At 35.6% G+C, this 288,358-nt stretch overlaps 1 protein-coding gene across 2 annotated transcripts; it reads right to left on the bottom strand.

The window, feature by feature from the left end:
* Positions 1-85,910: 85,910 nt before the first annotated feature.
* On the bottom strand, positions 85,911-287,181 carry LOC150102707 (delta(14)-sterol reductase TM7SF2-like). Of its 2 annotated transcripts, XM_090399305.1 has the most exons (15): positions 287,129-287,181; positions 270,866-271,168; positions 260,188-260,280; positions 259,998-260,090; positions 259,807-259,899; positions 259,444-259,698; positions 244,422-244,611; positions 216,296-216,490; positions 204,225-204,325; positions 193,087-193,206; positions 177,817-177,985; positions 161,445-161,525; positions 144,815-144,937; positions 117,575-117,775; positions 85,911-90,698 (listed from the first exon to the last, which is right to left on the bottom strand). In XM_090399305.1, the coding sequence occupies exons 2-14, from the start codon at positions 271,142-271,144 to the stop codon at positions 117,615-117,617; spliced, it is 1,953 nt and encodes a 650-aa protein (XP_090255431.1). In that variant the 5' UTR covers positions 271,145-271,168; positions 287,129-287,181; the 3' UTR covers positions 85,911-90,698; positions 117,575-117,614. The 2 variants fall into 2 exon arrangements, with proteins under 2 accessions (XP_090255431.1, XP_090255432.1); XM_090399306.1 differs by lacking the exon at positions 259,807-259,899.
* Between the last annotated feature and the right edge of the window lie 1,177 nt (positions 287,182-288,358).

The raw sequence follows: 288,358 nt of genomic DNA, 5'->3' as shown, positions 1-288,358 counted from the left end.
ACTTGGAACGAAATTTAACAACAAATTAAAATGAATGGGAAAGTTTGAAAGATTAACTCACATGGAGTTCAAGTTAGATATATGAAATGCAGAAGGATGTTCTACAGTGACAATAATTAATTTTCAAATTAATAGTTAAAAGAATTTTATATATTTAACAAACTTGTCTCCTTCAAATATTCTAAGCTGTTTTGCAATTATGCGAGGCCTTCGTTGCCTTACTGAAATGACGTTTGCATCTATAGTGCTCGACTGCACAAAGAAGCAGTTATAACGTTCGATTCTAGTTACTCACAATAGAGGAACTTTTCCTGAGTCTCTCTTCTGCCAGCCGAGTTATTCTATCTCTGCCACAGACAAAGAGTTTTTTTCTGCCAAAACTCGAATTTTTAACAAGGCATCTCAAAACATCGATCGCATAACTCACATTATTTCAGATGTGTGCGTTAGAATTTAGGGTCACGAGATGGTAGCACTTGTCTGCCGTAATATCTTCTCTAAACGCCTTGATTCATTTGATAGCGTGAACTCACTATCAGAGCCTCAGTAGGTCAGTGAGTATAGACGAAGCCCTTTGGTCGGAAAGACCTGGTTTCGATTCCCGTCAGTGACGTGAGGAGCCTTTATCTGGTCTCTTTCGACTAAAGGTGAGTTAGTCGGTCTCAAAAGAAGGTAGGGTTTTTTTCACCCGGAAACTCGGGTTTTTCGTATCTCAGAACAGACAAACCGGCCTCATACACACATGGATTACAGTCATGAATACGTCCCAGCCATATGCCAGTCCTGAGCCAGGATAAAATTGGGGGATTGGGGAAAGCAATGATGAACTACCCTGTAAAAGTCTCACCAGGAACACTTTTGAGCAATGCCTACAAAGTCGCCTTCGGTCGGAAACGACTGAAAGGAAAAACCGGAACCAGGAACTCACTATCAGTGGTGACTAAAGAGTGGAGAACGGTGCCTACCAACCTTTAAAAAAGTTAGGGCTAAAGGAGGTCTAAATTACTCCCATTGGGAATAAGAGGCGTTTCAGGATTTATTTCCAGTTTATTCCAAATTATTTGAAGTAAATATTTCTAAGATTTTTCATGACTAGAAAATTTCAGTAACAAACTATCAAGACAATATCGATAACCGAAGGAAATGTTTCCGATTCTATCATATAGAACTTTTGTTTCCTTCAAGAAACTGTGTTCTAGAAAATATTTCTTCTGTGAATCCTTCAAGAAACTGTGTTCTCTAAGAAACTCTTTCTTCTGTGAGTAAAGTTTTTACTCACAGAAGAAAGAGTTTACTTTTTAAAGTAAAGTAAAGTGTCACAGTTTTTTAGTTATCTCGCATGTTATATAAGAAAATGTTTACATGCGAGATAACTAAAAAACTGTGAATCTCAGCAGAAGTTATAAAAAATAATAATTTATTTACTTTTACAGACACACTAAAAATATATGATGCGCAGAAAGCGAGACTGGAAATATTTATATCGGAAATGCGCACGCACACACACACACACACACACACACACACAGTAAATTGCTTCAAGACAGGTTTCTCTAATCCTAAATATTTTAATTAGCAGTCTAAAAGAAACATCACACGACTTCTCTAACCAATGGTCTATGATAGATTATCTACGAAATAATAATAATAATACACGCATAACACTGAAGGTAATATTTAGGTATACTAAAATTGTAAATTTCAGTACGATTACAACGTCTAAATGTCATAAATTTGCAGAGAAACACAAATTTTGTATAATGATAGTCAATGAATAACAAAGCGACCAAACACGACTACATTAAGAAAATTACAACAATCATGAAGCATATTATGCCGAGCAAACAGTAATTGGGAAATATAAGCTATATAATATTAAATCCAATTGCATGAGGAGTATACTGACAATCTTTGAAATAATGAACATCACATAATTATGTAGTTCAGGTTTATCGTCTGAAAGAATTACAGAAAGCGATTTGGAAATAAGAAAATAACATGAGCGTGATAATAACGATTGTTCCTATTAGTCTGATGCCTAACAAAGACAAGACGTTACGTGGTCTATGAATCATTTTCTTACAGATCTGCACTACTTACGGAATCTCAAGTATTTCTTATACGCAAATCAGCGAACGTGTTTTAGAAACTCAGTTTTGTGAAGTGTTACTATCATGCCATATCACTTTTTTTTTAATTAGAATGAAAAATAAAATTTCTATCGGTCAGATCTCTGCAGAATATTATGATAAGGATGTGTAATGTAAATATTGCAAGAGATATCTTCTGATATTGAAGCTAAAATGGAAGTGATAATATCTCATCCTATCTTTTTATTCACTTGTTAGACTAAATGACATATTACGAAAATAACTTAGCTCCGTATAAAATTAATGACATGATAAGAGGTTAATCCTATCGCCATAGTCTGTTATGTCTGCCAATGCATGTGTTCGCTGGTATTTCTGTTTTTCAGAAGGAAAAAAAGCTGAGTTCCAGAAAGAAAAAAAAACTCATAACATCTTTAGTTGTGAAGTTTCCTTGCGTTTTCCAACAAAAGGGAGTCGTCGCTACAACAGCACTAATGATAATAACTTAGCTGTAGTTATTAAGATATATTAGCTGTAGTTATTAAGATATATTAGCTGTAACTTATCTCTGCATTGGCTGTTCATCTAAGACGGCACACTGTTCGAGATTTTATTCTTATTGGATATGGTACGAAACCGACAAACAGTCCATACTTAACAGTTATTTGATAACTTACTTGCTTTTATAAAATATTCGTTTATATAGAGTCAATATAAGAAAATAGTGTAGTGCATAAAACTTATTGCAAAGTGTCAAAATGTCTGTATTATTTATTATCCATATTTGCATGGCTGTTAGTAGGAATAAACTCCCTTTAGTTGGAACGACCTGGATTTGAATTCTCTAGAGAATGCAAAGTTCTTAAAAGAGCTTTACAGTTGAAGATGAAATCTTTCCATCCTAAAGATGTCTTAAAACCCCTCCATCTCTGAAAAGATGTTTCCATCTTCATATGAGGTCAGCTAAGTTGACCTCATATGGAGTTTTCTGGCCGGTCTGTGTTTTTAGTTATAGATTAACCACCAAAAATTATAACCACAATACTAAAAATCATATTTAGAGAAAGCCCAATTAGGAGCGATGGGACGTTTATAAGTTATTTTCTCTGCATTAAAATCAACAGAGAATAAAAGATTAAATATCATTCTGAACAGAGAAGAAAAACGTTAGTGCATATACGATGACCATTTCCTTTTTTTAATTATGAATAAAATAATTTTAAGTTAGGCTCTATCAGATGATTCTATGATATTACTTAAGAAATTATGGGTAATAAATATATACCATTATTTAACTACATACAATTAATAACAAAAGTGCATTTATAAAGAACTTATTACTTGAAAAAGGTTATTCAATAAATGTGAATATAAATTGTACAAATAGACGCACACGAGAGGGGTATATAAATCTGAAATATAATGATCCTTCATCAAATTTTCCTTATTTATAAATTAAATTTTCAATAACATAAATTAATAATTTATCCGAAAAACTAATGATATGACATTTTGAAATTTTAAGATTCAAGATTTCTCTCATTTACTTCATCCTCATTCCTTTCTCCACTCTAAAATGAACAATCGGTTTTAAACGAATAAAAGAAAATATTCTTAGATAATAAATAGTAAAAAAAATCTGGATAGATTGTGGTTAGAATTATTAAATTTTGCCAAGTATTGTGGATGGGATTAACTAAACTTAATACAGCGTGTGTATAAGTAATAACAAACGACTCAAGATAACCTAGCATTTTTACATGCAAAAATATAAAAAAAAAATCATGAAAGGAGAGTGAAAACCAAACTGCTAACAGAGACCACTCTCATTACTAACTAAGGCTGATTTACTGTTGGACGCATTTTTTTAAATTATTGTTTATATATAGGTGAATAATAAGTATTAGGATATTTATAAAATCGTGCTCTTATTTGTGGACTTTGGTTTTTTGCTTGGTGTGAATCTTCGCTAAAGTCGTTTATTTTTATTTTTTAATTAAAACACCGAAAAGACTTAGAATTGATTGAGCAATGTATGAAGTCATGCAGATTATAGTTATGTCCAATTATTTTTGTGGGGAGAGGGGAATGAATTATAAGAAAAATATGATTTTTTAAGAGACAAAGAGAGATTAAAACATCACAGGGAAATGATATTCGATCATTACTAGCATTTCAATGCAATTAAAATGGTATTATTGTTTTACAATCCATCATTAAGTGTTTTGGAAATTTCACGTTACAACCGCAAAACTAGAACAAATTTGAATTCAGACAGAATGTAATAGTAATTAAGTGTAATTCTAACAAAAATATAATCTAATAATTTTTTTTTAAATAGTCATTTAACGTTTCTGTTTGAACGATGTTTTCTTCTTCATCCATCCCGCCATAACTAACATTTAACATAAGAGATACTTAAGATAAAATGTAACATAAAAATTACCAATATTATTATAAAAGGTGGAATAGTTTATGACCACACTGCAATCCCGTTAATATCAATTCAATGATAAATATAACTGTATAAATCAGATTACGGACACCTTTTAAACTCAACAAGCAACTAACAACTCTTACCGAGATACCTGGGCTCGCTTCAGGCAATGCCTACTTTACTCTTTCTGGGAAACAACAGCAACTAACACCCCCTGGCACCTCAATTGCTTCGCACAGTAAAGTTCTCCGTAATTCACAAAACTTAGATAGTGGAAGTATATTAGCAAGAAAGGACAAAAGTTGGGTAAATCAAACGTCAGTTAGCAATTCAATACAAAACTTTTCTTTCAGGAAGCATTTACTGAGTCGGATAATTTGAGGCTCCAGTACTTTAAAGCCAATCTAGACAACCATAATAATGAATTATTTGGCTGCAAGGGAGAAGGAGAAACATGTCTTATGAACAAGTATTCTACTGAAAGAGAAAAACTCGCTATTATAATTTTTCTTAATTTATTATAAACTATACGCATTTCGGCCAGCAAGCTAAACCCAAAGTTATCCCTAAAGCACAGTTTCCAACTAAATTTCAACTTTATTTTGTGACGACTTGAATAACAAAACTCAAATTATCAGACTCAGTAAATGCTTTCTGACAGAAAAGTTTGCAGCCGCCAGCAACTCTCACCACTGCCAACCCTGTCCCCCCCCCCCCCCTTTAAAGAACAAAAATATGGTTCGAAAGTTCTAGACTGCAATGCCACCACAAAAGTAAAGATTTTTTTCCCCTAAAAATCAGTCAGTTGTAAATAAACATAACTGATGAGTACAACTCTCGCCTGGTGACTGACTTTAGATGTCTCGGAGAGCTTGTCATTAGGAAAGAAAAAAATCTCCTGACTGTTTCTAATCAATATTTTCAATATTCATATTCCACACCCGAAACAGGTACCGACAAACGAACGCATATTCATTCATTCAAACTCACACCTACACACACAGTAAATATATTAATGTCTAACGCCAATGAAAAGGAAAAAGTAGTTGCTTCTCAAAGAGGGGGTGACCCTCATTACGATAATAGCATGCTATGTAATTCGCTCTATCTTCTGCAGTGATAGCTGGAATATATCATAAATATAGGGATTTCAAATTCGCTGCACTTGCAGCCAATTGTTAGTAGTTTTTGTACAGTCTATTATACTATTCGTTGTTTTTGAATATCGTGAAAAAGTCTGGTGATAAGAATGTGGCTATCGCTTGCAGGTTTCTGGGAGTCGCAGTTAGACTTGAGCTGTGTAAACAGCTTAATTTTTAAAGATGCTTATACATAAACGTATAAAATTTATCACTCACCCTATTCGCTGTCTACCGTATACTAGAATATGAATCGGTAGATACAACTTCGATATAACAAAGATTTAATAAACTTTATTTATAGACAAAACAATGATAGCTTGTGGCCCTAAAAGAAAACTCTCTCTCACACACACACATATAAAAAAAAAAAAAAATTAAACAGCTTGTGTATATTTGGATTCATACATCGTACTAATCAAGTAATGGGTATCAATAAGTACAATGCATGATTCGGAAAGAGTGTGGATGATTCTATGATAAAATTTGAAAAGGGATTATCAATCCGCTCATACAAGATAGTTTATGAATTTATGAGTTTAGTTCATGATATAACGAAGAGATGCTATGCAAGGCAAAATTGTATCATACACAGTTTCAACAGACGCATTCATTCATTTACTTTATTTTAAACCGGTATCAGAAAAGAGAAGACAGCTTTACTCGAGTAAACGAGAAACCTGCATATGTTGGATTAGTGATTGTAAATAAATGAGTGCTTGTGAACTTCCAGTTTGTAACTTTATAAGCAATGCAAGTCACATAATTGGATTTTTATAATTCATAATTCAACACTTTAATTATGAAAATGTAAATAAATAATTCAAAAACAAACGACATATATTCTGTTAGCGAAAGAATTTGCGGCAACAAGCGCACGACCAAGAATATTGTTTCTACCCCTCTAGGTCGCTCACACGAAAAGTTAGGTAACCATCAATTTAAAATTTAACCCAATCCATTTCTTTGCATATTGTATGCAATTAGAAGAAATAATGGATTGTTATATGGAATCATCTTCTATATTTGATTAGCATTTCAAAACTACTTCGTTTCTATCATAAATTTTAAAGTGCTATCATATATTCGGCTAAGGTTCAGATACCCATCTGTACAAAATTTGTTTTTATGAACTTCTCCCACCTAAACAAGGAGATGAAGTTCATCTCCTTTTAGCGGTTGTTCAGCGCCAAAAAAGACAAAGTCGGTTCCATCAGCAGGAAAGGTCATGCCGTCGGTGTTTCGGGATGCTAAAGGCATTTTGTTTATCAATTATCTTGAAAAAGGTAAAACAATAACTGGGGAATATTATTCGGGTCTTTTAACCAGACTATACGAAAAAATTCGTGAGAAAAGACCCGGTTTGCAGAAATAAAAAATCATCTTTCATCAGTACAATGCAGCTGCTCACAAAGGTGTTTTGGCAATGGGAAAATTAAGGGATCTGCACTATGAATTGTTGGAACATCCATCCTATTCCCAACATTTGGTTTCCCTCTGACTTCTATCTCTTCCCAAAACTAAAACTCTTCCTCGCTGGTCAGCGTTTTTATTTGAATCAAGAGGGGATTGCAGCTGTAGAGGAGTGTTTTGCAGATCTTACTGAGAACCATTACAGGGACGGGATAATGGCACTGGAGCATCGTTGGAATAAATGGATTAGTCTTAAGGGAGATTATGTTGAAAAATAAAAATAATTTTGAAATTATAAATTCGTTTTTTTATTGTTAGGCCGAGAACTTTTCAGACCACCCTTGTATATATATATATATATATATATATATATATATAAACTTCCTGAAAGAAACAAGGAAATGATCTGAGAACCATGCGATTGTTTTATAGGCCTTTTAAAGGCATTCCTAAGTAGACAATTGTGTGTTCTCCAGCTAACGGACTTGAGAATATACATATTTTGACAGATATACCATGCATAATAGGATGTAGTCGGGATAACCCAGCTAAAATGGTGACGGAGAATCAATCCAAAAATAAATCAACAATCCCAGTATGGTACCTCAATTTTTGTCTGTGTGTAAATGACAAACGTTTACTTATACGTATTTTTGGCGAGTTCTCAGTTAGCCATAACATGAACCAGGACTGCGAATCTCTCTCGCAGTTCTATTCTGCATTTGTAAATTAAATTAGTAACTACGGTGTAAATTCGATTATTAAGTCAGCAAATTAAATCACTAGAAACTCCAGAGAAAAGGGAACAGTGGAAGAGAAATGGCCAAGTGCAAATCGTCAATCACGTGTCTCAGCTGAAGTGAGAATGCATCGCGTACATGAAGACGCCCGTTTGTCCGCATACATGTCAGTGCTATTTGATGATAGACTATTAAAGTAATGAAATGCATATCCTTCCCACTGCTTTTAAACATACCATTTACAAAAGTAGTGTTAATTTTCACCTATTTCAACCATTGAATAACTATTCAACAGGTTTCTTTGTTGTATATTTTTTCTTTCTTTGTCACTTTCTTATGATCAGTGACTTCCATTTATATTTCTGATCTACTATTCATTATACCTTAATATTTCATTTGATGTGCCTTAGCTCTGAATCTTAAAGGAAGAGGTGTGTGGGGGGGAACCTTACTTTGCCTTGCTGTATGACTTCCTTATTACATTTTTAAAGATTTACTGGTTTATTTCTTGCTCGTGTTCTTTTGCTGAGCAGATTTAATATACATTCATTCATCCATGTTTTTTTTATTTTCAGTCTTCTTGGAGTACAGCAATAAGCAGCATCTTTAAGAGTCTCCTTGAATTTTTCTATTCTCTGAATCTTAAAGGAAGAGGGGAGGGGGGGTGTTTCTGAACAGCGTCGTCATCCTAATCACTCATTCTGTAATTCTATCCATCTTCAAATTTCTTTTTTTTTTCTGGGTTACGTCCGGGTACATAGTCCATGTCATAGAATGCCTAAACCGGAATTTTCTTTTTTACTTCGTCTCATTTATAAAAATTCACTTATTTTTTAAAGCTCTCTGAACACAGCAAACCAAACGCAAGTATTTATTTTTTTCTTTTAAGAGAAGATAAATATCTTGCCTTGAATCAAAATCAAAACCAAAATCATTTTCACTGACGACTTGATTCTTCTTAATTTCAATTAGCACCAGTACTCAGATGCTGTAACCAGAAAGCTGATAGTGATAATCACTATTGCGAATTTTTCACACACCGGCCTAATCAAAATAGCACAGCGACATGATCTTTCGCTTCAAGTCATCGTCAACCCACTTCTGGATGCAAAATGACTTCGAAAACAGTCTGTCAGTGACTTTCCCATGTCACTCCTGCAAATCTGATGATTTCATCAATCCACCGTTTATTTATTTATGCTTATGGCTACATGAAACTGGTAAGTGAAGAGTACAATCACAATTTCCAGCAACAAATGAAGAAAATCTTAACATATAAAAGTTCATTACATAAAAGGCACAACCAGCTTTCTAAAGTCTTTCTTTCTTTCTTTTTTTTTTAAATAAAAAAAAATTCATAATCAAGTCAGGGGCAATTATCGTCCTGCTGTAACAAGTATGACAAGGCTACATGTTCTCACAACACTTCACAACATAAATGTAGCTGTATCCTAGGTTTAATTAGAGAGCAGTTGTGAGAAAACTTGATCCATTAGAGGGGGGGGGGGCATTTCACATTACATCATCTTCTAACATGAGGAGGAGTTCTGTGTATACCATGACGAGGACTATGAGAGTTACTACGAGAATAACGTCTTCGTGATGAGACGGGACCGTGATCTTCTGTTTCTTCCATAACCACCGCCACACTAACTACAGGTCAAAGTCCAGGCTGGAAACCAATTTAAGGCCTCATCCGTCACTTTGTGGACGTCCTGTAGACCGCCACCGTGAAATTGGCGCCTTGGGTAGTCGTACACAATATGAGTAGTCGTCTGAACCACGGGAGAACAATCACAATAAGGGTGATCTGACAGCCTCCATTTATGTAGAAGGTAGCCACATCTGCCCTGACTAGTTCTGAACCAGGCTGCGGAGCAAAGGGATCTTCTACCAGGAAGCCGTTTGTTGGTAGATTGTTGGACCAGTGTTCTCTCCATATGTCAGATATTGATGGCAGCGCAGCTGAAGAGTTCGTCCATGGACCAGAGAGGCTTTCTAGATTTGAGGCGAAGACTAGGTGGATTTATAAGAGTCTGATGTAGGGGCAGGAGTGAGTTGCTCACTGCTTTATTAAATTCCTTAATCGAGGCTTGTCTTCTCTGTATGTGTGGCGGGGCAATGTTAGATAGAACAGGCAGCCAGTAGAGAGGGGTGCTTCTCACTGTTCCACTAATTGTGCGCATGGTAGAGTTTAACTGGGTATCTATAATGTTAGTGCATGTACTTCTTTCCCAGACAGGGGAACAATATTCTGCTGCAGAGAATGCGAGGGCTAGTGCAGACGACCTTAGGATTTCTGCACCACAACCACAGGTTGTTCCAGCAAGACTTAAAATGATATTATTTCTGGTTTTAATTTTATTGGAGAGGTTGATGATGTGCCTTTTATAGGTTAGGCTTCTGTTCAGGCTCACCCCCAAGGTATTTTGGGTGAGGCTCGAGTTCTACCATTTTTCCACTGAAAGAAAGGTTGAGCTGTCGATTCGCCTCTGCATTGTACAGGTGGAATACTGAGGACACTGTTTTCGTTGGATTTGGCTTCAAGTACCACTGCTTAAAGTACTTTCACAGGGTGTTCAGGTCTGTATTCAAGATTGATTCTAGGTTGATAAAGGAGGTGGATTGATGTAAGATCGCTAGGTCATCGGCATACATATACTTGCTTGATCTGGTATGAGGTAGATCATACACGTAGATGTTAAAAAGTATAGGGGATAACACAGAGCCCTGAGGAAGACCGTTGTGAAGGAATCTGGGCCTGCTCTTTTTTCCGCCAATATGGACCCGGATCTTTCTGTTGGAGAGAATAGAATCAAAAAGTTGTAAATTTTTTTACACTGTATAATATTTCCTAGTTTTAAGAAGATGCCCCTGATCCAGACAGTGTCATAAGCAGATGTTAGGTCAATGAAAGTGGCTCCAGATTTAAGTTTCTTCTGGATTCTGGAAGCCTGCTTCAATTTGAGTTGTCAGGGCCAGGACCTGGTCACAGCAACTTCTTCCTAGCCTGAAGCCAGCTTGTTCAGTCGGGAGTGCTCTTTCGATGAGTGGTGAAATTCTTTTAAGGAGAATTCTTTCAAAGAGCTTAAAGGTGGTGCAAAGCAAGGAGATGGGTCGCAGGTTTTTCACATCATTTGGATCTTTCCCTGGTTTGGGCACGGCAAGTATTTTGGCTTCCCGCGACAGCTTTGGTAGTTTACCAGTAATGATGATTTCTGAGAAAAGGGCAGCCAGCCATGTTTGGTCATGTTGACCAAGATGTTTTAGGAACTCAGGGAGTATACCATCCACTCCTGCAGCTTTACCATTCTTGGTAAGTTTTAAGACTATTTGTACCTCTTCCAGAGATACTGGGTGTACGAGTTCAGGAAACTCGGGTTCCATCCTCAGGATTTGTCTGGTGGAAGCTTGTACAGCAATTTTCCTGGTAGAGATGGGATGAAACTTGGAGGTTTTCAATAAATGGTTAGCCATTTGATCAGGAGTTATCTCTGTTGTTTTGTGTATTGTTGGCTCTGCTCCACCTAATTTTCTCAGAAGTGAACAGCTTCTCTGACTAGATGTGACGAAATCGAGTTCATTGATGGTTGAGATCCATCTTTCCTTTCTGTTTTTATCCAGGGTTGATATGAGCACCTTAGCAATAGTTGTTCTCTCCATATGTTCTCTCCAAATCTGCAGCAAAAGCCTCTATCCCTAGAGGCTACAGAAAACAATATATCCCATGTTGGAGTAGAGAAAGCGAGGAACTCCTAGCCAAATATGAGGAATATGAAGACTAGGAGTTCCTCGCTTTCTCTACTCCAACATGGGATATATTGTTTTCTGTAGCCTCTAGGGATAGAGGCTTTTGCTGCAGATTTGAGTAGTTTAACAAATGTAGGATAGCAATTAGGAGTGGGTGGAATTGCTCTAATGGTTTGCTCGATTTGATTCTGAAATGCGGTCCAGTTGGACCTGCGGGAATTCCATCTAACGATTGATGTTCAGCTGATGACTGGGATTAATGTTCTTATCTCTATAGGACGATGTTGACTATTAGGGAATCTGTTAAGGATAGTTCTGGTTGATGGTAGTGGGTGTCTTCGGAGTCTTTAGTGACTATGCACAGATCTGAGGTGTAGGTTCTGTTCCATCTGGCTGAGTAAAGAGTGCCGTCTTGCTTGGCATCATAATTCAAATACAAGTTATATGTATCCATCCAGTTAACAAGATTATTACCATCCCGGATGTTAGAGGAACAGCCCCACATAATGTGATGGGAATTGAAGTTACCAACATAGATAGCAGGGTGAGGAAGAGGTCGGTCCATCTTATAAGGCCAGGATTGCGATGGAGGTTAGTAGACATTGTATATGGTGATATTTTGAACTTTAATACCTATGGAGTATTCTGTATCAGAAACACTTTGATACCAAAATCAACCAAATTCGTCAACCAAAATCCACCGTGATTTTGGTTGACGCCATGGTGGCTTCCATTTACAAATGAAATACGGGATTGGATTCCCGTGGAATCCAGTCCAGTATTCCAGTATTTCTTTTATCCATTTTAGTATTTCCGTATTTCTTTTATCCATTGTAGATTTTCTCTTCGAGCAATATGCCTAGGCCATTCACTTAAGATGTTTCCCTGTTTTCATGATGTCAGCGATCTGGATTTCATTTCTTATCGACGTGTTCCTTTTGTGATCCAGTTTTCGGATACTAAGCATACTTCTTTCCATACCCTTCAAAATATACTGAACGCGTCGTCCTCTGTTAGTAATTCATATGATACCCCGCTTCTAATAATTTGAAGATCTATTACGGTAACATCTCTCTACCTACATTTACTTTATTTGTGTTCAAATTATCCAAACGACAAAGTGCATATACTGTTGCCTTGATTTTTCACGAACTGGGTGAGTAATCCGTTAACCACAATCTCAAAATGAGTCAATTTAGCATTATAAGGTGACTCAGAACGTCAACAAATACCAATTCGCATATTAAAAGGATATTACAAAGCATGCAAGACAATAAAAGTAACATTTTATTATCTTGGACAATAATTCATGCTGAGTGAAGTCATTTATTATTAGCATTTAAATTTAAAACCTTTTTAGCATGTGTATAATTACAAATTTTACTGTCATCCGTTGCTTTATTTTTTTATTGTCATCAAGCCTTATTGCCTTTTTTGGGTTTAAACCAAAATTCAGCTTACTCAACACTTTAGTAAATTCATCAAAAACGTGAGCAGCCAGAGAGGAGCTGTTATATACATGCATGGGCAAAGAGAATCTAACAAGTAGCTAAACGCAATTAAAAATAAGGCAAATATTTCTCCTACAATAACAAGTATTACTGCTCTTTCTTTAATCCTTTCTAAAACAGTACAGAAGTCTATCATCACTAGCATTTTTTTACACTGTCCTGATTGTGAATTTCAACACTGCTGACACATATCGATGATGGGGAATCTTTTTTTTTCTTTTTTTTTAAATTCAAACTGTATATCAGTTGCAATTGTAATTTAGAATAAAAATCACATATAATTTTTGTTTAAAAAAAGGCGATTAAGAGGGAACAGTGGTCTTCAAAACCTAATATTTGAAGGACAAGATGTGATGTGTCATTTATTTGTCGCAATGATCGCAAAACAGCAGCAATATGAATTCAGTTTCACTCCGGTCCACATTTTGGCCAACATTGCTCTGCAACCTTAGCCCGCTCACAATATTAAAAATGATAACAATAATAATATAATAAAATAAAAACATATAACTTATCTCACATTCTTTCGAAAGCGATCATCCTTGCACCAAATACAAGGCGCCTTTTGATATGAAATATAGTGTCATTACAATTTTTACTAGGAGTGAAATTTATATGAAAAGGCTGGGTCTCATATTTTATCTTTATGAACAAAACTGTTTTTATTGGTGAAGGCGGTAAGCTTTCCTGAGTAAGAATAATAGAAATACGAAAACGAGCATGCATAACACGCAAAGTGAATATGTCCACCCAAATCCCAAAAATGGGATTTGGGTGGACATATTCACTATATAGTAGAAACATTCAATAATAGTATATTATTTATTTATTGGATGGCAAGACAAATGATTCCAGAGCGTCTAGCCGAACATTATAATTTAAGAAGTGGAATATACAAAGTGGAAAGAAAGAAAAAAGCCGATCTTCTCTGAAGAGGTTTCCATTCGAGATATTCTTTCTGCTGTTTATTATAACATATTTTGAATAGAGAACATAGAAAGAAGGTTAGTAAGAGAGCGTACAAAAGAGAAACTGGGAAGATGGGTTTTTTCCGAAGTAAAAACTGAAGGTGCTCTCTAACGAAATCGAGAGGAGAACAAGGTTTTATGTCCTCACTGGTGGGGAACGGGGGGGTTGGACATTCGAGATTTGGGTGAGCCTGTGTCGAGGATAAGACCCGCATTCCAATAAGTGCAAATGGAAGAATGACAGCACATTACGCCCTTCGATTGGAGAGGACATGGGGATCTATTCTCCTCTTGTCATGACGAAAGGAATGTTTAAATAAACTTTTTCAACTGAAGGTGTGTTAGCCGATCTCATAAGGAAGCAGAAAAATCCCCCCCACCCCAGAAACTCGATTTTTTCATCTCGCATACAGACAAATCAGTCAGAAGAGCTCACGAATTTTACAGATAAAAATACTATTGGTGGTGAGCAGTAGATGGCATTGTGAGTAGTTGGTAGATGTAAGTTGTGGAGGTGGTGAGTCGTAAGCAGTTGGTAGCGTAGAGTAGAATACCCTCTCTCTCTCTCCTTGATGAGTCTTGGACTCTTTAAAGGTGTGACGTAATAGTGGTAGCAGAACAGCCTATTTAGTTTTTAGGATATGTTTTTTTTCTCTCTATTTCTGTTTATTTTTATTGTGTGCTTTTACCCTGGCCATTTATTTTTGCTCTTGACCTTCTCTCTCTTTGACTTCCGTCTCCAAAATTTCTTATTTCACCCCATCGCTTAAGCCCCACTTTTAATGTACATTTAAACGGCGACAGGAATAGATGAAATAGAAAGTTCTGTTTGTTTTTTTTTTTCACTTAATATGCTTCACTTGTAGATCTAAAGTACACTGGTATCAAAAACCTATTTCTGAAGATTACAACCGCAAATGCAGACGAATCATCTTGTATCAATTTGTATAACTGACGATTTCGAGTAGAAAGCGGGTACCCATTAAAATTTTCGAATCGCACGCAAAGGAGTCACGTGGTTGCATTCAAAAGGATAAAAGGCAAAAGGCTGCTCTAAGCGAATTATGTTTGAAGGAAGCTCTTTTCATGAAGTAATAAAGTTCAAAACTTCAAAACATTCATGAAATGGATGTCTTGTCATGTCTGAATGACATAATCCAGATCATTTCACACGGGGAAGAATTATTGGAAAGCTTAAAGAAGGCCGCATATTTACTGATATTGCCAGAGAGTTTGGAATCTCACAGAGCTTTGTATCCAGGCTCTGTGCAGCTTTTCAAACCAATTGAACATGTTCTAGTCGTTTGCTCAGAGGTCGCCCTTGCAAGTAGACTCCATTCAAGCATAAGTACGAAGATATCTCGACGGGGGCGTAGCTAGGGGAGGGCGGAGGGGACAGTCCACCCCGGGCGACACTTTGAACCTTTTTGAACTTTTGCAGTTAATTCTAAAATACAGTCTCGAGAACTCATTTCCAAATATTTTAATACTACTGCGAATTTTCCTCACAATTGCAGTAAGTGTTGCTAGTTGTGAGAGGAGTTTTTCTAAATAAAATTGATTAAGAATTACCTACATTACTATGAAACAGACTTCGCCAATGTCATCGACGATTTGGTTAACAGAAAAGCACGAACAATAACATTCTGGAATGTTGAAATTAAAATTTTACTTAAAAAATAAACATAGTGTTTTAATTATTTCCCTCTACGTCGTTTTGACTTTTTGTAGTATTTTTGGTGTGTATTGAGAGGGGTGGAAAACTCAGGGACCGCCCCAGGCGGCAAATCTCTAGCTATACCACTGTATCTCGACAAACTATGACGTTTACGACAAGTAGACGTCAAGTAGAACTATGCGCTACTTGACGTCTACGTAGAGCACGTTTTCAGTGGTGTCGTATCCATAAAAATTGGACACGATACCAATAATTTAATGTACTCTTTACAGATGAGAGTTGTTTTAGTATTTCCTCCGATTCCAGACCATACTTGATCTGGGTTGAAAATGGTATTGCTTACTATCGCGAGAATGTTCTTGAAAGGGATGGATATGGCGGTGCTAGGGTGATGGTGTGGGAAGACATTATGCTTCATGGACGCACCGAGCTACAAGTGCTGGAAAAAGGGAACTATGACTGTTGAACGATATTGCAATGAAGTTCTCCAACGTCGTGTTCGATTGTTCCGTGGTGCTCTAGGAGAAAATTGCTTTATTTGGATGACAATGCTACACCACATCGCACACTACAGTGGAGATACTTCTGGAAACCCAGAATATTAATCGAATCGAGTTGCCAGCATGCTCCCCAGATTTTACTCCCATAGAACGCGTTTGGGACGCAATAGAGAGACGTATTGACTCTACTCGAAATCCCCCTCCAGAAAACAAACAAGGCCTTATTCTTACTCTGAAGGTGGAGAGGGTCAGTTTGCCTCAAGAACTCCTGAATCGCGTACTAAGCACGTATGATTGTGAGAGCTGCATGTTCCATACTAAAATGTCTATTCGAACAGACATTTTAGTATGGAATATGTCCATACTAAGATACATTTTAGTATGGACATATTCCATACTAAAATGTCTCTTCGATTAGTTTTCTGTAAGCACTGAATATTAATTCCTTAACTACGTCCTTAAGAAAATTTTCAACTTTTTGCCAAAACGTATTGGAATTTAATTTGTACGAAATTTATAGAACATATTTGTGCAAACTACTATAATTTATTAGTATGTTGGCAATAAATTTATGTTCACATCTGGCTGCAGTCATGAATTTTTTTTTTCATATATAGGTAAAAATATAGTTAATCCTTAGCTTTTGTACACCAGTGCATATAGGAATTAGCGTTTAAAATATATATTAGCGTTTAAAATAATATATATATATATATATATATATATATATATATATTAGTTTAAATGATTGATATCGAGAGATAAAGAGGTGACTTGGTGTATTTTTTTAAATAAACCATGTCACTCTTTATCTCTCGATATCAGTCATTTAAACTAATTTATAATATTTATAAATTATTTTGCTATATATATATATATAGCAAAAATCTAAAATAGCTAAAATAGCAATGCAGAAATATTCCCCGAAAATGCAAGTAATGTAGGTAGGAAGTTCACTCGTAAGAAGATGACCAAATAAATTTTATTTATTGCCAAAGAAAGAAATATGATTCTACTCCAAAGAACGCACAAGACGAGATAACTGCAAGTTTTAAAGCAGCAGTTAATGAAGATGAATAAGTTAGTTTTGCATGTAATGGATGTTCTATTTTCTGATAGATCAGATATATTTAAATAACAAATCTTCTTGCTTATATATTGATTCTTCATAATTCAGTATAAATCTGCAAATGGACATCGTGATTTCTTGGAATCTTCCAGCTAGAATTCAAATCCGAAACTTGATACACATGTGCATATAAAATACCAAATTGAAAAGAAAATTTCCAGAAAAAGTACTAAAATTCAGAAAATATGGCACAAGGAATGGTGTACACATGCCACCTTATTTTAGCCAATTCTCGTTAGCGTTGTGAATGGACATATACAGCGCAGAAAATTAAAAGTGAAAGTGGCATGGTTTAGAATTCAAAACAGGTATACTTTCCTAGCTAATGGAGAACTTTAAAGACTGCGTTACTATGAAATATATAAATCATGGAAAACGTGTCATAAATTCGAATTTATGCCATAAAATCTTTGGTAAGTAATTACTACCGGAGCAACTAAGCCCCGCTACGAGATTACTGTCTGCTAAACTGTCAATGTTCTCTAGCCATTTGCTTCTTTTATGCTATGAATTTTTAATACTATAAAAACAATCAATGCCTTTTCCTTCTGACTACGTCACCTTTAGCTGAACCTCCCTTATATAAAGGTTTTTCACATTATACAAGGCATTCGAACCTTGGTTTTTGTATTCAAAAGGAAATGTTGCGCAACCCTCAGAACTGCGCAGGTTAGGAAATAAAAAAATTTTAAAATAATTTAGTTAGTTTATTTTGTTCAGCTAGTCAATTTGCGATATTTTGCAGTAATCCCACAAACGCACAGATTGTTTAAGTGGACTATTTTATTTATATTTCCTAAAGAATCGTCAGAGGTGTGAAAACTAGGCATATACACAGTGCGTTTCTGAAATGCCATATGGATGAGTAATTCATATGCGAGTTTCACTTTACATGCATTTTATCAATTTTTATTAATTCGAACAGACTTAGCACATTTTAAACAGGCTATCCTATTACTCAAATAAAGAGCCGAAGTGAATTCGGCTCTTTATTTAAGTAATAAAGAACGACATTAAATCCCACATTATTTCAAAGTCGAATAAGAAACTCAGAGATAGGAATCAAAGAGTTTCATGCCGAATATAGCGAACTATAAAAGTTTCAGCGGACTGTAGCGTAAGCTAAAGCACATAGTTTAACACTAGGGCAACTCGTTGCAAAGATGGGTAAAGTTCTGATCACTATTCTTAGTATTTCCCATAATGTAAAACACATCTTCTAGAAGATGTTTGATGTTTTACATTATGGTGGAAGGCCACTACCCAGACCGGTTTTGACCTTTATTGAGGTCTCATCAGTCTGGGTAGTCACTCACCGGTCTGAGTAGTGACCTTCCACCATAACGTAAAACATCAAACATCTCCTAGGAGATGTGTTTTACATGGGAAATACTAAGAATAGTGATCAGAACTTTATCCACCTTTGCAACGAGTTGCCCTAGTGTTGAACTATGGGCGTTACCTTACGCTACAGTCGGCTGAAACTTTTATAGTTCACTATATTCGGCACGAAACTCTGTGATTCCTATCTCTGAGTTTCTTATTCGGCTTTTAAATAATGTGGGATTTAATATCCCCTTAATTTAAATAAGGCTATCCTATTTATCCTATCATGTATCCGCAGAGAATTTCCATGAATTTGACTAGCAACAGCTAACATCACAACCAATTCTGTCACCTTGAAATTAAACATATAGGTTCCTTGAAGTGATTCAATGGGCTACAAAGAAACAATTGTCGCTAAATTAAAATTTTTCCATTATTTGGTTAAGTTTTAAAGTACTATGTAGACTAGTGCACAAAAATATGAGTTATTTTCTCAACAACCTCAATGAATACAATAAAGTTTAGACAATCCGGAAAACCTACTAGAGAGATCCAAAAGGTGATATTTTTTGAAGAGTCCACTTCATGCCTTCAGTAAGCAAGGTGTTGGGCTCTCACACAAGACAATGAAAATTACCTGTCACCTTTGACAAACTTTCACAAATATTCATGTCACCCTAGGTATGACGAATATTATTGACGGAAATATTTCAGATTTCTCAATCATCTTCTACTCGAGGTGACTTTCTTTATTTGATTCTAATACAATTTACCCATTTGAAAAAATATATATATGATATTTCTAAAGATCTTTAGAAATTTCGAACACGTTCGCTTCAGCAGAAATACGAACTGAAACTATAGCGCATACTTCGCAATTTAAAGATAAAAGTTCGTAATTAATTCATTACAACTAGTACATAAATGCGTATTGCTGTTTTCCACTATAAACAGTGCACAATTTCACCATTTCATCAGAATTTAAATTACCTCTAAAACACACACACACTCCTCCCATGACTAAGGTTCGAATCCAGTCTAAGGGTTATATATATATATGAGTTAGCGGTTAGTATGGAGGTTTTCTCTCCCGGAAAATCGGTTTTTATCTAATCCGAAAAGCAGAAAAAATCAGCAAAAAGAACACATACAATTTACATACCTATCATACTGGCCTCCATAGCCTTAGTTGCTTCGGCCGTAATTTCAAACAACCCTCCCATACACATGCACCCACAATCTCTAGGTAATTACCCAAATCGCAGTAGGCTGTACATTTTTAATTAATAACGGATATTGTCTGTCAGTAACAAGAAGGAAAAGTATAGCAGAATGTCCATTATTATTTATTGCATGTTTTCATGAAATTTTACAAGATATAACTAAAATCTTAAAATAAAAGTAATTAAGCTCAAAAGTAAAAAAGCGGCAATACTCATAGAAGGGTTGTAAGTTCTGTTCGCTACAAACTTGATATTAACTAGGTCTACCTACTCACTGATGAGACCTCAATAAAGGTTGAAACCGGTCTGGGTAGTGACCTTCTCTCATAATGTAGAACAGTAATACAGCTCCTAGGAGCTAAGTTCACATTATGGGTAAATATCAAGAATAGTGATCGGAGCTTGCTCCACCTTTGACATGAGTTGTCAGCTTGCACTACCTTAAGGGTCAGTTGCTGCAGTATCCAGGTATTTCGGCGATTCCAAGCGTAAGCTTGGAATCGCCGAACTTTATATAGTTTCTACTATATTCGGCATGAAACTCTTTGAGTTTCTTATTCGGCTAAGAAACGATATGGGATATAATATCCCTTAGATTAAACAAGTAATTAAGCTCTTTTAATAAACTTTACAGCTAATTAAACAAACAACTGAAGCAAAAAGAAAAGGTAAAATTTTTATTTGAATGAAGAATTCCAATGATGATTCTTATACAAAATTTAATTAAAATTCGATTTATAATTTTGTAAAAAAAAAAAAAAAATCCACTAGCTATTCTATCCTCTTTCACTTAGCACGAACTACTGAAAATATAAACAAATTCCAAATAAACATGTATAAATCTCTAAAAGGCCAACACAAGTAACTCGCGAACTTTGAACGACAATCCCATGGCTGATTCTAAATTCATCTAAATGTGAGGCTAGACGTGTTATTGTGGAGCAAGTAAAAGATAAAGTCAGATTATACCAAACAACAACGACAACGTAGTTATTACGTGAACCTGCTAATTAGCTGCAAAGCAGAGTGTACCGAATTGAAGCACGCAATGGTTGCTAGATGAGTACGGAAATAATCCCTGCAGATAGAGGCGGAAAGACACGTGATTATTTTCCTGGATAGCCTGGTTATAATGAATAAAACATAAGCTGCAGTCTACCAAGGGAATGCTTCAATCGTGTGTATGTGTGTTTGTGTACGTGCGCCCTAGTATATATACATGCATATATATATTTTTCGTTTCTCTCTCTCAACATGCAAATGATATCTTGCCTGATGTTTTGATGTCTTGATAATAATTTGGATGATGAGGAGCAAAGATTTTGAGTATTATCAGTAAGCCTTCACCCAAAGGAAAGAAATTTAGATTTTTTTGAAAGAAAAAAATAAAAAAAACGATACAACAGTAGCAGATATGTTCTAAAATATTCTAAATGTCAGAAGATATCAGAAAGAGTCAAATCAGAAATATAAGCAAATAAATTCTGATTCAATCAATAGAAACGTTAATTAAATACCCTTTGCTTATTCGAAGGAAAAAACTGATAAGCAAACAAGTAAAACTAAAAGGGAATTAAAAATCATATATATGTTAGGTTTTTTGAAAGATTTCCTTAGTCGGGTACCTCCGTGGAAAGCACCTGAACACTTTAAACTCAGCTTATAAATGTTTTTATTTGTGTATATAATGCCTTTGTATATAAGATATTCAAAGACTCTCTCTGTGTCTCTCATTACTGGTTACGATATTCTGCATTACATCTGATAATCTTTAAAGGGGCCATTTATAAAGGGGGGGGGGGAAGATCCACAGAAAGACCAAGATATTCTAGGTGATTGATGAAGTTGGAAATGTCTTTGAAGACCGAAATGTATGATCTGAAAGTATTACAGACCCGTAAAATAAGAAATTATTAATTAAAAAAAAAAAAAAATGTTGATAGGTAGGTAGTAATCGTGTAAACTCAATATGTAGTACTATACTATCAACCTGTACACACTCTCCCCACATTAAGGTGCATATCAGGAATTAGCAATGTCGATAATGATGAGGAACTGGGATTTTTTATCTGCTTTCAGGTTGTCTTTTACTTCTTGCTCGTGTGAAATTTTATTTCTTTCAGTTTAGAATATAAGGTTCTATATAAGGAACTTGGCATATTTCAGTCGTGGGCCGCCCATATCTGCAGTATGACTTATCAATACGTAGTGTTTAATTTCTTCGTTAAGCGTTAGTTCGCCATCATAGTTTTCAGCGTTGCATATAAACTCGTTTATTTACTAAACTATTTTCGAAACGAGCGATGTGAAAAGCAAAGAATTACAAAATCAAATGTCATTTAAACTCGTTGAAAGTAGCTGCTTTAGAGGCTTTTTGAAATCTTGCAAACAAATAAATAAATAAGTAAACATTTTTAAATACATCGTGAGGAAAAGGTCGTCATTTCCGGGTTGAAAGTTATCCAGACAGCGCCAGTGAACAATAAGAGTATGATCATTGTTTTTCCTTTGCGAATACGAAAGAGTTAAGCATCGAGACCTCTTTTGACAGACCAGACTATCATACTTAAGTGTTCTGAGACGTTTATGGAATTGTTTTTGGTGAAAACGACGAGAAAAGTAGTAGATATAGAAAAATATAAAACTTAATGTTATATTTTTGCACTTTTTTGTTTATTTTTACACAAAACTATTACTAAACTGGTCTCACACCGGACGACAAAATTCATCTACTAATAAAAGAGTATGTTACCTTTTTGGGGGGCATTTTTGTCTTATGCAGTAGGGACACGGGAAGTAAGAAATGAAAGAGGAATACAGGCGATGGAAGGGACAGTTTTCAAGACACCGCTTAAAAAAAAAAAAAAAGAAAACATTTGAAAATGTCGAATAAGATATCTGGACATTAGAAATGCACTGGAATTAGAAATTGAAAGGGTTTGGACATGCAAAATTAATTAATTTAAAAAGAATATGAATAAAAATGTGTGATTGATATCCAAGATGAAATCACATATCATAAGCTAGAGTTTTCAGAGATCCGCACGGAATCACCGCGTACATTACTGAACGCTATCTCAAAAAAAATATCAGCATGTTTCTGTACTGATAGAAACACCGACTTCAATGTTCAAATTAGCAAGAAACAAAATGTACAATGAAATTACGTCTACAGCACAGAACTAACACTAATTATGGTCCATGACTTTTTCGCTGATTTTGCAGCCTTTTCAACTCAATGACTAGAAAAATGGTTTTCGATATGATGGCTAAATGTTCCGTAACTTAAAAGTACCCAGAAGGATTATACTAATAGTTCCAAACAGAAAATATATAATGGTAGAGTTAAAGATGTCATATGCCAATTTACTAGCTGTTATTGCTGCAAAAACACCTTTTCAAGCCATTCCCCACCTTCAGTAAGCAGGATAGTAGTAACCTCTCATCGGGCGATGAAATGCATCCATCACCTAAAGACATTCATCCGACATATCTCTAGGCATGTGTTGTAGATCTATAAGTTGCAGAATAGTGGGTCAAGTAGATAACTTCTCTACTTTGCAATCAACAGGTTATTTAGTCGAATGTCCGACTTTCAAAGTTTAAATGATTCTCTAAAGAATCTGAAAAGACTATGACTGATAATTCGCGGAATACTTGAGTTCCGTTCTATTTCTCGTCATATACTTGATTTCGAGAGTATGATGGAAATGATTCTTTCGGACTAAGATTACACGGAAATATTTGGTTACAGGATTATTTGATTTGTTATTCAAATAATATAGAACTTGCTATACAAGACATAACCCCGCTAATCTCCCGAGTAATCTTCACCATATGTGGAGATTAATGAATGAATACTGATTTATTCAAGTTAATAACTGAATGGATTACACTTCATTATCTAATTCAATGTTTATCAATGCCAAAAATGTAACTCAGCAGCCTACTAGCCTCTACACCACACCCTTTGCCTTTATCATATGACATCGCTAAGTTCAAGGTTTTGGAGTAGATGGCATAACATACATTTTTTTGTGTGTGATTACTACCAACCATAAGTTTATCACTAAACTCATAGTACATTTGTACCGTGGGTGGGCTAAGGATGTGTGTGCGCGTGTGTGTGTGTGTGTGGTCTCACACACTGGGCGATGTAATTCATCTCCCACCTAAGACAATCACAAACATCGATTCCCATGGCGGGATTCGAGCGCACGACCAGTTGGTTGGAGATCAGGTACGTTGACCACTCGGCCAACCAGGCCGGCGATCTTTTGTATGTTAATATATGTTATGTATAACTTAATATTTTTCAGTGGAAATTAGGATATGAATGAGATATGCTGTGAATTATACCAAAAAACCGAGACAGTTGCAAAGTATTTAATTTTTTTTTTCAAGTATTCATGGAAGTATATATAAAAAAGTACAAAATATATTAAATACATTAATGCGAAGAATGGCACTGCTTTCTTTCAGACACCAGACAAGTGTATGTCGTGTTCCAAGTATAGCGTGTGGCAAAATATGCATCATCATCAATAGCTCAGGTACTTAAGTACCCATAACTATTAAAGGTGTCATTGGATTTCGAAACCGTAATTCGAGGATAAGGTAGTTAGCTCTATGCCTATAAGGACACTTTTGTCTGAAAATTGCTTGTGTTCTACTGATCGCCTGGTTAAGAGACGAAAAACGCTATCAATTCCGCATGAGACCGGTTAACTCATCTCTTAAGATTCGAATCCAGGTCTTTCCAACAAATGGCTTCGTCTGAGCTACCGAGGTTCTGTATTATACATACTATTATAATTTACATGCTTTTAATATAAACGTTTCACCTAATCACAAAGAGATCCTTGTCCTGACGCTAGAGGCCGATCTATTACCAAAGAAGATTAGGTGTTATTTAACACGATCCTTTATTCGAGTATGATTTGTAATGATTCGCTAAAAAAAGCAAATTAATCCAGAAATTCATAAGAAAGGTAGCCGACAAAGAGTGCAAGAAATATCGATCAATAACCCTAGTCACGTATATAAAATTTTATTAGAATTCTATAAAATCAAATAGCCAGAATATATTTGCAGGCCTAGTTGGCAGAGTGGTCAGCATGTCCACTCTGCAACCAACAGGCTGTGGATTCAATTCCTGTCCTGGGTATGGATGTTTGTAATTGTCTTTAGAAGGGAGATGAAGTTCATCGCTCGGTGTGACCACCGTTTCACTTATTGGAGACCCGAAATGAGTTGAAAAAGTTGCATGTTTGGTCTCTCTAGGGCAGGGTTTCTGATTATGTAAAAAATTAAGAAAATTACAAAACAATCACATAAAATTAATAAAAAATAAGGAAAAAATCCTTATCCTACTCACGGTATTAATATATAATACGATTAAAATCTCTTTTGTGAATGGAAGTTACATAAAAAAATATATCGATCCATTGGAAAAGACCACTGTATTTAGAAAAAATAGATCTGCTACTGACCAGATCTTCGCTCTACAGAGAATAGAGGAAATGGCCTGGGGAAAAACGCATTAATCTTTACTGTTGTTTTGTTGATTTCAAAGAAGCGTGCGTTCGACTCTTTTAAAAGAGGAAAAAATACTCCAGCTCCTATATGATAAAGATAGCGACTATGAAATACTTAAAACACTAACAGTACATCATCAGAAACAGCGCAGTGGTCGAATATCAATACTCAACTATTCAATGTGGAAGGAGGAGTAATGCAAGGATGTCAACTGTCACTCCAACTTTTATAATTTCTTTACAGATGATCTTATTAATAATGCAATATAGGAAAAGAAAGTAAAACCAATAAGCGTTTAATAAAATATGAAGATAGAATTGTAGCTACTAAATCTAATTTACAGTACTAGACGGCAAAAATTAAAATAAATCTGTAAGAATATATTATGTCAATTAATATCAACAAAACAAAAACAAAGAAGAATAAGAAGAAAGAACTGAGAAAGGAACAACAATTTTAAACACTTAAGTAATGGAATAAGTAAAGAGTTTCAATCGCATTTAATTTAGACGTTACACAAAGTAAACGTAGAATCTGAATAGGATGGACGATGACAACTCAATTACAACACATATGAAAAAGCAATAAATTATCCAACCGAGTGCAACTAAAGCTCATGATTAAATCATTATTCACACTTCTCTTTATAGAGATGAGACATGGATAATTAGGAAAAATGCTAAAAGAAGAAGATTGCTAGCATTTGAAATGAAATGTCTCGGGAAAATTAATAAAACGCTTTGGTCAGAATTTAAAACAAACGAACAAATTAGATTATGAACTTGACTAATCACATACACAATTATGGGTGATATCAAACGACAGTTGAAATAGTTTGGTCAGTATAGTCTGAAGTGTGAATGAATCTAAAGAGAGAGACAAATACATCGTGTGTTAGGCTTAGGTGTTGATTGAACTCACATTGAACGTTCAGTGGAATGAAAACAGCACAAAGAATGAATTAAACAATAGTTTAATGCTTCAGTTTTTCGTTTCTGTCACAGACATGTCTCTATCGCAGTCCTAGTTCGAACAAGAGCATCCCAAAGTAAGGCGAAACTTAGTACGCTAAAATCCAGAGTCAAAGCTAGCAAGAGTGCCTTCAATGGATACTAGAAGGAAGCCTAAGTTGCAACTCATAATGCATATTCCCATCCTTTGAGAGGTTTTACATAATTATTTAAATTAGGTTATTTTTAAGAGCAGCTGCAGATTCTAGAAAAAGGTTCTCACAGTTGAACTTACTGCGATGAAACATAGTAGTCCTTTTATAGTCTTTTACAATCTGATTATGTGGTCCAAGGCATGGTCTGCTAGATGTGACTGTCCATAGTTATGAATACAGATGCATTTTTTTATGTTCTTCCAAGTCGATGTGCTTATCTTGTAACCATCCCACAGTAGGCCAACTTGCAGAAACAAGAAATCCTATATACAGGATATTTTTTCTGACTATTTCAAAACTAATATATATGAAAAATTTCAATAATTTTTTCTGACTATTCAAAATTCTGACTATTTTTCTAAAGTTTGGGGTACTCCACAAAATATAAACAACAAATTAAAAATAAAATAAAAACCCATTTCCATTGTGTGTGTGTTGAAGTGAATCAAATGTATCTTAGTATCGTCAGGATACATGTGAAGGTCAATTACAATTTTAAGAATAGTTAAATTAAAGCGGTACAAGTCAAACCACCTGGGTAGTAAGACTTGTTGACACATAACTAGTCTGAAGAAAATAGTTTGCAGCTTATTTTTTTAATAGTTAGCATTTTTAACTGGCAGCACAGATATTAAACTTTAAAACATTTTATGTCATAAATAAAAAATATAAATTCCATTAAAAAGTTTTTATTTCTACTAAAAGATGATTTTTAAAAAATGTTTTATAGAAAGAAATTATTTTTAAAAACAAATGAAAGAAAGTGCCGACTACTCTTAGCCTCCTCTACCTGCATACTAACTCATAAGCAACTAAGTTGGATGTCGGAACAGTTTACATAAAAAAAGAAGAAGCGTATTAGCAGAAACTGTTGCAAAGATATGGCCACACTTCTTTCTGTAGAATTATATGAAAAACACGCATCATTGAACTCAAAGAACATTCGTTAAGCAAATGTAGGTGGTTAATTAGCAGGAATTTCACACTTGGATTTGCAGTTTTCAAATATCTCACTTCAAAAGAGGGAAGAGACTTTATAACAACTCTAAAATAGTGAAAATAAAACTTCAGATAAACAACAGCTGGATTTGCACTCCATCATTACGAATTACAAACTCACAGAAGAGATAAGTTTTTTTTTTTTTTTTTTTTGTGGGTGCAAGTGTGGTGGAGATGCCATTTAGCAATAAACTCATCGCAGGAACGCGCAGCCAGTTATTTGTTTTGCTCCTAAAAGGATTAAGAACGAGATATGAGTTTTTCAAAAGAAAGTTGTGACTTCCCAGTAAGCGGTTTAGACATCACCGATTCTTAGACAGGACAACAACGTTTTCCCAGTGATTTTTCGCTCATTCCTATTGTTTAAAGAATAATTACTTTTTAATCTCATTTTAATCGCTTCGGTGATCTGTTCGATGTACTAGCGATTTATGTTAACATTAAATCCAAGAAGTGATGGAGAAGAAGCGAAAGAATCATTAAGAAAGCCCAGTTTATAAGAAAATACGAATGTATTTCCGAAATGGAAAAAAGAAAGAAAGAAATCCAAGACAGACTTCGACAGGTATCCAATGATATGTTTAAAGTAGATACCATAAGCTCAGAAAAATAACTAAGGAGTTTCGAAAGAATAATAAAAATGAGCACAGAATTGTGATTTCTTTATCATAATTCTGTGCTCATTTTTATTATTCTTTCGAAACTCCTTAGTTATTTTTCTTAGTTTATGTGCAGATAAACCTTGATATGTAATTTAATGCATACAATGAAATTAATAAAATACAAGGATTTTAATGTCGTTTCTCATCGGATAAACAAGCAGGTAGCCGTATGGTAAGAGAAAACGTTTGACAGAGGAGACTGAGAATTAATAGAAAAATAAGAGAACTACATGAATTCCTAATCTCACAATAGGTTTGATACTTTCTTAAGTAACATCAACAAAGCTAAGAAAAGATAATACTGCTACTCAGCACTAACAATCCTGAAATTAGCAGTGATGGATTAATAACTTTCTCAGCATACGAAGCAAAACTCTTTCATATCAAGACAAATAACACTTGACAGGCTAGCTTTCCAATACTTGTAGATTTATCACGATGGTTTAATGATAAATCTCCAAGTATTTATCAGGAAAGTAATGGAAAATTATTACCTCCTGACGCATTTTATCTAAACTAAGTAAATATTTCATCGCTAGTTCGGATTTTAACTGCTGAACTACATCACTGATATTCACAAATAGTCACATTTGGATTAAGCTATATATTTTGTGTAATAAATATAAAGGAAACGATCGTTAGCTTATCAACTTGTCGCAGTTTATAAGCTGGAAGCATTTCGTATTTCTGCTCTATACACAATGAATTTAATTCCTTATTGGCTAGATACCTGGCTTAGTTGGTCGAATAGTTAGAGTACCTGCTCTACAGCCAAGAGGCTACGGGTACGAATTCCGCCAGGGGCATGAATGTTTGTGATTGTCCTACTTACTCTATGTGAAAAGGGCATCTGCGACCCTACCCCTTCAGGATTTACTCCCAAAATCCAATCAGCTACGGGAATGACCATACGGTCAAATGATGTCATATGTGAATAACTAACTCACTAACTGGCTAGATATGTTACTCCTTGTCTGTAGCTTGTGTGTGTATGAATCTTCAAGGGGTGCCCAGCAAGTAATACACGAATATTATCAACTTTTCATTCAAAGGTATGTTTCAATTGGTGGTATTGAGAAATATAGACATAAAATAGTATAAAAAAAGCTTATAAAAAATCTTGCACACCCACGACAAGTTCAGCAAAAGAAATGAATACTAATAGTCTTAACTACGATATAATTTACCATATTTCTGTTTTTTTAATGAGTAAAAAAGATGGCGTGGATTAATATTTATTTCATTTTTTGTCAATACTGCAATACATGTTAGCAACGCGTAGATACTTTAAATAACGAGATCACTAAAACATAAGGATCGGGTGTACAATTGCAGAAATTCTGAAATACAAAGTAAAGAGCAACACAAAACTGATTTAGAATTTCCCAAATACATGAAAAAACTATTGCTTTTATTATATTTTCTAGTACGAAATAAAATAATTATTATCTTTAAGAATTCATTATCTTTGCCTAGGATCAATACAACTAAAATCAGTGGAGGTAATTTATGATATTCTCTACAAAGCCTCTTAATTGCTCATCTCAATTGTAAGAGAAGCAATAAAAAAATCTCAAATTCTACTGTATAAGTACGGGAATGACCGTACGGCTTCAAATGACGCCACATGTGAATAACTAATTCACTAACTGGCTAGACATGTACTCCTGTCTGTAGCTTGTGTGTATATGCATCTTCAAGGGGTACCTAGCGAGTAATGTACGAATATTGTGAACTTCTCATGTATCGAAGGTATGTTTCAAGTGGTGGTATTGATAAATATAGACTTATAAAATAGTATTATAAAAACTTGTAAAAAATCTTACAAGGTTGAGAATAGGGCAAGTTACTCTGGCGCCTGAAGCCTCTCACGAGTTAGGACACTGGTAGTATGTTTTATTTTTTATACGCATGGGAATATTTACAAGACAGTTTTATAAATTTTTAATGTTTAAAATGTTATAAAAATAGATGATCACCATTTTATATTCTAACTGAATATTTTCAAAAAATTCATAATTAACAGGACGACTCCCCCCACCCCGAGTTAGTTCTCGACGTTCTTGTTTCACTGTCTCTGTTCACTATCAGCTGATTTTTAAGCGGATGGATACTGCTACACATTCTTAATGACCACCGGTATTATCAATATTAAACTGCAGTATTCAACTCAGTAGAGATAGTCTAAACTAGTATTCTGATATGTAGCACGCATCATCGTATTTTAAAAAATATACCTTGATAATGAATATACCAAGCAGATTACCTCTTTCCGTAAATATCAATAGTATAATATAAGAATCCGGGCTTAAAGAAGGAGACGTGAAAGTAATCCCGAATTTTGTTGAATAAGTAATGACCCGAAAGTGCTTTGGAACATATTTCAAGAATTATAATACAAATGCCGCTTTCTATCTCTCTCCACATGTTTGGAGAGTTATCTGATTTAGCAGTGCAGCATTTCCAAACAGATGATCCATTCGGGGGATAAACGCATTCACGTTCGTAGGAGGTGGAATTAGCCTCGCTGACTGCATTTTCCCTTTCATCGCTAAGGGAAACATTAACCTTAATGAGGACAGGAATGGACAAACGACTGTATTCACTCAGCTAAACACGTTCAAGCACATTATCAAAATTTTACAGAATTCCTTAGAAACTAACACAGCGCCATCTGTTTTCAAGGGTGAATTCTAATTATTAATAAAGTATTTCGATATCTAGATTTATATTATATGTGTTTTTAATTAATAAGCATGGTTCACGTATGCATATATAAATAATGCTAATCACATTTCTAAGAGTTAACGATTTTTCTAAGGATTCATGAATACTGTACACCTCAGAAGATTTCTTAATACTTCGTTGAGCGATGTGATTCAGAGAAACAGATTGAAAATTATATACAACTTTGGGAGATTTATTGACAGGTCGAATGCTTTGCAAATTGTAAAGAAACCATGCCAATACCTACTCAGTCTAGTGTTTCCTGATGTCCTCACTGATTTACAGGTAATCTTTCAATCGGGAGGACAAGAAAACCGAACACCGTGTCTCTACGGCCGTCGGCTCCGAGACTGCTGGAACGAGGGCCTCACAATGCGGAACTGAAAAGGTTCCTTCAATGCGGCAAGAGAGGAATTAAACGGAGCTCTGTAAAGCGAAATCATCACACATCCCTTGCATCCATGTCAGCTCGAGCACAGGTGAGAAGGAACCGTGTAAGTCCGGCTTGAATTGATGATTTGCTGTAGTGATAATTGTACAAACATCCTCCGTTTTCGCACCGATCTGCTATCATACGATCACTCCGGGCAACGTTCTGCGGATGGGGATGTTTTCGCTCGCAGGATCAAGGCGCATGGAAGCTAAATAATCGATATAATCTCGTCCGTGGAGGTTAGTGGTAGCTGTCGCCCTCTTTTACCGTTCTAGATAACACATCGGGACCATGCGGTCGTAATTTTCATGTACAGCAAGTGCCAAAGTAGCAGGAAAACAGTGTCACGAAGATATGTTGTGCAAATAAGAATTCATTATGAGTCACACTGGAGATATTCAGGATTGGAAGGAATCTTTATAACAGTACACGTTCTTATTCGAATTGGAGAAATCAGAAAATAATCAAGGGAACTTTATTATTTTCTCGCACTAATTCTACCCAAATATTACAGACATTAATGCTTCGATGAATAATAACTCATCGAAGTTTCAAATCCTGTTTGAGTAATTTGCATAGAATTGCTTATTTGTATTGCTGTACATTTCAGCCTCTTATTACTAATTACAAATAAGTGAAATATATTTCAAATATCCGCAGAAAATAATCTTCTGCGAATGTTAATGAACTGAGCAACTCAGCATGTTTAAGATTACAGAAAACAAAATTGTGAGAGGCATAATGAGGATTACAAATAATTTTCATCAATTTCCCACTCAGCATCTGAATACGCTGATGGTGATACCCTTACTATCTAAAATGTGGAATTATGTTTCCGCAATGTTTTCAGTAAATTGAGTAAGGATGTGTCGAATTCATAAATAGGAAACTAACGCAATAATGTTTCAAGCAGGAAAAAAGTCATTCATAAAACTCCTGAGAACAGTTAACTCAGCCTTGTTCGAAAAGGCCAAAAAAGAAAAAAAAATTATGCTGTGTGGCTCTAATTCGAAACAGTGAGAACAGAATTTCAACGTGCGGCAGGTAGAGCTCATAGGTCAATAAATCTCCTGAAGAAGATTTATTGACCTATGAGCTGCTATTTTAGTGATTTCTTTAAGTTTTGTGCTAGAATTTATTTTTGTTGCAAATCTTTAGTAAGAAAATTTCTAAGGAATTTCTAATCATTTTTAAGTTATAAATCAAATGCTCGTCAGTTATAAATTAAAACATTTAAGTTTAAATTTGACCACTACAAAGTAACAACAACAGAAAATTCTTGAATTGCATGGTCGATGATTGTCATCGTCCGGTGTAACATTACCACTCTGTTATCAGAAGCCTGAAATGGCATGGAAAGACGTTTTTCCCCCTCACGGATCTTTGTGTATCTAATCTGGTCCATTTAAGATATTAATCTGCTAAACTTTCCAACTTTTTGTGGGTGCATCGTAACAACAAGAAAAAAAATTTTTTTTTTTTTAGAAAACTCATTCTGTGGAATTTCAAACACATACAACAGGTTTAGTTTTTGTTCAAAACTCATAATTTTAATTAAATTACATTTAGTGGCATCCGTGTAATCTTGACTGATAGTGAGAATTTATAAAATTCATAAAATCCTATGAGAAAAACGACATCTATAGCATCGTTGCAAGGCTTAATTGATAAAGAAAATACCAGTTCTGTTGGGTTAAATTATGGATTAGAAAGAAGGGTGGTAGATGGTTTCATTGTTCTGTGTAATATCATTACTTTGCCAGCAGAAACCTGAAATGGCATGAAAGAAATTCCCTCAGAGTTCTTCGTTTATCTATCTGGTTCACTCCAGATATTAATCTTATTAATTTGCTAATAAGTTTCCAATTTCCCATGTACCAGATTATCATTAAAAATACATTTAATGGAATCCGTGTAATATTGAAAGTAAGAATCTAGAAAATCCGATAAAATATCATACTCACACATCCGCTAGTCAGCATTCGCTGTTTGCAGGTATCTGCAAGCATACAGGATACACTGGAAAATTTCCTTCATATATGCAAAGGAACTTCGGGTAATAAGGAATACCTCAGAATGCCTATAATGTCGCAGCCTTCCGAACCTACAGTGGAACTATTACCTCTGTTTCTCCTTTACTTCATCCCCCCCCCCACCGCTCCATGCCTGTAGCATTATAGTCATGTTGAAGCTTCCGTCTTGAGTAGACATTCTTTTTTTTCTCCTTTTCTGTATTTTGAAACTTTTTACAGGTAAGTTTTTCAACTTTTGATATCCATGACTGTATTCCACATATCATAATCGCTCTTGACTATCTATAGAATAAAGACTCGATTTCACTTCAGCGTAATTTTCGTGCTTCTTTAGACTCTCAGTTCGTGGCTAGGCCACGCTTCAATGCAAAATGGGGATGTCGGGTATTAAGGAATATTTAATATGGAATAATTAGCATTACGGGTAGTGTGGAAAAACTTGTTTACGTGTGCGTGACTTTTGAAAAGCAGGCTTCAGTTAATTTTTCTATAATTACTTTTTTTTGTGTCAGTTTTACTTCATAAAAACACACCCTGCTCATCGTTTTGGTTGGAAAAAGGCATTCCACATTACCCTTCCCCCGAAAAAAATGTATTTTTGAAAATCTTTGAAATATACTCAAGATAAAAGATATTCGTAAAACAGCAAGTAAGTTAATGGATTCTGGGTTATATTTCAGCACAGAGAGATTTAGTTTCCTTTAACAGTTTTCGTATTAACTTGGTTTTCTTTTACCATTTTTCTTTTACCTTTAACTTGGTCTACCATTTTGTTTTAACTTAAAAATGGTATTCCATATTATCCAAAGTTCCCCTATGGTATATTGAAGATTATGCAAGCAAAATAAACTGAAAATGGTAGTTAGACGTAACTTGGAACGCCCATTCTAGGCTAATGATGGCCAGTTTATGGTAGCAGAAACGACATGCGTTTGTAATTTTGTTTATTTACTGAAATTCTTACAGAATTTAAATTCTAAAAAAAAAAAAAATCAGCTAACGCCTTTTTATTCCCGTATACGGGAGTAGGCGAGGCCATTTAGCCCTATCTAACTATTCAGGAAAAAGAATACGCTCTGAAAGAAGAAACAAAGTGCTATACTGTGGATTTATATTTGTAAATAAAGACAGTTTTAAATGTACTATGAAATCAAACATGCGTGAAAATAAGTGCAGCAAAGTTTTTTTTTTTCTTTGAACGATCCCCCATCTAAATCTAAACTGTTGTAATCCTGGTGTAGATTAGTACACTGGAAGGTTAGGAGTTAGGGGTAATCCATAAATCCCACTCTAGCGAACATCGAGATCTTCAAGGCTTCATACCTCCAATAAGTGGTAGATTCGCACCGAATGTTGAAAATCATCTACTGTCTATTTCTAACATAGTAAAACACTGGATAATATTCGAAAGCTTCGCTTTTCTTAATGCCTAACGTAATTCACAAGAGAATTCCCACTGTTTCTGAAATGCATTTTAAAAAAAGATATCACATATAAAGGCCATATTTGTTTAAATATACATACTAAGCAGCAATAATTCCATTATGTAGAGTTTTAGTTTATTATAGTCATTCTGAAATCTAAAAAATGCATTTACATACTACTAACTTTAATATCAAAATATTGAAATTTCGTGTTTTTTTTTTTTTTTTTTTAAGTTGAAAGATTATCTGTAATTAAGCTGAACAGAAAAGCAGAACGTTCGGTTGTCAGTATTATTCGACACCTCCATTCCAAGGAGAGTATTCTACACACTATATAAACAATTATTTTTTATAGAGAAGGAAGTAAAATAAACAGCGCAAAAACAAACCGGAAAAAAAATGAAAAACTCACCTTAGCCGCAATTATAAAACTTTTTTTGGAATGCAAGCGCAAAAAGGATTCGTTTTTTTTTTTTTTTTTTTTTTTTTTTTTAAATACTCTTGGAAATGGATCATATTCATTGTCCAAGGCCATAGCGATTTGTGAGGTTCACATTATTTCTGAAAATATTTTAAGAGAGAAAGAGCCTATCAAATTATTTATATTTTAACATGCTTATTTTTGTATAAATTCTTGTGTACAAAATAATTCGTAATTTGGCTGTTTTATACTGATATATTATTCCTATAATCAATTTCTTATCAACTTTTTTAATCCTTAATGATATTTGTCTACTCAACTTTCATCTACACACACGACACGCCACTATTCACCATCTCCTTATACTGCCATCTAATGCGATAATGCAAATCAATGATTCCATAACAATTTTGAATCATGTAATTAATGTGCATAATATAATTTTTAAGGTGGAAAAGCAAAGATTTCAAGAAATTTTGTTAATAAAGTAAAGGTAAAGATGTCGCAAAATCAATACTTCCAATGGTAATAATTAATAATGATATGGATTGAAAGGATGTACGAAGCTAATAATTATGACGTTACAATTAATGAAAATCTTGCAAATAATGTTAATATCCTGTTAGTAATTTACACTGAAATTACTAACAGGATATACACTGCTAAAAATATCGAAAATAACGCATATTTCGTTTCCACTTGGGAGAATAATGTCAGAAGAAACTACAATGAATCAAAAACGCACAGCTACACACACACACATATATATATATATATATATATATACACACTATATAAATGTCAGAATTAAGTACATGTGTCGAATATATTTACTTAATACTTTACAAAACCGTTGATGGTTGACACGTTTCCAACTTAAAAGAGATCTAGTTGACCTTTGCTAGTTGGTGAGAGTCATCTGACTCGCGGAACTTGGCATATGAAAACAGAATGAGGGAGTATAGTCTTCAAAGTTTGAGAGATAAAAGTGGGTGACGATATGTGATAGAAGCATACCAGTTAGTAGGTTCTTAATTGTTCCTGGAAGCTGAACAATAAAGAACGTGGACAGGAAGAATGTGAGGTCCAAATTCTTACCATGGCGTGTAAACAATGTTGTAAAGTGTAAAGTGTAGTAAAGTGTAAATAAAGTGAATGGAATAAGCTGCTAGTGGACATTGTGAATGCATTATCGGTGAATATTTTTAAGGAGAGATATGATGGGTATCAGGGAATTATATCATCCCCCGATGAGTCTCGGACTCCTTGGGGGTGCCTACATATAATAATGATAATAATAAGTTGCTATTCTCTGTTTTTTTTTTCGGTTAAACACAATATAAGAATTAAGAAAACATCCTTGTATAACGTATCATAAAGCAATATAATGCGACTATTATCATGCACTTACATTTGACTCATGCTATAATATATACTACTGCCACGTTGGCTAATTGCAAGGATATGCGGTATGCCTTTCGATATATCCCCTTGGAAAAAGTTTCGGGAAAATAATTTCATATTTTCTGGTTGCATTTTTCACTAAATGATTACTACTTCTTTCTTCTTGGTCTTCTCACCTCAACAGAATGGTTAGTGGATAGTAATGCTACTTTATTTAGGTATAATAATAGAACAAGGTGGCTTCCCTTGTCTTTCTGTCCCAATAATAAGTATTTTATGTCTGTAGCTGTGCTTGTTCATTGGACCAGTTTATCTGTTTCTATACCGACTGATCTACGGAAGCCACTAAATATCTATAAACGGGAAACATGCCGATACTTCCAAAATGGATGACGATGAAGACAAATAAACAATCAATAGAAACTGTATTTAAAGTAAAATTGTTACAGGAAGAAAGCATTAGAAAAGAATTTAAGAGACAGAGATAAATGCAAATATTGAAAGTGAATGGAAGAAGGCACATGCAACAATAAAGAAAGCTGTCAATAAAGAAAGCATAGGGGTAAACATGGTACAGGAAAAGGGACATCAGAAATTGGAACGAACGCATAAGAAAATAATAAAAGAGAAAAATGAAACTTACAGAAAATGGTTAGCTTCTGATAGAAATGAAAATGAACTAAATTATAAGAGAAAGGCATAGGTAAGAGGGAAATTAGAATCATACATAAAGAAACTATATTAAGTATGCAATAAAGGTCCAGAAGCAGTTGAGAAACTTGATAGAATACGATAATGAACATATGAATCCTGATGTACTTGAAAAAAATAAATTAACAAACAAAGTAACATAGATACCATTAAAAAAAAAGGAATTGAATACTTATTATAAAAACTTGTGGAGAGACTATGATTGTAGCACCCTTAACACAATAAATAACTAACAAATTAGAAACTATAACATTAAATGCATTAACTGAAATTCTAAACACAAAATAAAAAGCATATAAGAAATATGGAATAATTTAAATACACCCCCTGTCCAAAATGAAACCGAACTTTTCGAAAATATAAGAAACTACTGGCGCCACCTGTGTATCTTTTTGTTGTCGAAAGCGGCAACCTTCATTAGTGTTGTGTCAACTGTTTATGACATTTGTTTCATTAGAAGTCGAGTTATAGTGCCAAGAGTGACAGTGTGTTTTGACGAACGGTCGGTCGTCACGATATTCATGCCGTACGAGCATGAATTCTCGCTATCAATCGCTTCATTATTTCGAGATAAAACTCACCATTGACCGTTTGACCAGGCGGAACGAATTCTTTGTGGATAATGCCTTTGGAATCGTAGAAACAAATCAGCATTGTCTTTACTTTTGACTTTTTTTTTTCGGATGTCCCTTCTTCTGGTGGTCTCCACTCAGCCCCCTGGCTCTTTGTTTCGGGCTCATACTCAAAACGATCGTTACCACGTTTCGTCACCAGTAACGATCGTTTCAAGGAAGTTTGAGTCCTTAAGAGCGGTTTTAATGAAGTCCTTGCAGTATTTAATTCGATACATTTTTTGGTCGTCGGTCCACTTATGGGGAACAAATCGCGAATTCAATTTACGAAGGCCCAAACTCTCGGCCAAAATGTTGTACACAGGTGATTTTCGAATACCTAATTAGATCTTCAATCAATCTCACGGACGATTTCGGGTTTTCTTTGATGAAATCACGCATTTTTTGGATGTTAACTTCGCTCAGTCCAGTTTTTGGACGGCCCGGGTTTTCGTCGTCCTCAAGCGTCTCACAAACACTTTGAAATCGCTTAAACCACTCGTAAACTTGAGTACGGGATAAGCATCCATCACCGTATGCTTTTTGAAGCATTTGATGTGTTTCAGTGAAGGTTTTACGAAAGTTAACAAAAGTCAATCGCAGCTCTCTGTTTGAAACTCATTTTCCGACCTTCGTCAAAACACACTGTCACACTTGACATTATAACTTCTGGCTTCTAATGAAACAAATGTCATAAATAGTTGACACAACACTAATGAAGGTTGCCGCTTTCGACAACAAAAAGATACAACAGGTGGCGCCACTAGTTTCTTCTATTTTCGAAAAGTTCGGTTTCCTTTTGGACAGAGGGTATATACTGGCTTGGAATTATATAAAAGGCTATTAAATCTATCAAATAAATTTTGCAAACAGCTCCAGAAGACTAGAGAAAAATCCATTACATAGCCTATATTAAAAACGGAAAATAATCAAATCTTCGAACCCTAGAGAACATGTCTACAAACGAAAATACTAAACATACATAGAGTTACAAAAAATTAAAAAAATAACCAAGCCATTATTATTAATAAAGTCGATAAAATTTCTGTAATAATCAACGAAACAAATTAACGTAATAAAATTCTAGATATCGCCAATGATCCAATATTTACAAAATAATCTCTGATGACCCCACTCTTAACATCATAAAACAAATTTAAAAACGCCTACACCAACTCAGAGAACACAAACTAGATAAATACATTGTTCAAAAAGTTACTCCTCGTACAAACAGTTCCCCCTCCCCGCTATTTTCGGACAATTTAAGATACACAAACCAGGCTACCTCATAATTTCATACAAGCATGCCACATAGCCCCTTTATCTAAATTTATTGCGCTTCTAATAAGACCATAGTTAAAATATTCAAAATTTATGATAAAAAAACTGATCAACTCATCCATCATATCAAAAGACTATCTCCCAATAATATTCTTTCTTCTTTAGATGCTTCATCACTATATACTAACGTTGATGTGTCCAAAACCCTTGACATCGTCCAGAGCCGGGTGAGGTGACAAGGGTGAGGCAAACGAGGCACTTGCCTCAGGTGAACAATGGGAAAGGGCGGCAAATTGGTGAAAAATAAAAATTAATAACTTGCAAAATAAAAATAAAAAAAGCCAAATGTATCTTGCAATGTTCGTCAAATACTTTACGCAAACTAGCGATTTGCGTCGGACGCTCTCGCTCGATACACTCGTTTCCTCGTATGATATCGCCCTAGTAAGCGGTATCGTACGCGAGTTTGGGCATGTTCGTTGTACATTAATGTGCAGTGTGCTAGTATGACAGCGAGCAGAAGGTATTATTTTAAATACGTTAAATTTAAGGTAAGTTTTCTATTATATAAATTTGTAAAAATGTTTCATTGTATGTTACATTATATTACGACTGCAATATTATTTTCCATTTTTATTTGTAATGTAATCAAAAGTGATTACATTACAAATATATAATTTTTCTTTTTGAGATGAACTAATGGCGTCAAGAAAACACGAAACCTTCAGAACACACGCAATTTACAGACAAAAAAATACTAGCTGTGGTGGTGGAAGTGGCCAGTATATGGTGCTGATGTTGATGATTGTTAGTAGAGGTTGGGTGTAGTGGTAAAGACGGAGAGTTGTACAATAGGTGTCCTCCCGCGATGAGTCTTCAGACTCCTTGGAGGTGTCACGAATAATAACGATAATAATAATAATAAATCCAGTGGTGCTGAATATAGGAAAAGAAGAAAATTGAGAAATGAAACGAATCAACATAGTGTAATACAGTTGCAAAATTGGCTAGAAAAACCAAGTACTTCAAATACAAGAAGTTCACTCGATACAATACCGGTCGAGGCTCAAGAGAAGACGATTGAATTTGAAGAAAACACTACCACTGAAGATCAAGAAAAAGGAAGGGAAGTTGAAGAAGAAATTGAAATACGAGAAAATTCGACAGAACAAAAAAAAAAAAAAAAAGAGGTATTTCATTCTATTAATTTCAACGATCATCCTTCATGGCCGCCTATTACGGATAAAATTAGATGAGTTCTAACTGAACATGGACCAGAACAAGGAGAAGACGCAGCAGACTTTAGGGAATCTGCTTCAGAGGATGGCAGGAGATTTTCAAAGGAATGTTTTTTTAAAAAATGTTCCAATGGAGAGCGAGTCCATCGTAACTGGCTAGATAATCGACATAGATAATTTTTTCAAAAATATCTATGTCGATATTTTGTTTTCCATGTATCCTTTTTGGTAAAGGAGGTAAAACGGATTCTGCCATCTGCAATCAAAGCCGAAGATTTAAAGATTGGAAAAATCTAAATCGAATTTCCGATCATGAAAATTCTGTATTTCATCGCGACGCGTATCTCCATTGGAAATGCTTTGAAAAGAAACTTAAAACTGGTGGTTTTACAGACGATTTGTTGCAAAAAGCAATACACACAGAAAACGAAAGATGGCGAAATATTTTACGTGTTGTGTTGGGTGTAATTTTATTTTGTGCAAAGAATAATTTACCTCCTAGAGGTACGCAAGAAATTATTGGTAATCCGAATGCAGGAAATTTTTTTAAACTTGATTTAATTAATATAAGCCGATACAATATGACCATCGCAGAACATGTTGCTAATCATAAGAAGGAGTCTGTTTCATACTTATCTAATAAGATTCAAGACAAATTTCTTTCACTATTAGGGAACCATGTTCGAACTGAAATTCTTTCTAGAATTAAAGAATCGAAATACTTCTCCTTGATGTTTGACGGTACACCTGATGTAGCATCACGAACAAATGTGCCAAATTATTCGATATGTAGTTATTAGGAAAGATTCTATTACAAATGAAGAAAGCTTTATAGATTTTATAGTGATAAAAGAAAAAACTGGTAGCGGTTTAGCCTATGAAATTGTCAATAAATTAGAAAAAGATGGACTCGATATTATAAACGTTAGAGATCAAGGATATGACAATGGGGAAAACATGGCGGGTGTTTATAATGGAGTACAAGCCATAATTTCTCAAAAAAATGAACAAGCTATGTACATTCCTTGTGCGGCTCACAGCCTTAATTTGGTTTGTAAAAATGCTGCTTCCTCAAATGCTAATATGATCACATTTTTCGGAATCGTTCAGAGACTTCATAAGTTTTTTGTGAATTCGACGACTAGATGGGATAAACTAATGTCTGTATTAAAAACAGCTTTAAAAGATTATACAGACACACGATGGGCCTCAAGAGCAAATGCCATTAAGGAATTGCACCAACAAATACCCCAAGTGTATAAGATATTAATTGATTTGAAAAATGAACAATCATTGCAATGCACTGAAATTAAAAGCATATTGAAACAAATAAATTTTAAATTTCAAGTACGTTATCTACATGGAATTTAATATTGCAAGAAGTTGATAAAATAAACAAAACTTTGCAATGAAAAACGATAACTATAATTAAAGCTTCACATTTAAAAAAAGGATTATCTAATTCCTTGCAGCAAATGAGAGATACTATATATGGGAAAATATTTTTTCTAAGAGTGAAAATTGGCTTCAGAAATGGAATTGTCTACAGATTTTTGGAAATAAACAAAGCCAAATTATTAAATTAGACGATCAATCTCAGCATTCAGTTCCTTATAATGATAAATATTTATTTACAGTAGAAATGAAAGGAGTAATAGATATTTTAATAACACAACTTAGATAGAGATATGAAAAACTATATGGGATTTCGTCTGACTTCGAATTTTTAACAGGTGAAAAATTAAAGTCGATGGATACAGAAAATATAAAATAAAAAAAAAAACAGCTTGTGATTTATCCCATAAATATTCAAACGATATAAATTCTGTAGAATTATTATCAGAAATAATCAGTTTCAAAAATCAGGCAATGACGTTAATTCCAGACCTTAAAGCACCTACAAGTTTAGATCTATTAAAAACGATTCATGAATATAGTTTAGTTCAGTCCTATCCAAATTTAAAAGTTGCATTGAGGATAGTCCTAACACTGCCTGTTATTGTAGCTTCTGGTGAAAGAGGCTCCAGTAAACTAAAAATTATCAAAATATATTTAAGATCGTCACTTGCTCAGGAAAAATTGTCAAATATGGCAATTTTATCAATCGAATAGGAATTTATAAAACAAATTAATTTTGATAAAATAAATGATGAACTGGCTTCACTAAAAGCAAGAAAAGTAAAACTTTAAAAAAAGATTTTATATTGGACATTTATTTATATAAATATTATTAATATTATTTTGTCTCTATTATTAAATTAAATTATTGAAAAATTTGTAATATTCTAATTCATCTCATGTGTAATACTTATTTTGTTTTTCTTTTGCTAAGGTTGGTGTGATTTTATTTTTAATTGTGTAATTTTATGTTCCTACTACTATTGTACTATTACTGCGTTCTGTGACTTTTTTTTATTTAATAATTAATAAATTTATTTTGTTCCCAAAATCATTTATTTATTTATTTTTATTTAATACTTATTAGAAATAAAAAACTATATACATAGGGGCGAAAATTTATCCTCCTGCCTCAGGTGAAAATACCTCTAGGCCCGGCTCTGACATCGTCCACATCCTGCTTATAAATGACCAAACCTTATTGGAGCGTACAAAATTATCTCCTACAGATATCCTCTTTGTAATAAGACGGATAATTTCAGCAAACTATTTTAAATACAATTACCAATTTCACGAACAAATTTTCGGTCTTCTCATGGGCCAGAACATTAGCGAAATACCCACTGAACTTTTTCTTTTCCACATGGAAACAGAACTCTTATTTCCTCCTCCTTAATTATATCTCAACCTTGACGATGTAAGGAGGCTTACTAGCGCCAATAACTAGAAGAGCTACGCCAGCGATATCTAAGTTGCTGGTAGGGTTTCCCTACCTGGACAGGTCGAGAGGAGGTAAGTAGTAGTCTGGTCACTATAAACCAGATCAATATCAAGATAAATGAGGAATCGTGACGTCATGAGTATGGAATGTTTGGAATTTTGTTAGAATTTGGAATGATGGTTAGAGATAAGATCGAGTATGGAATCCTTTGAATTTCCCTGGGGGACACGTCTGTCTGTTACATCACGTTGTGTGTGTTTTGGTTCGAGTATGGAATTCTGGGTAATTGTTCGCGTATGAAATTCTGGGTGATGGTTAGAGTATGGAATTCTGACAAGATTGAGATGTAGATAACATAAGAATTAGAGAAGCAATGTTATGTTGTGTGTTTGGTTCGCATGTGGACATGTAAGTAATGGTCAGAGTGTGGAATTCTGAGTGTGGCTGTGTTTGTCATTGACATGAGATGAGCTTTTTGTTTGCGTATGTATGGCATTATGGGTAATGATTAGAGATTGGAATTCTGGGAGAATATTTGGTCAAGTGTTGGGATCTTTGGCTCGATTATGGAACTATGGGATAATATTTGTCAATATAACAGTAGACATTTTCTAAAATAATTAGTTACTGGATATCACTAGTGTCCTCCTCACCCCCCCTCAAACACACAAACGCATTTTATTTCTTTCATGTTTATATTTTCTAAAATAATTAACTATTGGATGTCAGTAGTATCCTCCCTCCCCCCCCTCACACACACACACACAAACACATTTTTTTCATGTTTACATTTTCTAAAATAATTAATTACTGGATATCAGTGGTGTTCCCCTCACTACCCCCCCATCAAACATATACACACACACACAATTTTTTTCTTTCATGTTCACATTTTCTAAAATAATTACTGGAATCTTAGTTTTACTGCTTTTTTCTTTTACGTTTTTCTTGTGAATAGGTTGTAGTTAGACATTTTCTAAAATAATTAGAAAATTCCAAGGATTCCATACTCGATCTCATCTCTAACCATCACCCACAATTCCATATGCGAACAATTACCCAGAATGCTATACGCGAACCAAAACACACAACGTGATGTCACTGACACGTGCCCCCCCCAGGGAAATTCCAAAAATTATATACTCTATCTTATCTCTAACCATCACCTACAATTCCATACGTGAACCAAAACACACAACGTGATGTCACTGGCAGATGTGCCCCCAGGGAAATTCCAAGGATTCCATACCCGATCTTATCTCTAACCATCACCCAGAATTCCATACGCGAACAATTACCCACAATTCCATAAGCGAACAAAAACATACTACGTGACGTCACACACAGATGTTACCCCAGGGAAATTCCAAACATTCCATACTCATGACGTATGGAATGTTCTTATCTTATCAAGATAAGATAAGAACCTTATCTTATCTTGATCTTGATCTGGTTTATAGTGACTGAACTACTACTGAGGTACCAGATTTATGCTAGAGTCAGAAATAATCCAATCCCAAATGCCTTGGGAAAATATGGAGAAATTTGCATGAATAGAATGGTCAAGAACTATTGGGCTTCTGTAATTTCAATAATTTAAAAAAAAGTTAATACTTTTGTTACAAAATTAATACAAATAAATATGCTTGGAATAGCGGAGGAACAAGATCTATAATTGATTACATCATTATTAATCAGAAACTAGTTGTACGTGGAGATATGTAATACATATAAGAGATTACAGAGAAAATGAAACTTTTTCAGATCATTACTTAGTAGTTTCTAAAATAGAAATGCTAATAAAATAGAGAAAACAAGAAACAGACTAAGTATATCTATTACAAGAAGAAAACATTATACTATATCAATCACGATTAACAGATTACATAAAAGAAGCCGAAAACAATGAAGATATAGAAGAAGAGTGGAAAACTTTAATAAATATAATTCATAAAGTAGCCTGTGAAATACTTTGAAAGAAATATAAAATATTAAAAAGAAAGCAATCAAAAATCTGGAACACAGACAGAGAAAATCAATAAAAGAAAGGCAAATTACTTACAAATCATCCCTTCAAAATATACAAAAGAAACAGAAGAAATATATAAAAAATAAAAGAAATATATAAAAAATAAAAGAAATATAGCTAAAACTATAGCATGGAAAGCAAAACCAAAATTCTTGAGCCAGGTTTATTAATAAAATAGAAGACGACATACCTGGAAGATAAGACATAGCCTACAAAATATTAAGGAAACTTAACAATGAAGAAAGAGATACAGCACAAATCAACATAATACAATAGAAACAATGGATAGAACATTAGGAGAATTTATGGTGTGATACTCCACCATATTTCCAAAGCTTTGTATTTATGCCAGCCTGGTTGGCCGAGTGGTTAGCGTATCCGCTCCCAGTCAAAATGCTGCGGGTGCGAATCCCGCCGTGGGCATGGATGTTGTGATTGTCTGTGAAAGTACTAGTGGTGGTAGTCGGCAGTAGATGGCATTGGTGTTAGATGATGAAGGTTGGTGGAGTAGTGAGACGAGGAGTTGTAGAGTAGATGCCCTCCCTCGATGAGTCTTTGGACTCCCTAGAGGTGTGATGTAATAATAATATTAATACTGATTTTTTCATTATTATTTTCACACATTATTATACGGAAATGAAACATGGACAAAAAAAAAACTAACGAAGAATAACTTCATGAGCAGAAATGAAATATTTAGAGCTGGCTACACTAAACAAGATCTCTCTCTCCTTCATACACACACAATGTTATCTGTTATAACCTGTTTTTAGTTTATTCACCATTTCTCCTGATGATGTGAAATACAAGAATTTTCAAGAAACTAGTTGTGATCAATAAAAATGATTCTATCCTTCGTTTGGAATAATACAGTACCAACAAAAACATTCCTAATATGCCCTCACTCCACAGAAGCCTAAGTAACGATATCTGAAGCAATAATCAGAGAATATATTTTGTTTATATATATATATTTCATAGGTAGGTTCTGTATCTCTTTTATGTTGGAAACATGTTACTATTGATCAGTGACATATTTCCAACATAAGAGATACAAACTACCTATGAAATATTCTAGATCTTAGTAAAATTTTACTTCAGAATTTTAGGAAGTGGTGAGAGCACTTTCTATACAAGAAGAATAAAAAGTGTTCCAATTTGGATTCAAACAAAACTAATTACGAAGACACTTTGCTGAATTTCACTGTTTAATTTATGCCTGGATATATTACCTTCAGCATTTTTTTAAGATTTCCAGCAGTTTAGCATCCCGCGAAATTTTAATAAAATGAAATAAAATAAAAATTGAAAGCTGTGTGAATCACAGGTGATATTGCCTTTTTTTTTAAATATTTTTTAAATTATTTAAATTATTTTTTATCTTAAATTATTTAATATCAAGATCACAAAAGGAGAATTATGCAAAACTCACAACAGTTTCCTTGAGTTATATTGTGATATTACAGCGGTTCTGGGGTTTGTTAATAATATACACTCATGAGCCAAAACATTATGACCAACTACATAGCAGCGTGTGTTGGGTCTCCTTTGGCCGAGATAACTGTTTGTAGCCCAATAAGGTATTGGCTCCGCTAGAACAAGGAAGATGTCCTAGGTATTCTGAACTAACTAGAGAAAAACAACCTCCGGAAGGTCAGCGATTGAGCGAGGCATTAGCATCGATCACTGGATGCTGCGTTCCACATGATCCAAGAAATGTTCCGGGTTCAAATCAGCAGAATTAGGAGGAACACACTGAATGAATATTCGGATATACTCTTCGAACCATTCTTGCACAATGCTAGCCTTGTGATATGGGGCGTTGTCTTGCTGGAAGAATCCAGATCTTCTATAGGGCGACACCTGGTCCAAAGCAATTCCCAGGTAAGAATTAGCTGTCAAGGTGTATTCAGTGGTGATGAGAGGATAGGATCCAGTGATGTCCATGAGAACAATCTGCATACAGGATACAGCCATCACTGGAACTATTTCCTGCTAAATGTGCAGTCTGGTTGCCAGGAAACTGACTGGATGGTCTTTATATTTTGGCTCATCAGTGTACATGATGACATACATATAATATACATAATATGCTTCTGAGACAGGATGATACAACACAAAGAAATGTCTTACCATCCAGACAGTACACCGGTTAAACAAGTCCCGCTGTTTTCGTCAGACAAACAGGGAAAACATTCAAATGTCAGATAGTGGAACAAAATCTACGTTATCAGAACTGAGGACAGGTACCATCAACATAAGAAGTATCAACGGAAAAAAAAAGTGGAGCTCGCAGAAGAACTAGAGAAGTACCAGGTGGACAGAACTGGTGTTGCCGAAACAGATAACAATAAAGTGAGATTTAGCAGAATAATAAGTATAGAATATTAGAGCAATAATCATCAGGGTAAGGAAGCAGTAGCGAGAGCATCCAACACTGGACACGGAGATAATCTTCTTGATTGGTAGGCAACTTCAAGTAATTCTGAAAGTTGTCCACTTAATGGACGACTTTCAAAATGAGAAATTGGAAAATAACTTATTTGTGCCTATGGTCCCACAAAAGGTTATACCAGAAAAAGTGTAGAATTGGAGATGGCAACTGAGAAAAAAAAAAGAAAAAAAAGGGAAAAGCTAGTCCTTGTTGGAGATCTAAGCAGCATAGGAGGAAATAAACTCCAGGCACATAGAATTAACACGGACCACTCATTACTAATACTGTGTTTTTTCAACATAAAGATGTGCACAAATCCATATGGAGAAAAGATAAAAAAAAAGAAGTCTCATTGACTATGTTATAGTTGATATCTTCATGCTGATTTTGAATATTTGAATACAAGAATACAAATATATATATATATATATATATATATATATATATATATATATATATATATATATATATATATATATATATATATATATATATATATATATATATATATATATATATATATATATATATATATATATATATATATATATATATACGGTCCGCGTATATATAATTAATCTCATATATGAACAATTTTCCTCCAGGTCGTATTACTTGTGAGCGATAGGATGGTGGTCCATCCTATCGCTATTCTGTGTTTGATTGTTTTGAGTTCATCTATTGTTTCTGTTAGTTTTGATCCAAGGTATATGAAGTTGTCTACTTCTTCTATTTGTTCTCTTTAGGGTGGCTGAGATGGTAGTTCTGTTCCTCCCTATTTTCATCACTTTTGTCTTTTATATATTTATTGTCATGTCATATGTTTTACAGGTTTCGTTTAGCTTGTTGATCAATTTTTGTAGTTCATTTGGGGTTCTTGCAAGGACGAGATCATCCGCATATTTGATATTATTTATGTTTAAACTACTGACATTGATTCCAGGCTCATTGTCTATTGCCTTCTTTACAACTTCTTCTAGATATATGTTGAATAGGCATGGGGATAATGGGCATCCTTGCATTACTCCTTTTTGGATCTCTATGGGTTCTGTTGTGAGTGTGTCCTTTTTAATTATTGCATTTGTCTTAGAGTGATATTTTATCAGAAACTGTATTTTATATATATATATATATATATATATATATATATATATGTCTATTGCTTTTTCTAGTAGAATTTTAAGAAGGATTTCTCTGTTGATGTTATCGAAAGCTTGTTTAAAGTCCACAAAACAACAATATAGTTCTTTATGGTCTTCCCAGCTGAGCTCTGCTAGTTGGTGCAATGTGAAAATTTGGTCTATTGTTGAATAGTTTCATCGGAAACCAGCTTGCTCAATGCCTATCATTTCTTCATAGGTGTTTTTTAATCTATTTTGTATAATTCTTATGGGTATTTTATAGGTGTGAGGGAGTAAATTGATTGGTCTGTAATTTCTGCAGTCTCTTTTGTCTCCTTTCTTGTATATTGGGATGATCTTTCCAGTTCTCCAGTCATCTGGGATCTCTCCTGTTTGTAGTATTTTAGTGAATAGGGTTGTTAAATATTCTATTGATATGCTGCCTCCATATGACCACAGTTCAGTAGGGATAGTATCAGTGCCTGGTGCTTTATTGTTTTTGATCTGTTTTATCGCGTATCTAACTTCTTGTAAAATTTTTGGGTGATCATTATTTTCTTCTATTGTTGGCATTGTAGTTTTGTTTCCTTGGTGGAAGATAGTCTTAAAATGGTTTGACCAGATTTTTGTTATATATTCAATATTCCCGGTTTCAGTCATCTTGTTGTTTATCATTGTTACTGCTTTTGCTGAGAATTCTTTTGTAATTTCTCTTACAGTATCATAGAAGACTTTTAGGTTGTTTTGTTGGTATGCTTCTTGGCATTTCTTAGCTTTTTCTTCTAACCATTTTTCTTTGGCTTTTTTGCATAGGTTATCAACTTTATTTTTTAATGCTCTGTATTTTTCTCTATTCTCTTCATTGTTTTGTTGGTTCATAAGTATCTTGGCCTCTCTTTTCTCTTCTATGGTAGCTATGATTTCTTGGGTTATCCACTGTTTGTTTATTTTGGGTTTGGAACCGAGTGTCTTTTGCAATTGATAACACTGTTTCTTTTCCTTCTTCCCAGTATTTTCCGCTGTTCTGAAAGATGGAGGGTTTTAATTTCAAGCACATCTGTTCTAAAAATCGACTTCTGCTTGAGCTATCTTTTAGTTTTGATAGGTTGATGTTTTCTTCTTTTCTGATATTATTTTTCCTGTTGAATTTTATCTTCACTTTGGCAGTTAATATTTCGTGGTCAGTGTCAAAATCAAAACTTCTTAATGTTCGCACATTATTTACTGATCTTTTCCATTGTTTATTTATGATGATATAGTCTATGCAGTTCTTTATATTACCATCTGGGGATGCCCATGTATATTTATTATTATGGCGTTGATAGAACAATGTGTTTGTAATCATTAGATCGTTTGCTTTACAGAAGTGGAGTAATTGTTCTCCTCTGTCGTTAAGCTCTCCGTATCCAAATTTCCCCATCACATCTTTTTTGTCTGCTGTGAACTGTCCTATTTTAGCATTAAACTCTCCCATCACTATCATGAGTTCTCTATTTTGGGGATTATCTATTTCCTGTTGTAGTTCTTCATAGAAATTTTATATTTCTTCCTCTGAATGTTACTGTCTGGTGCATATATTTGGATTTTAATTGTTTGACCTTTTTATTTTGCTTGAAGTTTGGCTGTTATTATTCTAGGAGACACTGGGTTTATTTCAATTACTGAGTGTGTAAGTTTCTTTTCAATTAATGATGCAACTCCTTCTCTGTGTATGTTACTTTTCTTCCTGAGAAATACAGTCTTCCTTCTGGTAAATCCATGAATCCATCTCTGCACCAATGTGTCTCTGATAAACCTAAAATACTCCATTTCAGTCTTTTTAAATTTTCCTGGACTAATTGCAATTTTCCAGGTCGGTATAGTGATCTTATGTTGAGGGTGGCTACATGTTTCACATCCTTGGCTGACCACATTGCTGATTTCTCACCTACTCTATGTGGTCTTCGAGTAGGCGCGTCGGTTGTCCTGTATGCAGTAGCACTATCTCGGTTTGTAGACTTTCTCCTGCTCATGAAAGTTACTGGCATAATAATGTAGCCAGCTTGCCATGCCTCTGCTACATCCTTTGGTCCACGGCTCTTTATTCTTTATTCAGAGCAACCCATTTGGGTTTCCCCCATCCGCCACCCAGGGGACGCGCCTGGTAGGAGTGTGGTCTCCCCCATTTTATATAATTACTATATAAAATATTATCCTTGTTTGAAGTAATTTCTAATAATATTTCTATTTTAATTTGTTATGAAAATGGGTCTTTCTTAACTCACTCAAAATTTTTGTACGCCCGACTAATGCTTCATTCCACCCAGCTGGTAAAAACTTCTGGGAACAACACTGTTGGTATAAGACTGAAAGGCACAATCACTGGGAAATATCCGATTGATATAAAGAGGGGTGTAGCCGCATATTTTGTTTATTGTGATTTAATCCAAGAGCAGATAGTTGGTGATACATGTGCACCACTGTTACGAGTTGTTCAGTGCAGCACTAAGTGTTCCTTCGTTTTTGCTCACCCTGATTATTATCCGTTACGAAAACAAACATTTCAGTCAATCAGAATGGAAATTCGTTCTGACAGTAACGAACTGTTACACTTTCGTGGCGGCAAGACAATAGTTAAATTACACTTCCGCCAAGTGAAGGATGACTGATGATCTTAGATACCACACACAGCAGGCAGGTGGGGCTCAAGTATTTGCGGGGTTACCAATACAACGTGGGAACGGATTAGGCAGCATTTTCAGAAGTGCCTTCTCCTTTTTAAGTCCACTTTTAAAACCGGCAGCTCAATTTGTCGGTCGTCAAGCCTTAAAAGCCGGTCAGCAAATGATAGATGTATTGAAATGGGTAACTGTACGTTGCGCATTTATAAACAGAGCATCAGAACATGGAAAAACCATTGCTGATAAAGCTCAGAGCCGATTACGTCAGAGAAGTCAAGGAAGCAAGAAGAAGAGAAATATTAAAAAGCGCAAGCGAGATGACATCTGTTGCTGAGGATATGGTGTCAGAGTTAGATCTTCCCCCCCCCCCCCCCTCGTGACAACTTGTGTGTGGAAAGAAGTTTTTATGTCACCTACCAACCAATATCCAGTACTGACAGTGGAGGTCCTGTGGAATTTTGCATACCAGGTACATCTGAAGAATACTTGGATTTGAGAAAAACATACCTACTGTACGTGTGCGCATCACAGACAATGATGATAAACCTGTTGAAGATTCTTCAGTTAGTGTGGTGAACAATTTTCTCCATTCCCTGTTCAGACAAAATGACTTTTTCCTCCAAGACAAACTAGTGAATGTGGCATCAGACACGTATCCTTATAGGGCTTATATTGCAAACCTGCTAAACTTTGACAGAGGTACTAAATGCAGTCAGCTGACAAGCGAGCTCTTTGTTAAAGATGACGTGGCTGACGTTAGTGATATGTTTACCAAAAGAGAATGTGGGATGTGTAGGCGACAAGTCAGAATTAACCAATCGAAAAGTGTCGAGATGCTTGGGCGAATACACGGTGACATCATGCATCAAGACCGGTACTTGATCAACAACGTTTCTCTTCGTGTTCGTTTGGTTCGCAGTTCTCCCGAATTTTGTTTACTGACTGCAAGTACTGATGCTAAGGCTAAAGTGCATATTGAAGAGGCTACACGTTTTGTCCGCAAAGTCAAAATAAACCCAAAGATTGAACTGGTTCACCTGTCTGTGTTAGAAAAGTCAAACATGGCAATCCCATCAATCGAGTGCAAGTATCTTATTTTTCGATTCCAAAGGGCATGTCAGATTGTCAGATGCCACAGGAGACAACCTGTATCTAGGTGAAATACCATGTAGATTAATTATTGGACTGGTCGCTAGTGATGGATTTAATGGCGCTTTCAACAGAAATCCATTTAGTTTTCACCATTTCAACCTGAATTTTCTTGTGGTAACAGCTGATGGTATTCAGTATCCCTCGCAACCTTTGACTCCGAACTTCAAAGAAAGACATTACAGCAGATGTTACATGTCACTGTTAACATCGCTCGGCAAATGGAACAGAGACTGTGGTAATGACATTTCTTATGAGGAATACGTAAAGGGAAACGTTCTCTATGGATCTGACTTATAGCCAGATCAAAATGCCGTTGTTCCCCCACCCATGTCAGCCTGTCAAGAAGTGGAAGTGTGCGCCACGAAGTTAAATTTGCTCAACCTCTTCCTGAAATTATCACGGTGGTTCTTTATGCTGAATTTGAGTGTACATTTTCCATAACAAAGGATCGTTCTGTGTTACTGGACTATGAACAGTGAACAGTTAGTAAGCATACTAGAGTTAGAACCGAACACAAGAAAAGTGGGTTTAGGAGTTTGTGCTCGTGACGAATTGCCACTTCATCCGATCAGACAACAACAGTCGATGTTCGTCGTGAACACAGCTCCGACCTGGTTGCCAGGAAAATAATGGCAAGTTATCTATATCAAAGACAAATGCAGCGATTTTTTCGATAGCTTCGGTCGTCCACACGAAAGCGACATTGCTAACTTTCTGAATATCAACACTAATATAAGGCATTATAACAGTGTACCTGTACAAGCTAAGGAATCTGTTGCATGTGGTTTGCACTGTGTATATTTTTTAATATTGAGATGTCGTAGTCTTTCTATGCAAAATATTATTAGCAAATGTTAATCTAATGATTTGTGGTTAAATGATATTGTTGTCACCTATGCTGTAACAGATCATTTACTGAAAATAAAAAATAATTTTTCACTTACTATTTTTTCCCCACCAGTTTCTTATTCCCATGGAGTTTTAGAAGAGATAAAAAGACGAAATTAGTGTTGGTTCTCCGACCTCTCCTCCGGATGGGGAGTGGACTGGAAACATTTTTCTCACTGGGAGTGACTGATGTTGATGCCTGACGGGGAAGGGGCTGGGTATTCTGTTTGCAGACTGTAGGATCCGGATGATTTTTTCCCGAATGTGACAGCCAATGCTCCTGTTGCTGCTCTTCTGTGTAAGCCAGTTGGTTTTTCAAACCTAAATAGTTCTGCAGAACACTTAAACTGGATTTTCATTTGACCTTTTTAAAATGACGCTCATTTCATCATCTAGATCATAGGTGGCCAACAGCACACCCGCAGCAGGATAAAAACTATATTAAATTATATATATTATCAATTTAGCTATTAGTTTCGACAGCAGATTTTCTAATTGATATACTAGTTGTATTCATTATTTCTGATGACGGAAACACTTTATATTCTCAACACGGAATCACCTTCAGGATTTGTTACGAATATCGTCATCATCGTTGAAAATCGACTTTGATGAACTTGTTGCTGCTCATGAACGCCCACAGTGTTCTTATTAAGTTGTATTACATGTTAAAAAAAAACAAAAAAAAAAACAGAAATATGTATTTAAATTTAATTTAATAACTTATATTGAAATCAATCAGATATTTTATATTGTTCTCCCAGTAGTAAAATGATTTAACAATTTAACATGATTTAACTATTGCCTTGAAAAAATGCAGTTTATTTTTATTTAAGTTAGTGTGCGGCCTGTGACGCTACCACTCATCATATATTGGCCCTCGTATAGAATGAAGTTGGCCACGCCTAATCTAGATAGTACAACTCACATTGCTCTGGTGGTTCTAGGAGCGTAAATTTTTTAAACACACAATTCATTTTCTAATGAGTGAACACAATAAAGGAACAATGATACTGCCTAATAATGGAAACAATGCTCCCCAGTGCTGTAAAACCAGTTTTCTTCTAGTAGTTAATGGAACCGATTTGTTGCTTAATGCACTTATATTTTTTTTTCTTTTGTAGGCGTGCCTTCTGGTGATTATTTAGTGGAATATTTCCAGACATAATATTTTTGCAGATTTCACAGAGCATCGTGATTTGGCGGGAGGTGCAGTTTTAGAGCATCATTTGCCTGTTTGGGAGAGGAATGAGATAAGTACTTGATGAGATATGCATATCGTTTGAGTCGATCAACCATTCTGGTGTGTAGAGAACATTGGGTTCTTCCCGAGGCAATATTCGTGAACGCAAGCATAAATTATATGGCATTTCCTGTCTAAAGTCTAAAATTAAATATATGAATGGGGTTCACGTGTTGTATCTTTATATATGTCTACTAACACACCCAAATGCCCTGGAAACACCTGAGCAGCAAGATGAGAAATTTGTAGTGAGTCTCGGGAATTTTTAGATGCAATAACATAGTGGCTATTGAGAGAAACTGAGCAAAAATGTGTTCCTTTGTGTCAGCAGAATGATGCTGGGGTTACAGTGATGTGAACCTTTTATGAAAACATCAGCTATTTCCGTGCTGTCTTTAGCCTGGTGAACCAAATCATCGATTTTGAGTAAATTTCTCACATTTGAATCAAATTTAGGTAACTTCAAACCATTCACGAATTCTATGTTGGTAATTTTTTTTTTTTAATTTATCCTGATTTTCACTCTAACAGTAAACGATTCGTTCCAGTGATGGGTTGATTAGATGTTTACAATGTTCTATGAAAGACAACATGACTGTTCTATAAGAGACTTGTTTTTCCTGACTGAGCAGCTCCCGAAATAATGCATGTAAATGGATGTATGAACATAGCGAAAATGATAACATAATTAGACTGTGATTATTTTTATATAATCAGAGATCATGTAAGAAAGAATAGATACACAATTGTTCTTTTCTTTAATACCAGTTAAATCTCCTCATATCACAGTCACCATGTAATTCTTCCAAATTGAACTTTTTTTTTTAAATTCTAAACTTTTTAAATTCTAAAAAAAAAAAAAAAAAAGCTATGGGGAATTGGGGAATAATAGTAACAATAACACCGATGTGTAAATTGCACAAGAGAAGGGTGACACTGCAGATTATCGTGTGGGAAACAACCATGGATTTTTTTTACCTACCAGGTAGAGTGTTTAGTTTTCTGTCCCATTGATGGCACCTTTTGCTTATGGGTATATGCGTGTAAGGAATTGTCCTTTAAAATACCCATAGGGAAAAGTGCATGTGTCTGTTAACACAATGCGCTTCTCAAAAGTGTATCCAAATCTTTTTGTTATGGAGGTCGTTTTGAGTTGACAGCTCCACTTGTCTCTACGGACAGAAAATGGCACAGGAATTTGAATGTTTTGTGGCTCACCCCTTACTGTTGCTATCATAGATTCCAGATTAATATCTGCAGCTGCACGAGAATTTAGAGTAATATCTTTGCATTTGGTCACAATCTTAACCCCCTGCGTTTTGTAGGAATAAGATTTGGGACCTGTCATAACAAACTCAAGAATTACATCACCGTTGAGTTCGTCACATAGCTCCCCAAGGTGGACCAGTGGACGGTGAATAATCGCCCGGTTTTCCAGTGAAAATGACAGAATCCATATCAGTGTACAAAAGCCGTCTTTGCAAAATTTCCATGACCTCATATAACTTTCTCCTACCATAGGTAGCTACAAATGAAGAGATGACAGCATTACCTTTCCTATTTTCAGGCTCGGTGCCTTCAACAGGAGAGTAGGCAACCATCATCTGCTCTTCCGAAACTAACCTATCATCTTGGATAACTTTACTAGGAATAATTCTATGAGGTCTTCATAACAGGAAACCACTTGGGTTTGATTTCTCAACATTCTCATGCCAAGCTTTCCCCATAGGGAATTCAAAAAAAGCTTAACAAGCAAACACTTACCAGGTTTTTTACTAATGTGTTCACTATCTAACATTGGTTTTTACCCTCATCTTCTCCACAGGCCATCCATATGATTCCTGTTTCAGCTTCAGAAATGTATCAATATAGTGAGCAAAGAAGTTTTCTTCACCTTGAAATTTTTTAGAAAAATGCCACACCTCGTAAAATTCTAAAACTTTACAACCGCGAGCATGGGTGAGATCTAATTCTGGAGTCACCAAATGCCTCCAAACGATCGGTCATCATGCGAGCAAGTTGGGGCCATTTCAGAAGCACACATTCCACACAAGGAGAAGATTAATTTTTCATTCACAGTGATGAGTAAAACCGGCAATAATGTGTTCACTATCTAACATTGGTTTTTACCCTCATCTTCTCCACAGGCCATCCATATGATTCCTGTTTCAGCTTCAGAAATGTATCAATATAGTGAGCAAAGAAGTTTTCTTCACCTTGAAATTTTTTAGAAAAATGCCACACCTCGTAAAATTCTAAATCTTTACAACCGCGAGCATGGGTGAGATCTAATTCTGGAGTCACCAAATGCCTCCAAACGATCGGTCATCATGCGAGCAAGTTGGGGCCATTTCAGAAGCACATTCCACACAAGGAGAAGATTAATTTTTCATTCACAGTGATGAGTAAAACCGGCAATAAGAGTTTGTCAGGTGCTTCCACTTTTGCATGGCAAATACCAAAGTATACCCCAGGACTATAGTCGAAATTATCGAGAATAACTTCGGAATGTCCCATAGGAAATACATACTTTGTATTTCATTACCCATGGATAAAGGCTATTGAAGTCCAAATAGTGAATAACTTCACTTTTGACTGAGTTTTGTGATACATTTTGTAGCAGTCGGTTCTGCCACCATGTAGAGCACTACAAGGCAAAATGGGACTGGAATTGGAAGCAGTAATAGTTTTTCATGGCTATGTTTTCGAAATTTCCGTATTTAGTTGGCATTCCCAAATTGAGATCACGTCGAATCCTTTGCTACGAAAATAGCAAAGGATTCGACGTGATCCTTTGTTTCCTCAAAAAGGGTAATCATATCTGTGTATCTGTATGGTTGGAAAATATTTGATCTGGAGCATTTTTGACAACCATGGTGGAAACAACGGTAGAACTCATGTTTCCACTTTTCCCATTGACAAAATAAGGTCCGATGCGGACTTCACCCCCAAAGAACGTGAATGTTGTTCACAATCCCGTCAGCATCGACATACCGAGGTACGGATGATCACTAATTTAAAAAAAAAAAAAATTAAAAAAAAAATCTAGATTTTGGAGATCTCTTTTAGATAATAAATGTTAATTCACCACAAGGTGTTTTTTGCAATATTCTGTGCTACGTGTTCCATTCTCTAACACAATTTTACTATTCATCCCTTCCCTTTTTCTCACCCTAACAAGAAAAAAATATAATGACTTATGGACATTTTAGTTAACACAAAACAGTTGGAAATGTTTTCATGAACATGTTTTTTCCCCTGTTGCAAAAACCACCTTATTACCATATATTAGTAACTTAGACATTAAAATTCACTGGTGTTGCCCATGCTGAAGGTCACTAATGTACCCTATGATTAATCTTGTGAAAAACTATTCATTATGAGAATTAGAATTGCACTTACAACAACATACGAGCAGTGGTCATTTGAAATTTTAAATATAAAGTAACTACATTCAACAAATATTCCCTGATTTCGGTGATAAAAAGTTACACTGAAATTAATATTTTCAAATGACCATTGCTATGGTTAATCTATATAAAAAAAACACACATTAACTAACATTTTCTCCAAGATGGCTCATCTCTTTGCAGTAAATGAATTCTGAATATGTATAGATATCCCAAACCATTAGTGAATAACAAGAATGCTCCGAAACCCGTAACTGTGTATATATAAAGAATGGAAAAATAAAAAATGGAACCAATAGAAAACCAATAACGATAACAAGTGGCATACAATAAACATAGTTCTCAAAGCTCACATGAATCAAATTCCAAACCTTGGTACCTACCAAACTGTAAACAATTCGTCCATCTACTCGAAAACAAGAACTAATAATAAGCTTATTTAGTATGCGGGTGTCATTACCACCACAGAAAGCTGCCACATAAAGATCAAAAGAGAGGATATGAGTCATGTAAAGACCCTCAGATACAGATAATACTATATAGTCTAAATTCTAAATGCTTGGAACTTTTGTAACAGAGAAATTAACATAAACTATACTAGAGGTAATTTCAGTTGACAAAATAATAATAAACTATTTATTTGTGCTAGCAAAAGAAGTCAACGTAATACGGATGAAGAAAAAAGAAAACGATACGAATGCAGAGTGTAAAAAATACGAAAATTCAGAAATGACAAGTATTAATACCGAATTTCTTTTTTGATGAACACGCAACTTTATTTCTTAAAGAAATTTGTATTTCTGATGGAATTATTGTAATATATGCATTGACGAAAACATGTAGCTTGAAAGAATTACCTGAAAAAGTTAAAAAACAGAATTCTTGGTTAATTAAATATATTCATCAGGTGAAATGGGACAATGGTTCTCTATCTCTGGACAAACTAAGAGATTGGATAATTGAATCAACATGCAAATATCAAATATTGCTCAACAAAGGAAGAGAAATATCAAAAACATTAACGAAATTAATAGGCAGACCTGTTCTTGATTTAAATGATATTGGTTGCCCAAAACGTGAAAAAATACCGTGTAATGCAATGATGTCAGAAAAAAAAAAAACTATTTCTGTATGTTAGATTCAGAAAATACAATACTGTAAATAATATTTCAGTCAAATAAAATGTGTAAACTTAAATGAACAACTTACAGTGTCATTGATGTGTTCTGTAAATTATTACTTTTTTTTTTTTTTTTGCTGTTATTCTGTTTGGAATTTGTAATAAAGTTAACATTTAATTAGAAAAGTAATGAACTTTAAGATCTTAAAATTTTAGACAAATCAAAATAAACGGATGAGTTATGCATATACTGTATAAAAAACGTGTTGGGGGGGGACCACTGATAGCCAATAATTAATTATTTCGAAAATATCTAACTGCTGACGCCATCTCTTGACTCTAAACTAAAAATTCCCATAGTCAAAATTAGGAATGAAATTTCACACACTTATATCGGAAAATTTGTGCTGTCACCTACAGACAAATATTTTCCCACTTCCACAATCGAACCAAAGACCCAAACACTTGACCAAATATCCTCCCAGAATTCCAAAGAAAATTCCAAACATTCCATACTCTAAACAACACCCAGAATTCCATACTAAAACCATTACCCACAATTCCACATGCAAACAAAACTTGATGTCATCGACAACTGGGTCAAAAAACCATTACCCACAATTCCACACGCGAATCAAAGACATAAGTTAACATCAATGATGGATAGCCCCACAGGAAAATTCCTAACATTCCATACTCTAACAATCACCCAGAATTCCATGCTCTGACCATTACCCACAACTTGACGGCAATGACGGACGCTCTCCACACGGAAATTCCAACCATCACCCAGAATGCCATACAAACCATTATCCATAAGCCACCACTGAAAACAAACAAAAACAGGGCACTCACAGAAATCTGTCACCCATGGACACACCAGAGGTCACACCTTCCATTACAGTAACTTCACCTTTCCACTTCAACTCAATGACGTCACTTATTTACAAATGATGTCACTACATCTGATAACACACACCGATCGCAATGACGTCATGTTTCCTTCATCACATCCCCACCATTTGCATTATCCCTATTTGGTTATTAGTGCCCCTCTACTACTCTCTGCATAGTTTTCTGTAAGCACTGAACATTAATTCCTTAAGAAATTTGAAATTTGAAACTTGCCAAAACATATTTAAATTTAATTTATAAGAAATTTATAACACATTGTATGTGTAATATACTTCATTAACATGCTGCCAATAAATTTGTCCACATTTGGCTGTAGCCATGAATTTTTTTCATATACAGGTAAAAATGTAGTTCGTCCTTAGCTTTTGGACACCAGTATAGTAATAATGGGTATCTGCATGTGTATGATTGAGTGGGCGTGCATGCTTGTGCACATACAAGAGCTTCCATTTTTCTCGAATACTTCCTACTAGCGAAAAATCAGCACAGCGTGCTATAAAAAGCAAGCAATTCAGAATGGAGAAGCCACAAGGTCCACTTCAAAGAAATGCATTGTGTGGCTGGAGTTGAGAGCAAACTTATCTGTTGATATTCTTCTTGAAAAGCTGGAGATTGCAGGTTTTGGAAAATACTTTGTTGGGATGGCTGTTCCACAGAACTGAGGTACATGGAATAAAATATGATTGAAAGCAAGAGGTTCAGTGAGTCTGCAGTTCAACTGAAAAGGATGTTGGACAGCTGCTACTGTCCTGTAGTTTAGCAGAAATGGAGGGAGGGGAGGGTCGTAATGGATACTAATTCTACTGAACAGTGACTGTTGAAATATCTGTAAAAGAGGCACAGTGCGGAAATTGATCGTTAATGAGAGGACGGCTGAAGTGAGAATGTGAGAGATGGGTCATCTATCAACCAAACCGCATCAAGAATTTTTAGAGGTCTTGTGTGCACCACCCTAAATATGAGAGCAGTATTCTAAGGTGGGGGAACTCGAGATTTTTAGAGTAAACCACTGGGCAGAACAGAAGTAACATTTTGAACAAAAAGGAATGCCAAGTTGTCTGGAAGCTGAAGATGCTATAGAAGTGATGTGATTATGTCAGGTAAGACTAAAAGTAAGAGTTCAAGAAGTGACCTGCCCTAAACTGTTAAAGTTGAGCATTATCAAAAGTAAGCGGAGAATAACCAAGTTATAATTTGCTAGAAAAACAGATTAAACTGTGTTTTGGAAGCATAAAAGGTGACTACATTACCTTTTTTGCTTGCAGGATGAAGTGAAAATCAGTGTTTGGAGTATCTGTCAGATGAAGCCTCGTGTTTGAGCACTGTAAGGATTATCGTATGAGGAGTGTTATCATCAGCAAAACTGTGAATAGGATTTGAGGTCAGAGCAGATTATTTATAGATATAATGAAGAGGGTTGGTGAAATCACAGAGCATTGACGAACACCTGCACCTTCGCAGAAGAAAACACTTTCCACCATTACACATAGCGACCGACTAGAGAAAGAAAGGTCAATCCAGTTACAATGGAAGACCCTAAGAGGGCAGTTTACAGAGAAGCACTAGATGCCAGACCCTATTGGAATAATTTGGAAATGGCAAGTGCAACAGCACAGGTCTCTCCAAAGTTCTCCATGGTATGTGTACACAGGTGGTGACATAGGCCAGATCTGCTGTGAATCTTGTCTGGCGAAATCAGCAGTGGGGTGATCAGATAACAGTTCACCAGATTTCGAAGGTGATTGTATTTTGGAGACGTGTGCTGTTGCACTTGATATTTCTTGCCTTTTCCATTACTTTGGACAACACTGATGGTGAAAAGAATAGGTGGATAGTATATATATCACTATTTTATGGAAATGGATGCATGTGTAGTTGCTTCCAAGTTGTGGTGTGGCTACCAACCAAGTATAATACGATATATATAGACGATAAAGCACAGGTTCAGGAGAGCACATCTCTTGATCATAAATGGCAGAATTCCATCTGGACCAGAAGCCTTTTTGTGTCCAGACTATTCATAATTCTTCAGATATTTTGAGAAGGCTACAGGAAGCATATGATGCAATGTTCGAGATAGAGATTTCTCTTCAACTACGTAGGAGTTGGAAGAGAATGATGCCAGGTCAGCCTTATCTTTGGGTGATGCTGCAATGCTATCATTTGGATGGAAAGAGGGCAGAAACACAGATAAACAAGTTACCCACAACAGCTTTTGCAATGAACCAGAAAGCACGACTCCTATTAGCATAGGTGAATTTTCTACATTTAGCTCAAACCAAATCTGACTTATCTATTTTAATGATGGCTTTGCAAATATTGCAGGCTTCAGTGAAGGATGTGAATGAAGCTGTTCTTGTCTCAAGCCTCTTGGTTTGGAAAGAAGTTTGTGTGACCTAATGGATAAGGCATCTGACTTCGAATCAGAAGATTGCAGGTTCGAGTACTGTCGGGGACGATTTTATTTTAAAAGAGCCTGTGTAGCTCAGTGGTTGTGGCATTTGTACACAACGGCACGAAAGACTTGATTTCGAATCTAGTCTTCGACTAGAGGAAATTTTTCTAAGCGTTTTTTTTCGACTGGTTCCCGAGTTAGTCGATCTCTGGCACGGACAAGCGGGTTTTTCGTCCCGTAAACTCAAGGAAATCGACCATAGAACCCACACTATTTCAGACATTAAATATATTGTGTTAGGGTTATGGACCACGAGATAGCTTCACTTGTTGAGCCACTCTTCACTGCGTGCTGCTTAGTTAGTGATAGCCTTGGGTCAGCTATCTCTGATTCTGTACCAGTGGAGATTGAACTGCTCACTTATTTTCCAAAAGTTAGATAGGGCTAAAACGGCCTCACCTACTCCCTATACAGGAATAAATGGCATTAGTTGATTTTTTTAATGGTTTGGAAATGGGTTTGAAGTTTGAACAGAGTGAGGAATAAAACCTGTATCGCAATATGGATAATTTCTGTAAGAGAACAAGTATCTGAAGAACAGAAACAGTAGTCTGAACATGGAAAGAGTAAAAATCACGATCCTTCCACTTGGCACTGTTGTAATGCTAAATGATACGAAGTTACGAATACCTGAGGGCATTCCATCGGCAATGAAATATGGATGAGATTGTAATTTAAATTACAAAGTGGAACGATCACTACAGTGTGTCAAGAAAGAGAACTGGTTAAAACATCAAGTGCTGGGTGTATGGAGAGAAAGAAACCAGACCCCCTGCTCTGTGAACCAAATATGGCAATAGCCGCTTCAGGCACCCAACAAGCAAGGTGTTGATATTTCACCAGGAAATGAAAGTCAGCGATCACCACCTAGTGGGTCTAGTTGGCATTTCCTCCAACTAGGAAAGTATCCTTATACAGCATGAATACTCCGTGATGGCAGGCAACTTCGTTGGAAACAGGCCACCTCGAAAAGGGAGGTCAAACTGACAGAAAAGGCTGCATATTGTGCATCACCCAGCCACAGTAACCTTGTGTAATAATACGCTGCTATATTAGCCATCAGTCAGTTTGCATGGCTAGTTTGCAAAATCAAAATACCTAAACTTTTAGGTATTTTGATTTTGTTGTGTGTGTGACGAATGTACTGCTGTTATTTGAGAGCATCTTAATTGATAAGAATCCCATTTTTGTCCAGGTAGACCAAGTGGTTATTATTGGAAATGTTATGGAGGGTACATGTAAAGCCATGATGATACTCTATTCAGTTTAGAACTAAATAAAAAGAAGAAATCCGAAAATAGCATAATTTTGAGAAAAACAATATAAATACAGGATCATATGAAGAGCAAAATATATAATCAATTTGGTGAGAAAAATGTCGAAAACATGACTGTGACTTATTGATGTAGTGCACTTGTGGGGTTTAGTGGGATACCACAAAATGCATCCCACCTACTAGTTTTGAACATTTATTATACACTTGTGCTAAAGAATGAACTGCTCAGTAAACACATCACTTAATTATCAGGGTATTTGGGCATAATACTTTGCAATGAGCTAGCTTCATTGTCTTTACAATGCGAATATACTTGTAACTACCGAAAGCAATAGCAATTTAATTAGAAAAGATTTTGAGAATTATGCATAGTGAGGGTGGTGCATAGCAGTGGTGAGAAAATGTGAGGCTTCTGCTCAGATGTAGTCCTGTGGAAATAGTGTTTGCTGCCATAGTACTAAGACATTCAAAGAGAAACTATTACATGGTTGATGACTACTTGGGAACAGGCAGACATTTCTTCTTCTGGTTCACGAGTTAGCCAATCTTTGGTATGGCATTAAGAGTTTATTTTCCTGGTAATACGGATCAATCCCACATCTGGGAGGGGAAAAGAAAAAAAAAAAACTCGCACTTCATTTTCAATCTACTGGTTGATGGATAGGTGGCCTTGTTTTGTAGAGTATTTAGATAGTTTGGTATCTTGGTCCATTTTTGATGTCGGATATTCCAAGAAAATCATTGACAAATCCTTCTTAATCCTCCTAGACATCACTCAGAAGAAACAAATAGATTCAAAGGCAATATATCTATTCCTTACATAAGTACTCTTTCACACAAATTAGCAAAACTTCTAAGAAAATACAATATCAGAACCTTGTTCACCCCACTTCCAAAGATCCGTTCCTTAATTAGCCACCCAAAACCTTGTCATCATCAACTCAAATACCCTGGTGTATATAAAATATTATGTGACTGCGATATTCCTTATTTCGGGCAGACAGACAAATCTGTCGAAATGCGTATGGAAGAACACATGAGAGACAGCGAGTGAGTGCATGATCAAGTCATATCCTTTTCTCGGCTAATCCTAATGATGATAGCCAAAGTCACAATCACAAAGTCTGCTGGGAAAAATCTACTAACATCTTCCGTTGCAGTGACGAAATAGAGAGAAAAATTGTGGAATCTAGAGAAATCATCTTCAATCCTGTTCATCTAAATAACAACTTAAGCTACAACCTCTCAGATAGTCATTCAGCTGGAATCATGTACTGGCGTTCACGTGATGCAGCAAACACGCACTCTCCCAACAATGCAACAAACGAAAGAACAGCTTCAAATACAACTACAACGTTTTCATGCTAATTATGTATAAAGACTGTCTGTGTTGTTCATAGTCTTTTAACCCTCAATGTTTAGTGTTTTTTCTTTCATAATGTCACCTGAAGAAGGCTGTTACAGGCCGAAACTAGCAGTGTGTTTATATTAAAACCTTTTTACTTAAATCTCGGTTCTAGTCATTTAATTCTTCATAAAACTATGTATGTTAACCGAGTCAATGATCATTCTGTCATTATATATATATATATATATATATATATATATATATATATATAGCATTTCTCCTTTAATTCTGCTTTTCTTAATAACTCCTTTGTGGCTTTCTGTCCATGCAATCTTCAGTATTCGGTGCGAACACAACACTTCTGGAATGTTACGTCTTGATTTCTCTCTTATTATTTTTGAAGAATCCTTTTCTCTGTTCCATAGGCCACACTCAGACAAAGCTTTTCATAAAGTGCTTGTTTGTTCTCAGCAACATATTCTTTAATGTTAATAGTGTTCTTTTCTTATTAAAGGCTTTTTTGCTTGCATCATTCTTATTTTCATATATTTTCCATTTCTCCCATTCAATACTAGGCTTCTTTACAACATAAATTCTTTTACTTGCATTAATTGCACCCTTCAGGTGAGATATTTATAATTTGCTCCCCATTCCTGGTACATTTCATTGCTTTTTTTTTTCTCGATAATTTTTGTCTTGCATATTTCAACTAGAAACTTATTCAACTCTGCAAGTGATTTGTATAGTTCATTTTCTGCTATTAATATTCCATCACCTGCAATCCTGTATTATATTCCCCAAGAAATACTTACAGACCTTGATAAGATTACAAATTGAAAAATGTCATCAATCTAGATTTGCAGGTGATAGATTATTATTATTACGTCACACCTTCAGGAAGTCCAATCGAGAGAGGGTACCTACTCCAGAACTGTCTCCACCGACTACAATCAACCGCAACTACTATCATCATCTACACCAACACCATCTACCACCAGGCACCACCACTAGTATTTTCATAGACAATTACAAACATCCATGACCATGGCGGGATTCGAACCCGTAGCCTTTTGGTTGGAGAGTGGATATACTAACCATTCGGCCAACCTGGCTGGAAAATATATTAATAGCAGAAAATGAACTACATGAATCACTTGCAGAGTTCAATAAGTTGAAATATGCAAGACAAAAATTAATGAGAAGAAAAAAATATATATATATATATATATCCATCCCATCTTCATGTTAGACTCAATGGCCAAGTAACTTGGAATCTTCGAAATCTGATAACTGCAAATTGTGTGTGTGTTCTTCTAGTTGGTGTGTGGGTCTGCAGGAAGAAACAAAACTGCCACTCCTTTTGAGAATGGTTACCTCACCTTATCTGAAAAGCCGTGATAAAGGTTCTTTGCATCCTAGATGGGATTCGAATGTGATCTTTCCAACAAGAAAAGAAAAGGTCATCATCATTACTGAGCTACAGGCTTTCTATATATATATATATATATATATATATATTCCTTCTAGTTTAAACCTAAATGCATAATAACTGAGGATCTGTTTGAGATTTTTCAATATGCAAGGACCAGACATGATGTAAGATAATTCCTTGATTTTAACTATACTCAGTGGATGTGCATAACATTTCAGAGACATATTTCAACTAGAAACTTATTCAACTCAAGCATCTTTAAATTGTGGTCAGTATACATTTAATTCTGCTATCAAAGCAAAGCACTAGATTTTAACTTCTTGTATGGAAGGCTAGTCTGGATTTATGTTTTCTTTCCTTTTCCATACATAAATTTTTTGTTGCAGATCAGCCTGTTTGTCTTAAACAGAATATACTACAATGTATTTTATAGACCCATGATTTTTTAAGGGGAGGAGTGAGCACAGACCTTGGACTTGTAAATATCTTGACACCTTGCATGAAGGGGTGAAACATACACCTAATGAGTAAAAAAATATCAAAGATATTTAAATATTTTATTTTTATTTACATGTTGGGATGCTACATATTGGAAAGGTTACTGCCATTGTAGTTTGTTATCTTGGTTACTGGTTCCTTAGGCAGCTGTGTATGATCTCCATATGATGACCATCAAAATCATCATCACTAGGCCTTATGCTCTGCTTATGAAATGTAGAGATGTTGCAGCTATATGTGAGGCAGGTAATATTACATGCAACTGTAAACCAACAATTCTGTAGAAAAGTAAAAGTGGTACATAAGTTTTGAACTATGTATCACTGTTGACAGATATTTGGTTGCGATCATTCTGAAATATTTTCAGATCACTTTCCTTTGAGGACATTTTCATTTTAGGATAGAATATAATGCACATTTCTACCCTTTTATATCACAAAGCACAATATAACTAGGCTATCAAATTTCATTTACATGAACTCATTTCAGCTACAATGGCAACACCAAATAACTCATAAATGAATCAATATAACACCAAGGATAGTAAGTCACATTATCAACCATACACGCCTCTTATGGCCAGTCTGGGAACATCTGGATAGTACTTCACATTGTGGGTAATTAGACAAAGTACTGTACTAGGATTGTACCAAAAAAAAAAAGTTTGGACATGCAAAAAATTTAGAATATCAACTGAGGAATAATACATAACACTGCCTATTAATTTTATTATTATTACCCAATATTTCATAGTTACAAGTCCCAAGCATGACAGTAATTTCAATTTGAAACTTATTATTTTACTAACTTTCAAAAGTTACTAAAATCAGTAATTCATATTTTAGGTGAATTTGATTTAGTAACCTAAATGATGGGTTCAATTCCTACTATCATCTTACCTTCAGAGTTTGAAAACCTGTCTGTTCATTTATATTTACTTTTTGCTCTAGTTCAATGTAATGGTCAGTAAATTTAATTTTACTATAAACTAAGCTATAACTCCCAAAGACATCTTTCATTATGTGACAAGCACGAGGAAGAATGAATATGGAAGATTAACCTTAATGAGTGATGAAGGTCACAGGGAGACAGAAGAGGATAAAATAGTTCAGTTACTGAGTGACTACTTTGCAAGGGTATAACATCCTAATGAGGTTACTGCTTTAACAAATGTGACACCCACTAATGTGGGAACAGAGGTGAATGAATTGGAGGTTCTTAGGATATTGCAGAATCTCAATGTAAACACAGCTGTGGGATTAGATGGGATATCAACTGTGAGAATGTGCAAGGGAACTGGCAACAATGCCTTTGACTAGAATCTTTAATTTAAGTCTCAACTCAGGTAGAGCTCCAAGTGAGAGGAAAGAGGGCAAAATAATTCCTTTGCATAAGGGAGGTTCTAAGACTGCATTAACAAATTATAAACTAATCAGGATGTCAGACATGTGGTAAAAATACTATAAAATTGTTAAAAAAAAAATAATAAATAAAAAAAAGAGACAATTCAAGAATGGGTAGATAAAAATATGTATGAGGATCAACATGGCTTTGTGAAGGGTTGTCATGCGTTAGTTTACTAACTTTTTATAATAGAGTAACAGCTGAGTTGGATAAAGGAAATGGCTAAACGATGATTTTGCAAAGGTATTTGACAGAATATCACATTGTTATGCAAATCAGAACCAATGATGGGGATGAATATGACACTAGTTAAGTGGATAAGAGGGTGGCTGCTGGACAGATATCAAAAAGTGGTATATGGAGGGGCAGAATTGAGGTGAAAACAGGTGACTAGTGGTGTGCCACAAGGTTCAGTCCTGGGACCATTACAGTCTAATTTGTACATAAATGATACAGGAAATATTCAGTTCTTTGCTCATTTAGGTAGAGTAATAGTTAATCAAGGTGATGAGGAGAGCTTGAAGGATGATTTAAATAAGTGGTCAGTATGGGCAAAAGTTAATTTGTATCAGTTTAATGTTGAGAAATGTAAAGTTGTGCATTTTGGGATTAATGGGTTTAAGGAGAGGTATGATAGATTGGGTCTACTGCATGTAGGTGCCCACATAATAATAATAAACTCTTTACTCTTTTGTGTATACTCCAGATAATGGTCTCAGCACAAAAGTGGAAATATTAAGTAAACTTTTAAAATGAACTTATGTTGCATAGTTTTTTCCACTTGGTTACAATTTATATTATACTCGACAAAAAATTATATTTTTTTAATCCTATATCCAAGCCTAAATGTAATATGAAGTATCTTCATGACTCATTAATTTGTATGTAGCAGCTGTTGGCTTCACGTCGATTGCCTTAGTATCCCATAATGCAAATCATTATGGAAAGGATCATTAACGAGACTGGGTTCGATCTTCATTGAGGTTTCATCAGTAGGAGCCAGATCCAAGAAAAAAGCAAGGTTTTATCAGGTACTTTCAAATTGATTAAACAGCATAACGAACTATTTCTGCAGTTCCAACAAGTTCATCACAGTGAGAGTCAACTACGACTCTGCTGTCCAACCTATAAACTGTGTCTTTGAATTTTGCTATAGTATTAAATATTATGAAAGTATTCACAATTTATTTTTCCTAGTTTGGTGCGAAATCACCAGGTACTTATTGGATGCCTGAAGTGGCTTGACAATATAATACACCTTTTTACAACATAACTGGTTCCTGGAAAGCATTGTTAACTAAGCTGTCATAAATCAAACCCTAATTTCCCACAGCTTCTGTAGCTCAATCAGTATAGACAAAGCCCTTTAGGTTGAAAGATTGAGGTTCAATTTTGTCTATATGTGGAGGAACCTTTAACAGGTGGAGTTTTCACCTAAAGGTGAGTTAGCCAGTCTCATACAGTGGTGGAGAGTTTTTTCCTGCCAGAAGATGGGTTTTTTTATTCCTCAAAAAGAAGCACACCAGCACTGTGAACACACAGATCAAGAGACAGAACACTTCAGCAAATGATGGTAGCCTGCAATGGCTCCTGGCTAGGAAGTAGTAACTTCTGACCAATACACCTCATCACAGATCCAAATGCCAATACTGGTATCTTGGATACTTCCATATGCTAACAACATATAATAAAATAAAGGTGATGGAATCTAGATGCTGTATTCTGAAATTCAGTTTTCTTCTTTCTGGACATTTTTGAGCGAGCACGCACAGCTTGAAAAGAAGTCAACGGATGCTATAGTGCAAGGAATAAACAGGCATACTCAGCAGTCAAGACGTGGGACCTCCTTTTGCTGTAACGACTGTAGCAATCCTACAGGACATACTTCCCATGAATGTACGATAGCAATCAATGGAAATTTTGTACCATTCTTCCTGTTAGGCATGTAATGAGACTCTAGACTGTTATAGGGTGGGTGTCCCTTGACCTCACCCGATGCTATAGCTCATCCCACAGCAGATGTTCAATAGGGTTGAGATCGGGGCTCTGTGGAGGCCAGTCAAGTGCAGTGACATTCGTGTCCATAAACCACACAATTATAGCAGCAGCCTTGTGACACAGTACATTGCCATACTGAAAGAGAAAATGGTCAGTTCAGTAGAAAAGCCAAAAAAGCAGGAAGCATTGCATTGTCCAGAAGGTTCATATACTTCTCAGAGTTCAATGTTCGTTGCACCACAAACAGAACTCCAAGGCTAAATCAGGAAAAACAGGACCATACCATCACACCATCACCTCTGAATTTCATAAGCTGGGGTTATGCTCTCTAGTAAGAGATATTTATCAGATATTCACCATACCCACACCTGCTCAGCAGAGGGTGTGTGAATTTGTCACTCCATAATACAGATTTTGAAGCCTCCATGTCCCACTGTCCACAATCTTTGCATCACCAAAGACAATGCTGCATGTTGGTTCAGGTAGTGTTAATGCATATTGCAGTCCTACCATGGAAATCTATGTTGTGAGCCTCGGTTCTGAATTTTTTGTGCAGATTCGTGTTCCAGTTGTTCCAGTCAATGACTGGCATTCTGCATTCAACGTCAGCCGATGAATGGCAGTTTTTAGTAAGACGCTATGGTCACATTCGGTGAGTGTGGTAGGGCACTTACAGTTGACTCCCTGCGCTTCCATCTCGGTATGTTATCACTGATTGTTGACCTGGGATGGCCCAATTTGTCAACAATTTGCCAAAGAAATAGACCTCCAACATGGCATCCTATCACAATGCCTTTTTCAAACTCCATCAGTTCCCTTCTTGCAGCCATTTCACCCAGACACAGTTGCACTGAATTGGGAGCATCATGTTCCTCCAATTTACACCAACTACAAACACGTGACTGGTTACATGGCACGATGCACCTTGCCCATGGGGGTGTCCACTGACTTCTTTCCAAGCAATGTATATATATATATACATACTGTATTGTAAATCATTTTAAATTAAACAGACAAAAAATGAAGAGCAAAGAAACTACATCAGTTTGTTCCAATCACAGGATGTAGACTAATTCCCTTCGCATCTGTGAAGTGTTCTGGGGACAGGAATAGTATTTTTTTTTAAATGCAGCTTACAATATTTTGTGATGTTAAACTTAGTTATTGGATAAAAAAGAAATCATGTCATGCCAATTCAGTTATTAGATCTTATTCATAATGATTACACCAATCATTTTTTCATTGAATTTCTTTCATAATTCATCAAAGGAGTAATATTGTTTTTAAGTTTTCTGTAACAATACCTAACATTACTTAAAATGCAGACATAAGTAGGTGGTCATCAAGATATTTTAATAATTATATTATTGTATTTTATAACATCATTCTGCAAATATACCTGCTACTTCATTGTGTGGATGGTGATTTATCTCTTGACAAAACTGTCATTCAACCTAATTTTTTCAACAATAATGATCAGTTTGAAATAAAAACTTACAAATTTAATATAGACAACACAGTTTTATCAAATTTCATCTGGCCAGAGTTGGATGAAATTTAATGAAATTCCAACTAAAACTGAACCATGCAGACAAGTTTTTCTTTATTTCCCAAATCTTAAAGTTGATCAAATTCCATTAAGTTAGAGAGTTATTGCAATATATAATTTTGATATGTTGTCCCTTTGTAGCCATGAAAATCAGAGGAGGTCGACAAATTTCTGTAAGGATTTGAAATATGAATATAATTCAACCTGCAATAATTGGTACATAAACATAACATTATTGTTATTATTATGTGTCTTTAATTAGGAACATACCAATTCCATATGATAAAGCATTCAGACCAATATATCGTTGCCAGTGAACCATCAGGATTGATAATTATTAATGTACTTATACTGCAAATTGTAAAATGTTGATAATCTGATGTGAAAGGTAAAAAGATAAAATTGGCAATAAATGATTTTCAGCTTAACATTAAAATCTGCCCATCTCATGAATGTGATGTTTTGGGGAAGGAAAAAAAAAAAAAAAAAAGTGCCATTTCAAATAAATTCTTTTCCATACCAGACTGTTCTCATTTTTTCTTTCTTCATCTTGTTTTTCACTCTTATTATAACTTATTTGTTTTGGAAATCAAGTGATGAAATGAATTAAGGAAACTAAATCTACATTATGCCCCATAGAATTATCCTGATCACCAGGTTAATTCATGTCATCACTAAAAAACAAAGAAAAAAAATGCTATTCTACAAATCTCCAGATTCACTGGTATCTTGATTAAAAAAAATCAATCTACATTCCTATAGAAAAATAATATTTGGCAGCATTCCTTCAAACATAAATCTGGAAACATGTTCAATCACTGACTTCTTTAACAGAGATTATCAGATGAATTCTCTATTCATGCGATGCCTCTAGTCAGAGTTCTGACGAAGATGATTTCATCTGCTCTATGTATTCAATTGCTCTACAGCATTTAATTTTAACAAGAGATTTCAATAATAATAATAATAATTAAAGCCTGATAAGTCTGGTGACATGAAACTATAAAATGGAATAGTAATGTCAACAGTAACAGATTGACTGATAGATACATAGAACAGAAGCAACAGATGACTCTATCACTTGATTACTATGAAATCAAATTACTGTAACCATTAATTAAGTGTAACACTTATGCTGTTAAATAGAGATGTTGCATATGAAATTTAGTCACGAAGGAGCAGTGATCTATCTTATTACTTTAATCCCTGACTATACTATCCACAAAGGCAATCTGTAAACATAATTGCTCAGGTGTATACTCTACAATAGTAAGATAAAAATACTATAGGTTATAATTATAACTTTTGGGACTGGAGCATGTGATCATTTAGCTTACTAAAAAAGTTCTCAGTTTTTAACAAAATATATTTCATATCCAAACACAAGTGGTACAGTAGTAAGTAAGTGGTAAACATTATTTATAACAAATTAGGATACATTACAAATGAGAACAGCTTAAATTTGGCAGATGAATTATATAGGGAATAATAATTAAATATGAAAAAAAAAAAACTTACGTAACTTATATACAATAAATATGATCAGATGTTCCTCCAGTAACTTGCACAATCAACTGCTCTTTCTGTGTAGGATATAAGGTCCTCTTTTGTGAAAGGTGATGGAAGAAAGGGACAAGAAAGAAAGTGTTCCATGGACTGGGTTGTCCCACACTCACAGTTATCTGGGCCAGTGAGGTAGCCCCATTTGATGAGGTTTTGTTTGCAGCAGTAAATAAAATATATTAATTCCAAGCATAAAAAATCATTTATAAAGAATTTTGAATCATGTTTCACTGCTGTTTTACTCGTTTGATAGGAAGATGAGCAGTATATGTCCTTACCCCCCCCCCATCCCCTCAAGTAGTCTCAAGAATAAGTGGTTATTACAGTTGACAGGGAGAGGGTTAGGTTAATTTAAGAAAACTGATAAGGTTTACATGTAGGTGTATTTCTGAGGTCACTGGGAGTGATTGATGTAGTTCAGGGCTGTCCAACCTTAGGTAATCCGAGGACCGCATTAAAAAAAAGATTTATCTGAGGGCCGTATTCCCGAATAATAAATACAGTACATGTATTATATATGCTGGAACAAAACAGTGCAGGAATGCTTCTTTGACACATCTAATATTTGAAAAACACGTGGGTATATAGTGATGTAAAAACACCAAATAAAATTACCAACATCCAGATTATTGATAGAATTAAAATATCTAATATGCATTCGATTCAAATTGTTATTTTATTTTTTCACCCGTGAAAATCAAAACCCACAGGGGCTGCACAAAATCGCACCATGGGCCGCATCCGGCTCACAGGCCGTGTTTTGGGGAGCTCTAATGTGGTTTATTAAAAAGGTTTTCCAAGAAAATAATAAAACGAGATAGAGTAAATGAATGGCAAAACTTAAAAAAAGAATATATAAGGATTTTAGAATTGTGTTCGTCTGTTGTTATATTCAAATGACCAGTGTTTCGAGGATTACATTCGAACTTCTTATGGACTGCAAGTAGCCCATGGAAACACTGCACGAAAGATAAACAGCACTGGGTTGAAAGTTGTTTTGAATTATGGCAACTAAGGCTAAGAGACCAGTGTAATTATGGCTATAAATTATGAGTATATTTCTAGCTAGCTTGCCTGTTCTGTAGGATGAAAAAACCCAAGCTCCTGGGAGAATAAAACCTTACCAGCTCCATATGAGACAGACTAATTTTTTGTAGTTAGTTAGATTTTTCTTCTATTTCATTTTTTCTGTTTTAGATTTTTCACAATACAAAGTATAACCAGAAGCTCATAGGTTTCACACTGTTGTCTTTCCATATGTAAATATCAGAGAATATCATGTATTGTATTATCTAAGATGTTTATACCTTCCCAGTGGAAGAAGTATAAAAATTTCAAAATAGCATACTGATAAGCTTCTTGCATAAAAGCAAAGAAACCATGGTCACTCAACTGTGTGTTGAAACTAAAAAATTATAATTTTGTAGGAATGTTAGTTCTTGTCATTATAATTTCTTTTAGTTGCTGGAGAGAGAGGACATGTGGTTAATCTTCTTGTTTAAAATCTGGAGTTAATTTCATCATTTCTGACTACAAAGTTCACGTTTAAGTAACTCGCTCATATTTTATAATAATGTTATGATATGCTAATATTACTGGACAATGCCAAGGCTTTTGACAGAATACAGTATGGAAAGCTACTGTATAAGTTGGAAGATATGGAAGTGCACTATAAACAATTAACTTGGATAAGAGAATGAGACTGGCTGAAATATTAAAATATGGTGTATGGAGGATCTGAGTCGGCAAGATTAAAGGTAACCAATGGTATACTGCAACAATCAGTCCTTAGTCCATTAATATTCAATCCCAGTAATATTCAACAGTACTGGGAAAATTTTGACAGGGGACATACAACTGTTTTCTGATAGTGCAAAGATAGGCAAGGATAATCAAGAATGCAACTGACATGAAGCACTTGCAGAAATAAGCAGGAATTATGGAGAAGTGAAAATAGATGCCAGATAGCATTTGTTAGTAAATGCAAAATTATACACTTGGTGTGATGAGATTTCCAATGGCATACAACACGGGTGGGCTAATTCAAGAAGAAAAAAACTGATCAGGCTATGGATCTTGGAGTTTTGATGGATAGGAATTTGAAGTTCAGGGGCTATATAGTAAAGATTGCAAATAGAACTCAGAGGATATATGAAATGCTGAAATGAGCACTGATGTGTAAGGAGATAAGGAAGTCATTTTGTGTTATTACTGTTTCCAAGCAGATGAGGAAGCTGTGGAAAGAGTGCAAAGAAGAATTACAAAAATATCAGGATTACAGGATGTAAATTATTATTATTATTACGGGCAACTCCAAGGAGTCCTCAGACTCATCGATGGAGGCCCTAAACATCATGTCAAGAACAACTATTCAACATTCACACAGTATCTATCATACTTTGCCTTGAATTCATTCACAGTCATGGCACCCACAACACACTCTGGCAGCTTATTCCACTCATTTACCACTTTCCAAGTGAAAAACCTAACTCTAACACCCTTGCTAACCATACTCTTGCCAAGTTTCCATGGATGGCTCGTAGTCCTCCCACCACCAGTCCTGTTCTCAAAAATATCCTCTGAATTAATCTTATAGAAACCCTTCAGTAATTTGAATGTCTCAATCACATCACCTCTTTTCCATCTATCAACCAATTTCTGCAACCAACAAATCTTCAACCTGTTCTCATAAGGTTCATTCCATCTGCTATCATCTTGGTCACTCGTCTCTGGATCCTTTCCACCTCCTCCCAATCAAGAAGAAACCCTGGCACCCAAATCTGGGCACAGTAGTCAAGATGGGGTCTTATCGAGGCTCGATACAGAGGAACAATAACTTGCTTATCTATGCTCGTCAGAGTGTTCTTCAGTAACCAAGTGATTTCATGAGCTGATTTAGCCACTTTTGCAATGTGCTTCCTAAACTTCAACTCCCTATCCACCAACACTCCCAAATCCCTGGCCTCATCAATCTTCTGGAGTACAGTTCCACCAATGTGGTATACTGCTGCTAATCTTTTCACCTCAAAATGCATAACCTTACATTTTGCCACATTAAATTGACATCCATTCTCCTTAGCCCAGTCCTCCAATCTATCCAAATCATCCTGCAAAATTTTGACATCATGTGCATTCACTATTGCTATACCCAACTTTGCATCATCAGCAAAAAAATGAACCGTTCCTCTCAGATCCTTTCCTATATTGTAAATGAACAAATTAAATAGTGGTGGTCCAAGAACAGAACCCTGTGGCACACCACCAGTCACAGGCAGTCTTTTGGACTCTACTCCTGAATAAACTACTCTCTGATATCTCTCCATCAACCACCCTCCTATCCATCTCACCAACCCTATAATCCATTCCCATATGCTGCAGTTCACTGATTAGAATTCCATGTGGTATCCTGTCAAAGGTCTTAGCAAGGTCCAGCAGTATCACTGTAAACCCATTATCCTTATCCAGTTCAGCCGTCACTGTGTTATAAAACATGAGCAAGTTACTGAGGCATGATCTACCCTTCACAAAACCATGTTGTCCCTAATACAGTATCCCATTTTCATCTATCCATTCCTGATATTTTTCTCTCGACTTTCTCCACGACCTTGACAACAATTCCTGATATGCTGATCGGTCAGTAATTTGCAACAGCAGTCATGGAACCTCCGCTATGCAGTGGAACTATTTCCCCCTCTTTCCACCCCATTCCATTATGAGGATAGACTGAGAGTAGAAGAAGGAGGTGTGATATGATAGAAACTACAACTTCTGAAAGGTTCATAGAGGATACCAGTAGACATAATTTTGCATTTTATGAGAGGACAAGAGGGCATTCACATCCAGCATACATGAATGCAGTCAGGAATGGAGGGAAAGCTAGATTTTTCTTTCAGAGAAGTGTGTGATAATGGCTTTCCTTTGGAAGAGCTAAGTGGAGGTAATGCAAATGACTTTAAGAGATGTTATGACAGCTGGTGTGGGTGACATGCAGGCTTCCCTAACGTGTCCCAACTCTCTGCAGGTCACTGAAATAATAATAATAATGCACTTATTACTGCTTGTCCTGACCTAAGAAAGTCTATTCAAAGAGTGGCTAGTCCTTTTTCCTGATTGTTTATAATGATGAACAATCAGGAAAAAGGACTAGCCACGCTTTGAATAGACTTTCTTAGGTCAGGACAAGCATAGTCTTTCAAATTTGCATTTCCTTATTTTCTCTAATATTAGTTCCTGATTTAATTCTTTCATTGCTTCTTCATTTCTTTTATGATCAAATAATTTTATTATTCTATTAATAAATTTAATTTTGCTTCTATGTTTATTTTTGTTTTAATGTCCGAATTTCACTATAATGGGTTCAAGCACAGAATTTATTATGCCTGTTATTTTTTAGGACTTTTGTTCAGGGCTATATTTATGTAATAATTCTGTAGTGAATTATTTGTACATGTACAAATTTGTACAAAATATGTACAAATTTATATAATAAAAATATTTTCTGAATTATGAGAAAGACAGTATGTTTGTGTCCATCATTGCTATCCCAAATAGTCTGTGTTTGTTTTCTCTACAATTAATGAAAGCAAATAGTGATGTCACAAAGGAAATATCCCTTCAAAGAATGCTTTGTCAGATGGGAAGTGAAGCAAGACTGGGAAGCATTACACTTTTGAAATTTTTAAATATCCTTACCTTAAAGAAGATACCTTTAAACATTATACAAAATTATTCTAATGAAAATAAATAAATAAATAAATAAAACTGGCAATGTTTCTATCAACCCATCATTATCTCTGATGAAAATTTTTATTAAAGTTGGTAAGAACTCATGTACAGAAATGGGTTCACAGAATAAGCTATACTTTACAAAGAGCAGCACGGACTTACTAAAGGGAGGTTATATCTGAACAATTTGCTTTTATTTTATAATAATGTTACAGCTGAGTTGGAATGGACACTACTGTCTTTGCTAAGGCATTTGATAGGATACCACTTGAAAGGTTGTTGTATAAACTACAGAATATGGTTTCAAGATGCCAAGAAATCAGAGCACGTTTTTTTTTTTTTTTTGGATGTGTATAATGCTATGAATTATAGGAAAGGCCACCATCCAGACCAGTTTTGACTTTGACCTTCGTTGAGGTATCATCAGTAGGAACTAGACCCAGAAGAGATACCAAGGTAATGCAGGCATCACATATGGGGAGGGGGGGGGGTCTGGAAAGTTCTGATAAACACCTGCTGGAACAAAAATGATATTAAAGCAAATGATACAATTACAAGAAAGAACATATCTTAAAACCCTTTAACTTCCATGTTTCATCAAATTGTAATAATTTGTTCTTTTTCTTTCTTTTGGTTATATCATGTTGCTTTAATATAATTTTTGTTCTAGGTGTTTATCAGAACTTTCCAGATACCCCTCATATTTCCTATACTAAGGTAACTGATACGAAGTCATTAGCCTCTATATTACAAGTAGCCCAGTCATGAAGATACTTCATGCACACACTTTGTTTACTTACCACTTGGATAAAGGATTGAACAAAAAAATATAATTTCTTGGCATCTATCTTGAATCTAAGTGAAAACACAGAGAGAATATGGATTGGAATATAAGCTATTGATTTTTTTGGATATGTGAGTTGATGATGGACAGAAAGTAGTATATATTGGGGGGGGGGGGATAAATTAGGCAAGCAATCAGGGATACTTCTGATATACAGTTACAGAATGATTTGAACAGGCTACAAATGTGGGCAAATGATAATGGCTATCAATTCAATGTTAGCAAGTGAAAAGTTACGTACTTTGGCATGATGAAATATCCAGTGGCATATTAGACAAGTGGAATTATACTTGGAGAAACTGATGAGGGTAGGAAACCTGAAGTTATGATGGATAAGAATTTGAAGTTCATATGTTACATAGCAAAAACTACAAATAAAACTCAGAGGATAGCAATGTTTATATGAAAAGGAAGCCGTGTTGCCTCTTTACAAGACACTGATATGACAACCTGGACAACTGTGCAGAAATTTGATCGCCAGGAATTATTAGGGAATAAAGAGGCTATGGAAAGATGCAAAGAAAAGTTACTTTACTATATTTAGATTTCTTTGGATTATTATTATTATTTGACACCTCCAGGGAGTCCAAAGACTCATCGAGGGAGAGTGTGCCAACAGCTTTGAACGATTAGTCCCCTTCCAACTACTAACCAATTATGGAATGTAGATTATGTGGGCTGCACACACTGGTACTAGAAGAAAGAAGGTGTGATATGGTGGAGTTTATAACCTTCTGAAACGTTTATAAACTTCTGAAAGGGCATTAGAGAACATCGGTTGATGAAATTTTTTGTTATATGAAAAGTGGGAAGAGGTCAAGGAGACAACTGTGGAAGTTAAGTTTGTGTGTGGTTAAGAAAAGAGGTGAAGCTAAATTTTTCTCTCACAGTGCTATGAGTGAGTGGATCAGTTTGCCTGTTGGTAAGTGCATCTAGTGTGAAAGAGTTTAGAAAGGTATGACAGCTGGTGTGAATGATGTATGACCTCCCTTAATGAGCTGTTTACTCCTTGGAGGTCTCTAATAAGAATAATAATAATAAGCAATGCAGTGGTTAATAAATATGTAGGGTTCTATATAAATATGTTAATAATGTGTATTACAATATTACGAGCCTGTGTAGCTCAGTGGATGTGGCGTATGCACATCCACTGAGCTACACGGCGCTTGGCTGCACAAAGGAAGACTTGGTTTCGAGTCTAGTCGGCGACTAGAGGAAATTTTTCTAAGCTTTTTTCAACCGGTTCCCGAGTTAGTCAATCTCTGGCACGGGCAAGCTGGTTTTTCCTCCCGGAAACTAGGGCTTTTCGTCCCGTAAACTCAAGAAAATCGACCGTAGAACCCACATTATTTCAGACATTAAAAATATATTGTGTTAGGGTTAGGGACCATGAGATGGCGGCACATTTGAGTCGTCTCTCTTCGCTGTGTACTGCTTAATTAGTGATAGCCTTGGGCCATCTATCTCTGATTGGTACCAGTGGAGATTGAACTGCCCACTCAGTTTCCAAAAGTTAGATAGGGCTAAATGGCCTCGCCTACTCCCCGTATACGGGAATAAAAAGGCATTAGCTGATTTATTTTTATTTTTTTTATTTTTTTATTACAATATTATAATGAAACATCTATAGTGCAATCTAAATTATAAATTTTAAACTGATAACATGTAACTATTACCAATATTATTAAGAATAAATATTACCAAAATAAATTAATATATTTTAGTCATTAACCAGATACAAAAACTTCCCAAAGGGCATTTTAATTTTGTATTAATAAAAATCTTGTTATATCTTAAGTATTATCTTGTATTATCTTATTATCTCAACAAGTGTCGTATTATCTTGTTATATCAACAAGATAATACGACAATGTATTACTCTGGGAATGATGAGAACAAACATCGACATGGTGTAGCTGTAATAGTAGATGAAGAAATCAATAAATCAGTAATAAATTGGATTCCATTTTCTGAAAGGATAATGCTGTTACAACTTAAGGGAAACCCCATTAACATAAATATCATCCAAGCTTATGCACCCACAGCTGACAAAAGTGAAGAAGATGTTGTTTAATCTGTTCATTAGCGATATAGGGAAGGGTCTAAGTGGGACAGTTAATTTGTTCGCTAATGATGCAAAGTTGGGTAGGGCGATAGTGAATGCAGAAGATGTCAAAGTCTTGCAAGATGACTTAGATAGATTGGAGTTCTGGACTAAGGAGAATGGATGTCAATTTAATGTGACAAAATGTAAGGTTATGCATTTCGAAGTGAAAAGATTAGCAGCAGTATACCACATTGGTGGAACTGTACTCCAAGAGATTGATGAGGCCAAGGACTTGGGAGTGTTGGTGGATAGGGAGATGAAGTTTAGGGGGCACATTGCGAAAGTAGCTAAATCAGCTCATCAACTCACTTGGTTGTTGAAAAATACCTTGACGAGCAGAGACAAGCAAGTTATTGTACTTCTGTACCGAGCCCTGATAAGACCTCATCTCGACTACTGTGCCCAGATTTGGTCACCTCGGTTCCTTCTTGATGGGGAGGAGGTGGAGAGGATCCAGAGGTGAGTGACTAAGATGATAGCAGGTCTATGGAATGAACCATATGAGAACAGGTTGAAGATTTGTGGGTTGCAGAAACTAGTTGATAGGCGGAAAAGGGGAGATATGATTGAGACATTCAAATTGCTAAAAGGATTCTATAGGATTAATTCGGAGGATATTTTTGAGATCAGGACTGGTGGTGGGAGAACTAGGGGACACCCATGGAAGCTGGGCAAGAGCGTGGTTAGCAGGGGTGTTAGAGCTGGGTTCTTTACTTTTAGAGTGGTAAATGAGTGGAATAAGCTGCCAGAGTCTGTTGTGGGTGCTATGACAGTGAGCGAGTTCAAGGCAAGGTATGATAGATACTGTGAGAATGTTGAACAGTTGTGTGAACATGATGTTTAGGGCCTCCCTCGATGAGTCTAAGGACTCCCTGGAGTAGCCCGTAATAATGATAATGATAATGTTGAAGAGTTTTATGAACACCTAAAAGAGATTAAAAACCTAACAAAGAAACATGATATAAACATAGTGATGGGTGACTTCAATGCAAAAGCGGGAATGATGGAGAAATTGTTGGCGAACATGGCTTAGGCACTAGAAACGACAGAGGAGACCGTCTAGTCCAGTTCTGTCAGGAAGAAGATCTAACAATAGCAAATACCTGGTTTAAACTTCCACCCAGAAGACTGTACACTTGGAAATCGCCTCAAGATAACCAACATAACATTGTCAGAAATCAAATTGATTATATACTGATAAATAAAAGATTCCACAGTAGTATAAAGAGTGCAAAGCCTTATCCTGGAGCAGATATCTCACCAGACCACAATCCCATAGTTGCAGAAGTACGTCTTAGATTAAAATCAGCTAAAAAATCACAAAAGAAGAAAAAGAAAATTGATGTAGAAAAACTGAAAGACCCGAACATAAATAAAAGTGCCAAGACACAGCTTAACCTGCGATTACAACAGATTAACATAGAAGAAAATAAAAGTGTGGAATCTCTTTGGAATAGCTTAAAGAATGCCATCGTAACAACAAGTATTGAAGAAGTAGGTTATGTGAATAATATAAAACAACAGGAATGGATGACAGATGAGATTCTTTCTCTTATTGATACAAGAAGAATGTACAAAAACAAAGACCTTGCCAGGTATACAGAAACACATAACATCATCAAGAAAAAAATAAAAGAAGCCAAGGAAAATTGGATGAAAAATTTATGTACTGAAATTGAACTGCTTCAGAAGAAACATGATAATTTCAATCTGTATAAGAAAATCAACGAAATTTCTGGAAAACTGAGGAAAAAGCAAATAGTGTCTCTAAGAGACGAAAATGGAAAAATAGTTCTAGAAGAAGAGAATAAAGCACAGATTTGGGTAAAATATGTAACAGAACTTTTCAATGATACTAGACAGAAGCCTATAAATATAAAAAATAACATTCAAGGACCAGCAATCATGAAAAGCGAAATAGAGAATGATATACGAACAAGTAAAACAGGAAAAGCCAGTGGACCAGATGGTGTGCAAACAGAATTTTTAAAATTAATAGAACCAGATAACATCAAACTTCTTGAAAACTATTTAATAAAATATATGAAAGTGATGAATTTCCATCAGATTGGCTCAAATCTACATTTATCACTGTCCCAAAGAAACCCAAAGCGAATTCCTGTGGTGACTTCCGACTTATTAGTCTAATGAGCCAAACATTAAAAATATTTTTGAAAGTAATTCAGAATCGTATTTATAGAAAAAGTGAAGAAACTCTAAGTGAAACACAATTCGGCTTTCAGAATGGTTTTGGTACTAGAGAGGCCCTTTTCTGTACCCAAATATTGATACAAAAATGCATAGAAAAACAGAAATCTGTCTTTATGTGTTTCATAGATTTTGAAAAAGCATTTGACAAAGTCAGACACACTAACTTAACAGAAGTCCTTCAACAAATAAGGCTAAACGAACAAGACATAAAACTAATAAAAAATCTGTATTGGAATCAGTCAGCTACCACAATTAGACAACATTACCACCAGTGATATTAACATCAAAAGAGGAGTGAGACAAGGATGTGTGCTCTCACCACTCCTGTTCAACATATATGCAGAGGTAATCTTTAAAAAAGCATTGGAAGAATGTTCAGCGGGGAATCACAATAAATGGAAAGATTGTTAACAACCTTCGATATGCAGATGACACCGTGCTAATTGCAGATAATATTATGGATCTCCAAAAACTCATTGACAGAGTATACATAGAAAGCCAAAGAATGGGAATAAATATAAACATCGACAAGACAAAATACATGATCATCAGCAAACATCCAGCCTCATCAATGAAACTGACACTCAATGGGAAAAATATTGATCACGTGTCAAGATATAAATATCTTGGTTGCTGGCTTAATGAACGGTGGGATCCAGAAATAGATATAAAGACAAGGATTGAAGTTGCACGGCAGTCCTTCATGAAAATGAGAACATTATTCTGCAATAAAGACCTAAACATGGAAGTCAGATGCCGAATGCTGAAATGCTACGTGTGGTCTATTCTGCTCTATGGAGTTGAAACATGGACATTGAAGGCGACAACCATCAAGAAAATCGAAGCCTTTGAGATGTGGCTATACAGAAGAATGCTAAAGATATCATGGACAGAAAAAATTACCAATGAAGATGTCTTAAAATCCATTGGCAAAGCTAAACATCTTGTACAAATAATCAAGAAACGAAAAACATCATATCTTGGCCACATCATGAAAATCAGCAAATACCAACTTCTACAAACTATTTTGATAGGAAGAATTGGTAGCAAAGGAACTAGAGGAAGAAAAAGAATATTATGGTTTGACAACATCAAAACGTGGACAGGAAAGAGCAGTGCACAACTGCTCAGATTAGCACAAGAGCGCAGTTTGTTCGCCAAGATGGTCGCTGACCTTCGATAGAAGATAGCACAATAATAAGAAGTTATATCTTATCTTTTCTGTTGTATTACCACACTTTTTTCCCATCAGAGAAAGAAACAAATCAAAATGGCTGTCCTAATTTAAAATAATCCACTTATCAATTATAAGTAGATTATTTTAAATACCACAATATACCACATCAATTATTGTTAATTTATAATCAAAATAAGAGTGCTGGTTATTTGACATTTTGTGCATTATACAAACTCAAATAAAGCCGTGTATAAATTATGTTGGCCACATTAAGTTAGAGAAGTCATGTCTGAGCAATCTGCTCATATTTTATAATAATAATATGGCTGAGCTGGATAAAGGTAATGGATACACTACAATACTGTTGGACTTTGCTAAGGTATTTGATAGGATACCACATGAAAGGCTGCTGAATAAAGTGTGAAGTTGAAGTAATAAGAGTGCTGGTTATTTGACATTTTGTGCATTATACAAACTCAAATAAAGCCGTGTATAAATTATGTTATTCATTTCTAGGTGTGATCTGATATCACATATATGAAGTAGCTTTAACTTTTTTTTCAGTCATGCTTCCAAAATGAAATTCATGATTATATCTTATTAGCAAAAAGTTAAAATATTGGAAAAGATTTCTGATTCAGGAAAGTCCAAGTTAAACACTAAGTCAAGTGATCTAAAGGTCAAATTAAAAGTCAAGTATACTAAGTGCATGATAAAAGAGAGAAAACCATCAGTGATGTCATCTGAAAAAATTGGACAATTTTTCAACATATTTCATCCATTCCATTCAATTGGGAATTAAGGAATACGATTAGTAACTCCAGATTTTTTTTGGTTATTTCTTTTAGGTCATTTAATATACTTTATATTATTTGTCCACTGCAGTGAGTTGGTTAGTAATTCATTTTGGCTTAACTGCTGCAAAAAGATGCTTAGTAAATTAAAAAACTACACATTTAGTAGAAATAAAATAATTTTATTAAGTTACTGAGGTAATTTGAATTTCAGATATTATAACAATCAAGTACTATAATATTATTCATCCGAAAATTTGAAATTTAAATATATTACAAAATAATACAAATCCATTCATGAGCATGATTATGATGTAACTGTCACAATATTTTATACAAAAGTTCTGTCAAATCAGTAAAAATATTCATATTTGTTCTTTGGGAAAATAGTTTATTATAATTATAACGTGACATATAAAATCTGTCCACACACACACACACACCGAGTGGGCAATTTAGTAAGTACATCTACCTAATAATAGCTAGTGGCCAATCACAATCACTTAAAAAAGCCTTAATTTTTAGTGGAAAATGGATTCTATGATATATATCAAAAGCATTATACAAGAAATGCTGGACTATGCAGACGTGTCCTACAAATGCCACAAAATGGACAGCAAAATCCCTGTTGCAAACAACTCATTCCACCATATCTCACAGACACTCAACTGGATTGGGATCCAGTGACTAAGTAGGTCAACATGGTACAGTAAATTGGCGTTTATGTTCCAGAAACCATTCCCAAACAATTTGTGTCTTATAATATGGTAGATTATCCAAGTGTAAGTAACCCTGTATCAGACAGATGAATGACGAGATGTAACTGTGTTCACAAATATATTCAAGGTTAACTATGATATCCAGATGTTGCTGTACCAATATCTGAGGCCTTCCGCATTGCCACTGTAGGCTGCTATTGACTGGCAACATGAATCAATAACCCATTGATTTTCATATATCCCAGTCTTGTCTTGGTGTAAAACAACTGGGACTGTAATTCCTGAGACTGGATAATCTCCTGCCATTTTTTATGTGTGTTCAGTGTCTGTTTTCCTATGCCTGTAACAGCTTGTGTTTAGCTGAAAGAAGATGGTGAGACCATATGCTGATAAGGTACAACACAATTTGGGGGGAGTGGGGATGGATTATGTGTTAGGCATGAATTTTAAATACTGTACGCTTTACAAATAAAAACAGTTTTCTTAAGAGTTTATCATTATATTTCAAAGTTTTTAATTAATGGCTGTAGTTACTGAAGTCATTAGACAGAATTAACTATAACTTGAATCCATAAATTTAAGATATTAAGACGCTTGAAATGAAATCTGTAAAAAATTTTAACCTATAAATTTTATTTAAATACATATTTATCTGTGAAACTGAATATGATTTTCAGAGTTTTTAGATTTTTTAATGGTACAATTTTTATGCCTAGGAACTGCATAAATATTCATCATTTTTAAAGAGATTAACAAACATTTGTTACAAACGAAAATATATTCAACATATTTAGAAAATCTCACGACACACACACGACTTTCACAATAAAACATGGCCAAATAAGCCCCACCTATCAAACACAATTACATCTTTTCAACTGTCTTTATTAGTTGCAAACTGATAACAGCGAAGTTGGTGTAGCAGCAGTGGCATGCTGAAGTAAGGGTAACGTTAAATTATCATCACTCTGCTTTCAGTTGTAGTATTCTGAGATGCATATAGTAGTATGTGCATGTAAATTTTTTTACTTGTACATTATTTTTGCCCATCATGTGTTATTTGTAGCAAAGCTTTGTCAAATGATTCTATGAAACCAACAAAGTTGAAGCAATTACAAAATGTTCATCCTCAACACAAGGACAAAAGAATTTTTGAACATCATGGGAATGCTCCCAAAAAAGATGAAGCTAGACTCAACAGAGATATTCCAAGAAATGAATCATAAGGTTACTGAAGCTTTTTATGACGAGCACTGGAGATAGCAAAGCAGAAAAAAACACATACAATTTTGGGGAGAACTCTGATCAAACCTTGTGCTCTCAAAATGGTGGAAATTATGTTGGGAAATGGATTGGAGAAAAAAAATGCAACTATTTCATTATCAAACAATACTGTTCAAAGAAGGATTAGTGAGATGGCCAATGGCATCAGGGATCAAGTGGTACAGGAGATCAAGTCTGCAACATTTGGCTTATTTGGAATTCAACTTGATGAATCAACTAATATGGCATCAGGTTCCCAGTTTCTGGTGTTCGCAAGATATCTTCCCTCCAGTTCATGTAAAGAGGGTTTCTCTTTTGTTCTCAACTACCAAGGCCTCAAATATTTTGGAAAAAGTTTCATCTTTCTTTGAATAAGAAAATCTTTTGTGGGATAATGTGGGATTTTGTGGGTGCTGTACAGATGGATTTCAAGCAAGCTCCAAAAGCGAAAGACATTCATTGTATGATCCATTGCCAGGCACTGACCTCAAAAACACTTCCAACTCTGTAAGAAACGGTTTTGGATCAAGCAATTCAAACTGTGAATTTTATCAAAGGGAGCTCTTAACTCATGACTTTTCAAGCAGTTATGTATTGACATGGATGCATGCCATCATTTGCTTCTTTTCCACACAAACGTTTGATGGCTTTCAAGAAGAAATGTAATTCAGCGAGTATTTGAGCTTAGAGATGAATTCAAATTATTTTTTGAAGTTCAGGTAAAATGAAATTTTTGACTGGTTGGTGATGAGGAATGGTCATGCACCTTGCCTATTTGGTTGACAGTTTTGAGCAGCTAAATAAACTGAATATTCAGGTGCAAGGAATGAATATAAACATCATATTATTCACCGATTCCTTGAAAGCTTTCACGAGTAAGTTGCAAAATTGGAAGAGAAAAGTCCAGATAGAAAATGTTGCAATGTTTGAAAAATTGTCATCAGTTCTTGTTGCTGATAGTGAAGACAAGGTGCTTCCAGAATTTATGAAAAATGAAATTTTGCAGCATTTGACAGCACTGGAAAATGAATTCAGCCAATATTTTCCTGAACTTAGTGATAAGAAGCTGGATTTAGTGTGAAATCCATTCAAGTTATCAGTGGAAAAAGTTCCTAAGATCTTCAAGATGAATTTCTGGAGCTGAAGACTGATTCAGGAGCAAGAGATATGTTCAATGAGAAATCAATCACAGAATTTTAGCCCTTGATGTGTGATTCCTACCCAAAAGTGGCTGAAAGATCTATTCATACATTACTACCATTTGTGTCGACATATCTTTGTCAGTCAGACTTTTCAACTTTCATGCAAATGAAAACGAAGTAATGAAGTAGGTTGGAAGTAGAAAATGACCTGTGTTGTGCCCTCTCATGCACTCCTCCTCCTCATATCCAAGAATTGGTGAATGAAAAATAATCACAGGTTTCTCGTTGACTATAATCTTCATCCTTCATCTGAACAAAATGAATTACAATATCCTGGCATTCTTTTGAACTTTTTGTTTATGGACGTGTGCTTCAGTTTAGTCCATTAATTAGTTATGAACTAATATTCAACTTTCATGCAAATGAAAACGAAGTAATGAAGTAGGTTGGAAGTAGAAAATGACCTGTGTTGTGCCCTCTCATGCACTCCTCCTCCTCATATCCAAGAATTGGTGAATGAAAAATAATCACAGGTTTCTCGTTGACTATAATCTTCATCCTTCATCTGAACAAAATGAATTACAATATCCTGGCATTCTTTTGAACTTTTTGTTTATGGACGTGTGCTTCAGTTTAGTCCATTAATTAGTTATGAATATAAGAAAACTACTTTTATTCAAATTTTAAAATTCATCAACATTTTCTATTATTGATGAATTTTAAAACTCCACCATAAAAATAATCCCAGTGAATGTATATGTACTAATATACAAAATTAATAAAAGATTTTCAATATATGTCCATATTATTTGAATGCACCTTTTATTCAGACAATCTTGAAAGGAGGGAATGATATTCATATGGTAAAAGGGGTGTATGGAGCAAAAAAGGTTGGAAACCACTGAAATATACTATTTTCTTTTGCAGACTATTGTTATACTGTATGTCATTAGACTGACTGCAGCATGCCTGTTATCGTACACAATTCCTATAACCTTCCACATCAATAAACTGGAGGATGAGCTACAGGAATTATTATAACTAGTCTGATAGACCAGTACAAGTAAATATCATAGCAGGGCAGTAGTTTTCTGTGACCTTGCATTAAAACCATTTAAGTCATATGTTGGTCCATTCATATGTCATGTTGTGCTCTCTCTCTCTCTCTCTCTCTCACATGCACACACACTTTTGCTGAGCAATCAACAGAGATGACATTAGGACATGAGGGAATGTACCTAATAAAGTAGCTACTCAATGTGTGTGTGTGTGTACACATATATACACACCAGCTATCTTAAATATGAAATCTTATTTACTTAAATTAAGATAATCACCATACCTATTCTTTTAAGGAAGAGAACCAAACAAATTTATGAGTAGAAATGGATTAACATTATTGATCATAAGGTTAAGCCATCATTTTATACAAATGTTGTGTACTTTCCACTCCCAGTGGGCAGGGGAGAAACTGAAATAAAACTATTTGAAGAAGATGATTCATGATATAAATATTGTGCATCATAAGATAATGATATGAAAGGGTTTTATTGTAGGTGTATATATAAAAGATAATTTTTTGAAAGTATAAACAGAAACAGAGGACAATTTGTGGTAGTAAGTTTTAAGGAATACTAAGAGGCCATGATCATATAAAGAATTAAAGATGGAAAGATGCATTTTGCTGTTAAAGATGAGAAGTAAAGAATGCCTGAAGCTTGCTTCCTTTATGTCAATCTTAAACCAATGTGGACACACTAACATGTCTGGTGCAAGTAGCAACAGCTTCCAGTCATCTGGAATAACTTCTCTCCAATCTTCATTGGGAGTCCTATATTAAATAGATTCACAACTTAAGAGATTAAACTGTTACCTTGTATATGAATAATAACTTAGAAAATCTGGTCCCTAATTTTATGACTAATACTATAAACCAGACATCACTGTTAACTGACTGCACGATGACAGATGCTTGCCTGTCAACAAACTATCTGACACTAACGTATCATCATTATGTGACAGGTGAAACGATGGTGGTGAGTGGCCAGATATTGTGCAAGTTTTAGTTAAAGTATTCTATATTTGTTTGCCACTGAGAAATTTGAAAGTGAAAGCAGTACTCGAAATAATATTTTTTTCTTTTAGAATTTTTTTTTATATCAACCTCATATGTAAGGCTGTAAAATCATGGTACAATAGTACTGTATGTATGTACCGCATTTACTCGATTATAACTCACTCTCGCATCCCTGATTTTACTTTATGAAATAAAGAAATTAAAAAGTTTAAACACATTCACGTCAGGGCTATAACAACTTGCTCCCCATGGTAAACAACACGTCCTCCCCAACAGCCACTATACTGCAGATGCAAGAAAAACAAGTAGTTTTATTGTATCACTGCATAAGGTGCAGAGACATTTGCAATCTGTGTAATATGTTTCTTAACAAATAGTGCAATTAGAGATAACTGGTATAAAAATCGCACTAACTAATGAATCACGTGTCTCCTCCCACAGAAGCTATGCTGTATAGACTGTCAAGCAAAACCATATGTTGCACTGGCAAACACAGTATCTAACTAAACACCATTGTCCAATTTTTTAGTTACATGAAATAATGTTTGTTGGATTGCATTTGAAATTTTCAATGTCATTAAGACAGATCACAAAGGATAACTTCAAATTCTACTGGAATTGAAACATGCCATATAATGCTTGTGTGAGTCTGCCCGCCAGCTCGACGTGGAAGAAGCAGCAGTAAAATTCAACCAAAGGGTTGAAACTGTGTGTGAGTTGAGTACACCCATGCAACATGGAAGTGGTACACAAGCGGTAATGAGAAGTTCTGTTGTGAATGTGTTAAAACTAAGAAATATATAGTGAATGTTGTTATGGCAGTTTCAGATATTATGGAATTCAGTTGAAGATAATTAGCATTTCAACTCAATAATTGTCAGCTTGCCTTTGTCGTTGGGTCACACAATCTTTTGTTAATACTGCACCAATCATATGCATGCCTTCATAACTGCTCTATCTCTAATGGCCTACCACTGCTGTCTGTTTCCCACTCTGCTTTCACTTCTTATTTGTCATTCATGAAGAAATGTTCATTACATATCTCAAATATTGTAAATTATGGTAATTTTGGCTTTAAATTTGGAGAAAAGTTCAAGTTACAGTACTGGTTTTATCTCAAAGTTATTGATTCTGCAGAATAACATGGCAATCGAGCAGCAAGCCATGAGTTTACAGTGACTGGGTTTAATGTGTGATATTGGCATAAACAGAAACTTGCATTAGAAAGCACCAATAAGTCAAAAAAAGCATTCTGAGAACCTAAAACTGAAAAGTTTCCTGAATTGGAGGAAGAGTTACTTGAATATGTGTTAGGTTTTGCATAAAGATGGTTGCTGTGTTTTGCACGAAATGTTATATTTCAAAAAGTGTGAATTAGCTACAAAACGAGACATCAGTTGCACACACCTGAAAGTGAGCCGAGGTTGGATCACAAAATTCATGAAGAGAAAAAGCCTTTCCCTTCATAGAGATATCCCTTTGCCAAAGAATTGAAAGATTTCGAGGATAAACTGATGGATTTTCATTACTATGTGATTCAACTTAGGAAAAGCAATAACTATATGTTATCACAAATAGCCAAATCTGATCAAACACCCATCAATTTCGACATGCCTCACAAAACAACAACATCAGAAAATGGTGAAAAGAATATGATAATATGCACAACTGGAAGTGAATTGAGTGCATGATCATATCCACGATCATGCTCTCAATTACTGCAGATGGAGGAAAGTGGCTTCCTTACATAGCATTCAAAAGGAAAACAATGCCGAAGGGGAAATTTCCTCCTGGAATTCATGTAAGAGTCCAAGAAAAAGGATGGTTTAATACTACATTGTTCGAGTATAATAAAATTAATTTAATCCTTTTTCCAAGTGTGAGCAAACAAAGTTTGCACCTGAAAGTATCTTCAGAACTGGGATCAGGTGGTACAACACCAGGACAACTCGTTGCAAAGGTGGAGCAAGCTACCAACACTCCTATCTCAGTATCTCCTATAATGCAAAACACATCTCCTTGCGGATATGTCTAATGTTATGCATTAAGGGAAGGGCCACTACCCAGACTAGTTTCGACCTTTATTGAGGTCTCTTCGGTGGGAGCCAGGCCCAAGTGGAGATACCAGGCAGAAGCATTAGCAGGTCATCTCTACCTATAGGAGTTGCCAAATGGTGTGCCACCCTTTTTTAATAAATTACTCTGGATTTAGAAAAAGATGTTGAAAGTTTATTTTTGGTTGAAAGTTGGTAGCTTGCTCCACCTTTGCAACGAGTTGCCCTGGTGTTGTACCACCTGACCCCAGTCCTGAAGATACTTTCAGGCACAAACTTTGTTTGCTCACACTTGGAAAAAGGATTAAATTAATTTTATTATACTCTAACCAAGTGAAAAATAAACTTTCAGCATCTTTCTCTAAATCCAGAGTAATTTATTAAAAAAGGGTGGCACACCATTTGGCAACTCCTATAGGTAGAGATGACCTGCTAATGCTTCTGCCTGGTATCTCCACTTGGGCCTGGCTCCTACTGAAGAGACCTCAATAAAGGTCGAAACTAGTCTGGGTAGTGGCCCTTCCCTTAATGCATAACATTAGAAATATCCGCAAGGAGATGTGTTTTGCATTATAGGAGATACTGAGATAGGAGTGTTGGTAGCCTTGCTCCACTTTTGCAACGAGTTGCCCTGGTGTTGTGCCACCTGACCCCAGTCCTGAAGATACTTTCAGGCACAAACTTTGTTTGCTCATACTTGGAAAAAGGATTAAATTAATTTTATTATACTCTAACCAAGTGAAAAATAAACTTTCAACTGCATTGTTCGAGATTGGATTAGAACAGAGTGAGACAAAGAGCCAGGGCATTATTTCAACGCCCTGCTCGCCTCATGTGGGATTGCTTCCATGGACACTTAGGACCTGAAATAATAAAACAACTTTCAGATATAAAGACTAATGTAACCATTATTCCTGGTGGCCTTACACCTTGTCTACAGCCCTTGGATGTATCGGTCAACAAACCCTTCAAGGACTTCATACAAAAATTCTACACGGTGTGGATGGCAGCCAGCAGCTACGACCTGATTCCAGCAGGGAAGATAAAGAGACTATCAATTGGGTTTAAAGTTTGGGAAATGATTTAGTCAAAAATAATTGCCAAGAGTTTTTTAAAAACTGGCATCTCGATGGGAGAGAAGATGATTTGGGTAGATGACTTGGACAATGCACACAAGGAAACCGCTCTCGAGGCCAGAAGTAGTGATAGTGAGTAGGTGATTCAAGTCATATCCATTTTTATTTTTTTCCTGAAAACTTTATTTCCTGCATATATCTCACACCATGATTTTTAGCTTTAACTTGGAGAAAAAAAGTGTGAGTTATATTCGAGTAAATATGGTGTGTGTGATTAAGACCATACTAAAGCATATGAGGTCGATGTATTATGTCTAAACTATATTTCTTCTAAAGCTAGTTTGTTTTGCAAAGGGAAAAACTCAAGTTAACAAGAGAGTAAAGCCCTGCCAATCCATAAGAGACCCTTAACTCATTTTTCTGAAAGGTCTTAAAAAATTTTCCTTGCATCTTACACAGGATTTGACTTTTTGTATTCCAAACCAAAGGGTATGCCTATGCCTAATGAAGTGCAAGATATAGAGTATAAGAAAAGATATTCGGGGAAGCTGAAGTTAAAGTTATCCAAACAAGGAGTCATGCACAGAAATGTTTCTTACCAATAACTGATGTGAAAACGGTTGCAAGCAAACTATTTGAGTTTAGAAGATTTTATATTCCATTAACTTATTCTGCTATTAATGAATATTATATAAGTTAATAAGGGAAGTCATTTAAATCCAGATAGTACTAAGTAACAAGATTACATGTACTGCGATACAACATTAGTCTCTACAAGAATGTTTGCTAAATGTCTGGGGTTCAAGGATATAATGGGAGTGGTCAGTGTAATTTAGTGCTCCTGTAAAACTTGTGATTTTTATCTGTTTTATTGTGTTTTTTCCTTAGAAAATTACTGTTTTATAGTATATTGGAGTAAATTTTCATGTTTTTATAGTATTTAGTGTCTTTATAATGTATTTTTTATTGTGATATCGTAATATTAAATACAGCTGTAAAATGGTGCCAAAAACAGAAGAAACAGAGCATTAACAAGAACAGTAAAATAGTGAACAAGACATATTCTCCACTAAAGACAATATTGAAGAGGATATTGAAAATAATTTAACCTCAGAAATCACTAGGTTAAAGCAGATTATTAGACAGATGACAAGAGAATTACAGAAAATCAAGCAGTGTTTAGAGAACACAGGAAGAATTAAAAACGTCCAGCAGAAATGGAAAACAACAAAGCACAGAACCAGGTACATTAGCGTGTAACAACGAAAATCTGGTAAATAAAGGCTGATTGTAAAAAGAAGAATGTTATTTCGTATGGTGACAATCATAAAACCCACTCATGAATGACATGTTTTATGATTGTCACCATACGAAATAACATTCTTCTTTTACAATTCTCTGTGCAATAATCTGTAATAATCTTCTTAAAAAATCTCTGTGTACAGTTCGTCAAATTTTCCAAGAGCAAAAATTAAAAATATAATGCAAGCAATTGAAAAACAGAAAAGAAAAGCAAAATAGGTCATAATGAAAGAGGATATGAAAAATGGCAGAGGCATGCCTTCATAGCCCTCACAAGTTGTTGTGTCCTAATGCAGCATGGTTGACTTGTTCTTGACCATGTAGTCATAACAACACTTCACAAGGTTGGAATGCAGTCACCTGTTATTTTGTTTTTTTTATTTTCAAAATGTGCTAAAAACACTCATGTTCTAATAATCTCCCCACCGCATGTCAACCCATACAGCAAGACAACTCTTTCTATTGATAAACACGAGAATGTTGGCTGAACACAGTGTCACTAACGGAAGAGGGCTCATGCAATTCTGTGTGCAGGAGTGTGTGGAAGTTGTAACAATATTTATGGCAAGACTGTGTACAGTTTTGTTGCTATGGATGCCATGCATGAGTGAATTAGTACAATGAGTGCATGTAATAATTATTATGGGGAAATATTCAATTATGAGGAAACAGAATTAAAGAAGGAAATATCAGATAGTGGAATGTAAATGGAATTTATTGATCAACTAAGAGTAATTACTTGAAACAGTATATGATAAAGAAAACTTAGGATTTGTGCTCGATCTAGTGATCTGTCCATAACGATGATAACCAAACTGCCTGCGAGTGGAGAGAGTGATCATGACTTGGAAGGCTGCCAAACACTGAATTTCAGTTAAAAAGAGGTTATAATGTGAAACTAGGAGGCAATTATGACAAGCTTTGGAAGCAGCTTGAAGCAATGTAATGACATAAGAATCTGTGAATCTGTGAGAGAAGGGAATTAAGAAGACACAGGAAATGGTCAAATGGTGTCTGAAAGAAGCAATATCACTACAGATGAGGTTCAGTAGGATAAATCACATAGGAGTTAGATGGATGAGTAGTATATCATTAATCAGGAGCTACAAAAATATAAAAATAAATAAATTTCATACACACACACAATTCTCTTTTTACATGGCTTTTTTTACACGATTTCAAAATAATTTGGTTTACAAAACAAAAGCAATTCTATTTTCACACTATATTTTGATTTAACACGGTTCAAATAGCGCTTATTTTAAAAATTTCTGTTTGAATTCAGTTCTACTAAAAAGGTATTTCCATTATAATTATCATTTCCTAGTATGTTACATATGTATTGTACGTACAGTATAAACTTGAATTCTGGGGACCCCCCCCCTTGATGTTTTAAATATCAGGGATTACTCAATGCAATAGGATGTAGACAAATACCAAGTAGAACTTATATAGCAAAATCACAAAAAAGTGTTGTTGGCTAAGCAGCCAAGGATCGCATGAGTCTATTATTTTGCAGCAATGTTTCAGGAGATCATATACAAGTATTAAAACCATTACTCATTAATCAATCCCTAAGGCTGTGGGCATGAAAGGTGTGGATTTCAACACATTACCAGTGCACTGGAAGGCAAATAAAAAAGGTTGAGTTACAAAAGAAATTTTTAACGAATGGTTCCATCAATGTTTTGTTCCAGAAGTTAAACGCTATTTGATGGGAAAAAATCTGGACTTTAAAGTTTTATTGATTATAGGCAATGTGCCTGGCCATCCTGTTTTAGAACTCCCGAATGTGGAATTTTGTTTTCTGCCAGCTAATACAACATCCTTAATACAGCCACTAGACCAGAGTGCGATCGCTACCTTCAAAACTTACTACATAAGAAGAACATTCCAATACATTTTGGACAAACTGGATAAGTATAATTTACTGACGGTTATTGATGTGTGGGAGAAATTTTCTATTTTGGATTGCATCAAACTTGCTAAGTTGGCATTATCAGAATTGAAACCATCAACTTTAAATGCATGCTGGAAAGCTACTTGGCCAGAATGCGTGAAAAATAAAAACCCTGTACCATTGCATACAACTGAATATCCCAATATCATCAAGATTAGCACATGCAGTTGGCAGAGAAGGATTTTATGATTTATCGTCTGCAGATATTGAAGAATTGATGGTCGACTTGGCTGTTAGTAATGACGAATAATAGAAGTTATCCTTGAAAATCTCAAAGAAAAAGAAAAAAGTGATGACGATGATGAAGACATTCCAATCACTGCAGGATTAATTAAAGAAGGGCTTCAAATGGCTAGTAAATTGCAGTCATTTTCTTATACATGATCCAAATATTGAACGAGCTGAACAGTTTAAACATAAACTGAAGTCATGTATCGTGTGATATGAAGAATTATACAAAGATCTAGTCAAAACAGGATCTCAACAATTAACAGAGTTTATGATAAAAAAAAATCAACCTTCAGAATTAAAGATACCAAGAAATTATATACTTGGTTTAATTCATTATCCAAGCATAAGTAAACAAAGTTTGCACCTGAAGTATCTTTCAGGACTCGGACAACTTGTGGCAAAGGTGGTATAAGTTCTCATCACTTGCCTCAGTATCCCATAATGCAAAGCACATTTCCTTGTGGCCATGTATAATGCTATGCATTAAGGGAAGGGTCACTACCCAGATCGGTTTCGACCTTTATTGAGGTCTCATCAGTGGGAGCCAGACCCAAAAGTGGTGATACTGAGGTGGAAGTAATGGAGAAGTCATATTTTCATATACCAGTTGCCAAAAGGTATCACACTTTAGTATTAAAAATACTCTAGATTAGAGATAGATAGTTTTTGAACAGCCTTCGGAATTATTAGAAATTAGTGCTAATTTAGTTCCTTTTACTGAAGAAAACATTTTGCTATTACGGTACGAACAGGATGGCCAAAGTGTTTCAAGTGATGGAAATGATTTCATTCCATTCTCACACAAAAGAATGCAGCTACTGTCAGAAAGTGACAGTGAATAAAATTTAACTAATCCATATGTGTGGTTGTATTTGGACCTTTTCGAATTTCTGTTCGAATATATGTTTTGTTTGAAAATAACTTATTGTTCGTAGCAAGCTTTCACATCTGGAACCATTCTATTTTTTTCATATGTACTGTATCCTTTTTTACACGGTTTTCATTTACACAATTTTTTCTGGAACCAATCTACCATGTAAATGGAGAACTGGGTGTATATGTGGTGGAGAGTATGTGAGGAGAAAGGTAATCAGCAAGCGCTCAAGCAGTACATCAATATAGGTATAAAGGGTGACCAGAATGGTTAGAAAGGAAGGCAAAATAAGGTTATGAGAGGAAAGTAGCTGAGCAGACAAAATGAAATCCCAAACAGTTATTTTGTTATATCATATCATAAGAAGAAGAACGACTATGGGATTGGTTGGTTGGTTTCAATTTCTGGCTGAAGCAGCTCGGGCTATTTGGGCAGTGAATTATATCAGTTAAATGTGAGTGTTCATATGGCTGGTTGTCTGTTTTGCAGGATGAAAAACCACAGTTTCTAGGAGGAAAAACCCTATCACCTCTGTATGAGACCAGTTAAGACTATGGAAGCATAGCTTTAACAAGATATCATTAAATGGGTTCAATGACTACTGGTGAAAAGATGAAATAGTTGAGTTTTATTGAGTGACCACTTTGCAAGAGCCCGGTGAAAAATATTGCATGTTGAAAGTTTTTCACTTGGTTATATTATAAATCGAAGATGCCAAGAAATTATATTCTTGGTTTCATAAGTGTAAGCAAACAAAGTTTGCATGTGAAGTCACTTCACGACTGGGCTATTTGTATACAGAGAGGCTAATGACTTCACATCACTTACCTTGGTATCCCATAATGCAATGCACATATCCTTATAGACATATAATGCTATGCATTATGGGAAAGGTCACAACCCAGATCAGTTTCAACCTTTATTGAGGTCTCATCACTAGAGCAAGACTCAGAAGTGATACATATGGGTCTACTTATTACTGTATAAGGAATCACAGATGCTAAAGATGACACAAAAACTGAAGATGAGGATATTCTAGATGTCTAGATTAATGACCTTAAAATACTGCTAAATGAAACAAGAACTGGTAAAATCATCAAATTCCTAACATGCACGCTCAGGGGATGTACAGGATATTATGATGGGTGCTACATGAAAATGTCACATCATTACTAACTTATAATCAACAATTTTCCTCTGAATTAAGCTATTATATGTCAAGGCTCAAATATCATCAGATTTTATATTTTCTTTTTCTAAGGCACATTTTACTTTATCAATCCACCTAGATCATGGTCTTCCCTGGATCTTTTTCCTGCTGTCCTGGAAAATAATACCTGTTTTGCTAACCTTTCCTCTCCCATTCTGTTTAAGTGATCATACCTCCTAAAATAGCTCTGCTAACACATTTCCGAATGATCGATTTTTAATGATACTGTCATTGATGCCATCTGTTCACTCCTGTAATCTTTCTCAAAACTCTCATACTCCGATAAAGTCTTTTATTCCTAACCCAGCTCTCAGATCCATAAGTTAAAATTAGTTTGAACACTCATATACAACTAGTTTACTGTTTTCATTAACATCTATCTTATTCCATATAAATGTATTTAGTTGACTTCCTACCACATCAGCTTTACTAATTCTGTTGCCTATTTCCATATTTAATTTGCCATCTTCACTAAAACCTGTGTCTAAATAAATGAAATGTTTTACTTGTTCTATAAGTTCTCCATTCAGGATACAGAAAATGTTTTCTATGTTTCTGCCTATTTCACTGGCTCTGTCTTTTTACTTCTGATTTTCATACTTTACTGCTGATTTTTAAGCAAAATCGCATTAAGCAAATACAATAAACAATAGGGATAATTATAATTCAGCCATCAGCTAGTGTAAATTTGGTAAATAAAATTACAGTAAGCTATATTAGTGGATAAAATCAAAGTTAATAAAAATCAATTGCTTAAATTTTTATTTAATGTCTAAACATTTGATTGGGGAGTGAGGCAAGTCCACGTCGTGCTCCCTGGGACCTTCCGTAGGGTACACTCCCTACAAGGATGCTAACGGACCTCTGTGAAGAATAACGGACAAATCAGTGGAAGAGGATTTGTATCCCAACAGTGAAATGTGCGGAAGAATCTTCAGAGGAGCAGACCTCTATAAACAACCCGGGCTCAGCTGGCTCCGGCTGTCAGTACCCGGTTAGGGCCCCTACCTAGGGTTACAAGGAAAAATAAAGGATTCAATCCTCTGGCAAAGGGAAGCAGCTTTGTCAGTACTGACACAAGATTGAAGTCTCATGATGACGGTAAAGCTTGTGATTAGAAAATTGCAGATGGCAATACAGTTTATTGTGTAAGTCTGTAATACTGCAGAGCAGAAAGCAAATGGAGAAACTACTGCTCTATTCTCTCTCCAGACTAACCACCATGGCGAGCAAATCTACACAAATGGCCCCGAGTTACCGGCGTCCCTTAAATGGGACAGGGGTGCGAAGAATCCCCGGGCTCAACATGGTGCGCTCAGTAAAACTAGGAACCTGGAATGTCAGAACCTTGTATGAAGCAGGTAAGCTAAGAAATGCTATCCAAGAAATGAAAAGACTTGAAATTGGAATTTTAGGAATGAGTGAAGTTAGGTGGCCAGGATCAGGCAAAACTCAAGTCAATGACATGACAATGTATCACTCTGGAAGTTGTGAAAACAACCATCAAAACGGAGTTGGAATAATAATAAACAAAGAGATCAATAAGTCACTGTTGAGCATCATCCCTTACTCAGATAGGATGATGTTATTAAAACTGAATGGACAACCACTAGATGTTAATCTTATACAAGTCTATGCCCCTACTGCTGACAAGAGTGATACCGAGATTGAAGAATTTTATGATCAATTAAAAGAACTAATGAAAAATACAAAAAAGCATGATATTAACATAGTCATGGGTGATTTCAATGCTAAAGTTGGGAAAGGTAGAAGTGGAGATGTAGTTGGCGAACATGGACTGGGCACAAGAAATGAGAGAGGTGGCCGTCTTTTTTAATTCTGCCAGGAAGAGGAGCTAATAATCACAAACACATGGTTTAAGCTACCACCTCGAAGATTGTATACTTGGCGATCACCACAGGATAATAATGGGAATATAGTCAGAAACCAAATCGATTACTTACTAATTAATCAACGATTTCGAAGTTCTATAAAGAGTACAAAAACCTATCCTAGTGCAGTGCAGATATTGCTTCTGATCATAACCTACTGGTGGCAGAGTTACAACTTAGACTGAAAGCTATGCTTAAGAAACATCAACAAAAAAGGTTTCATTTGGGAAAATTAAAAAACACAGAGATAAGAAGCAAATTGAGTCAAGATCTGAATCAAGAGCTAGCACTTATCAAGAATGATGACTTCATGAGGGTTGATGAATCGTGGGACAAATTGAAATCTGTCTTCATAGAGAAATGTACCAATACCTTATGTCCTAATAGAGCAGTAAAAAAGAAAGATTGGATGACTGATGAAATTCTCTCTCTCATGGATCAACGCAGATCATATAAAAATCATAATCCAAAAAAATATAGAGAGGTTCAGAAAATTATTAAACACAAGATCAAAAAAGCAAAAGAAATCTGGATGAATGAAAAATGTAAAGAAATAGAAATTCTACAGGAAAAACATGACAATTTTAATCTACACAAAAAAGATGAAAGAGACCTCAGGTATATATAAGAAAAAACAATTCTGTATCCTTCGAAACAAAAAGGGAGAAATTATATCCAAAAAGGATGATAAAATACAAGAATGGGTGAAATATATAGAAGAACTCTTTACTGATGACAGCCAGAACCCAGAAAATACTTATGAACATATGGAAGGTCCATGCATTCTAAAATCAGAGGTAGAATGTGCATAGAACTCAGCTAAAAATGGTAAAGCCCTAGGACCAGATAGAATACCGGCAGAAATAGTAAAGTTATTAGAAGGTGACAACATTAACATATTAGTAAAGCTATTTAATAAGATCTACGATATAGGCATAATCCCTCAAGACTGGTTACAGTCGACCTTCATCATGCTACCTAAAAAAGTAAATGCGAAAACTTGTAATGACTATAGAATGATCAGCCTAATGAGTCACGTTCTCAAAATGTTTCTGAAAATAATTCAATAAAGAATATACAGAAAATGTGAAGACACCATCAGTGATACCCAATTCGGCTTTAGAAACGGCTTGGGAACAAGAGAGGCTCTTTTCTGTTCTCAGATCTTATTTCAAAAATGTATTGACCAAAACAAGGTAATATTCATTTGCTTCATCGACACTTCGAGAAAGCATTTGACAAAGTCCAACATGCTAAAATGATTGTACTATTAAAAAGAATTGGATTAGATGGTAAAGACATCAGGATCATTGAAAACTTATATTGGAACCAAAAGGCATCTGTTCAAGTTGATGACATTATTACAGACTCCATTAACATCAAACGAGGAGTAAGGCAAGGATGTGTGCTCTCACCTCTTCTTTTTAACATCTACTCAGAAGCCATATTTCAAAAAGTCTTGGAAGGAAGAAAGGAAGGGATTAGTGTAAATGGTGAAATCATCAGTAACATCCGATATGCCGATGATACAGCTCTTCTGGCTGGCAATATTCAGGATCTTCAAAATCTTTTGGAGCTAATAAATGCAGAGAGTGAAAAAATGGGATTAAAAATAAATATCACCAAAACTAAATTCATGGTCATAAGTAAGAAACCAATTCTTAATTTAGCACTTTCTTTAAATAGGAAACAAATAGAAAGAGTGGCAAAGTTTAAATATCTCGGATGCTGGTTAAATGAAGATTGCAATCCAGAAATGGAAATAAAAGTTAGAATTGAAATGGCAAGAAAAAATTTTCTCTTGATGAAATCAACACTGTGTAACCCCAGTTTAAACTTAGAGCTTAGAGTACGCATGGTTAAATGCTATGTATGGTCTGTACTGCTGTACGGTGCAGAAACTTGGACCTTGAAGACAACATCAATAAAAAGACTTGAAGCCTTTGAGATGTGGTTATACAGACGAATGTTAAAAATCACATGGACAGCAAAAACGTCCAATCAGGAAGTACTGAAACAAATGGGGAAATCACGTGAACTTTTAGATACCATAAAAAGAAGGAAAACTGCATATCTTGGTCACCTACTTCATAATGAAAAATATAAGATACTTCAATTGATTATAAAAGGGAAGATAAATGGAAGAAGAGGACAAGGAAGACAAAGAAAATCTTGGGTGGCAGATATCAGACAGTGGACTGGTATGAACTCTGAGAGACTGCTCAGAATAGCTGAGAATCACTCAAAATTTGCCAAGGTGGTCACTGACCTCCGATAGGAGATGGCACTCAAAGAAGAAGAAACATTTGATTGAGCTACTTTTTTTTACAAAAAAATTAAATAAAGATGTTTGAATCATGCTCTACTTTTTCATCTTGTCATGCAATTTGAGATAGCTGACGAACGCTTTATTAAGATTTCGGCGGACTTCGAAGCTTCGTTTCATATCAGGATGCATCAAACAAAATTTCCTTAGCATACTCAATGTGAGTGAAAACTAGCTCAAGTTCTTTTGCAGTTAGCTTCTTAGTCATAACATTCTCTTTTTGTTCGCACTCCTTATCTTCTTCATATGCATGCTGTTCTTCTATTTGAAGATCATTCTCGCTTAACTGTTCTAAATGGGAATCGAACAAGTTTCTAACATCTTCATTATCCAGTTCATTAAATCGAAGTTCTTTTCCGATTGTGCTGATGTCTTCAATAATGCTGTCAGATCTTGGATTTTGTGCATGATAAACTAACATAGGCTTGAGTTTAAAGTTGCCTTCTGCACTGCCTCCTAATAAAAGCATAAGAGGATCTTTAGATATTTTTATCCTGGTTGAGATGCTTCAGTTTTAGCTAAGAAAGTTTGTGTTGGCATATGCTTCCAAAAGAGACTAGTTTCGTCGACACTGAATATTTGCCGATTGTCATAATCATCCTCCTGAATTATGCTTTGCAATTCTTCAGGAAACTTTGCTCCAGAATCTTTATAAGCACTAGCAGATTCCCCAGTTATTCTTACGTTATACAATCCAGTTTGATTTTTAAAATGGTCAAACCATCCTAAACTCGCAGTAAAGCTTTCACATTCCTCTTGAAATTTGGTCTCTTTCAATGAGGTAAAAATATTGAGAGCTTTTGCCTGAATATTCCCTGTATGAAGAGGTATTCTTTTTTGGTTATAATCCTCAATCTAGAGTGATAGAAGACGCTCCATCTCGATAATTAAATGGCCTCTATTTCAGTTGATCGGCATGCTTAAAGAAGAAGTAGCAACTTCTTCTTTATTCAATTGTTCTTTGTATTCTTTGCTCTTATTTAATATAGCCCAAACTGTAGACTTGCTGTATCCCAGGTCTTGCATAATCATTGTATTACTAGCGCCACTTTCAAGCCTCTTAATGACTTCTGGCTTTTCCACTCGCTGCAGATTGGTGATAAAAAATTTCGTGTAACGTAAAAAAATTGCATTAACTGATTAATCACTCGCTTAAAGTGGGAAATAGTATCATTTCACTCAATTGCGCTAACTGATTATTGTGCATATCGAATTCACATTAAGCGAGGTTTTCCTGTACTATAAATTAAAGACACCAAGAAATTATATTCTTGGTTTAATCAATAAAAGTCGAAACCAGACTGGGTAGCAGCTGTCTCATAATGCATGGCATTATATACATTTGTAACGAAGGGTATGTGCCTTGCATTATCAGCTACTAAGCACCTGATATGAAGTCATTAGCCTCTATATACAAGTAGCCCAGTTGTGAAGATACTCCACTCACAAAATTTGTTTGCATCTTTAATTTATTCATTACGCCAGTTATTCAATTTAATCATGAGATTAACATCTCCAAAATTAGAGATGTCATTCTATCAATTTTCTTCATAATGTGATCCATACAGATGATGTATAACAGTGGAAACTCTTGTTTCCCACCTGATTCAGCATCAAGGCACCTTTCTGTACCTCCTTCAATTCTAATTGCTGACTTACAAATCATATATAGACTATATACTGCTTGACATAATGTCCCATGTACAACATATAATTGAAGGATTTGGAACAGCTTTTTTCCTGACACCTTGTCATATGCCTTTTTCAGACCTACAAAACTTAAATACAGATCCTTGTTATATTCCCATGATTTCTTCACTATTTGTGTTATTAAAGTGAAAATTTGATCTTGAAACTGCTATTTGTCCTGAATCCAACTTGTACCTCGACTAGTTTCCCTTTCACAATTTTTCTTAGCTGTTTCTGAAGTAGGCTTGCATATAACTTAACAAGGCATACTAAGTAGGAAAGTTCCTCTGTAATTTTCACATGCAGTTTTATTTCCCTTTTTTATAGATGGGTACTATGAGCTCTAATACAATCATCTGGAATTCAACCCACTGACCAAGCCTTCTGAATTATGCAATGTAGCCATAAAAACTTTTATACTTCCATATTTAATCATTTCTGGTTGAATATCATGAACTCCAGCTTCCTTTCTACATTTCAGGTTTTTGACATGATGGTACAAAGCATTTCAAGTATTGATATGTATTCCTGTTGAATGTTTTGCACCATCATGTCATGTCATGCTGTCACTGCCTGTTTCATTTAATAATCTTTGAAAAGAATTACTCCAGACATCAAGAATATTTTCAGTTTTCATGTCGCCTTTATCATTTCTCTTTCCTCCATTTCTAAGCTTTATCAATAGCCTCCAGAATATTTATTTTCCGTGTTCTTACCAAAGTCTTCTCATGACTTGTTTAGCTAGTTTTACGCGCTTCGCTTTCTTACATTTTTCTCTGTATTCTCTAAGATCATAAGCTGCCTTACTTGCCAGGAAGAAGTGGTAGAAAATATTCCAGATAAATGCAGTCAAAAACAGATACCAATATAAAGGTATTAAAAAGCCATCCAAAACTTAAAATGTACACTCAGTGGACAAAACATTAGATACCTACCTAATAGTGTGTCAGTCCTCCTCTAGTGAGAATAACAGCCTGTACTCTCCAAGGCATTGACTCCATCAGATGCTGGAGGTAATTCCAGTCATGCCTGTTGCAGCATTGTCCGCAAGTCAGTCTCAGATACATGGATCTGATGTCTCACTCTATAGCATCGCAGAGAGATTCGATCAGATTTAAATCCAGGGATCTTAAGGCCACTGGATGGCCCCAAACTCAGTGTTTCTCAAACCATGCTTAGGTGGTTGCAGCCCAGTGGAGCAGCACATTGTCCTACTGAAATAGAACACTGGCCGCAGGATGCGTGAAGGCCATGAAAGCGTGTAAGTGATCAGCCAGCATATTATGGTAGCTTGCAGCGTTTAAGGACCTCTCCAGACACACACACACAAAAAGGAACCGAATGTATCACACGAGAAGGCTCCTCAAAACCACCACAGAGCTAACCTCACAAGATGGGGCCATGGCCTCATGCTGTCGACGCCACACTCCCATTGGCTTGATACAACTGATAACAAGATTCATCAGACCACACGACTCTGGTGCACTCTGCAGAGGTTGTTTTGATGGTCACGACACCAGGTGAGGCACAATGCCTGATGATGAGCTGTCAACAGTGGTACACAATTAGGGCATCAGCTCTCATAGTCCATGGTATGCAAGGTATGCCGTACCCACTCACTCCCTAATGCTGCTTGGACCTCCGACATTGAAACTGGATGTGATTTGTGCCATCATTGCCCTGCAGTTGGTCTGTATGAGCCTGGACAGTCTACACTGAACCTGGCCATCAGTGGAGTGTGGTCGACCACCACTTGACTGCTGGGTACTAGTACATCTGTTGATGAGTATACCATCAACAGATGTACTAGTACATTTGTTGATGGTATACTCGCAGTAAATCCTTGATACAGTTGCCCTCAAGAACCCTACACTTTTTACCACTCAAGTGATAAAATGACCCATCTGTCTTATATAGCGATAATATCCATGATAAAAGTCACTAAGATTGCCACGTTTATCCATGTTTGTTAATTACAATACATTGTTGGGAAGCCCTGATGTCCACCTATTTATTGTCTGCATTCGGTTTGGGTACATTTTAATCTGTGCAGGAGATGTCAGTGTCAGCTTCCCATCATCCCTATCTCTAATGTTTTGTCCAATGGGTGTAGAAAGACAGCTCAAGTAGATAACATCTGACAAGAAATGCTCAAATATGGAGATATAAAAGTTTTACAGTGGCTGTACTACATAACTCAGAAGGCCTAACTAGGTAAAGATTTATGCAAGCATACTTAAGAAGAGGCTAAGAAAAATTATGGAAAACGAGCTGCGTTTAGGTGAAATAGAGTTGTCAGGACAATAATCTTTTCATATGACCATGGCTTCTCTGCTATGGTAAATAATTAAGAAATCAAATTAATATAACAAGGAATAATTGGTCCTTGTTGGGGATCTAGATAGCAGAGCAGGAAATGATTCTCAGCCATACAAAAATATTGTGGGAAAATTTGGAGAAATGAGCAATGCTAATAATAATGGCAAATACCTGTGAATTTCTGCTCAGGACATGGACTGGTTATTACAAATACGATGTTCCAACATAAAAATGTGCACAAATTCAAATGGAGAGAAGAGACAAGGAATAAGAAAAGTCTCCTTGACTATGTTATTGTTGATAGTGATGTTTTCTCACTGGTGCAGGACACTAGAGTGGACAGAGGATTTGAAATTGGAAGTGATCACCATTTAGTCTTGAGCAGGATAAAATTGAATTTCATATTGAAAAGAAGAATATGTAAGAAAGTTTTAAAGTGAATAAAAGTTAAGCAGCTCTCAGATGTGAACTTAGACTAAAATATACAAACATTATTCGAGAAACAAAGAAAGAGTTTGAGAACAGGAACCAAACCTTGGAGATTCAGTGGCAAATCCTGAAGAAAACATTGACTGATTCATCCAGAGAAGTATGCGGTGAGGTTGTCTGCAAGGATACAAAAATCAGAACCTCGCTGCCTCTTTAACAGAAAAAGTTCAGGAGGCAGTGAAGGAAAAGAAGAAAGCATATCAAAAGTTCCTGGCAAATAAGTCAGCTTGTGCTCTTAGAGAATAAATACAGAGACAAATATAAGAAAGCTTAACACTGTGTAAAACCAGCTAAACAAAAGTCATGGAAGACTTTGGTAAGAACATAGAAAATAAATATCAGGAAGGTGGCAAGATATTCTTGAGGTTGTTGAAAAATCTCATAAATAGAGGAAAGAGTGCTGTAAAAGGAATTAGACTTGATAAAGGTGACATGAAAACTGGAGAAAAAGATATCCTTGATGTATGAAGTATTTTTTATTTTTATTACGTAACACCTCCAGGGAGTCGAAAGACTCATCGAGGGAGGACACTTACTCTATAACTCTCCATCTCTACCACTCCACTAGCCGAAACTTTCTTCATGTACACCAGCACCATTTACTGCCAACCACCATCACTATTTTTACAGACAATCACAAACATCCATGCCCATGGCAGGATTCGAACCTGCAGCCTTTTGGCTGGAGAGCAGATACACTAACTACAGGATGGGGTATTACATCAAGCAATACTTAGTCTTTTTTACTACGTACGTATAATTACTTTAAAAAATTGCTAAATGAAACAATCGACAGCACAGTAGTAAAAAACGCTGACCAGGCATGTAATCAGGAATACATATCCATACTTGAAGTAGAAAAAGTCATCAAAAGAAATGTGGAAAGGCAGCTGAGTAAATGATATTAGACCAGAAATGCTTAAGTATGGAGGTATAAAAGTCTTACAATGGCTGCACTGCATAGTTCAGAAGGAGTGGACAAAGGGACAAATTCCAGATGATTGGAAAGGAGGTCTCATAGCACCCACATATAAAAAGGGAAATAAAACTGAATGTGAGAATTACAGAGGTATTTCACTACTGAGTGTTCCTGGTAAGATTTATGCCAGTATACTTGAGAAACGGTTGAGAAGGTTTGTGGAAGAGAAGCTTGGTTCAGGCCAAATAAAGAATGTCAGGATCAGATTTTCACTTTATGACAAATAGTTGAGAAGTCATGGGAATATACCAAAGATCTGTATTTAGGGTACCAAGAGAGAGAGAGAGAAGCTATTCAAAACACTGCAGTTGTATGGTGTCAGTGGAGCATTATATCAAGCAATACTTAGTCTTTATTTGAGTTGTAAGTCAGCAGTTGGAATTAAAGGAAGTACAGGAAGATGGTTTAATATTAAATCTGGTGTCAGACAAGGATGTACATAATCCCCTCTGTTATTCATTATTTATATGGATCACATTATGAAGGAAAGTGGTATCAAACCTGATATCAAAATTGGACATCTCAGCTCTTTACTTTATGCAGTATGTTATACTCCTAAATAAATCTAGGACAAGTCTGCAGGATTCCCTGACGAAATTGATTAACTCTTGTAATAGGTTTGGTATGAAGGTCAGCAATAACAATACAAAGACAATGAAAATAGGCAGAAGCATTGAAAATATCAACTGCATTGTGAATGGAGACCCTAAAGAACAAGTAAAACATTTCAGCTACTTAGGCATGATTTTTAGTGAAGATGGTAAATTAAATATAGAAATAGACAACAGAATCAACAAAGCTGGTATGGTAGACAGTCAATTGAATAAATTTATATGGAATAAGAGAGAAATTTGTCAAAACACTAAATTAGCTGTATACCAGAAAGTGTTCAAACCAATGTTAACTTATGGATCTGAGAGCTGGGTTAGAAATAAAATACTTGACCAAGACTACAGACCACAGATAAGAAAGATAAGATAAGTCCTAAGAAAGATTAGGGGTGTAAACAGATGGCATCAATGGCAATATCATATTAAAAATGAGGATATTAGGAAAGAACTTGACATTGTCAGCATCCAGGAATATGTTAGCACAGCTAATCTTAGGTGATATGGTCACTTAAACAGAATAGAAGTGGAAAGATTGCGTCCAGGTAAGGCTGTTCAGCTGTGAAATGAAAGGTTGAAGGGTTGGACTAGAACACACTGTCACAAAGCCTCGGCTGAAGTATTTTGCTTTAAGAACACAACGCTGCGGTTTTAAAATAAATGCCAAGTTCCCAAGAACAACTGAACCACGTGACGTTACAGTAATATAGGAGAGCTACTGTAACTTGATCCGTATAAATATGAGTTAGTGTAATTTGCCAGATAATATTAATTTTGATACTACTATTATAGAACTAGTGACCCTTGAAATGTTGTAATTTGGCTCACTTTCATCTAACTGACTATCTCCATGAGTTTTGTTATATGAATATTCATAAGTTTTGTCACATGAATATTCCTGTATATATATTTCCCTATTCATACATTAGAGGATAGATTAGTATACAGGGAATATGGAAGCTGGAATAGATGATATTCAACCAGAAATGCTTAAGTATGGAGGTATAAATGTTTTGCAGTGGCTAACTGCATAATTCATAGGGCCTGGACAGAAAGTTGAATTTCCAATGATTAGAGTAGAGATATCATGGTACCCATCTATAAAACAGGGAATAAAGCTGAATGTGAGAATTACAGAGGAAAATCTCTGCTGATTGTTCCAGATAAGATTCATGTAAGCATTCTTGAAAAGAGGTTGAGAAAGATTGTGGAAGAGAAACTTGAAGAACAAGCTAGGTTCAGGCCAAATAGGGGTTATCAAGATCAATTTTCACTTTAAGACAAATAGTTGAGAAATTGTGGGAATTGATAAGGATCTGTACTTAAGTTTTATAGATTTGGAAAAGGCATATGACAAGGTACCAGAGAAAAGCTTTTCAAAACACTACAATTATGTGGGGTGAATGGAAAATTATACAGAGGAAGAATTACACATTTGCATTATACAATTGAAGGAAATACAGGAAGACGGCTCAAAACACATTTCCACTCTTCTCTATACCGCAGAATACATTTTTATATTCCTTTGGCTATATATGCATCACATTTTTGGCAACTTTGAATAAGACAAAGAAATGTTACTTGTGGTAATCTGGGATTTTGCACTGTTGTTATAACATCACGTGTTTATGGTTTACGAAAATATTAAGCCCCCAAATCAACTATAATTTTGAGTATAATATAATACTCAACATAATAGCCCATATAAAGAAACTTCTCGTCAAAACGAGAACCGAACTCATTTTCAATTGAAGTGTACAAAGTACCGTACTTCTTGCAACTGCGCTACGGCGAAGCTTATACACATTTATTTCATCTGATGATATCTATATCATCGGATGTGTGTGTGTGTGTGTGGGTGGGTGGGTGGGTGCAATTTCAGTCAAGAATGGTGGTTATCATTGCCTGATTGATATACGTATTTAATAAATAAACATGTCCATTTAGTACTCTGATTCGTAATCACATCTATAAAAAAAATAATGTTTATGCCTCCACAGACCAAATGGAAGAACGACAGTATGCTGCGCTCTGAGTTAGGAAAAAAATCCTAAGTTCGATTCTGGTAATGACGCGAGGATTCATTGTATTGGTTTTTTCAATTGAAGGTGAGGTAACCGATCTCACGGAGGTAGCAAGAATTTTTCTTCCGGAAATTAGGATTCTTCATCCCGCATACACATTATTATTATTGTTATTATTATTATAAACACTGTTGGTGGTTTACATGGGCCGTAGATGGCGATGATTGCAATTGTGTGTAGTTGGATAATTAAGTTTTAGAGGAGACACTGAATAGCGTAGTGCAGTACAGTACTCTCACCCAATGAGTCCTTGAACTACTTGGATGTGTCAAGTAATAAAATTTATTATTATTATTATACTGGCCTCTCCATTGAGTCATTAGACTCATCGAGGTGACCCAAACTATCCCCACAATGTATTTCACACTCTCCCTGAACTCAATGCTGAGTTCAGGGAGAGTGTGACGAAGCACTCATAACCGTCAAGCAAAGCATTCCATTCATTCTCACTCTCCAAGCGAAAACTTAGTCCTCATACCCTTGTTAACTACACTCTTAGTTAATTTCCTGGGATAACTTCTTGTTCTTCCACCACTAGCCCATTTCTTAAAAATTTCCTTACAAAACCTTTAGGTAAATGTTTAAATGTTTCTATCATATTCCCTCTTCTCCGCGTGTCAACCTACTTCTGTGACCCACAAACTCTCAATCTATCAATGTAGAGACCATTCCATACACCACTCACCAAATTGGTCACGCTCCTGTGAATCTTCTCTACCACTTCCTCGTCCCCAATGGTATACCAGCTCGTGTTGTACGAGAAGCAGCTAAAGAATTGTCAGTACCCTTGACCATTTTGTTTAATTTGAGTCTCGGGTCTGGGTTAGTCCCAAGGGGATGGAAAGAGGGGAAAATAGTTCCACTGCAAGTGTTCCCTGCCAGGTTGGCAGGAAAAAGACCCAGAGGAAGACCAAGATATAGGTGGATTGATAGTAAAAAGGACTTTGGAAGAGAGAGATATACGAGCTGATAATGTTGGAGTCTTGCCAGGTAATAGATAGATTTGAAGGAAAACTGTAGATAGGAAGTTAGTAATGATTAAGTTTTTCATGTAGTACTATCACATCCTATACACTCCTTGAGGATCAATGTCAGGAATTTGATGATGATATATAACACGGATCTGTATTTATTAAATTCTGTAGATCTAGAAAAGGTCTATGACAAGAAAAAAGCTGTTCAAAATGCTACAATGATATGGTGTAAATAGAACATTATAAAATAACAATACATAGTCTATATTTGAGTGTAAGTCGCTTCTTAGGACTGAAGGGGGTCCAGGAAGATGATCTGATGAGGCAAGTGTGAGACAAGAATACACATCATCATCCCTGTTATTCATCATCTAAACAGATCACATTATGAAGTAAGTGACATTCAGCATTATATCAAAAAAGTGAGATATTCTACTGAGCTCTTTACTTTATACAGATGCGGTTATATTCTTAAATCAAGTAAGATTCTCTAACTAAACTGAATAACTACTTTAATAATTTTGGTATGACCATCAGCAACAAAAAGACCAAGACTATGAAAATAGGCAGAAACTCTGAAAACATTAACTGGATCCTGAATGAGAACATATAAAAAGCAAAGCATTTCAGCTCATTTAGACACAATTTTTAGTGAAGTTGGCAAATTAAAGATGGAAATAAACAACAGACTTAGCAAAATATGATGTAATAGAAAGCCAAACGAATACATTTATATGCTATGAGATTGAAATTAGTCAAAATATTAAACTAGTTGTATAACAGAGTTCAGACAAAATTTATCTATATGGATATGAGAGCAAAGTTAAAAAATAAAAACCCTTGTTTAACCATTGGAGACTACAAACATGAGTCATCTGAAAATAAAGCAAGTAAACAGGTGGCATTGATGGCAGAATCATGTTAAAAACGAGGACATTAGGAAGGAACTTCACATTGTAAACATTCAGGAATTTGTGAGCAGAGCTAATCTCAGGTGGCATGGTCACTTAAACAGAATAGCAGAGAAAAGATTACAAACACAGGTATTTGTTGCAGGAGAGCAGAAAATAGTGGCCCAGAAGAAGACCAAGATTTAGGTTTATTAATACAGTAAAAAGTGCCTTAATAGACCAAACTATAAGATCTGATGATACTGGAGCCCTGACAGGTATTCGATTAATTTGGAGGAAAACTGTCAATAGTAATCATACAAACTTTTCAGGTAGTATTATCATAATATCCTATATACTCCCCCTTATACAAAAGAACTCTGATGATGATTTTTACTGATGACAAAATTCAAAATAATAATGATCCCTCCCCCCCTCCCCCATAAAAATGGTGGGTCTGTCATTCATTAGTTCAATGAGTACCTAAGGATGACATAATTCAGAAAACCTGCTCTGGAGGCAGATATGGAACTTCTTCAAGCTTCTCATAAGCAGGTTTGTGGTCCTCACACAGGCAATGAAAGGTATCTAAACCCCCAAAGACATTTACAAACATCCATGTCTATGTATGAGAGGGAAGTGGGGGGGGTGAATCTATGACCTGTTGGTTAGAAAGAGGAAGCATTATCTAATAGACCAATTAAATAAGACTAATTTAAAAGCAAAATAAAGAAAAATCAATATTATGTTTCAATATATACGTCAAAATGACTATGTTCAACTGATGTGTTAATGAATAGTGTGTTACTATTAAAAAATGTATTTATGAAATGTGCACTTTTTCATGCTTAACTTTTATTACTTATTCAAATAACCTAAAGTTGTTAATGTATTGATTTGTGGAATGTCTTAACAAGAGGAATCTAAGTCATTTCTAATGTTCCAATTATGCAAATCCTTTCTCTGAATTCATACTTCTTTTCTTTGCTCTCTCTCTCTCGTACATAGATCAAGTTTAGTACATTTTTTAATTCTGAACTGTGATAATGAAGACATCTGCTGGTGATGAACTATAACAATAACCAAATGAGGAAGTGAAAAAAAGAAAGAGCTGTAATGTCAAGCATTTCATCATTCCACAAGGAGCTAAACAGTGATAGAAATGCCACCAGATAGCTCAAATATGAAAAAAGAAGCTAAAAGAGATGACATTTGACCAGAAATGCTCAAATATGTTAAATGAGTAATGCTTTCCTCGATCAACCCAACATTTCTTAATCCATTAGAGCAATATCTCAAGTTACATGAGTATTGGTTCTATGCTAATGTCATGCAACTCTACAATCAATTTTCAAAATGAGTGGTAATAGAAACAAAAGAGAAAAATAGCAATTATTATTATTACATGACTCATCGTGCAAGAGCACACACTACTCCACCCTACTACTTGATTCTCCATCTACATACGACACTACTACTACCATCAACTCCCCACTACCTCCAATAATAGTATTTTTTGTTCGTAAATTGCATAAGTTCATAATGGAAAAATTTATTTCACTCATAACCATAATAAAAATTTTAAAACTGTATTTCTTAATTTAGCATTATGTGAAATCACAAAAGTTTATTAGCAAAAAAAGTAGTAAAAATAGCAGACAAGAAAGAAAGAGTAAATTAAAGTGATATGGGCACTCATTGATTCATCTTCACATGTTTGAAATGAAGACTATGGACATTCTTATCAACATAGATGTCTCATGCAGAGTTGTTTCTTTCCTATGAACTTCTTCATGTCATGTTTTCTGTATACTTTATCAAAATTGAAACTTTCTCACTCCATTCTTCAATGGAAAAAAATGTTCAGCTAGACATGCATATCCAAAATAGACCAGTTTGCCTGATTCATAATTCCAGTCATCAATTATGGCCTTCGAAACACTTGTGAAAATTTTATAACTTCTCCTGTCAGGTTTACATTGTGAGAGCCATGGTACTCTTTAAATTTCTGGCACCATCTGACCTGACATTAGCAAAATATTTACGTCTTGGGATCATCACTTCTTAAAAGACTCAAATGTTTCTAGCTTTTTCTTGAGTAGAAACAGAAATACTGTTGTTAGTTTAATGTTCAATCCATGAATATAGAATCCCCCCCCCCCCAGTCAAATATTAGAAACTTAAGCTGCTTTCAAAGGTATGGTGGTGCTTTTATATTCTACTTTAATTTTTTCAGCATTTCACTGATGATATAAAGTGTTGATCATTAACCAGGTCTGACTGTAGACCTTTTATTGGTTGACCGAGTGTTACTCCACCATGTTTCACTATCTTTATAGCTGACAACATCAGGAATATATTTAACACAAACAAAAAAAAAAACTCAAACGTTTCCAACAGCCATTACTTCCGTAAGTTGAAAAATACTGGACTGACAGTTTAGTCATGCATATCATGCACATTGTATACATTGCTGTGCAAACTGTATGTGTGATTGCAGGTATAATAGAAGTCACATAGTACAATCTGGACTAATTTTCTTCTAACTAGAGCATGGAAGAAGCTTGCTAATCTACCATGTGATGTTCTGTGAAGATGTGGGCTACGAGTCCACTTTTCTTCTCTCTTATTTTCAATGAGAGAAGAAATCCTGTAACCCCCCCCAACCAAAAGGATATATATATATATCGGGAATTTGATGATGATTTAAAGAAAGCAATTTTTTTACATTTAATATTTATATTTAATAGCTGTTTTTTTTTGTTTACTTTTCTTTCATAAATACTGGTTTTTTTACAAAATTTTTATTCATCTTCTCTCTCTCTCTCTCTCTCCTTCTTCTCACCTTCTCCCTCACTCCAGTGAGCATCAATAATTGCAATAAGGGGTTAATCAAATATATTAAGATAACAGAGGCTAAATTGAAGAAAGGAGATTGTAGAATAGGTTATATAATTAAGATCATATGTCAAATATCAGAACATTTAAGCAGCACATTCTTGTCAAGTATAATATACAATTTAACTAAAAAAAAAAAAGACTTCCCACAACTACCTCTCATTCAGAGTATTTAATAATAAGGTAATTCCTTTTTTTACTTTTATATTTAATCTTTGTATTTTCTTGAGCCTGACTTCTACTGATGAGACCTCAAACAAATGTAGAAACTAGTCTGACTAGTGACCCTTTCCAAATGTTTTTGTATTATAGGATAGTAATGCAAATGATGTATACAGAGATCAACATCGCATTACAAGTAGATGAGACATGAAGATATGCTTCCACTTGGATATAGGATTCACACAACATAATTTCTTGTCATGTATAATATATAAAAGCAGCACAATAATATATAAACAGGTCTGATAAGTTTGTTTTTCTTGCTTCCTTTACATCAGATGATGAATTTCACATAACTCAAGTACTAGATTAAACATTTCATGATTACAGTAATTACCATTTATGTGACCTTCAAAACAACAACCCTTCAGTTAATTGACCATTGCAAGTCAACTGAATTCTGGTAGAAACAATGTAACTTTACTTCAATTATCCAGCCCTTCAATTATCAGAACAGTAAGTTGTGATAATTGAAGGGTTGGATAAACAGCGAATTACTGTATTTGAGAAATACCATAAGCTACATTATTTTATTAATTTAGGATAATCTTACCATATGCTCTTCATTAAAGATGAATATGTGCTTCTTTATCTTAGAATATATATGGAAAAATTCGATATTTAACCAAATTAGTATATCGATTCCATGCTGGACCATAATGATGTTTACAATAATTCTCAATACTGAAGGCACGACTTATTAAAAGCAAGATGAGAAAAGCCACTGGACACAGAGGAAGTATGTGATCAAGACCTGTAATTACATAATACTACAATTGCATAACACTCAAAATTTCTATACATACACATAACTATTTCTCACAGGATTACTTCTATATTGTGATATAACTTTTCACCAATAACTATGTATAATATGATTACTCTAAGTCTGTAAACACTGAATTCTACATTTATTTTATTATCTTTTTTTTTTTTTTTTTTAGGGGAGGGGGAGGCATGCCAATCCATCTATTCATTGAACATCATCAAATGCACTATGGTCACTCAGATGCTCAGTGATGTGCCACACCCGGAATTGGAAATGCTGCCAAAGCTAGCCATGGATGTTGAGTGATTCAAAGATTAATCTTCTCTTGAATATATCTATTCTCTTTACTATTTAGAGAACACATATAGATCATATGCTCTAGTACACCAAAAATTTACTGTATTTCTTTCCTTAACTGTAAGAAAATGTAAAACCCAAAAGACCTTAAGTCTATATATATTCTTTTTCATATACCAATGTACTAAGACAAAGCAACTCCAAGAGACATTTTTCTACACATAACATGCAAAACAATATATTCAGCATTTGTACATTTATTTTTCTAATTTGTTTTCTAATTGTTATTTCTAAAGTTTGGTTATAATTGTTATTTTCTAAAGTTTGGTTATAATTCTAAGTAATAGAAGTGAAGTAAGAAGTTACATACTTCCCAACATAATATGATGGACACCAGTAGTAAAATCAGAACTAAGATTAGGAGGTGTTGTAAATTTCATCATGTTTTATTTTAGAAGTACTTTATAAGGAGAGGGGGAAATATGCAATACACAGTTATATATTTATGTCCTTTTGAAATTGTGAATGTCTATTCCTAAATATCCACCAGGTTGACTTCCTTCATTTTTGCTTTAAATGAAAGCTGAAGTGGGATACTTTTCATTTCAGTGTAACAGTTAATTCCCTTACTTATGTATATTACTCCAAGGACCTCCATAGCTCAGTCAGTATTGACAATGTCCTCTGGTTGGAAAAATCTGGGTTCAAATCCCATCTAGGATGCAAAGAGCCTTTATCAGGGATTTTCATGTGAAAGTGAGCTAACCAGTCTCATATGGATGTAGCAGCATTTTCCCTCCCAGAAACTCAAGTTTTTCATCCTGAAAAACAGGCAAATCTGACAGAAGAATGCATACATGTTTTAGAGTCATAGAGGACAATGCAAATAAGAATAACTGTCCAATCATAAGCAGTAATTGGGTTTCTGCAATACCAAGTTACTTACCTAGCTGTGATAAACCACTCGGTCTAACACAAAAAAAGGAAGATGGGAGATGAAATGTACTACTCCATTCAACTATATACAATAGATACCAGCTGATTCCAAGATCAAGGGACAAAATTATCAGCTTTGAATTAAAGGCATTTGAACATGACATTTTCATGAACAAACATGCACAAGGTTTACAATTAAAATAATTGTAAATTATTTCAACATTTAAAATCATTAAAATAATTTAAATAAAATAATAATCTGTAAATGTCACTTTTTTGAATCCTCTACCTTTATTACTGACTATCAGAATCCCATTTCTCTTGCACATACATAGACATAACAAATATTCTTTAAATTAATACATGAAGTTTTCTTAATACTAAAGCTAATTCTTAAGATGCTGTGTTTCTAATCTGAAAATTCAAAACATACTAAGGAAATCTTGCAACTTCATAATCTGACATCATTCTAATAGCCTACCCTACCCAATATCTTGAAATCAAAACCATTTGCAAAATTATAAAACCAAAAGCATAACACTTGCACATAACTTTCTCATGAGCAAATAAAATATAGCAAGAGCAAAAATTCACGACATTAGCCACCCCATCCAGATGCAAAAAGGTAAGTTGAAGGAAATGATTGTCTTGGTTGGTACAAATGATTTGAGAGGCGAGAAGTATTCTATGAGGGAAAATATAAAGAAGTTGTTAGAAGAGGCAAAACTGAAGAGCAAGAAGGTGAACATAGTAAGTCTCCTACCACACTATGATAGAGTCAAAATGATGATGAGGAGGGCATTGATAGCAATGAGTCTATACGTAGATTGTACAAAAGGAATGATGTAGAATTTGTGGATTGTGGCCTCTGTTTGATGGAAAGAAGGATTTGTATAATGTGCTGATGGACTGCATCTAAATGGTTTTGGTGTTTGGAGAGAGCTTTGTTCACCAAGCATGCTGAAGTGCAAATTCAGGGAAAACTTTAAACAATTAGGGTGGAAGCAAGTGAGTTTGTGTGAAGGCACCCATGAAGTGAGCGAGTGTGAAAATGACCAAGAAAGGAATTAGTCTCTTGAACAAATATATTAAATAAGGTAGTCAATTCAGAAAGTAAAGATGGATGGGAGACTAAAGGGATGCTGCAGTTTCTATATACTAATGCCAGAAGTATCAGGAACAAAAGGGAGGAGTTTTTGGTGTTGGTTAGTGCAACCTTGCCAAAAGTTATATGCATTAGTGAGACTAGGCTAACAGCAGATGATGTAGTTACAGGAAGTGAATGTGAGGAGTTTAGTATTTTCAGGGAAGATAGATATGATAGGATGGGGGAAGGAGTACTGCTGATGATAACAGATGAATTGCAGCCAAAAAGAATAGGAGATAGGTGGGAGGGTGGCTGTTTATTTGAAGCAATCTGGTGTGAGATTAAGGCCAGTAAGACAAAATATATCATTACCAAATTAGTACAATTACAGGTTAAGTGATTGTTATGGCGAACTTCAACTACAGAGATATAGACTGGAAGGAAGAAAGATCACATGGCAGGAAGGAAATAGAATTTATACACGTACTAAGAGATAATTACTTAAGGCAGCATGTGATAGAGGTGACTAAGTGTGGGAGAGTATTGGGAGACACCTGGTCACAGGATCAGAAGTTATCCATAACCAAGGTGACAACATTGCTTGCAATTGGTGAAAGTGACCATGCAGTCTTGAGTTGGAAGATTGTAAAACATGAGAAATATTCTATCAAGAAGGGATATTTATGGAACTACAAGGCAGATGATTATGACATGCTTGGAAAAAAAAAGCTTAAATCTGTAACATGGCATAAAACACTGCAGAATAAGGATGTTAGTAGTGCGTGGGATATAGTTAAGAGTCATCCAGAGGAAGTATTAAACTGTACACCTAGGATAAGGAGGGTTAATCAAGTAAGGTAAGAGTTGGATGGATGAGTAATATCATTAAGAATGAGCTGCAGAAGAAGAAGAAAATGCTGTGGAGGGTATATACAGTTGACCCTTGAAGAACGAACACAGGTCTGAATAGCATGAGTCCACTTATACGCAGGTTTTTCTAATAAATATATTGGAAAATATTTTAGAGATTTGTGACAATTAGAAAAAACTAAGAAAAAGTTAGGTATGTCATGAATGCATAAAATATACATAGATACTAGTCAATTTTATCATTTACTACCATAAAGTATATACAAATCTTTTATAAAAAGTTAAAATTTATCAAGGAGGGCAGTCTCACTGTCGCCTCCTCATGGTGCCCTCTGGATAATCTAACAACAGCAGCAGCATTTCTTTTTTCTCGTCATGGAGACAAATTTCAATGATTATAACTATGCTACTGCATTTTTGAAAATTATAGAGACAACTACCGTGTTTGAATAAAAACTTTAGTTTAATATAACTAAAATCTACATTCGACATTTCGACCTTTATGTCAAGGTCATCTTCTGGAGCATACAACTATACACAGGCAACAAGAGCTATACTACAATCAAACTGGTTTGTTAAAGACACTGACCAACCGCTACAACAATTGTTGGCCTGACCTCTGGTGGAAAAATAAAAATAAAAAATAAAAATAAAAATAAAAAATTATACATCAACGCTAGAGTCCTATTATTAGTGTTGTCTACTATATACATATATTAACATCATTCCAGCCAGTTGGTACGGAATGGTTTCTAATACTAGCTGAGGATTGGCTAAAGTCCTGACTTATGCTGGATCTTACATATTAGGTGGGCTGAATGAATGTGTGCCATCCAGATCCTTGGAATTTTCATGCCATCTTTGTTGTTGATATTTGGGTGGTTTATCAGGATTTCACAGGATTCCTTAAATTTCCTTTCGTACCAGGTTTTTGTGCGGTGTAGAGCAGGTGCTTTTCCAGTTGATTTGGTGTAAGGTGTTGAGTGCGTGGTCTGAGAGGCCTGCTTCACCATAATGGTTATATTTAATGTGTCTAATGTGTTCTTTCTTGCGTATAGGGATTGTCCATCCTGTTTCACCAATGTACGGTAAATTACAGGTGCAGCGGATGCAATAGACTCCAGGATGTGCTAATGGGAGGAGAGGATCCTTAGAGGAGTTGAATATGGTTTTAAGTTTGGTGGGTGGTTTAAAGGTGGCATTGAGGTTATAATGTTGCAGGATTCTGTTGATTTTTTCTGATAACCCTTTAATGTATGGGATGGCTATGGTTTTACTGTAATCTAGATTCATTTTTGTTGTAGTTTTATAGAGTATTTTATTAATAGTATTTTTGTTATAGCCATTATTTATGAATGTGTCACTAATGATTTTTAGTTCTTGTTTCAGGGGTTGCTGGATAGAGCAAACAGTTGTGGCTCTGTTTTTAAGGGTGTTAATGACTCCATATTTTTGTGATGGGTGGTGGTATGAATTAGCATGTATGTATTGGCCAGTGTGTGTCAGTTTTCGGTAAACTGTGAAGGATAGACTGCCTGAAGGAAGACGTGTGACTAGTGTGTGTAGGAACGGGAGCGAATTTTGGTTTTCGATTTCGATGGTAAATTGTATGCGTTCGTGTCGTTTGTTCAGGTGGCTGAGGAATGTGTTTAGTGTTTGTCACCCGTGCGGCGTTGCCGACGTGTTCGCGATCTGGCCGCACGGGTGACAAACACTAAACACATTCCTCAGCCACTTGAACAAACGACACGAACGCATACGATTTACCATCGAAATCGAAAACCAAAATTCGCTCCCGTTCCTACACACACTAGTCACACGTCTTCCTTCAGGCAGTCTATCCTTCACAGTTTACCAAAAACCGACACACACTGGCCAATACATACATGCTAATTCATACCACCACCCATCACAAAAATATGGAGTCATTAACACCCTTAAAAACAGAGCCACAACTGTTTGCTCTAACCAGCAACCCCTGAAACAAGAACTAAAATTCATTAGTGACACATTCATAAATAATAGCTATAACAAAAATACTATTAATAAAATACTCTATAAAACTACAACAAAAACAAATCTAGATTACAGTAAAACCATAGCCATCCCATACATTAAAGGGTTATCAGAAAAAATCAACAGAATCATACAACATTATAACCTCAATGCCACCTTTAAACCATCCACCAAACTGAAAACCATATTTAACTCCTCTAAGGATCCTCTCCTCCCATTAGCACATCCTGGAGTCTATTGCATCCGCTGCACCTGTAATTTACCGTACATTGGTGAAACAGGACGGACAATCCCTATATGCAAGAAAGAACACATAAGACACATTAAATATAACCATTATGGTGAAGCAGGCCTCTCAGACCACGCACTCAACACCTTACACCAAATCAACTGGAAAAGCACCTGCTCTTTACACCGCACAAAAACCTGGTACGAAAGGAAATTTAAGGAATCCTGCGAAATCCTGATAAACCACCCAAATATCAACAACAAAGATGGCATGAAAATTTCAAGGATCTGGATGGCACATTCATTCAGCCCACCTAATATGTAAGATCCAGCATGTCAGGACTCTAGCCAATCCTCAGCTAGTATTAGAAACCATTCCATATCAACTGGCTGGAATGATGTTAATATATGTATATAGTAGACAACACTAATAATAGGACCCTAGCGTTGATGTATAATTTTTTATTTTTTCCACCAGAGGTCAGGCCAATAATTGTTGTAGCGGTTGGTCAGTGTCTTTAACAAACCAGTTTGATTGTAGTATAGCTTGTTGCCTGTGTATAGTTGTATGCTCCAGAAGATGACCTTGACATAAAGGTCGAAATGTCGAATGTAGATTTTAGTTATATTAAACTAAAGTTTTTATTCAAACACGGTAGTTGTCTCCATAATTTTCAAAAATGCATTCGGATCACCGTGTAAGCCTAAAAGAAAGGATAACTATGCTACCGTGTGTGTGTGGGGGGGGGGGGGGGGGGCAGCTGATGCGACTCTTGATTTGGAAATGATGTCAGAGTTGAGAAATGAGCAAATCATTCCACCCATTACAAAAAATATTAATATCATCCAATGAATTTAATTGGTATCGTTACTCCAGCAAGCAAAGAAACTAAATGAACTATTACTACTAGCTGACAAACATGCTGCTGATATTATCTGAATCCAGGAAATCAAACTTCGACAAACCAGCAAACTAAACATTAAAAACTATGTTATCATATGACAAGATAGGCCTACTGACCAAAATGGAGGAGAGCTTCACTGATCCAAAACTTGTCTTATAAAGTTGTTGAACTAGACATAGTAGCAGAAGGAACTGAAATACAAGGAATCCAAATACTGGAACCAAGTAAAAGGTCGTTAAATATTTTCTATTGTTATCACCCTCCTAACAAACCTGGACCAAATCTTTCCAGCCTATCCATCTCATTGAAGAAAACTCCATTATCTTAGGAGACATGAATAGCAAACACGTGTTATGGGGTTCTGAGGATATAAACCCAAGAGGAGAAAACATGAGTAATTTCTTAGATGAAACAGGACTAATAACTCTCAACAGTGGAGAACCCACTTATCTGTCTCATTCTTATGGTGCAAAAGGTGTTCTAGACATTACTGCGATGTCTCCAGATCTTCACAACAAAGCAATTTGGTCTGTTTTGGAACCAGTAGGAAGCAACCATATCCCAATATTAATCAATCTGAACCTAAAAATGACTAGACTCACCCAAAAAAGAAAATATCATTGTAACTTCTAGAAGGCAAATTGGGAGAAATACAAGTATGAAGTAAGCAAAATGATGAAAGATCACATATACCATGATGACTTAGACAAAGACTATATAACTTGGAAGAATATTATCCTAAATGCAGCAAAGAAAAGTATCCCAAAGGGCTACAAGATAAAAGTTATTTCAAACTACACAAAGGTTCACGAGAAACTTGCCAGTAAAATAACTAAACGAAATGAATTATTTAACATTTTAAAAATTGGAAGCTTTCCAGAAACCAGGATCAAGTACAACAAGATAAATGCTGAAATTAAACAAAAATACAATATATTACAAAGAACTAGGTAGCAAGAATTTTGCCACAACTTAAATCCAAACACTTCAGATACCAAACTTTGGAAACTGACTGCTAATTTATAAAGAGACCTATCAAAGGCAAATGAGACTAATACACTAAAAAATCCAGATGGAAATATCAAAATTGGAGACAGGGAGAGATCGCAAATACCTTGGCCTTTCATTTTCAAAACATAAGCAAACTAGAGATGAATACTAGGAAAGGCCATCAAATATCAAAACAGGCTCTCCCACTGAAAAATGCACCAAATTCCCAAAAATATAAAGACAAATTATTCTGGGATCCATTTACAATCTCTGAATTGAGAGATGCCTTGGAGAGACTAGATATAAATAAATCATGTGGACCAGATAACATACAAGGAACTATGATCAAGCATCTTCCTTCCATAGCTCTAGATCAGCTACTTCGCCTATACAACAATAGCCTAAAACAAGGAAAAGCTCCAAAAGACTGGAAGACAGCCACAATCATACCAATTTTAAAGCCTAACAAACCTAAAGACCAACCAAGAAGTTCTAGTGGTAAGACTTATACGTTGGTTAGACATAACTGGTAATTAATTTACGGAATTAACAACGCATATAAAGTAAATTAATTAAAGATAACTTTAATGAATCACTTCTATATTTCGACAATGTCACATTGTCATCTTCAGGAACATAAAGATATGGTATGTGCACTACAGGAACTAACAAAGCAAATGAGGAAGAAATTAAGACACTAATTTTGTTCCTAAAGTCCTAATGGTGCCCTCTTGCGGGCTAATTTGGTAGTCTTGGCCGTTGGGCTGAAGTTCTCATAATGAAAGTCTCCCAAATTTGGGGCAGTTTCATGCACCCAAATTTGTTGAGGTTAGGAACGTTTTTTAGAGCTGCTGAAGATTCTTTGAATAATCTTTCGTATTTAAACTTGCTGCGATGGATTATTTTTGTCTTCTTCCAACGAATTTTATGGTGGGTATCTAAGGCATGGTCTGCCAGCCCAGAGCGGCTGTACTGGTGAAACCGGATGTAGTCTTGGTGTTCTGAAATCCTGATATTTGTTGTTCTGCCTGTTTGGCCAAAGTAGGACAATTTGCAGCTGCAAGGGACCTGGTATACACCAGGTAGGTCTAGGGGAAGTGGTTGGTCTTTGGTAGAGCGGATAAGGGATGCCAACTTTTTATATGGTCTGTAACAGGAAGTAAGGTCATATTTCTTGAGGATATTAGTTATTTTTTCAGAGGTGCCCTGGATGTAGGGGATAGTGATAGACTTGGTGTAGTCTTTATTGTTGAGGGGGGGAGGGGGGTTGTGGTTTTCAGGTTTTAGTATTTTTTGGATTTTTTTGGGGTTATAGCCATTGGCTAAGAAAGTGTTGAGGATGTGGTTTAGTTCCATAGTCAGGGCCTTGTCATCTGAGCAGATTAATTTTGCCCTGTTATATAGTGTTTTTATCACCCCATATTGTTGTGAGGGGGGGGGAATTGCTGGTGAATGTATCTGCCAGTGTGGGTGGGTTTTCTGTAAACAGAGAAAACCAAAGATCCATCAAGCTGGCGGGTGATTAAAGTGTCTAGGAAGGGGAGGGTGTTGTTTTCCTCTTTTTCTAAGGTGAACTGAACTCTGGGATGTTGGTTGTTTAAGTGTGTTAGGAATATAATCCGAACCAGCTCTCAGATTAGAACTATGTGAATATAATCCGACCAGCTCTCAGATTAGAACTATCAACAGACTCCTTAAGAAAGTCACTTCTTGGCCTGTGGAAGTCACCAACAAGCTTAAACCTTATAACTCTAGACCCCCCCGATTATATGGACTCCCAAAAATACATAAACAAAATGTGCCATTACGTCCCATAGTGGATGGCATTGATTCCCCCACATATAAATTAGCCAAACATTTAGCCAAAACGCTCACACACTACACTGGCAACACACCATCACACATAAAAAACTCGGCCCACTTTAAAGCCAGTATAGAAAACCTCACACTCCAACACACTGACATAATGGTCAGTTTTGACGTCTCCTCCCTATTCACTAATGTCCCACTCAAAGAAACCCTTGAGCTCATCCAAGCCAAGTTTCCTCCCGATATCTCAGCCCTATTTCAGTTCACAATGAACTCAGGCTATTTCGTTTGGCAAGGAAAGTTCTACAAACAGATAGAAGGGACAGCCATGGGTTCACCACTTTCCCCACCTTTGGCCAATTTCTTTATGGAGACATTTAAAGAAAAAGCCTTAAACTCCGCCCCACAAAAACCCACTATTTGGCTTCGTTATGTGGATGATGTGTTTGCTATTTGGCCACATGGCTCAGACTCACTCCACTCCTTCCTAACACACTTAAACAACCAACATCCCAGAGTCCAGTTCACCTTAGAAAAAGAGGAAAACAACACCCTCCCCTTCCTAGACACTTTAATCACCCGCCAGCTTGATGGATCTTTGGTTTTCTCTGTTTACAGAAAACCCACCCACACTGGCAGATACATTCACCAGCAATCCCCCCCCCCCCCTCACAACAATATGGGGTGATAAAAACACTATATAACAGGGCAAAATTAATCTGCTCAGATGACAAGGCCCTGACTATGGAACTAAACCACATCCTCAACACTTTCTTAGCCAATGGCTATAACCCCAAAAAAATCCAAAAAATACTAAAACCTGAAAATCACAACCCCCTCCCCCCCTCAACAATAAAGACTACACCAAGTCTATCACTATCCCCTACATCCAGGGCACCTCTGAAAAAATAACTAATATCCTCAAGAAATATGACCTTACTTCCTGTTACAGACCATATAAAAAGTTGGCATCCCTTATCCGCTCTACCAAAGACCAACCACTTCCCCTAGACCTACCTGGTGTATACCAGGTCCCTTGCAGCTGCAAATTGTCCTACTTTGGCCAAACAGGCAGAACAACAAATATCAGGATTTCAGAACACCAAGACTACATCCGGTTTCACCAGTACAGCCGCTCTGGGCTGGCAGACCATGCCTTAGATACCCACCATAAAATTCGTTGGAAGAAGACAAAAATAATCCATCGCAGCAAGTTTAAATACGAAAGATTATTCAAAGAATCTTCAGCAGCTCTAAAAAACGTTCCTAATCTCAACAAATTTGGGTGCATGAAACTGCCCCAAATTTGGGAGACTTTCATTATGAGAACTTCAGCCCAACGGCCAAGACTACCAAATTAGCCCACAAGAGGGCACCATTAGGACTTTAGGAACAAAATTAGTGTCTTATTTCTTCCTCATTTGCTTTGTTAGTTCCTGTAGTGCACATACCATATCGTTATGTTCCTGAAGATGACAATGTGACATTGTCGAAATATAGAAGTGATTCATTAAAGTTATCTTTAATTAATTTACTTTATATGCGTTGTTAACAACCAAGAAGTTATAGACCAATTTCACTGACTTCAATTCCAGGCAAATAGATAGAAAAAATGATACTCCAACATTTGAATTACCATCCAAACAATATACTACCACATTTTCACGCTGCCTTTAGAAGAAATCACTCAACAACTGATCAACTTTTCTACTTAACCAACCCAGTCAATTCAAGATAACTTCCAGACCAAACCTACCAAATCCACCTTTGAAGCTTTTATAGATTTTAGCAATGCCTGTGACAAGGTATGGAGGCAGAAACTCTTATTCAAACTTTGTCATATTGGAATAGAAGGGAAAATTCTGAACTGGATTTATGATTTTCTAAGAAATAGAACAATCGAGTTAGAATAAATAATACCTTTTCCAAGAAAGTGAAAATAAGACAGGAACTCCCTCAAGGCAGCATTTTGAGCCCACTCCTTTTTTCCATCTACTTAAACAACTTAGATAAAAATATAAATAAAGAAACAGAGATAGCTATGTTTGCTGATGATTTGGTCCTATTCTCAGCTCACAACAACTTAGAAACAGCAGAAGGTCACTTAAACAAAGCCATTGAAAGTTAATCTACATACTGTGAAACCAAAAAAAAAATCAAAATTAACCCCACTAAATCAGAAATTTATGTATTTACCATTAATAACCACCTCAGAAAGTGGAGACCAAAGATTAAGCTAAGCAATCAACTAATTACATTTAATGAAAACCCAAAATACCTTGGAGTTATTCTGGATCCATCACTAAGCTTCAATAAACATATCAACAATGTTGCAGTCAGAGCAAAAGAAGACTAAATATCATGAAAAATATCTCAGGTAAAGAGTGGGGAGCTGATGCTAAAACCTTAAAAGTTACATACACCTCTATTATCCGACCCACAATGGAATATGCTTCACCCATCTGGATGCAAACATCACAAACCAGTTTAGATAAGCTTATAAAAATTCAGAAAAATGCAGCTAGAATCATGTGGACTAAGGAATACAACTCTAGGAAAAATAGCAGAATTCGAATCCAACCTTGTTCCTTTAAAAATTAGGTGGCAAGAAAATCTTACTAAATTTGTAGAAAAAAAGAGCCAACCTTGCACATCACAGAACAAGTGAACTTTTTAAAAAGTGGCAACCAACAAACAGAATAAAGAAAAAAATCAACAATGCATGAAATCGTGGAAAATAAAATTCCCTTAGATTGTACAAATAAAATAGCCAACTACCCAGCATTTCCTCCAAATCAAGACAGGAAAAATATAGTTATTGATTTTGAAATAGGGAAACATGAGAAAAAAAGCCTAACAAACCCTTTCAAAAATAATGGAATATGGACCTGACTCAATAAAGATCTACACAGATGGCTCCAAAAATCCAAATGGCAATTCTGGGAGTGGCGTACTCATCTATGGCTCTCAAAATATAGAACAATAAACAACCAACAGTATAGGATGCAACTCATACCATGCAGAATTAGTAACCATTAACATAGCACTGCAACATATGGATAAAACAAAACCCAAAGGAATTTATATTTTTCGGATTCCTTAGCAGCCCTTCAAGTTATTGAGAACTGCTATTAATACTTAGAGACATAGCAAAAAACATAAACAAACTACATAAGGATTCCAAAATAATTTTCCAATGGATTCCATCCCATGTGGAATTAAGGGAAATGAAACTGCAGATGAAGTAACAAAAATGGCTGCAACATCAAGTGATATCACAGATTTTGATCTTTTTAAAACTATTCAAAAAGAAAACATAAAAAGAATGATTCTCCAGGACATGACTCACCACTGGTATTCAGCAGAAAAACCAGGAGCTACCATCAACTCCAAGTTTAATCACTGTGCCACTACCATGATCTCTCACCTCAAGACTAGCCACACAAGAACAATCGGGTTTAGCAATGACATAAAAGTCTTCTGCATCTGCAAAATCTGTAACATTGAGGAAGCATCACCAATGCATTTACTAAATTGTATGAATATTTCTAAATGTGAACTTTATAACAACCCAAAAAAGGTGCTGTATAAAATACATGAATTTGACCTCTATGATCTGGTGTAATAATACCATTGGATTAAAATAAAAAAACTTACACATACAAACACTTAAACAGACTGTACAGACAATTTGCAGTTGAGAACAATGTAAAGAGGAGGTATTAAATCATAACTGCATAAAATGAACTGTCATTAATTAGTTTAATTAATTAGCATAAAATAAAAATTTTAGAATGATTAATTCATTTTTGTATAGGCAAGGTTACCGCAAAGCAACCGTATCGACTGCATTAGGCTATAGCATGCCCACAGATGCGAGATCCTTTGACACTTCTGTGCATGCATGTCACAAGAAGAAGAATCCATTCCGATAATAGGGTAATCAATCTGTCTTCTGGGATGAGTTTGTTTATTATTACAGGTTGGAAAATTTAGCTTTTCTTTTACGAACATTGTAGTTTTTAAAGTGGTAGCTATTTTGCTTGTATAACAGTTGGAAAAAATTTACGTATAGTATTAACAAAATTAAAAAAAGGATAACATAAAATAAAAATTTAACGAAATTTATTTTTAAGAAAGTTTTGTATAAAATAAAAATATTTATACAGAATAACAGAAATTTTTTTCAAATGAACTTAGATATTCCAAACTTACAGTTGAGAGAACTGAGAGACTTTAATGTCCTAAACCGATTAATTATTTATGACTTGTTGTGACTCTTAACAAAACCATGCAAAAAAAGTTTGAAAAAAAATACCATTATCAAATCCTCTTAATCTTCATAGTTATCTGAATCAGTGTCCAAATCGCCATCACTTTCACTTAAATTGATCACCAAAGGTTCGCATAATTCTTCGATAATTCCGTCTCTGTCCCAATACATATTTTCCAATGAGGTGACATGAAAGCAATATTTTCTCCAGTTTTGAACTGTAATACTTACAATCGCCTGTTCTGAAATCAAAAAATGTTTCGGCATATCAATAACCCCAGTTACGTTGCGAAGACAAATGAAATTTTTTACTTCTGCCCAAACATACTCATTAATATCACAATGATATGGTGGTAGTCTCAGAGCTAGGAATCCATGCTCTTTGAGCATCGTGACAAATTTAAACAGTTTAGTTGTGGCGAGTTTCTTTTCACCAAGTTAAACAATTCAATTTTTAGTATATCTGGGGAATGAGAAATGCTGCAGAGAGCCAATCCATAAGAACTTGCTTCTTATTAGACCAATTTGGAACTTTGTTTAATTGAATGGAGTGATATGAAGTATTATCAATTATAACAGCAGCATTTTTAGGAAGTTTGGAATCAGTTTTTCTTCTGCCCACTTTTGAAGATCTTAGAATTCATTTGCCCATGAAAATCTCCAGTAGATGAGTTGGCTTTGTATAGTAAGTTTGAATTCGGTAAAAAACCCATTCCTCCACCCGCTCACAAAATTATTATGTGCTTCAAGGCATTTCGGGTTTGTAGCACTCCACATTCTTCTTCAGATTGCCAACATTTTACAGAAGTTAAATTACTGTCAATCCAAGTTTCATCTATACACACAATCGACCTTTTCTTCTCCATGAAACGTCGTATTGCTCTCAAATACGACGTTTCAAATAACGTCAAAAGCTGCGTTCTAGATAAAATAATGTCACTTCGCTCCATGATAAGTTTCCTTTTATTCTGGGACTTTTTGAAAAAAAATCCGATTTTACTAAGTATTTTCCTTAAACTTTCTCTTTTCCACGGAAAATTAATTTTTTTCTTTCAGTATAGGGATCAATTTTGGAACAGTTCACACTTTTTTCTCGACCACATAAAATTCGTGAATAGTTCTTCTTATAATGTCTACATCAAAATAATTCAAAGCTACATTTTTGGTGGTTTTCTTTCTCTGGCGCTTTTTAAGAGATTTAAATTTTGCCTTACCTTCATCTTTTGATTCCCTACAAATTCTTTTAACAGTCAACTCTGATATGTCCCCAATAGCACTTGCACGTTTTATGACTTGAGAAAGGGGAACAAGGAGACTGCCTTCTAACGATTCTTTTTTACAGAATGTCAGCACATTATGCAATATTCTTTTGAAAGAGCTACTGAAAGGCTTAACACCAGAACTTGTTGACTGTACTGGATCCATCATATTTAATAATAAAAAAATGAATGCAAAAAAGCGACAGCAAAAATCAAGCTACTACTAGTACAGCGACAAATAAGAAAGCACATGATTTCGCATGTTGGCGACCAATTCGTACATCCTTCATTTCTTTCTCCTCTTCAGCATGAATCAACTATTCTTGGCAGGTCACCAAGCAAAGCACTCGCAAGTGTGGCCGTAGTATACCATAAAGCAATCACATTGCTGCTTCTTCGTTATCAATGCATGAATTATTATACCTGTAAATAAATATGAATTTTTTTTCACATTATCTTTTCATTTTTGATATCTAATGTTAGTAATAGGTATAACATCTACAGTGTTTTATATCATATAAGACAATACTGATATAGGTACACAGACATACAATTCATCTTGTAAACAGACAAAGTAAACTTACGGTATTGATAAATACAGTATAGTACTATAAATATATTTTCACTTCCTTATGATTTTCATTTCCTTATAATACATACACCATACAAAATATGTATTAATCGACTGATTATGTTATTGGTAGGACTTCTGGACAGTGTTCAAGGGTCAACTGTAAAAGTAGGTGACTAGCATGGCATGAAGGCAAAATTAGATTATGACAAGAATCTAGTCAAGAATGCCAAAGGAAATCCCTGAGAGTTCTTTCGTTACATGGCAAGTAAGAGGAAGAATGAAGCAGATAAAATAGTTGAGTTAATGAGTGACAACTTTGCAAGGGTATACTATCCTAATGAGGTTTTACTGCTTTAACCTACATGACAGACACTAATGTGGGAACAGAAGTGGATGAATTGGAGGTTCTTAGGATACTGTGGTATCTCAATGTAAATACAGATGTGGGATTAGGTGGGATACCAGTTAGGGTTTCACGAGAATGTGCAAGGGAACTTGACTAGGCTCTTTAATTTCAGTCTCAGCTCTGGTAGAGTTCCAAGTGAGTGGAAAGAGTGCAATAATTCCTTTGCATAAGGGAGGTGCTAAGACAGCATTAGCAAATTATAAACTAATCAGTATATCAGACATGGTGGTAAAAGTGCTATAAAAATTAGTGAAAAAGAGAATTCAAGAATGGGTAGATAAAAATATGATACTGTATGAAGGTCAACATGGCATTGTGAAGGGTCGGTCATGCCTTAGTAATTCATTGGATGGGGCCAAGGGGCCCTGGCCCCCTCCAAAAGAAAAAGGAAAAAAACACTAGAAAAATTTCTAAAAATCTTTCCCTAATTAAAATTAATTTTTTTTTTAAATTTATGTTGTGTCGTGTCATCTATTTCTATGCTACTTATGAATTAACGGTTACATAAGGTGGGAATACCCCATAGCGCTCTGGAATCCTGGCCGCTGTAAACGCAAGGTGAACGAAGTAGTGCTCGGGTGCTACTTCGTTTGTCAGAGGAGATCATGGGTATCATGTATTGGCGATCACTGCAGATGCTCAGTCAGATTTGTCCCCCCCCCCCAAAAAAGATTAAATCTTGAGTGCTCAGTCCCCTCCAAGATTAAATCCTGAGTGTGCCACTGTAGTAATTTACTAATGTTTTATAATAGAGTCAGCTGAGTTGGATAAAGGAAATGGCTACACGATGGTTTTGCAAAGGCATTTTACAGAATACCACATGGAACTCTGTTATGCATATTAGAACAAATGGGGATGAAGATGATCTAAGATAATCTATGGTGGTATGGTCAGCTTAAAAGAATGAGAGTGTTAATTTCTCTCTGAACACTACAACATATATTCTGTGGGTATATTGTTTGAGGAAATGGCTGTCAAAAGATTAGATCTGGGCCATAATGATTATCACCTTTGCAGAAGATTAAAAGGCTGGTAGAGAGAGAGTCCCATATATCCAGCTTTACTACAGAAACTGGCAGCTGTGGTGTTGGAAAATTGCACAAAAACAACATAGTCATTTATTAACATTCAGTGAAAATCTTAACCATATAAATAGTATGTGCAATCACAACCAAAGAGAAAACAATATACATGAGAGCTATATAAATAAAGGTTAAAAATACAGAGGAGAGTTACTACTATGTATTAATTTCAGCACCTTTCTTCTTCTTCTCAAAAACTGGTCTGATTGAAATAAATAGTGAGTTGGAATAATATTTTTATAAGGATCCAAAATATCAAATTTTGATAACATCTACCAAGCCAAAGAGCAGAAATAACTTGCACGCAGATATACAAACAAAACAAAAAACAAATCTAACAGGCTTGCATATTTTAAAAATATACTTAAAAAGAGTACTCGGTGTAATACTATTACACAGTAGTTAATCAAAGAAATTATTTATTCTATTACGTTACTTACCTCCTCCTCCTTGATGGTATTCTCCACCTTGATGTGGTAAGGAGGCTTGCATGCACCATCAACCTCAAGAACTATGCCAGTGGCAGCAAGGTAAGTGTCAGATTAAAAGAGAGAGAGAGAGAGAAAGAGATACCCTGGTTCTCCAGTTTATGGGGGACGGGATGCACAAAGCTAGTTACCTTCATCGTCGTCTGAACAATTTAGGTATAAGCTTTTTTTTTTAATTTTTATGTCCTGTTCCTGCTCTGCAGATATGGTTGATTTCTTCATCTTAGTCTTGGATGTCCACGGTCTCTTCTTCCTGTAGGTTTATATTCTAGTGCTAGTTAAGGAATCCTATTGTTATTCATTCTTCCTATGTAGTATAACCAATTTTGCTGGTATTCTTCTATTTCCTGTATGATGTTTTTTTTTTTGTATGTAATTGTTCTCTTATTTCTGTATTTTTTCTTTTTATCTAATCTAGTGAGTCCCAGGAGAGGTCTTAGGAACTTCATCTGTGCTGCTTCCAGTCTTTATCTGTTTTATTGTTTTAGAATCAAAGTTTCACTTCCAAATTTGAGATGTTTTAGAGGTCATATTATGTAATCTTAATTGCATTTCTTTAGTCATTTGCTTTCCAAAATTTCTTTTAATTATGTTATTCATTCTATTGTAAATTTGTAGTCTTTCTTCCAATTGTGAATCAGTATTGAACCGCGAGATTAATTTCCTATATATTTGAATTCTGTAACTTGTTCTATTATTTTATTGTTAAGCATAATTTTGACTTTTTGAATGGTGTTTCCATTCATTGCTATAGCTTTTGTTTCAGAGATTTTCACTTTACATCTTTTTTTCTATTTCATTTAGATATATTATATCTAAATATCTGTATATTATTTGTTAGTTTAATTTCATCTTTGACAGTTATTTTCCATTCTTTTAAGATTATGTTTATATAAATGTTGGAATTGGGGATAAGCCACAGCCTTGTCTCACTCCCTGATTTATGGTTATAAGTTCTGATAATGTTCCATCTGCAAATTTTTGTTTCTCTGTATAGACTTTTTGTTTTAATTAACTAAGGAGGTATTTTATCGTCTTGTAATATTTTCCATAGTAGATTTGTTCAAGTTATCATACACTTTTTTGTAGTCAATAAATTCTTTTCTTTTTCTATGATCTGTTGCATTATAAAAGAGGCATCTGTGCATCCTCTTCTAAAACCACACTGTTCTTTTTCTATATAATTTTCTGTGTATTTAATTAGTCTATTCTTTAGGATGTTTGCATATAGTTTACATGCTGTTATTAAAAGGATAATAACTCTATAATTTCCACATGTCTTTGGGACCTTTTTTGTGAATATTTATTACTATTCCAATTTCCCATTTTTTTGATATTTCCAGATATTATTGAAGAGTTTAAGTAGGAGTTCTTTTAAGCTATTGTCTGCATATTTAAAGAACTCAACACATTCCATCCAGACCCAGTCTTTTTCTATTTCTTGATTTTTTAAACTCTTTTTCTAATTCTTCCATTACTATTTCTTCTATACTTTCCTGTATATTGATATCTTCAGTTTTGTGATTGTTTTCTATTTCGGGTTTTTTCATTCCACAATATTTTGTAGTTCTATCAAATCCGCTTTGGAAATCAGAATATATTAATTGGTCATTTTCTGTTGTTTGTAGTTACCTAAAAATTTTAAAACCTGTTCTTTGTGATCCAGTGACATCATGCTGTAATGATTTAACATATTTACTCCAATCTTCTCTGCATATACTTCTGGAAAGCTTTCTGACTTCAGCCTGTGATTTCTTATATTGTATATAGTCAGCAATGTTTTTGTTGTACAGATAGATTTTAAGAGCCTGGTTACCTTTCCAAGTAAAAATCGCTATAATTCAGAAGCTTAAAATGGAAAATCATCAGAGAAAAATATTACATAATGACTAGGAAAGGAAAGAATAAAGGTAAAAATTAGGAATCTCTGACATCCTGAAAGTCTCTACGCAGAATGTAAGAAGTAGAATAGCAAAGAAATTGCAATTAGTAAACAGCAAAAAAAACAAAAATATCACCAGGGCAGTAATAACAGAAACAAAAAAGAGGCTAAAACGAACAAAAGATATAGATAATTATATCTATATATACATAATAATAGATAAAAGATATAGATAATTATAGTGGAGTAAACCAAAATACCAGGGCTTCAAGTGGAGTACTTTTAAGTGTTAATAAATGAAACAAAAAATACAAAAATACATTTTTATGACTGATCAATTACTTTTTAAGGCACTTTGTACCGTATCAATCCATCTATATCTTGGTCTTCCTCTGGGTCGTTTTCCTGCCAACCTGGCAGAGAACACTTGTTTGGCTAATCTTTCCTCACCCATTCTGTTTAAGTGACCATACCACCTGAGATTAGCTCTGCTAACACATTCCTGGATGCTGACAATATCAAGTTCTTTCCTAATATCCTCATTTTTAATATGATATTGCCATTGATGCCACCTGTTCATGCCTCTAATCTTTCTCAGGGCTCTCATATCTGCAGTCTCTGGTCTTTGGTTAAGTGGTTTATTTCTGACCAAGCTCTCAGATCCATAAGTTAAAACTGATTTGAACACTGTCTTGTATACAGCTAATTTATTGTTCCGACTAATTTCTCTCTTATTCCATATGAATTTATTCAATTGACTTCTTACCATACCAGCTTTGTTGATTCTGTTGTCTATTTCCATATTTAATTTACCATCTTCACTAAAAATCGTGCCTAAGTAGCTGAAATGTTTTACTTGTTCCAATGAAAATAGGCAGAATCACTGAAAATGATTCTGCCTATTTTCATTGTCTTTGTCTTTTTATTGCTGACCTACATACCATATCTATTACAACAGTTATTCAATTTAGTCAGGGAATATAGCAGACTTGTAGCAGATTTATTTAGAAGTATAACATCGTTTGCATAAAGCAAAGAGCTGACGTTAACATCTCCAATTTTGATATCATGTTTAATACCACTTTCCTTCATAATGTGATCCATATAGATAATGAATAACAGAGGGGATAATGTACATCCTTGTCTCACACCAGATTTAACATTAAACCATCTTCCTGTACTTCCTTCAATCCTAACTGCTGATTTACAACTCGAATAAACACTAAGTATTGCTTGATATAATATCCCATTGACACCATATAACTGTAGCATATTGAATACATTCTCTCTTGGCACCTTCTCATATGCCTCTTCCAGATCGACAAAACTTAACTACAGATCTTTGTTATATTCCCATGATTTCTCGACTATTTGTCGTAAATTGAAGATCTGATCTTGACAGCCTCTATTTGGCCTGAATCCAGCTGGTTCTTCACCAAGCTTTTCTTCCACAATTCTTCTCAACCGTTTCTCAAGTATACTTGCATAGATTTTGCCAGGAACACTCAGTAGGGAAATACCTCTGTAATTCTCACATTCAGTTTTATTTCCCTTTTTATATATGGGTACTATGAGAGCTCTACTCCAATCATCGGGAATTTGTCCCTCTGTCCACGCCTTCTGAACTATGCAGTGCAGCCACTGTAAGACTTTTATACCACCATACTTAAGCATTTCTGGTCAAATATCATCTACTCCTGCTGCCTTTCCACATTTCAAGTCTTTGATGGCTTTTTCTATTTCAAGTATGGATATGTATTCCTGACTGTATGCCTGTTGAGTGTTTTTTACCATTGTGCTATCACTGCTTGTTTCATTTGGCAAGCCTTGAAGAAAATCCTGATTGATTCAGCCAGAGAGGCATGTGGTGAAGTTATCTGCAAGGATAGAAAATTCAGAACTCCTTGGTGTACACAGGAAGTTAAAGAGGCAGTGAAAGAAAAGAAGAAAGCATATCAAAAGTTCCTCACAAATAAGTCAGCTTGTGCTCTTAGAGAATACAGAAACAAATGTCAGAAAGCTGACATTTGTTTCTGTATTCTCTTTAATTTTTTCTTCAATAATCTTTGTGTATTTTAGTCTACAGTTCACATCGGAGAGCTGCTCAACTTTTATTCGCTTTAAAACTTGCTTACATGTTGTTCTTTTCAATATGAAATTCAATTTTATCCTGCTCAACACTAAATAGTGATCCTTCCAATTTCAAATCCTCTGTACAGTCTGGTGTCCTGCACCAGGGAGAAAACATCACTATCAACAATAACATAGTCAATGAGACTTTTCTTATTCCTTGCCTTTTCTCTCCATGTGAATTTGTGCACATTTTTATGTTGGAACATGGTGTTAGTAATAACCAGTCCATGTCCTGAGAAAAAATCCAACAGGTATTTGCCATTATTGTCTGCTTTTCTCCAAATTTTCCCAAAATATTTTTGTATGTCTGACAATCATTTCTTACTCTACTATTTAGATCCCCAACAAGGACCAACTTTTCCTTTTTCATTGTGTCAGTAGCTTTCTCTAGAGCCACAAAAAATTCTTCCATTTCTACCTTAGTAGAGCCTTCTGTGGGACCATAGGCACAAATAAGTCTCATTATCCAGTTTCCTATTCTGATATTTGTCCATATCACTCTACTTGAGAATGCCTGCCATTCAAGATTAGCTTCCTATTTAGTGTTGAATACTATGGCTACTCCTTTTCCTCGATTACCATTGCCTGAATATAACATTTTGTATTTATTGCTCAGAAAGATCTCACCAGTTTTTGTCTTTTTTGTTTCAGTCACCCCTATTATGTTGATCTGGTACTTATTTAATTCCTCAGCTAGCTCCATTTATTTGCAATTCAGGCTTCTTATGTTGATAGTGCCGATCTTCAACTCTGGTGATATTGAGTTGGGGTGTGTTTTAGGGTTTGTTCCAGTAGCTGACTTTTCACTGTTCACCCTGGTTCCCTGGCGAAAACAACAGGGGCCTTGTTTAACTGGGCGATGCCCCAGTCGGCATGAAATTTTGTAATGTTGTACCATCATTTTGTATTTTGGTTTAAGCAATAAGAATACAATTTGGTTGGCTAAATCCCAAATTGCCAGCCCATCCTCGTTCATTCAGTATCCAGGTAGATACCAACAGGGTGCACCACGAGAAGGTGAGGATTGGACATTAGGTCAGAAGCCCTGGTCGATTCTCCGCATTCCTTTAAAGGCAATGTGGAGGTCTCTTCTCAGTTATACAGCTTTGACCCTTAAGCAGCATTTCAGTAATTCAATAATAAAAATAATTAATTTTTTAAAACAAAAAAAAAATAAAAATAAATAAAATAAATGGAATAGCAAAAGAACAAGATCTATAACTGACTAATCCTGAAGTTACTAATCATGAACTTGATCCACATGTAAGAGACATATGTGTTTACAGAGAAAATGAATCTTTTCAGATCATTATTTAGTAGTTTCTATAATAGAAATATTTACAAAATAGAGAAAAGCAACAAATAAGAAAAAAACAAGAAACAGAAGATTATAAAGTATATGCATTACAAGAAGAAAGCATTAGAATAGTATATCAGTCATAATAAACAGTTTACCTAAAAGCCGAAATTAATGCAGATACAAAAGACGAAGAATGAAAACTTTAATAAATATAATTTGAAGTTCTTAAAAAAAAAAAAAAAACATAATTTTGGAACAAAGATGTAGAAAATTAAACAAAAGAAAAACCTTGGCATATAGATCATTCCTTCAAAAACTAAGAAAAAAAATGTATACAAAAAGTAAAGAAATATAGCTAAATCTATAGCAAAAAAAATTTCACCAAGATTTTTGGGATAGATTTATTAATAAAATAGAAGATGTATATATACACTGAGAACAAAAAATATCCTATGAAATATTAAGGAAATTAAATGATGAAGAAGGAGATACTGTATAAATCAATATAATACAAGAGAAACAATGGATACAACATTATAAGAATTCATGGTATGATCCAAATTTATTAACAGAAAATAACAATAAAGAAATCAAGGGTGCAGATATAGAACCAATTAGACTGTAAGAACTAAAAGAAGCAAAAAAGGTTTCAAAAAATAGAAAATCATCTGGATAAGATGGCATTGTAAAAATAATCATAATTTAAAATTCTGAATATTTTTACGTATTGGTTATGTTAGAATGTTTATTAGTTTTATAACACGCATTGTCGGCACTTGCGATGTGTCCGTTATTGAAATTGTTTTGTCAAAAATGATATGTAAAGCAGTTAAAAATTTATGTACTTATTGGATTTGATATTTGTATTACTTACAGGAATTTTATTGTAGTTTAAAATTATCAAAAGTTTTGTGTTTTATGAAGACATTCTCTTGTTGCTAATGGAAACAATTGTGTCAGCCATTATACAGTATTTAGTTTCTCGCTTGCCATTTTCAAGGAGTGCGCATGCTCGCCGAGAAGTTTGATGTGTGATTGACAGCTGACAAGGAAAGCGTTCGGTATCTGAGTAACAGAAATAAACAAGATAGCGTTCAGAGAGAAAATTAGAACACAGGCCGGCAGATATTTAGATTCAGAGGAACTTGAGGAGTTTTTTTTATGTGACAGTCAGAGGAAAATTAATAGTATATTCCGAAAAAGGAATCATGGAAATATTAAGTTTCAAAGTGGAATAAGTATTGATAAATAAAAGGGAAATATTGCTATAGGCATTTCAAAAGGAATATTGGAGGAAACGTTAATTGGAAGATTTATAGGAGATTCCGAAAAGGGAATCGTAGAACTGTACATTTTTTTTAAATGGAAGAGTTAAGACTGTCAATAAGCATTAGTAGTGAATAAAAGAAGAAATTGCTATTTACGTTCTAAAGGAATGTTCGAGAAAACTCTGCTGGATCTAACTATTATTTCTACTAAAAAGAGACAGAATTAAGTCAGGAAGATTTTATGTGTGCTACATGAGTGATGAAAAAGGATCCTGTGAAAATGAAGAATAGGGTCATATATCTTCAGGAAAAGGGTCTTGATAGAGAGAGAAACTGGCTATGAACATTTTGTCATTGTGCAAACAAAGTGTTTAGTCTAGTCTTAAGTGTAAGTTTATTTTTAAAAGGCCTTGGATCTAATTAATTTGTAGTTAGTCATGTAATATTTTTAAAGTGTATATATATATATATTGTTTTTGTTATATTAAATGTGTTTATTTTGTATTTTGGTCTTGAGTCAGTGATTTATTTGGATTCTGAAAGAAATAGTAAAAAAAAGGTCATTGCATCAATTGGAGTGAACCCTTGTGCATATATAGGTACACTCGGAATTAAAAAAATAATTGTTAGAAATAAAGAGATCAAATAATATAAACATCTCTATATAAAAATCTAATTATTAACAGCATAAATACAGATCTCTGGAAGTATGGTGGAGAATATTTACATCATAGATTCTTAGTTGGAGGAAATGTCAAATTCCATCAGATTGGTTAAAAGCTAAGGTTATATCTATATTTAAAAAAGGAGATAGAGATGACTATGAAAAGTACAGAGGAATAAGCTTAATACATAGCAATTTTACAAAATACATAGTAAAAATTTGAAGAAAAGACTTAGAAATATTGCAAACAATCTACTCCCCAGATAACAAAGTGGTTTTATACAAAGAAGATGATGTACAGATAATGTTTATGTCTTGAAACAAATTATTGAAAAAAGGTTAGAATTTAATTTGGAGATATATTTAGCCTTAGATAAATTAGATCAATTAAAAGAAATTGGAATGATTGGAATTTATGGATGAGGAAACTAAGACTTTGAGGCCACAATAATTGTGTCTGTAAATTGCACATGTTCTGGAGTGCAGGATGAACAATCCTGCAACCTCCACATGAGATTCGCTAACTCACCTTCAAATGAAAATTTCTGATCAAGGTTCTCATCCTAGAAAGATTCAAATCCAGGTTTTTCCAACCAAAGGGCATCACTAATACTGAGTGAGCTACAGAGGTTTGATTCTAAGAAAGTTTTTGATAAAATATATAGAGAAAATATAGAGTAAAATAATAAAAAAAAAAAAAAACACAGGGATATCCATTACATTTAATACAAGCTATGCAAACTTTATATAAAAACACAAAAATAAAGTTACAATAGGTAATAATAAATTAATCTAAGTATAAGACAAGGATGCAGTTTGTCTCCAACTCTATTCAATCATGCATACACACACATATTAAATTATAAAAATGTGGAAAACAACAATAAAAGTAGAAGAAATGTTATCAATTCAATGCTGTATGCAGGCAATCAGATTACAAGATATGAAGATGATCAGTTTATGAATTAATAATTAAATCAGATAAGCCAACAATAAAATATAAAGATTTCACAAAATAAAACAAAAATCATGGCATTTAAAGGTAGAGATCATATCGGATCAAAAGCAGTCATAAAAGATAAAAATAAGAACAGGTAACATAGTTCAGTGATTTAGGTTGCATAATTGCATATCTAAAAGACAAAGATAATAGATGTAAAAATAAATTTCAGAAACTCTGTGAAATAATTAAAAGGACACTGAATAAAGAAACCCAACTTAAATTTTGGCCACCATTCTGTTAAATAGCTCAGAAATAGACTGTTAAAAAGAAAAATCAAAGTAAAATAAGGCAGCAGAAATAAAATTAAAAAAAAAAAAAAAAATTAAGGGATGCATAAACTTAGACCATATAAAAAATGAAGACATCAGAGGAGAGTTGGATATTTATTGCTTAAATGAAAAGATCAAGAAATACAGAAAGAAATGTAAAGAATATTTATATAAGATGGAAAAAGATATTGGCTACCAAAAGAAGTGGATAAATATAGACTAAAGGGGAAAAGAAAGAGAGCAAAGCAAGATGGAAAGATCAATGAAAACAGAACAGGCAAATACCTAATCCTTGATTCAAATAAGACCTTACTTACCCAACAAGTGAACAGTGAAATTTAGTTAAGATATGATGCAATAGCTTCAGATTAAATCAGGTATAGAATTAAAGCCTAATTTGAGAAGAAACTTGAGAGAGTAAATATAAAACTTTTTGACCATTTTATTTCAGTGGCTCATTTATTATTTTTTTATGTGCTTTCCACTCATGTATGGTTGTAAAGCTAGTACTTTAGTACCCATGGTAAACTAAGGGATTTTTTATTTTTTTAAAGAATCCAGAAACTTCACTCTAGAGACCAAATCTGGAGCTTTTTCAAACTACTTCAGGCCTCCAACAAGCAGGACAGAGATATACCAAGCAATGAAATTCATCTCCCATCATAAAGACAATCACAAACATTAAAGGGCATGGCAGGGATCAAACCCACAGCCAACTTTTGGTCGAAGGGTAAGTATGTTAACATCTTGCTCAACCAAGCCATCAATTACTGTTTACTATTACATTCCATGTTTATATGTACCTGCACAATAAAGGTAATTCTATGTGACTCAATGAAACACTATCATGACCAAGCTATAGCTCATTTAGAAACACAGCATACATATATATACTCATATATACATACCTACATTGGTCCATGAAGTATTTTGTCATAGTTGAATATGTGAACCTGAGTTGACAGAAAAATCAACAGAATACTATATTTCTTGTAATACAAAAAGTCTTGCATTGAAGATATTTCTTATATCTTTATATATCACTGAAGACATCTGCTAATTTTTCTTTAAGTTGTATCAATGTTAATAACATAATAAAAAAATTTAGATTACATATGGGCAAGTCATTATTCTACATCTTTTTTCATATCTCATACTTTAACTTAATTTCAGTGTTTAATGTATAATTTATAAGTGAAGTTTTGCAGATAAATCAGATAAAAAAAAATAACTTGGTAAGAAAAATGACTACATCATATAAAATAAATATATAAACACAACTAACCACAAGGTAAAGTCCAAGAAATAGTCATGATAATGTTGCCCAGATAATTAGGATGCCGCACAATGCCCCACCATCCTGAAATAATGAGACGCCTCTTCTTACATGTTGGAATGGATTCTAAATCTAACAAAGGTACAATTAAAAATAATAAAATAAACAACAATAAATTAGTCATATCATTGTATGATCTATAATAATTCTTAAAAAAACTATTCATTTCGCTTTTTTGACTACTTTAATTACCTGCTTTGGAAAATAAGCTCATTCCATAAAAGCTTTCACTTCAAATTCCCAAAAATGTTTCTTCCTCTGCTATATTCTTTATGGAGGGAGGGAGAGAGAGAGAGAAATGGTAATAAAGAAAGGTACAAAATATAGAGTAAAATAAAAAAAAAAAAAACACAGGGATATCCATTACATTTAATACAAGCTATGTAAACTTTATATAAAAACACAAAAATAAAGTTACAATAGGTAATAATAAATTAATCTAGGTATAAGACAAGGATGTAGTTTAGTGTAAGATATATGATTTCTGTTACGTTCACAAACAGCGGTATGAGTGATATATGAGGCTGAAATTTATTGGCAACTTAGCAAAGTGTATGGAGAAAAATGACTTGAGTAGGAGAATAGTTGGAAGACAGTATAGAATGTTCAGTGAAGAAAGAAAGAATGAATGTGCACAATGAAGACTGAACTGGCTACCAACAATTAATAACTGCTAATCTGCTTGAATAGGTGAATGAAGATTCACCATTTCTGAATTGCATATATATTGGTCACACATTTCTCATTCTTACTGCAAATTGTGTGCAAGATGGATGATTACAAAACAAAACACGTGGTGGCAACAATAAGCATTGCAGAATGATATAATGAAAGAAAATTTTTGAACCACATTGGGACAGGAAATGAAACCTAGAAATGACTCTGCAGCAGTGACTTTCACCTTTTCTCCACGTCAAGAGATTTTTAGCAGTTCAACAATTACATCAATGATGTCATTAAGACAGCTGTGAAGGATTTAGTCAAACACTGGCAGCAGACTACTCTGATGAGAGGATACAAAAACTTAAGCCACAATAAGATAAATGTCTCAATGCACGAGTGATTTTTTTTTCTATGTTGCTCCCACCCACAAAAAGTGATTTGCAACCCTACAGTACATTTTGCATTGTGGGTGAGCTAAGGATTTTTTTTATATTTTGATCAATTTTTTAATTTTTTTTTACATAATCTGGAAACCCTGCTCTAGAGACCAAACATGGAACTTTTCAAGCCACTTCAGGCCTCCAATAAATCATCTCCCATTTAAAGACAATCACAAACATCCATGCCCAAGGGAGGATTCAAATCAGCAGCCTGCTTGTTGAAGAACAGGTATACTAACCACTTGGCCAATCAGGCTGGCAATATGTGAAAGTGGCTGACAGTATGTATAAACTTCTGAGAAAAAAAAAATCCTGAAATTGTAATTTAATTCATTTACCAATCAGAACATAGTTTCTCGATGAGCCTCATGCATCTGCTGTTTGTCTATGTTCAAATCCTGTTAAAGAACAGAATGCTTATTCAGGTTACCAGTCATGACTAAAACCATATCATGAATCCCCATAAAGATATGTACACATTACTTGGAAAGAATACACAACAAATAAATATGCCATTGTATATGCCATCTTCTGCTCGAATCAGAATGAGGGTTTTGGTCATTTGAAATAGGTAGTAATCACTGAGCAGGATAAGAATAAATTTAATACTGAACAGAAAAATACACAAGATAATCTCAGGTGTTTAAAAGAATTAGTTATGTGGTGGTGGTGGATGTACAGTAATCCCTTGATTAATGCACACCTGATTAGTGCGTCATTTTTTTTTTCGATACCCAAATTCAATTAGTGCACCTCTAAAATTCAATTAGTGCGCCTATATACATCTTAAAAATAAATGTTACAGATTTTAAAAATTTTCTATCTATACATTTTTGTGGCTAACTATTTAAAAAAATCACTCACCAGAATGAAATAATTTAGTTACCAATTTAAAACATTTTACAAAGTTATTTTAAATGGCATACTACACTACTTCCATGTATACTATGTTCCAAATTTTTATCGCCAAAATTTATGCTGTCTGCTATAGTACACCCACAGATTCGAGACCCTTCAACACTTCTCCGCATATCACAAAAAGGAGAATCCATTCTGATAATAGGATAATCAATCAGTTTTCTGGGATGAGTTGAAAATTAACTTCTCTTTTATGATCATTGTAGTTTTTAAAGTGTTAACTATTTTGCTTGTATAACAGTTGGAAAATTTTATCTATAAAGCACGTGATTTCTGTGTTGGTGACCAATTCATACATCCTTCATTTCTTTCTCTCCTTCAATGATAACGTCCAAGAGTTAATTAAATCTCATTCTGAAGAATTGAGTGATTCCAATCTGCTAAATTTAGATGCACAGCAGGAAGATCCCGAAGAATATGAAGAAAATTTAACCACTGATAGTCAGTCAAAAGAGATTTCACAGAAACAATTTGAAAATAATGAACAACTGAACAACTGAAGCAGGCAAAATAGCTGTAATTATAATAATTTGAAAAGATTTTTCGTACAATCAAAGATTTTAAGCAGCAATGCTTAGAGGCTGACCCTGATGAAGAGAGAAGCAGTAAAATTTGCAGAAGAGGCAACAAGGCCATACAGTCGGTTGTATGAAAAAAAAAAAAAAAAAGAAACAAAATGCCCTCCAAACTATGTTAGCTCAATTCTTTGTTGAGAAGTAGAATAATAAATTTATATTCTGAATATGTTTTATTGTCTTTCAGCTTCATGGTTTTCCTTTAACTACGCCATGAGACATACCTTGATTCTTTTATAAAAAAAATTTGAGGAACGAATTATACTTTTTCCCATAGGTTATTATATTCGATTAGTGCGTTTTCGATTAATGCGCCTCTTTTTGAGAACGCATTAGGCACACTAATCGAGGGATTGCTGTATTTCACTACTACTTGCCTTTTTTAGATACTCAATCACACGTTTGCTCAATGGTACCTTTTCTTTCTCTGTTTACAGAAAACTCCCCCACACAGATAGATACATACATAAACTTTCCCACTATCCCCCATCCCCCTTCTCAATAATATGGTATTATCAAAACCCTTGTCAACAGAGCCTCAAGCCTCTGTTCCACCCAAGCTTCCCTTACAGTGGAACTTGCCTTTATTTGCCCAACCTTTCCATCCAATGGTTACAATGCCAAAAAAATCTACAAATTATCTGTCCTTTCCATCCACTCACATCCACCTCTACATAAAGTTTACAGTACTATTTCCTATATCTGAGGAACTTCAGAAAAAAAAATAGCCAGAACTTTGAAGAAATATAATCTCTGCACTACTCTCAAACCTCATTTGAAGCTGACTTCCCTTCTCTGCTCTCCTAAGGATCCACTTCATCCCCTCTCTATTCCAGGTGTTTTCAAGTTCCTTGTTCTTGCAATTTATCATATTATGGTCAGACTGGGAGATCTGCTAACATCTGCCTAAAAGAACACAAAAATACATCTGCCACCACAACCATGATCAATCAGGCCTAGTAAACCATACCTCGGATAACTTACACACAATCAAATGAATCTCATAACTGTTGAATTTTGAGGAACAACAGAGTCAGGATACTTCTGACAAAACTCCTCCACAATATTTACATAAGAATGATAGGCAAAATAACTAACCTCGTTGCTACTGGGAAAGTACCATTTTCCTTTCCTCATAAAGAAAACTACATAATGAATATCCAACAAATGACAGATAGATTACACAATAGTGACCAAAAGTCCTAGTGTGCCATCTATAGGCAAAATGAGTAATTAGAATTCAAACACTCCAATGCAGACCAGCTTCAACTTGGATGTGCACGACTTTTCCATCACCCTGTATGATACTTCTTTGGTAAAGATGCAATCTTATGTGGTTTAGCACATTCATTTCAGGGTGATCACAGCCCTCTTACCATCACCCTAATTATCTGATGGGGCAAGAGAAAATACTGTGTCCCATAGAAATTTCTAGTTTTCATTTCAGCAGATGCACTACATATTATAACAGTCCTTTAATTGTAACCAAATCTGGGGGGGGGGGGGGGATTTGCTTTAGGATATATCAGAAAAACAATAATGAAGGAGAACACCATACTTCATTGGTATGTTTGAATTTCTCAAACGTGCATATATTTAACAATAAGTCAATCAGAAATGCAAAGGAAAGAACAAGTGAGTAGAAATACTTTCATTACTGGCAAACAAATTATTAATTAACATTTGTGATATTATATGTGTACTGTAAGTTGCTGGGTGGAGCAAATAACGTGATCCTATAAATTCTAGACTTGCATAAATTTATGATGGCATAATTTAAAAAAAAAAAACTTACAAGGAGAGGGAAAGATATTTATTTGCAAAATATAAATAACTAACCAATAACAAACAGCCACTATATATGGTTGGACTATTGTTTGCAGTCTTCCAATCCAAACATGCACCGAACACATCACCAAAGTAATCCTCACTGGCATGATAACATACATCCCCACACCACTCTGAACTGCCGTCCCCTATCCAAACCCAGGTTCTCCAAAAGATGTGCCAAGGCTGTACTAATGAAAAACCAGTCATACCACAACTGGCTCAAATTAAGAACTCCATTCAGTGCCTATACTGAAGCCTGAAACAGATACAAAAAAAAATCATCAATGAGTCCAAAACCAAAACAGAATTTGAATGGGCAAAAAAGCAGGAAACTTGCAGCCTGTCCTTACAGAAGCCATGCCTTTTGGTCTCTTGCCGAAGCAATTGGTTGCAACTTTTGCCAAACACTACTCCCACCTCTATCATACCCAGATGGCTCAATTGCAACATCACCCACAGAAAAAGCTAATCTCCTGGCTTCGCACTTTGCCTGCAATGCACGCATAACCAACAATGGCAAATGCCTCCAGTCATTCCAACTGCCCAACATACAATGTCTCCTGTATCCTTTTGCCAGAAAGAGATCAGAAACCTGTTGTTAAAATTAGACACAAAAAAAAAGCCCCGCCCTGATGGCATTCTTCCAATTGTCCTGAAGGTCTGTGCAGCAGAACTGACTCCTATCCTATGCCGTCTGTACACACTATCTTACTCAACTGGTATATATCCCAAAGCCTTGAAATTGGCCTATATTCAATCCATTTCTAAAAAGGGTGACAAATCACTGTCATGTAAGTACCGCCCTATCTCACTTACTTCAGTTCTATCTAAAGTAATGGAGAAAATCATCAACTCTCAACTCCTAATCTACTTTAAAAGGTACCCGGCTATTAAGCAACCACCAATACAGATTCCGCCAATGCCGATCAACAGGTGACCTGCTCTCATATATCATTCATCTCTGGGATTATACCATTGAAAAATTTGGCGAATCCCAAGTAGTTGCACTCGATATCTCTAAAGCTTTTGACCGGGTCTGGCACAAAGGCTTACTAAGCAAACTTCCATCATTTGGACTATCTTAGGACTTATGCAGAGGGATTACCAGCTTCCTGTCTGGATGCACACTATGTGTAATGGTAGATGGCTCTCTATCCTCCCACTATCCAACCAATGCTGGAGTCACACAAGGTTCAGTTCTCTCACTGACCCTCTTCCTTCTATACATCAATTACCTACTTCAGTTGACCTCCAACCCAATACACAGTTTTGCAGATGACAGCACATTGCACTCCTCTCTTTCATTTGAAACACCTTACCCTACATAATTCACTTCAACCCACAGAACATCAACCACAACTTCCCTTAACACAGAGCTCCAAAACATCCTTCGATGGGGCTCAGAAAACGTCGTCAACTTCTATGCTAGTAAAACCCAGTTCTGTCTTATTTCCCACAAAAAAGAGCCATTTTCTCCCAGTATTATTTTTGATAACACTCAAATCTCCAGACAAGAAGAAATTTCTCTTCTCGGAATTACCATGACATCAGGCCTCTCTTGGCATAAACACATCACAACCATTGCATCCTCAACTTCCAAAAAACAAGGCTTTCTCTTTTGCTCAAGACGTTACTTCACTTCAAAACAGCTGTTAACCTTATACAAATCGCAAATCTGCCCAGCTATTGAACACTGTTCTCATATTTGGAGTGGGGCTCCTAAAAGCTCCCTCAAAATGCTTGATTAGCCCTGTTGTGTAGTGTCTTAATGACTCCATATTGTTGTGAGGAGGGGGTGGTGGGATTGTTGGTGAACGTATCTGCCTGTATGGGTAAGTTTTCTATAGACTGAGAAAACCAATGTTCTCAATACGGAGGAGAGCAATTAGACTGATAAATAATCCATCTCTTACCAACTCACTCCCCCCCCCCACTTTCACATAGACGTTTAGTCTCTGCAATTTGTAAATTCTACAAATATTTTCATGGAAAATGCTCATCTGAAACAACATCAATAATTCCCCCACTCTGTACTAAACCCATTGGAACATGTACAGCCACCTCCCAACATCCCTTCACAGTACACCTTGAAACCCACAGAACGTTTCTTTTCCTCCTCCTTCATCCCTGCTACTGCTGTAATGTGGAGCAGTCTTCCCCCTGAGGCATTTCCCAAGGAATACAATATACAGGCTTTCAAATCGAATGTTAACAAGTTCCTTCTTTTCTAACCCACTACCCATATATGGTACTAAAGTACTATAGTTTGACCAGCCAACCTCTCGTATATGGGCCCAACATAAAAAAAAAAATATATATATATATATATATATACATTTGGTAGTTCAGTAAATAACTATAGAGATGGGCTAATCCAATAAACTAATAATATTTAATCAGGTGATTCATTTAGACATGGCAGAAATAAGTGCGGGTTGATGAAGCAGCAAATCATCTTGTAAAATTTGTTGCATCTTGTAATGTGTATTTATTTTCTTTTTAATTTATATTTTGCTTCATTTTCTAAGAAGTTTTTTTTTGTTTACTCAGGATCTGTATGTATTTTACACAGTAATAGAATACATAATTTCTGATCATGATCAGAATTACCCACACTATCGCAAATCCTACATTCATTACTTTTTTTTTCCTGCCAGTGGCTCTTCTATTTTATCAATAATAAGGGTGATCTGAAAAGTTCTGAAATGAAAAAAAGAATTTATAATTTCAAAATTTTTTTATTTTTCAACATAATCTCCCTTAAGACTAATACATTTATTCCAGCGATGCTCCAGTGCCATTATCCCGTTCCTGTAGTGGTTCTCAGTAAGATCTGTAAAATACCCCTCTACAGCTGCAATCACCTCTTGATTTGAAGAAAAACGCTGACCAGCGAGGAAGAGATTTAGTTTTGGAAAAAGATAGAAGTCAGAGGTAGTCAAATCTGGGAAATAGGGTGGATGTTTCAACAATTCATAGTGCAGATCCCTGAATTTTCCAACTGCCAAAACACCTTTGTGGGCAGGTGCATTGTCCTGATGAAAGATGAATTTTTTTTTCTGCAAATTGGGTCTTTTCTCACGAATTTTTTCATCTAGTCTAGTTAAAAAATCGGAATAATCTTCCCCAGTTATTGTTTTACCCTTTTCCTGATAATGAATAAACAAAATGCCTTTAGCATCCCAAAACACTGATGCCACGACATTTCCTGCTGATGGAACCGACTTTGTCTTCTTTGGTGCTGAACAACTGGCTTCTGTCCACTGTTTTGACTGCTGTTTGGATTCTGGTGTGTAATGGTGAATCCAAGTCTCATCCATAGTAATAAATGGACACACAAAATCAGTTTTATTCTTGTTAAAAAGCTCCTCCAAGCGCTGCTCAGAGATTTTCATGCAAGTGTGTTTTTCATCTGCTGTGAACAAGTGCAGCACCCATCTTACAAAAAGCTTTTTCATTTGCAATTCTTCATGCAAAATATATCCTACACGTTCTTTCTTTTAGGCTTGCATGGTGATCTGAATGCATTTTTGGAAATTATGGAGACAACTACCGTGTTTGAATAAAAACTTTAGTTTAATATTACTAAAATTTACAATCCGACGTTTCGAGTTTCGGTCAAGCCAACAATTGTGGTAGCGGTTGGTCAGTGTCTTTAATGAACCAGTATGACTGTAGTATAGCTTGTTTCTTGTGTATATTTGTACGCTCCAGAAGATGACCTTGACATAAAGGTCGAAACGTCGAATTGTAAATTTTAGTAATATTAAACTAAAGTTTTTATTCAAACACGGTAGTTGTCTCCATAATTTCCAAAAATGCATATCCTACACGTTCTTTTGAAATGCATATAGTCTCAGTAATTTCATGCACTTTGACTTGCTGGTCATCCAATACCATACTGCATTTGATCAATGATTTCTGGTATTGATTCCCATTGATGACATGAGGAGCTTAAGGATCTTTCTCAGCCATAGCCAAGTTAGTCGGTCTTGGGCATGGACAGCTGGGTTCCTATTTACACAAAAGGGGGCTCTGGTAAAACCAATGATTATAGGATACCTTCCTAGTTGGAGGAAATGCCAACTAGACACTAAGTATTAGATGTTCTTCATCACCCCAGTGAAATACCACCATTATGCTTATTGAAGATCTGAAGTAGCAAATGCATGTTTGTTCTTGAAGCAGGGATTCTAGTTCTGTCTGCACCAACCCTCTCTTTGTGCAGTGCGAGTGACTGATTTCCCTTAAGGCCATGACAAATATACTTAGAGACCCATGATCTCCTCCATTTCGAGGGTACATCAGTTAAAACAGTAATGCCATAGGTCAGCTGCCAGTTAGTGCATGGGCCCGAACTGTTAGTAATGAGTCAAGTGGCTTCCTGGTCAACTGGTACAAAGCCACATACTTTACCAGGTCATGCCTGAGTAGTGGTATGTGGGAACACTGCTGAGGCTATGTCATGGTATGGAAACTGGTTTATCTCTGTATGGATGTTGTGTTGAAGAGTCTATCTTCTCTCACTGCATGTCCCTAATATATCCTTCCATCTAATAACAATTAAACTTATGAAGACTCCTACAAACAATGACAGTAACACTGCAACAAAAATTAATCATCCTCATAAACTAATCCCATTAAAAGAGTCACATCACAACCAGTCACAACATACAAACCAAACCAGAATCTCTTCACTGAAAACTCACTTTCACATCCATGGCATTAACACAAACTTAAATGACGTTCACAATCACCCTGCAGTCTTCCAAGACTAGACATCTTATTTCTGACAGAAACCCAGATTGCAGCTACATCTACTACATCTGCTACTGTCCACATCTAACACAAACTTCACACTACACAATTATTTTTGTAGTATTAGATTTTTGGCGCCTGTGCCTTTGTGAAATTCGACATAGCTTTCTAGAGAATAGCTAATTTAGAATCCCCTGTTTTTGACCTTTTCTGGTACAAGGTTCCCTTGCCCCATTAATAACATTCATTTGTTGCATTTACCAGTCTCTGAACACTGACAACCACTCAGACCTCTTCACATTCCTCTCCATGAAACTCAACCACCTTTTAAGCCACCTTTAAACCTCCTGCAAAATTAAAAAGCTTACTCAACTGATCCAAAGACCCACTCCCTCCACAGGCTTACCCTGGAGTATACTGTATTTATTGCACCTGTAAATCTACCATATATAGGGGAAACAGGACGTACAATTCCTATCAAACAAAAGGAAGATAAACACACATTAAATATAATAACTATGGTGAAGATGACCTTTCTGATCATGCCCTGAACACCTTACATAGAATTGACTGGAAAAGCACCAGTTGTTTGCATCACACCAAAACGTAAATGGTATGAACGTAAATTTAAGGAAGCCTGTGAGATTCTTATCAACCACCCCAATCTGAACAATAATAATGGTCTAAAAATCCCAAGCATATGGAAGGCACATATTCTATCCACGGAACCTTTCTCCCTAAGAGTTAACTATAAACAGGACTGTAGATAATCCAGAATCTTAAATCTAATATAACAATTGTCATATTAAAAATAGGACATAATTGTTACTGTTATCTTAAATACAATTTAGCTTTGATGTAGTTTCTAAATAATTAATTTTTATTTTATCTGAGATTTTTTTTTCCACTAGAGGTCATGCCAGTAGAATAACCGGTGATCAAATCATTGTTTCTTTAGCATACCGTGTGAAATGTAACTCAGCTTGTCCTTGTATATACACCAGATGATGACCTTAATATGAAGGTCGAAATGTCGGGAAATTAAAATAGTTATTTATAACACAGTTGTAAAGTCCATAATTTCTAAAATGAATGCTGATCACTGTGCAACACTAAAAGAAAGGAGTGTCGAATACCAACAGTTTCTATGTTAGTATTAAGTCAGAATTGCTTGAAAGGGGTGTGATTTCCCACTAGGACAGCAACCCCTTCACGGGCAGATCCATCCCTTGTCCTGTCCTTATGAAAGATAGTTATGCTTCATAATATCAGATCATCAATGGGCTTCGAGTATGTTTCCTGATGGCAAAAGCACATTGGCTTATACTTCTGCAAGAGAGCTTTGATGGTGTTGATGTTTTCTCAGAATCCACAACAATTTCATTGTGGAAACATTTTCATTACTTATCATTTGGATTCCTATGTTGAGTGGTTTTGTTTTCGCTAACCTTGGATTTTTTTTTCTTCAAGAATTGTGGATGGCCAGTGACCACCATTTCTTCTTCATCAGAAAAAATAGCAAGACATCAAAATATTAGACTCCCTCAAGGGCAATAGGTATACAACTGATTTTTTTATCGTCCTGTGGATGAAAAGATAGGGAGAGGAGGGAAGAGCTATCATGCTATCAATTAATAGGCCATTATTCTATTCAAGGGTCTGGAGCAGAGGTTCCCAACTTATTTTAATTGCAAAACCCTTTTCACTTTGATAAAAAATTTTAGACTCCTGCAATTTTAAATGATTATAAATAAAATTACAAATCAAAAATAATTTATTGAAAATACAAAAACCAGATTAATAATGGAAAAGCAAATATTATTAACTCAAACTGGTAATTAATGTAAAGGATTAAACTTCTTCTTTGCCTTCAATATTTTTTCAAAATTTGATTTAACTGTGGACAGCTGAATTCTAATATTAGGAGTGGCATCCAACTCACTTCTGTATTTTGTTTTGTCGCAAAAATCTGCTTTCATGCAAATATGTGGTACTAAATGGCAACAAACAATCAATTGACTTTTTATATTAATCTGGATATTCTTCTTTTACGTTACAACAAAACTTGTTTAATGAAACTTCACTAAATTTAAAAGTGAAATTTAATGAAGTAGATAGTTCCTCTGGTTTTCCTTTAATATTGAAAGGATTGAAAATCCAATTGTTATTGTCATTTTTTATTAGAGGAAAGTATTCATTTAATGCCACATTTATTGATTTTAGATGACAATTTCTTTGTCAATTTCACAATTGATTCCTGTAAAAAGTCATTTAAAGTTGGAAATAGATCCATATTATTTTTTTAAAACAGCCATGGTCCAGTATTGTAAATTTTGTAATAATGATCGCAATTTCATCTCCTGTGTTGAAAATATTTAAATTTTTTCCTTGACGGGAGAGAGAGAGAGAGAGAGAAACATCATTCAATTTTGTGAATATATCTGCCAGATAAGCAATTTGAGTCAACCACAAATGTTTCTAAAGCAATCTGCTAATAGAAATTCATCATTGTGTAAGGCTATGGCGAGCTCTTCTTTTAATTCAAACAATCTGACCAGAACTTTGCTATCTGACAGCCATCTAATTTCAGTATTAAGGGATAGTTCATGTAACCAGTGCATGTTTATGAACAACAGAGTGACTACTCATACACATTTTAGCAACAGTTTTAATTTTTAATTTGTATCACTGCCACTTTCAAATCTCCTATAACTGATTTCACACCATCACTACATACATCGACATATTTCTCCCAACTTATTTCATGAGTCTTCATAAAATCGTCGATACATTTAAATATAATTTCTAGTGGTGTATTGGATTGTAGATGTTCACAGAGTAACATGTCTTCTTCTTCAATAGAATTATTGTAGTAATAACAAATAAAAACTAATAAAATTGATAGGTTTACAACATCCACTGTATCATCTAATTGTAAAGAGTACTCATCACATGAATGAAGTCTTAAAATAAGTTCCTGCTCAATATCCTCAGCCATATCATGAATTCTGAATGAAACTGTATTATTATTATTTTATTTTTATTTTTTTATCTGGTCCACACAAAAGGCCACATTAGCACACTATGCCATGTGTGGGCAAGAGGAATACAAGAAAGGAAGAGTCTGTTCACATTTTGCTTGAACAGCTGAAGGTTGTAATCTTTGGTGAAGGCAGAGTGCTGGAGACAGTTCCAAAGGATAGAAGTAGATGGAATAAAAGAGGAGGCAGTGAAGTTGGTTTGGCGAGTTTTAAAATGGACTGTAAACGGGTGTTGGTTAGAAGTGGCTCTTGTTTTAATGATTTTGGAGGAGAGTGGAGGAATAATAGTGGCCAATTCAGCAGAGCACTGAAAGCATCTGTATAAAAGGTGCAAGGCAGAAACTGAATGTCTCTGAGAGAGGGATTAAAGTGGGTTTGTGAGAGAGTGATCATTCATTAACTGAATTGCCTGCTTCTGGATAGAATCAAGAAAACTTGGAGAGATTTTTGGTGCACACCCCAAATAATGGATGGGCAGATTTGGGTTTTAAACAGAGCTAGTAGCTGTGAAGTAGTGTCTTGCGCAAAAAAAAAGTACACCAAGTTTTTTGGTGACTGCAGAAGCTATAGTTGAAATATGGTTGTGCCAGAAAAGATCATAGATCTAAGTCAGTCCAAGAAGAGAAATCTGATTGTGTTTGAATATTTCGGTATTACTGAAGGTGAGGGGGAAGGGATGAGAGCTCATTCTTGTGAGAGATCAGACAGAACTGAGTTTTGGTGGCATTGAAGTCTATAGCTAAGAGATCGATCTGGGTTCAGGTCACTGGTCATGGTAGATCTTGAGGATTCTAATACTTGAGTGCTAACAGATTTGTCGAATGAAAAGGAGGAATGGAGTGTACTGTTATCAGCAAAGCAATGGATAAGATTGGAAGTCTGTGAGAGTAGGTTGTTTATATACAAGAACCCCAATACAAAAGGAAGAGATTGGGTGAAAGAACAGAACCTTGCATTGGTGGGAAAATTATTTTACCAATCTGTTGACAGGATTTCTCATTGAACATACACTGAACAACTTCTTTGATACATGGTTTTATGAGAGTTTCAGAAATTGTATGCACTGATTATATGACTGATACACCTGCTCGTATGCTGTATCGCTGTGTCCCATCTCACTGCAGATGATTTCGTCTGGGTATATGCCTCAACTAGTAAATTTTTGAAACTTCATTTAAATTAATTTTTCACATATATTTTAAACTCTTAATTAGAGCTCAAAAACTAATTTTATTGCAGAAACCTAGGGTTCCACAGAACACAAGTTGGGAACTTCTGGTCTGGAGGCATGTCTTTGAATCTCTGTGGTGCACATTCCATTCCTTTTTTAATAAGAGGATTTTCATGTACTGGGATCATTTTTTGCATGTCCTCAGAAGTGAGTCCATATTGATTTTTCACTTTGTGAGCAAGTCATACCATGATCAGTATGTGGCATGGGTCAGTTAAAAAAAATAAGTGTGATGAGAAAAACCAAACCAACTATAACCAGCTACTTCAGTACCAAGGCTAATGGAACATTAATGTCATTGCATAGAACAAGCAAAAAGTTAAGCCTAACGCCAAAAAAGTAATCTAGTTTAGAGCTAAGGCTAAATTAAATGTCTGGTGGCATGTTCAACAAGATACTGGACTTCAGAAATTAGTGGGTAAAGACTAAAGACAGCATCACACTGTTTTATCGGTCTGATAAAAAAACTTGTGGACTGACTTGCTAATACATTAGTCTATTGCTTTTGGCAATAGAATACTGCTGCTGAATTGTTTCTGCACATTCAACTATTGGATAGTAAAAGTAAACAGTTTACATGACAAGCTGAATATCAGTTGACTGATATTGGATGAGTTATAGTTCCAGCATCTTTCCTGAGAAATTTATTTATTCATAAAAAATTGTCATCTCTCTCATTTCCAGTATCTTTCCTGAAAAATCTGTCGGTCATTCTCTCTCTCTCACACACACACATTTCTCGGGAAAAAAAATATATACATGTATATATGAGAGAGAGAGAGAGAGAGAGAGTGAGACAGCAGATGATTAACAATTTGTTATGAATAAATAATTTTCTCAGGAAAGATGCTGGAATAATAATGCATTCAATATTAGCCATTTGATATCTAGCATGTTGTATAAACTGTTAACCTCTACTTTACAATAGTTGTTATATAACAGTATGTAATATATATACATTATGCACAGGGCTCCAGAAATCCTCATGCCACAGACGAGTTATCAGAGAAAGTGGCAAGTGAATTATCAGCCCCATTCTAACTAAATGCATTCAAAATATATTGCCATTTTTCTTTGCATAATTTACACTTTTTTTTTATTCATTTTAAAACATTTTTATTCAGAGTCAAGTTATCTAATCATGTGCTGCTTCCAATAAATGCAATAATTTTAATTTTCAACCAGGTTTAATTTTCATTTTAATAAACAAATAAGTTTAATTTTCAACCAGGAGATATATCTAAGCAATTAATTTAATTAATTAATTAATTTGTAGACCATTTGTCCCTGCCAAAAGTTAGTTTGAACAGAGATACACTAAAAGATATTTTGCTGCTGTTTTGAAAATGTGAAGTAATTCCTAATTATGACAACAGGTGGCACTATTCATCTTTCACCCTGTTATAAACTAAAACATATCCTAAGTCTGCAGATTAACCTTGAAATAAATAAACAAGTATTCTCAAACATTTTATTTTGCATAACTTACAAGTCATCACCATTCTTATAATAATCAGAGATACCATTATACCAAAAAAATAATAATAAAATAATAATAATTTAACAACACTGATTTTAATTTGTTTCAATGGCAACTATAATTCTTCCAACATCCTCTTCCTCTTTGATTCTTAAGTAAGTATGCAGTTGTAAAAAAGTATTGGTGTAAGCTTATTTTCACAATTCACAATATGAATCAGCTTAGTGTTATTATATACTGAAATACACAGAATGAAGTCTTCTTAATAGTGCTATTTAAAAAAAATAAAAAAAGAAAAAATTATACTGTAAAGATGAGTCAAAGACCAGATCATGATATTGACATTACATCGTGATAAGTTAGTCTAGCTCTGTTGAGAGTGCTATTTTTCTGATGTTTTCAAAAACTTATTTGTCTTTATATAAATCTAATAAAATTAAAGAGACATGCTAGATAATTTATATAAATTCACCTATCACTATGGACAATGAAAGGAAGAAAACAAACTATGCCTTTTAGTTTAGTGAAATGCAAAACTGAAGGTGAAGGTAAGGGATCAGAATATAATAAAAACATAAGAGAAAAGAGTTGTCTCATCAACAAAAAATAATCTACATGTGCCTGCAAGACAAATGGTTCAAGGAATTCAGGTGGTTGTGCTAGAAAGACAAAGTTGAATTCCGTAAAGTATAAAAAAAAAAAAAAATCCTGCTAACAGAAACTTAGATTAGATTTCTGCAAGGTTTTTGAGGCCTTTTTAAAGTGGAGGCATTTAGGTTTTTTGAGACTAAAAATTTTCAAAAAAGTTTTCGACATAAACTTGGCCAGAAACCGCTTGTAAAATATATTTCTAGCTGCACTCCAAAGAAAAATGAATTGCGAAATTTTTGAATAACTGAAGTGCCTTTTTACTACATCCTATTATAAAGCTAAATTCCATAAATTGTTTAATGACTTCAAAAATTTATACTCCCAGTAGCAGAATAGTATCAAAATGACATGAAATATAAAGAATTTGTGTTGGTCACTGCTGATGTCATTAAACAAAAATTAGTCAAGGAAATAAAAGACTCCATCAGTGAGCTATTATATGAGATGCATACATAAAAATGGAAGAAGCATTTTTTACATAATTTCTCTCCAAAACTCAGCTGCAGTGTATTTTGTTAGATGAGAGAGTGAAATGAAATAGTTCTTGTTGTCGTGACAACAAGAAGAACAAGAAAACTAATAGTTGGTTAGCAGACCATGGAAAAGAAGTAGCCTGTAACATGGTGAGCAAAAAACAATGGACTAGTGGCAAAATTAAAGAGAGACATGCTAGATCTCACAAATTATTGTATAATTTGAATTTGGCTCTTTAAATTCCATTATTAAAGAGGTTGTAATTATCTTTAATAATTATTAAATAATAATTTAATAATAAAAATATGTGTACACCCTTTACACTGTACACCCCTTGAGGGTACATGGCAGGAATTTGATGATGATGATAAAAATATGTGACCAGTAGATTTAAGTGGTATTCTGGAACCCTGATTTTATATATATATATATAACAGTATGCATACAATCTTAAAATTCAGAGTTTATGACATAATGAAATTTAATAAATATTTAATATGGTCCATAGACATACTTACATGCCAAAGCAGGTGAATACTGGTTCTTCCTGAATGCATGTTTTATACTAGTAGACTTAACATATATGATGAAGCCACATACTATGTAAGAAAGTATAACATATTGTTATATATACATATATAAAAAAATTCAATAGCCAATTTACTAACAATTATTATAAATTGAATAAAGTAAAGATTAAATGCTACTGCTATAATTGAAAGAAATAAGTAAATATTGAGATTTAATTTTGGAGAGGTCTGTTTTTTATTTGAAATGCACTAACACTATCTGAGTTTATTATCAGATAATGACATTGCAAGGACTGATATGAGAAGAGAGGTAGATAAACTGAAAGTGATTAGGATATTAAGAAATTTGATTGCAAATAGGGACACAGGATTGGAATGAACTCTCAGCCCATGTCACAAGGATGTGCAAGAGAAATGGCAGTATCCCTAACCAAGTCTTGGCACTGGCAGTGTTCCAAGGGAGTGGAAACTAACATTTTTCCATTACATTAAAAAAGCTTTAAAACAGATGCTACAAATTACACTAATTGGTATCTCAAAATGTTGGTTAGGGTATTGGAAATACTAGTTATGGGAGAATTGTGGAATGGATAATAATATGGAGGATAGCATGACTAGAGCCATCTTGTCTTAGTATTGATGTTGAAAGTTTATTTTTCACTTGGTTAGAGTATAATAAAATTAGTTTAATCCTTTATCCAAGTGTGAGCAAACAAAGTTTGCGCCTGAAAGTATCTTCAGGACTGGGGTAAGGTGGTAACAACACCAGGGCAACTCGTTGCAAAGGTCGAGCAAGCTACCAACACTCCTATCTCAGTATCTCCTATAATGCAAAACACATCTCCTTGCAGATATGTCTAATGTTATGCATTAAGGGAAGGGCCACTACCCAGACTAGTTTCGACCTTTATTGAGGTCTCTTCAGTGGGAGCCAGGCCCAAGTGGAGATACCAGGCAGAAGCATTAGCAGGTCATCTCTACCTATAGGAGTTGCCAAATGGTGTGCCACCCTTTTTTAATAAATTACTCTGGATTTAGAGAAAGATGTTGAAAGTTTATTTTTCACTTGGTTAGAGTATAATAAAATTAGTTTAATCCTTTATCCAAGTGTAAGCAAACAAAGTTTGCGCCTGAAAGTATCTTCAGGACTTGGGTAAGGTGGTACAACACCAGGGAAACTCGTTGCAAAGGTTGAGCAAGCTCCAACACCCTGGTGTTGTACCACCTTACCCAAGTCCTGAAGATACTTTCAGGTGCAAACTTTGTTTGCTTACACTTGGATAAAGGATTAAACTAATTTTATTATACTCTAACCAAGTGAAAAATAAACTTTCAACATCTTTCTCTAAATCCAGAGTAATTTATTAAAAAAGGGTGGCACACCATTTGGCAACTCCTATAGGTAGAGATGACCTGCTAATGCTTCTGCCTGGTATCTCCACTTGGGCCTGGCTCCCACTGAAGAGATCTCAATAAAAGTCGAAACTAGTCTGGGTAGTGGCCCTTCCCTTAATGCATAACATTAGACATATCTGCAAGGAGATGTGTTTTGCATTATAGGAGATACTGAGATAGGAGTGCTAGTAGCTTGCTCCACCTTTGCAACGAGTTGCCCTGGTGTTGTACCACCTTACCCCAGTCCTGAAGATACTTTCAGGCGCAAACTTTGTTTGCTCACACTTGGATAAAGGATTAAACTAATTTTATTATACTTGTCTTAGTAATTCTCAGTTTCTACAATAATGTGATAGCTGAGAAAGATAAGGGAAATGGCTATACCATGACACTGTTAGCTGTACAAAAGCATTTGGTCAGACACCTCATGGAACCCTATCATGTAAACTGGAATAAATAGAGATGGATCTGGAACTAATGATAGATAAGAAGGCAGCAGATGGATAGACATCAAAGTAGTATATGGTAGAATCATGAGGAACAGTCTGTCTAATAGAACTGTATACTTATCTGTTGCTGTACAATTTGTGCATTACTGATATTGAGAATTCTATGAAGAGGAACATCCAGGTGTTTGCTAATGATACTAAATGATGCTAAATCAGGTTGGAAATAGCTTATACATGTGATTTAGAGATCATGCAGGATGATCTAAGCAGACTGGCAGTTTGGATAAAGGATAATGATTAATAGTGTAATGTGGCAAAGTGTAAGGTTATGGGGATGAAAACATTACACATATATATACATAGCTGGAACTAGACTGCAAGCAATTGATGAAGTCAAGGATTTGGAGTTGATAGCAGACAGAGCATTGAAGCTCAGAGAACATATAGCAAAATAGTCCCAAGGGTCACATCCAGTGATCCTTGGGCATCCCTCTATAAGACTGATATTGACCACATCTGGACTAATGTGTGCAAATCTGGTTGACCTGGGTTTCCTGGGTATGAGAAAGTAGTAGGGAGGAGCCAGAGGTAAGTAGGCTACCAAAATGATAACTGGTCAGAATGTACACTAGGAGAATATAGACAGAAAGTTTGTCACTTACAAATTTAGTTGACAGGTAAAAAAGAAGGGTTAGGACAAAAATATATGTTACTAAAGGAGTTTTATAGCACATATGAAAAAGAAATTTTTTTAATACAAGAAAGAGAAAAACAAGAGGACATCTCTAGAAGTTGTTTAAGAACAGGGATAAATGAGTGGAACTGGATTACCAGAGGCTATTGCGAGTGCTTTGTCAGCAAATCATGATAGGAATTGCACGGACTAGTGTTGAGCTTCTGATGCGTCTTCAGACTCCATGGAGATGCTCATGTAATAATAAATAAATTAAACACAGTGACATCATGGAGGAATATATCGTATATTAGCAAGCCCTTAATGAACAAAACAAGACTAAAACAAACTACAACATCAAGTAAGTTTTTTTTTCCATTAAACGTTTAATTTCTCTCAAACTTAAGTTTTGAACCTTTTTTATAGATTTTTTTATTCAGGCCAAAAAAATAAATAAATAAATAAAAAGTAAGAATTAATTTTGATACAAATGAACATTAATTTCTATTAATAGCTTAGAAACAAAAGTGCTCTGATGTCCCAAGTATCAACTTTGGGTAGCATGCAGAACAATAAATTTATTGTTAATATTATGAATAATTAATATTAATATTGTTAAATATTAATATTTAACAATAAACTGTTTTTTTTACATTACAAATTGATTTTTTTTACATGCAAAGCTGAAATATGAAATCATGCATAAATAGATGAAATTTCACATCATATTATGTTTCCCAACTTTTAACTTTTACTAATTCATAATTACCATTATAAATGCATAGTAATCATAAGGAAAAAATTATCATTTCTGAGACTATGAAGATTTGTCAATAATTTTTATTAAATCTATATTTCTTCAAATAAATTAATTACAGAGTACATTATGAAAGAAAATAATATTAGCATCTCATTTATAGTATCTGAGGGTGTGAATATGTAAGCATCATTATCACAATTAAGTTTACATTATTATTAATCTCCTATCCACAATTTTCCTCCAAATTACAATATTACTTGTCAGCTCCAATATTGACATATTTAACATTTTGTGCTTCTAAGGCACATTTGTAAGCAGAGCTAATATAAAGTGGTATAGTGAGGAAAGGTTAGCAGAACAGGTGTTCAATTTCAACATGGCATCAATTCACTTAGAGCTTGGTCTTCCTGTAGGTCTGCCATCTTCACATCGAACACCTGTTCTGCTAAGCTCTGCTTACCCATTCTTGAATGCTCACAATGTCAAGTTCATTTACAATATCCTCAATTTTTAATATGTACCATTGATGATATCTGTTCAGTGCTATAATTTTTCTCAGAACACTCATATCTGTGGTCTCTAGTCAGTTTTAAGTCCATAACTTAAAACTGATTTAAACAATGTCTTGTATACTGCTACTTTTGTATTTTGGCTATTTTCTCTCTTATTTCATCTAAATTTATTCAGCTGGATATCCACCATATAAGTTTTGCTTATTCTGTTGTATCTATTTCCAGATTTAACTTGACAACTTCACTAAAAACTGTGCCTAAACAATTGAAATATTTTACTTGTTCTATAGACTTCCCATTCAGAATGCAGTTGATGTGTTCAATGTTTCTACTTGTATTCATAGTTTTAGTCTTTTTCATTGCTGATTTTTATGCCAAATTTCAGATGTTAATCAATTTAGTTAGAGAATCCTAGGGACTTGCACTAGATGTGTTTGGGAATACAACATCATCTGCATAAAGCAAACAGCTAAGTTTGATATCTCCAATTCTAATACCAGGTTTAATTTCATTTCTTTCATAATGTGATCCATATAGATGATGAATAATAGTGGAGATAATGTGCATCCTTGTCTCACCTCTGATTTTACATCTGATTTTAAACCTGTATTTCCTACAATTCTAACTGTAGTTTATGAGAGATTTCTTCATTTAAATTGGGACTGCCTCACTCTATTTATTTACTCTATTTAAGATGTAGGAAAGCATTTTAATCGCACATCAATATATATATATATATATTTTTTTTTTGTAAATAGCAAATGAATTAAAAAGTTTGCAATATGTTCTAGAATATATACCATTGTGTTGTTTTATGTATAACATCATGCGATTCCTTTTTCAAATCAATCCACTGTTCGCATTCCACTTTGTAATAACTACTGTCATTACTGATGATGGCCTGTAATATTCAGGCTGAAATATATGGCTTTAAATAAAGAATATTACATATCCCTTGCAGTTTTTCATGTTAATAGAAAAAAAATTTAATTCTAACTACAGAATTACAACTTAAACATATTACTCTGTATTATGTTCCATTTACCCCATATAATTGTAGTGTTTTGAAAAGCTTTTCTTGGGGCACCTCGTCGTATGCCATTTCCGAATCTACAAAACTAAGCACAGATCTTTGGTCATATTCTCATGTTTTCTCAATTATTTGTTGTAACGTGAAATTCTGCTGATCTTTACAACTTCTATTTGGCCTGAAATCATATTGTTCTTCTTCGAATTTCTCGTCCACAATATTTCTCAATCACTTTTCAAGTTTGCTAGCTTAAATCTTACCTGGAACATTATGTAATTCTCACATATTCAGTTTCATTCCTTTTTTATTAGATGGGAACTATTACAGCTATACTCCACTTATCTGGAATTCAACCTTCTGATAGGCCCTCTGAATTATGCAGTGTAACCACTGCAAAACTTTTATATATCCATACTTAAGCATTTCTGGTCAAACATTTACTCCAGTTGCTTTTCCATTTCAAGCTTTTGATGGATTTTTTTCTACCTCAACTGTTGATATACAAGGGGGTATCAAAAAGTTTCGAGACTAGGTTTGTAACACGCCAACAGATGGCAGCACAAGGCTGCACGCACAGTCACAGGGAGCACCTACCTTCATAAGTCAGTGTGCCAAAAGACATCGTCCTGTGTACATCGAGAGCTGTGCAACTGATGCTATTCTGACCACCTGCGTAACCACATCTGTGATTTCATCATGAACAGCAAGTTAGAACAAAGAGCAAATGTGAAATTCTGCATGAAACTGGACAAATCTGCCACAGAGACGTTTGACGTGATTCGGCAAGTTTACAGCAATGCTGCAATGAGTCGTTCGAGGTGTTTTGAGTGGCACGCGTACTTCAAGAGTGGAAGAACATCACTGGAAGATGATGAGAGATCAGGAAGACCTTCAATGAGCTCAACCCCCCAAAATGTCGAAACCATTCGGCAACTTGTGCATGAGGATCGTCGGAGAACACTCCAGGCAATCCTCACGTGTGATTTTTAACATGCACCGTGTTGCTGTCAAGTTTGTCCCCAGGCTGCTGACCCAGGAGCAGAAGGAATGCCACGTCGAAGTCTGCCAAGAACTCCGTCAGCGTGCTGTGGATGACCCATCATTCATGTCAAGGATCATTACCGGTGACGAAACTTGGGTGTATGGGTACAACCATGAGATGAAGCAATAGTCTTCACAGTGGAAGAGCCCATCATCTCCACGACCGAAAAAGGCGAGGCAGGTCCGCAGCTCGACCAAGTGCATGCTCATAGTCTTTTTTGACATTGTGCAGTGAGAATTCGTCCTCAGGGGACAGAACATCAATAGCGAGCTCTACTGCCAGGTTTTAAGGAATCTGAGAGAGGACATTTGGCAAAAGCGACCAGATCTGTGATGCGCGAAAAACTGGATGCTCCATGACGACAATGCACCCTGTCACCGAGCTCTCCTCACACGTGAGTTTCTTGCCAAAAACAACATGATCTCACTTCCGCACCCACCCTACTCACCAGATTTGGCTCCTGCAGACTTCGCCCTCTTCACGAAGATGAAGATCTAGTTCAAAGGTCACTGTTTTGACACCATTGCGGAGATCCAGCATGAATCGCAAAAGGTGCTTGACCTGTGCTTCGAAAAGAAGCCTTCCAGGACACATTCCAGAAGTGGCAAGAACGCTGGAAGCTGTATTGATATGCAAGGGGACTATTTTGAAGGTGATGGTGTATAAACGTATATAAATAAAGTAATTTCTCGTAAACAGAGCTAGTCTCAAAACTTTTTGATACCACCTCGTATATTCCTCTTTGCACAACTTTTGAAAATATTCTAGTATGGTTCTGTCACTGCTTGTTTTGATTAACAGTCTTTGAAAGTAATTGTTCTATCTACCCATCTTGGATATAATGATCTCCAGTTTTCGTGTCTTTATCGTCTTTGATTCATTTTACAGTGGTTTTTCTACCATTTCTAACCTTTTTCAATAGGATCTTGAACATTCTAATGCCTTCCTGACATTTATGTTCTATATTCTTACCAAAGCCTTCCCATGACTTTTGTTTATCTACTTTTATACATAGCCGAGTTCTCTTATATTTTTCTCTGTATTCTTTTGGGGCATCTGTCAACTTATTTTCTAGGAACTTTTGGTATGCTTTCTTCTTTTCCAGAACTGTTGTGTCCACCATGGAATTCTTATTTTTCTTTATTTACAGAAAACTTTTACCACAAACCTTCCTAGCTGACTCAGTCAATGTCTTCTTCAGAGTGTGCCACTGAGATTCCAAGGTTCAATTCTCATTTTCAAACCGCTTCAAATTTTCTTCAATAACACTTTATAGTCAAATCTACAGTTTGCCAGTAAAAGCTGCTCAACTTTAATTCTTTTTTAGAACTTTCTTACATACTGTTCTTTTCAATATATTTTTATCTATTTTTATCCTGCACTAAGTAATGATTGCTTCCAATTCCAAATCCTCTTTACACTCTTGTATCCTGAACCAGCATGATATCACTATTAACAATTAAGTGTTCAACGAGGCTTTTCTTATTTCTCGTGTCTTCTCTCCATGTGAACTTGCACATCTTTATGTTAGAACATGGTATTAGTACTGACAAGTCCATGTTATGAGCAGAAATCCAGTAAATACTTACTAGCTTTGTCCTTCTGGTGGGATTCATTTCCTACTCTGCTGTTTAGATCTCCAATAAGAACCACTTTTCCTTTATGTCAGCTACCTATTCTAATGATTCGAAAAATTCTTCCACCTCTTCCTTAGAACTTGTGGGACCACAGGCACAAATAAGTTTCATTGTTCATTTCTCCATTTTGAAGTGTACTCACATCACTCTGCTTGAAACAGTCTTCCAATCAAGAAGTTAATTTACATGTTTGGTACTGAATACTATCACTGCATCTTCCTTTCCTTGATCATTACTGCCTGGATATAACATTCTACACAATTAGAAATGTAACACATGGTACATTTTTAATTCTTCTGCAAATCTGATTTCCTTTCCATCAATACTCCTCATATTGATGATTCCTAGCATTAGTTCTTCTAACACTGGGTTTATTCTTCTTCCAGAATAATAGAGTTGGAACCTGTTCTAGTAGCTGAATTTTCACTGTTTGCCCTGGTTCTCTGAAAAAACAGCAGGGATCTTAATTAACAGGGAAAGCCCCCAGCCTGCATGAAATCTCATCATGTTGTATCGTGATATGCATTTGAGTTTAAGCCAATAGAGAGTACATGAGTAAGTTTAACACACGTGAGCCACAGTAGTAGGTTTTTTATTACGTAAATATTTCTTCCTAGGTATCTTAGGACATCATTTGTACAGTAAGGCAATACTAGGAATGACAAAGAAAGGGCACGTACGTACAAAGGAATCCAAATTGCATGCAGTGGCACATTGCGGCCTGAACTTAAATTAAATTAAACTAAATTACTTAAATTAAATTAAAATTAATTACAGTTAAGTTATTATTTTACACAATTTTGTATGACAATTTCCCATACTTTAGGGATGGGAAGAACATCATTGTGGTTTAGATTTGGTCTGTGGAGTAGGGCTTCAGCACGTTCTTTATATAAACGTTCATATTTATATGAAGATCTGAGTTTTGTCTTTTTTCCAACGGATCTTGTGGTTTGGGTTTTCAACTTCGTGTTGAGCGAGGACTGATTTATGCGGTTTGATGAGGTGGATATGGTCTTGATGTTCCGAAATGCGTTTAAAAACTGATCTGCCTGTCTGTCCAAAATAAGAGAGTTTACAGGAGCATGGAACCTCATATACACCAGGTAATAGAATAAGTGAAAATTTGTCTTTAGGCGAGGGTAACCAGTTTTGGATTTGGTTGATGGGTTTGTAGGTGGCAGCAAGATTGTATTTCTTCATAATTTTCAAGATTTGTTTAGAGATGCCTTTGATATAAGGTATGGGACTCCAATGGGGTTGTTCTTGTCTATGTTGAAGTGCGGAGAAATTGCTAATGATTTTTTTGAGTTGTTTTGAGATTGTAACCATTTAGAGTGGCTGTGTTTTTGATTATTTCCAATTCTTGTTTTAGAGGATCCTTGGAGGAGCATAATCTGTGTGCTCTGGTTACCAATGATTTAATGATGCCAAATTTTTGAGAGGGATGATGAGCTGAAGTATTGTGAATGTAGCGGCCTGAAAATGTCGGTTTGCGATAGACAGAGGTGGAAATGGAACCGTCTTCTTTTCTTTGGATGTGTAAATCCAGAAAGGAGATGCCATGTGGAGATTCTCTTTCTAATGTAAATCTGATGCGAGGATGAAGAAGGTTGATTTGAGAAATTGCCATACAAAATTGTGTAAAATAATAACTTAACTGTAATTAATTTTAATTTAATTTAAGTAATTTAATTTAATTTAAGTTCAGGCTGCAAAGCTCCACTGCACGCAATTTGGATTCCTTTGTACGCACGCGCCCCTTTCTTTTGTCATTCCTACTATTGCCTTACTGTACGGATGATGTCCTAAGATACCTAGGATGAAATATTTACGTAATAAAAACCTACTACTGTGGCTCACATGTTAAACTTAGTCAAGAATTCTCCACAGGTTTCTCTATATAATCAATAAAGAGTACAATTGTCAGCTAAGTCCCAAATTGTCAGCCAATCCATGTTCATTCAGTACCTAGTAGATACTATTAATGGGATGCACAATGTCAAGGTGAGGATTAGACATTAAGTTGGAAGCCCCAGTCAGTTCTCTGCATTTCATCCATTCTATTGGGTGGCATCGGTGAATAAGCTACTCTAAACTTGTGCTCCCTCATTTTATCATTATTGTGAGTGTTTTTCATCAAAATTAATCATTAAACAGAAATCTTAACAACAGATACTAAGGAGTGGATTACTTCTGCACAACCTGTAAGTACTTATAGTGCATTAAATCAACTATCTTTCCAGTTTTAAATCAGTCAAGTGTAAGTGCCTGCTATGCCTACAGTACAAAGCAAAGATGGCAGCAATGAAACCAAACAATGAATGAGCGCCCATATTTTGCCAGTGCAGTGCCATCGATCGCCACTGACAAACCCACAATGTGCCGCACCTATAAAACTGGTATCAAAGATAAAAAAAGAGTATATTCTGCAGTTCTGTCCACTGGCTGCATGCTTCCTGCACCAAAATAAACGAATCGGCACACAAGCTATTTATTGACCTCAACCAGCCCTTTTTCTGTTCGCTATGCCTCCCTTCTGTAAAGCAACTCCTGAACATAGGTAAACAAGTCAAAAACCTCAAACAGCATATCACTGCAATTAACGAAACTTCTTCCTCCAAAATACAAGCAATGGAAGCTAAGCTTGAACAAATTGGTGACCAGCGCCGCAACGCAAGTTCACCTTTGCCCCCGAATGAACTCTGAGACCTAATCGCATCAATGGTAAATGACTCGATGGAGGCCAAAAACAAAAAATTCAACGATGTTATTTTGAATTTTCCAATGGAAACTCATTAAAAGAAGACATAAACAAATTAGCAGAAGAATTCGACATCAATTCTAAAAATATCGTCAGCCATCGTTTCGGGCCCATAAATAAAAAAAAAGGACAGAACGAACTTTCCACACCTCGTAAAAGTGACTTGTGACACTCCTACAAGCACATCGAAATTAATAACAGAGATCAATAACAAGTTCAAAGACACTTGCCCCCAATCGTGCTCGACCAGACCTAAAATTTGCACAGAGGGAACAAGGATGCCATCTTTGAAGAGAACTCAAAGAAAAACATCAAAATGGAGACACCAGTTGGATCAGTGACTACAAACAAGTTAAATTGGTGCAAAAATCAAGTGCCACCAAGGAAACTAATATGCAGGCACTGCATAGGAAACGTGCAAGATCCTTGTGGTCAAATATATGCCTCACAGAACTTGCATATCCACTTCACCAACATTAATAGTGTCCACTACCACCTTCAGTCTACAAAACCACACCTACCCTTTCTGGCAGAAACTCAAATCTCACCTCCCCCCCCAGCACTATTTATCTCAACCTTCCAAACTACCCACTCTTTAACTCCTTTCAACACAAGCGTGGCATCTGCTCTGACATATCTTGCTAGAAAGCATCCAACCCAGAATTGCCTGACTCTGACCTTCTTTGGTTGAAAATATCCCTTCCTCACTCAGTCAAATTCATTTGCTGTCTCTATCGCTCCCCCCAATGCAACCAACACTCTGAGCTCCTTAAGTTCCTCTACTTAAAAATTGATTTTCTCCAATCCCAGTTTCCCAACAGCAAAATTATCCTCCTAGGAGATTTTAATGTCCACAATACCAGCTGGCTTTCTTCCTCCAGTTTTACAGATTTTGCAGGCAGAGATGCTGAAACATTTGCCATCACTAACGACCTTACACAACTTGTTCAGATGCCAACCAGAATACAGGATAACCCAAACAACTCCCCAAACACCCTATATCTCTTCCTCACCAATGACCCTTCCAAATACACAGTGAAAGTAGTGGGCTCCATTGGTAATTCTGACCACAATCTAGTGCTCATCTCCTCCCCATGCAACAATGCTTACACAGCCACTTCCATACAAGAGTAGTTTGGCATTATAACAGTGCCAAGTGGGACAGACTCCACAGCTTCTATGCCACATTTCCATGGTTGGACTATTGCCAAGGCTGCACAAATGAAAAATCAAGCATACCACATCTGGCTCAAATCAAGAATTCCATCCTCCTTTAACTTACTGAAGCCCAAAATAGATGAAAAAAAAAAAAAAAATCAATGCTTCCAAAATACAGTTCGAAAAAGCATAAAGCAGGAAACTAGCAGCCTGTCCAAATGACAGCCAAGCCTTTCGGACTTTCACCAAAGCAATTGCCCATAACTTCTACTCAACACTATTCCCACCCCTATCGTATCCAAATGGCAATAGAGCCATCTGGGTATGATAGGGGCGAGAATAGTGATGGGCAGTCTATCACCCACAGAACAAGCCAATCTTCTGGGTTCCCACTGCTTCCAATATATGCATTACTGACAATGAAAAATGCCCCCCAACCATTCCAGATGCCCAACATACAATGCACCCCTATATCCTTTTGCCAGGAAGATATCAGAAAAACACTGTCCAAATTAGACACAAAAAAGTCTCCTGGTCCTGATGGCATTTCTCCAATTGTCCTGAAAGTTTGTGCACCAGAACTGACTCCTATCCTATGTCACCCACATATACAACGTGATATCAAAAAGTTTTGAGACTAGCTCTGTTTACGAGAAATTACTTTATTTATCTACATTTACACACTATCACCTTCAAAATAGTCCCCTTGCATATCGATACAGCGCTCCCAGCGTTCTTGCCACTTCTGGAATGTGTCCTGGAAGTCTTCTTTTCGAAGCATGTCAAGCTGCGATTCGTGCTGGATCTCTGCAATGGTGTCAAAACGGTGACCTTTGAGCTAGATCTTCATCATCGAGAAGAGGGCAAAGTCTGCAGGAGCCAAATCTGGTGAGTAGGGTGGGTGCGGAAGTGAGATCATGTTGTTTCTGGCAAGAAACTCACGTGTGAGGAGAGCTCGGTGACAGGGTGCATTGTCGTCGTGGAGCATCCAGTTTTTCGCGCGCCACAGATCTGGTCGCGTTCGCCGAATGTCCTCTCTCAGATTCCTTAAAACCTGGCAGTAGAACTCGCTATTGACGGTCTGTCCCCTGAGGATGAATTCTTGATGCACAATGTCAAAAAAGACTATGAGCATGCACTCGGTCGAGCTGCAGACCTACCTCGCCTTTTTTGGTCATGGAGATGATTGGCTCTTCCACTGTGAAGACTATTGCTTCGTCTCAGGGTCATACCCGTACACCCAAGTTTCGTCACCGGTAATGATCCTCGACATGAAGGATGGGTCATCCACGGCACGCTGACGGAGTTCTTGGCAGACTTCGACACGGTGTTCCTTCTGCTCCTGGATCAGCAGCCTGGGGACAAACTTGGCAGCAACACGGCACATGTTCAAATCACACGTGAGATCACACGTGAGAATTGCCTGGACTGTTCCGTATGATACACTGACAATGGCAGCAATGTTGTGGAGTGTTCTCCGCCAATCCTTGTGCACAAGTTGCCAAATGGTTTCGACATTTTTGGGTGTTGAGCTCGTTCAAGGTCTTCCTAATCTCTCATCGTCTTCCAGTGATGTTCTTCAGCTCTTGAAGCACGCGTGCCACTCAAAACACCTCGAAAGACTCATTGCCGCATCGCCGGAAACTAGCTGAATCATGTCAAACGTCTCTGTGGCAGATTTGCCCAGTTTCACGCAGAATTTCACATTTGCTCTTTGTTCTAACTTGCTGTCCGTGATGAAATCGCATATGTGGTAATGCAGGTGGTCAGAATGGCATCAGTTGCACAGCTCCCGATGTACACAGGACAATATCTTTTGGTACACTGATTTATGAAGGTAGGTGCTCCTTGTGACTGTGCATGCAGCCTTGTGCTGCCATCTGTTGGCGTGTTACAAACCTAGTCTCTAAACCTTTTGATACCACCTCATATATATACTCTCTCACTCCACTGGTATCTATTCCATAACCCGGAAACTGGCCTATATTTAACCCATTCTAAGAAGGGCGACAAGTCACTGCCGACCAACTACCACCCTATCTCGCTTACCTCAGTCCTGTCAAAGGTAATGGAAAAAATCATCAATACCCAACTCCTACACTATCCTGAAGGCACCCACCTAATAAATGACCACCAGTAGGGATTCTGTCACTGCCGATCAACAAGAGATCTGCTCACATATGTCATTCATCTCTGTGGACAAATGACATGGAGAAGTTTGGTGAATCTTAATCAGCAACTAAGTTGCTGCACTTGATATCTCCAAAGCTGTAAGTGCCTGCTATGCCTACTGTACAAAGCAAAGATGGCAGCAATGAAACCAAACGACGAATGAGCACCCCATATCTGGCACAAAGTCTTACTAAGCAAACTTCCATCATTTGGTCTGTCTCATAACTTCTGTAGTTGGATTGAGTTTTCTATCTGGAAGCACACTGTTGTGATTGTGGATGGTTCCTTATCCTCTCACCATTCAATTAATGCCGATTTTCCACAAGGTTCTGTCCTCTAACCAACCCTCTTCCTGCTATATATCAATGTCCTACTTCAGTTGACCTCCAACCCAATACAGTTTTGCAGATGACAACACATCGCACTCCTCCCTTTCATTTGATAAACCTTACTCTACACAACTCATCTCAACCTACAGAACATCAACCACCATCACCCTCAATTATAATCTCTGAGCCATCCTCCAATGGGGTTCAGATAACCTCATTAATTTCAATGCTAATAAAATCCAGTTCTGTCCTATTTCTCATAAAAAAAATCATCTTTTTCCAGTATTCTTTTTGATGATACCCAAATTTTCAGGTAAAATGAGATTTCTCTTCTTGGAATCACCTTGACATCAAACCTCTCCTAGCATAAACGCATCACAACCATTTCATCCTCAGCTTCGAAAAAAAAAAAAAAAAAAATAGGATTTCTCTTTCTCTCAAGATGTTACTTCATCTCTCTGAACAGCTGTTAAGATTATACAAATCACAAATCCATCCAGCTATTGAATACTGCTCTCACATAGGGGGGGGGGGGGGCCCTAAAAACTCCCTCAAAATGTTTGACTCAATACAGAGGAGAGCAATTAAACTTATTAATGACCCATCTCTTACCAACTCACTCCCCACAATTTTGCACAGATGTTTGGTTTCTGTGATTTGTGTATTCTATAAATATTTCCATGGTAAATGTTCATCTCAAATAGCATCAATAATTCCTCCACTCAGTACTAAGCCCATTGGAACACATACAGCTGCTGCCCAACATACCTTCGCAGTGCACCTTGAAACAAACAGAACAAATTTCTTTTCCTCTTGCTTCATCCCTGCAACTGCTGTATTGTGGAAAAGTCTTCCCCCTGTTGTGTTTCACAAGGAATACAATATACAGTCTTTCAAATCAAATATAAACAAGTTCCTCCTTTCCCAACCTACTAACCATATACAGTACTAATGTACTATAGGTTGACCAACCAACCTCTTGTGTATGGGTTCAACATAAAAAAAAGTAAGCACTAAAACTAAAATCCTTTCCTCTTTAATTTGATATTCACTGTTATCACTAAAATTAATAAATAAAATTTAAATATAAACTATTCAATGAATTTGAACGAATGGATGAACTATGTGAGATGTATTTCATTACTCATGTGAAACCACTATTTCTGCTTACTAGTCCTGAAGTGGCTTGAAAAAAAAGTTCCATGTTTGTCTCCAGAGTTTGTAAAAAACAAAAGAATATGTACATAAGTAATTCTAAAAAATATAAATAATACTTAGCATGTCCACTATACTAGCATAAGAGATTTACGACCTTTTGGGTGGGAATCACATAAAAAAATTTAAAAAAGAAGACTGTTTGTTAGATTATATTTTAGATTCCACATTTTCTGACACTATTTACAACATCTGTTTCGGGCTGTTGTATTGAGAAGTGTAAATATATAGCATTTCAAATCATGAACCTCCTTGATTGATATCTATATTTACAGATGAAATCATGAAGTATGATAGTTATGTTAAATAATTACAACATTTACATTCGCTAAAACATAGAACAGACCTACGATTAACATGTCCACTGCAATCTGCTTTTTCAAAGTTGCTTACTAGCTAAACCAGTAACTGAGCAAACAAGTATAGAAGTCTGTCTTAAAATAATTTCCTGCAGTTTGCATGTGATCTTGAATAATTTTCTAGTGAAATAAATCAACATCAGAAGGCCTGAAACTGCAGAGAAGAGATCATGCACAGACAAAAAAAAAAAAAAAAAAAATCACTAAAGACTAATGATTCTTAATCATTCAGAAGAATGAGGCTTAGAGTGTATAATTTTGAAAACAATGTGATTCTATAGGAAAAGTTCTGATCAAAAATTGTTACAGCATGAAATTAACACATTAACACACACACACACACACACACACACACACACACACACACACACACACACACACACACACACACACACACACACACACACACAAAAAAAACAGGATAAAATGCAAAGTTATTTAAATAACTATGAATATGATGAAAAGTTCATTGATAAAGATGATGTACAAGAAATCCAATGGTGGTGGGAGAGTTGCTCCACTGACCATCTTGGAAAGCTAGCCTAACATGTGGCAAAATAATTAGAACATTTTTGATCTTAATTATCACAAAAGATAATTAAGGTCTTTCTTTGCAAATAGGACATTTCTTCAATAAGTACAATAAAGTGATAATGAAGAATTAAAAATTTCACTTAAATGCTGAAGTCAGTAAGTTAATATCACCAAAAGGCCTCTGTAGCACAACTGATTCCACTCCAAAAAATAAAAATAAAATAAATAAAAATAAACGTAACAATAATAAAGATAATAATAACAAATAATAATAATAAAAATAAGAGCTAAAATAAATGCCAAAATAATAGCTGCAAGAAAGTTTACTTACAGAAAAGAATTATAAAGGTAGCAAGCCAAAACTGAGAATATTCTTTTTGGTATTTAGTCAAGTACATTATCTGAAGTGCATGCACAAAAGGCACCATAGTACAGGTGTTCAAAATCATTTCAAAACCAACTTTTTCATATTTGAAACTTGCAGAGCTCAGGAGAGTTTCCTAAAATGAAAAACACTAATAAATATGAAGTGGTACATAAAATAAATATACACCATGATGCATGTATACATATTATGCACTGCATTCAACCAAAAAATTTATGGATAATAAGCCTTTTTTTGTTGTTGTTGTTTATATACTACTCTGCTATTCACCCTTTCAGGTAGTAACAGTGACAATATTTTAGCCCTCCTCCTACCTTGGAAAATTTTCCACCGAAGAAAAATGTGAAACAATGAAAAAGCCTTATATGTATACACACTATGTTGTATATATCACTCATGCTACAAAACTAACAGCAAACTGCAATCTCCATTCATGTCATTATTATTATTATGCAGGTGTCTCCGTGGAGTCAGAAGAATGGGGGGGGGTCCATCATTCACACACTACCTATCATACCTCTCCTTAAACTCATTCACATCAACCTCTGGCAACCCATTTCATCCACTCACCACCCTCCAAGCAAAAAATCTAGTCTTAACACCCTTGCTAACCACACTCTTATACATTTCCATGGATGACCTCCTTCCTGCAATATACTGAAAAAACTCTTCAGTGTCAATCCTATAAAACCCTTTTAATAACTTATATGCTATCATTTCTCCTTTTCCCTGCCTGTCACACAGACTGTCAATCTATTCTCATAGGAAGCTATCAGCTTCAGAATTAAACAAATAGACCTGCCACTATCTTTGTCACTCACTTTTGGATCTTCTCAACTTCTCCATCCTCATGGAATCTGGGTGTCCAGATGTGGCCTTATTACAGCCTTACATAGTGGTGAACAATAACTTCTCTACATGCTCATTGGTGTGTTCAACAACCACACAATCTGATGTACTGTTTTTGCTACCTACCTTCACAATATGCCTTCTAAGCATCAACTCCCTGTTCACAATCAACCCCCGAGTCCCTAGTCTTGTCAGTTTCCTGCTAGTTCCATCAATACAGCACACAGCTTGTGTGCTCTTCTTCTCAAAGTGCATCACCTTACACTTGGCCACATTAACTTTTGTCCATATTGCTAATGTATTTAAGTCTTCCTGTAGGATCTCTGTAGCACCTTCTTTTCCATCACTTTTCCAAGTTTAGCATAATTAAAAACAACTGAATAGCTCCTGTCAGACCATTTCCTATATCACTATACAAATTAAACAACAGAGGACCAAGTCCTGTGGTACACCATTGGTCACATGTCTTAACTTCTGAACTCCATAAAAAACTCTTTGATATCTGACAATCAGCCATCCTCTAATCCAAATCACCAGATTCACACCCATCGCCGTTTGCTTCAATTTATGCAAAAGAGTTTTATATGGAATCCTGTCAAATCCTTTGCAAAATCTAGCAATATTGTTGAGTAGACATTTCCCTTATCCAACTCCATTGTCATTTTATTATAAAAAGTAAGCAAATTACTAAGGTATGACCTACTGTCCACAAAACCATGTTTACCCTTATACAGTATCATATTCCTATCCACCCAGTCCAGTTATGTCTTTCACCAATTCTCCAATACCTTCACCATCCACTCCTTAGATGCTGATGGATCTATAATTTGCTACTTCTGTCTTGGAGCTTTTTTGCAGGGCTATTTCGTCCTCTTTCCACTCCACTGGCACCTTCCCAGTACTGAGGCTTAAATGAAACAGTTATTATTATTATTATTATTATTATTATTATTATTACCACGGGCTACTCCAGGAGTCCTTAGACTCATCGAGGGAGGCCCTAAACATCATGTTCACACAGCTGTTCAACATTCTCACAATATCTATCATACCTTGCCTTGAACTCGCTCACTGTCATAGCACCCACAACAGACTCTGGCAGCTTATTCCACTCATTTATCACTCTAAAAGTAAAGAACCCAGCTCTAACACCCCTGCTAACCACGCTCTTGCCCAGCTTCCATGGGTGTCCCCTAGTTCTCCCACCACCAGTCCTGATCTCAAAAATATCATCTGAATTAATCCTATAGAATCCTTTTAGCAATTTGAATGTCTCAATCATATCTCCCCTTTTTCGCCTATCAACTAGTTTCTGCAACCCACAAATCTTCAACCTGTTCTCATATGGTTCATTCCATAGACCTGCTATCATCTTAGTCACTCGCCTCTGGATCCTCTCAACCTCCTCCCCATCAAGAAGGAACCGAGGTGACCAAATCTGGGCACAGTAGTCGAGATGAGGTCTTATCAGGGCTCGGTACAGAGGTACAATAACTTGTTTTTCTCTGCTCGTCAAGGTATTTTTCAACAACCAAGTGAGTTGATGAGCTGATTTAGCTACTTTCGCAATGTGCCCCCTAAACTTCATCTGCCTATCCACCAACACTCCCAAGTCCCTGGCCTCATCAATCTCTTGGAGTACAGTTCCACCAATGTGGTATACTGCTGCTAATCTTTTCACTCCGAAATGCATAACCTTACATTTTGTCACATTAAATTGACATCCATTCTCCTTAGTCCAGAACTCCAATCTATCTAAGTCATCTTGCAAGACTTTGACATCTTCTGCATTCACTATCGCCCTACCCAACTTTGCATCATCAGCGAACAAATGAACTGTCTCACTTAGACCATTCCCTATATCGTTAATGAACAGATTAAACAGCAGTGGTCCAAGAACAGAACCCTGTGGCACACCACTAGTCACAGGCCGTTTTTTGGACTCTACTCCTGAATAAACTACTCTTTGATATCTCTCCATCAACCACCCAGCTATCCATCTCACCAACCCTATATCCATTCCCATATGTTGTAGTTTACGGATTAGAATTCCATGTGGTATCCTGTCAAACGCCTTTGCCAGGTCCAGCAGTATCACTGTAAACCCATTTCCCTTATCCAGTTCAGCCGTCACCTTGTTATAAAACTTGAGCAAGTTACTGAGGCATGATCTACCCTTCACAAAGCCATGCTGTCCTCTGTACAGTATCTCATTTTCATCAATCCATTCCTGTATTTTTCCCTTGACTACTTTCTCCAAGACCTTGACAACGACTCCTGATATGCTGATCGGTCGGTAATTTGCAACCATAGTCTTGGATCCTCCTTTATGCAGTGGAACTATTTTCCCCTCTTTCCACGCCTTCGGGACTAAGCCAGACCTGAGACTCAGATTAAACAACATGGTCAAGGGCACTGATAATTCATTAGCCGCTTCATGCAAGACCCGTGCCGGTATACCATCCAATCCCACAGATGTATTCGCATTAAGGTTCTGCAATAGACTATTCACCTCCACTTCATTCATCACAATTCCCATATAAACTAATGGTTCCTTCATTTTTTCAACGTCACCACCTGGATGATATACTTTTGCAAAGTGCGCGCTCAGTAACTCCACTATATCGACTGGTTCAGTGAACTCTTTACCATCGTCATTCCTTAAAATCATTTTGCCATGTACAGTTTTTTTTTTTGCTTGCAGCATATTGAAAGAACTGTTTGGGATTCTCTTTTGCTTGCATAGCTAGTTTCCTTTCATAATCGGCTTTTGCTGTTTTTACCACACTCGTTACCCTTCTAGCCTGTACTTTATACTGTTCGTGGGCCTGCAGGTCACCCCTTTCTTTAAATTCCCTCCATAGTTGTTTCTTTTTTTGCAGCTCAAGCTTAATGGTGTTATTCATCCCTTTAACCCCTCCTTGTTTCACTATTCGGACCTTAGGTATACAATCAGCCATAACCTCCTGTAAATGCTCTTTGATCACTTCCCATGCTCTATCGACGTCCAGCCCTTGCAGTTGTACATGCCATGGCACTGATCCAAGCAATCTCCTAAGCTTGTCATACTTGCCAGCACGGTAATTCCACATATACCCTGTCTTAATCACAAATTTCACACCTTTAGCCACCTCCCAGGTCAAGACCTTATGATCACTCTCACCAATAGGTGGCAACATGGTCATATTCATTACAGTCAAATTCTCAGATACTATTACCAGGTCAAGCACTCTCACACCCCTAGTATTTTCAATTACATGCTGTTTCAGATAGTTATCCCTTAATAATTGAATAAAATCCATTTCCTTCCTCACATGTGTCCTCTCCTCCTTCCAATCAATGTTACCATAGTTGAAATCCCCCATAATAATTACCCTCCTTCCACTCATTTCATCAATTTGTTTATGCATACCATCTCCACCATCTATTCCATCACCTGGTCTATAGCAGCACCCAACTGTATATTTTATTCTGCCAGTATCAATCTCACACCAAATAGCCTCAAATGAGCTCCTTTCACTATCCTGCAATACTTCAATTCTCCTTGGCTGCAGTTCATCAGCTATCATCAACAACACCCCTCCCCCAATTTTATTCTCTCTGTCCCTCCTAAACATACTATAACCTTACATAGTGGGAGTGGCCTCAGTTTGGTCAGAAGAGCTGATAACTCCCTGGAACATTCTTGTAATATATGGGCCAATATGACATCTAATCTCATAATTGGGTGTGTGTACATTGAGGTTATTCAATATTCTAAGCACCTCCATTTTTTCAATCTCTACCATCAGTCATTGTCCTATTTGACATTGCAACATCACCACGTAGATGGTACAACTCTGCAAAATGCTCATTCAGTAATTCATCCTTTACTTGAAATATAGTGAAAAAAATCTTTATGATTTCTTATGGCCTTATCCACTAGCTTTCTTTCATAATTAGTTTTGGCCTTCCTTACCATTCGGGTTGACCTTCTTTCAAGGGCATGTTCATCACTTTTTTCTTTATAATCTCTCGACAACTTTTTCTTTGTCTGCAATTCCTGCATAATGAAGCTATTCACCAATCTAACTCTTATTTGATTTATCCTTCTGACTCTGGGTATACATTCTGATATTGCTTTCTTTAAACACCCCTTGACCATCTCCCATTCACCACCAACATCTGTTCCCACCAAATTCTTATGCCATTGACTGCTGAAAGTTGATTCCTCAGTTGTCATACTCACCTGCTTTGTAATTCCACATATACCCTTTTTAACAGAAAATTTGCCGTATAAGGGGGAATGCATGTCATCTGCATTCTCCCTTATACAGCATGGATTATAGCAGCAGCAACCAATTACATATTTCATCCTATTGGCCTTAATGTCACACCACATAACCTCAAATGAACTGCCCTCTGGATCCTTCACCATGATATACTTCTACCTCTTTTTGGCTTCAAATCATCTACTATCATTAGTAAAACCCATTCCCTCATCCTGTTCCTTTTTGTCCTATCTGAAGATACTTTCTTCTTCTTTTTCAGCCATTTTCGATCCACTGCAGAATGAAGGCCTTTCCTATGATCTTCCAATTTTCCCAGTCTTCTGTTTCCGTCCATCTCTATCTAGCCAGTTTTTCTATTTCATCTAAACATCTTGTTTTTGGGTGTCTTTGTCTTCTCTTTCTGATTGGTATCCATTCTGTTACTTTTCTGATCCATCTATTGTCTGTTCCTTGAGCCAGATGTCCTGCCCATCTCCATTTGGATGCTTTTATAATTTCTATTGCATCCAAGACTTTTGTTTGTGATCTGATTCATTCCTTCCTCTTTTTATACATTAGTCATATTCCTAAGATGATTCTCTCCATTCTTCTTTCCATCACCAGTATTTATTTTTCCATTTGTTTAGTTAGTGCTCAGGTTTCTGAGCCATAGGCGAGTACTGGTAATATACATTGGTTGAATACTTTGCTTTTCAGGCTACTATATCACTTCTGGCATTGGTATGCATAAACTGCAATTCCCCCTCCCCTCCTTCGTCCCACAACCTCCCATTACACATTGCAAATGATTATTACTTACACATTGTAAATGATGCTACATGTAGCATCATGTAGATCACATGATGCTACATTTAGCATTATGTGATCACACTCCCAATTACTAATCTCTGGGTTGCATGAACCCCTGCATCCCTCCTAAACATTCTAGTTTTCTTGACTCTCTCTTCTGAACTTTCACTGAACAACACTTTCTCAAGACTCCTGACACAATTCAAATGCAAGCCATTCACCAGCACAATCTGTGCACTGACTCATTTGCAGTCATCATCCTCATCTTACCTCACGTCTATCATACTATGGCAACAGACTCGCAACTTTTACTTTCTCTTTCATATGCACCAGCAACACTTTTATATCTTCTTGAATACTACACTTGTCACCTGCCAAATTATTTGTACCAACCAAAAATAAACATCTCTTTCACCTTCATTCTCACCATCCTTACAGCATCACTAACATCCTTTATCTTGGCTCCAGGAAAACATGATTTTGTCACACTCACCTCAAGCACTTCTCTTATCAAAGCATCACCATATAAAATCCAATCATTATTCTCACACTTTCACTCTTTCATACTATGCTTTCTCTCCCCTTGTATCTCCCACTTTGTTTTGTTCTATGAAGAACTCCACATAAGCATGCTATCTTTTCCATTACTATTTGGTCATTCCGTTCATTTTCCATTACTTCATTTGTATTCATACTGCTTGTAAACACCAACCTCGACAATCACATTATCATACATTTCATCTTTCAACTCACTGCTATCATTCTTTCTCTCTTCACACTGCTGGCATTCATTCACATAATACTTACAACAAACACATTCTACAGTTTCATTCTCCTTCCATAAATTCTCATTCTATGAAGTGCATGCATTTTGCATATGCAACAAACAAAATCGCACACACATTAAAATTGTCCACCACTATTTTGCACACGCACCTTGCCCATGACTCATAATACAGCATGCAATAAGACAAAAATAAAACCTTTAGAAATTACAAAATGAAGCACAGTACCCTTACAGTTAATCAAACAAACACTAATAAATGTAACATAAAAAAGAATGAATTAACACGTTCACTGCCATGCTTCTCAGGCATAGTTTGTTCCCGCACGCCAAGCACTTTCGCGTCTTCAAGGTCACTACGAGTAATCTCGTAGCCTGCTTATCAGACAGAATTTTGTTTCCTATGCCAACTATGAGTAATCTCGTAGCCATCTTATCACACAGAATTTTGTTTCATAGGCCAACTACGAGTAATCGTGTATCACTTCCACCTATATATTACATGTGCTGACGACAGTGTTTATTGCGTCTAGTCTAGTTTTAGTTTCTAGTCTCTAAGAACCTTCAATTTCGCCATGGCCAGTAAAAGAAAACTTACTGATATAGAAGTAGAAGCCTATGCTAATATGAGCGATGCTGAATTTCATGAAATATTTGGTTCCGATTCCGAAGATGATCCTACAGACGACTCTAGCGGTGACTCAGATGAAGTTAGCATCCAGCCAAATACATCGACATCTACTTATTGGGAAAATTCAGAACAAGAGCACCTACAATTTGACTTTGTTGAAACTGCAGGTTTTGAAATTGACACTGGAAATTTCAGTATCAAAAGGTAAGTTAAACTTTTCTTTTCTGAAGATTTTCTCACAATTTTAGTAGAACAAACCAATTTATATGCTTTACAAAATATTGAGCAAAGCCGAGTGCAGATCAAAAAACGTCAAAGAATTTCAAATTGGAAAGCAACAGACATACCTAAAATGAAATTATTTCTTGGACTTTTACTTCATATGGGACCTTGTAATTTACTGTCTATTGAGCATTATTGGAGTACAAATCAACCTTTACAATTTGCCATTTTGGTGCTCTAAAATGAGCCAAAATCGATTTCAAATTTTATTGCACCATTTGCATTTCGCAGATAATTCCCAAGCAGCTAATGATAAATTGCACAAATTAAGACCAGTCCTAGATCATTTTAATAGTGTAATGCAAAATAGCTACACACCAGACAGAAACTTATGTATCGATGAGTCAATGGTGTTGTGGAGCAGCAGACTGGCGTTTCGGCAATACATAAAAAACAAAAAACATAAATATGCCGTAAAATTCTATGAACTATGCGAATCAAATGGATTGGTGATAAAAATAAAAATTTATACAAGAAAATCTGAATCCTCTTTAGCGAAAATGGATCACGCATATGATATTGTATTCCACTTGATGGAAGAATATTTAGACAGGGGTTATGTATTGCATATGGACAATTTTTATAATTCTGTAGCTCTGACGGAATCGCTTACCAACAGAAAAACGTGCATGTGTGGAACGCTGAGAAATAATAGGAAAAACAATCCACCAGATGTTATTCAGAAGAAACTAAAGAAAGGGGAATTTTTCTGGCAAAGAAGAGGTCCTGTTGTAATCAGCAAATGGAAGGAAAAGAGGGAAGTTCTTTCCATTTCAAATATGCACAAATTTGAAATGGTTGAAGTGCAAAATTGGAATGGTAAATTTCACAATTAAAACCAAATATCATTAGGGATTATAACATGGGTATGTCAGGCACCGATCTTTCTGATTAAATGCTTTCTTACTATTCCACCTTACGAAAGACAATTAGATGGCCAAAGAAATTGGCAATATGCATTTTTGAGGTATACACTCAAAATGCGCATAAATTTTATAACATGATTACTGGAAATGCAATGACTGTGTTAAAATTTAGAGATCAATTTATCTCAGTTTTTGTTGGAATAGATGAGCTTACAGAATCAGAGAATACGAGGAGGAATCGGGATTTTCATTATTTGGAAATTTTACCACCAACAGAAAAAAAGAATCGCCCGACAAAGCCATGCCGTGTGTGTACACAAAACACATTATTATTGTCCTGTTTGCCAGGAAAAACCACCATTGTGCATAGAAAATTGTTTTAAAATGTACCATTCTTAATTTGAATAAATTGTTTTTTTTTTTATTTTAGTGATTGGTTTTTATTTTTATTAATTTTATTAGTTTTAAATTGATTTACATATTACGTGTTATACTATGGATTAACTCGCGCTTGGCATAGGAGGTTGATAATCGACATACGAGTATATTCATAGTTGGCTTCTGAGGCACATATATAATATACTATATTTTAGTTGAAATTATTTCCCTTCTACCAAGCCCCCAGACGTGCTCTCTGCTTTATTCAGAATCCAAGGGTCCAAATTAAGGTAATTATACTAAGGGTTAACTCGTGTTTGGCATAGGAGGTCGGTAAATCGACACACGAGTATACTCGTAATTGGCTTGTGAAGCTCATATACGAACTACGAGTGTATTTGTAGTTGGCAGCGAATGTGTTAATTATCACTGAATACTTTAAAAAATAACTTATCTTTCAGCACCAAAAATCATCACATGTAGCACCTTCCACCCTCTTGTGGAAATAGCCACATCAGTTCACATCAACTGATCTATGTAACTTCACGCTAACTTTTTATATTTTTATTGTTATGATATATTTCCACTTGCTATTTGAAAAGCAGTTTGAAATGCAAAGTGGAAGCAATAAATCAGATGTTTGTAAATCTCTAAGTTCTGTTGAACTTAAAACTCATGTGATAAGATGGCAAGAGATAAAGTTGTTTGAACACTAAACCATGTGGTGTCGCTTTAGTTACCATAGAGTGACATTTGCAACTGAAATTACTCTGCCTCAGGCAGAGTGATATGTTACAAATCAGCAGTTAGAACTGAACATTGTAAACCAGGAAGACGGTTTAATTTTAAAATCAGGTGTAACTCAAGGTTATATACAACCTCCACTGTTATTTATATTCAGCATGACCAACATTAGGTAATCTGATATTAAACCTGAAATCACAAGAGGGAAGACATTAACTTGGCTCTTTATTGTACAAATGATGTCTGCAAAAATAGCATCAATGCCAAAACCATATTAAAAAAGTATAATATTATGCACGATAAATATTCAAATGTTTAAGACTCTAACCAATTTGCGGCAATAAAGTTGGTATGAAGATCAGCAATTAAAACTAGCAATGAAATGCAAGGTATCAATTGCATTTTTCTTTTTTAATGGTAATCCCACCCATAAAAGTTTCAAACCTATAGCACATTTAGTAGCATGGGTGGACTAAGGGATTCACACCAACTGATGAGATTTGCTAGTCAGGTAATTTTAGTAAAGAAGACAAATAAATTTCCCATCCCATCTTCCATCAAAACTTTTTTTTTTAAAAGCCTGGTTATTGCTTGTGATAAGGCAGTCATATCTGCATTATCTGTAAGCTGCATGTCTTTGTTTCTGCATATTTATGTTTTTCTTGTGGTCAATTAGATTATTTTGTGGGATGAAAAACTTGAGTTTCCACAAGGAAAAATCCTGTCACCTTTGTATGAGACTTAACTCCCCTTCAATACAAAAGTCCTGATAAAGGTTCATATCCTAGATGAGATTCAAACTGAGGTCTTTCCAACTGAAGGGCATTGTTGATACTTTTTTTTTTTTTAATGGAGAACCAATCCATAAAAAGGCTGGTCAACCTATAGTGCATTAGTACTGAGGATGGACAATGAAGAATCTGTTCGCATTTGACTTGAAATGCTGTGGACTGTATTCCTTGAAGGGCAGCAGCGGAGAGGATGAATGAAGAGGGGGAGAAATTTGTTCTGTGGGTTTGGATTTGAACTGTGAGAGTATGCTGATTGGTTGCTGCATGTGTTTTTAGATGGATTTGAGAGATGGTGGGAGAATTACTGATGCCAATTCTGATTTACAGCAGCCACAGAAGTATTTATAAAAGATGCAGGCTGTAGAAACTGAATGCCTGAGTGGAGTGTATTAGTGAGTGAGGGAACATCAATCAATCTGACTGACCTTTTCTATACAGAATCCAGTATTTTTAGGTAGCTCTTAAGTGTGAGAACAGTATTGACAGATGGACAGATTTGTGATTTGTATGGGGATCACTGTCCTCTAAATTCTCCAGCCAAAAGCAGCATCTCACTAAATATCCTGTCCATAACACATCTACTTCATGCCATACACTGAGAATGTAACACAGTTACTAGTACTATTTTTCTCCTGGTTCTTTGTCTGCATCCTCCCAGAATATGTTTGCCAATTCTGATTTACAGCAGCCACAGAAGTATTTATAAAAGATGCAGGCTGCAGAAACTGAATGCCTGAGTGGAGTGTATTAGTGAGTGAGGGAACATCAATCAATCTGACTGCCCTTTTCTATACAGAATCCAGTATTTTTTGGTAGTTCTCAAGTGTGAGAACAGTATTGACAGATTTGTGATTTGTATAACTCAAGAATATTATTATATCATAGAAACAAAGTTATTCAACTAATTTAATATTTTAATATTAAATGGTGTGATATATATATATTCTATTTCAAAGATATTCTATATAGAACAGCCATACCTACATCTTACATAACCCTATTTAAGTAAGTTATTTTTTATGAGGCAAACTAATTTCATATAACTTCTTTCCAGATTTAAACAACTGAGACAGGAGCTGTTTGGAGTTCAAGCAATGCCTTGAGCAAAAGAGAAAAAGCTAATTTTCTGGATGCAGATGAGGCAATATTTGCGATATGTTTATGCCAAAAGAAATTTGAGGTTCGAGTTATCCTAAGAAGGTAAATCTCTTCCTGAATAGAGATTCTGGGTATTGTCAAGTATAAGACAAGAAGAAAGGGTTCTTTTTTTTGTATGTGGGAAATAATGCAGAACTGTGTTTTGCTAGCATTGAAGTTAACAAGGTTATCCAAACCCCACTGATGAATGTTTGAAGATCAGAATTTAAGGTAGTAGAGGTTAGAGTTCTGCAGGTTGTGGTGACTTGCAAGGTTTGTCTCAAATGAAAAGGAGTGCAGTGTGATGTCATTAGCAGAACTGTGTACTGGATTAGTAGTCAATACAGAAGCAAGAGGATGGGCAGAAGAACAGAATCTTCCATTATTAGTTGTTTAATTAGAATATAAAAAGTCTTCCACCATCACTTGAAGTAAGCGTCTGGTCAGAAAGCTGGCTATCTGATTGCAGAATTCAGGGGGGGGGGGGGGAGAAGACTGAATGATAGAAATTTACTTAATAGTTTGCTTAATACCACCAAACCTTTCCATGGTGTTTTCCCAGGAGGTTAGTATATCCCCTGCTGACTGGCAGTGATGGAATCCATACTATCTGTCATGATATGATATTAGATGAGAATCTTTGAGGCAAGGTAGTGTAATCATTATCAAAAAAAGCTGGCAGTATGCAATACAGCATTTTCAAGAGATGTGAGAACATTTTTCTCACATTCCTTGAAATTAGTTTAATGGAATAAGACAGCACTAGGAACAAATCAAATGACGGTTTAATCTAGAGCTGGGGTTACAGATTATGCAAAAAATAGATAACAATAGAAAATAAATAAAACTAAAAATATTAATAAAAATCCTTAGCCTGCTAATGGTACTAATGTTAAATAGGTTGACAACCTTGTATGGGTGGGAATTGCATAATAAAAAATGTTACATAACGACAGTGCATCATTGCGAGTTAATAACCAATGCTATCAGCATAAATTAACAATGTAGCACCAAATTCATATAGTGATGTCATATGTTAATAGTGCAATTGATTACAGAGCAATTAATCTCAATAGAACATATTTTCAACTTATTTAATGTCATCTACAACCTAAAAACAATCACAATCATCCATGAGCATGGATTCACTGTGTAGAATTACGTAGACAAAAATGATAAGTGTTATTTTATCTTAGTTTTAAGAAAATAACACTTCACATTTCAGGCTTACCACAATACACTTTAGTAATGTACAGTACTGCTCCATCAATTGTTGACCTTAGCGTGACCTCTGTGAGGGACAGTAAAAAGCAGAAGTACAAAATTTAAAAATTAATAAAAATAATACTTAAACAGGTGAAGCTATATCCATTGCTAAATAGTTAAATTCTCTCCATGCCTGTTATTTTTAAGTTCTGTTCATTGTCCATCAACCATCAATTTCTAATTGATGGTCAATGGAGAAATTCTTACCAAGTTGTGATTCAGCATAAGGCTTGGGCCTTATCCAGTCAGTTCTGTTTCACATTTGAAGTGTGTGTGTGTGTGTGTGTGTGTGTGTGTGTGTGTGTGTGTGTGTGTGTGAGAGAGAGAGAGAGAGAGAGAGAGAGAGAGATTCAGAAAAGCCTAATTTCCCATATTTAAGTAATTTAATGTGCCATTTGTGTTCTTCTTTTCTTACTGGGATTGTGTGCCCTGTTTCCCCTATGTAGAATACATTACAGGTGCAATAGATTTTGTGTATCTCTGGATGTGCAAAAGATTTAAGAGGTTTTTTGGAGTAGCTGAGTAGGTATTTTATTTTTGTGGGTGGTTTGAATGTTGCTTTTATATTGTATTTTTGCAGAATTCTGTTTTTTTCAGATATTCTCCTAATGTATGAAATAGCTAACTTTTTGTAATCTTTTTTTTTTTAATCTTTTTATCTCTAAGGTGTATACTGACTGTTTTCTTATTGCAACCATTCTTTATAAAGGTTTTGCCTGTTATTTGAAACTCAGCATTCAGAGCCTGCTCATCTGTTAGAGTGCTATTTTTGAGGATATTAATGACTCCTAGTTTTTATGTTGCATAGTGGTACACATCTTTGTGCATGTAGTGGTCTGTGTGTGTGTGTGTGTTTAGATTAATGGTAGATGGTGAAGAAGAGACAGTCTGAGAGAACACATGTGATAAGTGTGCCAAGAGAAAGAGTTATTATTCTCAACATATGAGAACTGGATGCATCTATGTTGCTTGTTCAGGTAGTTTAGAAAATTATTTAAAGGTTTGGGAGCTATGAGATCGAATTGCAAATATATATCAATATATCTGAGCTAAACTTTGGATTTTAGAATTCTTGAATGTAGAGGTCGTTGCTAAAAATTTTTCATATGAAACTGCTATAAGGGAAGAAAGTGGTTAGCCTATGGCCATACCTTCCTTTTGCCATGTAAAATAAGTGGAACAAAGTACATGGCAAAGAGGACCATGACATAATGCAGAAATTTGTTCTACAGGAAAATAACTATATCGGTGATTGGGAAAAGGACAGTCACATTGAAGCTGACATAAATCTTCAGTGCTATGTGTAACATTCTTAATTTTGTTTATGAAGTGTTTATATATATATATAGGAAAGGGAAATGACCTATTAACAGCTTGAGTGCTGATACTAGTTTCTTGTCATTTCTCATCCTATTTAAAAAAACACGCAACATCCCATAAACAAATTAAGAACAATGCACTTCATAATGAAAATTTATTAGTCAGCTTTGACATAACTGCCCTTTTGATGAATGTCCAAATCACTGAAAGTTCTTATCCTACAGAACAAATTTCTGCATTATACCATGGTCCTCTTTGCCTATGTGTTTGGTATTGGTTATTTCATGTGGCAAGATAATTTTTACCTACAAAAATGAAGGTAAGGCTACAGGCTCACCACATTCCAATCCCCCCCCCCAGCTAACTTTCATATAGAAGATTTTGAGCAGCAATAGGTTCTAAATTCAGAGACTCATTCTAAAATCCAAAGATTGTTTCAGATATGTTGATATATATTTGCCATTTGATCTGAAGGTCACAGAACTTTAAATACCTTCCTAAGCTGCCTGAACAAACAACACAGATGCATGTAATTCACTACTGACATAGATCGAAACACATTAAATTCTTCCTTCCCTGGACACACTTATCACGTCTTCTCTTAGGCTGACTCTTCTTCACCATCTACTATAACCCCCCCCCCCCACACACACACACACAGAGCCAATGGGGTTGAATCCCACCTATATAGGGCATGGCTGTTTGTAAACGTCTTTAGGTGGGAGATGAATTACACTGCTCAATAAAGATCACTGCCCTACTTAACAGAGACCTGAAGTGACTTGAAAGAGTTTCATGTTGTCTCTAGAGGAGGATTTCCAGATTATGTAAAAGATACAAAAAACAAATTAAATTTTTTTAAAAAAATCTCAGTCCATCTGAACCTATACTATAGGTTCAACCTTCCATAGGTGAGAGTCATATATATATATTAAAAAAAAAAAAAAAAGCAATGTGTTTACATTTTACTGAAAAATGCACCTTAAAAAGAGAGAGACAATTTTAAAAATATTAAGAAATATATGAAAAATCAAAATTAGACTTCCAGGGCTAATAATATTTAAGCTATTAAAAAGAAAAGAATGCTAAACAAAGTAGAAAATCTTACCTCATTCCACATAATGTTTGCAACATAGAGCAGCTGTAAACCAGCAGTCACCATCAGGGTACTACTAATGTAATGATGATCCAAGTAACTCTTATATATTAGGCACATATTCAATGTTACCTTATGAAAAATCAATTAGATTCATGTTAAAAATATGTTTTGTGTATGTATAAATATATATTAAATTATGATATTTATATTTCTCAACTCTTTCTTACATGACAGGAAACTTGATAAATCTAATTTTGGTAATGATAAAGCAGTTGATCACTTCCCCATCATTATTATTCATGTAAATACATGAATTATCACTCCAATTTGTCCACCTTGTAAGGGGAAAACCTGTAATAAATACATGCATTGTGGACATAAACAATATACAAAAGAAGGCTATATGTTTACTTAGAAACTAGGATTCAGGTAAAAATAGAACTGAAAAAGAGATGGAAACAGTGAAATCAATCTTCCTAAGTAAAAGGACATCTACTAATATTTGAGGGGAAGAGCTAATTTTTTTCTTATTTTTAATTAAAAACAAATAGTTTAATAAATAAAAAAAATAATAACATCAACCTTTTGTAGGGTTTCAAGTTCTCCCTCAACCTTCCAGATTAGTGTTTCTTTGGCTCTTCTTTCCAATTTATCTCTCTCTCACTCATTCTGGCTTCTTCCCAGTCATTCTTCCTTTCACTCTGTCTCTCTCATTGGTCTGCCCTCTTTTTTTTCATTCTTGCTGGTAGCTAATGAGTTGTCTTCCATTCCTGCCTCATGAACTCTCACTTTCATTTATGTTTTGATCTATTAATATAATGTCCAATGTTCTCTATCCATTATTTTCTTTGTGCTATCCCAAGTTCTTTTACTGAAATGGAAGCAACTGCCATAAAGATGAAAGCATATATGTATGCAAGAGGTTTGTTTAATTTATAGATTAAATTTGTCTAATCTATAAACTGCTGTGGATTTCACTATGTACACAGTCTTGCCATAAATAGTGTCACAGCTTCTGCATACTGTCATGCTGCCCACAGAATTGCATTAGCTCAGTTCTGTTAGTAACACTGTGTGGAGCCAATATATGCGTGTTTATCAGTAGAGAAACAGAAAGAGTTGTCTGGCTGTATGAGTTAACATGCAGTGGTGAGAATATGAGACCTGTGTATGTAGCTGTAATAGCACTTCGCAAGGTTGGAATGCTGTAATGCAGCCATCTGTTATTTTCAACATTCTAAAAACACTCGAGATCAGTAGAATGTTTGTGTATCGAACTATTAACCATTATACGATACAGAAGACATAGCTGAGAGCCAAAGAACAGGTCAACTACACTGCATTAGGATGCAACATCTTGTGAAGACATGACTACACCATAATCCTGTGAGAACACAGAAAGTGATGTCAAGAGAGATGAATGTTTCACAGAGAATGTCATGTGTACTAACTGATCACCTGGGATTAAGAGTCAATCATCTTTCTACTGGACACTGCCTAACACCATAACTTACGCAGTAGAAGGCGATAAATCCAAGGCACTTCTCCATCAGTACGTAAACAACAGACAGAGATATTCTCTTCACACATGAAAATATTTTCACCACTATAGAGTCATTTAACAGCCAAAACAATCAAGATATATGGTAACACAGCACATGCCATAGCACCCAGGATTTAGAGAGGTCATTGCTCAGCATCAGTGATGGTTTGCTTGGGGAGGGGTATATCAGGGGAGTATCCATTGCATTTCTGTGAAAAATGTGTCAAAATCTCCACCAAAATATATCAAGACACCATGCTGGAACCTGTGGTATGGTCCCCTGAACACCTTGCTTCATGGTAGGCAGTGAACCTTCTAACAGGATTCATCCCCTGCAGGGTGAGGACCACACAACAATGGTCAGAGGAGAATGTTCCTGAGCACATATCACCATCTGACCGGCCATCTGGAAGTCTCAATTTGAATCCATTTGAGACTTCAAATTGTGGTCAGAGTTTGAGAGAATAGCCTACAAGAAATGGCACCCCAGCATTTCCAGCCTGAAGATGGATTTGGAAAACAAGCAGTGGTAGCGTTTTCGTTGGATGTTGTGAGTACCACCATCAATATGTGGCCTCACAGACTTCAGGTGTGCATGAAGGCAAAAGGGGGGACATTTTGAACATTGATTGCTGCTATATGCATGTTATACATGTGGTTTGTATGTGCTGAAAGCAGTAAATGATTTACTGATTAAATGTTTATGGACTGTTCAAGTTGTAACAGTATTAATGGCTAGACTACATAGATTATTTTAGTATCCTCTAAATCAAAATCCTGCACTGGTTTATTTTGGATCGTTTTCATGGTTAGGTTTCGTTTCAAAATATTGTTTAAATAGATTATTATAAAGGCAGGTCTATGGCATCTGAAGACTCGTCATGGTCTATGCTTCCTTCACTATTTCTAAGCAAAACACTGTCCTCAAGCCCCTGCTTGAGGACAGTGCTATCTTTTACACAATTTCCAGGAGATGACACCTTATTTCTCTTCTTCCTTGTCAGGTACTGAATAATTTCTTGCATATCCACTATGTAAAACCTCTCTCAATCATATTCATCATCATTGAAGATGTCATCAGTACTAAATTTTTTGAAGCAAGATTACATAATTTTTCTCCATGTGGTAGAGGTTATTGGCTGGCCCTATTAAAGCATTTATGTCCCAAATAAATGAAGTAAATTCTTGTTATATTCTCATTTTGTTTTGGTTCTTCCAGACTTGCCCCAATAAAACAGCTGCTTCATGTTGGAGGTCTAATGGAATATTTGCAACACTAGGAAAGGATTAAAAACTAATTTTAATGCTTACAATATTTCATCTCAGTTTCATGTGTTTGAAAGGGAACCTCCCTTTCAAACACATACACAACACCTTCCTTTCCAATGGCTACAGCAATTACAGAATTAAAAAAAAAATAATCAGTTCCACCCCCATTTCCTGGCCATCTCTTCAGAAGGATTTCAGAAATGCCATCACTATACCCTACATCCATGACACATCAGAAAAAATAGCCAAGTCCTTACAAAAGTACAACCTCTATACATCTTTTAAGCCCTGCTGTAAACTTGCTACCCTGAGAGAGTAGGGAGCTGATCTTTGGTAGAATGGATAAGGGTACCAAGTTTACGGTGGTATATAAAGTACCTGTTCCTGCAAGCTGGCTTACTTCAAACAGACAGGTAGATCAGCAACCATCCATTTAGAAGAACACAAATCATACATCTGCAATCACGACTATAGCCAATCTGGCCTTGCAGACCATGTTTTGGATACAACCCACTGGATCTCCTGGAGAAAAGCTACTATAAGCCACCATAGTAAATGAAAAAAAGAAAGACTGTTTTTAGAATCTGTGGCTGCACTCAGAAATCAACTAAATTTAAATAAATTTGGTTGATTTCTGAGTCTATGGTTGCATAAAACTTCCCAAAATTTGGGAAACATTAATTATCAGAGATCCCACGTTACATCCTAGGCCACCTAGAAATGCTCATAGAGGGCACACCACCTAGATAGGCCTTAGAGTCACCCAAGTGTTTCACTTAGTACTGTGTTGTATTTGAGTGTGTGTTACAAGAGTTATTTGTAATCCCTGAAGATGTCTTAGTGACTGAGACGAAATATTGGAAGCATTAAAATTAGTTTTTTAATCCTTTCCTAGTGCTGTAAATATTCCATTAAACCTCCAATATGATGTCCTCCCAGCACTTAAGATTCTAAACAGCTGCTCTGATTAACAAGAATCTACTGTACTGGCAACTCTTTCCAGGATCACTACAATTTTCTTTTTCAATGAACAAATATGTTTCCATTCTTTGATAGAATAAAAAATGAATATTCTATATATTTCAACTTCATTCTCTGTATTTTGTCTTAGACTGCTTTTGGTGTTGATTGATCTGATGACAGAAGATGTGAACTGGACACGAGTCCTTTCGACTCTGACAGCAGAAGTATCATATCATATCTGAAATTGCTTTCAAAGATGCTTGGGTAAGAGCATCTTTGAAAGCAATTAAGTTTCATGTGGTAGGGTATCTACAAAAGATACCCCAAGATTTGTTTTGGACTTCCTTAGCTGTTCTACATTCTGAATTCCAACATAGTTTGCAAAAAGACAGAAAGTGACATGATGTTTTGGATATTTCATTTGTTTTGACTAGTGTGTACGCTCTGTATTATGATTCACTGTTAGAGGGAAAGTTAAATGGTGTGCAAAGACAAATTCTGCAATTGATAAGAAGGCATTCCACTGTGATATTCTGTAATGGGTTACACAGATACCCATAAAGAGAGGGAGAATATCACAGGAAAGCAAATGCTCCAGATGTTGTTTTCCATTTCACACTTAAACATTTGAGAGAGAGACTGTGAACAAACTGTTAAGTCAATAGTAGTGAATGATCATTAGGCATGGGGCATGTTTAAGGAGAGAAAGAGTACTGTTGTCAAGTATGTGCTCAACAACCTTTCCTCTAACCAAGTGCAAAATAAACTTCCATCTTTCTCTAAATCCAGAGTATCAATAATAAGGTGGTACACCTGTTGGCAACTTGTATAGGTAAATATGACCTTTTCTAGAAGAACTTGTTCTGGTAAAATACTTATAAGCTCTGTATTACTAAATCTTGGTATTTCTAGCCTGGCTCCCACTGATGAGACCTCAATAAAGGTCGAAACCGGTCTGGGTAGTGGACCCCTTGCCTTTAATACAAAACATCATACATCCCCTTCTTGGAGATGTGTCTTGGCATTAAGGGTAAATATTAAGATTAGTGATCAGAGCTTATGCCACCTTTACCACGAGTTGCCTTGGTCTTGCACTACCTGTAGGATCAGCTAGACTTGCATCACTTGCAGGTGCAAACTTGACTTGTTTGTCTGTTTGCTAACTTGGGAAATGGAGTAAAACCAGGTTTAAAATTGCTTGGTATTTTTAACATATGACCTTTTCTATTGCTTCTGCCTTAGTATCTCCATGTTTGAGTCTGGCTCCCATTGAAGAGACCTCAATAAAGGGTTGAAACCGGTCTGGATAGTGGCCCTTCCCTTAATGCATAGCAGTATACATGTCCGCAAGGAGATGTGCTTTGCATTATGGGAGATACTGAGACAAGGAGTGATGAGAGGTTGGTCCACCTTGCTCTAAGTTGCCTGGTGTTGCACCACCTTACCTCAGTCCTGAAGATATTTTCAGGTGCAAACTTTGTTTGCTTACACTTGGATAAAAGATTAAACTAAATTTATTATTTCCTCTAATGTCAGTTTCTGCATTACCCCAAAAGAGTATTGTGACCATTTAAATCCCCCCCCCCATTACAAGTACAGAGGATGGCAACTGCAACACGAGATTATAAAGGTCATAGAATATATCTGCCATATTCAATTTTTTCTTTGATCCACTCAGGGTGAGAAGCAGAGTAAATCATAGCATTTGTATATAGAGATATACCACAATGATCTCCACCAGGTTTCAAATAAATGTCTCGAAGGCCAATACACACTGGCATATGTTCTACATGATGGCCTTTGATACCATTAATGTTTGCATGGATTTCTGAAACACTTCCATTGTTGGAAAATATTAATTATTTATGTTTTGTGAACCCACTTGGCTTTTGGTATTCTGAAGTTTTCTCTGCATTTTTCCTTCTTGGGGAATTGTGTAAAAGCATGTCCATATCCTACACCTCAGTAAAAATATCAAGCCATCAATGAATTCAATTCCATCCAAGATGCTGGATATACCAACAGTTTGGGATTCCAATGTGGATATAGAGACATTTTAATAGTTTTGGATTACTTTGTGGACATAAAGGTACCATTTTATCTATTTGTAAGTGTAGAGCCATTTTCTTGTATTTCTGAGGTGCTGTCCCATTCCCCCCCATTGCAAGAGTGGGGGTTATACCTAATCTAGTCACTGATACTGTTACAACTTGAACAGCAGATAAACCTTTAATCTATCAGTAAATCATTTACAGCTTTCACACAAACAAACCACATGTATAATGTTCATTCAGTAACATTCAATGTTCAAAATGTTCTCCTTCTGCCTTCCTGAAGTCTCTGAGGTCACATATCGATGGTGGCATCCAACAGAAATGCTACCACTAATTGCACAAATTCCACCTTCAGGCTGCCGTTGCTGAGGTGGCATTTCTTGCGGGCTATTCTCTCACGCTCCGACCACAATCTCAAGTCCAACAGTTCATTGAACAGGTGGCCAATCAGATGGTGATGTATGGTGGGGTACATTTGGCTCTAACCACTGTTGTGTGCAGAGGCTTAATCCTGTTGACGGTCCACTGCCTACTGTAAAACAAGGTGTTGCTTGGGGACGTTCATCTCTTGCAATATCACTTTCTGCGTTATCACAGGATTACAGCAGTGGCATGCCTTCACAGTCCTCATAAACTGTTGTGTCCTAATACAGGGTAGTTGACCTGTTCTTTAATGATACAGAAGACATATCTGACTGTCAAAGAACAGGTTGACCATGCTGTGTTTGGATGCAACAGCTTCTGAGGGCCATGAGAGCATGCCTCCACCGTAATCCTGTGTGAAGTTCTATTACAGACAGATACACAGTTCTCATAATCTCCCCGCTGCGTGTAAACCCATACAGCTAGATGACTTTATACTGATAAACATGCAAATGTTGGCTTGCACATTGCCACTAACAGAATCAAGCTTGTGCAATTCTGTTGGCAGCATGGAGGTGTATAGCAGTTGTAACAATACTTATGGCAAGACTGTGTACCGAGTGTATTCTCAGGAGTGTGACCATATTCATTTCTTCTTTGATCCACTCAGGATGAGAAGTAGAGTAAATCACAGCATTTGTAGATGATGTAATTGAGATAAGTGTCAATGTTTAGGCATTATAATGTTGCCTTAGATACTTTTTTTTTACTGTTATCTTCTCACAGTGTAGGAGAGATTACTACTAGTTGTTGTTATGGTATTCTTCCTCTTTGCTTCCTAATATGGAATATTCAACTCAGTTTTGATCTTCTGTATCTTTTTCCTCATCCTATAGTGTAGGCTGGATGTTCTCCTTTGCAGTTAACACATTTGAATGTTTTGCACTTAAAATGTTGTTATGGTATACTTCCTCTTTGCTTCTTAATATGGAATATTCAACTCAGTTTTGATGTTCTGTATCTTTTTCCTCATCCTATGATGTAAGCTGGATGTTCTCCTTTGCAGTTAACACATTTGAATGTTTTGCACTTAAAATCTTTGTCTGGATAAGATTCACTGCTACATCTGACACAGACAGTCTGAGTCCGACCATATTACTGGCACATGAAGCAACACAAAGGATTTGTGATACAGAACCTGAATGAGCAGTTAAGATAGCTTGCTTTCATTGATGTTGGAAGTTTCTTGGTGTTAAATGTAACTATGATATTCCTGATTTGTACTAGGAATGAAAATACAGGGAATGAGAATTCATTCTTCTTTTGACCATCAACTTCCTGATTATTAAGCAAATCTCATAGTCTGGAGCATCAATGTTCCACTATAATATTACTTCTCTCAACTATTACTCTTCTCTTAACCATGCTACTGGCCAAGATGTCAATAAACGTCAAGGTTATCATGGATGTGAAGTGCATATTAAAATTGCAATACCATTGATATTACAATGAAATATATGATGGATACTGTTAGATCTTGAATGATGGCTCTATCAAGAATAGAACCGCTCCATTCAAGATTTAACAAGAGAACAATATCAAGCAAAAGCACACTTGTACTCTGGGCAAAACACACATAATATGTGAAGATGCAGATATTAACTTTGCTTAAAAAGGAATTAAAATATAAAAGAAGAGGTTGAATCTTAAATTAAAATGAAATCGAAGGAGGAAATAAATATTAAATTGTACTATATTTAAGGTTATTGTCTAAAATAGATGGAATCTTAATTTGTCAAAAACATCAATGTTAAAATATGCCATGTATAAAGTCATGTATCATCATGTGAACAAAAGTTCGAAGGTTGCAGTTTGACCACCAAAGATGACGTAAAGAGCGATGAGTAGGCATTCGTGGAAGGCGCAAGAAATTCGTGTTCCCCGAAAAAAGGGATGTGCGTACAGCAAGGTACATTTGCTGTCACACTCAGTGACAGCAAATGGGAGAGCATCGTAGCCAAGTTTGGAGTGCAGAAAGAGGGTGCTATAATGGGGTTTAAAACGGATTCACATCGTTGAGAGTGGGTTTTCTTTTTGCTTTTTTTCTCCTGGTTCCTGCGGTGTTCTCCAGTCGCGTGTGCCCTCCTCGTGGGTCTCCTGCTCAAAGTTCCCAAGCAGATCAGCATGCCTGATACCTGAAAAGACGTGTGAAGAGGGCAAAGTGCTAGCGTGTTTCCCATTGCTGAGTGATGCGAATCGAAGAAAATATAGCACGAGATGACGGCAGTGTTCAAGTTTTAGACCGGTGTGGATCTAACTGATGAGAAAGCAGCAAACGATTTCTTTGAAGGTAAATCGTGTTAGAAGCAGCGACGCGAAAGTTCGTAAGCCCAGAAGAAACAAGTGGCTAATTCAGGACAAGAACATGACTCCCACGTGGCGGCAATCCATCGTACAGAGAGACAATCTATAACAAAGAACAGACGGAAGGTTTGAGAAATCATCTAACAATGTACAAATCTTCCCTTTTATGTGTTATCTATTTGTGACAAAGGCGTAAAATGGACAGCGTTTAGAAAAGGAGAGAGAGAGATTTTTGAGACCGTTTCCTGCGTTATGTTAATCGAAATGGACTGGTAGTCTACATTCATAAGTTGTCTAGACCAAGTTTAATGTGTATGGGTCGTTAGTAGCATAATCTAGTTTAATACCGACATCCATGTTTGTGATATAGATGAACATAAGATTCTCATGAGTGAGTGTGTTTGAATAGCCTGTCTGTTTGATTACTATTACCCTGCTTTACTTGTATTTTAGTATTAATCTTGATTTGCTTGATTATATGTGTTATTTAAATTGTAATGTTCTTAGATAAATAATAATGTTTTCCCGTGTATACCTGAGTTTGTCTGAGTAAGAGATTGAATTTTACCACTCACGAAAATATGTTTAGAGCAAAAAGGGGGATTTTAGATTGTCAAGGCCATGACTGTATACTAAGAACTCAATCTACCTAACTACTTAATCTATGTAAGGTATTACTTGAATTCTGGAAAAGTTTCTTCGGATAAGAATTTCTATCCTAGAGTTCTGACTGGCGAAGCATTAACAAATAAATTTCGTCAGAGCAAAATTTATTTGTTATTAGAAATGGCCCCAGAAAGTAAGTTTAGAAGCCAGATCTCAGTAGGCACAAGGAGACCAATAGAGGTAAAATATTTAAGAAAAACCATGACATAACAATACGAAGCGTATGAGGATGTGTATTTGATCCATAATGGCCAGTAAGGTGGTTAAGTTTAATGTTTTGTGAAGGGGGGGGGTGTCACCATAATAGCTATACAACCATTAATGGAATTAAAAAATATTGGTTGTTTTTAGGTGACTTATAAGTTTTTTTTTTTCAATTGATGTGTCAACTGGGCTGGGCTGGGCTGGGTCTTTGAAGGCCTGTCTCTGTTAAACTTGAGGATGACAGATTCAGACTGGAGATAGGGAATCAGTGCCAGTGCTTTGCACCCACCAAAGAGCTACACACGGTTGTTGAATATCTAGCAAAAAGAAATTATGGAATTTGAAGTGGAACACCAGAAATACCCTAGACACCAGACCAGCATCACAGTAACACTTGGATCTTGAAACTGTTTTAACAATTTGTGAATGTAGTAGGGAGGGTCGAGCTAAATTTTCCTGCACCTACTTGGTTCCAATGGACTGTTGTTCCTTAAATAACTTTGTTTCATTTTTCACTTTGCGCAATACTTTTGTTGGTTCATACAATGCTGTCGGTATGCATTATTTTAAGTTGTTTCTTAAATCATCACTTAAACAATACTGTGTAGCAACTCGAAGGCTTTCTATAGATCAATTTCATCACATGCCAATGTTTTGGTGTTTCCTTCTATTCAAACTGCTAACCATATAATGTTTTGAATTGAGCTGCTAAGTTTCTTCATCATCATATTACTGACATATATCCTCAGGGGTTGTGCAGGAATAGAACATACGATGCTCTTCCTTTGGGCGGTCTAGAGCTCTGGACAGCACAAGTCACTTCCACTGAGCTACACATGCAATTATTCTAAATTTCTTTAAGGAACAAAGTATTAGTCTTCCAGCTCATTCCAAGAAGTAAAACTTCCAATGACCTTGACCTTCAAACTTACTGGAGATAGTTGCTTGTGATCTTTGTCTGCTGTCAGTGGCACCCATGGGAGGAGAAAGAGGAGAATTCTGACCTTTGCTATAGTTGTTAATCCTATGTTGATAAGGAGGCTGGTAGTCAGGGGTGGTTTGACTGAAGATTGAAAAACATTATCAAACTGAAACTGAAGAATATTTTTATGTGAATCCCATCCACTAAAGGCTATAACTCTATAATATATTAGTATCATGAATAGGCTAAGGAGTAGATTATGCAGAAATCCTATTCTCGAGTCCAAACATGAACCATTTTCAAGTCAGTTCAAGACACTTACTTACTTACCTACTTAAAGAGATTCACAGACATCCATGTCTACATTAATATTTGAATATACTACCTGGAGCAGGTAGACTATACACTTTGCCAACTAGGATGGCTGGCCAGCTAGAAAGAAAACAAATCCCTGAAACAAAAAATTTCAACAAAATCCACTGAAGAGAATAGATGTAGAATGCAACATGTGATAAGCCTTAAAGACACAATGTATGTATTTAAGTGTCATTATGGCAAACACTCCTATAAGGAATTCACTCCACAGTATCAATATCTTGCCAAATGAAATTCACTACAGCAACCCATTGACTAAAACTATTCCATTTTGATCCCTACAAGTCGACTATACTGAGAGTCAAACATATAGGCTTTCTTCTACTAACATCAGTTTCTCTTGGGGGGGGAATATATATATATATATATATATATATACACACAATAAGCATACATAATTACAAATTATAATAAGCATACATACCCAGCCTATCAATCCAATCCTGTGACATAACATCTTTAAATCAATATTTCCAAGTCTTGGATTATATTCATAGCCATATGTGACTTTATGAAAAATGGTACCTAAAAAAAAAAAAAACCAACAAGAAAATATAAAACGCTTAATACTTCGGTAACAAATATTCATGAACTGAAACATTTTCAGGAATATATGAAATTAGATAACCTGAAAAATAACAGGCAATGAGAGAATGCAGACAATCACAAAAGATGCATTTAATGATCACTTTCTTGTTTAGTGACATCAATCATTATTACCATAAATAAACCTAGACCATATATGCGATGTAGACAATTTTGTTTTTACTAATTTTGCTATTAAAGTGGTCCAGTGGACACAAACTTGAATAATGATCCTAAATTTGGATACCCTCCTTCAGTACATGCGATATGAGATATGCCATTCGATTGCATGCACATTAATAAAAGAGCACATGTAGAATCTATACCATTACATTTAGCTGTAGCAATGGTATGTTGGAAGAAAAGACATTTATTGTTGAGCATTATTTTCATTCTTACGAAGCTGGTAGAGCAAATGGTCCAAGCCTATGACATGTTGCTGTTAAACACTCACCATTTGGGATGCATTTCCGTAAGCATCCCCATGCAATAGTGTCATCAGTGCCTTAATTGAGAGGTTCTGACATACCAGAAGCGTTCTGCCACAATGCAAAGCGCATTTGGGATACCATGAACTGTTAACACAAACAAGAATCACAGGCATATGCTGGAGCAAGTGTTAGTCTTCAAAACATAGTCAATGCCGAACAGCAGTAAAACTTGGGATACAAAGTGGTTGCTACAGAATCCTTAAGGAGCTGGGTGCCTTTTCATATGTCATTCAGGTGGGTGAGTGTTTAACAGCAACATATTACATTGCATGGCAGGAATACTCTGCACAAGTGCTGGCCAATGTCTATGAAAATCCATCCTTCCTCAAAAAATGTCTCCTGGACGAAGTGCATTGTAAGTGATCACGTAAACAGACGAACCTGATGTTAAATGAGATAAGAGACATGGATCTTCACTTTTACTGGATCACATTGTTATACAATGTTATACTTCTGAATAAATCCAGTACAAGTCTGCACGGTTCCTAACCAAACTGAATTACTGTTACATAAATTTGGTATAAAATTATGTAACAGTAACAGCAGAAACACTAGAAACGTAGACCGCAACCTGAAATGAGAACCCACAGAACAAGTAAAATGTTTCAGCTATTCAGGCACAATTTTTAGTGAAGATGGCAAATGAAATATTATTATTACGGGCAACTCCAGGGAGTCCTTAGACTCGTCGAGGGAGGCCCAAATCATGTTCATCACAACTATTCAACATTCACACAGTATCTATCATACCTTGCCTTAAACTCATTCACTGTCCAAGCACCCATTACAGACTCTGGCAGCTTATTCCACTCATTCAACCCTGTTCTCAAAATATCTTCTGAATTAATCTTATAGAAGCCCTTCAGTAATTTGAATGTCTCAATCATATCTCCCCTCCTCTGCCTATCAACCAATTTCTGCAACCCACAAATCCTCAACCTGTTCTCATAAGGTTCATTCCACAGACCTGCTATCATCTTAGTCACTCGCCTCTGGATCCTCTCAACCTCCTCCCCATCAAGAAGAAACCTAGGTGACGAAATCTGGGCACAGTAGTCGAGATGGGGTCTTATCAAGGCTCGATAGAGAGGAACAATAACATGCTTGTCTCTGCTCGTCAAAGTATTCTTCAGCAATCAAGTGATTTGATGAGCTGATTTGGCCACTTTTGCGATGTGCCCCCTAAACTTCAACTCCTTATCCACCAACACTCCTAAATCTCGTACCTCATCAATTTCCTGGAGTAGTTCCACCAATATAGTAAACTGCTGCTAATCTTTTCACCCTAAAATGTATAACCTTACATTTTGCCACATTAAATTGACATCCATTCTCCTTAGCCCAGACCTCCAATCTATCCAAATCATCCTGCAAAATTTTGACATCATCTGCATTCACTATTGCCCTACTCAACTTTGCGTCATCCGTGAACAAATGAACTGTTCCTCTCAGATCCTTTCCTATATCATTAATGAACAAATTAAACAGCAGTGGTGCAAGAACAGATCCTTGTGGCACACCACTAGTCACAGGCTGTCTTTTGGACTCTACTCCTGAATAAACCACTCTCTGATATCTCTCCATCAACCACCCTCCTATCCATCTCACCAATCCTATATCCATCCCCATATGCTGCATTTTACTGATTAGAATTCCATGTGGTGTCCTGTCAAAGGCCTTAGCAAGGTCCAGTAGAATCACTATAAACCCATTACTCTTATCCAGTTCAGCCGTCACTGTGTTATAATATGTAAGCAAGTTACTGAGGCATGACCTACCCTTCACAAAACCATGCTGTCCCCGATACAGTATCTGATTTTCATCAATCCATTCCTGTATTTTTCCTTGACTACTTTCTCCAAGACCTTGATAACGACTCCTGTTATGCTGATTGGCCGGTAATTTTCAACAGCAGCCTTGGAACCACCTTTATGCAGCGGAACTATTTTCCCCTCTTTCAACCCCCTTGGGACTGACCCAGACCCGAGACTCAAATTAAACAAAATGGTCAAGGGTACTGACAATTCTTTAGCCGCTTCACATACGACACGAGCTGGTATACCACCAATCCCACAGATGTATTGACATTGAGGTTCTGTTATAGACTATTTACCTCTACTTCATTCATCACAATTCCAGTATAAGCTGCTGGTTCTTCCATTCCTGTAATGTCACCACCTGGATGATATACTCTTGCAAAGTGCTCGCTCAGTAATTCCACTATATCGACTGATTCGGTCGATAATTACCTCCCTACCCTCAGCATTTTTTAAAATCATTCTGCCATGAACATTTTTCCTTTTACTTGCAACATATTCAAAAAACTGTTTGGGATTCTCTTTAGCCTGCATGGCCAATTTTTTTCATACTCCACTTTTGCTTTTCTTATCACCCTTGTTACCATCCTGGCCTGACCTGCACCTACTGGTCAGCTTTCTCCTTAAATTCCCTCCACAATTGTTTCTTTTTTTGCAGCTCAAGCTTAATAATGTTATTCATCCATTTAATCCATACTTGATTTATCATTCGGACTCTTGGTATACAGTCAACCATTGCCTCCAGCAAACACTTCTTAACCACCTCCCATGCACTATCAACTCCCAACACTCCCATGCCCTTGCAGTTTTACATGCCATGGCACTGAGCCAAGCACACTCCTAAGCTTGTCATACTTACTAGCCCGGTAATTCCACATGTACCCTGTCTTAATTGTAAATTCCACTCCTTTAGCCACCTCCCAAGTCATGTGATCACTGTGACCTTATGATCACTCTCACCAATTGGTGGCAACATGGTCATGTTCTTTACAGCCACATTCTCAGATGCGATTACTAGGTCAAGCACTCTCTGCCCCCTAGTATTTTCCATTACATGCTGTCGCAGAAAGTTGTCCCCGCATAAAATCCAATTCCTTCCTCCCCTGTGCCCTCTCCTCCTTCCAGTCAATGTTACCATAATTGAAATTCCCCATAATAATTACCCTCCTTCCACTCATTTCTTCTATTTGCCTATGCATACTATCCCCACCATCTATTCCATCACATGGTCTATAGCAGCACCCAATTGTATATTTTGTTCTGCTAGCCACTATCTCACACCAAATAGCCTCAAATGTGCTCTTTTCTCTATCCTGCAGTTCAACTTCTGTACTCCTTGGCTGCAACTCATCAGCTATCATCAATAACACTCCTCCCCCCCCCCCCCCTTTTTATTCTCCCTGTCACTTCTGAACACGCTATACCCATCACATCGAATCCCACTAGCTTTATCATCTTCTGTCAGCCATGTTTCACTAACCCGTGGCCTGGAAGTGCCAACCAAGGCCAAAAACGCCTCCTTCTTGTTCCTAATACTCCTGGCATTAGTGTACATCAATTGCAGAAGCCTGTTAGTCCCATCCCTACTTTGATGCCTTATACTAACTATCCCATTCTGATTTGTTATCCTTCGTACTTGCTTGGGCATATTATACTCATTCATACACTCAACTGCCTCCCTAAAGTCTGCATATCTACTTCCCCCTCCCCTTAATAAATTTAGTTTCCCTGAGTCTGTACATCTACTTCCACTTCATTCATCAACACTTTTTCAAGCCTCCGTACACCAAATCCATTCAAATGTAAACCATCCATCTTATATAAATCCTTTTGCCCATCGAACTCACTCTACACATCCACAAATCCCACACCACCCTCCATGCATACAACGCGCATAAAGTCATTGGCAATTATGGCCCTCCATCTGTCATACTGTGGCAAAATACTCACCATCCTAACTCTCTCACTTTTCTCTTTTGCTACCTCAAGTAATTCCCTGACATCCTCTATCATTTCCATTTTGTCTTCTTTCAAATCATTTGTTCCTGCCACGACTATCATTTCTTTCACCCTCTGTTTTTGCGCTCTAATAGACTTGCTGACGTCCTTAATGTTCTCACCCGGTTGGTAAGATTTCGTCAAACTTTCAACTATCACACCTCTTAACAACGCATCTCTGTACAGCACTCGCTCCTTCATTTTGTTTACGTTTACGAACATTCTCTTATTATTCATATCAGACTTTTGCGTTTATTAGTTGGTACGTTCGGTACACATTTTTGCATACGCTCCAGCTGCCGCTTTGCTCTATGTATCGCTCTGCTCAACCGTGCGATTTCACTACTTGCATCTATCTCACCATTTTCATTATCATTTAAATCATCCATTTGTTCTGTATTTTTACCTTCAATTACACTTTCAATGTCGCTCTCACACCTATCTGGTACTACCTCGCAATTTCTTATCGCATCACTATTTTCTATATTCTGACTTTCTTTAACGATATCACTCTCGCAACCAGAAACACGCTTTAGATCCTCATTCTCCTTATACTTTCTGCACATATTCACTCCACTATCACCATCTAACCAGACTCCAACTGCTCTCTGCAAAGCATATCTCACAGACAGCGCATTGCATAAACTCTTTTATATCTAAATTCTTAAACAAACATGGCAACCTGGCAGCCATTTTTTTTTTAATTGGTGCCATGTGAACACTATCGTATCTTAAAAATAATAATTGAAATAACATAGAAAACACAGAAAAATCGCACAGACACAACGCACTAAGATACAAAAAGCAAATAATACTACATAAAATTCTAGTAAAATTGCCAATGATAACATAAAATACTACTGATCTTTTCAGGAGCTCTCGACAAGCCGACGATTAGATCAGTGCGACACCTACCGACCAAATGGAAATGGATATGGAAATAGCAGAATTAGCAAAGCGCTGTCTGTGAGATATGCTTTGCGGAGAGCATGTTGCTGTGGGATCATTTGCCATTACTTTTTAGTAGTTTACTAGCAGTGATTGTTCAAATGATCATCTGCTTTACAAATAAATATGATAACACATTTGTAATAAAATTTTCTATTTAGTTGTCTGAAGTTGCTTTTAATAGTTAAAAGTATTTTTTTTTTTGTTTTCATTATTAAATATCATTCTCTCCATTTAATAAAAATAATAATAATAATAAAAATTAAATAAACATCACTATGACACAGCTGAGAACCAGTAGTAAATGCTATATGAGATTATGTTGTGAAGTAAGTTAATCAAGTGTAACATGTATGTACGGGAAGGAGATTCAAGTTGTTTGCTTACTGATGTTTTATTAAACTGTTTATCAGCATGAAATTATTCACCTGGCAGAGAATAAAATATATGGGCTGCTAATGGTCTGGTGATGCACAATATAACCTCTCCATGATGCTGAGACTGATGAATAATTGGTGAACACTGCTGCCACAAATGAGGTATGTACTTTCCTAGTTGGAGAAAAGAAAAGCAAAAGTGGATTACAAAAGAAAATTGGCCATGCAGGCTAAAGAGAATACCAAACAGATTTTTCAATATGTTGCAAGTAAAAAAAAAAATTTCATGGCAGAATGATCTTAAAAAATGCTGAGGGTAGGGAGGTAACCAAATCAGTCGATATAGTGGAATTACTGAGCAAGCACTTTTCAAGAGTATATCCAGGTGGTGACATTGCAGGAAAGGAAGAACAGACTTCTAGATAGTGGATGACTTTCATCAACTGATGGAACAGCACCTTGCTTACTGGGGGGGGGGGGGGGGATGAGAAGAAGCTGTTGTCATATTTGCTCTCCAGAGAAGTCTCCAGTATATGTCCTCTCACTCTTCCCATCTTACAAGGAACAACATTGAACAGCATGCCAAACATGCTCAGAATTTCCCCTATTCAAGGGTACAGCAATAAACTACATCTGAAAGCTGGCTGGCTGCTGATAGTACATAGTACTGAACTTAATAGTACAAGAGGCTTCTAAACTAGCTAGCAAAAAATTATGCTAACATTCTGCTAGATCATGCCTCAAGGTAGTCCAAATAACAGTATGTAAAGGGCGCTGATGACAGTATGCATGGATAAGGCTGGATTTCCTCTCTGTGGACAACATGTATCTGTGAGTATTTTGCCTCCCACTGTATGCACTTACTCTTTAATACTTCTCCATTATTTAGACATGAAATACAATATACAAAAATATCATTACTTTGCAGATCAGAAGGAAAAGAATAGAAAACAATCAGTACTCAAAAACAATAACAAAGAATAAAACTTTCCATATCACCAACATTTATGACCTTAATATACCAACATAATGACAAACTCATGCAACTATTGTACATCTCATCTATCCAAACTATACTTTACAGATTCCTTTCATCACAAGGACAATACATATGCATTTGAGAGATCTGCTAAACCTGCATTCTTTTTTTTTCCTCCTCTGAATCAAAATTTCCAACACATTCTGTAGTATTCATTTTGTTGTCTTTGTCACTCTCTAAATACAAATAACCACTTCTATGTCATAAAGTATTTTTAAAGTATGATTTGATTTTCTTCATTGGGGACTTCACTGTTCACTTCAAACAGACTTCCCTTCACTTTCACTGATCAAGTCATCAGAGATGCAAAGGTATTTCAACCATCACACTATTATTCAATTACTCTTACTTCAGTTTTCTCAAAAATCATGTGAATGGTCCATTAACTTCGTCACTCTCTGTAGATTCATCAGCAATGGAAATTTCACTACTCTCAATCCAAAGTCCTCACACACCCCTACTAACCACACCTTTATTCAAATTCAGGGATGACCCCTTGTTCTGTTCTCTCTAGCCAAGTGCTGAAACATTTCCCCTGCATCTATCCTTTAAGTAACTTAAATGTTTCTATCATATCCCCTCTTTTTCTCCTATCTACCAAATTCTGCAATCCACACACACACACACACACACACACACACACCTTCAATCTATCTTCACTGGATATCCTCATATTCTAGCCAACACAATCCATCTTTAGATACAAGAAGACTTTGTCTGCTGGATACCATCTAAGTATAGATACAAATAGAGTTAAGTCTGGTATCTATACTCAGATGTTGATTCTCACTCATGTTGATGTTCAATGGAAAAAAACACATCTCTACAGTAATAAATACTAACTAAATTTATTTAGTTAATAATTATTATGCCAACATTTTGCCTGAGGAGGGCTTAAGGGTCAAAGCTTAATAACTGGGAGAAGACTGCCACCAAGTAGCCTTTTAAGGACTGTGGAGAACTGACTGGGGCTTCTGACCTAATGTCCAATCCTCACCTTCTCATGTTGCACCTTGTAAGGTATCTAAGTGGATACCTTACAAGGTGCAAAGAATGAGAATGGGATGGCAATTTGGGATTTAACTGACCAAACTGCATTTTTATTGGCTTAAAACAAGTACAACATGAGAGAATTACATACTGGCTGGGGTGCTATCCCATTAAACAATACCCCCCCCCCCCAAACAAGTCACAACTCAACATCAGCTGAGTTCGAGATTGATACTATCAATATAAGAAGCATCAAAAGCATCAAACCAGATCAGAATAATAGGTGTTACCGAAACAAAGAAACCAAAAACAGGTGAGATCTTTCTAAGCAACAAATACAAATAACAATCAGGGAAAAGAAGAAGTAACTATAATATTAAGCATTAAATAAGAGGATAATCTCCACAAATAGCAGACAATATCAAGCAGAGTAATAAAAGCAAACACCAGAATGGAGAATTGGACAATAAGAATTTGAAAGTTTATTTTTCACTTGGTTAGACTATAATAAATTTAGTTTAATCCTTTATCCAAGTGTGAAAGTGTTTGCGCCTGAAAGTATCTTCAGGACTGGGGTCAGGTAGTACAACACCGGACAACTCGTAGCAAAGGTGGACCAAGCTAACATCACTCCTATCTCAGTATCTTCCATAATGCAAAACACATCTCCTTGCAGATATTTCAACATCTTTCTCTAAATCCAGAGTAATTTAATAAAAAGGTGGCACACCTTTTGGCAACTCCTATAGGTAAAGATGACCTTGCTATTGCTTCTGCCTGGTATCTCCACATCTGGGCCTGGCTCCCACTGAAGAGACCTCAATAAAGGTCGAAACTAGTCTGGGTAGTGGCCCCCTCCCTTAATGCATAACATTATACATATCCGCAAGGAGATGTGTTTTGCATTATGGGAGATACTGAGATAGGATTGATGTTAGCTTGGTCCACCTTTGCTATGAGTTGCCGGGTGTTGTACTACCTAACCCCAGTACTGAAGATACTTTCAGGCGCAAACTTTGTTTGCTCACACTTGGATAAAGGATTGAATTAAATTTATTATAGACAATAAGAATTATTCGTGCCTATAGTCCCAAAGAAGGTTCTACTAAGGAAGAAGTGGAGGAATTTTTCCGAAAATTACAGAAGGCAGTTGACACAATGAAAAAAGGAAAAGTTGGTCCTTGTTAGAGATCTAAAGAGCAGAGTAGGAAATGATTACCAGATATACAGAAACTTTTGGGGAAAATTTGGAGAAAAGAACAAAGCTAATAATAATGGTAGGAAACTTCTGGATTTCTGTTCAGAACAGGACTAGTTATTACTAACACTGTGTTCAAACATAAAAATGTGCACAAATTCACATGGAGAGAAGATGCAAGAAACAAGAAAAGTCTCACTGACTATGTTAATCTTTATAATAATGTTTTCTCACCAGTTCAGGACACAGAGGATTTGAAATTGGAAGTGATCACCATTTAGTGTTGAGCAGCATAAAATTAAATTTCATACTGAAAAGAAGTGTAAGAAAGTTTTAAAATGAATCAAAGTTGAGCAGTTTCATGTATGAACTGCGGAATAAAATAACAAACATTATTCAGGCAAAAATGAAAGAGTTTGAAAACAAGAACCAAACTTCGAGATTCAGTGGAAAACCTTGAAGAAACATTGACTGATTCAATCAGAGAGGCATGAAGTAATAAAGTTGTCTACAGGGAGAGAAAAATTAGAACTCCACCATGGACTCAGGAACTTAAAGAGGAAGTGAAGGAAAAAGAAGAAAGCATATCAATTGCTGGCAAGTAATTCAGTTTGTACTCTTAGAGAATACACAGAAAAATGTAAGAAAGCAAAATATTGTGTAAGACTAGCTAAACAAAAGTTATGGGAAGACTCAGGTAAGAACACAGAAAATAAATATCAAGATGGTGGCAAAATATTTTGGAGGCTATTGAAAAAGCTAAGAAATGGAGGGAAGCGTACTATAAGAGAATATATGATCAAGTTGGCCTGGTTGGCCAAGTGATTAGCGTATCCGCTCTCCAACCAAAAGGGTGCAGGTTAGAATCCTGCCATGGGCATGGATGTTTGTGATTGTTGTTAAGATACTAGTGGTAGTGGTGGTGGTCAGCGGCAGATGGCGTTACTGTAGATGATGAAGGTAGTTGCGATTGGCAGAGGCAGAGAATTGAAGAGTAGGTGCCCTCCCTCAATGATTCTTTGAACTCCCTGGAGGTGTTAAGTAGTAATAATAATAATAAAAAAAAGTGCCATGAAAACTGAAAATAAAGATATTCTGAATGTCTGGAGTAATTACTAGAGACAACATGGTGGTAGAACACACTCAACAGGAATGTAATTATGAATACATATAAATCTTGAAATATTAAAAGCCACTAATAACCTGAAATGTAGAAAGGAAACTAGAGTAGATGATATTTGATTCGAAATGCTGAAATATGGTGGTATAAAAGTTTTACAGTGGCTACAATGAATAATTCAAAAGGCCTGGTCAAAGGATTGAATTCCAGATGATTCCCATCTATAAAAAGGGAAATAAAACTGAATGTGAGAATTACAGAGGTATTTCCTGCTGAGTATTCCTAGTAAGATTTATAGAAGTATATTTGAGAAATGGCTAAGAAAAATTGTGGTCCATATGTCATGGAACATACATCAGAAAGGGCCCACATTTATGAAGCAACTGCATAAGGTTTTTAGCATCAACGGAATTTTTTATATTAGTTAAGAAAAATCACATCATGTAAATGCCTTTCCATTCTTGGCTTCACAAAGTTGGGTCCTTTCTATGCAATGGTCCATGACTTATGGACTTATTTCCCTGTAGAAGGAAAGCTTGGTAAAGAACAAGTGAGATTCAGGCCAGATAGAGGTTGTCAGGATCAGACGATTTTCACTTGAAGACAAATAGTTGAAAAATCATGGGAATACAAGGATCTCTCTTTAAGTTTTGTAGATCTGGAAAAAGGCATATGACAAGGTGCCAAGAAGAAAGCTGATCAAAATGCTCCAGTCATATGCTGTAAATGGACCTTTTATCAAGCAATACATAGTCCCTATTTGAGTTGTAAATCAGCAGTTAGAACTGAAGGAGGTAGAGGAAGATGGTATAATGTTAAATCTGGTGTGAGACAAGAATGCACATTTATCCCCATTGTTATCCATTATCTATATGCATCACAATGTGAAGGAAAGTGGCATTATACCTGATATATATATATATATATATATATATATATAAAACGAAGCTGTTAAGAATGAAGTTTTGCAAAATGAACACAAAAATAGCTGTAATCCTAGGAGGAATCACCTCTGCACTTCAACCTTTAGATGTATAAATAAACAAACCATTTAAAGGATATATGAGGAAAAAATGGGTCAGTTGGATGCAATCTCTAAATTTTGAGGAAACATCTACAGATAGGAGAAAAAAAGGCCACAATTTCACAGGTGTGCGAATGGGTAAAGAGTTCATGGAATGAAGTGAAACCTGTAATTATAAAATTTTTCAAAAGTGTGGCATTAGTAATTCTCTTGACGGTATGGAGTATGACTTATTTCAAGACAGTGAGGACTGTTTCTGATGAAGAATCAAGTTCAGAAAATTTTGGAGTGAAGATGAATAAAGATTTGAAAAGATTAATGAAATTTATGAAAATTATTTTGTTTTTATATATATATTGTATGTTAGATTTTTTAATGACTTGATTTTTTTAAGAATTGTTTTTTATCTAATAAATGGATAATACATGTATTAAAATTTTAAATTAAAAAAATTAATATTTACATGAAAAACTTGATGCATCATTCGTGTATCTTGCACTGCAAAGTTTTTTTTCCCCAAAAATTCGACATGAAAAATGTGATGCATCCAATACAACAGTGTGTCTTATAAGGCGAAAAATATGGTATATATCTCTTAGCCAACCCACAGTATTATTATAATGTAAGGTGAACTCACAAAACATAAATAAATATATTAAATAAAATATAAAATAAAGCTTTCATGTTATACAGTGAACTCTCATACAGCAAATATCATATTACACGAACTCACTCACCATAACAATGAAAGGTCAATGTCAAATCTACAAAATCATAATCCAAAAAAATCACTGTAGCAAACTTTTAGTAAATTATTCCTTTAGATGCTATGTTTTGCTATACAGAGTCAACTAAAATATAAGATACTAGACTTGGCAAAATATACTGGTTGTGGAGAGGTTACTTACCTATGATTGTTGCTAAATTTGAAGAGATCTGATCTTTTCTATAAGCATTTATACAAAGAAGTACTGATGCAATGGCTGAAAACATGATGGAAGCAATCATAATTTGTAATAGCTTATCATACACAACAGCTAACTGTACCTCAGAATAAGCCATTCCGATTAACAAAAATATGGTCACAATAAGTGAAGAAAATCCTGCAAATAAAATTGCACATTCAAAGTTTATTATTGGTATTATTACTGACTAATATAAGGTTAATAAAATATCACCACATTTTGATAATAACTGATGCACTATTATACATAACATGAAAATTTTCACACTGTATAAGCAGAGATTCAGAAGAGTCCCAGTTATTAGCAACACAACAATACTTCCTCTTCCATAATAATTAGTGTGATGCTAAAAAAATTCCACAAATAAGTAAAATTAAGCAAAATTCAAAAAAAAGATTTATTATTTCTCTCAGGTAAATCTCCATCTAAATATATACCTTTCACAACAGCTGATTGTTCAGCCTTTTTTAGAAGTATTATTTCCAAAAAAAAAAAAAAGATACATGAACATTATGTTCAGAAATCCTAAATTTTAGTCAAATTAATAGTTTCACTAATGATTTTTCAGTAAAAAATTGAGCTCTCTCCATATACAGCTCTGAAAATGAATGTTATGAGTGATGCATACATAATGCTACTCACAACTATGCATATCAATATATTTATCATAAAATAAACTATTTCAATAATTATTTACCTTTATTTACAAAAAAAATTCAAACAAAATAAAATATATTAAATTAAATGAAAACATGTTAAATATATGCCAGCACTAATCAATGTATGTATTTGAAGCAAATTAAATGTTCAACAGCAAAACTATAATGACCAGAGTGACGTCCACTATAATCCACTATAGTGATTAAGGAATTGTCCGCGCGGTTAGCCTAGTGGTTTTGCACTTCGGAACCACATGCCTGGGGAAGGAGTGTCCTAGGTTCGATTCCCGTCAACGACGTGAGGAGCTCAAAAATCTTCCTCAGCCATAGCCAAGTTAGCCGGTCTTGGGCGTGAACAGCAGGTTTTTTTTTGCCAGGTTATCTGGTGTTTTTCATTCCACAAGCAGGCAAACCGGTCCGAGGACACATACGGATTACAGTCAGGAATACTGACCCAGTCATAGGTCTGATTCGTCAGCCGATGACGGTTCCAGAGCCCGGATAAAATTTGGGGGGACTAGATGGTACCGTGAACTCCAGTAAAAAGGGAGAACGCTGTATCATCACAGGGAATTTATTTATTTTTATTTATTAAGGAATCATGGCATAATTAAGGAATTATGATGAGAAAACAGTGGTATTCAATAGCCTATGGGATAGTTATATCATTTCCTCTCATCCAGTATCCTTAGCCCTTAATTTTTTCATAACAATCATCATCAAATTCCTGACATATACTCTTGGGGGGAGGGGGGGGGTATAGTATAGTATAGTATAGTATTACATGAAAAGTTACATCATTACTAACTTCCTATCAACACTTTTCCTCCAGATTAGCCTGTTATCTGTCAACATTCCAATATTATCAGAGCCTATATTTCTGTCTTCTAAGGCCTTTTTATTATATCAATCCACCTACATCTCGGTCTTCCTCTAGGTTTTTTCCTGGCATCCTGGCAAAGAACACTTGCTTGGCGAATCTTTCCTCTCCCATTCTGTTTAAGTGGGATACCATACTACCTGAGATTAGCTCTGCTAATAATGTCAAGTTCTTTCCTAGCAGCCTCGTTTTTAATATGATAATATGCTATTGATGCTATGTGTTCAGTCCCCTAATCTTTCTCGGGACTCTCATATCTGTGGTCTCCAGTCTTTGATCAAGAGTTTTATTTATTTTTTAGCACTGCTCCCAGATCCATAAGTTAAAATTGGTTTGAACACGGTCTTGGTTAGTGTTTTGACTAATCTCTCTCTCTCTCTTTTATTCCATATAAATTTATTCAGTTGCCTTTGCTAATTCTGCTGTCTATTTACAAATCTTATTTGTCATCTTCACTAAAAATTGTGCTTAAATAGCTGAAATATTTTACTTGTTCTAGAAATTATCCATTCAGAATGCAGTTGATGTTTTCAATGTTTCTGCCTATTTTCACTGTCTTTCTTTTTTAAGGCTGATTTTCATACCAAATTTATTATAGCAGTTATTCGATTTGATCAGGAAATCAGACTTGTTCTTGATTTATTTAGGAGTATAACATCATCTGCATAAAGTAAAGAGCTAAGACAAACATCTCCAATCTTGATATCAAGTTTAATACCTTTCCTTCATAATGTGATCCATATAGATGATGAATAACAGTGAAGATAATATACACCCTTGTCGCACACATGACTTAACACCAAACCATTAACCTCTTTCAATTCTAACTGCTTATTTACAACTCAAATAGAGATATATAATGTCTCATTTACACCATATAGCTTCAGTTATATGGTGTAAATGAGACATTATATCAAATAACTGAAGCATTCTGAAAGCTTTCCTCTTGGCACTTTGTCATGTGCCTTTTCCAGATCTATAAAACTTAAATACAGATCCTTGTTATATTCCCAATTTCATAACTATTTGTCTTGAAGTGAAAATCTGATCCCGACAACCTGTGTTTGGGCTGAACCGAGCTTGTTCTTCTCCAAGCTTCTCCTCCACAATTTTTCTTAACCATTTCTCAAGAATACTTGAATAAATCTTACAAGGAACACTCAGTAGAAAAATTCCTCTGTAATTCTCACAGTCGATTTTATTCCTTTTTCTTTATGGATGAGTACTATGAGCACGCTACTCCAGTCATCCGGAATTCGACCCTCTGAATTATGCAGCGTAGCCACTGTAAAACTTTTATACCTCCATATTTTAACATTTCTGGTCAAATATAATCTACTTCAGCTGCCTTTCCACATTTCAGGTTTGTGATAGCTTTTTCTCCTTCAAGTACAGATATATATTCCAGATGGCATTCCTGTTGAGTTTCTTCTACAACCATGAGATCACTGCTCATTTCATTTATCTTTCAAAGTAATTACTTCATACATCAAGCATATCTTTATTCTCGGTTTTCACGTCCCCTTTATTATCTCTCATTTCTTTTACAGTACTCTTTCCTGCATTTCTGAGCTTTTTCAATAGCTTCCAGAATATATTACCACCTTTCTGATATTCATTTTCAATGTTCTTACCAAAGTCTTCCCATTACTTATTTTACACAATGCTTTCCTTTCTTATATTTTTCTCTGTATTCTCTAAGAGCACTTGTTTATTTACTTGCCAGGAACTTTCAATATGCTTTCTTCTTTTCCTTGACTGTCTCTAACTTCTTAAGTCCACCATGGAGTTCTGGTTTTATTATAATTGCAGATTACCTCACCTCTGGCTGAATTAATAAAAATTTTCTTTAGGGTTTGCCACTGAATCTCTTAAGGTTTGATTCTTGTTTTCAGACTCTGTTTTTCTTGAATAATGTTTGTGTATTTGAGTTTACCTTAATTTTTTTTTTTTTTAAATAATGATCCAACACAAAACATTACAAAACCTATAACACAATAGTCACATGTGTGGCTATTATGTTAACTTAACATTTTCTCCTTAACATTAAGGAGAAAGAAGCAATCTATTAATATGCACCTTAAAAAGTTGGATATTGTACCCATTGAGAAAAACGGTATGGGAATGACTGTTCTAAAGAAGGGAGGTAGATAGAATGAAGGAAGAAAGGAGCCCATGAAAGTACCTACAGAAAACACACAATGAAGAAACAGAGCACCTATGGGAAAGTGACTGAAGGGAATCTTTGTGAGATGTCACCTATGAAGCAGACTGTTCTCTTCTATACATCAAAAATTCTTAGGGAAGTTTTGGATACACCACCCCAAATGTGAGAATAACATTCCAAGGGTGGTCAGATCTGAGACTTTTAAAGTATTAGGAGTTGAGCAGTAGAGAAGTAATGTTTTGAAAGAAAAATACATCAAGTTTTTTTGAGAATAAGGATGTTACTGATGTAATGTTTGTGGCAGGATAGGCTGGATATGATGGTCAGTGCAAGAAGGAAAAACTGATATTAAAAGGTTATTGGAACATTAGCAAAGGTAAGTGGGAGTAAAGTTGAGGTTTAATAGCATTACAGACACAAGTTGTCTGTAAAAATAATGCAAAATGACAGAAAACAAAAATAATTTTCATTTCCTGTTTTTAACGTATTGTTAAAACGCCTCTGAAGATGCTAGCAAAGCATTGGCTTGTAAATAATTAATTTTAGTCATTAAATTATTTATTAGGATTCCAGTTTCTACACAGTTTTATGTTCCAGAAACTTTAATGAGATCAGTAATTAAGTCATTAGTTATGGAAGAGAAGACCTTGAAGCCTCAATCATTTGAGTACTACAGAGTTTCTCAGAAGAAGAGGAATGGAGAATACTGTAATCAGCAAAACCATGAACAGGATTTGAAGTCAGAGAATGAGAAGGGTCACTGGTGTGAGTAGAGAACTCTTGGAATGTGAGTAAAGAACTCTGGGGTACTCCAGCATGATAAAGAAATTTGATGAGAGAAAGTCATCTGTCACGACACAACAAATGACCAGAGAGAAAGAAAGAGAGAGAGAGAGAGAGAGAGAAAGCTGGCAATCAGAAGGAGGGAGCCAATAATTGTAGCTTGCTCATAGACCTTGATGCCAGACACAATCAAATACCTCTGAAATATCAAGAGTGATCATATGGATTTCGGTAAATCTTTCAATGGATCCAAAGATGATTTAAACAATGATTTAAATCAATGTCACTTATATGAAACCTTCATAATGAACTAAATATGTGCCATCTGCCCCAAAAAAGGAAAAAAATACAAAATCAAACTTGAAACTGTATTTCAAACTTCAAGAAAATACCCTACCACTGAAGAAAACGTGGTGATATATTATCAAGTCCCACAGCCTTATTTACATCTAGTTTACTCCACTCCCCAAACACCTCTTGCTCACTTAAAATCCACTCCTGCCTGACCACTAATGACACTTGAGGAGTAAATCTCCTCTGCTATAATCATCATCTATGGCTAAAAGAAAGAGAGACACCAGATTTGCAGAAAACAAAAGTAATTTATGCATTAATTTGTTTTTATGTTTTAAAGAACATTCATCCTATATAAATGAATTTAAACTTTCATTGAACTAAAACCAATACTAAGGATAAGGAACTCAAAGCATTTGCAGACTCCTATTCCTAATGGAATTAGAGAATAAAAAGTCTACTGTGCGCTCTGGCATGGAGAACTGATTTGTATGCATATCAAGTTAAAAGAAAATTTACTTCATTCTGGGGAGGTTCAGTGGATGTCTACTTATACCATGATAACACTAATGATACTTAACAGAATACATGATAAAAATCAAATTTGTAGACTGTGATTTCCTAAGGCACAGCCAGCAGCTGACTGTCCTTTTGAATATCAATGGCAGAATCATATTAAAAATGAAGACATTAGGAACCAAAGGCGTACCCAGAATCTTTGGTATCTGGGATGGGATTTTTTTTTTTGCCCCCTATCCCCAGTTCCAAAAAAAAAAAAAACACCTGTTTTAACTTTTAATGTACATTTTATTTTACATTCTGCGGCACTTAACATTTACGTAATTATTATTATAATTACCCCAAGACCTCATGGAGTCAAAGACTCATCTGGGAGGTCCTTTTATCACACACACCTCATCATACCGTGTCTTAAATACACTCAAACTCCTTGCAGACACCACACTCTCAGGCAAGGCATTCCAACCATTCACAACTCTGCACAAAAAAAAACCTGCCTCTCACTCCCCTACTCACACCCTCTTTATACAGTTTCCAGGGATGACCTCTGGTTCTCCCCTGATCCCCCACTATTCTCTGTAGAACTTCTCCACAATTGATCTTATAACAACCCCTTACCAACTTGTAGGTCTCTATCATATCTCCCTTCTTCCTCCTCTCCACCAGACTCTGCAAATTACATCTTCTCAATCTTTCCTCATACTCAACATTCCAGAGGTCAGAAACTACCTCAGTCAGTCGTCTTTGGACCCTTTCCAACATATCTTCATCCTTCTGAAAACCTGGGCACAATAATCCATATGTGGCCTAATCAAAACCTTATACAACAGAACAAGAATCTCCCTACTTCTAGGGAGATTCTTGTTCTGTTGTATAATCCCAGAAGCCTTTGTGTTGTCTTCACAATTTTGACGATGTGTCCCCTAAATTTTATATCCTTATCCACTATCACCCCCAGATCTCTTATTTCCTCTACCACCAACAATATATTCTCACCAAGCATAAATTCTGCATCCCATCTTTGTTTTCCAAATTTTAAAACCTTACATTTTGCAACATTGAACTCACATCCCCATTTGCTTGCCCAATCACTCAATTTATTCAAGTCTTCTTGCAAGGCCACAACATCTTCACTACTCTTTGTGGTTCATCCCAACTTTGCATCATCTGCAAACAACTGAATATCTCCATCCAAATCTTTGCCAATATCATTAATATACAAGTTAAACAGTAATGGCCCTAAAACAGACCACTGAGACACTCCGCTAGTGACTTTCCTTTTCCTGGATATCGCACCCCCATACACAACTTGTTGATACCTATCAGATAGCCAGTCTCCAATCCAATGCACTAATCTAATATCAAACCCCATCTGCTCTAGTTTGACTGTCAACTTATCATGAGGTACTCTATCAAAAGCCTTTGCAAAATCCAAGTATATTACTGTGTGTATCCTTCTCCTCTGTCCAAGGTAGCAGTCACTTTATTGTAATAAGTAGTTTACTAAAACATGACCTCCCTTTAGCAAATCCATGCTGTCCATCAAAGATAATACCATTGTTGTCAACCCAACTCTGGATCCTAGTTCTCACAAGCTTCTCCAACAACTTAACCACAACACCTGACACACAGATAGGCCTATAGTTTGATGCTTGAGTTCGATCACCTCCATTATGAAGTGGCACAATCTTGCCCTCCTTCCACTCCTTAGGAACTTGACCGAGTGCAAGACTCGTATTTAAAAAATATGTCAAGGCAGGTGTCAACTCCCTGGCACATTCCTTCAGAATACGTGGTGATATATTATCAAGTCCCACAGCCTTATTTACATCTAGTTTACTCCACTCCCCAAACACCTCTTGCTCACTTACAGTCAGTCTCTCCCCCACATCATCAACTGCTCTCAATCTCTCCATGAAGTCACATTCACAAGATTGAAAGATCTTTATGAACTGCTCATTAAGTATCTCCACCACACATTCTGCAACAGCTGTCTGTCTTTATACCATTTTCTCCAATCAATGTCATCCTTCAATAATCATTCTTTTTTTTGCTGGCTACATATCGAAAGAACTCCCTAGGATTCTTTTTGGCTTCATTAGCTAACTGCTGTTCATACCTCTCTTTAGCTACTCTCACCAACCAAGTCACCCTCCTTGCCTGGTCTTTGTTCAATGATAGTAATGTTCAATAACTCTGTCAAAGTTTATCTTGCTGGCATAATTATTTTCTATAGAAAGTATGGATAAATTACTTAGTCTCTCTTCTGTCATATTGGACTGCAGGTAACCTTTTATTAATTTTAATTTAGAAAAATTTCTTTCACAAGAAGCCACTGATACACAAATAGTTTAAAAAAATCTTAAACACAGTGAAATATTTGGAAGAGATTCCACAAAATTTCATTCTACAATGTACTGTAATAATTGAAGAGCTGTCCATTTTCCTGCTTCTTGTTTGCTGATATTAACAGCTGTTAGATGTCGCTGAAGTCTTTTTATTTCAGGAATTATATCTTCGCTTTGAAATTCATCATAGACATTAACATAACTGGGTTGTAGAATCCTAAAAATCGTCATTATTTCATCCATTGCTTTGTTAAGGCTACATAATTCTAGAAAAAAGTGATCGAGTCACACAAACATTGATCTTCTCACCTCTTGAAGTATAAGACCAACATCGTCCAACAATTCTTCTAGCATTTTTCTTTTTAGCCTTTTTCTGCCCCTTGTTTTTATAGGAATGTCCAATTTATCGCATTTTGTTGTTGCATATTCGATTGCTCTATTCACCATTCCTTCTCGTTCATTTTAAAGAAAGAGTTTCAGACTTTCAAGTCTCGCACTACATTTTTCTAAACTTATTCTCCTAGTTTCATGTATTTTTGAGTACCATTTACTTCTTCTAAAATTTCATTCCAAAAAGACAGATAACAGAAAAAAGTAAAATCCCAAATTGCACCAAGTAAATTTTGAGCTGATCCTAGTGTGTCAATATTTTCTTTTATATCACATAGTGCTTCTAAACTTAAAATTAACTTTTTGATATTATATCTTGTAGTATGAACCGCTTCATAGTGAGCACTCCATCTTGTGTCTAATAATCTTTTTAATGTTAGTCCTACATTTTCCTTCAATGGTGAGTTGAATTTGGAAAAATTAATAATTTTTCCAAAACTGCAAAAAAGTTACACAATAGAAATGCTTCCAAAAGCATGAACTCCACAAAAATTAAGTTAGCGATTTGCACATGACATAAATAATGCTTTAGAATGTATACTTTTTATTTTACGTTGAACTCCACCATGAATTCCAGACACAGTTGCAGCATTATCATATCCCAGGCTACGGCATAGGTTGATGTCAAGTGTGTCCTCTTCCAATTTCTTCAGAATGTCAGAAGTAATATCATTTGCATTTTTTTTTAAGATAGGAAAAAAACCTAAGAATGACTCCTTTACTTCAACTTTTCTATTTTCGATGTGCACATATCTGATAACTTCACACATTTGATCTACGTGAGATACATCAGGAGTACTGTCGAAAAGGATCCCATAACATTTAGCCTTTTTTTTTTATGTCCACCAATATTTTGTCTTTTACATGGTTTCCTAGTAAATTGATGAATTCACTTTGGATTCTTGGAGATAAGTATGAGCTGTATCTTCTATTATGTAAAGCAGAATGTTCAGTTCTTAATAAATGCTCTTTTAGAACAGGGTCATAATGAGATAGAAACTAAATTAACTCCAAAAAATTTCCTTTATTTGTCGCTGACGAATCTTCTCTATGACCTCGAAGAGGAAGATTTTGACAAGCTAAAAAGAGAATTCATCCAAAACATCCTTCATTCTTGTCTTTTCCTTAATAATTTGATCTCAAGTAACTTGATCTATAGTCTTATTCAATTTTAACCTTGTTGTAAAGTTTTCCACATCTCCAAGCAATTAAGATATTGTTCCAAAGTTTCATGATGCAAAATCTTTGGATTTAATTTCCATCATTTATTAAAACCATTCACAAAACTCTATACTCTAGTTGTATCGCCGCAAGCAAATAAGCAGCAACAAAAACAGTATAATTTTTTTTGCTGTCTGAGAATAAACCATCCAAATTCTAAGAATAGTTTTGCCATTTGGTAGTTCTTTATAAAACCATGATTTTGTAAGTTGGTGACGATCGTCTTTAATTCCTATTCCAGATCTATCTGTTACATCAAAAAGTCCATCTTTATTGTGAAATACTTCACTTCCTTGCTTAAAATATCAATTTTAATTTCATCTGGTACTGGGATTGACCAAGCAGCAACATTACAGAATATTTCATTTGTATTTGTCCATTCCATTTCCTTACTATTGACATTCTTTACTTGTTCTATTGCTTCTGTTGTATTGAGTTCAATATTCTTTTCATCATCAATATTTTTCTTATCCTGCTGGACTATTTGTTCCAAAGTATCTTCCATTTCTTACCATTCTTCTGCCACTATTTCTTCTATTTCATCTGCTATGGTTGACACTGATGTCGCTGGCATCATATATTTTATAATACCTCCTGACATATTTGTAACAGCTTCTTCTTTCATTTTTTTAAATTTTTCCTAAGATAGAAATTAGTAGAAAAAAGTTTTAAATTTGTACTTTTAAAAACTGTATCTGCTATGTAGTACAAACACAAAAATACTTCTTCTTCTTCCAAGTTTGTTTATAATCAGACTATTTTCAACACACAGTACTCTACCATTGACTATAAACACAAAAATATGAATGTGTACACTTATACATTTGGATAAATAATGTGCGATTTTGCTATGAAATTGTTCTGCTGGTCTTCGCCTTGCTATGATTGGCTTTAGAACAATAAAATTTGAAATTTTAAAATAGTCAAGTTTATTGGTTGTTTTCAATCAAGGTCACGAGCGTTTCTGTCTTAACACCACACCACTTCATCCCCACTAACTGTAAATTAGAATGTTATACGTCCTCTAGCTTTGATGTTACAATAATACAAAAGTAACTAAACAAAATTCGCAAGTTTTGATTTGAATTCGAATTAGCTATCTACATATTGTATATGTATGTCATATTCAGTACCAAATTTTAAAAAAATTATTTAAGAATATCAATAATATTAAATAATTTTTAAATAATAAGTTCTTAAATAATTTTTAAGAACTGAAAATGATACAAAAAATTTTATACAAATATCTTGTGAATAGTAATGATATTCCATTCTCTTGGCCCCCATTCAGCTTGGTGCCTGGGATGCACTGCCCCCCCCCCCCCTCTGGGTAAGCCACTGTTAGGAACTTGATATTGATAATATTTAGAAATGTATGAGCAGAGTAAATCCGAGGTTCTATGCTCTTAAATGAAATGAAACAGTAAGGTTTAGCAAAAGTAGTTTTTTTTTTTTTTTTTTTTTTGCAGAATGGCAAGGAAAAGGCCAAGAGGAAGACCAAGATCTAGATGGATTGATAGTGCGATGTGCCTTAGAACAGTGCTTCCCAAACTTCTGGATGTCAGGGCCCCCTTTGCAAAAATTAAAATATTTCACGGCCCCCCCTCGAAAAAAATCGTAATAGAGAGATATATTATTATAATATTTATTGTATTTATATTCAATACAAAACATACACAGCGAATATCGCAAAAATCAAATGCATATATTACATTTTTTGCCTCTTACCGTTTGGTTCTGAAGACGATGCGGGCTGTTCTGGTAAAATGAAATACTGTCCTTTTTTTTTTTTTTTTTTTTTTGAATCTGTTTCTGATTGTTCGCGGGATTTTTTTTAAATTTTTTATCAGCCACTTATCCATCTCAGGGTTAAATTTTTTAACGTAGAATAGATCAAATAATATCACCGCTTACCGATACTGGCACACCACAGACTGATAACATGAAATTGGTGAATATTACGTGAATAAGGGAATCCCCGGACCAGGAACATTTTTCTCTTTTGTGACTTTTCTCCCTTTACGGTAATTAAGCCTAACACGAAACAAACAGCAAAGCAGGTTATTAAAACGTGCATATGATTGGTGCGGTATTAAGAAACCAAAAGATAAAAGCATAGCTGACTACTGAGTTGAAATGCTAACTCCCTTCAACCGAATTCCATATGTGAAATTGCCATAACATTCATTATATATATATATATATATATATATTACTTAATTTTAACACGTTCGGTTGAATTTTATTGCTGCCTTGGGAAATCGAACTCACACACATCTAATTAATAAGAATAGTTTTTAGTTAGATACTGTGTTTGCCCATGCAACATATGGTTTTCTTTCAGTCTATACAGCATAGTTTCTGTATGAGGGGACATGTGATTCATTAATTAGTGCGTTTTTATCCCAGTTTTCTCTAATTGCGCTATTTGTTGAGAAATATATTACACAGATTCCTCATACCTTATTCACTGGCATAATAAAAGTACTTGTTTTTATTGCCTCTGCAGTATAGTGGCTGTTAGGGAGGGCGTGTTGTTTACCCCTGCAAGCGAATTACTATCTCCCCACATGAACTTGTTTAAGCTTTTTATCATGTGTGAAGTATATGCGAAACTTTTATTGGTAACAGAAAACTAGCTCGGATGACAGTGATAATATAAAACGAGTTTTGATATGTATATAAAGTCAATATCAACAGTCCCTGATTACGAACGCATGATGAAAGGGGCAGGAAGATTTGGAGCTTCCCTGGAGAGCATTCGAAGTAAATACAATTAACCACCGCTTTGAAATGAAACATATGAATAAGTAATATTTACTAATATTCATTAAGCGCCGAAATACGCAGGAAGCAAAGTTTGTGAACCAACACCAATGTGTGAATTTTTCCATTCAAATATAAAAAATAACAAAAAAGAAATAATAAATAATGAAAGTTAAATACGTTTCTTTTAAAATAAAAAAAATCTACTTAGTCTTAAAACATTTTAAATTTGTTTTCATTATTTCACGGCCCCCCTCAACAAAATCTACGGCCCCCAAGGGGGCCACAGCCCACAGTTTGGGAAGCGCTGCCTTAGAAGACAGAAATATAAGATCTGATAATATTGGAGTCTTGACAGACAAGATTAATTTGGAGAAAAATTCTTAATAGGAAGTTTGTAATGATCTTTTTCATATAGTACTATCATAATATTCTATACACCCCCTGAAATTTGATACAACTTATTAGTGACGAGTCCTGCCAAGTCTTTCATCAAATTCAGTCTATAACTTATCAGCATTCTGATATTGTCAGATCTTATATTTCTATCTTCTAGGACACTTCTCAATGCATCAATCCACCTAGATGTTAGTCTTTCTCTAGATCTTTTTCCTACTGTTCAAACACCTTTTCTGCTAACATTTTCTCTCCTATTCTGCTTAAGTGATCATACCACCTTAGATTAGCTCTGTTCACACATTCTTGAATGCTAGCAATATCAATTTCCTTTCTGTTATCTTCATTTTTAATATGATTCTACCACCCTCCACTCCTCAAATTGTTTTGTAGAACTCTCATAACTGTGGTGTTTAGTCTATGATCAAGTACTTTATTTCTAATCCAACTCTCAGATAGGCAACTTAAAACTACAGTTGGCCCTTGAAGAATGCAGATTTGAAATGTGCAGGTCCACTTATATACAAGTTTTTTTTTGAATAAACAGATTGGAAAATTTTTTGGAGATTTGCGACAATTTGAAAAAACTCGCAGACAAACTGCAGAGCCTGGAAATATCGAAAAAATTAAGAAAAAGTTACGTATGTCATGAACGCATAAAATATATGTAGATGCTAGTCTATTTTATCATTTACTACCATAAAGTATAAACAAATCTATTATAAAAAGTTTAAATTTATCAAAACTTATGCACACAAATACTTATAGACCGCACATGGTGCCATTCGCAGTCGAGAGAAATGTAAACAGATGTAAAGATGCAGTATTAAATCATAACTGCATAAAATTAACTGTTATTAATTAATTAATTAAATTTAATTAATTAGCATAAAATAACATTTTTACAACAATTCAATCATTTGTGCATAGGCTATGCACAATTGATATGATTGCTTTGCTACCGCAAAGCAATCATATCAATTGCACTAGGCTACCATAAAGCAATAATATTGCTGCTTCTTCATTATCAATGCATGCATTGTTATACCTGTAAATAAATATGAATTACTTTTTCCCATTATCTCTTCATTTTTGATATCTATTGTTACTAATACATACAACATCTAGAGTGTTTTGTATCATATAAGACAATACTGATGTAGGCACTTGACAGACGATTCCTTTTATAAACAGACAACATGAACTTACAGTATTGATAAATACAGTACAGTACTGTAAATGTATTTTTATTTCCTTATGATTTCCTGTAATAACATTTTCTTTTCTCTAGGTTATGTTATTGTAAGAATATAGTATATAATGCATACATACCATACAAAATATATGTGTAAATGGAACTGTTTATGTTATCGGTAAGGCTTCCAGTCAACAGTAGGTAATTAGTAGTTAAGTTCTTGGGGAATCAAAAGTTATATGCAGAATTTCAAAAAATTCGGGGGGGGGGGGGGGGTGCTGACCCCTGCATTGCTTAAGAGTCAACTGTAGTTTGAACATTGTCTTATATACTGCTTGTTTATTCAGAACTGAGTAGATAGGAATGTGAAACTTTATAAGGGAAAACATGGTTTTGTGAAGGATAGGTCCTGCCTTAGTAATCTTACTTTTTATAATAAAGTGACAATGGAGTTGAATAAAGCAAATGTCTCCTTAGGATTACTGCTGGACTTTGCAAAAACATTTGACAGGATTCCACATAGAACTCTACATAAATTAGTGCAAATCTAGATGGATATGAATGAGGTGATTTGAATTCGAAGTTGGCTGATGGAAAGATATAAAAGAGTGGTTTATGGAGAAGTTGAGTCCAGGGGAGAAGGCAGGTGAGCAGTGATATACATCACAGGGCTCAATACTTGATCCTCTGTTATTTAATTTATACATCAATAATAGAGGAAATGATTTTATAGGAAATATTCCATTGTTTGCTGAAGATGCAAAACTGAGCTGAGAAGAACGACAGTAAATGAAGGTGATGTAGAGATCCTGCAAGTGACTGAAATAGACTGGCAGTATGGGCAAAAGTAAATGGCTGTTTCTCGAATGCTAGCAATATCAAGTTCTTCCTATTATCTTCATTTTTAATATGATTCTGCCACTGTTCACTCCCTAATTGTGATCTCTACTCCTGTTTGAAATGATCAGATCATAAGCTATGTACTATATGGCCATGTGCAGACCTGATCACCTGGATTCCATGTAGAATGAAGAACTGGTGGAAAGGATCCAGAGGCAAGTGACAAAAACTGTGGCAGATCTATGGAATGCTCCCTATGAGAACAGACTGAAGATCTGTGGGTGGGCTTCAAAAACTACTCATAGGCAAAAAAAAAAAAAAAAAAAAAAAAAAAAAAAAAAAAAAAAAAAAGGAGACATGATAGAAGCATATAAGTTATTAAAGTGGTTTTATAGAAATGACGCTGAAGAATTTTTTCAGTATATACAGAAAAGGAGTGGCCAACCTTGGAAATTGTGTAAGAGTGTTGTTATTAAGGGTGTCAGGACTAGATTGTTTCCTTGAAGATGATGAATGAGTGGAATAGGTGAGTAGAGATGCTTCAAGGTGCTTCATCAGTGAATGAGTTGAAGGAAAGGTATGACAATTACCGTGTGAAAATGGCTAGTGTGTGAATAATGGGTCTCCCCTACGAGTCTTCTGACTGCATGGAGATACATGTATAACAATAATAGGTTCCCCGTTGAGAATACAATTGAAGTTTTCCATTGCCTATATGCATAGTTTTGGTCCATTTATTGCTAATTTTCATGCTAAATTTGTTACAGATGTTACTCAATTTTAGCTTAAAGAATCCTGGAGAATTATCTGATCTGATTTTCCCTTTCAGTCGTTTCTGACCACAGGTGACTTTGTAGGCATTGCCCACAAAGTATACCTGGTGAGATTTTGACAGGGTAGTTCACCATTGCTTCCCACAATTCCCTAACTCAGCTTTCGTCGAAAGAGACCGGATAAAGGTTCCTCACATCACTGACAGGAATCGAACCCAGGTCTTTCTGACCAAAGGGCTTCGTCTATACTATAGACGAAGCCCTTTAGTCAGTGAGTATAGACTCTATACTGACTGAGCTACAGAGGCTCTTGGAGAATTATAACAGATTTATTTTAAGAGTACATCATCTGCATAAAACAAAGAACTAAGTTTGATATTTTATATTCCTAAATCAGGTTTAACATGTTGCCATCTTTCAATGTGACTCACAGGTAATGAATAAGAGTGAAGATAAAGTGCACCTATGTCTTAAGCCTGATTTTACATCGAGCTACCTTTCTGCACCTCCTCAATTCTAACTGCTGACTTACAACTTGAATACAGAATATGTATTATATTTTTTTGAATAACAGCTTCAAATATGTAAAAGAATACTTATTACTCATATATATTTTACACGGGTGCTTAAGGGTCAAAGCTGTATAACTGAGAGGAGACCTCCACATAGCCTTTAAAGGAATGCAGAGAACCGACCAGCGCTTCTGACCTAATGTCCAATCCTCACCTCCTCATGGCGTACCCTGTTGGGTATCTACCTGGATACTGAACGAAAGAGGATGGGTGGCAATTTGAGATTTAGCTGACCAAATTGTATTCTTATTGGCTTAAACCAAATTACAAAATGATGATACAACATGACAAAATTTCATGCCGACTGGAGCATCGCCCGGTTAAACAAGGTCCCCCCCCCATTGTTTTCGCCAGGGAACCAGGGCAAACAGCGAAAAGTCAGCTACTGGAACAAATCTGAAAACAAACCCCAACTCAACATCACCAGAGTTAAAGATCAGTACTATCAACATAAGAAGCCTGAATGGCAAAGAAATTGAGCTAGCTGAAGAATTAGATAAGTTCCAGATAGACATAATAGGGGTAACTGAAACTAAAAAGACAAAAACTGGTGAGATTTTTCTGAGCAATAAATACAAAATGTTATACTCAGGAAATGACAATCAAGGAAAAGAAGGAGTAGCCATAGTATTCAACATAAAATACGAGGCTAATCTTCTTGAATGGCAGGCAGTCTCAAGTAGAGTGATGTGGGAAAATATCAGAATGGGGAATTGGACAATGAGACTTATTTGTGCCTATGGTCACACAGAAGGTTCTACTAAGGTAGAAATGGAGGAATTTTTTGAATCTTTAGAAAAAGCAACTGACACAATGAAAAAGGAAAAGTTGGTCCTTGTTGGGGATCTAAATAGCAGAATAGGAAATGATTGTCAGACATACAAAAATATTTTGGGAAAATTTGGGAGATAAGAGCAAAGCTAATAATAATGGCAAATACCTGTTGGATTTCTGCTGGGGACATGGACTGGTTATTACTGTGCATAAATTCACATGGAGAGAAGAGGCAAGGAATAAGAAAAGTCTTATTGACTATGTTATTGTTGATAGTCATCTTTTCTTCTCCCTAGTGCAGGACACCAGAGTGTACATAGGATTTGAAATTGGAAGCGTTCACTATTTAGTCTTGTGCAGGATAAAATTGAATTTCATACTGAAAAGAATAACATGTAAGAAATTTTAAAGTGAATAAAAGTTCAGCAGCTCTCAGATGTGAACTGTAGACTAAAATACACAAAGATTGCTGAAGGAAAAATGAAAGAGTTTGAGAACAGGAATCAAACCTCGGAGATTCAGTGGCAAGCCTTGAAGCAAACCCTGATTGATTCAGCCAGAGAGGCATGTGGTGAGGTTGTCCGCAAGGATAGAAAAATCAGAACTCCATGGTGGACACAGGAAGTTAAAGAGGCAGTGAAGGAAAAGAGAGCATATCAAAAGTTCCTGGCAAATAAGTCAGCTTTTGCTCTTAGAGAATACAGAGACAAATGTAAGAAAGCGAAACACTGTGTAAAACTAGCTAAACAAAAGTCATGGGGGTGGACTTTGGCAAGAACATAGAAAATAAATATCAAGAAGGTGGAAAGATATTCTGGAGGTTGTTGAAGAAGCTTAGGAATGGAGGAAAGGGTGCTGTAAAAGGAGTTAGAGATGATAAAGGTGACATTAAAACAGGAGAAAAAGATATCCTTGAAGTATGGAGTAATTACTTCAAAAAATTGCTGAAGTAGTGATAGCACAGTGGTAAAAAAACACTCAACAGGCATACAGTCAGGAATTCATATCCATACTTGAAGTAGAATAAGCCATCAAAGGCTTGAAATGTGGAATGGCAGCAGGAGTAGATGATATTCGACCAGAAATGCTGAAGTATGGTGGTATAAAAGTGTTACAGTGGCTGCACTGCATCGTTCAGAAAGCAAGGTCAGAAGGACGAATTCCCGATGATTGGAGTAGAGCTCTAGTACCCATATATAAAAAGGAAAATAAAACGGAATGTGAGAATTACAGAGGTATTTCCCTACTGTGTTCCTGGCAAGATCTATGCAAGTATACTTGAGAAACAGCTGAGAAGAATTGTGGAAGAAAAGCTTGGTGAAGAACAAGCTGGATTCAGGCCAAATAGAGGATGTCAGGATCAGATCTTCACTTTACGACAAATAGTTGAGAACGCATGGGAATATAAAAAAGATCTGTATTTAAGTTTTTGTCGATCTGGAAAAGGCATATGACAAGGTGCCAAGAGAGAAGCTATTCAATACGCTACAGTTATATGGTGTCAATGGGGCATTATATCAAGCAATACTTAGTCTTTATTTGAGTTGTAAGTCAGCAGTTAGAATTGAAGGAAGTACAGGAAGATGGTTTAATGCTAAATCTGGTGTGAGACAAGGATGTACATTATCCCCTCTGTTATTCATTATCTATGTGGATCACATTATGAAGGAAAGTATTATTAAACATGATATCAGAATTGGAGATGTTAATGTTAGCTCTTTGCTTTATGCAAACTATGTTATACTTCTAAATAAATCCGCTACAAGTTTGCAAGATTCCCTGACTAAATTGAATAACTGCTGTAATAGATATGGTATGAAGGTCAGCATTAAAAAGACAAAGACAATGAAAATAGGTAGAATTGTTGAAAATGTCAACTGCGTTGTGAACAGGGAACCTGTGGAACAAGTAAAACATTTCAGCTACTTAGGCACGATTTCTACTGAAGATGGTAAATTAAATATAGGAATAGACAACAGAATCAACAAAGCTGGTATGGTAGGCAGTCAATTGAATAAATTCACATGGAATAAGAGAGAAATTAGTTGGAACACTAAATTAGCTGTATACAAGACAGTGTTCAAACCAGTTTTAACTTATGGATCTGAGAGCTAGGTCAGAAGTAAAACACTTGACCAAAGACTAGATACCGCAGATATGAGAGTCCTGAGAAAGATTAGATGCGTGAACAGATGGCATCAATGGCAATATCATATTAAAAACAAGGATATTAGGAAAGAACTTGACATTGTTAGCATCCAGAAATGCATTAGCACAGCTAATCTCAGGTGGTATGGTCACTTAAACAGAATGGGTGAAGAAAGATTAGCAAAAGAAGTGTTCTCTGCCAAGTTGGCAGGAAAACGACCCAGAGGAAGACCACGATATAGGTGGATTGATAGGTACAAAGTGCCTTAGACAATAGAAATGTAAGATCTGATAATGTTGCAGTGTTGACAAGTAACAGACTGATATGGAGGAAAATTGTAGATAGGAAGTTAGTAATCATGTAAATTTTTCGTGTAGTACTATCACATCCTGTACACCCCTTGAGGGTACATGGCCGGAATTGGATGATTATGATGATATATTTTACAAAATATGTCATAAACTTCTTTCAGGGAGAGGACAGAAAAACTGGTAACAACATTTAAATTCTGAATACAAGAATAAGTCATGCAGCATGCATATAATATCACATGTCTCAGTCACAGTTGTCCAATAGGAGGAAACACTATTAGAGTTTAGAGACATGCAAATAGATGTATAATTAATTAATGAATTTAAAATTTATTCATTTATTATTTTAATAAATGAATAAAAATATCAAAATTATAAACAATTAACAGCAATAACTTCCCAAAACTTAGAAATAGGCATACTGTCTGTCTAATTAGGATTAGGACATTGGTACAGAACTTCATGGAATTGGAAAAAAAAAAAAAAAAGACAATCAAATTTAAGCCTACTGTAGGGTAGCATTTGGTACAGTTTCAGTGAACTCTACTCTGTGTCTAGTATCGACGGTATGAGAAGCAAGGCTTGAACCTTCAGAATTCAAAAATCTTATATAATCTTGATGTTCTTCAATTCTAATAGCAGCAGAATGGCCAATCTGTCCAAAGTAGCAGAGATGACAAGAAGAGAATATACAGGGTGTTCGGGATAAATTTGACATATTTATAATTAATTATATTTTCCCGTAAGTTACATGTATTAACACACACTTCTCTTCATTTAAAAGTTTGGACCCTTCTTCATTCATATACAAGATGTCAGAAAGGATGGATAGCTGGAATCCACCTGAATCATGGAAGAGAATAACTTATATCATGATGATTCGTGCCCGCCATCAAAATAAGGATATTACGACTGCTACCCAATGCTCCCTGAATACAGTAAAAACAATCAGGCATGAACTAGAGACTTGCAATGGTGACTACGAGGATGTAGCAAGAAGAAAGATCCCTAGCAGACGATCTGATTGCGTTCGTACAGCAGAATTCCTCGCAAATCTGCAGGAACAGGTGTTGAAGAACCCTGGCATTGGAATTCGGGCTTTGTTCGTGGAGTTGCTAACTGTAGTCAAGCCCTGGATAACAAGGGTAGCCAATGGTAGGCCGTATGTATGGCAGCAGGATTCGGCCCCTTGCCACACCTCTGGGAAAAGTCAAAAATGGTTGTCTGAAAATTTCTACGACTTCACCAGTCCAAATGCTTGGCCTCCAAACTCCCCAGACCTTAACCCCATGGATTATTTTGTATGCGGCGCAGTTGAAAAAGACACCAATCGCACTTCCAGTAATACAAAAGCCCAGTTAATGGATAAAATTAAAACAGTTTTTGCGGCCCTTCCCAGGGAGACTGTAGCATCAGCTTGTTCGAGGTTCCGAAGCAGAATTGAAGCTGTGATCGATGCTAATGGTGGTTATTTTGAGTAAATCTTGTTGATAGTATTGTAATTAACTCTGCCTGTAATGTTTTTTTGTCAATTCATTAAATTTAATAGATACAAAGAAGATTTTCTTTTTCCTTACGAAACTGTCAAATTTATCCCGAACACCCTGTATATAATAACCACCAAGCAAAGATAAAGGTGATAATGTATCTGTGATAGTTGGTAAAAAAGATGAAAATTTCCAGGTTGGTTCAAAGCTAGTGAATAAATTATATCTGTGAAGAATCCTTGCTATTTGTTCAGATGTTCCTTTAAGGTAGGGTATGCTAAGAGGGATGATAATTATCAAATATTTTCTGTACCAAGATCTATGTTATTGTTGATAATGATGTTTTTTCCCTGGTTCAGAACATTAGAGTGTGTACAGAGGATTTGAAATTGGAAGTGATCACCATTTAGTCTTGAACAGAATAAAATTGAATTTCATATTGAAAAGAATAACATGCAAGAAAGTTTTAAAGCGAATAAAAGTTGAGCAGCTCTCAGATGTGAACTGTAGACTAAAATACACAAAGATTATTGAAGAAAAATTGAAAGAGTTTGAGAACAGGAACCAAACCCTGAAGAAAACATTGGTTGATTCAGAAAGAGAGGTACATGGTGAGGTCTACAAGGATAGAGAAATCAAAGCTCCGTGGTGGACACTGGAAGTTAACGAGGCTGTGAAGGTAAAAAGAAAGCATACTGAAAGTTTGGCAAATAAGTTAGCTTGTACTTTTAGAGAATACAGAGACAAATGTAAGAAAGTTAAATAGTGTGTAAAACTAGCTAAACAAAAGTCATGGGAAGACTTTGGTAAGAAAACAGAAAATAAATATCAAAAAGGTGGCAAGATATTCTGGAGGTTGTTGAAAAAGCTGAGAAATGAAGCAAAGAGTGCTGTAAAAGGAATCAGAGATGATAAAGATAATATGAAAACTGGAGAAAAAGATATCCTTGATGTATGGAGTAATTACTTTGAAAAATTGCTAAATGAAATAATCAGTGACAGCACAGTGGTAAAAAACACTCAACAGGGATGCAATCAGAAATACATATCCATACTTGAAATAGAAAAAGCTGTCAAATGTCTGAAATGTGAAAAGGCAGCAAGAATAGATGTTATTTGACCAGAAATGTTCAAGTATTGAGGTAGAAATGTCTTACAGTGGCTGCACTGTATAGTTCAGAAGGCCTGGACATAGGGACGAATTCCAGATGATTGGAGTAGAGTTCTCATAGTAATCATATATAAAAAAGGGAAATAAAACTGAATGTGAGAATTACAGAAATATTTCCCTACTGAGTGTTCCTGGTATACCTGAGAAATGGTTGAGAAGGATTGTGGAAGGGGGAAGCTTAGGTGAAGAACAAGCTGGATTCAGGCCAAATAGAGGCTGTCAGGATAAGATTTTAACTTATCGATCTGAGAGCTGGGTTAGAAATAAAACACTCGACCAAAGACTAGAGACCACAGATATGAGTCCTGAGAAAGATTAGGGGTGTGAACAAATGGCATCAATGACAATATCACATTAAAAATAAGGATATTAGGAAAGAACTTGACATTGTTAGATTCAGGAATGTGTTAGTAGAACTAATCTCAGGTGATATGGTCACTTACTTGCCAAGTTGGCAGGAAAAAGACCCAGAGGAAGACCAAGATATAGGCAGCTTGATAACGTAAAATCAATAGAAGACTTAAAAGACAGAAATATAAGATCTGATAATGTTGGAGTCTTGACAGGTAATATATGTAATACAGGTAATGACAGGAAATAATATATATAATTGCTTAACATAAGAATTTGTACATACATTCTTAACATAAGAATCAAACCTTGGAGATTCAGTGGCAAACTCTGAAGGAAACATTGATTGATTCTGCCAGAGAGGCATGTGGTGAGGTTGTGTGCAAAGATAAAAAAATCAGAACTCCCTGGTGGACACAGGAAGTTAAAGAGGCAGTGAAGGAAAAGAAGAAAGCATATCAAAAGTTCCTGGCAAATAAGTCAGCTTTTACTCTTACAGAATACAGAGACAAATGTAAGAAAGCTAAACAGTGTGTAAAACTAGCTAAACAAAAGTCATGGGAGGACTTTGGCAAGAATATAGAAAATAAATATCAAGAAGGTGGCAAAATATTCTGGAGGTTGTTGAAGAAGCTTAGGAATGGAGGAAAGAGTGCTGTAAAAGGAATTAGAGATGATAAAGGTGAAATGAAAACAGGAGAAAAAGATATCCTTGAAGTATGGAGTAATTACTTTGAAAAACTGCTAAATGAAACAAGCAGTGATGACAGCACAGTGATAAAAAACACTGACCAGGCATGCAGTCAAGAATACATATCCATACTTGAAGTAGAAAAAGCCATCAAAGGCTTGAAATGTGGAAAGGCATCAGGAGTAGATGATATTCGACCAGAAATGCTGAAGTATGGTGGTATAAGAGTCTTATAGTGGCTGCACTGCATAGTTCAGAAAGCATGGACAGAGGGACGAATTCCCGATGATTGGAATAGAGCTCTCATAGTACCCATATATAAAAAGGGAAATAAAACTGAATGTGAGAATTACAGAGGTATTTCCCTACTGAGTGTTCCTGGCAAGATCTATGCAAGTATACTTGAGAAACGGTTGAGAAGAATTGTGGAAGAAAAGCTTGGTGAAGAACAAGCTGGATTCAGGCCAAATAGAGGCTGTCAGGATCAGATCTTCACTTTACGACAAATAGTCGAGAAAGCATGGGAATATAACAAAGATATGTATTTAAGTTTTGTCGATTTGGAAAAGGCATATGACAAGGTGCCAAGAGAGAAGCTATTCAATACACTGCAGTTATATGGTGTCAATGGGGCATTATATCAGGCAATACTTAGTCTTTATTTGAGTTGTGAGTCAGCAGTTAGAATTGAAGGAAGTACAGGAAGATGGTTTAATGTTAAATCTGGTGTGAGACAAGGATGTACATTATCCCCTCTGTTATTCATTATCTATATGGATCACATTATGAAGGAATGTGGTATTAAACCTGATATCAAAATTGGAGATGTTAATGTCAGCTCTTTGCTTTATGCGGATGATGTTATACTTCTAAATAAATCCGCTACAAGTCTGCAAGATTCTCTGACTAAATTGAATAGCTGTTGTAATAGATATGGTATGAAGGTCAGCAATAAAAAGACAAAGACAATGAAAATAGGCAGAATCATTGAAAATGTCAACTGTGTTGTGAATGGAGAACCTGTGGAACAAGTAAAACATTTCAGCTACTTAGGCACAATTTTTACTGAAGATGGTAAACTAAATATAGAAATAGACAACAGAATCAGCAAAGCTGGTATCGTGGGAAGCCAATTGAATAAATTCATATGGAATAAGAAGAAATTAGTCGGAACACTAAATTAGCTGTATACAAGACTGTGTTCAAACCAATTTTAACTTATGGATCTGAGAGCTGGGTCAGAAGTAAAACACTTGACCAAAGACTAGAGACCGCAGATATGAGAGTCCTGAGAAAGATTAGAGGCGTGAACAGATGGCATCAATGGCAATATCATATTAAAAATGAGGATATTAGGAAAGAACTTGACATTGTCAGCATCCAGGAATGCGTTAGCAGAGCTAATCTCAGATGGTATGGTCACTTAAATAGAATGGGAGAGGAAAGATTAGCAAAACAAGTGTTCTCTGCCAGGTTGGCAGGAAAACGACCCAGAGGAAGACCAAGATATAGGTGGATTGATACGGTACAAAGTGCCTTAGACGATAGAAATATAAGATCTGATAATGTTGGAGTCTTGACAAGTAACAGACTGATTTGGAGGAAAATTGTAGATAGGAAGTTAGTAATGATGTAATTTTTTCATGTAGTAATGTCATATCCTGTACACCCCTTGAGGGTACATGGCAGGAATTTGATGATGATGATGATGATGATGATAACGTAAAATCAATAGAAGACTTAAAAGACAGAAATATAAGATCTGATAATGTTGGAGTCTTGACAGGTAATATATGTAATACAGGTAATGACAGGAAATAATATATATAATTGCTTAACATAAGAATTTGTCAGACATAACCAAGCATAAATGCTAAAATGTTAGGTCTGTTTTTATTGTATTTTCAACTAATTTTGCTCTTTATTTTTATAGTGAAATATGCACAAATTATGACATAAAATTACTAAGTAAATAAAAATGAAATATGACAATGCTTCTCTGAACTTACCACTAAATTATGACCAGCATCATCAATTTTCTGTTATGTATCCTCAAGGGGTGTTCAGGGCTACAATCACAGCACCACATGCAGTTTACATTATTATTAATTTCCTATCAACAATTTTCCTCCAAATTAATCTTATTTGTCAGCACTCCAATTATCATATCTTATATTTTTATCTTCTGGGACACTTCTCACTCCATCAACACACCTAGATCTCAGTCTTCCTCTAGGTCTTCTTCCTACTATTCTGGCATCAAACACATGTTCCACTAACCTTTCCTCTCCCATTCTGTTTAAGTGGCCATACCACCTTAGATTAGCTCAGCACATACATTCTCGAATGCTAAAAATGTCAAGTTCCTTTCTAATATCTTCATTTTTAATATGATTCTGCATTGCTGCCATCTGTTCACTCCCTGAATTTTTCTCAGCACTATCAGATCCATAATTTAAAACTGGTTTGAACATTGTCTTGTACACTGCTACTTTCATGTTTTGGCTAAGTTCTCTCTCTCTTAATCCATATAAATATATTTGACTGCCTCCATAAATGAATAAGCAAACCATGCCAGGTTTGCTTATTCTGTTGTCTATTTCCAAATTTAATTTGCCATCTTCACTAAAAACTGTGCTTAAATAACAGAAATATTTTTCTATCCTTGCAGACAACTTCCCCACGTACCTCCCTAGCTGAATAAACCAATGTTTTTTTTCAGTTTGCCACTGAGCCTGCAAGGTTTGATACTTCTCTTCAAACTGTTTCATTTTTTTTTTCAATAATGTTTGCATAGTTGAGTCTACATTTACCTGTAAAAGCTACTAAATCTTAATTCTTTTTAAAACTTTCTTTCTTACTGTTCATTTCAATGTAGTATTGATTTTTACCATACCTAAAACTAAGTGATGGTCACTTCCAATGCCAAATCATCTGTACACTCTTGTAACCTGAACTATCATGAAGATATCACTATCCACAATGAAATAGTCAATCAGGCTTTTCTTATTTCTTGTAACTTCTCTCCAGATCATCTTGTGCACATCTTTATGTTGGAATGTGATATTAGTAATAGCTATTCCACGTCCTTAGCAGATGTCCAGCAGAAACTATTATTATTAACCTTGTCCTTTTCTCCAAAAGCATTCCTATACCTGGAGGAATCCTTTCCTACTCTGCTGATGACCACTTTTTCCATTTTCTTTATGTCAGCTGCCCTCTCTAATGGCTCAAAAATTCCTCTATTTCTTCCTTAGACAGTTCCTCAGAAGAGTGGGAAGAAGCTAGGTCATCAACAACAAATTCTTCAAGTTATGCATCTTGCAAACCAATTATGGTTTGCAAGATGCATAACTTGTGGAAGATTTAATCTCATCTTCAGAGGGTGAGATACAGCAAGAGTGAGATTCTTTAAAAATATGTACATGTGTCCAACCGAGTCTTCAATTGTGTCCAAATTTACCTGTAGTAAGCAAGTGCAGAATTTGCTAAATCTCTCCATGCTGGGGTCAATTTCCTCAAACAATCGAATTGCCTTATTAACAGAGACAAATGTGTCTATTAATTTTTTCACTGAAAACCTTTTCTCTCTTCTTCTTCTGCAAGTTTTTGTGCTTGTAGTTTTATAAGGTCTTCTTCTGAGAGCTCTTCTTCCACAGCTTCCATTAACTGTTGTTTCTTCACTGTCAACTTCTCTTTAGCTAGCAACACTATCTTGTTACCATTCTCTTGTAAGGCTTTGTTTTTGTCAAATCTTGTGAATATATGAACAAACACCATTCATACACTTTGAGGTCACCTCATTCCACATTATATCAACATTCTTTTCACAATGCAAAATATTACATTCCTTCCAAGTCTAAGGATTTTCTTATCCTCAATAGCAGCAATAGACTGAGAGAAAGATTTCTTAAATAAATGCCCTGGTCAGTGGCTTGCAGGTATGAGGTGGTAATCGGTAAACATGTTTGTGAAATGGCTGTCATCATAAGTACAAGTGGTCAGAAGTCACATATGTCATAAATCAAGGACTGACTGACTGACTATATATATACAGGGTGTTAGGGATAAATTTGACATATTTATAATTAATTATATTTTTCCGTAAGTTACATGTATTAACACACACTTCTCTTTATTTAAAAGTTTGGACCCTTCTTCATTCATATACAAGATGTCAGAAAGGATGGATAGCTGGAACCCACCTGAATCATGGAAGAGAATAACTTGTATCATGATGATTCGTGCCCGCCATCAAAATAAGGATATTACGACTGCTGCCCAATGCTCCCTGAATACAGTAAAAACAATCAGGCATGAACTAGAGACTTGCAATGGTGACTACGAGGATGTAGCAAGAAGAAAGATCCCTAGCAGACGATCTGATTGCGTTCGTACAGCAGAATTCCTCGCAAATCTGCAGGAACAGGTGTTGAAGAACCCTGGCATTGGAATTTGGGCTTTGTTCGTGGAGTTGCTAACTGTAGTCAAGCCCTGGATAACAAGGGTAGCCAATGGTAGGCCGTATGTATGGCAGCAGGATTCGGCCCCTTGCCACACCTCTGGGAAAAGTCAAAAATGGTTGTCTGAAAATTTCTACGACTTCACCAGTCCAAATGTTTGGCCTCCAAACTCCCCAGACCTTAACCCCATGGATTATTTTGTATGGGGCGCAGTTGAAAAAGACACCAATCGCACTTCCAGTAATACAAAAGCCCAGTTAATGGATAAAATTAAAACAGTTTTTGCGGCCCTTCCCAGGGAGACTGTAGCATCAGCTTGTTCGAGGTTCCGAAGCAGAATTGAAGCTGTGATCGATGCTAATGGTGGTTATTTTGAGTAAATCTTGTTGATAGTATTGTAATTAACTCTGCCTGTAATGTTTTTTTGTCAATTCATTAAATTTAATAGATACAAAGAAGATTTTCTTTTTCCTTACGAAACTGTCAAATTTATCCCGAACACCCTGTATATATATATATATACACACCTTCCCCTAAGTATATGTTTTCTTGTGTTTCACTGAATCACTTCTGCATATATTTGCACCAGATGAAGTCCTCGAGAGACAGATGAAATTACTTGTGTTTTAAAAAATAAATAATAATAGTTTACTCTATTGTTTGTGTTTCTTTTGACTTAATTAGTCATTTATAATTAAATCTATCCAACTACAAATAATTTAAGCAAATAGAATTCATACTGTTTGAATTTTAATCAATGACTCCTGCCATGCATTAGCAGCAGACACCTAGGTTAAAGTTTGGATATGCAGAAAACCCACAAGATCCAATTTATCAAACTGAAGTGAGATAATCATCATTCTACTTACCATTAAGCCTATATTTCAAAGGAACAGTCACTTCTGAACTAAATCCTTTTACTACAGTTCCAAAAGGAAGTAACATTAAAACTGTCTGCACGACTATCCACCCAACATAAATCAAAAGGGCTCCTTTATCAAAATAAGCAGACCATGTTTTCGGATATGATGATGGTGCTTTCAAAATTGTACAATATGCCTAAAAATAAGTTACGTAAAAATAAATATATGATATTACAGAAGTAAAATAAATAGTTTAATTTTACAATCCAAAACATACATATGAATCACTATGCTCTATAAATTAGCAGAAGAAATTAAATTAAAAAGATGGGTTAATTCAAAATGAGAATTAGATATCTAATATTTTAGCTAATTTATATAGGATCCAATGGGAGTGGATGAAGAGAATCTTTAAAAAATATGATTCTGATAGTAAGCTAAATATGAATTTTCAAATAACTTTTTTTTGTTGTTGTCATGACTTATCAAAATGTGAAGTTATTCAAATCATTATACAGAAACTTCAAAATTGAATCAATTGTTTTTCCATTTCCTCAAGTCTAATGGCCTCAGTGCAATTTAACAACCATTATTTGTATATATAATTCATCTAAAACTAAAAAAATCACTTAAATAAGTGGTGTCTTGAATGCTAAAATATCCAGAAGTGGTTTATATTTGGCATTCCAAGCTTAAAGTGATACATGTACAGGTTGTCACTTTACTAATATATATATATCAGTCCAAAACATCCACAAATCACTAATTTCAGAGGGGGAAGAAAAAAAAAAGTTAAGTACCTTTGAATAATATCATGCAAATCAAATTGAAGGGTTCATTCTAATGGAGGAAAAACTATTGTTCCTCTTTTAATATGTATTTTAAAACAGTGTTTTAATACATACTCCTGAATATACCCATTTCAAAATATATAAATATTAGCTTTATTTTTTTAATAAAATATAATTTGCAGCTCAGATTTTTTTTTCCCCATTGCTATTATGGCTTTTAACTGAATAAAGGCTCATAACCCAACTTAAAAGTTCATTCACTAGTATGATATATACTAATTTATTTTACAAAAATATCCTCATGTTCAATTTATTCAGTCATTTATCAGCTTTAAACACTGTAATCAAACTTACCTTATCTCTAAATTTTATAACTTCAGTCTTTCCTCATAAGAGTATAATAGCCACTTATATCAAATACTAATGTAGTTGTTTCTATCTGTACTTTATCAATTTCTGCACCAACGAAATATTCGCAGCAGAAGCCTGTCTTAAAGAAACTGAAATCAATCATATACCTGCAGAATATTCCTAGAATATTCTAAAAACCTAAAAATTCTCAGCTATATATAGAAGAGGACAACAGATGACTCCTTTCTCACAAACATCCATTAATCACTTCCTCATAGATGCTCTGCTCCTATATGAACTGGACACTACCAATCCTTTGTTTCCCTCTAATCAAGTGAGAACACAAGCAGCCTAGGCATCCATATATAGTTCAGCTCCAAACTTAATGAGCAAATCATTCTTCATTCCATCTACCTCTGTTCTTTGGAACAGAGATAAATGCTATGTATGGGGATGATATTTAAACAAAATAATAAAAATAAAAAATAAAACTGGACTTACACAAATTATCTTGAAAGGGATATGGAAAAAATTTAAAGTTAGGAAAATTTTACCTAATGCACCTACATTACTCAAGCTACGCAACAGAAGTCTTCCATAATGCAGACAGCCCACCCACTGCATGCATGCACTTTCCTCGGTATCACTTTGTTTACTATTGAATAAGAATATCTATGTGTTAGTATTTATTTTTAATTTTTAGTGTGCGAGTTCACTGTGACAGAGTAAATCATTTCCAACCGATAAAGGTTAGGTTAGTTTATAATGAAAAAAGTAAGGAAAGTACTTCTTTTGCACTCAATGAATCAGAAATCATTATAAACTAACCTAACCTTTATTGGTTAGGTTAGGTTAGTTTATAATGATTTCTGATTTCATTGAGTGCAAAAGAAGTACTTTCCTTACTTTTTTCATTTTAAACTAACCTAACCTGTTATAATTTCTAATGAGAATGAAAACCTATATATAAAACCTAAAACATGTTTTCATTACATTTACCAGATTCCTCTAGGAATTATTCACTTTAACAGGTTAAAGTGATTAATTCTCGTAAATTACTTTAACCGGTTAAAGTGATTAATTCTCGTAAATTACTTTAACCGGTTAAAGTGATTAATTCTCGTAAATTATTCACTTTAACCGGTAATTATTAATAATAACCGGATTTATTATTGTAACAGTAACATATATATCAAAGCTAAGTAAAAAGTAAAATTAGTTGCCATTCTTTCTTGCTCCAAGAGACATAAAGATAATTTTTTCATTAGTATTAAGCTGATGCTAGCTAGAAGTAAAACCTCCTTGGCAAAGGCCCGATTATCATTGATCTTTAACGTATACAAATATTCATATCCTTTATGAGGGTAAGTATGAGATTCACCCCCCCCCCGCCACAGTAATCATAAAGGGAACTAATTCTTCGCATCCTCATAATTTCTCTAATTTTCCAGAATTAGGTTACTCATCTGTTCCTTTCATCATTACAGTTTCATAACAATTTCTGACTGCACAATAATCCATAATCAGCTTTATAATACATAACCACAATAAAATTAAATAAAAGAAGCTTTATGTTAGTACTGTGAACATAGTACAACTGAAATATTCATCATCATCACCAAATTCCTGACATATATACCCTGGAGATGGAGCAGGATTTTATGATAGTACTACATGAAAAGTTACATCATTACTAACTTCCTATAAACAATTTTCCTCCAGATTAGCATGCTATCTGTCAACATTTCAATATTATCAGATATTATATTTCTGTCTTCTAAGGCACTTTTTGCTGTATCAATCCACCTACATCTTCGTCTTCCTCTGGGTCTATCCTGCCATCCTGCAAAAAAACATTTTTTTAGCTAATCTTTCCTCTCCCATTCTTTTAAGTAAACCTAACAATTAGCTCTGCTAATGCATTCCTAAATACTAACAATGCCAAAATCGTTTCTAATATCCTCATTTTCAATACAATACAATACTACGACTGGTGCTATCTGTACAGACCCCTAATCTTTCTCAAGACTCTGATATCTATGGTCTCCAGTCTTTGTTCTAGAGTTTTATTTCTAATCCAGCTCTAAGATCCATAAGTTAAAATTGGTTTGAATAGTTTCTTGGATACAGAAAGTCTGGTGTTTTGCTAATCTCTCTCTTATTTCCATATACAAGGGTGGTCTGAAACGTTCTCGGCCTCGACCATAGATGGCAACACTATTTTTTTTTTCCAAGTTGGTACATCTGTCATATGCATTCATGTGAGACTACAAGACATTCTATCAAGTAGTTTGTTTTATACAGCTGTCTGAAACAGAAGTGTTGTCTGTATTCCTTGAAATGGATAAAATTGAGAATTGTGCAGTTATAAAATTCTTTGTAAAAGAAGGTTTAAACGTCAAAAGAAATTCATTCGAAGTTCATAAGAGTTTATGGGCACTCTTCTCCTTCGTTTTCGACAATTAAGAAATGGGCTGCCAAGTTTAAACGTGACCATACCAGCCTTGAAGATGATCCATATGAAGGACGTCCAAAAAGTGTAACAACACCAGAAATCATTGATCAAGTTCATGATATGTATTGGATGACTGGTGAGTCAAAGTGCATGAAATTGCTGAGACTATAGGCACTTCAAAAGAATGTGTAGGATATATTTTGCATGAAGAATCGCAAATGAAAAAGCTTTATGCAAGATGGGTGCCGCACTTGCTCACAGCAGATCAAAAACGCTCTCGCATGAAAATCTCTAAACAGTGCTTGGAGTGTTTGAACAAGAATAAAACTGATTTTGTGCTTCGATTTATTACTATGGATGAGACTTGGATTCACCATTACACACCAGAATCCAAAGAGTGGACAGAAGCCGGTTGTTCAGCGCCAAAGAAGACAAAGTTGGTTCCATCAGCAGGATAGGTCATGGCATCGGTGTTTTGGGATGCTAAAGGCATTTTGTTTATTAATTATCTTGTAAAGGGTAAAACAATAACCGGGAAATATTATTTCGATCTTTTAACCAGACTAGAAGAAGAAATTCACAAGAAAAGACCCAGTTTGCAGAAGAAAAAAATCATCTTTCATCAGGACAATGCACCTACCCACAAAGGTCTTTGGGCAATGGGAAAATTAAGGGATCTGCAGTATGAATTGTTGGAACAACCCCCCCCCCCCCATGCATATAGCACGAGTAATTTCACTAAATGTCGACTCTTCAATAAATGGTTCAGCAGTTTGATAAGGAGTATAATCCTCCAATATTGACATTCAGCAAGTTCGCAAAATATCTACACCATCGAGCGAGAGCATCTTTTGAGTTTGTTAATAGATTTCCACTCTGATCTCTTATGGTTGTCGCTTGTGTCTGGGCACCTCGCATGGCTTTGATCGTCCGGTACATCTCCCAACCATTATTCGTCACCCTATTTCTCTCTATACTAGTGTTGGATCCTAGTTCTTCTTAATCTTTACTTTGGATCCGACATGATCACAATTACGATGTTCTTAACCTAAAAAATAGTTGCTAGTTGATTTCTAACTCAGATATAGAGAAAATTTATATTTATAGACTGCGCCACTCTATATCTGAATTAGTTCAGGAATTGACGATAAATCAACCCTCAACTATTTCTCTTTAATATATATACTGGCCGAGTATATTTAACTTATTTATCACTCCCGCTTTGGTTCGAATATTTTATGAATGGTGCAGTAAAAGAGATTCAGGCAAAATACAACTTTTGATTAACAAAAACAAACATTTAATTTTATAATCACAAATTATACACTTAAGATCAAAATACTAAATAAGTTATTATAAACACTTCAGCCTTTCTGATAATACTGTCATACAAACTCAGACAATGGTAATTCTGCTATCTCTACTTTACAGTCTTCTCACAGTTCCTTAAATTCCAAATACAATAAAAATTTCAGTAACACTTCTTTACAAACACTTTTAATTTTACACTTCAGTTAATTCTCTGAAACAGTTACTGTTAGTATAGGGAATTTCTAGGATGAAACTCACACACTTCTCTGTACAGAATTATTAAAGGTTGGAATAATCTTACCGATAATCTTCTTTCTTCTTTAACTTACACACAAACACTTTTTATAACTGTAAACACTTAAACAGTATACGGCACTCATTAAATAAATCTTCTAAGCATTAACTGAATTAATTCACGGTCACAATATAGATAATGAGACGTTCTTGCATAAAGCACTACTGATCACTCATGAATTAAAGTAATACAATAATTCCTTAATTTTAGGTTTTATATGCACAGTTGTTCATCCCTCCGGCATTCAATTAATTCTTTAAGCACTATACTTCTAAATACAACTATCGTTAAACTTCAATTTTCACAGCCTCTACTTATTCTCTATACTATACTTCAAGGTTCCGTATGTCCTTGAAAGGTCGGCGCTGAAACTAAATCTCAACTCAAGTATTGCTAGTCTATTTAGTAGTCACTCAGCTGTTTTCCGTAGCTATAATTGTTATTCCGAAACTTATAAGCTAACCGCTTCTCGACTAGTAGACTTTATTTAGCTGCTTGAGTGACTTGCCAACTCGCTATTATCGCACTGTGATTTTCGAATGCCGAATGCTCCGCTTCCAACCTAATGCCAATCCCTCTCTAATAAATCTCTAATGCTCTAATTCATTAATAATTCCAGCGTTCGTCACTTATATATCTTTTTTTTCCCCTAAATTGCTTACATCATTTCTTTCTAAAACTCCTTTCAATAAATCTCACGTGGTGTTCCAAAACGTGCTCGCTCACTTACATACGTTTCCATGACAACAAAACAAAATACAATAAAATTGAGCTATTGCATAACGTTAAACTTTACAAACAGGAATAAATAGAGAATATTTATATTTCAATTAATGCGCAGTTAAATTATCAAATAGAAGTTCTTATAATATTAACATAGTAATAACTAAAATAGCTTAATAATATTTAATACAGCCTTTTCATTATTAATACATATATCTTTGATTAAATAATTAGATATTAGACAAAATTAAAATAGTTATATGAATATTAAAATGTAAAATAAGTTATTTACATTAAATAATATTTACAAGTCTAGCCTTTGTGATGGAAGATCATGTTGGATTCTGAAGCAAATAATAATTACTCTAATCTCTACATAATCAGAATCCAACACTAGTCACTTTCTCATTAAGATACTTCCACTTTTCCCTGCGTAGACATGTATTCAACACTCTTCTCACCCTCTCATATGCAGCTTTCTTCCTGCTATCCGTTAGGTAGTTCAATAGTGCTTCCCTTCGTTTCGCTACAGCTTCTTCACACTGTCTATTAAACCATGCTTTTCTCCTCCTCTTTCTCTTTCCCACAGATCTCAAGGCAGCTAATGCAACCGTATTTTTGATGGTGTCCCACATCCCATCCGGATCATCCTCTTCCTCCTGTAACTCCTCAAAACGATTCTGCAACTCTAACTGGAAAGCCCGCTTGCCTTCCACTGTTTTCAACTTGTCCAAGTCCCATGCTGATCGTATGGTAGGACACGTGGTCTTCTGAACTGCAATTCTATGCCTGAAATCGTAAGCTACCAGATAGTGGTCGCCATCTCCATCTGCTGCTCTGAAACTTCTCATATCCGAGATGGAGCTGTGGTGATGTCGATACACTAGTATATGGTCTATTTGGTTAGCTGTTCTACCGTCTGGCGATCTCCAGGTCTGTTTGTGGATGTCTTTATGCACAAACATAGTGCTCTTTACAAAGCATCCCATAGCAGCGGCAAAACTCGCAAGTCGGATCCCGTTATCATTGCATTCCTCATGTAGGCTCTCACTACCCACGAAAGGGCTCCACACACGCTCTCTCCCCAGCTTCACATTGAAATCTCCTACCACTAGCTTGACATCATAGGCCAGTAGATTATTACAAGTACACTCAAGCACTTCGTAGAAACAATCTTTAGCTTCCTCTGAGCTCTCTTCAGTAGGCGCATAACAGTTCACAATAGACACATTTTGAAAACGTCCCTTAATTCTAATAGTACACAGCCGATTGTTCACAGGTTTAAAATTTAAAATATTACACAAAAAGTTATCACTAACTAAAAACGCAGTTCCGAGGACTCTTCGTCCTCTGTCGTCACCACTATAGTATAGCATGTACCCTTGATTGCGGGCTGAGCCTTGTCTCGGCCAACGTGCTTCCTGTACAGCACAAAGTCCAATTTTATACTGTCGTAAGACATCTGTCACATTAAAAAGAGCTCCTTCTTTCACCAAACTAAGTATATTCCAGGTCCCAAAACGATTAATAATCATAGTCGCAAAGCCGTCCGAAATTCTGAGGCTTCTGTGGTGCTTGTTTTGTAACCAATAGGGTTTTTACAGGAGGGATGGTTGGCCCCTCGCTAACCCTCCCCTTATATTAGGATTCCCTAACTAAATTGAGCAGCATAGTACTAGTGACAGAAATTCTTAAGCAGTTGCATACAACAAAGTACTATAATAAGCTTCTACTCAAATTAGGCTTAGTTGCACGCATATTCTCTACCACTACAGTTTCATAAAGTATACTCACTAAAAACCAATAGACAATTTACACAAACCTATATGCAATGTGCTCCTGAACATCAGAATTTTAAAAGGAATACTCCTCGACAAAAATATTTCACTAAAACGCATAAACAACTTTATACAGCTCAAAACAAGAGTAGTTTGGCATTATAACAGTGGCAAGTGGGACAGCCTCCGAGACTACTCTGCTTCATTCCCATGGTTGGACTATTGTTTTCAGTCTTCCAACCCAAACATATGAACCGAATGTATCACCAAAGTAATCCTCACTGCATGGAAACATGCATTTCATGTTTCTACAAGGAAATGAAAAATCAAGCATAACACAATTGGCTCAAATCAAGAACTCCATCCTCCTTCAACGTTTATGAAACCCGAAACAGATGCAAGAAAACTATCAATGCTTCCAAAACAGAATTTAAACAGGCATAAAACAGGAAACTTTCAGCCATGCCTTTTAGTCTCTTGCCAAAGCAATTGGTTGTAACTTTTGCCCTACACTATTCCCACTCCTATCACACCCAGATGGCTCTATTGCAACATCATCCACAGAAAAAGCTAATCTTCTGGCTTCACACTTTGCCTCCAATGCACGCATAACTGACAATGGCAAATCCCCCCCCCCCCAATTGCCCAACATACAATGCCCCTATATCCTGTTGCCAAAAAGAGATCAGAAACCTATTGTCTAAATTAGACACAAAAAAAGTCTCATGGCCCTGATGCCATTCCTCCAATTGTCCTGAAGGTCTGTAAACCAGAACTGACTCCTATCCACTGGTGTATATATATATATATATCCCAAAGCCTGGAAATTATCCTATATTCAACCCATTCCTAAGAAGGATGACAAATCACTGCCATCTAACTACTGCCCTATCTCACTCACCTGTCGGTTCTATCTCAAGTGATGGAGAAAACCATCAATTCTCAACTCCTGCACTACCTTGAAGGTACCCAGCTATTAAGTGACCACCAGTGTGGATTCCATCGTTGCTGATCAACAGGAGATCTACACTCATATATCATCCATCTCTGGACAAATGCCATGGAGAAATATTGTGAATCCCAAGTGGTTGCAATTGATATATTAAAAGCTTCTGACTGGGAACTGGCACAAAGGCTTACTAAGCCAACTCCTTTCATATCCTATTGGACTGTCTCAGGACCTCTGCAGTAGGATTGCCTGCTTGCTGTCTGGATGCACACTATGTGTAATGGTAAACAGTTCCTTATCCTTTCACCATCCAAAGATATCTGGACTCTAAGCTGGGGTTCCACAAGGTTCAGTTCTCACACTGATTCTTTTCCTTTTGTATATCAATAAGCTACTTCAGTTGACTTCCAACCCAATACACAGTTTTGCAGATGACAGCACATTGCACCCCTATCTTTCATTTGACAAACCTTACTCTACACAACTCACTTCAGAACATCAACCACCACTGCCCTCAATTCTGACCTCCAAGTCATCCTTCAATGGAGCTCAGACTAACTTTGCCAACTTCAATGCTAGTAAAAACCCAGTTCTGTCTTATTTTTCACAAAAAAGAACCATTTTCCTCAGTATCATTTTTGATAACACTCAAATTTCCAGACAAGATGAGATTTCTCTCCTTGGAATTACTCTGACATCAGGTCTCTCCTGGCATAAACACATCACAACCATTGCATCTTCAGCTTCCAAAAAACTAGGATTTCTCTTTCTCTCAAGATGTTACTTCACCTCTAAACAGCTGTTAACCTTATACAAATCACAAATCCGTCCAGATATCGAATACTGTTCTCCTAAAAGCTCCCTCAAAATGCTTGATTCAATACAAAGGAGAGCAATTAAACTTATTAATGACCCATCTCTTACCAACTCATTCCCTTCACTATCACACAGACGTTTGGTCTCTACAATTTGTGTATTCTATAAACATTTCCATGGCAAATGTTCATCTGAAATAGCATCAATAATTCCTCCACTCAGTACTAAGCTCATTGGAACACGTACAGCTGCTGCCCAACATCCTTTCACAGTACACCTTGAAACACACAACAAGTTTCCTTTCCTCCTCATTCATCCCTGCTACTGCCATACTGTGGAATAGTCTTCCCTCCTGATGTATTTCACAAGGAATACAATATACAGTCTTTTAAATCAAATTTAAACAAGTTTCTCATTTTCCCAACCCACTACCAATATACAGTACTAACGTACTATAGGTTGATTAACCAACCTCTCGTGTAGGCCCAACATAAAAAATAAAATAAAATAAAAAAATTTTAAAAAATAAATAAAAAAGATAGGTTATAGGCAGAGTGAATAAATTATCAAGTATTCTAGCTGGCAGATGTATGATTTGCATGAGGTCACTGCATATAGCAATGATGCAGAAGTATTTCTTATATATGCATGAGGTCACTGCATATAGCAAATACTTCTGCATCATTGGTGGAACTGGAAAAGAGAAGCCAGATGGAGTTATGGAAGTAAGATCACTTAGGAAGACAAATTTACTATTTGGACTGCAGAAACTCAAGCATTACGGATAAGAAGAGATTAGAATTTTTTTTTTTTTTTAGAATATGGAGAATGGTAAATATAGCAGATGAACATTACTAAATAGGAGAATGAAACCATAAGCAAGGAGAGATAGTGGACTGTAGTTGTATTGTCAAAAGGAGTGGAAGGTCAGGTCTAGATGTCTGCAAATAATGTGGAAGTTTTTTTTTGGGGGGGGGGGGGTGAGCAAAATTTTTTTGCTTGCTTTAGGGCTCCACTTTAGCAAGAAATTTGGGAAACCTTGACCTAGTGTATCTTGCTGCCATTTCCTCTAATCTATACAATATCCTTTTGCAGCAGGAAAATGCTTGCTAGTGCATATGCTGGAGCCTCTTTTATGGAAACAGGCCATACTGCAAAAAGATGGAATTTACAAGAGGTTATATATTTTGTGTTGCCTGCCCACTGATGACTCAATTATAACAGTGACATATGAGTTGGATAAGGGAAATGACTGCACCACAATATTGCTCAATTTTACAAAGGCATATAAGAGAGAAGAGGCATAGTAGAGAGAATGCTATTATCTAAGTTGCAGTAAATAAAAGACAGGTAACCAGTGGTGTGTCAAAGGGTTCTGTACTTGGTTTGCTGCTGTTCAATTTTTACAATAATGATGCCATGAATCATTTGAGAGGAAATATTCAGTGGTTTACTGATTATGCTAAAATAGAGATGGCAACAGCAATTATAAGTTGTACTATGAGAAGTCATAGGAAGATTTGGTAAGAACATGGAAAATAAATATCAAGAAGGTTGCAAGATATTCCAGAGGTTGTTGAAGAAACTTAGAAATGGAGGAAAGAGTGCTGTAAAAAGAGTCACAGATGATAAAGGTGACATGAAAACAGGAGAAAAAGATACCCTTGATGTATGGAGTAATTACTTTGAAAAATTGCTAAATGAAACAATCAGTGAGAGCACAGTGGTAAAAAACATTGCCTAGGAATGCAATCAGGAATACATATCCATACGTGAAGAAGAAAAAGCCATCAAAAGCCTGAAATGTGGAAAGGCAGCTGAAGTAAATGATATTCGACCAGAAATGCTCAAGTATGGATGTATAAAAGTCTTACAGTGGAGTGGCTGCACTGCATAGTTCAGAAGGCCTGGACAGAGGGATGAATTCCGGATGATTGGAGTAGAGCTCTCATTGTACCCATATATAAAAAGGTAAACAAAACTGAATGTGAGAATTACAGAGGTATTTTCCTCCGAGTATTCATGGTAAGATTTATGCAAGTGAGAAAGATTGCGGAAGAAAAGCTTAGTGAAGAACAAGCTGGATTCAGGCCAAATAGAGGCTGGCAGCATCATATTTTCACTTTATGACAAACAGTTGAGAAATCATGGGAATATAACAAAGATCTGTATTTAAGTTTGTAGATCTGGAAAAGACATATGAAAAGGTGCTATGACTTATGGATCTGAGAGCTGGATGAGAATAAAAACACTTGACCAAAGACTAGAGACTGCAGATATGAGAGTCCTGAGAAAGATTAGGTGCATGAACACATGGCATCAATGGCAATATCATATTAAAAACAAGGATATTAGGAAAGAACTTGACATTGTCAGCATCCAGGAATGCGTTAGAAGAGCTAATCTTGGGTGGGATAGTCACTTAAACAGAATGGGAGAGGAAAGATTATCAAAACAAGTGTTCTCTGCCAGGTTGACAGGGAAAAGACCCAGAGGAAGACCAAGATTTAGGTGGATTGATATAAGAGCAAAGCTAATAATAATGGCAAATACCTGTTGGATTTCTGCTCAGGACATGGACTGGTTATTACTAACACCATGTTCCAACATAAAAATGTGCACAAATTCACATGGAGAGAAGAGGCAAGGAATAAGAAACGTCTCATTAACTATGTTATTGTTGATAGTGATGTTTTCTCCCTGGTGCAGGACACATGAGTGTACAGAGGATTTGAAATTGGGAGTAATCACTATTTAGTCTTGAGCAGGATTAAAATTGAATTTCATATTGAAAAGAATAACATGTAAGAAAGTTTTAAAGCGAATAAAAGTTGAGCAGCTCTCAGATGTGAACCATAGACTAAAATACACAAAGATTATTAAAGATAAAATGAAAGGGTTTGAGAACAGGAACCAAACTTGGAGATTCAGTGGCAAGCTTTGAAGAAAACCCTGAATGATTTAGCCAGAGAGGCATGTGGTGAGGTTGTCTGCAAGAATGGAAAAATCAGAACTCCATGGTTGACACAAGAAGTTAAAGAGGCAGTGAAGGAAAAGAAGAAAGCATATCAAAAGTTCCTGTCAAATAAGTCAGCTTGTACTCTTAGAGAATACAGAGACAAATGCAAGAATGCCAAAAACTGTGTAAAACTAGCAAAACAAAAGTCATGGGAGGACTTTGGCATGAATATATAGAAAATAAATATCAAGAAGGTGGTACGATATTATTACGGGCAACTCCAAGGAGTCCTTAGACTCATTGAAGGAGGCCCTAAACATCATGTTCATCACAATTATTCACATTCACATAGTATCATAACACTTTGCCGTGAACTCATTCACTGTCATAGCACCACAACAGACTCTGGCAGCTTATTCCACTCATTCACAACTCTAAAAGTAAAAAACCCAGCTCTAACACGCTTACTAACCACACTCTTGCCAGGGTTCCATGCATGTCCCCTAGTCTCCCACCACCAGTCCTGTTCTCAAAAATATCCTCTGAATTAATCCTATAGAAACCCTTCAGAAATTTGAATGTCTCAATCATATCTCATCTTTTCCGCCTATCAACAAATTTCTGCAACCCACATCTTCAACCTGTTTTCATAAGGTTCATTCCATAGACCTGCTATCATCTTGGTCACTCGCCTCTGGATCCTCTCAACCTCCTCCCCATACAGCTCGATACAGAGGAACAATAACTTGCTTATTTCTGCTCGTCAAAGTATTCTTCAGCATCCAAGTGATTTGATGAGCTGATTTAGCCACTTTTGCAATGTGCCCCCTAAACTTCAACTCCCTATCCACCAACACTCCCAAGTCCCTGGCCTCATCAATCTCCTGGAGTACAGTTCTACCAATGTGATATACTGCAGCTAATCTTTTCACTCCAAAAAGCATAACCTTACATTTTGCCACATTAAAGTGATATCCATTCTCCTTAGCAGGGACCTCCAATCTATCCAAATCATTCTGCAAAATTTTGACATCTTCTTCATTCGCTATTGCCGTATCCAACTTTGCATCATTAGCAAACAAATGTCTAACAAATATTCTGGAGGTTGTTGAAGAGGCTTAGAAATGGGGGAAAGAGTGCTGTAAAAGGAGTTAGAGATGATAAAGGTGACATAAAAATGGAGAAAAAGATATCCTTGAAGTATGGAGTAATTACTTTGAAAAATTGCTATATGAAACAAGCAGGATAACTAATAATTAAGGAATTGACAGCATACACCTGAGATTAGCTCTGCTAACGTACAGCGTATGTTAGCAGAGCTAATCTCAGGTGGCATGGTCACTTAAACAGAATGGGGGAGGAAAGATTAGCAAAACAAGTCTTTTCTTCCAGGTTGACAGGAAAACAACTCAAAGTAAGACCAAGATATAGGTGGATTGATAGGCACAAATTGCCTTAGAAGACAGAAATATAAGATCTGATAATGTTGCAGTCTTGACAAATAACAGACTGATTTGGAGGAAAATTGTAGATACGAAGTTAGTAATGATGTAAATTTTTCATGTAGTACTATCATATCCTGTACACCCCCCTTGAGGATACATGTCAGGAATTTGATGATGATGATGCCTGGGATGAATCTTAAGGGGGGGGGGGGTGAGGCTGAGAAGTACTTGGTTTCAAAAGTGAAACTAGAACCCTTTTGATATAACTGACATTATTATTTTTTAATGTTGCTCCATTACTTGCTGCCTAGGACAAGAATTAAAAATTATATATAAATTATGACTATGCATTATAATTTTTAATTGTTTTCACTATATGTTTGGTTGTAATGTCTTGTTTCTCCCTGGGATGGAGTTGGGGAGGGAACAAACCAAACATTGCCTTAGGCAGTAACTTAATGGGGAAGCAAAAACAAAACAAGTTTCAAAATTATATGCTGAACATGAACAAAACCTAAAATAAACATATGTAAAATAACAATGATAATTGCACCACACTGTAAGGTGAACTTTATGACTGTTCTTGCAGTTTAGTTGTGCACCCAAATCAAATATAAATTTAAAATGTGGATTTCATCACCCACTGTAACCTAAGTTGTTTTAAAGCCTGTTGAATCAAAATAACTTATCAAGGAGAAAGTACATTCATATGCTTTCTTTTTATAAGATAAAATGTGCATGGTATTTTGAAACTTTCTGGAACAGAGGTATGTGTGAGTTGTTTTCCTTTTATATTAATGATTAATAACCTAAAACCCTCCATAATATTTCTCTGAATCTTTTTCTCTGTATACTTGTACCCAATAGTCTTCTGATAAGAGAGAGAAAACAGTAGTGTTAATTAAATAAACAGTAATAAGGAAAGGGAAACTGGCAATGCCAATGAGCCATACATACATACAAAAAGAAATGACATATGTTGGTGCAAGATGTCTAAAAATACTGAGAAAGCTTGCACCAACATATGCCTTTTTTTTACTCAACATGAGGTAGTGATAAGTCTGGACATCAAATAGCACCATTAATATTTAAAAATGTACGAACATAATAAAACTTAATATAAAATAAAATTATGCACAAATGCAATGAACCTACCTTTGCACAAGCAATATATAGTGTAATTACTACAAATGGCATAAATAAAACTTGAAGAAATGTCAGAGTCAGATTTTTTGGCAATGAATCCATAGTAATTTTTATATATAAATCATCATCATCATCATCATCATCATCATCTGGAAACATTTCTTTTGTTACCTCTTCTTCATCTTTTTTAGAATTTCTAAAATGGAGCATATCACCCTCTTTTTGGTCACCACCAATATCAGATATCGATGTTAAAGCACTTGCCTAAAAATTAATAAGAGTATATTAAAACGATAACAATATTTTAGAATTTCATTAAAAAAAATCATATACATTTATCATCTAAATCATCTTCAGTGTTTATTTGGTTACCTTTTCTTCAACTTTTTTAGAATTTCTGAAATGGAGTATATCACCTTCTTCTATGCTGCTACCTATATTAGATTTCAATGTTAAAGCCGATGCCTAAAATTAAATGTAAGTACAATAAGAGACACTAATATTTTAGAACTTGCTAAAAACTATGCATATTAAATCATCATCTTCCATAATTATTTCATTACCTTTTCTTCATCTTTTTTAGAACTTCTGATGCGGAGTATATCACCTTCTTTTGTGCCCCTACCTATATCAGATTTCAATGTTAAAGCCGATACCTAAAATAAACGAAAACACAATAAGAGATATTAATATTTTAGAACTTGCTAAAAACTATGTACATTAAATCATCATCTTCCATATTTATTTTATTACCTTTTCTTCATCTTTTTTAGAATTTCTGAAATGGGGTATTTCACTTTCTTTTTGGCTGCTACCTATATCTGATGTTGATGTTAAAGTCGTTGCCTAAAAATAATAAATGTTACTCATTTGAGCATTAGTAAAAACTATATCTAATAAATGCAGAGAAACTCTTTCTCTCTGTTAAAAAAAAAAAAATGTAATTTTCTCCACTAAAAAAACATGTGACCTGATACAAAGAGAATAAAATAATCAAGGCATGTACAACCTTCCGTTGAATTAGCACTAAAACATTAATATTTCTAGGTTAGCTTAATAAGAACACAAAAGTGTTGCCATCTATGAATCATATACTGTAAATTTTCCTACTTGGATATGATTTCCAACTTAATGCTGAAAAATTATTATGGCAAGATACAAAGATAAAAAGCAATATGAAAAATCTCAAAGAACTTAAAAGAGCCTTATGTGATTAACACACACACTTTTATTTTTTAAAAGATTTTTATGCATATAAAAAAAAAAAATTTTGCTCCACTGAGTTTTTCTAAAATGTTAAAATCATTAAGAAGATATTTTCAAAAATGTTTTTATTACTACTTTTTGTTTCTACATAAACAAACCAAATACAGGTAACCCTTGTATAATGTGGTACATATACAACGATATCTACAAATTGTAGTAACCCTTGTTTGTATATATCAAATTTAACGAAGATCAAAATCAAATTTGATCTTTGTTAAATTTGCATCTGCCCTATCATGCATGTAGTTATAAGTAGCGGATTTATATTAGGGGAAATAGCCTTTAGCACACATGTACGTCAATTGTTTGCCGTCTAAAATATTTATTGTTGAAAATTGTCTCCATTTTCTGCTAGGAAAGCGCATTAAAAATCATAAGTGTGTTAATCTCAAGCTGAGCTTTATTTTTTGGTGAGTTACATACAATATGTAATGTTTTTTTTATGTAAAAAAAATTTATTTTTATAGAAATGGCCATTTAGAGCACTTTTGCGATATGGTTGAAAACGAAATTAGTGAATTAATTGATGGGGAAATAGATTTAAATTAGGAGGAACTGGTACAATTAATAGATGACGTCGAACCAAATGGCAGGGAAAGTTCTGCCAAAGATTCTGATTGTGATGAATCCGTAAAAGAATTCAGTTTAAAGAAATTAGCAGAAGGATTGAACTTGGCAAGAAAGTTATTTTATGGATGATGATCTCTCAACTGTGCATGCTGGAAAATCCATGAGACAATTGGATATTTGTTTAGCTCCGTATTATGAACTTAATAAAAAAATTGCAGCATAGTGGTAAGCAAGGTCGTATTACTGACTTTTTGATAACTAAACCAGCAGAAATATGCAATGAGAATTATACAAATGATGTCAAGAGATATCGAATGATGATGTCTGGAGACTCGTAAATATAGAATATCTACAAAATGTTAGTTTTGAAGAGAGTGACGACGATTAAAATATACACTTTATTTTATTTTGCCTAAAACATTTATGCATTATGTGCAATTAACTTTGCGTACAATTTATAATTTTTTTATAATTTTATACTATGTATTTGTTTCATAGTTTATATATTTTCTTAACTTACGTGAATTACTTGAATTAAATAAAAATATTTTTTTGTTGGATATATCATTGTTTATATAATCTTTAAAAAAAACGATTTCAGAAACTAACCCTACTTTTTCTATATGATCTGAGTCTTGCATAACGCGATTTATATAATGCGCCATATCTATGGAACTTAACATCCGCATTATACGAGGGTTACCTGTTTTATTTCAAGTTTTCGTTACTTTTATTTCAAGATCTCTGAAAAGGTTTTTCAGAAGTGTTTTAAAGAGTTTAGCATCAAAAACTTTATGCCTCTTCTCCCTTAATGCCTTAACTAATTGAGGCATTAACTTATTGGAGGCCTAATGAATTTCATCATCTGATGAAATTCAACTCACTATAAATATTAGTTCGAAATAACTATTATCCCTATAAATTAAATATTTAATTTAATCCTTTATCCAAGTGTAAGAAAACAAAGTTTGCACCTGAAGTATCTTCAGAACTGGGACTGAGGTATCACTTTCCTAATATCCCATAATGCAAAGCACATCTCCCTGCAGACATGTATATTTTTTTTTGCATTATGGGATACTAAAGAAAGTGATGAGACTCAGTCCACATTTGCCACAAGTTGCCCCAGTCCTGAAGATAATTCAGGTGCAATCTTTGTTTGCTTACACTTGGATAAAGGATTAAACTAAATTTATTATAGTCTAACCAAGCGGGAAAAAAAACTTCCAACATCTTTCTCTAAATGCAGAGTAATTTAATAATGAGGTGTGACATCTTTTGGCAATTGGCATACGGAAATATGAGTTCTGCATTGTTTCAACCTTGGTATCACCTCTGGGTCTGGCTCCCACTGACGAGATCCCTAAGGGTTGAAACCGTTTGGAAGCTTGGGTGATGGATAGCAATACTGTAGCCAATGAAGTTCTAACTGAGGCTCGACTGTTGCTGTTACCCAGGTAGAGGGGGTAATGAATGACAATGCTGTAGCCCAGTGTTTCTCAAACTTCAGATATCCACGTACCCCTTCTTAAATTTTCATTATTACCAAGTACCCCCTAATTAATTAATTAAAAGTAATTACTTAATTAATTAATTAAGAGTAAATAAAATTAATTAATTAATTTAAAATATTAATTAAAATTAAATATCTATTTTATTTGAATTTATATGTTCATGTAAACAAAATCTGATTTATTTTTAAATTTTGGTTCTCTAGAGATGTCAGTCGACACACTCTTATCAATTTCATTTGATCAAGATGCAATATCAACATTTTCTTGTTGCGTACAGCTACTTGTATTTGCTATATTGCTCTCTTTTGGGGATTTTATAAATCCAATCTTTAACCAATGATCCATACATAAGAATTTGAAAGCTAAAAAAAATACTGTATTTACTCGAATATAACTTTAACTTTTTTCCCAAAATTAAAGCTAAAAAATCATGTTGCGAGATACATGCGGGAATTTTCGGAAACTAAAGTTTTCAGAAAAAAACTGAAAATGGTGCGACTTACCAAGAAGCTCCTACTCGCTATCACTACTTTTGGCATCAAGAACAGTTTCTTTGTGTGCATTGTCAAAGTCATCTACCCAAACAGCGTCATCTTCTTTCCCATTATTTCAAGCAAAAATTACCAGTAATTTACAAGACTTGAGATACGAAGAGCAGCGAAGAACTGCATATGATTGGTGCAGTATTAACAAAAGATCACACGAAACAAAGACAAATTAGCATTTCAACAGTTGAGTAGAAATGCTAATTCCCTTCAACCGAATTCCATAATATCTGAAACACATTCACTATATATTTCTTAGTTTTAACACATTAACGACAGGGGTGGTGTCAAGCAAAACCATATGTTCCACCGGCAACATATGGTTTTGCTTGGTCTATACAGTTTCTGTTGGAGAGTGGATGTGATTCATTAGTTAATGCCGTTTTATCCCGGTTGTCTCTAATTGCACTGTTTGTTGAAAAATATAATGACTCCTTTAATTATGCAGAGTCGAAAATTGCCACGTACCCTCTAACAACCTTTCACGTACCCTCGTGGGTATGCGTACCACACTTTGAGAAACACTGCCATAGCCCATGAAGTTAACTGAGGTACGGCTGTCGCTGTTACCCCTCAGATGAAATATGAGCTGTTCTGCTCGGTGGGGTAAGCCTGCCACTGGATAGAGCCAAACACCGAGAGTTCTTTTCAGTGACAGGGGGAACAATGCTGAGTTTTTGATCCTTTGGGTCACTCATTGTTGGGTGATCTCACAAGTTTATGGAGAGGTAACCCCACATTTATTACAGGCAAACCTGTCTGGGTAGTGACCCTTCCCATAATGCATAGCATTATATATGTCCGTAAGGAGATGTGCTTTGCATAATGAGATACTAAGGAAAGTGATGGGAAGTCAGTCCACCTTTTCCACGAGTTCTGAAGATACTTCAGGTGCAAATTTTGTTTGCTTACACTTGGATAAAGGGTTAAACTAAATATATAATTTATAGTCTAATCAAGTGAAAAAAAAACTTCCAACTATTATCCCTAAATATTCGTAAATATGATACTCTTTCTCCCTGACCACTGTATCCTAGTTTTGTAAAAATTAATATTTCATCTACAGAGCCTGTAGTATCTAAGTAAGAAAGAATATTAATAACTTTATACGGAATAAAAAATTTCAGAACACTAAATATAATCAAAATAATACATAAAATAATTCTTTCTTTCTTTTTTTTTTTTTCATATTTGGTATGGCATGACCATCAGATTTCAAATTTTCTTGCAAAGAATTTTCTCACGATAAATTGTCCGGACACATCCCTTGACTATCCCCATGCACTGTGAACATCCTTCCCTTAAAGATCTTTATGCCTCTTAAGTGTATCATAATCAACTGCCATGTAGTTCCACATATATCCCTTCATAACTGGAATATCCACAGTTGGCTATCTCTCAAGTGAAGACCATATGACTACATTCCCCAATCAGAAACAATGTAGCCACCTTAATTATAAGTTTTCTGATCCTATGATATGATCCAACACTCCTATACTGCAAGTCCTCCCCTCTGTCACATTCTGCTTCAAGCAATTATCTCCCAGTAAGTGAACAAATTCTATTTCATTCATGCCATGTGATCTTGCCTCCTTCCAGTCTATGTCTACAAAGTAGCAGTCCCCCATAATAATTACTCAACTTGCTTGAATGTACTCCTTTACAGGAGTACATGCAATGCAAGCAAGCTATTTCTTAGTCACATCTTTTATGGTCTTCTACGTTCTTCTGAACTTCCACGACAGCAACTTACGCATATGCTATCCTACTGTTACTTTCGATTATTTCATTTATACTCTCTTCCCCATATCTTTCACCCTCATTTAAACCCAGAACTCCATTCACTTTCATTACTTTCAGTTTCACAGTCTTCAATACTAACTTCCACTACTTCATTCTCTCGCTTCCAACAAGTCTCACATTTCTGGCTCGTGAAACATCTGCAACACACACTCCCTCCACTGCAATCTCATAGCACAATCCATTTTCTCCTAGCAACGAATACATAGCACATACACACACTACATTTCACAAAATCACTCATGTCAAACTCCATGCATAATGATGTCTTAACATGTCTGTCATTGTTCCTGTTTGCATCAATACCATGAATAACGCAGTTTATCTATTGTAGACAGTATAAATATATCAAAAATAAACACACTCAACCACACAGTCATACACAATATTACAATTAATAATTATCAAAATATCATTAAATCAATAATGAAACAATGACATAGCTGCGCATTCATAATCACGCAGATATAACAAACACTTACGTTAAATTATTGATTAGGCCACCACTGTTGATGTATTAAAAGTATAAAAGATAATATGAATTTTTTCTCTGGCCATATAAAAATAGGATAATAGCTTTAAGATAGGTTTTTTCTCCCACTAGAGGACAGGCCAGTTAAATAATGGTTGATCAAATCAGAGTCACTTTGGCATACCTGTTTGAATTGTAATGTAGCTAGTTTCTGTATACATATATGTGTATATACCTGATAATGACCTTAATATGAAGATCAAAAGATTGAGAAATTAAAATAATTATTCTTAACATGGTAGCAGTCTCCATAATTTTATCAAAATAAAATATTACTTGGAAATCCTTGGAAGGCCTGTGACTAGAGGAACTTTTTCTATGCCTTTTTTCACCCATTTCTCAAATAAGTCAATCTCTGGCAAAGGCAAGCAGGGATTTTCTTTCTAAGAAACTCAGATTTCTAATACTGAAACTCTAGAACTCAAGCTATTTCAAACAATAATATACTGCATTAGGGTTAGAGACCACGAGAAGGAAGCAGTTACCTGCCTTATTCTCTTCACTAGATGCCATTTAAAATCAGTGACAGTCTTGGACCAGCTATCTCTAATTGGCTAAGGATGGAGATATGACTGCACCTCAGTCTCCAAAAAGTTAGATTAGACTCAAATTACTTCCTCTTCTCCCTTTTGAGAATAAACAGAGCTAGTGGATTCCTTGGAAAACACAACAGAAATGGAGTTTCTTATTTGACTGTAAGTACAGTTAAATAGGAAGCTCCAGTGTTTCTGCACTGTTTGCTTCAGAATGGCATCAGTTACCAACATTATTATTTAACAAAAAATATTTTACTAAAATCAATAGAAGAAAACATTATCAACATTTGACCTCCATGGAGTCAGAGACTCATCATGGGGGGGGGGGGGGGGTACTCACTATTGCATACAATGCTCATCCAACTGCGTCTTAAACTTATTCAATGTGTCCACATCCACAACACACTCAGGCAATGCATTCCGCTCACCAACTACCCTCCATGCAAAGAACCTGCTTCTCATTCCTTTGCTCACACCCTCCTCATCAGTTTCCAGCAATGGCCTCTTGTTCTACTCCCCATCTCCCATTCTATGAAAAATCTCTTCCATGTCTACCTGATAACAACCCCTGACCAGCTTATATGTCTCAATCATATCCCCCCCCTTCCTCCTATTCACGAGGCTCTGCAACTTCCATTCTCTCAATCTGCCCTCGTACTCCACATTCCAAAGACCACTGCCTACCTTTGTGAATCTTCTCTGTATCCTTTCCAACATATCCTCGTCACCATGAAAACCTGGCGACCAAATCTGTGCACAATTATCCATATGAGGCCTGATCAAGGCATTATACAATGGAATCATAACCTCTCTATTTCTGCATGTCAGGGTTCTCCGCATCATTGCCATTATTTGATGTGATGTCTTCACAACTTGTGGAATGTGGCCCCTGAATTTCAGGTCCTTATCCACCATCGCTCTTAGATCTCCTACACTTCTATTAAAGTTTCCCCACCAAGCGTATACTCTGCATCCCATCGTTGCTTACCAAATCTTAAACCTTACACTTGGCAACATTGAACTGACAGTTCCACTTATCTGCCCATTCATACAATCTAATCAAGTCCTCTTGTAAGATATTAACATCAGCCTGACTGTGTTAATATCTTTTTGACTGTGTTATTATCTTTTTTTGACTGATATTAATATCTGTCAAAAAAAGTATTAATAACAGCCTGACTATGTTAATATCATTAATGCAAAACCCCAGTTTTGCATCATCTGCAAACAGCTGGATATCACTAATTAAACCCGATCCAATATCATTAACATACAAATTGAACAACAATGGTCCCAAATCTGACCCCTGCGGCACACCACTGGTAACTGTTCTCTTTCGAGATACTGCACCCCCATATACAACTTTCTGATAACTCTCTGACAGCCAGTCACTGATCCAACACAGAAGTCTGTTATCCAATCCCATCTGTTTCAATTTATTTAAGAGCTTGTCATGTGGCAGTCTATCAAAAGCCTTTGCAAAATCCAAGTACACCACTGTATATGCATCTCCTCTGTCCAAGGTATTTGTCACCTTTTTATAGTACATAAGTTAGTGAAACATGATCTCCCCTTAACAACTCCATGCTGATAACCACAGAGAATACTGCTGTTATCAACCCATTTCTGTATCCTACTTCTCACCAATCTCTCCTGGACCTTTACCACAACTCCAGATATACAGACCAGCCTATAATTTGAAGCTACAGCCTTATCACCGCCTTTATGCAGTGGAACAATTTTACCCTCCTTCCACTCCCTTCGAACCTGTGCTGTTGCAAAACTCTTATTAAACAGGCATGCCAATGCTACGGCCAGTTCCCTGGAACATTCCCTTAAGATGTGTGGTGATATGTCATCAAATCCTATCGCCTTATTAACATCAAGGTTATTTATTTCCTCAAATACCTCCTGCTCACTCACAATTAAGCTATCCTCTCCTATGTCCTCTACACTTAAGTTCCTCATGATTCCACCCTGATCAGGATGAAACACACTTATAAATTGATCACTGAATACCTCAACAATGTCTTCTGCAGCAGTTACCATTCTACCACTTTCATCCCTTAACTTCATCTTTCCATGAGCATTCTTCCTTCTACTTGCCACATATCTAAAAAACTCTCTAGGGTTTTTCTTAGCCTGATTTGCCAATTTCTGCTCATACTCTACTTTTGTTTTCTTTACTAACTGAGTCACTCTCCTGGTTTGTTCTTTATATTATTCATGTGACTGATTACTATTATTCATCTTGTACTTCCTCCAAAGTACATTTCTTTTTCTTTTCTTATATTTCTTTCTTTCTTTTTCCAGATTTCATGCTTAAGCTCCACATTCATCCATTTTATACCTACCTTATTCAGCCTTTTGGATACATTTGTACATTGATGCTGTTATGTATTTCTTTGTAAGTTCCCATGCAGCATTTATTTCCTTACCACTCAACTCCTCGTTCCAAGTTATAGCTCGAAGTTGTCTCCTAAGCTTGTCATAATTACCAGCCTTATAATTCCACATATATCTTTTCCTTGCAAAAGCCTGCATATGAATAGCCACAACACAGGTGGTTACTTCATGATCACTTTCACCAACTGGAGGAAAATGTGAAACCCCTCTAACAATTACATCCTCTGATGAAATGATCAGATCTAGAACTCTTGATCCTCGCATGCCTTCCTTTACGTGCTGCCTGAGATAGTTATCTCTCAAGAAATCGAGAAATTCACTTTCCTTATTCCTAAATGCGATCTCTTCATTCCAATCTATACTGCCATAATTAAAATCACCCATAATAATTACCTTTCCTTTGTTCACTAATCCAAGTTGTTTATACATTCTTCATCACCACCTTCTACATTTCCAGGCCTACAGCAACATCCAACTAAATATGTCTTCCTCTCAACCTCCACGTCACACCACACTGCCTCATAACCATTGCCACTATATTCCCCTTTCATGTCTATCTTATGTGGAGTTAATTCCCCTGCTATCATCAGCAGCACTCCCCCTCCCTTCCTGCCCTTTCTATCCTCATGAAAAATACTGTACCCTTCCATTTCTATTCCCGTTACGATATCATTTTCATTCAACCATGTTTCACTTGTTCCAATGATTTTGGGGTGAATAAACTCAATCACTGAAACCATTTCATTCCCTTTATTTCTGATACTTCTGGCATTTGTAAACAAACACAACAGTTCATTTTTAAGTCTATAGCCAGTCCTATCCAAGCCATATGTTGGTTGTGATTTTTCCACTACTTCTGCCAAATCACCTTTATCACTGCTTACCACTTTTACCTGCTCAGTCTCCACTTCTCCACCCACATTGCAATATACTCCATCTTCATACACACATTCACTTCCACTTTCAACATTCACTCTCTCTATGCTGTGTCTCCCTGTCCACCCGAGCCCCCCCCATTTCCCTTGTATTCCCGTTCTCTCTTCCTCTCTCTCTCTCTCACACTACTACTATTTCCACTGCCAAGCACGGCTGTCTTTTCAGTACCACGCTCCTGATTTGTCTCTTCATCTCCTCCTTCTGATCTCTGGCACACATTACACACTATACTTTCATCCAGCAACACTTTATCCAGCACATTCACTCCAAAGCCATTTAAATGCAACCCATCACACCTGTATAATTTCATTCTTTCCTCAAACACATACCATACATCCACGAACTCCACTCTCTTCTCCTCACACAGCTCCACCAACATACCATTCATGATTTTGGCTCTCTGTCGCAACTCATCATCATCATACCTATGTAACACACTGACAACCTTTCCTACTACACTGCTATCTTTCACTCTTCTCAATAGTCTCCTGATATTTGTCCTCACATCCTTTTTATGTCCAGTTAGATCATTCGTCACTAAAATCACAACTAACTCTCTCACTCATTTCTTCTTCATGTCCAACGCCTTAATTATCGTGCTCATTTTCCCACCCAGATAGCAGACCTTCAGTAACTAGCCCTCTAATTATGGAGTCTCCATATACTGCTATCCTGGAATCACTCGTCACTTCTTTTACTCTTTGTTCTTTCATTCTGATTTCTTGCATACTTTCATTGATTTCCACTAGACGCCTAACATCACTCAACATATTCTTCATTTCATTTTTCATTTCCAATATCTGTTTCATTAAATCTTGCATTCCGACAACGTCACTATCTATCTCGCTACCTCTCTTTCAGCCACACTTTATTTCCTTTTCCTCGTTCATACTTTCTTTCACTCCCCCTACTAACTTTCACTTGTACATCTTTGCATTCTTTCACTCCTTCAGTTTCTCCAACTTTCATTTCACTTCCATTTTTTGCAACTTCTTCTGTAACTTTTGCTTCTACATCTTTGCATTCTTTTACTCCCTCAGTTTCTCTTGCTTTCATTTCATTTCATTTCGGTTTTTCGTAACTTTCACTTCTACATTCCTGCATTCTTTCACTCTGTCAGTCTCTCTATCTTTCATTTCATTTCCGTTTCTTTCATGTACACTATCTTTTCAGTCAGTTTCGCATTCTGTGTATCATGGTCCAACAGTATGTTGCACTTATGACAAATCCACACTTTCTCTCGTCTTTCGCTCATTCTCTTACATTCCGTCATGCATACATATCGCACTCAGGACATATAAAGTTTAACAAGAAGGAAATTCTTACTTTGGCAGATTGCAATGCAGCTATTCGTGCTGATGACCTAGTTACTGAGCCTGATCTGGTCTGCTGATAAGATTGGGTATTCTGAGAAATTTTTGAAACAGATTCTGTACTATCTACTTGATCCGAAATTCTGGAATGGTCTACATCAGAAGACCTATTCTGCAAACTGTGGTCTTTTATGCCTCTGCGGGCAGGTGAGCGAGAACGAGAATATCCTTTACGCCCTCGACTTCTGCTTCGAGATCTAGTGACTGGTCGATGTGAAACAGATGACTTCATCTTCGTTTAATTTTATTATGTACTCTAAAATAAAAAATAAAATTTTATACATGGTAGTACACATGTTTAATGCATTAAAGACAAATTTTTTTTTTAATAAATACAAAATAGTTTATATATGATGAAATCCTTAGCCTACTATAAAAATACTTTACTTTGTTATTTACATTTTTTTCTCCAACACAAACAGAGGATATTTAAACAATTATAGATAGCACATTTCATAGACGATCCCATTTCATTTATGATGAAATTCATCCTTCATAATCAACACTTAAGGTAAGAATTCATTTTTGATAGAAAAGAAATATGGTGAAATTTTAGTTTTTATTTCATGCTACACAGTGAGGAATTTCAGTATAAATGCAGACATAATATGCCTAAGCCACTAGTGGTTCTGAAACTGCCACATAAGTTGGTTGATTAGTGGTCACTCACTCACACACTAATTCCACAGGAGTCACCACACTGAACACGGGTACTTGCTTTTTCTTAATCTTTTGCAATGCTTAATACAATTTAAAATGAGGTGACAAATAAGGAGAGAGAGAGAGAGAGAGAGGGAGAGCGATATCTTAAGCCTTTTCTGCATATTTTATGATGTTTGTGGATGATTTTCTAACATAATTTTTTAAAAATTTGCCCTTCATATTCATCTCAGCATCTTCTACTGCAAATGACACCAGACTACTTACACAAAAGTGCAATGTAAGTATAAAAAAGGAGAAATGATGATTACACAGTTTCTTATCAATGCATGAGTTGGGAAGACTGCATAGAAAATTGTTGCAATGATGTTAACAAGCAGCAACCATGCAATTAATACCATCTGTTACTATAAGGCAATTATCAAGCCTTGAGAAATTGAGAGTCAATTTCTATCATCCATTTTGTTTTGGACTCATATCACATTCATATTGTATATCTGTTGGTATTCAGCGATTTCAATCTTAGACACATGAGCTGTAGAATTGGTTTATAAATAGGAGGATTCAGAACAAGAAAAAAAAAATTGCATGTGAAAGAAAAGTGTCCTGAACTGATAATTCTTCTAAAAACATGCTGATACAGCACTAGTGATAACCAAATTGAATGATACATCTTAGTCTTTGATGAAGTCATACAGGGCTTGTTAAAAGTTTCTACACATTTAACTTTACTATCTACTGTCTTTAAGATATGTGTCAACCTGTAAGTACACCTATCCTTTAAAAATTACACAACTGTCTTAGAACCATGAGAATAGTACCATTTTGCCTTTTTTACCCCGACTCCTTAGGAACCTTTACTTACTGCAAGGCTTTCATTAAATAACTAAGGAGAGCTAAATGTTTTACACATTCGTTAAAAATACGTGATGATATGCCATTCATTCCCACATCCTTATTAACAACTAATCCAGGGGTCAACAAACTTTGTAGACCATCGACCCATTCATGGAATCATCTTTCATCGACCCTCATCATATTAAATAAATGAATAAATGTTATCAATAATAAATTTCTCAATTTAAAAATAATAATTCCTTCACCCTTTTTTGTTTCATTGGTAAATGATGATATAAATCCAAATATTAAATATTCTTGCGAATACTGTCGGCACTTCTTACTATCAGGGGCTGCCATTATGGGCACTATAACTTTAAAAAGATTACACAGTCAATTCAAAGTTATCAGATCACTGAACATTGCTCTGATAGCTATGGGCAATAAATGCACACTAGCCCTGATTGGCTCTGTTCTAGATGTCTTCATTGGGGAGAGCATGTGCTTCTCCCTCGTTGGCTCAGCAGATCAGCCAGTTGGCATTGCATGTTTACTAGGTGTTTACTCAAAATTGTTTTAGGTGTTTATTGACCCCCTTTTAACGCCTCGACCCCTTGGAATAGCCACATCGACCCCTGGTTGATATCAACCACTTTGCCGACCCCTGATTTAATCCAATCAACACTTGATATGCTTGCCTGGTTGGCTGAGTGGTCAGCGTATGCTGTGGGTTTGAATCCTATTGTGGGCATGGACATTTGTGATTGTCTGTGAAAATACTAGTAGTGATGATAGGCGATAGATGTAGATGATGGTAGTTATGGTTCGTTGTAGTTGGTGGAGAAGGAGATTTGTGGAGTAGGTACCCTCCCTCAATGAGTCTTTGGGCTCCCTGGAGGTGTCGCGTAATAATAATAAATTCTTTCACTTCAAATTCTCCTAATACTTGCTTCCCTTCTACATATTGCACAGTAATACTAATCATTTTAAACTATCATTTACACCAGATTTGACTCTTGAAAATATTTATTTTGCAACAAAAAACACAATATCAGGATTAACATGTAATGCAAGTAAAGAGTTGACTTTGACATTATCATTTCATATACTAATCCACTTGCAGACCAATCTTAGTGTATATTTACCTGATATGGAAAATATGACTGATTTAGCATTAGTATCTTCATAGGTCTAGCTCCCACTTGTGAGATCTTGATAAAGGTCAAACTGATCTGACTAGTCCTGAAGATACTTCACATGCAAACTTTGCATATTATTATTACAGTCATACTCTGACTTACGTGAATCCGGAGTTATGCGGTTTCTTATATGTACATATTCCCATCCTGCTTCACCACTAGTTATCTTTCCAGCGCAGGCCACATTCGCCAGTGTCGCACATGCTGTGAACAAGCACTGACGTGTTTCACGAGGTCTTCATTCATATACGATTTTTATAGTCTACAAACCTTGCGATTGTTTAATGCTATGTTCTTGATAAAAATTTTATCACATAAAAAATAATAACGTCATCAAAAAGAAGCAAGTCCGATTCTTCTACAGCTAGCAAGAAAAGAAAAACATTGACGTTGGAAAAAAAACTTGACATTATTAAGGATTTTGAAGGTGGAATGAAAATCTGTGAGCTAGCAAAGAAGTTCGATCTACAGGAATCCACAGTAAGAACAATCATAAAAGAAAGGTTTACAGATTTTGGAGGACATAGATTCTAACAAGGAACAAATTGCAGCCACAAGGCAAGGAATAAAAAAATCATTAGCTTGCTATGAAGAAATTTGCGTGGCAAGAAAAAGACATGCCGTCAGACGACTCTATTAGATTTTATGAAACCATCGACATCGAAATAACTTTCTTTTTTTTATGTACAAAAAACTACAATTATGATTATATTTCTTAAAAAAATATAGCTGTTTTTGTAAACCTCTGGTCCCAATTAACTAATATTTTGTATGTTTGTATATATAAATTAGATGCAAAATTATATCCCGACTTAAGCGAATTCGACTTACGTGCTTTTTGTAGGTCACACCTACCACGTAACTTCGGGGTATGAATGTATTATATATTGTTTACTAAGGCAATTGATGTGAAGTAATTAGCCTCTATATACAAGTAGCCCAGTTGTAGTGTTACTTCACATGCAAACTTTGGTTGCCTACCTAACAGATAAGCTTAGGTGTTAATGGTCATTCATGACTATTTTTCACGGTATTAACAACACCACACACTTTTATCACAAAGATGTTTTATTAACGCTTATATTTTGCTGATTTTCAACTCAGCATCATCAGAGCACAACACACTTGTACATGCGACAGTGAGTGAGTGAAACAATATTATAAAAGATCTAAAGTCCTATTTTTGGCACCCTCTAACAGAAAAAAAAAATAAAAAATAAAAAAACAGCTATGCAGGAGTTTTTCTTAGGATAACTGTCTCCCAAATTTCTGGCAAATTAATGCAACCATATTTGTTAAGGTTGGGAGAATTCTTCAAAGCCACTGCTGACTCAAAAAATAATCTTTCAGATCTATAACGACTCCTAAATAGCACATTCGTTTTCCTCCATCTAATCCTGTGTGAAGGAGTGTCTCCAAAGCATGGTCTGCCAGTCGCGACTTGCCATAGTAATAGTAGCAAATGTATCTTTCATATTCTTCCAGGCGGATGTTCACTGATCTTCCTGTTTGCCCATAATAGGCCAAGTCACAGTCACAAAGAACTTCATACACTCCTGGGTGTGCAAAAGGGTGAAGTTTATCCTTAGGCAAACAGATCAGAGTTCCCAGTTTGACATGAGGTTTGAAAGTGGTGCGAAGGCCATGTTTCAACAATACTTTGGCTATCTTTTCTGATGTACCTCTGATATAGGGAATAGAAATGGTCATGTTGTATTCTTGTGCATTAGGGGAGGGCAGAGTAATGGGCCTATGTAGTATTTTATCTATTTTGTAAGGATTGTAGCCGTTGGCTAAGAAACATATGGCACAGGTATTGGAGTTCTGTGGTCACAGCTGTATCGTTAGAACAAATGGCTCTGTGTGCAAGTGTTTTTAAAATGCCATACTGTTGGACTGGATGATGATGTGATTGTTTATTACTATTACTATTATTACGGGCAACTCCAGGGAGTCATTAGACTCATCGAGGGAGGCCCCAAATCATATTCATCACAACTATTCGACATTCATACAGTATCTATCATACCTCGTCTTAAACTCATTCACTGTTACAGCATCCACCACAGACTCAGGGAGCGCATTCCACTCATTCACTACTCTAAAAGTAAAGAACCCAGCTCTAACACCTTTACTAACCACACTTTTGCCCAGTTTCCATGGATGTCCCCTAGTCCTCCCACAACCAGCCCTGTTCTCAAAAATATCTTCTGAATTAATTTTATAGAAACCCTTCAGTAACTGGAATGTCTCAATCATATCTCCCCTCCTCCGCCTATCAACCAATTTTTGCAACCCACAAATCCTCAACCTGTTCTCATACGGTTCATTCCACAGACCTGCTATCATCTTGGTCACTCGCCTCTGGATCCTCTCCACCTCCTCCCCATCAAGAAGAAACCTAGGTGACCAAATCTGGGCACAGTAGTCAAGATGGGGTCTTATCAAGGCTCGATACAGAGGAACAATAACCTGCTTGTCTCTGCTTGTCAACGTATTCTTCAGCAACCAAGTGATTTGATGAGTTGATTTGGCCACTTTTGCAATGTGTCCCCTAAATTTCAATTCCTTATCCACCAACACTCCTAAATCTCGTGCCTCATCAATTTCCTGGAGCACGGTTCCACCAATGCAGTAAACTGCCACCAATCATTTCACCCCAAAATGCATAACCTTACATTTTGCCACATTAAATTGACATCCATTCTCCTTAGTCCAGACCTCCAATCTATCCAAATCATCCTGCAAAAATTTGACGTCATCTGCATTCACTATTGCCCTACCCAACTTCGCATCATCCGCAAACAAATGAACTGTTCCTCTCAGATCCTTTCCTATATCATTTATGAACAAATTAAACAGCAGTGGTCCAAGAACAGATCCTTGTGGCACACCACTAGTCACAGGCCGTCTTGTGGACTCTACTCCTGGAGTGTTTATGTAGGTATCTTCCTGTAAATAGGTTCTTCCTGTAGGTATCTTGTGTAGGCTTTCTGTAAATAGAAAAATATAGTGATCCATCTGAAATGCAGGTGACTAATCTGTCAAGAAATGTAAAAAGTTATTTGATTCTTTTTCTACTGTGAAGTGGATTTTGGGGTGTTGGCTTAAACAGCCAACACGATATAACACGGTCTACAATTTCTAGTAACCCTTTATTTATTTATTTTTTCATATTTTTCAGCGCGGGACTTAAAAATCAAATTTTATCTTTGTTAAATTTGTGTCTGCCCGTATCGCACAAGTAGTTATAAGTATCGAATTTAGTTTATTGTATCACTGAATAAGGTACTGTACAGAGGCTTTTGCAGTCTGTCATTCTCAACAAATAGTGCAATTAGAGACAGATGGAATAAAAATGGCGCTAATAATGAATCATATTATGTTTTGGTGCAAAACCATATGTTGCACCAAAACACAGTATCTAACTAAAAACTATTGTCCAATTTTTCAATTATGAAATAAGTGTTTGTTTAATTGCATTTGAAATTCTCAATGTCATTATGACATATCACAAAGGCTAACTTAAAATAAAAGACTACCAAGAATAGAAACATGCGATATAATGAATGTGTGAGTTCACCTGCCAAGAAGCCATAAAATTCAACTAAGAGTTGAAACGTTTGTGAGAGTTGAGCCAGTCAGTAATGAGAAGTTCCATCGGAACGATAAATGACACCCTGTTGTGAATGTGTTAAAACTAATAGTGAATGTTGTTATGACAGTTTCAGATGTTATGGAAGTCGAATGAAGAGAATTAGCATTTCAACTCAACACTTGTCAGTTGCTTTTGTCTTTGGGTCATGCGATCTTTTGTTAATACCGCACCAATCATATGCACGTCTTTATAGCTGCTGTCTTGTGTAAAACAAAATTCAGCTTGTACTTATTGTAACAATTAAAAAAAAACTTGAATAATTTATAAGCATATAAAAGGATATCATCTGTAAATCGTTGACATGCTAGCAAAATTCTCAGACATGCCATAGGTTCGCCATCTAGGGTTAACTGTATAAAGCATTATTGTTGAAAATGTCTTCGTTTTCTGCCAGGAAAGTGCATTTAAAATCATAAGTGTGTTATTCTCAAGCTGAACAGTGTATTTTCTGGTGAGTACATACATATGTAATGCTTTTTTTTTATGTAAAAGTTTATTTTTTATTGTAATGGACTAAAACTGCAATGAAAGGGAAAAAACCAACATTGAAGAGAAAATTCATTTCTCTCGAAGAAAAAATTAAAATCTTGGATCGGTTGAAAATTGGAGAAAAAAAAACAGGAGTTGTTGCAAGGACTCTGAATTTAAATGAATCAACAATTCAAACAATCAAACAAAATGAACATAAAATCCGAGAAAGTGTTATTGCTGGGCCAACGGTAAGTGCAAAGCGCGTTGCTCATGTTCGCGATATTCTAATAGAAAAAAATGGAGAAGTCTCTAATGATTTGGATAGAAGATTGCACTCAAAAGAAAATTCCTTTGGATGGACACCTTATTAAGCAAAAAGCTCTCAAAGTTTATAAACATCGAAAAGAACTCGATCAAGATTCTTCAGAAGAAATCTCTCAGAATGGATTTTGTGCCGGTAAGGGTTGGTTCGAACACTTTAAAAAGCGGTTTTCTTTGTATAATCTTAAAATCCAGGGAGAACCAGCATCAGCAGACGTTGAAGCTGCCCAGAAACACCAAGCAGAACTTTTAAAAATCATTAAAGAAGGTGGTTACAGTGCAGACCTTGGTGTTCAATGCAGATGAATCTTGGTTATATTGGAAAAAAAATGCCAAAATGCACCTATATTTCGAAAAATGAAAGATCAGCTCCTGGATTCAAAGTTTCCAAAGATAGAATTACTCTACTGTTTTGTAGTAATGCATCAGGTGATTACATGCCAAAACCAATGTTTATTAACCGATCCACAAATCCTCATGCGATGAAAGGCCTTGACAAGTCCACCCTACCTGTTTATTGGTGGGCCAACAAAAAGGCATGGGTTACAGCTACATGTTTGAAAATTGGTTTTTCAAGTGTTTTGTACCTGATGTAGAAAGTTACAAAGAAAAAGAATATGGACTTCAAAATTCTACTAATTTTAGATTACCCACCAGGCCACCCAAAAAATTTAAGCTATCCGAATATTAAAATAACTTTTTTTTCCATCTAATACTACTTCACTTATTCAACCACTCGACCATGGAATAATATCAACATTTAAGTCATATTATATTCAGCGAACGTTTCAATTAATTTTGGAAAAAATGGAATCTAATCCAAACATGACACTGCCTCAAGCTTGCAAAGAGTTTTCAATATTGAATTGTGTAAAAATTATTTCTCTGTCCATTAAGGAATTACAATCCTCTACGCTGAATGCTTGTTGGAAAAAAATATGGCCTTAAGCCGTTCTGGAACAAAATTTCTTACCTCCAGTGGATGCCAAGCTATGTTGTATAATAAACATTGCAACACATTTTTGGTGGAGAGGGCTTTTGCGATATTGCTGAAAACGAAATTAGTGAATTAATTAATGGAGAAACAGATTTAAATGAGGAGGAACTGGTACAATTAATACATAGCGTCGAACCAAATGGTGGGGAAAGTTCTGCCGGAGATTCTGATTGTGATGAATCCATTAAAGAATTCAGTTTAAAGAAATTAGCAGAGGGAATGGACTTGGCAAGAAAGCTAGGAAGTTATTTTACGGATAATGTTCCTTCAATGGAGCTCGGGAAAATTCACGAGACAATTGGATATTTGTTTACCGCCATATTATGAACTTAATAAAAAATTGCAGCATAGTGGAAAGCAAAGTCTTATTGCTGACTTCTTGATGACTAAACCAGCCGAAGTATGCAATGAGAATTATACAAATGATGTCCAAGAGATTTCAAGTGGTGACAACCTCCGGCCACTTAAAGAACATCTACGAAATGTTATTTCTGAAGACAATGATGACAATTAAAAAATGCGCTTTATTTTATTGTGTCTGAAACATTTATGTATTATATGCAATGAAATTTATGTACAATTTGTAATTTTTATAATGTTATACTATGTATTTGTCTCATAGTTTATGTTTTCTTAACTTACATGAATTATCTGAATTAAATAAAAATATTGTTTTTGTTGTATATGTCATTGTTATTTATATAATTTAAAAAAAAAAACGATTTCGGAACCTAACCCTACTTTTTCTATGTGATTTAGGTCTCATATAACGCGATTTATAAAACGCGGCATTTCTATGGAACCTAACATCCACATTATACGAGGGTTACCTGTACTTTAGTAATATGTTGCTTAAAAGGTTTTTCACGAATCTCGCATTGCACTGCGCTCCCCCTCTGCATGAAACATGCAAGAAGTCTGATGAAGACCAGTGGTGGATTTATGATATTATAGGGAGGTAGGATTTCAATCTGTAGCCAAGTGGATTCGTGACACTCCTTTTTCCCTATTTTAGGACCATTAGCTGTATTATATATTTGCTGGTAGACACCTGAGTGTGTCTACAGGATTTGCTAGTGAAGTCCACAGGATCACCTGTAACCTGCTCGAGACACCTGAGCAATCTCTACTCTTTCTCTACCTGTGTCTTTACACATTTCTCAACTATTGTTGTCATGGCAAAACTTCTGAATGAAGCCAAATTCGAGGAGGTATACAAGGAATTCCTCAGACTAGGAAAGCTGCTGAGTGACAACTGGCTGGGAAAAGTTAAGCTTTTTGACACATTCCTCCCCCCCCCCCAGCAGTCACAGAAGACAAAATGGATGACATAAGTGAAGATCCCATAACTCTGATGTAATCAGATTTTGCACACTCCCCAAGCATGGAAGATGCTACATCCCAAGACAGCAGTTATCAGACCTTGAAAACGCATACAGAATTCCAAATGGTCAAAAAGAAGGGAAAATCTCCACCAATGCTGAAGAACCCAAAACAACAGGAATGGAAGAACTGAATGTACCTAAAGAAAAGGTACCACCAGTTATCTTAAGGGATAAAGACAAATGGATTCCAGTCTCATCAGCCCTCAGGGAACAAAACATCTCATTCTCTTGGGCCAAAACTCTGATGAGGGAGTTAAAATACAACACACTACTGTCACGGATTACAGACAGATGACCAGATTTATGGACAATGCTAATGTCCCATACCACACCTTCACTTTACCCAGCAAAAAGAACCTGAAAGTGGTTCCAAGTGGGGGTGCTGAAGGTATCACTCCTGAAGATGTGAGCACTGATCTCTCCAGACAGGGCCTGTCCCCAGTAAAAATGAGCAGAGCAGGATGCTTAGATCAGATAAAAAACCAATGCCTTTGGTGCTGGTGGAAATCAGCAACACACAGAAAGAAATCTATAATCTAACTGTAGTATGCGGACTCAAAATATCAACTGCGCCACTCAGGAAGAGGGCATCAGTTGGACAGTGTCATAGGTGCCAAAGGTTCGGGCACACCCAAAAATTGTGTAAGGCAGCTTACAGGTGCTTGAAGTGCGGGAAGGGACACCAGACAATCACCTGCTCCAAGCAACACACTATTCCTGCCTGCTGTGCAAACTGCAGAGGACCTCACCCTGCCAACTACAAGGGATGCCTTTTCAATCCAAAAAATTTGTAGTAGAGGTTCAGTGTAGTGGTTGAGACAGTTGCAGGTGTCCTCCCACGATGAGTCTTCAGACTCCTTGGAGGTATCAGAAATAATAATAATAATAATAAATCGAGGGTCAGCAAAAGTCAATCCTGCTCCTCCTTGTAATGATACTATAAGCAACCTAGTGGGCTGTCCCCCAGTTCGAAACACCTCACCTTCAACCACACAGGAAGGAACACGACCAAAACATATGCTGAGGCTGCATGCACTAAGTTGCCTACATCTCTCGAGCTAGAAAGCTCCAACCTAACATCAGTTTTAACTGCCTTGCTTGCCACCATGCTGCAGGAATGCAGCAAGACAAGCTCTTCACCATCTTCCAGAAAGAGATTCCATCAAGGCACTCAAACCATTATAACAGCCATCTGTCATGAGTAAAAAATTTAAACCCAAGTCACTCATGATTTGCATTCCGTGGAATGCGAATGGATTGATGAATAAGGTCTTGGAGTGTCAAGAATTTGCGATTCGTCTCAGCGCTGATATCATCCTGATTGGTGAAACACACCTAAGACCAGCCAATAACCCTAAAATCCGTGGATACACTATGTACAGAAATGATAGAACTGGTGTGAGAGGGGGAGGCACTCTCATATATATTAAGAGTTACCTGAATCATAATACAATAGACAATCCTCAAACCATAAACCTGGGGGTGACCGGGGTGGAAGTACATACCAGCAATGCTGTCAAGATTTATGCTGCTTATATACCTCTGAGCATTCCTCTGCTAACAACTGATATGGACTCCATACTTGGACAAAATGACATAATAATAGCAGGAGACCTCAATTCAAAACAGCTTGGTACAGCTCCTCAATTAACTCCAAAGGCTACACACTATTCAACTACACAATGCTGAACTTTGCTGTGGTGACAGGTCCCACACTGAGCCCACTCACTTCAGCCCGTCAGGTAGCTCAGATATGCTAGACATCGTCATTTTTAAAAACATAAGATATCAATATAAATTGGAAACAGTTAACGAATTATCTTCTGACCACAGTCCCATAGTGCTTAATCTAGGTTCATCAGATCAATTCTCTCCTCCACACACACACACACACACACACACACACACACACACACACACACACACACACACACACACACACACATTCATACCTTGGGACAGGTTAGCCAAGGTTCTTCTGGATTATACAGGTCCAGTGCCCAACATCAGTAAAAAGGAAGAGATTGACACAGCAGTAAATAACTTAACCATACAAATTCAGAAAGCAATAGAATCAATCAAGCAATCCACTGTCTTCCACCCAACCAACCATATCCCAGAGGAAATCATAGATCTAATCAGAGCAAAAAATAGAGCCAGAAAGAGATACCACAACACCAGGGCGCCCACAAGACAAAACAATACTGAATAACCAAAACAGACAAGTATGTGAAGCGCTTCAAAAACACAGAAACCACCAATGGGAATCCAAATTGGCTAATATCAAGACTGAAGATCACTCCATCTGGAAATTCCTAAGAGCCATCCACACCAAAAAGCAACTCATACCCCCTATACAAACCAAGAAAGGGACAGTTCACAAGGATGAAGAAAAAGCTGAAGCACTAATAGATAACCTTGAATCTCAGTGCAATCCATCGTATGAAAATCTCAACATTAACCTTATATACAAAATTCACCAGCACGTTAGGACAACTTTACAACAGCACACTGTTAATTCTGAACACATCACTCTGACTACTCCGGCAGAAGTAATAAAATATCGTCACTCACCTAAATAATAAAAAAGCTCCAGGACCTGATAGCATAACAAACCAAATAGTAAAACTACTTCCAAGAAAGGCCATAGTTCATCTCGTCAACATTACCAATGCCATTTTCAGATTCCAGTATTTTCCCACTGCGTGGAAAACAGCCACCATCATGCCACTGAAGAAGCCAGGAAAAAAACTTCACCTTCCCGAAAGCTATAGACCGACCAGCCTACTGTCCAGTCTCAGAAAGGTAACAGAGAAAGTGATCCTCACAAGACTCCAAGCAGAAACGGATAAGTTAGGAATTTTGCCTGATGAGCAGTTTGGCTTCTGCAAGGCCCATAGTACAGTTCAACAAGTACACAGGTTGGTAGAAATCATCACAAAAGGTTTTAATTAGAAAATCAGTACTGCTGCCATCTTCATTGATGCAGAGAAGGAATCTGACAAAGTGTGGCATCAAGGCCTTCTCTACAAACTAATAAGATTTAACTTGCCAATCAAGTTAATAAAAATACTCCACTCATATCTGAAAGACAGATATATGCAGGTCAGGGTCGGCAAAACGATTTTGTACAGCTACAGGGTCTTCGCAGGCATACTTCTGGGCTATCTCCTGGCCCCCCCTCTCCTATTCTCAATCTACGTAGCAGACATCCTTCTGAACCTGAAACATTCACTGCATTATATGCAGATGATACTGCACTAATGGCAAGATCTCTGAGCACCAAACTGGCAACTAGAAGACTTCAAAACAGTATACATACATTAGAAAAATGGTTGGCAGACTGGAGGATCTAAGTGAACCCCCAGAAGAGCACAGCCATACTGTTTACAAGGAAGATAATCCATAGTACAGAGGACATTCATCTTCTGGGAGTTAAGATTCCATGGCAGACTGAAGTCAAATATCTCGGAGTAATCCTGGCTAAAGACTCCTATTCAGCAATCATATAAGACACATTGCCTCAAAGACATCGAAAGTCATAGCACAGCTCTACCCTATGATTAACAGACAAAGTAAACTGGATACACAAACAAAGATAACAATCTACAAAATGGTAATAAGACCAGTCATGACTTACGCATCCCCTGCATGGAGCCATACCGCGAATACAAATATTCTAAAACTACAGAGATTGCAGAACAAGTGCCTGAGAATGATCCTGGATGCCCCTTGGTTTATTAGAAACTCCCAAATCCACAGAGAAGTCAACATTCCTTACATCTCTTCCCTTCTTCTAGATCTAGCTGTGAAGTTCTTTACCAAGACTAGCAACCACCCAAACCCATTGATCAAGGAAGCTTCAGAATATAATGAAGCGGAAGCTACGAATACAAAATGCCTAAGTCAATCCTAAGTACAGCTGAACATAGCTAATTTCACTGCCCTCACTGGGCGAGCATGTGGCTCATAAACACTCCATTCAAAGTATTTCCATTTCAGACAAATGGGAATACGAAAAGCAATTTTGCTTCACCCATCTAGCCAGAAATGTTATTCGTTCCTTGGTATCACTTCTGGGTCTGGCTCCCACTAAAGGCTGAAACTAGTCTGGATAGTGGCCCTTCCCACAATGCATAGTATTATACATGTCTGTAAGGATGCATGCATTGCATTATGGGATACTAAAGCAATTTGTTATGAAGTCGTTAGCCTCTCTGTACATGTAGCCCAACCGTGAAGTTACTTCACGTACCAACTTTGTTTGCTTACACTTGGATCTTTAATTTGTTTGCTTATGCTTGGTAAAGCAAGTAAAGATTGAATAAAGTTTAAAACAGAATATAATTTCTTCAAGTTCAATATACTTTGCAATCAAGAACAAATTTCCCACAACTATTGTGCATTTAACATGATATCATTACATTAAAAGAAAGGATGATATCATTACGTCCAAAGTATGCATGCAAGAAATGTTTGATAATCATGATCAAATTAAATGTAAGATTATGCCTTGGCTTTTATTATAGTGAACTGATGTGTGTGCAGCATTCTGAAGCTTCTCTAAATTTTCTAGTTTTGAGTTAGCATGATTTAAGGTGAAAGAAGACACGATGAGATATTTAATGGTGTGCTGTTATAAACTTGGTACTATAAAGGCAAACTAATTTAGAAAACAAATTCTAAATTAGTTTGATTATAATTTCATTATGATCACAAGGAAAGTGATCGTAATGGAGATTTTAATTATGAAAAAATAGATTTACAATGAATACACAATTTCAAGAAAAATGAACACAGTGTGTAATGAGGTGCATATGAGTACTTTAGGTAATACATAATGGAGGATATGTGAAGTTGAAGAGTCATTTAATCACTATAATCAAAGAATGTTATTGTGAATGAAGTGGCAAATCTACCTCCATCTGGACGCATGACCATGAAGTAAACACCTGGGTGTTGGCTCGCCATAGGCTTCTATGAAGAAAAGATATATACAGAACTACAAGAAGTGATCACAGAAAGCTAAGAAGACAGTGTGGAGCAACAATGTATTCCACAGGTCAGGATTATTGTGCATGTATAATGGAAGACTGGTGAGATGAAACACGCATTTGGAAGGAAAAGACAATCAACTAGAAGTATAAAGAGCAACCTGTTGGTAGGGAAAGTAAACATACCTTATGTGCAGCAATAGCCAATCATACCAAGAAAATTCCCAAGGAATTATTTTAGTAAGCAGGCAGTAAAAGAAAGATTATGGAAGGAAATGTTGATGCAAATGGTGGCAGAGAATATAATTGAGATATAAGTTTGAATGAGGAGGGATTAATTCTTGTAGATAAGCTTATATGTTGGTAACACGACTATTAAATTATTTCAGGAAATTACAACGTATACTAAATATTAATTAAAAGAAAACTTTAATCACATGAAGGTGGCAATGTTACATTGCCATCTTCATGAGAACATAAGACAATCACTCCTCATTTGCTCTTTGTTAGTACCTGCTTGCACATATCATAGTTTTATGTTATGTGTGTATTAACTACATGTATGCAGTTAATACACAATGCATTGGAGTTAGTTGCTTTGGCAACTAACTTTCCAAATAAAACAACTAACTTTCCAAAAAAACTATTCCAAATAAACCAAACCAGAAATAAACAACATGCTTCAAAACTAAGCCAAACATATGTTTGATGTAAAGTAAAGGCATAAGTTCTTGTACTGTCAAGACACTATATTCTTCCTACCATATATTAGAAACATCTATCAAGGATATTTCTAACATATGGAAAGAAAACGTATGAGAAACAGCAGAACTTTTAGACACTGCAGAGAGAAATGCACTTGTCAAAACTTGTAGATAAGATGCTAGAATTAACGCACGCTTTTCCTTAGTACCATCAGTGTCCTATACACCCAATGCAGTTGCAACTGCATATTTATTTATTTAAACTTATATTTAAATATGCAATTTTCAATTCGCAGAACTGCCAAACAAAAAAAGCAAACTGAACAGCACAGTTTTTTTGCTGTTGGTCACACACTGCAGCTATTTCCCCCTTCCATATGAAAATCGCGAAATCATAAAAATAACATTCCTGCGATTTTCGCAATAAACTAGAGGTACTAAAGATAACCTAAGCAAAATTATAGTATGGGAAGCAGTATAGTTTAACTGAGAACACCGGCATCTGTTTTCATCCAATTGGCGGGCACGTGGTAAATGTGGTTCATTGAAATGAAATCTATCACTTTAATACTTTCGTGCAATGCTACTTATTATTAATTATCTTCGTTAGGTATAGCACACTAACCAATTCAAAAGGGATGTGATAAAATATTATCTGAATTTAATACCCACTAAAATGAGGAGAGAATAATTTAAAGTGTAGTGGTTGTTGCAAGATATTCATATTTTAACATAACTCGTTACATTAGTTTCGTTAAAAAACAGCTGGTATTTGAATTACTCCCGTTCTGCTTAATATTATTCAGCTGAACCAACTCTGTGTAAACAACGTGAATCTGATTAAGAGTGAATTCATATAAACAAAAAATATTCAAAGTTATGTAAGCTAAGATTTGAAGAGGAAAAACGAAACTCCAAAATACATAAATATACAACTGCTTATATACAGTCAAATCATAATTTAATTTTTTGTTTATACTAAATACTTACATAATCTCTACTATTCACTTCATATTTTAATATATAGAGTGTACTGTATTTCTTTTTCGTTTCTCATATCAAAAGACGCTTTCAACTTGGCTAGGCGGGAAATTTTCTTATTGGTTGCCGAGTTTCTCTGATGAAATATAATTGGTTATTCAGAGTATTAGCCTAACAATAATATGTAATTTTATGACTCTCGGTTCATGCAGGAAAATATCGATTAATATCGTGTATAGTTAAAAACTTGAATTAAAATATGCACAGCGCATATGTCATAATCATGATTATTAAATGATGACGACTGAAAGAGAGGACAACTTCAGTGTCATGAAAACTGTTCAAAGAAAGGACAAAAAAAAATTATAAATTCTGTTATAATTTTTTTTCCCCGTCAGATAGAAGTAATTTTATTTTCTCGTCAAGTTTCAAAACGCAAAGTTTCGAAAATGTAAGTTCTCAAACAGTTTGAAGATGATAAATCACATATAGACTCCCTGGAGGTGTCACGTAATAATAATAATAATAATAATAATAATAATAATAATAATAATACATGAATCAATCCGCTAACTCCTTTTATATTTCCCAAAGGGAGTACGCGAAACCATTTTGCCCAAACTTTTTTTTGAAGACAGTGGGCGTCTAGCATCCATCCTTAGTTAATCATAGAACAGCTGGCCCAAGACTATCAGTGATTTTAATTGGAATTCTGAAAGGAAAGTTCGGCAGACAACTGCTAATATGTCATAGTCTCTAATCTTAACGCTATATACACTAGTTTGCATAAATTAAGGAAGAAAAATCGGGACAGCTCGAGGGAATTATCATTATTATTATTACGTAACACCTCCAAGGAGTTCAAAGAATCATCGAGGGAGAGAACCTACTCTACAATTCAGAGAATCCCAAACAGTTCTTTGAATATATTGCTAGTAAAAAAAAACTGTACACGACAGAATGATTTTAAGGAATGCCGATGGTAGGGAGGTCACTGAATCAGTCGATATAGTGGAATTACTGAGTGAGCACTTCACAAGAGTATGTCATTCAGGTGATGACATTGAAGGCATATAGGAACCATTAGTTTATATGGGAATTGTGGTGAATGAAATGGAGGTGAATAGACTATTACAGAACCTTAATGTGAATACATCTGTGGGGGATGATATATCAGCACTGGTCTTAAGTGAAGCGGCTAAAGAATTGTCAGGCCCTTGACTTTATTGTTTAATCTGA

Source organism: Typopeltis vanoorti, chromosome 10 (assembly GCF_054136105.1).
Source record: "Typopeltis vanoorti isolate ZY-2024b chromosome 10, IOZ_Tvanoo_1.0, whole genome shotgun sequence".
NCBI classification, from domain to species: domain Eukaryota; kingdom Metazoa; phylum Arthropoda; class Arachnida; order Uropygi; family Thelyphonidae; genus Typopeltis; species Typopeltis vanoorti.
This window is presented reverse-complemented; position numbering and strand designations above follow the sequence as displayed.

Coding starts and splice junctions, on each gene's coding strand:
- LOC150102707 (XM_090399305.1), bottom strand. CDS start 271,144: ATGAAGTCATCTGTTTCACATCGACCAGTCACTAGATCTCGAAGCAGA. Junction 177,986..193,086: donor CAAACATTATGTGGAATGAG/GTAAGATTTTCT, acceptor TTTTCATTTTAG/GAAACTCTCCTGAGCTCTGC. Junction 161,526..177,816: donor TACCTTTATAATTCTTTTCT/GTAAGTAAACTT, acceptor TTTCTTACATAG/TATGTGGCTTCATCATATAT.